The sequence below is a fragment of the Gavia stellata genome, chromosome 11 (genome assembly GCF_030936135.1).
Source record: "Gavia stellata isolate bGavSte3 chromosome 11, bGavSte3.hap2, whole genome shotgun sequence".
NCBI lineage: Eukaryota > Metazoa > Chordata > Aves > Gaviiformes > Gaviidae > Gavia > Gavia stellata.
Genome location: NC_082604.1, coordinates 30,193,769 through 30,409,303, shown reverse-complemented (window position 1 = coordinate 30,409,303; position 215,535 = coordinate 30,193,769). Strand labels below are relative to the sequence as shown.

At 44.2% G+C, this 215,535-nt stretch overlaps 8 protein-coding genes across 9 annotated transcripts; 1 reads left to right on the top strand and 7 right to left on the bottom strand.

Moving 5' to 3' along the window:
• Positions 1–6,197: 6,197 nt before the first annotated feature.
• CLRN1 (clarin 1) lies at positions 6,198–15,569 on the bottom strand. The gene is made up of 3 exons (XM_059822913.1): positions 15,317–15,569; positions 7,482–7,661; positions 6,198–6,463 (listed from the first exon to the last, which is right to left on the bottom strand). The coding sequence occupies exons 1-3, from the start codon at positions 15,567–15,569 to the stop codon at positions 6,198–6,200; spliced, it is 699 nt and encodes a 232-aa protein (XP_059678896.1).
• Positions 15,570–22,773: 7,204 nt separating this feature from the next.
• Positions 22,774–177,789, top strand: MED12L (mediator complex subunit 12L). Its single transcript, XM_059822799.1, has 44 exons — positions 22,774–22,872; positions 29,580–29,684; positions 31,548–31,739; positions 33,640–33,799; positions 36,590–36,759; positions 37,432–37,542; positions 37,969–38,238; positions 41,911–42,060; positions 42,597–42,696; positions 42,875–43,011; positions 54,223–54,354; positions 55,774–55,900; positions 57,948–58,162; positions 59,281–59,385; positions 60,406–60,582; positions 129,102–129,249; positions 129,833–129,951; positions 131,105–131,248; positions 131,796–131,959; positions 132,432–132,563; positions 135,441–135,668; positions 138,270–138,411; positions 139,253–139,373; positions 140,081–140,182; positions 141,906–142,019; positions 145,300–145,499; positions 146,036–146,224; positions 147,209–147,283; positions 147,406–147,596; positions 147,923–148,084; positions 150,737–150,848; positions 152,061–152,150; positions 154,466–154,575; positions 155,066–155,201; positions 155,732–155,893; positions 157,311–157,673; positions 158,711–158,867; positions 160,016–160,233; positions 167,226–167,315; positions 167,977–168,197; positions 170,220–170,376; positions 171,765–171,842; positions 177,035–177,116; positions 177,563–177,789. Exons 1-44 carry the CDS (start codon positions 22,774–22,776, stop codon positions 177,613–177,615), a joined length of 6,510 nt encoding a protein of 2,169 aa, XP_059678782.1. The 3' UTR covers positions 177,616–177,789.
• Positions 62,362–63,339, bottom strand: GPR171 (G protein-coupled receptor 171). The gene has a single exon (XM_009807501.1). It carries the CDS (start codon positions 63,337–63,339, stop codon positions 62,362–62,364), a length of 978 nt encoding a protein of 325 aa, XP_009805803.1.
• Positions 72,034–81,092, bottom strand: P2RY14 (purinergic receptor P2Y14). Of its 2 annotated transcripts, none has more exons than XM_009817888.2 (3): positions 81,004–81,092; positions 74,966–75,056; positions 72,034–73,736 (listed from the first exon to the last, which is right to left on the bottom strand). In XM_009817888.2, exon 3 carries the CDS (start codon positions 73,716–73,718, stop codon positions 72,705–72,707), a length of 1,014 nt encoding a protein of 337 aa, XP_009816190.1. In that variant the 5' UTR covers positions 73,719–73,736; positions 74,966–75,056; positions 81,004–81,092; the 3' UTR covers positions 72,034–72,704. The 2 variants fall into 2 exon arrangements, with proteins under 2 accessions (XP_009816190.1, XP_059678785.1); XM_059822802.1 differs by lacking the exon at positions 81,004–81,092 and adding an exon at positions 77,072–77,189.
• On the bottom strand, positions 96,945–99,422 carry GPR87 (G protein-coupled receptor 87). The gene is made up of 2 exons (XM_059822800.1): positions 99,389–99,422; positions 96,945–97,981 (listed from the first exon to the last, which is right to left on the bottom strand). Exons 1-2 carry the CDS (start codon positions 99,420–99,422, stop codon positions 96,945–96,947), a joined length of 1,071 nt encoding a protein of 356 aa, XP_059678783.1.
• Positions 120,612–121,655, bottom strand: P2RY13 (purinergic receptor P2Y13). Its single transcript, XM_009810289.2, has one exon. The coding sequence runs from the start codon at positions 121,641–121,643 to the stop codon at positions 120,612–120,614; it is 1,032 nt and encodes a 343-aa protein (XP_009808591.1). The 5' UTR covers positions 121,644–121,655.
• Positions 125,061–126,080, bottom strand: P2RY12 (purinergic receptor P2Y12). Its single transcript, XM_009810288.1, has one exon. The coding sequence runs from the start codon at positions 126,078–126,080 to the stop codon at positions 125,061–125,063; it is 1,020 nt and encodes a 339-aa protein (XP_009808590.1).
• A 3,125-nt stretch (positions 177,790–180,914) lies between the features above and the next one.
• Positions 180,915–195,072, bottom strand: IGSF10 (immunoglobulin superfamily member 10). The gene is made up of 8 exons (XM_059822883.1): positions 194,879–195,072; positions 192,791–192,920; positions 190,476–190,866; positions 186,990–189,752; positions 186,300–186,482; positions 185,322–186,242; positions 183,787–184,687; positions 180,915–182,823 (listed from the first exon to the last, which is right to left on the bottom strand). Exons 1-8 carry the CDS (start codon positions 195,070–195,072, stop codon positions 180,915–180,917), a joined length of 7,392 nt encoding a protein of 2,463 aa, XP_059678866.1.
• Positions 195,073–215,535: the final 20,463 nt, after the last annotated feature.

Below are 215,535 nucleotides of genomic sequence, written 5' to 3'. Positions count from 1 at the left end.
TGCTGTCGGGGTCACGGAAATCTCACAGTTTGTTTTCTTCTCTTTCGGTCTGTGAGAACGCACCGACCGGGGGTATCTGTCTGGGTTTCGGTGGAAAAAACATGAGGTTGAGCTGATGTTAATGAGCTGAGCCTGGCTTCCCGTGGCGCACCGGGGAGCTGCCCTGGGTTTCCCCAGGCATGTCTGAGCTGGGTCTGTCCAGGGCAACTCTACGGTCCGGCTCTGACAGCTCTGCCTTCTCTGCAGGGTCGTTTGGAACAGCTTGGCTCAAGTCTTGGTTTATGAAAGCTGAAGCTATCCGGGCCAGCCTGCACGTGAGACATCAGATGCCCAGTCTTCTCTTCCAGCTGAAGGAGACGTGGCGTTTCTGGGTAGAAAATGCCTCTCTCTTTTTTGGTGCTACACAGGCTCCAGTCTTTCGGCTTCCTAAAAACTGATAAATTCCCCTGTCCCCTTTGTCTGTACTGGAGTAGCTCTTCCTTATAGAACGGGCAGATATCCACCGGGTTCCCAACAAACTGAATCTCAACCATGCATTTCTGCTTGGGAGGAAGGCTGGGGAAGAGCTGGGTGGGAGCGTCGTGCTGAGCGTGCCGGGGTGAGCAGCACCTCGTGCTCGCGGAGCGAGAGCTCTCGCACAGAAACTCCTCTGTGCGCAGCGGAGGCTTTGCGTCAGCAGCTCCACACCACCGTGCTACCAACGGTCGTGGCTGCCAGAGTGCTTGTAAAGGGGGATGATCAAACCCAGTTAGAGCTAACCTTTTCTTCTCCCTTGAGTTTTCCCGGGTGTGGGGAGCAGAGGACAATTCCCATTGCAGTCACTGGGAGTTGTGCTATTGAGCCCTAAGTAAGTACTGAATTTGGCTAGGAAGAAAGATGCCCCTTAGGAGCTGGGCTGTAAGGGCAAAACATACTCTACTGAGTGCACCCCTGCCTAATTTATTTGCCTCCGAAGTATGCATGCTGGCACAAAAGGAGTTTGACCTGGAAAACCTCAGTCCTTCCCTCTCTGATAAGCACTGGCTTATTTCATGAGTTGACTCGTTATTAGCTCTTGTCATTTCTTCAGGTTCTTGACATAAGGAGAATAGATTTGCCTGTGGATTTGTAAATAGAATAAAATAGATCAAATCTGCTCCACATTTGTAAGCAAACTGGGATGGAGCAGGCTGATGCAAACCTGCCTCTTTCCAGGGGTTAGAAATCAGGGTGCGGGACAAGCTGCATTTCCAGATTTGGAGACTTCACAAGATTCGGGTATTTTATGGCAGAGGAGAGTGGAACCGGCTCTGCAGAGCTGGCCATCGCTAGGACCAGCCTCCAGCAAGGCTTGTGTGGCACCAGGGACGCAGAAGAGCTTTGGGTGAGGATGTGCCGTGGGGAATCCGCTCTGTGTTGAAGCACTGGGTACTTCGGCACTTTGAAGGTGTCGCATCTGCGTTAACTCCTCTGGTGCCATGGAGTGACCTGGCCCAGTGCCCCCCCTCGTGCCGGTCTCCTGCTCGTACACAGGGCACCCAGGGTCAGGGGCCGTGGGCTCTGCCCGCACCTCCTTGAGGGGGCTTCATTTTGGTAGAGACCAGGCTCAGCACCTGGATAATGCAAAGATGGGTAAAATCGACTCTTAACTCCCTTCTTCACCTGAGCAGCGCCGAGGAGCCAGGGCCGAGATGCGAGATGCTCCTCACTGCCAGCCGTCAATGAAGATGCATCAAAATGGGATGACGGTACCACACGTTTCTGCCAAGGTGTGGTATGATTTCTGTTTGGTCGTCAGTACGGGAACAGCACATGTCTTGCTGTAATGTTTCTCCACCGGCCCCTTTATTTCCCTTTGTCCTTGGTGGTTTTAACACAGTCTCCACCAAGGAATTAAACCCATCTAACTGCTGGCATTACAAGAGCCAGCAGCCCTTGGATCCCTCCTGCTCTCATCCCACGGTGCCCACCTCTCTGTGACCCACCACAAGTGATCTGAAATGGTAAGGGTGGGGTGGGCAAGTGTTTGGAGGGGCCACTGTCTTCACTCTCCGTTATGAGGTGGAGAGCATGGAAAGGGGTTTTCAGTGAGTCTTTGAGCGCAACCAAGCAAGGAGCAGCGTTAGCTGTGGCTGAGATACCGTTTGGAGGAGGTGGGGTCCTGAGGAATGAGTGGAAGTGTCATTACCCACCTCCCCCCCACCATGCCGACTGCTTCCCAGTGCCCTTTTGGGGACATCAGGTGAAATGTCAGAGAGGTTGCGACAGGGAGCAGTGTCCTGTACCCCGCTCTCGCGTTTTCCATCACCCTCTCAATAACGTCCTTGGCATTGTGTCTTCCCGCAGAACGCCAACTGAAATGTGGTTTTTCCCACCAAGCCCACACATTCTCTCGCAGCTGGTGGTGAAGACAAATCCGGGCAGCGGGACAGCAAACCGCCCAGGGCCTGACTGTGGGGTGGGAAACCGGAGGGAGGACGTGGTGGTGTAGGACACCCCATCCCTCAGCCGTGTGGAGCGTCCACACCCCCGTCCCGTCCCCCCGAGGGGCTGGTTCCCCTCGCCCCTTTTCCCACCTCCATCCAGGTCGGGCCGTTCGTGTGCCTGCCTGGTGCCCCCCGGAGAGACGTGAAGTCTGACCTTGGGGTGATGGCAGCCGAGTGACGACCCCATCCGTGTGCCGCCACCGTGCCAGAGGGGACACGGACCCCCCTGTCCCGGCCTCCAACGGCAACGATGGCTGCCGGCAAAAATAACGCAGTTAAGAAATTAATGAAACTTTGTGTTTCCACGGCAGCTTCCAATTCCAGACGTCAAAGCCCTTTGAGACAAGCGAATATTGGCCCAAGGGGGGAAACCCCCACTTGCATCAACAGGACTTCGGCACAGAACTCTCCCTACTTGGCCGTGACGTGGGTAAACACTTTGCGGTGTTGGCGAGGAAGCTGTGAAGCTTAATTAACTTCTTCCCTAGCACAACCCCAGCTCTGCGGTAACTCAGAGAGCAAAGGCTCCTCGCCAGGGCAGCAGCGCTGGCATTTCCGCAGCCGGCGCTGGGCACCCCTCCTGTGTCAGGCAGCGGGGGAGGCGTCCCTCGGCCCCCTGCTCCCCGGCCCCGGCCGTAGGGTGTCTGGCTGCGGGGTTCATCGTCCGCATGGCTTCTGCCGCACTAATGCCTGAACTGCCCCGTACCGCCGCGTCTTGCTGAGGTGTGCCATGTCTTGGCTGCTCTTTATGGAGCTATGGCCGCAGATTTCAGCGTGGGCGTTTCGCTCCTGCCGTCGCAGCAAAGTCGACTAAGTCTGTTGTTCACGCTGTTTCCAAACGATGAATGATCTCTGCCTGGGGTAGTAACTTTGACAAGAAAACCCGTTAAGGGGGATATGCTTTAGAAGGGTCCGCTATGGGAGCCAGCAGTGCGACCTCCAGGATCCCTGCTCCGGGCAGCCGCAGCAGTGGGGTGCAATACGGGTCCAGAGAGCACGACGAGCTCCACATCTGTACATGCTGCTCCTCTGTTCACCCCTACATCAGCCTTGTAGACCAGTGGTCTAAGCCTGGCACACACCCTTGTATAGATATACATACTTGTTCTATGTATTTGTGTTTGTGTGTACGCACACACACATACAGACACACATGCATACTAACCTTTTATTGGGATAGGAAAAAATCTGATTTTTCAAGAACCTTCAAAATATATATTTCTCCTCACTATACTATTTTTGTTGCTTTTTAAATCATGAAATACGCTAGTCGTAGAAATGAAGCAGGGCAGAACTCCTTTCGCTGAGGCTCTTGGATTACAAGGGAGCCACAGAGTAGATGCTGTGCTCGGCCAGGAGCGCGGGCTGCCGCAGGTCATGCTTGGTCCGACTGTTACTTCCAGCTGGTCAAACACGGATATTGTCTCAATTTTATTTTGCTAATAAGAAGTTGTTATGTTTGCCTTGGGAACTGGATACCAATGAAAATTACAGCTGGGCTCACGCTGGTGAGCGGGGTGGGATGCGGGGGGAGCGCTGGAGCCGGACTCTTTGGGCGGTGATACCCCGTGAAAACACCTGGACCCCCAGGCAGGGGCTGCTCTCTCCCGCACAGCAAGAGGGACGGGAACGGGTTTATCTTCTGCGCTGAGACACGTCTGGGCAGCTCTGTAGTTTACAGACACTGGCCAGCTCCTTCTTCAGGACTGGCGAGGGCCACTCTGAGAAAGACGCACGCGGGTGAGTACTCCGTACGTCCCACCCTGGGCGCTGCCGACTGCCACAGCTGCCGCAGAGCTGCAAAGCGGAGCAGCTTCACGAACGTCAGGAACAAGAAGGATGCAACATGACTTCTCATCATTTGCTGTAGAGTAAACAATCCCATGAGGTGCAATACAAATCACGCGTTAAGAAGATACAGTAACATTAAGAAGAATACGCATATTAATTAAGAATAAAGCGATGGAAAAAAATTGGGGGTTGTGGCAACTCGCAGCAGCCCTTACACGTTGCTGCAGTCTAGGAATACACGGTACGGCGGCGGGAGGCCGAGCTGCTTTGTAAAGGCTTTGTGGAGTAGGGGTATAGCTGACGAGCCTTTTACAAAAAACCCGGCAATGTTCTGCTCTTCGTAGTCCACGTATGAAAACTGGCATAAATGCCAGTGAGGTCACCTGGCCAGTTGCTAGGGGTTGAAGCGTATCGTTTTGAGAGGTGAGTCCTAACAGGTACCTGGGCCCGATTTTCACCACAGGTGGCTCGCTGGATGCCGGGGTGGGACTGCTCCTCACCCGCAGCTGTGGGGGAGCAGGCTCAGCCCTGCAGATAAAGGGGCAGCCGGGGCAGCGGCTGCCCCCCAGCACCTCCTCTTCTCTTTGCTCTGAATGTTGTTTCTGTGTCCTGCAAGGAGCAGCGTGTCTCCAAGGAACCCCGTAATCCCACGGAGGCAGTGTTTGGTGGCACAATGCTCTTTTCATCTATCTGCAAATCACCGGGACGAGAGCTCTGGTTGCTTTAACTGACTTGCAGAAGTTTCAGGACGCAAGAGCTGATGTGTTTGTCCATTCTGCTTCCTGCATGCCTCAAGGTAGAGAACCTCAAGTATTTCCTCATCAGTCTGCTGAGCTGCAGCGTGCCGTGTAAGCCTGTCCGTTGCGTTACTCCATTGCTGCCCTTTGCCAAAGGTTTTGATTTTGTTTGTTTGTATTGTTTGATGAGAGAGAGCTTGCAGGGCTGTTTTCTGGGCAGGGTTCTTCGTGCTTCTGACCGTGAGGCTTTGGGAGGATGCAGCAGAACGTGGAAGGTGTCTGGTTTGCATTCCTGTCGCTTTGCTGTGGGAAATGCTCTTTGCCTTGGTGTGTTGCGGGGGGGTTGTTCAGCAGCACCAAGCCAGGCTGCCTCTCTCGGGCAAGCAGGAGGGAGCATTTGCTATCTCCTCTGCACCCTGCATTGCTGTGTGTATCTCTAACCAAGATCACGAAGCCCCCAGCTATAGTGAACACTCGGGGAAATGAGGGCTTTTGGGACTTCAGGGTCAAAGAATTACCATTTGGTTTGTCAAAAGTAAAAACCCCAAAAGAGAGCTTTATGGACAGAAACAATGATGTTGCCATGCGTGTGATGCTAGATTAAAGGGTTAGTGGTGGGTTCAGGTGTTTGGGTTTTGTCCTGCCAGCACTCGCTGTAGCGTTGTGCTCCTTCTCAGCATTGTGCTTCTGAGATGGGGCCTGATGCCTGTTACCAGCGAAGCCCATACGTTTTCTTTTCTCTTGTTTGGTGCCTGTAGATCTGTTGGGCGTCCTTGTTCTCCACTGCCCTGCCGCAGTAACAACTGCATCCCCGCCTTCACAAGGGCTAAAGGGTAAAACTGCTGCTGGTGATAGCGTGTGCCTCTATTGCAACCCATTTATTTTACTTTCCAGACCCAGTCCAATGCTATTGATATTCCTAGTTTTCTTCATACCAGCTACTTTTCAAATAACTTACTGGGAAAAAGGAAATGTCTTCATAAGGTCTTTCTTACCCCAAGAAAGAGAGGGTATTTTGATCTAGGCGTTACCAAATAGCATGTCGTCTTTTGTTTACTGCATATGCCATATTGGCATTTATTTGAAACCTTCACTTTTTTCAAACTTCTTTAGAGCTAATCGTTTAAACGTTGGTACATCTGGTGGTTGTTGAATGTAGCAGCGATGAACCTCTTTGCTTGAAATGTTCTTAAAGTATGTCGTTCTAATACATCAGGTCAACTGCTCCAGTGGTTGTCCCTGAATCTTTTGATTTTGAAAAGGGAAAATCGAATCCAGCGAATCGTATCAACAAGGCATTCAGGAAGTGCACCAGGGAGCAAACCAGGACGATCCAGAATGAATTTGCAAACTGTTCACTGTGAGTCTTGAACGTAAAACTTCCCTCTTTGAAATTAGCTATTTTCTCCGAAAGGTGATGGATCTTCACTTCTGAAGAGAAGAGAATCATGATGAGGCAACCACAGGAACCTGAAACAGAGGGGGAGAAGTTCATCATCTCAGCAGCCCCCGCAGCAAGGGCGTGTGATGTACATCACAACCAAATGCCATATTGATAGTGTTGTTATGGCCACCGTAACTTAGCTTTAACAGGGATTAGTTTTAGAATCCAAGCCAGCAGCTATGGAAATCGGTAAGCTTTTAAAATTGAATTTGGCTTAGGACCCATACTGTTTAGCATGGCTGCTTTAGTGCCCTGATCCAGCAAAGGATCTGTGCTCTTTTCCAGCTTAGCTACTCATTGTCCCATTGAACATAACTGAACTGTCTGCACGTCTAAAGATATGTATGTACTTAAATATGTACTTAAGTCATTTATCGAATTAACATTGTAATATGTCATACCTTGTCAGCAACACAGAGAATGGGCTTTACCTTCTCTGTAGGTGCCAGAGACAGGGATGATGGTCCCTTTCCCCGCTGACAGCGTTTTGTCAGAGACCACCTTCACAGCGAGTTGCTGTCTCTCCCTCTTTGCCTCTCAATTCCTTCCTTCCTTGAGAAAGTCTTGCTGGTGGAAGCTGTGGTCTCGCTTACACGCCTGGAAATCTCCGAGCGGTTGCTTCACTGACTTTTGATTTGGTTTTTTTCCCCTTTCCACCCCTCCGGTGTGATTCCCAGTTCTGACAGTGTGCTGTGTGTCCGTGATGTGCCCCCAGCTCCGGGTCCCCACGGCTCATGGGCACCATCCCCTTTTTCTGCCAGCTTACGCAGAAGGGCCGGGGCGCTGGGGCTGCCTGCACCCGTACCCATCCCACCGCTCACCCTCACGGAAGATTTCGGCATTTTATCTCTTAAGTCCAATTTGGAAAAACCACGTTTTGCTGTATCAAAACCATCCACCTTTCTGCCCAGTTTTATTTTGCCAGTTTAGAGTCCCTGCAGCCACGGTCCCTAATGTGGTCTCCTACACTGGTAAATTGGTCACGGCAAGTAGCAAACATGGACAGGCATTAGCCCGATAGGCCAAGGGTGGAGTGGTACTTACAGGCGATGAAGCTCCAGAGGTACAGCCCGACGGGGCCGTGCAGAGTTTCGTAAGGGCTGCCAAAAGCATTGAACATGAAGAAACCTGCTCCCACCAGAGCAAAGACGATCAGTACTGTACAGAAGAGAATGACACTAACATGGATACTTGCAGGGATAATTTTGAGCAAATCTGGAAAAACTAAAAACAAAACAAACAAAATGTTATTATATATAGTAGGAAAAGTTGTTGTAGAAGTCAGGCCAGGGATTTCTTGCTGGTTTGTGATAATTATTTTAAATTGTGCTCTTCCAAATGCAACCAAAGATGAAAATGAAGTTATTAACTAGAAACAGGTTTTCACAGATGTTTGGAGGCAGAAGCATTTTGTGATACTCGGAAGTGTAGACTGGCCAGGAGAGAAAGACCAGCTCCAGGGAAAGCCTCTCCTGCCCTTCCCAAGCGTGTTTCCCTATGTGCGTTATTCCCCCTGCCCCGTCGCACCCCGTGTGGGATGCGGAATGGTCCCTCCATGGTCCCAGCACCGTGCCCACGGCCGGCCGTGCCGGGCTCTCCCGGGTGCGACCCCCAGCACCTCCAGCTCTTTAAACGCTGGGGACCTGTTCCAGATCAGCATCCCCGGCGGCTGCTCCCTCAGCGCGGTGTGTTGGCAGGCAGAACAGCCTCCGCTGCACCTGTGGGTGCTGCTAAGGGTGGGGAGAGGTTTTGGGGGTTATTCGCTCCTCGGAAACCAGACCGTGCAGATGCAAGGTGGAGGGTAACGTGCCTACCATCTACCTAGGGGGTATTTGGTCCTCAACGTGAACAGCATATTCTTAGAAAACCAATTGGAAGCTCTACTTGAGGAAGCAGGTCTGCCTTGCATCGGTCTGCACGGTGGTGTGAAGGGCTGCTCACAGCGCCCGCGTTATGGGTCTGATCTCTCGTCCCTCAGCTGGAGGCTTGGCCACCTACTCTTCTCTTTTGGAGGGTGGGACAGTAAATCCAGCAACAGACTCTCTGCATGTATGCTCATGAGGTCTCACTGAGGGACATGAGATTGGAAATGGAATTATACCTGCTTGGCTCGTTCACTGAACGGAGGGCAACTGATATTTATTTGCCTGCCTGGATCTTTATCAGCTTGTGGGCTTGGTTGCAGTCAACGTGTGTGTCACTCCTACACCTGACCCTGCCTGGGGTGGTCAGCAACTCATACGAAACACGTTTCTCAGACCGGATTGTTCTGGTCGATAGAGTCTTGTATTTATTTTATTTTCCAAAACACAGGTGCAGGGAGGATAAGGTGAGGATGAGAAGTTCCTGACTCTGTGTCAGTGTCCGTACCGTGTGTGTTGTGTGTCTTGTGGTACCCGGGACAGGGTGAGGTAGTTCCCCTTCCCAAGGGATGCTTCCTCGGGCTCCCCCTCCCCGGGGTGGGTGCGTGGGCAGGGAGGAGGCAGGGCAGCCCCTGTGCGCACAGGGGTCCCTCGGGGTCCCTCTCCCTCCCACCGGCCTCTTGGTCCGGACCACGTCACGGGCAATGCGTGAGGGACCAGTCCTTGGGAACATTCAAGTCCTGGCTGCGTGGACGAGCAAGGAGGTCACCGGGCAGGTGACACCGAAGGCTCCCTCCGCCTCGGGTGGGCGCTGCTTTGATTTGCAGCGGCGCATGCTCTTTACATATGTCCGATGTGTGGAAGCCCACGGATGTTGGGGTCTGACCGCTTCGCCTGCTCGGGAAGCGAAGCGCTGCTCCTGGCTGGGGTGCTGATTTCCACCCTATTTCAGAGCAGTGATTCCACCACTTTCACTTTCACAAATATACAGTTTTGTCAAGTTTATACCTGGAGAATTTCAGCTAAAAAGATGTGGGTTTTTTCTGAAAACCTTAAGCAATAAGTGTGTGAATTAAAAGGTCCACACTTTCTTATGAAGAAGCAGGAAATCATTAGTGAAGCCGTGGTGCTGACATGCTGGGAGGTTAAATGTGTTGTGCACTGCCTGTTGCTGGGAGACATTGAAGGCTCCAGGAACGTATGAGATCTGGGGACAGTAACGTGTGAAGCTGTTTACAGCACAGAGACTCCCTGTCAAAATCCACCAACAGTTATTGCCAAAGAGACGTGCAGGCACCTAAAAGGATCGGAGGTTTCCTACCTCCTACGTTTTGGCACTTTTCTATTTTTAGAAAATAGAAAAAAATTGGTATTTGGATAAAAATCCTGAAAAATAGAAAAAGGATATATTTCTGTACATACCTTAATCTCTTAGATTATTAAAAAAATGAAATATGATACTAAAGAGGGAGAAATTCATAAAGGTTACATCAAAGAGTTATTTGCAACAAACTCTCTGAATGAAATTTTGAAAGAATAAGCAAATTTTATACGATCAAAATTTTCTCCCCTGTATTTCCCCAAGTAAAACACTTGTGGAATGTTTTGTGTCTGGAAGCACGAAGCCAAAAAGGGAAGATGCTAAATCAACGCGAGGAAACGGAGAAAGCCCACAATAAAAAAGTGGGCTACCAAGATAAAATCAGACGGCACAAACAAAATGCGTGTGGAGCTGTGAAGGCTGGTGCTGCCCCGTGCCAGCTCTCCTCCTGCCGGGGGGGAAATGCCGATTGTTCGCAGCAGAGCTTTGCTCCATGGAGTTGAGAGCAAGAAGGCTGCTGCTTGGTAGGTGCGAGTACTGCGCGTGTTATGCAGTCAACACGACGCTTTCACCACGTGCTACGTAATTTTAAGTTTCCAAAAGCTGGAAACTTTCACATCAGCTGCATTTGCCATTACAGCACTTGTGCCAGTCGCTGCCCCGCGAGAGCCCCAGAGCCGGTCGGGAGTGCGACAGTGGCAGCCAAATGGCATGTGCAGTTTTGCGCTTACAATTGATTATTGCTGCCTGACGGACTGTATGCTGTGCGGAGCTCCAGCCGCGTAATGGCCAGCGTGACCACCTATGCAAAAATTTAGGAATACTTTAAGTATTTTTATGCAGCTTTTTAGCTACTATTGCAAATTGTGATCCTGCTTAGCTAGGGCACGAGGGATAGTCAATCAGACTCAGTACGAGAGAATAATTTTTAATCATTCATGTTTGTTTGGCAACAACGGGTATTTTAGAAGGAATCATCAAACACACTTAACTGCTCCTGATCCACAGGGGCACGATTAAAGCGGGGGTAGTAACGCCTCGGCGCTGCCTCGCTGCGGCTGTAACGTGCAGAGAGTAAAAAAGCCTCACATAAATTACTCTGCCTTGTAAAATGTTTACCAGCAAACAGTGCTGCAGCTCGCCACACAGTAAACACAGAGAAGCAGGTAATGTGGCGGGCGTTAAGTCAATTTATCGCCCTAACTAAAGGAAAGGGAAATTAAGGAAGCAAATGTTTGCAAACTATTCTTGAAGCTGTCTTAAATATCACCTTTTGCGTTGTTGATGGCTGGCTGGGAGCAGAGAGGGGGACCTGGTGCCCACGGGGGACCATGGCCCGGGGACCCTCACCGGGCACAGGGGCACAAGAGGGCACGCGGAGCCCTGCGCCCACCGTCCGCGATGCTGCATGAGCGCTCACAGCTTCCACGGGTAACGGAGGAGCCGCCTGCGCCTGGGGACGGCAGCGGCCCAGGGCTCCGCTCCGCCGGACCCCCTTCCCTGAGGCATCCCCGCCGGCCGGCTCCCGAGCGCAGGGAGCTGGTGGCTGCCAGGTCTAGGTCAGGAAGAGAACTGCTTGCTGCTTGTGCAAGTGCAAGTGCCGCACACAGCAAACTACCTGTTTGCTAAATGTACCTATTTATCTAAAGGAAGAATTTGCCTGCATAAAAGGTTACTTCTGCTGATGGCGACTTATTGTCCAGTTTGGCCGCCGGTGCTTAAATTCCTTATATCATCCTAGTAAAATACAAAGCATGTTTTAGAAACTAGACCTTGTGTATGGGACTTCGTATGACATATTTCATGTAGTTACAGGCATAAGAAGCAGTCGTACTCTTAGTGTGGTACAAGGTACAACTTTACGGTTGTACCACTCAGGCTAGCCAACGAAAAGGCTGAAGAGCCCCTTCCTGTGCAGAATTTCTACAAGGAATAACATTAGTTCTTGCAAGGCTACCTGATGTTTTGGGAGAAGATGCAAAACTGTGTACTTAATAACACAATTTTGTATTGTTTATTTTGAGAAAATGCATTACTGCATTGTATTGAATCTCTCCCTTGGCACCTGCATTTATAGTGGTTTATGTCATTAAAATTGTATATGTCGCATACCAGGAAAAATTAATTCCAGCAGCTATGTTGTCTTGAAAGAAAAACATTCCTTCATTGTAATGAATGAAATTGTGTGTTTAAGTATGCACGCCAGTGACCTTTAGAAAATGAACTGCTGACCCAGAAGCTGATGAGAATCAGCAAGAACAAATGAAGCAGAAGGCTTTCCCGCGCCGAACCGGGTTTGCTGGCAGAGCAAATTCATTTTACAATTAAGAGATCTAGTGGTCAGAGGGGAGCATTTAACGGGAACAAACACAGAACTAAATCACTGAGCCTATTTTCCATGCCTTTTCTTCTCAGACATGCTAAAATGCACTTCAGTGCACTAAACTGAGGATGTGTGCATTGTATAGGGTTATCCTGCTTTCCGGGACGCTCCCAGTGAGCTTCCGAGAGCTCCGACTTGGATGGGGCGGGTCTGCTGCAGCCCCAGAGAACGGGAAGCAGCCTCCTTTTAAGTGGTCTCTGAAGTGAACGCTTCTAGTAGAGGCATGTTTTGCTAAGGCACCCAACCACTGTTTCTAAATATAAATCCTACTAAAGTAAGTGCATTTGCTTTTTAATCTAAATAAAAGATGGTCTGAGAACAATTTCTGAGGAGGACATCAATGCTTCCACCCTCAGCTGTCAGTGAAAGCTCACGGAGGCAAAGCCTGCCCTGCGGACTGCCGCGGTGCGTCCAACGGGGCTTGTGAAATCGTTCAGGCTGTAACGGGGCTACCTTTCAGGGGTACACAGTGCCGACGATCGCCTCGTAGCATTACCTTTTCGGAGTGCCGTGTGAAGGGTGCCAGTGCAGGCAAGTAAGACTGACAAGACGGGCTTGCGATATCGTGAGTGAGACCTATTGAAACCTTCCCCTATTAATGCTTGGCTTGCACGGAAGGAGAATAAAGGTAAAAGAATGCTCTCTTAGGCAAGCTTGGGTGGAGTCTGTGGCGGGTGGAGGCTCTGGGGTTGGGTTTCTGACCCCGGTGCCTCACCTGCAGCAGCAGAGCTAGCAGGGCTGATGGTCTGCGGGGACTGATGGTCTGCGGGGACCGATGCCCCATGGGCTGGGACGCTGGAAACAAGGCTGCTCTCCTCGGGGAGGGATGCTGCGCCCTCCTGGGCATGGCAGCAGCTTCACTTCTGACTTGAGGAGTCCAGGCATAAGAGGAAATCCAGCCTTGATTTCAGATCCTGGGAACAGGCATTAAAGCACATGCTTCAAACCTCATTTTCCCTTTCTGAAAACGAGAACGGTGGTATTTACTGATGTTGAGTCAATTACTTTTTCAATGTTTTCTTCTTACGCAATTCCTGAAAGCCGTGGAGTTCTTTGAATATGTACATGAGGCACTCATATTAAAGAAATTAATTTTGAATATTGTCCTGTGCTGTAGGATTCTGCAGCTCTGTGCGACCACTCAGGTGTGGTTTTTTTGACCGTTCCAAAGTGGGTTGCTTAGCTGGGACTAATTAAAAACTTCATGTTGTATAATTTCTGTTCTTTGGTTACGTCTGTGTTTATGTGCTCCGTTGAAAGAACAGTTATGCAGGTTTGGTAAACATTTGGATAGGAAAGCTTGGTTACATGAGATTCCTGAGAGCATGGATAGAAAGCGTATGGCCATAGCGAGAGCAAACTCACAGAATCACAGAATCACTAAGGTTGGAAAAGACCTGTGAGATCACCAAGACTCCTTTAACTCCGGAATATTCCTGGTTGAAAATGCTCTGCAGTACTTGCACAGATCCAGAGCTTCTCTGTCTGTAGCACTGTGAGATATTCAAAAATATGTGATGATTGATATTGTTGAATCATCGCAAACAAGCTGCGCATTTGTATTCTCTCTTGTACCTGTAATATTAATTCACACCGCCCACAAAATTAAAATTCTTTTGAAACTATTGCTATAGTCACACTGGCTGTGTATTAAAATATTTCAGCCATAACAAGATGAAATGTACAGATGGGAGCCCGAATGCATGGCACATCAATGAAATGGTTTAGAAGTATCTAAGTAACAAATGTGTGAAAAGAACATTATTAGCAAGAGAAGCCAAGGGGCTGTCTCGACTGCGGCTCCTCTGGCGTGGGGGCTGTCTGGCGTGGCTGGGTTTCGTCCTGCCTCGTGCACGGAGCCGATGTGGATCAGCGAGGGATGCCCCGCGTCTTGCCGCACGCCGAGGCCGCTGTGGGCGACCCTCCCATACCTTGACTTGCACCCAGTCGGCCACTGCTTCATTCTGCTGCCGCTCTCCCTGCCCGGGGAGCTCCCGCGGGGGGCCAGGCGGGCCCCAGGGCTGCTCAGCCGGGCTCCGTCCCGCGGCCGGGGGGTGCGGGAATTGGGGTGCGCACCCGGCCAGGGCCCGCGCGAGGCTGCCCGCAGGGGACGGCCCCGGCCCGGGGCTGCAGCTGCACCTTGTCCTCGCTTTACAGCGGTTCAGCTGTGCCTCAGAGCTCTCTCGCTGCAACGAACCTGGACAAATGTCAGTCTCGGAGCTGCTGATGGCTAGCGGCTTTGCCGGCTGTGGTTCATAACAATTTCACCCACAGCAGAAAAGTAATTCCTTGGGATTTAGCAGACCCCCCTGAAAATTCACCCCAGCCTATAACCGGCAGGGTGGAATATCGGCACGCTGTGACGGCAAACAAAGCAATGGAGAGGAGAACTTCAGCTGTATAAATAGACTAGTGATGGAATTTAGTATTATATTAAGATTCACCATCTCTAATTAAATTAATTCGGTCTACTAATTTGGAAAAATATTATATAGTAAACAATTTCTGATACCTGACCTGGTAACCTTACCTTGTCTTAAATGACTCACGTAAGCGATTCACCAGTGCCGTTTTAGCAAAATGCTTCTAAACTGTTTTGTAATAACTTCAGGTGGCATATTGTGCATATTACAAATGGCTGTTTGTTATTATCTGCTTAATGTGCTGCTATATGCAAACTGTGTGTTCACTTGATCATTTTATTGATCTTCTTATTCTTGAAGATAAATAGGTTATGAATATTACATGTAAAGCAAAACCGTTGCTAATAGTCTTTGATAAAATTCTGTATGCCAGATACCACGTTCGGTTTGTAGATCAGCCGACGGAGCGTCAGCTGCATCAACCAGCCATTTTTCCAATTATTGCAGCAGCTCGCTAACTTTTTGGCTGCTTTGTTTCTCAACAGCAGCCAAGCGTATCTATGCCCCAGCTCTTTCATGAGGTTTCTGCTAGTTTAGTTCATTCCTTCATGACAGCATAGAGGATGTAACGTTGACACACACACACAGAGGAAGATGATTAATTGAAAAACAAAAACATTCTTTTTTTAAATACTACAAATCTTCTGAGCTATAGATATCTGTGTAACTGAAATATAGATTGTTGAAAATGCTAGTGTGGCTTTACTAGTATCAGAAAAGAAGTAGTTTGAACCTGAAGATCAGAACGCTGTAATGGCAGCATTTGCTTCAGAATATGTCATGCTTGCTGGGCTCTGTGTATGAGCAAGGGGACACTGGGCAGCTCTCTCCCTGCTCCCCTGGCCGTCAGCAGCGCGGTGTTAAATAATTCGAACACCATTGCTACTCACATGAAAACTGGAAAGGTCTCCCCCCGAGCCCGCACTGCCTCACACGCTCGCCGTAGAAAAGCCCATACTGGATTTCACCAATAAACTTCTCCAGCTCCTGGCCGGTGGCATTGACGAGCAGGGCTCCCGTCTTGCAGAGTATCGTCCCCTTAACCCACAGCTGCGTGCCGACGGCTGCCGCGGTCCCCAGCGCACAAGCAAAGCTCAGCACCCCGGCTATGCAAAAGATAATTTTCTTCTGCTGGGCTGGCATGGTGGCGTGCAAAGTCTCCGGAGGGACGCAGCTTTCAGCAAGGCAGCGACAAGGTCTTCATCAGCACAGCAAACAGCCGAGCTCCCCGGACAGAGCCCCGGGCGCCCAGCCAGCCCTGCTCGCGGTGGGAGCCCTCTCCTTAGGGAGCTCCAGCGACCCTCCACGAGGCACACGTTTCCTGAAAGATGCTGTGAAGGTTTTTCTTCCCCGTCCCCTTCTGCACAGCTCCAGCTCGCACACTAATGTGTTTAAATAAGCTGGAAAACAGAGCAGTTCATAGAGTGTTTCAGTGCATCCTCTGTCACTCGATAACAAGGGTTTAAGATGACAGAAGGAGCCTCTCTGTAATTCGATGAGTGCTCGGCTCCTGCCAGCCCCGTCTGATTGGGCGAGCGGGGGGGATTTCAGAGACAGGCTTGGCTGCCGCGTCTCATTATCTGCTCTCCAAAAGAATTTTTCAGAGGGTTTTATTTTTCCAAGTTTTCCTCTAAAGCTAGCAATGCTGAGCTCTTCCGTTCTTTTTCTTTTGGGGTTTTTCTTTCTTTTTTTGGTTGTTGTTCCTAAGGCAACGGCACAGGTAACGCACAGCGCACCCGCTAAGCCAGGACGCCCTCTCCGCGGTACTTGGTTGCATTTGGGCCCTTGCTTTTCCCTGGCAAGGGCAGCGTGTCTGTTATGTATTGTACCGGTTTGGCTGCAGTGTGTAGGATGCTCAAACTTTTCAGTTCAGGTTTCAAATATGCACAAATACATTTTCTCTTACTTCTTTACAGAAGACCCAGTCTACGCCAAGGCTCGGCGGCATGCCGGCTCCCCGTGGCTCGTGCAGGAGAGGCACTGCCGGGCTCCCGCTGCTGCCGGGGACCTGCCTTGCTCTTCATGCGAGCCGAAGTCACGGGCACGAAATAACCCATCCCCTGGAGCGTGGCTAACTCAGGGCCTCGGCTAGGACCAGGAGCATGGCCGTCTGCATCGATCTACTGACTGCCAGTGATTTCAGCAAACACAGGGTTTGGCTTTTTTTTTTTTTTCCCCTAACCAGACCAACTTAGAAAGCGGTTTGTTAACTGGATGCACGTCCATTGCAGGAATACTCTCCAGGCGGTTTAAGAGTACCATATCAGTTAGGCTTAAAGACTGAGTCTGGTTTAACTAGATGGGTTTTAAGATGACCTTGGAATTAAAATGAAGCAAGGCTGTGGACAGACAAATGATTTTTTTTTTTTAAGCTAATGCTTAAATAAATCTGTGGTTCGTGCTGCGATCGTCACGTGTAACCAAAAGATGGCACACTGCTGTATCACGGGGGTCCGTTACCACTGAGCTTGCACTGCGCAGGGGGCTGCATACAGAGAGGTTTGGGAAAAGGCACTTTTTTTAAGAAGGTTTTCAATACTTTACTTGAGCAGAATGCATTTATGGTTCCCTGAAGAGGGACTGTAATATTTTAGTATGATTCTCACCAGCACAATAGCAGTGAAAGGAACAGACTTGAACATACACATATAAAAGTGACTATGTCCTTGGACGAATTTGATGGGGGAGAAAAAGTTTTAATTGCATTTATCTGTTTTGGTGACTACTTTTTTCAAGAGTCAGCTTTCTGATAATATTTTCATATGGAGCAATACTTTGCCATGGAAAATTAAATATTTTTCCAAACGAGCTAAGATGTTTCAGAACCCCTCAGAAAAGCGGAGGTGGCGATACAGGAGCAGCCAGCACCGAGGGGGCTTTGCCTCCATTCAGCTGTATCTTGCAGTAGGCTAGGCAGTGGCTGGTGACGTGAAGATAGCAGAGGTGAGACTGGGCTGGAGGTAACGCTGTGTATAGACAAGCTGGAAATTAGAGTGAAGAATTGTGCTGGAGTTTGCCCGGGAGGCACTTTTTCTTGGAGCATCCATTATCAGCTATGGATCCTGACTGCATTTGTTGGAAAACAATTCAGTTAATATGTGCCTTGGCAGACAGTACAAGTCCCTTTCTGACTCCAGCTGTGAATTCTGCAGCGAACCCTAAGGAGGCATCTGACCGGGTCTGTTTGTTTGTGTTTGCACAGTAACACAATGTTGCTTTCTGGGCGGTTAAAAGAATATTTCCTGGTATCTGGGGTACTGTGTTTATCAAACAAGTATAGGAAAGAAACCTCATGCTCTAGGATGTTAATGACTGGCAGTTTTAGGAAAGAAGGTCTCCTTCAATGAACTTTTGACAGGTTTTTGTACCATCTTCCCTCTTCTAAAGCATGTGAAGCAAACAATGGATTATTTACTGAATGGATAATTACTGGGTTATTTACTAATGGATAATTAACTGAAAAAGTGAAGCTGAGGTATCTGATGATCACAGGAAATATTTTCTTGCAAATGCTGTGTGCTCCACCACAACAAATACTGCTTTGAACGTATGACAAGAGCAGAGAAGATGCACCAAGTCACAAGATAAAAAGGGGAAACAGAAACATTTGTTTCTTCCCTCAGAAGCATTAGATTCCCCACTTTCTGATAATGTCACACTAGAAGCAAGACTTAGATGAGTCGCTGTTCAAGGAAAAGCTTAAAAAACAAATAGAAGTAGCCAAGGAATATTGTGAAATTGCTGCTGTTACTGGGATGACACAATTCCTGGCCCGAGTGCTGGGATGCTCCTTTCGCGAGCACTGCATCAAGCAGCATCATGAGCTGTGTCACAGTCTCAGGTCTTGCCTGATAGTCCCATCCCGTTCACTGCAGAAGAGCCTTCCTCTTCACCTTACTTATCTTGCTCAAGTCCTTTCTCCCATCCCATATGCCCAAGATGCTACTAAATCTGTTACTGTTTTTCCCCGTAATATTGGAAATGACCGTCCTTCTCGGCACTGGCTCAGGCTCTGGAGGTCCCAGTCGTCCCCGTCGCTGCCGTAGCCCCTCTCCTGCATGCCGACTGCTTGGGGCTTTGCCCTTGGCGAGGAGGCACGCTGCTCCAACCTGCCTTCTGCCCTGCCTCAGGTTTCAGCTCCTTCGTCCCGTGTCCCTGCAGAGCAACGCTGCACCCTGGGACCTCTCCCCGAATCCTGGCTGGTTGCTGCTCCCTCTTTGTCCTGCTCTTTGCTCCCAGCTTTTCTGCGAGTGGATTGCTGATGGAATGTTTTCCTTCCTGTCCCCCTAAATACCCATTTCTCCCTTCAGGCCTGCATACAGTGAAAAAAATATAGGAAAAAGACTGTTGTCGTTTAGCTTATTAAAAAAAAAAAAAATCAGGGCAGGCTATGTTATCAGACAATCTTGACTGCCTGGATACTGAGCTATAGAGGGGTCTTGTCTCTTATGCCGTACTTGTACAGTGGCATAATGACAGTCTCGGGAAGCTGTTCCACCCGTGCCATTTCCTTGTAGAGAGCTCGGTACTCTTCCTCCCTGTTTAACATGGTGTTATCTGCTCCTGCGTAGCTGTTCCTGAAAAGGGCTGATTTTAAATTGTCATTGATGCACTTTCTCCTCAAATTTTCTCTCAACCACTAAGCTTTTTAAAACCCCTTAAATTTAAAGAAATAGACTATAATACTTCTCAACCCAAGTCACTGGAGTGTTGTATAATGATTAACTAATTAATTTCACTTTTTGTTGTAAAAGTATAACATGATGTTGTGTGAGTGCTAGTGGTGATGTATAAAATGCTGCCATCCATGCGACTTCGGTGGCAGCTGCGGATGCTCGGCTCCTCCTTCAGTCGGTGCCCAGAGGGAGCAGCACTATGTACCATCCCAGTTCACTGACTCTGCATTTAGCAACCAATGCAGGTCAACAGTGCATGAGGTGAACCACCACTGTGAAAAATGCACTGAACTAGATATTTTTGATGAGAGCAAATGCCCATTAAGTGAGGAGTGGAAAAGAACCACCTCCTTTTTTCTCCCATGGATGCCTAAACCCCAGTTTACAATATTGAAGGGTAAATATGCAATGTGAGGCGTGGATAGATGAAGAACAGTGATTTGTATACATGAACCTGGAAAGCAGTAAGAGCATACCACTTCTTACAGAGGTTGAAATGTCCTGCACTAACTTGATCTTTGGCAATAATTGCAGTCAAACAGACACTTTATTTTTAATATTATCAATTAAATTTATCCTATGGTAAGGGCAGAGTAGAAAAAGATTTTAGGACCTCCAAAACTTGTCACCAAGTTTTGTAAGATATTTGGATTTTATAACTCTTACAGGTGAAAACTTCTGTGTATCCACAGTCACGTAATGACTTGTGATACATGTAGCACTGATGCTGATTATGTTCTGCTCTTTCCCACCGTGTCACAACTGCTGTAGAGTTGACATCAATTTATCAGAAAGGCCATCCTTAGTTGTAGAAGTGTTCAGGATGAAAACAGTAGGTGTGATGAGGACCCACAGTGATGTGCATTCAGCAGAAACACCTGGGGGAAGTTTGCATGTGGGCTGGCATCAGCTGCAGTCCAGACAAGCGGTGCCCTTTGTCCCTCGCTACCATGAGAACTGAATAGACCTGCGAATGTTAAAAATGAGGCATGTCCTTGAAGAAAGCATATAACCAATAATTAATGCAATATTTTCAGAAGTTACTCTCTATTTTTAACTGGCACCAGCAAAGTCACAGCAGATGACAAGAATTCAGTTATGATGATAAAAAAATGTACTATGGACTGGTATTTGCTCTTCTTCCTTATTCAGAGCTTATTCCTCAAATTTCTGTATTGAAGTGGTGGCTTAAGGCACTACTCACTTGACTAAAGGTGACGTGCAATACTTGTTACCCTCTGAACAGAGACAGCTCAACCCAACCTGGCTGCCCTGGCAGTGTTTCTGGAGAAAACCAAACCAGAACTCCAGATCAGAATGCTTGCAGGCTTGAGGGTTTAAACAAACTGGATTTGAAGCCGGACTTCCTGAACATCAGTGACTGAACTGAGGACTGGAGCAGTGGACAGTGCAAATCTATAGTCAGATCCGTAACCCCGACCTATGGACATCACGGGGCCAGTCTCTGCTGGGACACCTGCACTACAGAGCTGCTGTAAAATGCAGGCCAATCAACCCAGAACAGCGAGTGCCATTATGAGATTGTCAGACCATTCTGCATGACAAAAAACAGCAAAAGACTGGGATCTGTGTGTTTAAATACATCAAGATGTGTTTGACAAAGTCTTGGGAATAAAATGTAATGATACTATCTTAAAATATGCATGATATTAATCTTCCCAAAGCCGGGGATCACAACACTGATCTAGCGTGCCACTGTAACCTACGAAAAGCTCTGAAGCATTTTTATCCGCTGGTGAAGGAAAAGAGCTGACAAACACTGCTGGTCTTTGGAGCGTGCCCTTGGATCACATACGAAGTCTGATAAACCTGTGAAGGAAGGCATCGCAAAGCTAGAGCTTAAAGCGTGAAGATCTCAGACTTGTTGATCCTTGCCTTTGGTGAACAACAGAGACGGATGTATGAAAAGTGACTCAGTAACGAAAAGTGACAAGGATTTAAATAGAAGATGTATTAACAAATACGAGACTGTGTAGGGCTTTATCACTTATCCTACAGCCTCTGCTTTTAAGTGATCTGTGGTTTGATTAGAGAATTGCTTGGAGACAAAAGAAATGTGGGTTGCCTGTACTTCCTGTTCTTGTCCCTACTAAATTCAAACGTAAGCTCATTTGTAGAGTGCTGTTGTTAATTGTATTTAGACTTATTTGCAACTGACCGCCTAATTTTTTATTTCCAAAGTACCTTGTGTTTGTACTGGCCCGGAGATGTAGCACAAGGAGAGGATCTGGCACAAATAATGGGTAGAAAGGGGAAAAAAAGAAGTTTTCATGCTTGCTTACTGTAATGCTAATACAGGAATGCACCTACCACTCCAATACCTAAGGAGATGGCACCTATCCCGAGAGAGGGGACTGTCTTCTGCATAGCAGGACAGTGATTGCAGGCTGCGGTGGGGACTGCAGCCCCACGTCAGGAAGGCAGGCAAGTACTTGACACCCACCGGCACGCTGGAAAAGGAGGAGCCCTAAAGCTTTAATGTTGCATTGCTGTTGTTTTGACGATTCATTAATCAGCAACCGTGCCTCTGCTGCCTCACGTTTCCTGTCCTGCTTGGCTGATCCACTTGGGATCAGTGGACCCGCTTGGCGGTACGGACCGGCCCCTGGGAGCATCCTTCGGGAATCGCGGCGCGGAGTGCCCGCGCGGCCCTGTGCCGGCAGCGGCAGCCGAAGGGAGAGGGACCGAGGGACGCGCCCGAGGGCCGCTGGAGGCTGCAGCCCCAGCGGGGACACGGCCGTTGCTGATGGAGCAGCACAGTGCCTCCCCATAGTCACTTGGTACCTCCGGGAGCGCGCTCAGGATCTCCCACGGACCCCAGGCAGCAGAGCGAGGGGGAACGGGTGCCCCTCGCTCCTCTGCGGGGCCCCGCACCGCTGGAGCCGCCCGACGGCTGGAGCAGCGAGGGGCTGCGCCCGGAGAGGGGTGGGGGGGCTTTGCTGCACCCCCCTGCTCAGCGGCTAGCTACGCCGGACAGCCCGTACCCGGGGACGGAAAACTCCTCCTGGGAGGACGGGAGACCGCCTGTGCCCCCGGCGCAGCCCCGGGGCCGGGCCGGGCCGGGGAGCGGCAGGGGCCCGGGCGGGCCTGCCTCGCCCGCGGCGGGCGGTTAATTCCCCGCGTGAGGCATTTATCCGCTAAAATGAATGATGTTAGGACCGGGGACAGGCGACAGGGCGAACACGCGGCAGCGGCGGAGCGGGGGCCGTGCTGCCGCGCCCCCAGCGCCTCTCCGCGCCAGGCCGCCGGCAGCGCTGCCCGCCCCGCGCCCCAGCCCCTCCTCGCCGACGCCCCGGGGCAGCTCGGGGGGGGGCCGGCCGCTGCCGCCGGCCCCCAGCGCTGCGGTCTGCCCGGCGCGGCGTTCGGCCCCGCCACCGCCCCGCTGCCGTGCGGTTTGGTGGGCAGCGCGGGGGCCGCGGGCCGTGCGCGGGGCGGCCCCGGCCGGCACCTGCCGCGGGAAGGAGCGGAGCGGGGTGGGGTGGGCTGGGCCGGGCCGCACCGCACCGCCCCCGCGCCCGTCCGCCGCCGCGGCGCGCAGCCCGCCCCCGGCGCGGCGGGGGTGAGGCGGGGGGCGAGCCGCCGAGTGCTGCTCCCTGGCGCTCGGAGCCCGCTCCAGCGCCCGCCCGCCGCGCCGGCGAACATGAGCGATCATGGCCGCCTTCGGGCTCCTCAGCTATGAGCACAGACCGCTCAAGCGGCCGCGCCTGGGGCCGCCCGACGTCTACCCGCAGGACCCGCGCCAGAAGGAGGTGAGACCGCCGGCGGCGCCGGGCCCCGGCCGCCAGCCCCGCGCCCGCCCCCCGCCCGCGGCGGGCCGCCGCCCTCGCCTCCCGGCCCGGCGCCTCCCCCGAAACTTTTGAGCGGCGCCGGGCGGCCGCGGAGCCGCCCGCTGACTTGCATTTTCTGCGGCGAGGCGGGGGCGGCGGGTCCCGCTCACCGCCGCCTCGGCCGCGGCGCCCTCCCCGCGGCCGGGCTCTCCCCGCGGCCGGGCTCTCCCTGCGGGGCGGCGGCGGGGGCAGAGGGGCCGGGCTGCCCGCCGGGCTACCTGCCGTGAGGGGCACGGGCCCGTGAGGGGCACAGGCCCGTGAGGGGTACCCCGGCCCGTGAGGGGCACAGGCCTGTGAGGGGTACCCCGGCCCGTGAGGGGCACGGCCACCGGCCGTGAGGGGCACCCCCAGCCCGTGAGGGGCACAGGCCTGGGAGGGACACCCCGGCCCGTGAGGGGCACGGCCACCTGCCGTGAGGGACACCCCTGGCCCATGAGGGGCACAGGCCTCTGAGGGGTACCCCGGCCTGTGAGCGGCACAGCCACCTGCCGTGAGGAGTACCCCTGGCCTGTGAGGGGCATGGGCCTGCGAGGGGTACAGCCACCTGCCGTGAGGGGCACCCCCAGCCCCTGAGGGGAACCCCCAGCTTGTGAGGGGCAGGGGCTGCCCAGAGGGTGAGAGGTGTCTCCAACTGGGGCGAGCGTGGGCCTGCGGAGCTGCCCACCCGTGGTTCTGACCTGACAACAGGGACCTGTGGTTGGAGGAATGAAAGGGCTGGACGGTTTTGGAGGTCGGGAAACGTATCCAAAAACACACGGTGGAGGTGAGCGGGGCTGTAGCTCGTACTCTCACATCAGGCTGTGGCTGTTCTAGTGGGTACCAGAACCAAACCCACAGAGACCCACCGTCAGTCAGTGCTGGGGGCAAGCATGTAGTGCAGGCAGGTGCTGTGACATGGCTGGCATGTCCAGCAAAGCCACAGGGTCGATTGTAGGCTCTCCCCGGCCCAGCTTCCTGGTCTTGCTTCTGGGCCGCCAGCCGTCCAGAGTTGGGTGGAAGAAGCCTCTGGTTGGGTTTTGTGACTGGGATGTCTCCCAGCAAAGTCAACGGGTCTCTGAGGTTTGCCTCGTGTGCGGGGTTGTGACTCGTACATGAAGCCATGTGTGCCAGATATCCCTGCCTCTCCCGTGGTTGGTCTGGGATGTCCTGGTCTTCTAGTGTTCGTGGCTGTCTTCTGTCCCAGTGAATTCGGCACTTGTAGAAGACGTCAGTCTGATGTATCTAGAGGATGAACTCCAGTTAAATTGACCAAGTACGGCAGGGCAGCCATGCAACGTTTTTCAGGCTTTGCTCTCTTCCTGGTCTGTTGTCTTCTTGTGAGGCCTCCAGAAAGGAGACTAATTAAAGGTAATTTCTTAGCTGTGTATGAGCATTATCATCTGGTTCACGTAGGCTGGCAAGCGCTTGTCCGAGAGTGACTATTGGTCAGTGCTGGTTGAGAGGGGCTTAGACAACACGCGATAAAAGATACGTATTCAAGTCCATTACTTATCCTTTCCGACATATCCCAATTTTTTGACCTCTAGCATCTTTCTGTCTTTTCACCCTTATGTCGCTACTCATCATACTTACAAACTTGATGATTACGGTAACTAGAAATATTTCTCTAATGTGTATTTTTTTATGTGTGATCATGACCAGGCTTGCAGAACTGCATCTGAACTCAGCTATGACAATGTATGGAGATGAATTTTTAGATCTGGACTGTTGCATATTTTTAGTCAGGTGGTGGATTGATTCTTGCAGACACATCTATAAATATGCAGTCAGTTACAGTAAGAATGGAAGTGGCAAGTACCCAGATGGTTAATATTTAAAATATGTTACATGGGTGCATTAGAAGGTAGAAATTAACTGCAACAGGCTCGTTGTTATTTGCCATAACATAATTGGTTGAAATGTGGCTCGGGGAAAGTCTTCATTCCACGTGTGTATGGGTGGTGTTAGTGTGTGTTGCACGGGCATTTACAGGATGCAGTCCTGCGTCGTTCCAGCCTTGGGGTTGGTGAAGTCTGTCTATCATTTGAAAAAGGAGACAAATGCAGAGTTACAGGTCCTAGTAGAGGTGGGAATGGGCTGTCTGGTGACGTTGGTGTTGCTGTCTGTGGCCCTGTGCTTTTCTAAATTCCCTCTCTGCTAGGAGCTAGCACCTCCAGGGACCCTGGGCTCTCATGCTCCAGAGCCCGTTCACATGAGTGCCAGGTGGAATTCTGCATCCTTTGCAAGGTCCCCTCATGAAAAGCTTGGGGTAAGGCTTAGCCCCTGAGCGCTGGCGTGTGCCCTGTGTGCAAAGTGCTCTCTGCAGAAATACGGGGGTGGCAGAAGGGAAGTCTTCAAATTGCATAGCACATAGCTTCTGCTTGAATGCAGTTACCTGCTGGGGCTGCTTTTAACACCTGATACTGGTCTAAAGAGAAAGATTAGGAGGATTAGCTTTCTTTGTCTTTCTGTAATGTGTTTTCTTTGAACCTGGGACAGTGCTTGGCACATGGTTTCTCTGTATAATCAGCAATCCCTGCTACGGATTGTGGAGCAAAAGGTAGGTTTGGAAATCCTGCCCTGGCAGGAGCATCTGAAGGCTGGTGTTAGAATCGACTTTTTTTCTAACGCTTCCTGTACTCTAAATTGTTAACGTCTCCCTAAGATGGATAAAATAGAATGCAAATTGTGTTTATTACAAGCCAAAGATACAAACACTGAATGTACCATATCATTAGGGCCAGATCCTGATGATTTTACTCATGAGTAATGCCTTTAACTCCAATTGAATTTAGTTTCAAAGCACAAAAAAGCACAATCGGCATCATTTTATGCTGAGAAATAGCCTTCAGGCAGAAAGAATTTCATTGCCTTCTCCACACATCTTGCACAGGGTTTGACCCCTCCAAGGCTCAATTCTCCAACGTCTACAATCACCAGTAGCCCAGACCACCTTCTCACCAGTGTGATGGGTAAAGCAGTTGAAATCCTCTCCAGTATCGTCCCCCTTATGCCAGTTAGTCTTTCAGGGCCCCTCAGTATTATAAGAGACCAATCTTCCTTCTTGCTCTCAGTATCTGTTTATAACGTGGCCAGTATGTCGTCTTCTTAGATTCGGGCAAAAGTTGCTTCTGCCTGTGGTTGACTGTTTGGTATGGCTAATCCTTGTTTGTGACTTCTGAGCCGTTGTTTCGGAGTGGATAATGCTCCTCTGAATATTGTTATTCCTCTCTTCATCATGAAATACAGCTTGTTTAGTAATCTGTAACTGGCATAGTATTTTATACTGTCTCTTTTAGGGAGTTATTTTTTGATCTCATTGTTCAAACCAAGCACAACGTAGTGGAAGCTGAGCGTGTGTGGAAGGTTTATGCTGCAGCAGCTACATCACAGGTTGAAATCCTAGACCTTCCTGCAGAGGGTTTGGGTCTCCAAGCTAACGCTATGGTTGCTCCAAGCCCTCTTGTAATAGAGAGACTCGAAGCAAAAGATGGAGCATGTGAGAGGATCTAAAGGTAATGACTGGTTAAAAAGATCTGTTTTGTTGCTTTCATGAGTTTAATATGAGCTTCTTTTAAATTTCTCTTCCGAAGGAAATTTTTGAGGCTAGGGAGAAAAAGAATGCCTTTCAAAAATTCCTTGGTTTTGACTGTCAAATAGTGCTGGTATAGCTCTATACATTCTATATATTCCTCATTTTCAAAACCTCTATACATCATTAGCTTTCTATTTTCTTTTACTGGCTTGGTGCTGTAGTAATAAGGAGGCAGGAGAATGCTTAAGTTGAAAGAGCTCGTTCCTATTCATGAAAAGCAAATTAATATGGGATTATATAGTCTAGAACACCCCATAATAACGCCTCAATGCTTGATCCTAACAGTCGTCTCATTTGTTCTCGGTCTGGATTTGACTGCCCTGACTGCAGCCGGCTGGGTAAGTGCTACAGGTGGCCTCCTCTGAACACGCTTTGCAGGAATCACAGCTGCGATGGAGTGAAGTAATGCCTGCAGGCTGAATTTGGGGTCTGACTTCTTGAAGAGCTGACAATGCTCAGCCCCTGTGAACTTGTCGGGCTTTCTTTCTGTAAAGATATACATCTGTACATGCAGCTTTCTTTCTGTAAAGATATACATCTGTACGTGCTGTGTTCACAAACGGAGTGCTGCAGATATATCGGTGGGTCTGAAATATCCCACACAAAACAGTTAAAATCCTTTCTGAAGCAAATTAGCACAATTTGGGCCTGAACGTTCATTTGGCTATTTAAAATTGTGAAAGGGTTTTAAGCCTTGATTGGGCTTGCTTGAGGCCCTGCTTGACATTTTGAAAGGGAGCTTGACATCCCTGCAGGAGCCCAGAGGATCCAGCGTGTTGTTGCGGCACAGAGCGCGTCACTTAGTGACAGCAGCATGCGGTGTTCCTGTGCCTGTCATTAGGAGAGGGCTTGCAAACCAAGCCAAGCTTAACCCTGCTGCATTCAGTATTGTACAGCTTAGCTGCGCTGGTGTTCCTGCCTGTTTGTCCAGGAAGCTTTCCCTTCTGCTAGGGAATGGCTGTGCTCTTAGAAAATGACCCTGAGCTGTTAATGGAGCTGGCATGAGTGAGATGTAATGAGAGCTCCTGTGAACATCCATTTTATTGTTAATTTGTTTGTAAAGGTGTCTCTGTGCATTGTGTTCACAGATGACATGTCTTTTCATTTCCAGTTGGTGTTTGGTTATGCAACTGTGCTATGTTCTGTGTTTAAAATTTCTGAACTACTGCTGAAGGCAGGGAGAAATCCGAGCTAATAATCTGAGCCAGACAAAACCAAAACACTGATGTGTTTGTGTTGTCAGTCCATCCACAGCTTGTTCCTACAGTAGCGGTAGATGTAGCAGTACGACATACGGTTCTTGGTTATTTTCAGGATAATGATATCTAGACAGCTCTTTTCAAAAGAGGAGGAGTTTAAAGATAACAGAACTGGGGTCATCTGTGGAAATGGCACTAATAGTAACATATATCTCCATCTGCTTGCCATTTACCTTTTATTTATTTGCTTATAATCTCTTTGATCACTTTCATCTCTGCCTTTATCTGTGTTTTCAAGGCTGTCTTGGGGATAGTGTGGGTGGAGGAGTGTTCCAGCACTTCTTGTTGATTTCATTTAAAATTCAGATGAGGCTTGCTAACTTCATAAACCCTAGAGAGCTTAGATTTCTTCTAAATACATTACTGTCTTCTGTGTTGCTCCCAAACTTTGTGAAAATAGTCAAAAGCAGAATGCGTTGCAAAGCATAAGAGAATAAACCAAGTGGAAGCTTCTGAGTTGCTGTTTTTGGGGAGACATTGCCCAAAACTAGTAACAAAATCTTATAGTAAAATTCTGACATTCTTAACTTTATTTTCTCCTATTTTATTTGCTTGGTTGCATGGCAGTCGCTCTTGGTTTTCTTAGGTTATTTCACAGTCATTTCAGGGATTGTTCCAGTATCTCACCCACTACTAGTGGTCCGTGGACCACTTGAGCTTGTGTAGAGTACCTTTGGTGGCAAGTTACTGATCTGTTGGGGAAGATCTGTGCCTTCTCTTTGGAGGGAGATTAAAGGAAGACAAACAAGCCAAGTTCCCATTCATCTGGTGTACGTAAACCTCAGTCTGACAGGCATGCGATCCTGAATAAGTGAATAAACTGCACACAGCCTCCATGGAAGAACATTAACTTCGGTGAATATACCGAGTGAAGACAGGGGAGGTTGGGGCTCACTCAGGAAGTTACATTCTGCATTTGTGAAGACTCGGGCGTGTGTTTGTACCTAATGCTACTGATCACAGCTCTGTCTGTTCTGTGTTCTTGCTGTGCATATGATCCAGCTAAGCCTGCTTAAATACTAATAAGCAGCAAAATGAAGTTGTGTTGATAGTATAGTAGGAGACTAGTAATACTTCCACTGCAAAAGTAACTCCAGAAGAAGTGGGTTTAGATGCAACAGGGACAGACACTCAGTTGAAATTGTTTCTGCTAGAGGTGGTCCGTTTCTCGTTTCAGTAGGTATTCTTAAATGGTGGTTGTGGGGCCACAAACAGAACGTTTTAAACGTCAACAAAACAATGATGCAAAAATGTTTTTGTGCTGGGGGAAGGGACGCGTAGGGTTCTGGTGGTAACGAGGGGTGTGCAGTAGCGTTCTGTTGTGGAGCAATGCAGCTGGTTCCAGCGATCCCAGTGTATCTCGAGGAGAGGAGGATGCACTGCTCTCCCTCCACTGGTCAGGATGGCCAGGGACTGGCACCACTTCGTGAGGAAGATTTAGGGCTGGGTGCTGGGGAGCACTCCAGGTTTTACAAAGGCTGCCAAGGCCTTGTTTCCTGCTACCCTTCACATGGGCAGCAATCCTCTTTCAGCAGAACAGGTGGCATCCTTGTCAAGTTACGGCCTTGAAGCCTGTAGTAAGGTGAACACTTAATGGGGACTGGAGGGTAGGAGTGGCATCGTGTTCCCCTTCACTGAAATCCCGTGAACGTGCAAAGTGCTTGGAGGGTTCAGGTGAATGCAGAGTGTGACATACTAGCAAATACGTAAATTTTCTTTATAAAAACATGCTTCTCAGAATGATGTGACTTCTTAAATTGTAATTTCATTTTTTGCCGTTAAAACACTCTTTGCAGGATGAACTTACTGCAGTGAACGTAAAGCAAGGCTTCAGTAATCAACCTGCGTTCTCTGGAGATGAGCATGGATCTGCTAGAAATATTGTCATTAATGCCTCAAAGGTAAGACAGGGCTTTTCAGTCTGAGTATACTCACTGAAATTGGAACCAAGCTGGCAGTGGTTGTACTTGGTTCTTGACTGCTTTGCTTTCTAGTTGGAAGTCTTCCTATTAAAGTTAATTACAGAACTAATACAAGAACGCTGAGCTGTGTTTCCGCTACCTACTGTTATCAGTCTTCAGAGGAAAACATGGATGCCAAGAACAAAATGTAACTAGCGCATTTCATCGTAGAAGAGACGTTAATTTTTCTCCTATTCTTTTATTTGCTTCACTTACAAAGACAGTAGTGACTCCTTCCCTGGAAGTCCCTAGTATTTACACATCTTTAGCTTGCTTTGGTCTCGTATCTGTTTCATCAGGCTGTTTTCTACCAGGAGAAACTGGTCACTGTGGTCCAGGTCTCTTGGAAATATATTCTTGGATTGTTTAGTGAAATATAGCTTAGCTCACCTGTGGGGTTTTTTTGAGAGTTAAAGAAGTGAGATGCAAAAGAGCAATAAAAATCACTAAAATATTAATTACTATCCTCCAAATTGAAAATAATAGCTGTTTAGAAAAAAAACATCCCTTATTTCTTTGAGGGGTCTGTCCAGATTCATATGCTCTCTCTTTTTTTTTTTTTTTTTTTCCCTGTTGGGAAAACAGGAAGAAACAGTTTTGAAGGAGAATGTTTTCACGAAGCATATAAAAATGTTTTCAGGCAAAGTAATTTTTCTGCTGTTTGACTTTTAAAATATATAACTTTTTACAGCTTATTGGAAAATGTGAATTTCCTTATACAGGAATGCTCTTTTATTTTAGCAGAAGAGCTAGAGGTAAATGACAGGGTTGCTATTGTTGAAATGTTAAAGGTTTTCCTGTTACATTCTTCTGATTTTTTTTTTTTTTCTAGAGTGGTTACCAGCAGGCACTTTCTGCCTTATATTTTAATTATTGGTGTTTTGACTATTGAACATAACTGTTTTAAAAGTAAAACAGAAATTCACAAGGCAAGGATATGCTTATAGTTATTTAGAAGATTTAAGTGTAGAATTACCAAAATAAGTTCAGTATCTCCTAAAAGCTTTTCATATATTTTAAAATTACCCAGCTATGAATATATTTATTAGAAAGTCAAACATTTTATTCTTACTGACAGGCCTAAAAATTAATTTCTATTACAGTAATTTTGAAAAGTATGTAACCTTACATTGAAAGTAAAACCTCTATTGGGTTTTTTCCTGCTGTTTTGGGATTGAAAGTACTAGGGAAGCAAATCTTGCAAAGTTTTTCATTCTGGAGGTATTGAGTGGTAGCAGAGGTGTTTTGAATAGAAGTCGGAACACTTCCTAGCTTACCCGAATCTTTGAAGTTTTGCCTGCTGTAACTGATGACGGAAAGACAATGAATGAGGTTTTTGTGACGGTGTAGTTTGTTCTAAATAGAAATGAAAAGTGTGTATTTACACACTTTATGCTATGGCGAAGCGTAGAAGGGGAGCAGTGTTCTGAGACACTCTTAGAATACACTGAATCGGGGCCTAAATCTGAGACCCTCATCTGTTGGAGGGATGTGGCTCTGGACATTCACAGTGACCTGTCGTAAGTGGCAGCTGCATCTTTGGAGTCTCTGAGGCCTGGTCGTCTTTGGCTTGGTTTTACTGACCTGCAGCTTCTACAATGATAATGCAGAAGCGTTGCACGGGTGCTTAATATCATACCCATCTCCTAGCTGCGGGGAATTAAAGTGTAATCTTATTAGATTGATAGCCTGGACTAGAGTGATGACTATATCCATTCAGATGGAAATCCTTTGTGCATTAATGTACGATAAATGCTTACTTACTGGGTTGTCATATATGTTTTCCTTTTTTTTTCCCACCAGATTGGCGCTTACTTTAGCAGCATACTAGCGGAAAAGCTAAAACTTAACACTTTCCAGGACACAGGAAAGAAGAAACCACAAGTAAATGCCAAAGACAACTACTGGCTGGTTACTGCTCGATCTCAGAGTGCAATTCACAACTGGTTCACAGATTTAGCAGGAAGTAAACCACTGACTCTTTTAGCAAAAAAGGTATCAAAATACTCCTTCCTCTATTTCTTGGATATTGGAATGCACTGAGTTGGGCTGTAAGAATAGGGCAGTATTTCTGAACGTGCTGGATGTGGAGCGGTGCTGGAGGCAGCTGCTGCTGTGCAGTGTGTTGCCTCTCTGCAAGGAGGAACCTGAGCAAAGGGGAACTGATCTAGCTGCTAAAAGTTCATTTGAATGACTGTATTTCAGCTCAGGCATGTTTATCTTATTGATAGCCAGATTCTTTGCCTGTGTGCTTCACTTCAAGTGTCTCTTTCTCAAGCAGAGGAACAGTTTACAGAAATTCTCGTGTCTGGCAAAGAGATAATCAGCTAGGAAGCTGGTGCGTTCTTAAAAGAACCTGCCTGCTAACTCCAACCCCTTTGCATGCTCTTCACATTTAAATTTGTATTTGTATTAACAATCTTTGTTAAACAGTCTTATTAGTTGCATTCCTGTTTAAGTTTCCAGTTAAGGAGAAGAATTCTTGCTGCTTTGTAGCAGTCTTTGTATAACTGGAAAAGGCAATTCTGAGCTATCTTTTTGGATATTGCATGCTGTTAAAAGCAGCAGTACAAGATAAATTTGAAGTGTTCATTAAAACTCATGCAAGGTGGCGTCTAGAACGCAGTAACAAAGGTGCTGTTATTCATGCCTGCCTTTCCTGAAGCTCTGTGTACAAGCAGCTAATCTTACAGTATCTGGGAGTTATTCTGAGTGTAAATTAAACAGAAATGGGGAACTCTTATTCCAAGACTATTGAGCATAAATGGATCAAAATAACAGAAGGTACAAGTTTCACCAGTTTTTGGTCTGTTGCTATACAGTTGGTGAAGAATGTGTGCGCTTTGCCACCAATAGAGCCACCAGGAAAAACAAGAGCTTTGCTGTGGCAAGCATGCCATCACCTTAAGTTTCCCCATAACTTTCTGAGAGGTTAACTTTGTGACTAGAAGTGCTAGAGAGATTTCTTTCATTATTTTTTTTTTTTAAATAACCAGATTTATAAATCTGCTGATAACAGTAAATAAACATGTTAAGAACAGTGAAACTGATTCTGTAGAGTACCCAGACTGACCGCTGAAGAGCTTTACAGGAAAGGGTCGGTGCTTTGTTTGCTGCTCTCTTCAGCGTTGATGCATCTCTGTTCTCCAGGCACTCTGTTAGAAAGGTTAAGTATGCCTGAAGGAGTAATGAGGATTTTTTGGTAGGGAATAGTAAGTGTAGCATTTGTGCCTCTGCTCTCTTCTGTCTGCACTGGGTATGAAATGTCTTGTTCTCATATATGTTGCTTTAAAAGTGCATTTTAAAATTATTCTACCTTTCTGCAGAAGGATGTAAGGATTGCTGTGACTGAACAGGGTGACTCTTTACCTGGAAGTCTTGTGGGACCAGCCCCGTTGTGTGCATGGCCAGTGCAGGCAGTATTAGCTGGCCAGGCTGTGTTGCCCTGGTGGGTTCTGGTTATTATGGACTCCTCTGAACCAGAGGCACCCATGAAACTGTCAGTGTCTGTGTAACTGAACACTTACCCAAAACCTTGATGTATTTCCATTGTCCAGGTGTTCTGAGGATCAGCTTGCAGGACTGTCTTTGTACTTTGGATGTCTTTGGCTGGTCGAAAGGTTTGCTAGTGGCCCTGCAGGCATCTCTGAGCGGGGGAAGGATGCTCCTGATGAAACCTGGGGGAAGTGTGGGGCAGTATCTCTTTTTTGTCAAGTCTCTTAGTTTCTATCCGTCTAGACAATAGGTGTTGTCAGTGTAGTGGGTTCCTAGATTGATGAAGAGGTCTGCTGCTCTCCAGGTAGTGTGGGATTGAGAAGAGGAGGCCAGGACTAACCTGCAGGTGCCAGCTGCTGTTTAGACTGTGTGCTGTAACTTGCTTCTTGTTTCATTTCAGGTTCCTATTCTCAGTAAAAAAGAAGATGTTTTTGCTTACTTAGCAAAATATTCTGTTCCACTGCTGCGAGCGGCATGGCTGATCAAAATGACATGTGCCTACTACGCTGCTATTTCTGAAGCTAAAATCAAAAAACGCCAAGCCACTGACCCCAATATTGGTAAATAAACATCTCTAATGTCTAAATGCATAATAGCCGAAGGGGCCTGCTCCTCTTGTTCATGGCTTTGGTGTTACTAGGTGTCCAGAGAGGAATCTTTGTAGTGGGAAGAGGAATAACAATTCTTTTAAGTCAGTTTTGCCTAGAAACGTGTGTCAAAGAGTACAAAGAGCCATGCAGCATAAATACTGCCCTGTTGGCTACTTCTTGCCCCAACTGATTCCTCCCTAAATCTCCAGGCGCAGCATCTGAGGAGTTGACTGCGCTGTGTCTTCACCACCGACACTGGTCTGTGTGGGGTTGGCAACACTGGCAAAGGCTGTGCTAAGATAAATGTTACCAGGGAATGAACAGAACTGCTAACTAGAAAGCCTGGAATGAAATGTGAATTTCAAAGCTTATTTATTAGAACATAGGTGACAATGTATTTGTTTTAAGTGCTAACCTTAAATGACACTGTCTGGCACCAAGCCAGTGGGCCAAGCAGTGATCACCTTTAAGGTGTTCCAAGGTACTTTAACTATTATCAAAGTTGTAGTTTTACTCTCACAATTTACATACGCTACCTACAGCTCTTCTACTGTCTGGAATGGACGTTTCCTTTCTTTGTCCTCAAAACAGCTGTGCTCAGAACAGGCAATTTCACTGCTGTTTAGCAGCATCTCTGGACTGCTGTGAGAAATGTCTATTTCTTCCTGCCAATTCATTCTGTTGTTTCTTTCAAACTTTGCTTTGTGGGGTGGATTTTTTTTTTATTGTTTGTAGGCTCATAACATTGGTTTTCACTCTGAGTTCCTAGTTAAAGCCCCAAAAGTATATTTTCTGTTTTATTTTTCCTGATTGCTTTCCTAATCTGTCATGAGTAGCTCTGCTAGTGATAAGAGAGCATCTGTTGCTCTCCTAGGGGGACTAAAATGGTGATGCTGTGCACCAAGACTGGGACTGTTCCTTTGCTTGGGAAGCATACTCGTTAGGGTGTACTTAAAACAAACACCCTCTGTTTTGGTTGTCTGGGAATGGAGGAGAAAGGGCAGTAAGGAGGAGGTGAGGAAAGCTAAGGTTGTCCACTCTGTTGCGATAAATTGATCTAGACCTAGTTTGCTCTGGCTGGGAGTAGCAGCTCTTTAAAATAAAAGGAGTTTATGCTCACTGGGAAGGTGCAAGGCGGTGGTGTGCGTTGGGGGTAGGCAGGCACTCCTGCTCTGGCTCTGCTTCAGGCTGGCGCCGTGGTAGCACCCGCTTCACAGCAAGGATGAACAAAGACAGTAAGAGCATCCGTGGGCTGATGTGTCCATGATTTTTATCAGTGAGTATGAGGTAGGTCACTGAAGATTACGTCCTCTGTCCAAATTCCCTGATTTGCAAAGGTTCTTGAGAGCTTTTTGGGAAGCAGTTTGCTGCATGCTACTGAGCAGCCTTTGACAGTTCCCAAAATGTTTTATATCTGTGCCTCAGGTAACAGAAAGGCAGTTGCATTGTTTCTAACTCAGTGGCACAGAGATATTGGTAATTGCTTTGGGAAAATTATTCTTTCATACTGTCACATGAAATAAGTTTGAAGTAGTGGATTTGGAAATGTTTTTCCAAAAGTGAGTGAATGTTTGAAGTAAATTTAGTTAAAGTGGTCTGTGAAAACACTAAATGGTCTGTGAAAACACTAAAACCCACTAGCTTCATACAGAAATTTCGGTGGATTTGGATAGAAAAGCATTCAACATATAGTCTGTATATGTTGACAGAACTGCCAACTGCAAATGCAAAGGGAAAAAAGAATGAACGCGCTAGCTGAAGTCTGAGGTGGGTAGCAAACAGTGAAAATAGTTGTGTTTGAGAGTGGTAGTTCCTGTAACTCTGACAGTAAACAGGCTTAGGTTGTCAAAGCAACTGCATTATGTATTCGTAAAAGAGTGTGCTCTTCTAAAATATGCTGCATGCTGATTAAATACAGCTCTGTCAGATGTTTGTCCGGAGATGTTAACAAATATCCGTGGTTATTCCAGTTACTGTAAAGAGAATGCCGCCTTTACAATTCCCCTTTTCCCAAAGCTTTATGTTTATGGCCAAGCAAGTTTACTTTTGTTCACTAATTTCTCCAGGTTATACTAAATACAGAATCACTGCTGAAGCAGAGAGAAAAACTGATGATTTTTAGTAGGTTTGTATATTTGCTGAACAGCACCTACTGACTTGTCTAGGACAAAGAAAGATAATCAGTCTTGCTGGCAGACCTCTGTACTGTGCTGGTCACTCTGACCGAAGCAACTGCTCCTGAGCTTTTGCATTCTTGTTAGAGTAAAAATCTGGAGGAGTTGTCTGTTTCAGAGTGGTTATAGAAGGAACAGTTTTATATCCCATTGTTTGCGCAAAGTCCCGTTGAGTTTTATGTTGGCTATATTTGGAGGGGGATGGAAGAGGAGAGTAAATGTCCAGATGTAAGTAATGAAGTATATTTATTTTATCTATTTCAAGGGTGTTCTGTGGCTGAATGCCGAAATCTGATGGAACAGACAGGCGATTCCCTCAAGGCATACCTTGCGTCAGTGCTTTTTACGTCATGCTAAGCTAGCAGGCTACTTGCACGCTTGACAGTATCTGTGCTTTGAGACCAATGCACAGGAGAGGCACATAAGAAGCCAATTAATTCACAGCAGGCGCTGCATTATGCAACTGTGGGTTAATGTTTTGGAGGAATATTTTTGATGACAAAGGCAATATAACTTTGTTTCAATTCTCGCTGTGAAAGAAACCTTTTATCACCTGAAGTGTTCTAATTGTAAACTTACTTTGTAGAATGGACTCAAATTATAACCAGATACCTTCGAGAGCAGCTGGCAAAGGTTGCGGAGTTTTATCATGTGACTTCCAGCCAAGGCAACAGCTCTGTAGTGATGCCTCAAGAGATGGAACAAGCCCTGAAGCAGTGGGAATATAATGAAAAATTGTCATTTTATATGTTTCAGGTAATACTTTAAGTGCATGGATTTTTTTTTTTTTTTTTTTTTTTGAGGTTACCATTCTTGGAAAGTTCAATTTTAGAACTTACTGGTAGCTTTTGTCATAAGACTTGAATAAATTGTAAATGCTAATTCATGTTAAAGATTTGCTAGCTGAAAAAGCTTTGATTTGCTTAGTGTGCTTGATTGCAATTGCAGCAATGTACTCAATTATTTCATCTCTTCTATATTACCCCATCTATTAAGAATGTTTTTAATGATTGTGGATCAGGCTGAGGCTGCTGTGGCACATGAAGCCTTGGGTGTTGGAGTGGTGGCCTGGCTGTTCAGTTCCACATGGTTCAAGCACAGAATAACTCCGGTTATTTCTACCCGAGGACAGAAATAGCAGAAGGGTTGCTGGGAGGGAGTCTGTCTGTCAGCAGTAAATCAGGCAGCCTGCTGAATCCCAACTGCAGAGATCATGGATGCTGTACACAATTCCTTCCCTATCCATAGGGCTGCCGTGACGGCGACTGGTTCCTGCATGTGTAGTAGTGCTTGAGGGTCTCGGTAGCTCTGTGCTGACATGGGTCTAAACCATGGAGCTAAACCAGAAATGAATAAAACTTGTGATTACATGCCTGCTTGTTTAGCACTCCCAGTTAATATGTGATGTGTTATTTTAAATCATTTAAGGAAGGAATGCTTGAGAGACACGAGTATTTGACATGGATACTGGATGTTTTGGAAAAAATCAGACCCACTGATGATGACCTTCTTAAGCTGTTGTTGCCGCTAATGTTGCAGGTACATGCATGTTTTAAAGCCAAAAGCAATATAAGCGTGATTCCTACATGTTAAAAGATTTTAATATTTGTGGTGGTAAAATCTGTATAAACATTTTTACTTAGGACATTTAGGGAAATACATTGCATGGTGCATGTTTGAAATTTGTAAACACTTTTAAAATGTTCATACTTTATAATCTGTAACTTGAATTGATAGAAGGATTCTTTTACTGTAACTGGTCCTGGAGGGCAGATGAAATTTTTAAGAGAGAGAAGTAACTGTAGATTTGCATTTGAGCTGCTCTCTTCTTTTTTTAACTTCTGGACTCTCAAATATTTGAGGTGAACCCTTCTAGTTTATGCCTGTTCAGTGTTAGATTGTTAAAGAAAATGAATACATGGAGTAGACTGTGTAGTAAACTATGCTTTTTTTTTTACATTTCAGTATTCAGAAGAGTTTGTTCAGTCAGCTTACCTATCCCGTCGCCTTGCTTATTTTTGTGCCAGACGCCTATCTTTATTGCTGAGCGATGGTCCTAACCTTGTAGCTGCACACTCTCCTCATATGATTATTGGACCAAGTAACCCTCCTCTGGCAGCCCCAAGTCCGACTGCCCCTGGTCCCGTGGTGAGCCCGGTACAGCTGGCATGCTCAGATTTCTTCTCCTGCCCTCAACACCGTCCACTGGTGTATGGACTTAGTTGTATGCTGCAGGTAGGCCAGTGTTCTGTTGCTCTTTGTTTTCAAGGCTATAACCATTCAGTTTATTGGAAAACGGAGTGGTTTTTGGGTGTGACAAGGTGTGTTAGTTGTGGTTTGAAATGTGCCTGCGTCCATTAAAGGGTGAGGACTGAGTGAGTTTGGGGGGAGTGGGAGAATGGATTCTCCACACCGGCTGAGGCGTGATGGTGGAACCACTTGGAGAAGCTCATGTGCTGCCCGTGTGTCTGTCCGCACCTCTGCCACGGAAGGAGTGACTCCGCTGCCAGGGATGGCCAAGCCTTCCCTCTATGATGGAGTGTTTCTGGTTGCAGTAATGCTCTGCGCATCTCATCATGTTCTCATCATCAGTGGACCTGCGTGGTTCCGCCAGACCCTGACTGTCTGCTGAGTGCGGCTGGACAGAAGACAACACCATACTGACTCCTGCAAGCTCTAACCTTTGAGGATTTCCTTGCTTCTTCCAGCTTGTCACCGATGACACTGCAGGCCGCTTCATTTTGGTTTTGTCAGAATTATGACCAGTTTATATTGCCTTATCAACTTCCATAGTTTTTAGAACTGTAGAACAGAAGAGACTGTTCACTTGCGCTTGTTGCTCGGCAATAGCAGAATTGTCAAGAGAGTAATTATTTTCTAAAAAAGGACTTGTATGATGAGCTGCAATTGTTTGCCTTCCTGAGTGCTGACCTGCTGAGACTTCCTCAAACCCTCCTGCTGTTGTCTGTGCAGTTACCTGTCTCTGGGGGTTGCACAGAGATGTCCTGGTGTGGTACCAGTAGTATGCTGATGCTCGCGGGATCACAAAATCACAGAACGGGTGAGGTTGGCAGGCACCTCTTCAGGTGATGTCATCCACTGCTCCCCCCTTCCCGACTCAGGCAAGGTCAGCTAGAGCAGGTTCCCTAGGACCATGTCCAGCTGGATTTTTAACATCATCACCACCTCTCTGGGCAACCCGTTCCAGTGCTAGACCACCCCCACAGTAAAAGAGCACTTTCTTGTGGTACGCAGCTCCCTCTCCGAGGGCTGCTGCTTTCCCACAGTTGTCGCAGTGCGGGAAGTCCAGAGCCTGGAGGCAGGCCGGGCTGTATGCAGGGAAGGCTCAGCATGCTGTGACTTTTTTCCTCTTGAACATGGATCTGTCCTGGGAACATCAGTGTTTGTCTCCATCCTGGGCTGCTGGGGTGTGCTTGTGTACTCTGGCAGCTTTACAGCTTTTCTCTACTAGCAACACAGCTGGTAATCTTTCTGCTCTTCCTGTACTATTTGGGTTTGTGTATGTGTGTATGTTTTCTCTGCTCTTTTTTCTAGCCCTTTTTCTTGTGCTACCAAGCAGGTCCAGAGGACAGCCTGGATTCAGGCAAGCTCTCTGTTCAGAGGAGTGTCTCTAGGCAATGTTTTTGCTAAAGTGCTGCTTTGTAATCCAGATCTGGACTGGGGGAGCTTCCCAAGAAGTAACCCAGCAGTCTCAGAAATAAACTATAAGATGAATCAACTTCCATCATTTTAGAATCACAGAATCACAGAATCACAGAATCAGTACGGTTGGAAAAGACCTGGGGGGAAAAAAAAAAAAAAAACACACCACAAAACCCACGCCACACAACAACAATAACAAGCCACAACCCACCCAACACCACACAGCACCATGTCCATCAAGCTACATCCCACAATGCCACATCCACACGCTCCTTGAATACCTCCAGGGAGGGTGACTCTACCACCTCCCTGGGCAGCCTATTCCAGTGTTTCACCACTCTCTCAGTGAAGAACTTTTTCCTAATGTCTAGCCTGAACCTCCCCTGTCGCAACTTGAGGCCATTTCCTCTAGTCCTGTCACTAGTCACTTGGGAGAAGAGACCAACACCCACCTCTCTGCAACCCCCTTTCAGGTAGTTGTAGAGAGCGATAAGGTCTCCCCTCAGCCTCCTCTTCTCCAGGCTAAACAACCCCAGCTCCCTCAGCCGCTCCTCATAAGACTTGTGTTCCAGACCCCTCACCAGCTTCGTCGCCCTTCTCTGGACACGCTCCAGCACCTCAATGTCCTTCTTGTAGTGAGGGGCCCAAAACTGAACACAGTATTCGAGGTGCGGCCTCACCAGAGCCGAGTACAGAGGCATGATCACCTCCCTGCTCCTGCTGGCCACACCATTTCTGATACAAGCCAGGATGCCGTTGGCCTTCTTGGCCACCTGGGCACACTGCTGGCTCATATTCAGCCGGCTGTCGATCAACACCCCCAGGTCCTTTTCTGCGGGGGAACTTTCCAGCCACTCATCCCCAAGCCTGTAGCGTTGCCTGGGGTTGTTGTGGCCGAAGTGTAGAACCCGGCACTTGGCCTTATTGAACTTCATCCGGTTGGCCTCAGCCCATCGATCCAGCCTGTCCAGATCCCTCTGCAGAGCCTTCCTACCCTCAAGCAGATCAACACTCCCTCCCAACTTGGTGTCGTCTGCAAACTTGCTGAGGGAGCACTCTATCCCCTCATCCAGATCATCAATGAAGACATTAAACAAGACCGGTCCCAAAACCGAGCCCTGGGGGACTCCGCTTGTGACCGGCCGCCAGCTGGATTTCACCCCATTCACCACAACCCTCTGGGCTCGGCCATCCAGCCAGTTTTTTACCCAGCGAAGAGTGTACCTGTCTAAACCACGGGCCGCCAGCTTCTCTAGGAGAATACTGTGGGGAACAGTGTCAAAGGCTTTGCTGAAGTCCAGGTAGACAACATCAACAGCCTTCCCCTCATCCACTAGGCGGGTCACCTGGTCATAGAAGGAGATCAGGTTGGTCAAGCAGGACCTGCCTTTCATGAACCCGTGCTGGCTGGGCCTGATCCCTTGGTTATCCTGCACGTGTCCCGTGAGCGCCCTCAAGATGAGCCTCTCCATAACCTTCCCCGGCACCGAGGTCAGGCTGACAGGCCTGTAGTTCCCCGGATCCTCCTTCCGACCCTTCTTGTAGATGGGCGTCACGTTGGCAAGCCTCCAGTCATCCGGGACCTCCCCCGTTGACCAGGAGGTTATATTTAAGGTTATATTTAAGGTCTGACCCCAGAACACCAAAGCATTCTGCTTTTGCTCTGTACGATACCAAATGCTACAGGGTAATAGGTACCTGCTGCCAAGTCGTCGTAAAATGACTGTTTTGAAGCCTGTCAATGCAAAAATCTTTCTTTTGGAGGAAATCTTAAGTTCATGGTGCATTTCAATGACTCTTTTGTGCTTTACAATCTTGGCAGAAGAGTTGATTTTAATTAATTTCTTAAATTTTAATTTTTCACATGTAGCTTCTTTCTGTAAGCTGAACACCAAAATGACTTCTTTTTTCTAAAGCCTGTTTACGTTTCACAGAAAGGATCTAACTGAAATTAACCTTTGGTGGTGTTCTTTGGTATTATGAAAGCAATACAAATGGGAATTGAACATGTATATATTTAAATATTTTTTTTTTTTAATAATGAAGAAGGAAAATTATATGGTAGTTGTATTTCCTCAAATGGATGTTTTAAAGTAATTGTGCATAGGCCTGTCGTTTTGTTTCTTTCACTGTAGTAGTTAGACCAGAAGTGATTCTAGTCTCATGGACTCTCTTATTGTTGGCATTGTTTATCACGCATGTTTAGAAAAAGAAATTACTTCTGTTTTGTACTATTGCTTGCAGACTGTAACTCTTTGTTGCCCAAGTGCCTTGGTGTGGAATTATTCCACAAATGAAAATAAGAACGTTAATCCAGGCTCACCTCTGGATTTACTTCAAGTTGCTCCATCTAGTTTACCTATGCCAGGTGGAAATTCAGCATTTAATCAGCAGGTAAGTGTTTTTCATTGTCAGATTATTAAGATCTGTTTTATTCCCAAATAATGATTTGTGATCATTAGGACTACAGCCAAGTCTAGATATTTCTGTAGGTCTAGTTTCAAGACTGATGTTGTGCTAGTTTTTGATGATCTTACTTTGTACTTCATTCAGGTACTGATTTTGTGAAAAGATCGGGAATCTTATTTATGTTCAGATGTTTTCTGTTATTAAACTGAAAATATTTTAAGATGTAAAATGGCAAATAAGTGGAAGCTTGGTGTACCGTATTGTGAGATGTGACTTTTCAGACATGGTGAAAGTTAACTTTTGCTGGGTTGTTTGTAAGAAAAAGGTGTTTTATTGTACAAGATGATTCGTAACGGACAAAACCATTTGAACAGAATGTACTTCAGTTTGTTGTTCCCAAATGTAGGGAGTGTTGTGGAACACCATAGGGTACCTTGCTCCTGTTGAGGAAGATGTCACAAGCTTGAAATGAAAATTGAGACTTCCCACCACTAGTTAATTAGCAGCTCTCTTTTTTACAGGTTCGGGCAAAGATTTATGAAGTAGAACAGCAGATAAAACAAAGAGGTCGTGCTGTGGAGGTGCGGTGGTCTTTTGACAAGTGCCAAGAATCAACTGCAGGTAAAACAACTCGAAACAAACTTTGGGAGCTTTAGGGTTTACATCTGTTCTTCTTCTTTGAGTATAATCCTGTTGCACCATGATTAATTCTAGTAATAGATTTGACAGATGGATGTAATGCAATGTCTTGCTGTGTAAACCATTTTTTTTTTTCCTCCTCTCTAACTCCCATCTCTAGGGGTGACCATCAGTCGAGTTTTGCACACCTTAGAAGTGTTGGATCGGCATTGTTTTGACAGATCAGATTCCAGCAATTCAATGGAGACACTTTATCATAAGATTTTCTGGGCAAATCAGAATAAAGATAACCAAGAGGTAATGGCTACATTCTCCTCTCACTTCATAATCTGTAGACAATGGATTTTATTTTTACTTAAGAGAATTGTGTGTATATTTGTGTATCTGTGTATATACAAAAGCTTTGTGTTTTCTTGGTGTATCTTTTCTTTACTACTTGACATTTGGCTTATTAGGAGAAAACAGCTCTTTGCTGTTGTAATTGAATTCCTCATTTCTACGTACTGTAAACCTCATGTAGAAGAAATGATCTATCAAAATTTTGTGGTTTGTTTTTTGGGTGCTGCCAAGTAAAATTCTGGATTATTGTTTGATAACAACTTTTACATCTGTTGTAGAAAGTAGTAAATTAATAGGTTATTAAGTATAGTAAAATATTCTAAAACTACATGCTCTTATGTTTTTTGATATTTTTACCTGTGCTCCTAAAACCATTTTCAGAGATCACGGAAAACTGTATCAGAAATCTTTAACAGTTAACCTTTGTTTTGTTTTGCTTTTGTTTTGTTTTGGTTTTTTTTTTTTTTTTTTTTTTTTTTTTGTGCAGTGCAGATGATAATGTCACTGGGCCGATGTATAATGTCAGACTCTTGAGTTTCCTTGGAAGGTGCTTGGGGAAAAGAAGAAATAGCCAGCTTTAATAATACACTGTTGAAGTAAAATTTTAAACTGGAAAATATTAGTGAATCTGTCATAGCTGCTTATGTTAATGTTTTAAAAACTTCTGTGCAAAATGGCTTGTTTTTTGAATACACCTGTTTTTTGTTCATGAGTATATGTTCTCAGCGATTGATGGTCATAATTCAAGACCCTCTATTGCACAGAAATACTGCATAATAATTGTCAATCAGCATTTCAATGACTTTGCAGTAAACAAGCAGAATATAGTGTTGGGGGGATAACATCTCTGGAAGTATTTCCAGAGGGATATACCTGCCAGCAAATTCTGTATGTGAAGCTCAGAACCAGTAGGTGGGAGTGAAATGCTTGCCAGAGCTGTCTTTGTATTTCAGATACACTATTATGGTACTGAGAGAGAAATAGAGGAAGGAGAGCTGTTAGAGCAGGCAGATGAAGTTGTTGAAAGTTCTTAACCTTGATACTTGGATGAAATCGGGAGTTCAATACACAAGTTTTTTTGTATTTTTAAAATGAGTAGGGTGTGATATGCTTTATCGTTTGAGTGCTGGCTTTTTGTTTTCATATGCTTTTGGGGTCAGATGCTGTGCTTCTGTGCTGTTAACCTTCTGCAGTTGTATTTGTATCTTTTTTTCCTTCTCCCTGGCTGTATTCCAAGACGTTTTTCTGACTTCCAGCTACAACTGTACTAACAAACTGTTTCTTTGTGTTTCAAAAGGCAGTGTTGGTAGGGAGACTTCTGCAAGTAAGGTAGTTTATTCTGTCCTTATTGTAGGTTGTCTGCTATTATTGCCTTTGTTTTACAGTACTTTCTGACTTGAGGTTGGGTTGCCTTGAAAACATGCTTGTTTTGGCCCCTAAACAGCTCTCTTAAAGATGTGCTCCCCAGTTCTGGGTACCAAACATTTTTACGAAGGTCTGTCTAGTTAATTTGCAGGGCTACCTATCTTCTAGTGGCATAACATTTTACTCTGAGATGAAGAATGCTGAGTAGGAATAAAGCAGTGTCATACAGAAGTGATGATGTGCCTGTGTTTGCACAGTAGGCACAGGAGACTGTAGGGAGAGCAGAAGCAAAGAAGATGCTGACTTCTTTCTGAGAGAAAACTTAACTTTGAAAGTTTCAGTCTTACCTTACTGGGTCTGGAGCTGATATGAAATTAAACTTTTAAATTATCTGCAGCTTCTTAACCTCCTCTGGAGTTTTTCAAGACTGTTAGTTGTTGCTTGGCTCGAGGTTAACTTTTAGCAGCTAGAGAAGAGGTTGCCTTGGGATGCTGAATGCCTGATTGATGGTGCTTGTGCATTTTGACATTTGAACTTCCAAAGTTACATTCGAGTTACCAGTGTAGTGTTTAGCTGCTTACTTCCCGGGCAGGCTGGTGGTGAGCGCCCGTGGTGGGCGAAGCCTTGCCCCGTGTCCCAGAGAAGGGCTGCGGAGCTCCTGGGTGGCCGCTGGATGTTGGCGCCTCCCTGCGCCGGCTGCGCATCGGCTGCGGCGCTGCAAAGTTAAGCACACAAGGATGTCGCCACATGCAATGTTGTTTGTCTTTTTTTGCCTGTTTCCTTCCTCCTTAATAAACGTAGGCTGCTTTTTCTTGGCAGAAAAGGCCATAAGTTATGAGGTCAAGTACGCTCTGTTTTCGGTTGGCAACTCATGTAAGCTCATAAGGACTTTTGTTTTGTAAATAAGATGTCCATCACTAGGATGTCTGCCTGCTGACATAGTTATTTAAAGCAAAATGTACTTTGAAGGACAGCTATCTACTACCCCTGTTTTGATGTGAGCCCAACTGGAACATGTTTGGAACTTACTTCCTGTCCATTTTTCCTGCTGGATTGCAAAACGTTGTTCTGAAGACTGCAAATGATGCCAGTGCACGTATGTATGAGAGAGTGGTGACACACTGGAATAAACTGCCCAGGGAAGTGGTGGAGTCACCCTCCCTGGAGGTATTCAAGGAACGTACGTGTGGACGTGGCATTGTGGGACATGGCTTAATGGGCATGGTGGTGGTTTTTTGGGTGGTTTTTTTTTTTTGGTTGATGGTTGGACTTGATGATCTTACAGGTCTTTTCCAACCTTAGTGATTCTGTGATTCTGTGACTACTTACAGGCACGGGGCTTTCATCAGGCTCTGTGTGACACCCAAAAAGTAGCACTTACTACATCTGTCAGATGCTCAGCTTTTTATTCATGAAGTTCCAAATGATAATAACAGTTGTTGAATTCTTTCGGTGTGAAGGTCTGACAGCCAATAAAAATGTAATATCACAATTAATATGGTAAGAACGATGCTACCTTGTGAGTATGACCATATGCACAGTGAGTAATACAAAGGATCTTTCATTTCTAACTCTGCTTCACTGACTTGTATAGAGTTTCTCAGTAGATCTGGCTGAGTAGGAGGACTTGAAATCTAGAAATCTATGACGTGGCATAAAGCTGTAAATTCACTTTCATTTGAGATGGTATTGCAGAGAAAACTACTGGCCTTATTTATAGCCACAGGTATTTTCCACCTGACGTTTCCTTTACTCAAAACATCTCTTGCGCACAGCTCCAGAATGATTTCCACTGTGGTGGTTATTGTGGAGGTATCTTTAAATAAATAGATCTAGTAAACAGTTTGTATTGCTACCATACAGTTTTAAATTAGAATAAAATTGTGTTGTACTCATCCAGATTTGGAACACCTTTGATTCCTCTCCACCCCCTTTTAAAGATCACTCCCTCTGAAGGCTGATTTGCAAAAATAGAGTCCTCAGAAGAGTGACCTAGAAAATACAATAACAACTTTTTCATAATATATATGAAAACTTCTCTTTGAGGTCACCTGCCATCTTCCTGTGGCTTAAACCCACTCAACTCTCGCCTAACTTTTATTCCACCTGTATTTTATTATCTGTCATTAGTCTTTCACAGGTACAACCAGGGAAGGGAATTGAGAAAGGATTCCCCCCCCCCCCCCCCGCCCCCTTGATTTGTTTTGTTTTAGAATGGCTGGTGAGACTTTTTAACTTGTCAGTCTCCTGTGTAGAAAAATACAATTTAGAATCGTAGAATCATTTAGGTTGGAAAAGACCTTTAAGATCATCAAGTCCAACCGTTACCCTAACCCTGCCAAGTCCACCACTAAACCATGTCCCTAAGCACCTCATCCACACGTCTTTTAAATACCTCCAGGGACGGTGACTCCACCACCTCCCTGGGCAGCCTGTTCCAGTGTCTGACAACCCATTCAGTGAAGAAGTTTTTCCTAATATCCAGCCTAAACCTCCCCTGGCACAACTTGAGGCCATTTGGTTAAGTATAGCTTGAAATACACCTAAGCAGTGGGAAGGATACCTAGTAAATCAAAGTTCTTACCAGTAATTCTAGCTAGTATGCAATAGTCAATGAATGAAAAGAGAGCACGCTTGATTTTTAAGGACTGATACTGAATTTCTTGAAGTCATTATGTAGAATCCTGATACTTCATGGATATTTGTGCACTGAGATTGCTCTTAAAGTTTAAGTCTCTGAACTTGTATTTAGGTCTTGCTTCTCATGTTGTCTTTGAAGTCCAACTGAATTCTTATGATGCCAAGAGATGTCTTTCATTTTAGAGTGAAAAAGTCCTGTTTTTGAACTTGGTTCTCATGAATAGGGCTTGTTACAAATGCAGAGAGTTAATATTTGTCTTTCTGAGATCACTCTGCTGGAAATGAAACAAACAAACAAAAAAACCAACCCCGCTGTGTCTGTGGGAAAGGAGGTCTAAGGAAGCCTTCTTAGTTAGTAAGCTACAATTTAATACGTTGTTAACTATGTAAGTGACCAGAGTCAGAGTATGTTGGGATGCATGACGAGTAGAAGAGACAAGATGAGCAAAATAAAATGGATTGAAATATCTGCAGAATCAGAGTCTATTTCCACAAGCACTGAGAAAATAGAGCACGTTCTGAGCATTCCTGTGGTATTTTTAATAATGCAGTTAGCATTAGTTAAGTTGCTCAAATTGCTTAGTTACCTGAGGCTTCTTTGTGTGGGTATTTTCACCCTTTATTATTTCAGTAAATCCAACATCAGATTCCTGCTCACCTAGGTGTCTAAGGGAGTTAAAGTGCAAAATCTCTCTGGAAGGGAAAAAATTATTTTGTCGCTTAAATAACTGATGGGATCCTTAAAAAGAACACAACACTTCTTTTTTCTTTTTATATTAGACAACTTCGAAGCAGTGGTTAATATTTTGTTGAAAGTGGTCTCATAGTTCAAAGCAAATATACAACTTATACCCCAATAAAAAGGTTTGTCTTTGAGCTGTTGTCAGTGCCGCAGTGTGTACGCAGAGCTTGCCTGTAATGACTTTGTCCCTCTTGGGCTGCGGTCAGAGGCATTTCTTCATATTCCATATTTTAGTCGGCACTGCTAGTGTCAGTGCATTTTGTTGATTTAAAAAGCCCAAACTTTTGAGGACAATTTTTCCATAGAGAGTAGTACACCTGAGAGCTCCTTTGTTACAGATATGCATATGTGTTTTCAAATGGAATGAGCTGTCCTGACTGTTTCTGTGAGTGGAGCTAAGTTGCGTGGATTTGGGATTTGGAGCTAGGCATTTGTGGATGGCACAGGCCCTTCCCCCCCCCCCCCCCCCCCCCAAAAATCTGATATTGCTCTTGTTCCTGGCTCTTGTCTTCTTTCCTCACCTGTTCCCTTCAGAAAGGTGGGTTGTACTAATAAACATTGCTGTATTGTACCCCTTCTTTGTCTCTTTTAATAAAAATATGGCTTCTGGAAACTTAGAAAGCAGATTTGGAGTTTAATGTTAAAATGTTAATTTTATTTCATTGAGGAGTTCATTTGAAAATGCTAACTGGAATTGTGATTACAAATTTATTTAGATAGTCTACCTTTAAAAAAAAAAGCTTAGTTAATATTTAAAGGGAATGTTCTTAAATGATAAAGTTCTACAACATTAGAAATAAAGGAGCTCTGTGTTTTGCGACTGAACTTTATCATACTAGGAAGCAATTGGATTTTTCGTTGTTGGTGGATTTTTGTTAGCCTTCTTCACAATGTGAGGACAGACTGGCTTCCTGCAACACAGACTTGACTTGCAATAAGCACTTGCTCAGATATGTTCAATGATTTGATTGAATACATTTTCAATATCTTCCTGTTTTGAAAGAAACAGGAACAGCTGTATAAATATGTATATACGAAGTATCTCATTTATATCCTCCGCAGGCATCTATAACTGATATAAGAGCACACCTGCTACAAGCCTTTTTTTCCCTCCTTTTAACCCAAGAAGCAGCAGTGTGTCTCAGGGTAGGAGGAAAGGTTTTTCGGGTGCTGTTCACCTTTCTCCCTTGAAACGTGTTGAGGCCTGCGGGCACGGTGTGGCACGGTGGCGTGAGAGGCGGCCAATTCCTGTAAGCGGCTCCAAGCGCAGGGAGGATGCTGGGCTGGGTGGCAGCTCCCTGGTGTGCCTGGCAGCCCAGGCAGCAGCGGTGACAAACGGCACAGGCATTCCCCGGCGGCACGGAGTCACACACCTGGCTGCTTTCTGGAGAGGTTTCAGTGAGGTCAGAGGAGGTTGGGGTTTCCTTTTGCTTAGTGATTTGAGCTCCTGGGTGTTATGCCTGCCTCCGTCACAAAAAGATAACTTCTGCAGTCCAGGTGCCTCAACGGTGGCCTTAGCTAGCACAAAGTCAAACTAGCTCCTTAGTAGCAAATTTTAATTAAATAATAAAAGCAAAGACTAGTGGGAAAAGGGCTCAGAGTTATGGAAAGCAGAGGTTTAATGGTACTTTTGGCTTCCTATCTCCAAACCGATCAGGCACAGTAACATTTAATAGTTTCCTTTTACTACTTGCCTGTGTAACTAATTACGGTGCTTTTTTAAAAATAAAAACAAACCAACTCTTTTCTTCTTTTCTTCACCCACCTTCTGCTCCAGTTATAGATTAGTGTAAATGAGGCCTTTGGTTTTCCCTGAAAGGGTCTGACTGGTGGCTTTCAGAAGTTTACAGCTATTATGGGTCATGGCTAAATGACAAATGTTCTGAGTGAGTTGTCTAGACTTGAAATCTGTGCTACTTGGTGTAGATAATCTCTCCCATTTGATGCCACCTTGAAATGTTTTTCTTTCAGTAGGACTTGGGGAAGGTTTGGGAATCTTGAGGAAGGGTCTCATCTGTGGGAGAGCTTCCTCTGGCCTAGGGGAGTTGCAGTTCCTGCCTGCCCACGCCTGTTCTTTGCTCCAGCACCTTATGTCTTGTCTTCCCTACAAAAAATAGTCATTAAATAACGTGTGAACCGATCTTTTTGTTTTCCTGCCCTGAAATTTTAAGGGTACAAATGTGATCTTAATGCTACTCTTCAAGGCAGTAGTTAGAGCCCCTCTGAAATGTGGTCTGCACTTTTCTAGGCCAGACCATCTGCAGATACAAGATCCCAAATTAGACAAATCCAGAGCTGATTATTCTGAGAGATATTACTTAATTGCATTCTTAGCAAGTTGGAAGGGAGGAAACCATGAAGTACAGCTATCGTGAGACAGCATCGGGAGGAAGGAAGTCATGCAGCGTGCAGCAGGCTGCTGTGGCTGCGCAGTGGGGCCAGGAGCTAGAGCTCTCCCTTGTGCGTTACCAGTGTCACGGGCTGCTGCCACCCTGCAAAGCAGCGAGCACTCAGCGCTGGAGTTTCCAGCATTGGACTGACTAACTCATTTTCCAGTTTGATGTGGCTCTCCAGATGAGCTGTGGGTTGGTTAGCATAGTCTTCCACTGCCCATGTACTGCTGTAGAGGCGTACTTACTGTAGGGGGTTTGGGTAATTATTTATATTGCAGGGACTTGATACAGCTTTCAAATGTATTTGTTATTTTCAGTCAAAAGCAAAATAAAGTATCTGACGGTTATACACTTCAACTTCACTTTTCTCAGCTGCTGCAGGGCCCTGTGTTCCAAGAGCTCAAGGTATGGGAATGGGTCTGGTCATGCCAACTTGCCCAACAAAAGTCTGCATCAGAGGGTTTAAATAATTACCTGCACTCAGATAACTTTTTTTTAATTGCTGCACATGTCAGTTCCTGAGAACGAAGCCCACTGTTTTTAGGCAGTTAAAAGTAACATGTTTGAATTTCTTAGATGGATAAACACCTTGATGTTTCACGTATTTATGGTGGGCTTTTTTCCCATCAAAAGAGGGTATGTTCTGCATATATGTGAAACTGCAGAATCAACACCGTGATTTTTAAGGTGCATAATTACTTCTGTGTGTTTGATTTGTGGTGATGTTGGATTCCACATCTCTGAAAATGTAGTTCTGCTTTTGATAAGCATAGAATTGGGGAGTTATTTTTATATTTTTGCACTAATAAATACCACAGTGTTAACAGATGACTTGTTCAGAAACGGGATTAATGGTCTGCAATTTCTTAACTGTAGAGCTATGTCTTTCTAGTTGTTTAAGTTTAACACCACCCCCACCCTGAAAAAACCCCAGATTTTCCCTTGAAAATAAGCTGCTTGAACCAGTTCTGTCATTCTCTGACATCTCCTGAAGTTCAGGTAGAACAGACAAGGAATTAATCTGTAGTTAATTTTTGTAGACCTCAATGCGGTCCTGACCAGGATAATTTCCTGTTACTTTCTCGTGAGGCATACAAACATCTGTCCTTTATTTATCCCTTTTGTTAAGAGAACTTTAATACAGAGCTACACATGGAAGTGCTCTTCAAAAGTAGTAATTCGCAGCATTTCTTGAAATAACTGAAATAACATCCAGCTTTAACAGGAAAGGGTCAGCTTGCCTGGGGTTTTCTCTTTTCTTTGGGCTATCAGATGAGCCATTTAGGCAATCTTTAGTTTAAGGAAAAAAAAGACAGTGGCTGTTGATGGCTTAATACCTAAAACTCTTAAATGTGCAATTTGCTGTTGATCACAATGTTATTTAGCTTCCACTGCACTCATTGTCAATGAGCTTTGTGAAAGATTGTAAAACAAACAACCAAACATGAGAGATGTGCTTGGGTAAATAAGCCTTAGCCGTTGATCATAGACAGTTGGGTGTGCAATTCAAACGAGGTATCCTGTTAATTACAGCCTGTAAGTACAGGCAGTGTGTCGGATAACAAATACTTGTGGCCTTCTGGCACCTGGCTTTGTAACCGGGGGGTGCACAGGCTCTGGGGGACGTGGGAGCCCACCCTGAGGTAGGTCTGTTTCATATGACCTACCTCCCCGATGCGCCTGTTCCGTGGACTTGCTTGCTGGGGCACAGTGCTCCCATCTCACTGAACAGGGATGACCATCGTGGACTGGAGGGCTCAGCAGCGGAGACAAGCCAAGCTCTGCTGAGTCTTGTGTTCGTAGTGGTCAGAGGTAAGCGGCACAGGCATGAAGTTGCAAATAATACTCACTAGGACTCCAAAAACACGGGTATATGAAGTTTGGTTTGAATTGTGTTTGTGTGTGTTCTTGTATATGGTGACTGGAGTTTTACTTTGGTCTGTTTTCACATTTGCCATAAGGCTTAAACATCTGTTCCCTCGAGCAGCAGGAGCAGCAGCAGTGGAAGTGCAGGCTTTTGTGGTTTTGCTTTTCAGTGCTAAGTATAGTTGAGCACAGCTCTGAGGACAGTTGAGTAACAGGCGATATTCTTGGCTTAGTATCTCAGGCAGAGTCTGAAGAAAATATTTGTACATGTGCACATGCATATGTATACCTCAGTGTCTGTGTGCTGGAAACATTTGTACAGTGTGTGTACAGGAGGAAAAGCACCCTCATTTCTCTCAAGTCGAAAATAATTGAAAGCCAAAAAATTGTCGTCTTCTATGATTTTACACTTCCCAAGACAACCTAAACCCTTTTCTTTAGGCCAGAACAAAAGCATACAGGAACACTTTTATAACCATTTTTTCCTTCAGAAATACCCCATGTAAGTCTTCCTTTAAATGTCTCTTGCCAGGATTTCCCTCTCTGTGTTTGCCCCAGCACACTGAGCTCTGGCATTTGGCATCAGTGGCCCATTGCCTCACCTCTTCAAGGCTTTCCTTCTTTACTTTTCTTGAAGAGATTCAGTTGTAGGAGCGTCACCTGCTCCTTGCTTGAGAAGATAGGCTGCTCAGCCATTCTGCAAGAGGTGCCATTCCCTGTAAGAAAGAGGGCGAGGGAGGTCCCGTATTGCCGTCCCTGGGATGCTGCAGGATACCATGCAGTAGTGCGGGTGCAGCTTCAGGGAACAGGTGACCTGATGCGCTTTGCCTGAGCTCTGAGTTGGTGTCTCCTACTTGAGATACAGAAGCACTTGTTTTTCTGTTGGCATGATTTCTCTTGTTAGCAGAAAGGGAAATAGTCAGTGTGAAGATTGGACTCTTTCAGGTCTTCTGCATAGCCTTCAAAAATATATAGTATCCATACTTCTGTTGTTAGCTGACTGCATCTAACCACAACAGTGGTGACGTTGCTATGTCACTTCATTTGGGTAGGAGAAATGCATTTTCCCCTCTTCCCTCCACTCCCCCCACCCCCAGTCATTTAGTGTCTCTTGCTGGCCCGACGAAGCGTATTTACAGGAAGCTTCTCTGTGCGATGTGTGTGCACGTACACACCAGCCTTGTTTAGCGTACTGTTGGTGTTTGCTATTTTTTGGGTAGGACGATTAGGATAACTTTGAAGCAGTAACTTTCATGCTTGTGGGTCCTTAATTCCTAATCACTCTGAAAAAAGTGTTCATTTTCTGAGGGTGCCACGCTTGACTCTAGCCCTTCTAATGTTTACTTGTAGGTGTAGTTTCCACTAATCTTGGGGAAAGAAGAAAAATCACATCTGCTTAATTTGCAGGTCGGTCTTATGTTTAAGTATTCAGAGATGGTAGCCAGCTTGGGTGGGGGTAAGGAAGTTCAGCAGATCCATTTCAGTAGGAAAAAATACTTCCAAAATGTGGGTGGTTAGTGGAAACAGAAATTCGATGAACATTCAATAGATACAAGCCTACTATTTCCCATTGCTATTCTGCAAATACAGCTTTTCTAAAGACATGTACTGTTTCTTAAAAATGTCTGTGTTAGGTCAGAAATAAATTGAGCTTTTTGGGAGTTTTTTGACCTTGGTTATCTGATAGATAAACCTTTAGAGGTTAGGGTTTTTTTGTTTTGTTTTTTTAATGCGTCAGTGGGATGCAAGTAATGGTCTGGAAACAGACAAGGGAGGTTTGGAAGAATTAATGTAAGGAAAGCTTAAATTCTGTGTGGTTAATTGGGTTGAGGTGCTCTGTGTGATGTGCTTTTCCTGTTTCTCTTGCTCATAAAGCAGATCACCCTTTTCTTTTTTTGTGAAGCAACGTTATGATAAAGGAAAATTTTTATTTGAGTATCAGCAGTGTGAAAACTGAAATTTCCCTTTTCGGCTTCCAGATTATATTTCATTTGAAAACACTACGAATAAAGCAAACGCGTGCATCTGTCAGTACTAAAGAGCAAAAACCAGCTTTTGTCTTCATCCCCCACAACGTTGGTTGCCGCAAGCTGTTTGCTCAGAAATAAGCCTGTTGGCTGTGTGGGTGAAATGGTTTTCTGTCTTTGTTCTTGCACTGCACAGGTAGCCCCAAACGATGAAGCTGTGGTAATGCTGCTTTGTGAATGGGCTGTGAGCTGTAAAAGGTCCGGTAAGCACAGGGCCATGGCTGTAGCCAAACTCCTGGAGAAGAGGCAAGCAGAAATTGAAGCAGAAGTAAGTTATTTCTACTTCTAGAATCGTGTGAACAGTATGCTTAAAAAATAAGATATTTCTAAGGAAACATCACTTTAATCTCAACTCGGTACAAAACAAGTAAGTTTGATGGCATTTGGAGCACTGGGGATTTTTGTAATCAATTTACAGTTTTTAAATTCTAGACAAATTTAAAATGAAAAAGCCTTCTATTTCAAATAAGAAGAAATTGCAACCTGACTCAGAATAGTCTATGTTAGCTAATTTATGTCTGTTTGTTTGAAGTGGTTTAATTCTGTGAACTACTTGTCCAAATAAAGGGGTGCCACAGTAACTGGAGTCCCTTAAAAAGAGGGGTGTGGGTCTGGCCGGTGGGGCAGGGCTGTTCAGCTGGTAGGGGACTCTGGGAAGGTTCCAAAACTAAGATCCATTTTGAGGCAAAATTCGAGTATAACTTTAAATCTTGCATTCTGTAGAACTCCTTTGTTTTCAGGGGAAATGAAACGTTTCACTGGAGAAGCAGGACGCTGTAGTGACATCTTTGATGTAAACTGTTGTCTGTCTGTTGTGGCAAATGATCCTACTCTAGCTTGCATAAGCTGACACTTCTCCTTGAAACTTCAGTAACACTAAATCTGCTCTGTAGTGAGGATTAAACACAGGCAGTGTGTTCACTGCAGCCTTGCTGCAGCTTTCTGGACCAGTGGTACTTCCTGTAGCCCACAGCACCACTGCCTTGGCCTCACCCGCATCCGTGCAGCGCTGGCAGGCAGTTTTTACTGGATGGGTGTTCTGTTTAGGTTTGGTTCCCCCCGCCTCCCCCTAGAAAAAAGGGTCCCCAGGAAAGTGATGTGTGATGTCTGTTCAGCCTAGGTGTGGGGACAGACAGATGAGAGCACTCTCAGAAGTGCATCTGTGCAGACAGACATACAGACAGTGTGAGGTACAAAAAGACTTTCGCTTTCCAAAGCCTCTCTGCTTTGTCTGCTCCTCACCACAAACCATTCATTAGGGGGAAGGGAGCTTGCTGTATTGTTTCTGCCTCACTCCCACCGAACTCTGCTCAAAGCAGAGATGTTTGCCCTGGTTATTATTATATTTAGTGTAATTTACACAAACAGGAGGAGTTACCTTTAGTATTCACATTGGTCCTGGAAATTCTGTATCTTAAATTTCTGCTTTTATATGAAACGGTGTCATTGCAGACGATGGTACATGTCTCAGGCATTCCTTTTCAATAAGTAATCCAAAGTGATTAAATAAAACACCCTAGAAATAACCAAACTAGGTAATGGGAAAAACCTGTCTTTCTAGAGCAAGTCTGGATTTTATGAAGAGATAGGAAACAGTCACACATATAGTTGCCTCAGATGCAAACTGTGGGAATATTATATGCATTTGTGTGTAGATACATGCTTTTTTATTTATTTAACTGTGCAGAGATGTGGTGAATCTGAAGTCCTAGATGAAAAGGAATCTCTGTCTTCAGCCTCCTTGACAGGTTCCAGTCTTCCTGTTTTTCAGAATGTCCTGCTAAGGTTTTTAGATACACAAGCTCCCTCATTATGTGAGTATTAACTAATTTATATTCCGAAGTAGGCCAGAAGCAACTGGTCTGCTGTCTGGCTGCTGAAGTTACTGTTTTGCTGTAGTGGGTGTTTCACAGTTTCCATGATTACCCACTCTATTTTCATATGCACATTTTTTTGAAATCTCCTGCCTTGTTGTAGGATCTTTCTGTGATTTTTATTTCTTTCTTTTCACAAAAGGAAAATTGGCAGAAACTATGCTTATTTCTGTTTAAGCTGTAAGAGATTTGGGGAAATAACTTGCACTCTATGCATATTTAACATCAAACACTTGCCTCTTTTTGACACATCCACATTTGAAGTGACTGACTTGGAAATTAGACACAAGTGTTAAAGTCGAAAGCTGTTAGCTGACTAATAGGTGGATTGAAAGAAGGATCTTTGTTCATCGTAGGTTGCTCTATGAAATGTCTTGGTTTAATAAAACTGCCTGATATTGTAGCTCATGTTTCTGGTATCTTAAGTACTGCTAGTTAGTGCACTTTTTTTCTGGTGCCCTTAAAGTAAAGGGGATTTTAAGTGGTTTGAAACACGATACTGAAAACTCCCAACATCCGAAAAAGGAGAAACTTAAAAAATTAGTTACAGACTGTGAGGTATTGGCAGTGCTCTATTTTTGTGCCAGTGGTGACCCTGGTTTTAATAAACCATCCAAACTATTTCTGTTATTTAGACTTGTGTTTCTGATGTGCTTGTTTCAAATGCGGTATCGTCTTTCTTCATCCGGGTAGCTCTGCGAGGCAGGGTAGGGAGAGCAGCTGGAGAATGTTTTCCTTGCTTGAAATATTCTTTGGTATTTTCGAGCGTTGGACAAATTTTGTGGTATTGTATTGTTTTTATGGTGGTTGAGCTTCTGTGTCTCCAAAAATGAAAAGCAGTGTAACCACTATATTTTGAAGGAGGGCAGATCGCCTGGTCTGCAGGTGTGTGTTTTATGATGCTCTTCCACACAGCATCCAGTCTGCATGCCTTGCTTTTGAGGGGTGGGTCATGGCGGGCAGCTCCGGATGAGCGGGACCTGGGGGCTGGAGAGAAGAGTTGTGACCCTGAACTGGTGTGCTCTTGGCCTTCCTGTTACAGCTTCTGTGCTGCAGTGTAATGAGAATTTCTGCATAGAAATAGTGTTATGTATTGAACTAATTTGACCTTGCAAAGCATAATTTGCTTTTAAATAAATGTTGATGATTTGGATTTTGTAGTTCTGTAGCTGGAGGTTTTGTTGCCCAATAGAGTTGGCGTGGTATAAAGCTGTTTTCTGTTAACGGCAGTGTTGCAAACTGTTCCGTGGTGCAGAACAAGTCAAATTAAATATAGCTGTTACAAATGAAAACTTAATAGCACAATTTTATATGTTGTATTTCTCTAGGCTTTGCTTTGGCACTGGCAAAATCACATGCATTTATTCTAATAAACTTTTTCCTGATGTGCATGAGCACGTTTAGTAGATAAAATACACTACACTATCAAGCTTTAATAAAATATTTCTTTTACATCTTGGAGGCCTGGCATGCAGAGATCTTGAGTTCTTTGAAATTATTTTAAAAGGTTTTCTGTTACGAATACAAAAGTACTATAGATAAGACAGCAACATTTACTATAGTAACATAATTTGGGAGGAAAAGACAACCCTTGGGAGCTCTGTTGTAATCCAAAGCTTCAGCTTTAATTTTTCTTCACACAAGGAATGTCCTCGCCCTCTTCCCTACTCTATTTTTTAGAAATATTTGAACATTGTAATTAACTGGTGCCCCCCCCCCCCCCCCCAAACTGGGCAGATGTGTATGGGGTAGGATGCTTTGGAGTCCACTGCTCTTTGAAGTCTGTCCCATGTCTGGAGCTGACAGCAAAGCAAAAACATGCAGATTAGATGGGAAATGGTTTGTTCTGTGGAGACAAAGAGAAACCTGTGCAGGATGCCTGAGACATTTTTAGTAGGTCTTTAAAGTTAATTTGCTGGGGTTTTGATTTGGATAGTTGAAACCTAAATATTTATAAGTTGAAACTTTTTTTCTTTTTTTTGGGTAGCTGACCCAAATAGTGACCATGAGAAGACAGAGTTTGTGAATTTGGTGCTGCTTTTTTCCGAATTCACTCGGCATGATGTTTTCTCCCATGATGCATACATGTGCACTTTAATATCACGCGGAGACTTGTCAATCACTGGAACTACTAGACCACGTTCACCTAATGGGGAAACTGTGGATGAACACTATTCTAAGGATCATGATGTGAAACTGGAGGTAACACTTCATGCTATTTCTCCCATGTTTGGTACACTGTTTGATTAAACGTAGATTTCAATGAAGCATTAGTATTTCAGAGATGAGATATTAAGTTTTTTAATCTGTGTCTCCTTGTCTCTTTCTCTCTCTTTGAGAAGACTGAAAGTGATCCATTAGCTTCATTCTTGTATATATCCGTAAATATTGCCGTTTGGTGCAAATACACTGAACTGACAGTTCTCTGGTGATCTAAATAAGTCGGGACAAATAAAAAGGCACAATGTAGACTTCTAAATGTACCAGTGAAAAAACTTATTTGCAGATGTGCTTCAGTGAAGAGAAGGGAAGAGCTTTAAGTAGGAGGAGTCAGTGGGGAGCCTGGAGTAAGCCCCACATCCTCTGTGTAGTGTGGGGCATGCTGCGCAGGCATGAGCGACGCGCAGCCTGGTAATCTGCTCGCAGACCATCGTGAGCTGTGTGCTGCACAGCCACCGACTGAAGACTGTGAAGCCAAGCCTCATGACTTGTATGTGCACAGTCCAGGTGCAATCCTGAGTCTTCCATCAGATAAGCAGTTCGTAACCTTTTCTAAAACTAGTGCAATTTTAAACTCAAGACTGCGGACCACGTTTGTACTCATGTGATGAGATCTAGCCTGTTGTTCTGCTGCACAGTCCATGTGGAGCCTGTTGGCAGCTAAAGCACCCTCTTAGATTTCTTTTTCATTTCTTTTATGTATCTCTTGCGTCGGTCTCATGGCAAATTTGCCCGGAAATACAGGGGGTTTCTACAAGTTGCCTTTCATGATGCAATGAAGTAGGAAATAAATCTCAGGAAGGTACAAGAGTCAGCTTCCTGTTCTGTAGGTGTCCTTGGAGCAGAATGGGGATATACTGTAAAGTTTTGTTTCCCCCTTTGGCTCCTGCCCTTTTCTATGCTTTTGTGGATTTAGGCTTGAGAAATACTTCTGTGAATTAAGGCTTATCATAAAGATTTAAAAGTCAGTATCTGAAAACTTCTTACCATCAATACTTTTTTCTTGATTCTTAAATAGTGCTTGGGTTTACCTGTGATCAGTTAAATGGGTCTTCAATAAAATGTGACTGATGCTTGTTTTTCTCTCTGGCAATTATTAGGATCATAGTATTATGGAACATATGGGCATTGACTCAGGAACCGCTAGTATTTTTGATGATGTAGACAAGAGTGACTTTAAGGCAGATTTTGGTTCGGAATTTCCAGTAGGTTTAACTTCTGATTTTCTGCATGCCTGTGATGCCTGTGTCTGCTGCTTGCTGTTGCCACTGAATGTCTCTCCATGCCCCTAGCACCATCTTGCTTCCTCCATCGACAGCCCATGTCCTTTGGCATCCAGTCCCTGCTGTCCTCTGTGTCAGTGCATCGCCTCCTTTCTCTGCATCGCTGCTGTATGACTGCTTACTGCTCTGCTGTGCTTCCCCTGGTTGTCCACCTGCACACACACACACACGCACACTCCTCTTTCCCTCCTTCCATTTCTCCCTCTCACCCCCAGCATATTCAGAGTGCTGTGTATTACAGTTAAGCATGAATATGCAGATCTACCGGCTTCTTCGACATCAAGGAACCCCACTGATACCATTTGCTTTTTCAAGTGACTGTTCCATGTTTTGATTCTATCTTCCAAACCTGTTTCTCCCTCTCATTTTCCTTACTGTTAGCCTGATTCTGCATTACTCTTGAATCTCCTAGTTTCTTGGTTTGGACTCGTCCTCATTCTGCATCCGCACGGACTCCTGTGCCCAGACCTATCAGTGCAGATCCACTGGCAGGATATTGGGACCCCTGTTTCTGCCTGACATCTGTCATATTGGTGGTTTCAAGCATATTCATGCCTGCCTACAATGTCTCTTGTCACCTCCCACTTCACCCTTTTCATTATTTTCCCTCAATCACTGGAATATCTCATCGTGGTTTCTGTGTCACAGCAGCCTAAGAAGTGTGGAGATTGCTCTGAATTGTAATGCTTTTTTTCCTGACTGAATACTGCTAGTTTAAAAATTGTCTAATAACAATGGACATATGCATAGAGATAGAATGTGTGTATGTATCTTAAATTTCAGATTTGATTATGATTGCCCTTGCTTTGTCTATCTTTGCAAAACCTCAGTTGTTTAAAAAGTAACTGTAAGCAAGAACAAAATCGTATCTCTGAATGCAGTTCATGAATTTCAAAAGCTAGAGGTTACACTTACCTTAAATGTTTGTTTTACATGACTTAGATTTTTTCTCCGATGCCTGGGGAGTCTTGTGAGAATGTGAACTCTTCTTTAGACAGAAGAATTTCAGTTACCAGCGAGAAGTCAGTCAAGAGGGAAAGACTGAGAGAACTGATTTTTCCATCCAATTATGACCTCCTTCGCCATTTGCAATACGCAACACATTTCCCTATACCTCTGGTGAGTGACCTCTGTACTTGTGTGCGTAATGGTACTGCCTGATGTGACAGCAAGGCATTTAAAGGAAGAAAAGCTCACTGTCTGAAGAGAGCTGGGCTGCGTGACCTCTGCTTGAGGGCTCCTGGCCGGTTCGTGTGACAAGGTTTCTGCCAGCATGCTCACGCCGTGTGCTGCGGCGCGGCTTTAACGCAGCGCACAGGCATCTTTGCTTTATCACAAGGGGGTTAGCTGGGAGAAAGCGCAAGAGGTATAATAATGTATGATGACTTACTTGGGTTAGGGAGACAGGCACCACAGTAAACCCACCACGTTCCAGGGTCTCACAAAGTTTGCTAAATAGACAATTTGATATTGTAGTTGAGCAGATGGATGAATACCAAAATATCTGAAAGATACGGTTCTGAAATGTAAGGGACAGAATGGTGGTGTTTCCTCCCACCCACTCCTTGCTGTTTCTAGTGTGGATTTTTTGGCTGCTGCTGTTGTGTTTGTCTGTAGGCTCATGGGAACTGAAGAAAGCCCCATGAGTAACATTCCAGATCCCAAACCCTCATTCAGATTACTTCTCATGTTTTCTACTGTGCTGAAAAAAGGGCCCAAATACTGAACAAGCCTCGAACTGGAATATATCTTCTTGAGAATTATTATTATTATTTTTTTAAAACAGCGATGATAATTTTTTAACGATATTAAATCCTGTCAACATAGGAAGTGTCATGTGAGAGTATGATGTGATAACCACAGTTTTCTTTGCTTTAAATTTCTTACTCCACAAAGTTTGGGTTCTGATTTATTGCAGGTGAATTGTTATGAGAATACTGAATGAGCTATTTCTGTTCAGGATAGCTTTGAATGCTTGCTTAAAGTTTGATTCATATTTCGCCCATTTTAAGGATTAGGAAAAAAGATAACTTGATTTATTTTTGTTTCTGAAGTATTTTTGATTTACAGATGGAGCTAATCCAGGTACCTGGATTTTGCCTATGCAAATTGATTTTAAAAATTTTGATTATTGATTAGTCTACATCTGCATTATTTTTGGAAGTAATTCTAAATTAGAATATTAATAAACTTAGTTGCTGTTTTAGAAATTTTTATTAAAAAAACAAGCAAAGAGAACACACTGGACATTTATACTTACTCTTTATCTTAATTCTAAAATTTCATTGAATTTTTTGTAATAACATGTTAGCTTTTTTCATATTCATTGAAGCAGCAGCAATGGAACTTGGCAAGAACAAGAAATTTATTTCTTAAAAACTGCAGGTGTGATGTAAGCAGATACAATAATTTTTAATTGGTGCATCTTAAAATCACTTTCTGGGGTACATAATGCCCTCTAAAATGCTTTTGGGTTAATTATGTATGTGAAAACTTTGCAGCTGAAGAACTGCTATTAAATAATCTCTTCAGTTGATTGCACCAAGTCATTTAATATAGTAAGTATGCAATATTTAACTTAGAAAAGGTGAGTTCAGGTGTTTACCATAAATAATTATAAGGTACGTTTGAGTCTGAACATGTATTTTTAAGTGTTCCTGATCCCTGGTAGGTCATCACTGGTACATCGACGTATTTCTGAACAGCGTTATCAAACATCCTGCTACTTCAGACCTACTAGATGAATGTATAACAAAGCGATTGGTATTGTTCAAGTTTTTTCCTTCTGCTTGGGCTTATGATTCAGCAGGAATGTTGTTGAACATGGTAGCGATGCTTGCAATTGCACAACGTCTGTTTGTACTGTGGATTTGCACACTCGTCTAATGTATTTTAGAATCAGTGCTTTTGCATCTGCTGTTCACTTCTGTGTTGTACCTCTTCGTCTGTGAAAACCTTTGCCTCTTTGGGTGCTGCAAAAGTCTCAGTAAATTTCAATTTGAATGATTTGGAAAGATGGTAATACAGAATAGGGTCAAAGCAGAGGTTTGATACTGCAAACAGCAAGGTAGATTCTTTAGCTTTGAAGAGAGCTTGTTTCAGAGAGCAGCTAGTTATGGTATCACTTTGGCTCAAAGTGTAGGGGATACGAACAATGTGGTATGGAACAAAACACAGCAGGTAGCCTGCAGTTACGAGCAGTATGTTGATGAGGGTTTTCTTCACGTTTGCGTAACTCTCGCTGTATTTGTTTCGGTAGAGTTGTCTAACAACAAGGAAATTGGAAATCAGTATCACAGCTGAAAAATTCAGGAATATTGCTGTGCATATGAAATTAGTAAACACGTGCCAGTCTCTTCCAAATTTTGTTTTGAAATCGATGCATCCTGCACCAGGCCTTTCTTCAATGGTTTTTATTGGAATAGTCATGTTAGGCACTGTTATAAGGAGAACCATCATCCATACGACTGCAGACAACATCTTGGCAAATCCAGGCTCTTGAATGCGGTAGATCTTACAACTGTGCATTAGTTGAAGGCAACGATCCATGCTTACAAATCCCAAAAAAATAATTGATAAATACATGTTCAGGTAGATGAAACAGGCTGTAACTTGACAGTGGAATATTCTCAGTTTCCAGGACGCAGCTCCTAGGTCAACAATAATCTTTACTGGCAATGCCAAAGTCAACAAAAAATCCGCTGTTAAGAGGTTAATTAAGTAGATGCTCATACACTTCTGTTTCTGATCTTTTTGTGTGAATGCCCATAGTGCAAAACAACTTCCAATAAATCCCATAAGAAAAATCAAGTAGTAAACGTAGGTAAAAGGTTCCATTTCTTTACTGACATGGCATTGTGAAACATTGCTTGACATTGTAAACTCCTTGTGCAAGTTGGTTTTGCTGCTAGGAGATACCAAGAACCTACAAAAAGAACCAAGAAGACATCAATGACATCAACTTTTCCTGAGCAACAGTAGTTAATTCTCTGAGAATTTCGTTTGATTAATTTTATGGAAAAAATGCAATTGGGAAGAAATATTTTTCTGTCTCTTCATGCTGCTTCACAGATACTCAAGAGGGCTTTGTTCTCATGTCAGAAAAGTTTGGAAACATATTAGGATTTGTTCTTGAAAGCATATAGACTTCTGAGAAACTTTTCCACTAGAGCAGTCTTTCTGAGTGAGTGGTTCAGCCCCCCCATCCAACCAAAATACCAAAGGAAAAAAGGTTCAAATCTGTTTAAGCATCTGGTTAATAATGGTCATACTAAAACTTTGTAGCTTTTGAACAATTGAAACTATGCCTAAAAAAAGGGTAATATTTGTAGCAGTCTTGTTCTATAAAAATGTCTTAGGAGTTTTGAAGTTAATGCACTGTCAAACCAATATGCAGATATGTCAGATGAGCAAATAGTTCTCGTCAGTCCTAAGTTTTTGCAAACTGCTCTCTCTTCCTACTTGAACAGAAGATAAAGTAATTGCGTATTTTTATGAAGCCTTTAGAAAAAGCACATTTTTAAAGCAGCAACTATTAAAGAATTTTGCTTTGTAGGCCTAGAAATTATACGGAAGGAAAGTAGAAAATTCTGGTCTTATTTTAACTAAATATACTACTCCATGACGGGAGGGGTTTTTTTTGGTTTTTTTTGTTTGCAGCACTGTCAGACTGCTGCATAGAATGTCTGTGGGAAAGGAGGCATGTTCATTAGAATTTCTTGGAATGAAAACCAATACATTTATGTCTTGAATAGTATCAGACTGCAACAATTTTTTATTTCATTATATCGTTCCTAATTTTAATATACAATAGAAGAGCACTACTGCATTTGCACATTTATTTTCTGCTGTAAAATCTGTATCCAGATGTGCATAATTTGTAAACCAAGATGATTTCAGATATTCCAGTGATTTAACATGGGGGAAAAAGCAGTTTGTTTCTTGCAAATGGATTTCTGCAGGTGGTCTGTATTGTCCTGAAAACTGTGTAACTGAGTAGGTGAGGAGCAAGCAGCGCTGCCGGAGCGCTGGGCTCGCTGCCGCGCTCCTGCGGCGGTGGGAGTTTCCCGCGCTCATCCTCCGCAGGGCAAAGAGGCAGCCCGGCAACTGAGCCCTGAAATACTGCTGGAACTGGAGCCGCCAAGGATACAGCATGACTGCAGCCAAGTAGCACTGACTACAGGCAGAGCAAGGGCTGTTTTGCTAAATACTTGAGCCTGACTTTCTGTGTGTTTGGCACGGTTAATATTTCAGGCTGTGTATTTACGTAGAGCTAGATAGGCTGGAACAGGCAAAGACTAAAAGCACGTACCTGTCTTAGTGGTCTCTGGGGTCTTCTGAGAATTAGTCTGCAAAGGTCTGAAGTCCCTTGGCGACTGCTCTCGCAGTCCAATAGCGTGTTAATCTTTTCCTCTGGCTGCGTTTGCTGGTTTTTGAAAACGTGTCTGTGGTTTTTAAATGTGCTGATTGACGCAGTTACAACCAGCACTCAAATAACTGAATCACGTGGAAGTTACCTAAAAGAGAGGTGACAGAAAAATGTCAGTGTTCACGGAACAGCCCAGAGAGACCTCTTTTTCCTCTTTCTCATGCAGGAGATGGTGGCTGGGCGGGAGGCACGGCGAAGGCAGTACCCTTCTGCACACTCTGCCCTGTGTAGCGTGGTGGTGAGCTGCTCCTCAGGCGCTCGGTGCTGTGCAGGACGAAATAGAGAACGATGGGGAGAAAAATGGCTGCGAAAGAGCTGAGTTAGACATGTTGATGTGGCCAGTAGCATGGATTATTACAATTATTGCAATTCAAAATACATTTTTGTGGAGAAAGATAGTCAGAGTTGCTTGACCCGTCCGCATCGGAGAGCCAACAGGGATGGTGGATAGTGCTGTAAACTGGCTGATACCTAGTGGACCTGAAGGCAGTGCAATTTTCACTCTCTCCTCCTAACTTCAAGCCTGAAGATATAAGTTTAAATGTTTATCATGTGTTCTTGTACGTAAGGGTGATGAGATGCGTGGTTTGGTCAGCCCCAGCATGTGGACTTTTTCACGTAGTTCCTAAAACTTGACCTGGGGCTGTAGATGTGTGACGTCAATGGCTGTTTCTTTGCTTTTGTTTTTAAAAATCTGAAACTCTTTTCCAACCCGCATATGTCTTACATTTAAAATCTGTCTGGAATCAGGGATTTGCAATGTAGTTGGCCCTCATTCATTATAATATTCCTGCATGAAATTCCAGGTTTTTTCTAGACCTAATTTGCAGATTTAAAGGCACGTAGGGATTCTACTGATAGCAATTCAAATTCTAAACCTTGGGACATTTGCCAAGCTCTATTAAAAATAAAAACGACACATTAGGGATATAGGGGAAATGTTTATAATTAAGCATTTTATTTTTTTTAAACCAGGAGAAAATGTCTAACACCAGGCTAGGGGGCTGAGATACTGACAACAATACTGAAACCCCCAAATGTTAGCACTTTGTTGTAGTTGAGAATCCACAGGAATTTACAAATCACGTACCAGAATTTTGTGAAGAAACAAATTAAGACTGTCTGGTTTTAAGTTTAGTCATAAGCTTAAAGTTCAGACCATATTTGTCTAAATGTTTGCAAAGCTTCATAAACTGGAATGATCCTATGTTTGGTTTTGAGCAAACATGGACTAGTTTTATGGTGTTATGCTCATCATGCAAAACTGATCTTTCCATATGTGTATTTTTCTTTTTTTAAAATTTTTTTTTAAAACTTGAAATGTAGCACTCAGTCAGTTTTTTCTCCCTGTGTGTTTGTGTGTGTCCCTTTTTCTGTAAAGTCAGTTTACAGCTCAGAAAACTTTTCCAGCTCTAAAAAGACAAGGTGATGGTTAGGTAAACCTTTACTGAAAATAGTCTATGCTTCCTACAGAAGTGTTTTGGGAGGAGAAGAAAGATGAGAATGTGGGTCTACTGAGTCGTAATTCTGTTTTTATTGCGGTTCAGTGTCATACTCTTCCCCTGTCTATATGCCTAATTTAAAAGGCCATTTTAGTTCATAAATTACAGATGCAGATGGTAGATTTTGCTGTAATTGAAGTTGCTGAGTACTTCTCAGGATAAACCCCTATTTTTGGTGGTTTAAACTTTGCTGAATTTTGACTTTTGATTTGAAATTTTCCCTGCTGCATGCCTGCTTAGGCTGACTCCTAGGATTGGGGAGTGGTGCAAGGAAGGGAAGGGGTGCTGGTGTGGGTGGGAATTCAGCCAAAATGATTAAATCATTTCTGAGAACAAAGCTAGGAAAAACAACATCTAAACCTTAAAAAAGATAATCTAAATCTGATGACCTTTAAAAAAGCTCCTGAAGGCTGTGGGCTAGGTTAACCATGGGAGATGCAGAGGAGCTGAGAGAAGGGGAAAGGTATGAGAGTAGCCAGTGTGGATGGGGAGTGAGTTTGGATGTCACCTTGGAGTCCTTGAGGGTTCTCCTTGCCTGGGGTTTGACTCTTTGAAGCTGTGAAATGTTATGTTGCAGCATCGTGTGTGGGGAGTGTTGGGGCTGTGCGGGGCAGTGCTGCCCAGGGTGTGGGAGAGCGGACGTCTGCTCCCTAGGGATGAATGCTTTGTGTAACAATTGCGTGACATCCCCAGCACACGCTCGGGATGTGCAAGTGCTCAGGTTGGCTGATGATTCTCCCAGGAGATGCCACCTTGTGTTTTCTCCTCCCCCTTCAGCAGGTCACCTCAGGGGTTATTTACGTAAGGCTCCTCAGATAAGAGTCCCATGTGACTTACTCGGGATTGAAGTTAATTAAAGATGCACTATAAGGGGTGCAGTTAAATTTAAAAGGACAACTTACTTTCTTTTTGTGTTGGAGGAGCACAGGCAGGATTGCATGCAAGTGTGCATTTATGGTATGTTTGTCCTTATTTCTGCAGCTGCCAGGCGGGTGCAGCTTATCACAGAATCACTAAGGTTGGAAAAGACCTGTAAGATCATCAAGTCCAACCATTAACTAACACTGCCATGCCCATTAAACCATGCCCCAAAATGCCTCATCCACACGTTCCTTGAACACCTACACGTTCCTTGAACACCTATGGTGAGGGGATGTGTCCAAGCCCCTTCTTTTTGTTGTGTGTTCCTTGCCTTCAGTCCTGGAGAACATTAAATGTTAGCAAGCACTGGCCAGGCACGGATGTTTAAAGCTCTGTGTGATCTCCTCTCTTTAAACGAGGAAAATATATAACAGCCTGTTAATCCATCTGTTAGGAAGCTAATGTTTGAATATATATCCTTCATATCCCACTATCTTTTAAATCAGGAAGGACATCAAGTATAGAGTTACATGATTCCTTTATATAAGGTTTTTGAGCCTACTTTCTGTGCGGTTACACAAGTAAGGCTTATGTGCACATTGTGCCCACATGGACTCTCTCTGTTAGATTTCCTAGCGTTGGGTGCAGTGGGAGAAAACTGGGAGAAATTTCACCCGCGCTTCGGTTGGAGGAGGTGGCGTGGGGCACTGCTGGGGGAGCAGGAGACCTTCCCCTTCCCAGGAGAAGCATCCTTGCCGCTGTGTCCTTTCTCCTCTGCCTGGCGTGAAGCAGCCCGAGAGCAGGATCAGGCCACCTGCGGGAGGGGGTCGAGGCCCGCAGTGCCCGGTGGGAGGGAGGCACAGGCAGAGCCCCAGCAGCGGTTCCTCCTCCCGGTCCAGGCAGTGCTGCTGTCTCCTGTGGGCAGTCTCCAGCGGGGTGTTAAGGAGTTGGCTGCATTGGAGAATGTTTTGGGGTGGGTTACTTGCAGGAGGGACGTGGCTCTCCTGGGCCTCCCTCTGTATAAATGTGCTCTAAAAGGCACCGAAAGTTTGAGATTTAATGTTGGGTTTGAGTTCTGATTTCTTCAGTGTGTGCTTATGTGTCTGTACAAGCCAGACGGATGTGCGTAGGTAGAAATTCTGCAGTCGATGTATGATAAAGAACTGATGGGAAACACTGGTTTTATCGTGATTCTATATCATCTATGTGATGGTAGACAGGAAAAAAACAAAAAAACCACTTGCAAACAGTTGATTTTCTTTCAGCTTATGTTCAATTGTGAGAGAACTGTTCAAAATCAATGTCAGAGGCACAGTAAAGAGCAGATGGTACAAATTAGTCCTGAGAGAGTTTTCCTCTCTTTCTGTGCGTGGCTGTCACAGTCACTGTTCCGGTATTTAGGTACGTCTTTGAGGATCAATCTTTGAGTGGTGTCTTTGCCATCCTTTAATCATGTAGCCAAGAAGTTTTTTCATGTACAAACTAGCAACTTCAGTATTTTCTCTTGCTGCTTTTCATGAATTTCATTGACAGATTAAAATTTCTTACCCATTGTAATGTCTGCATTGTAAATGAAAAATATGAGTGATCTTGGCACAGGGTAGTTATGAATTCTGAGCAGAAACAGCTATTTCTGATGAAGAAGAAACTGATTCTTACATTTATTTCAGAGCATAAGGAGGTAAGATGTGTTCAGTGTAGCCTGTTTCACTGAGCCTGTCGGAGAGGAGGATCCGCTCTGCTTGGCACACAAGGATGTGTGAACTCCAGATACTACGGGTAGATAACCATGTCCTGGGGATCAAAGTCATCGGCAGCCAGCAGAGCACACCTGCCTACTGTCACATAGCGAGGAGTTCCTTAGCCTGCCCTGTCACCTTCTGTCAATTATCAAAATTTAGTTTTAATTGTTTGAACAGTGTTTTACAGGTATGCAGTGCCCTGAAGTGATGATTATTAGACATCCTAATGAACATACTCTCATAAAAATAACAAAAGACTTATTTATTGGGGTGAGGTGGGAGAACATGTGTGAGGGTGTTGGCAGAGGGAAACTAGCCCTTCCCTCCTGTGTTAAAGTTAGCAAATACAAGGAGTGCTCCCTCACTACATCTGCTGGTTGTGACTGTGTGGCCTTGTTAGGTAGATTAAAGTGGCATCTGCCCTCTCTTTGGTGAGTTGGTTTTGTTGTTTTTTTACAACAGAGATCATTTTTTGAGATGACATCCTGCAAAATTAAACTCTGGGAGAGTCTTATTACTGATTTCTGCACAACCAGGATTTTTTTTATATGTTGAGGCAGTTGTGGAGTGAGCTTTCTCTCCTGAAATAGTGTTTGGAGGGAGGATTTCCATTTGCTAGGCTTAGCTCTTTTCCTGAAAAATTGCTGTGCTCTATCGGTGGTAGAGAAAATGGCCCATTTTGAAGCCTTACACCGCAGTATTAGCATAAATAACCCATTGCACAGCAACTGCAGTCATTTGTCCAGTGTAATGTTGAGGTGGCTTCTGGGTAGATAGCCGTGTGGTATCGCTAAAGGCTAGGGCAGGTTTACAAGGTGATGCATAGTTTAAAATGTGAGACTTATGTGCTCAGCATTTCTGGGCTTTTGAAGCAGATTTAAGCCACCCTCCCTGGGTCCTACCTCAAGGTTTTGAACAGCAGAACAGCATCTCCTTACAAAGGGATGACCAGGAACTCCCCCAGGTTTGGAGGAGAGAGGCTGAAATGTATGAGCATGGCAACTTTTCTGTGCCACTGTGTGTGTTTGAGGTCTCTTGGCAGCCTGCGATGCACGCTTGCTCTTCCCAGGGGCACCAGGCCTTTGCAAGAGATTCCAAGTCCAGCTGAATAACTTAGCTCTCCAAAGAATAAAGAGACCAAACCCAGCTTCTTGTTCCTGCAGTGCAATGGAGGGAGTCACAAGTAAGTCAGGAGGATGAGCTGCAGCTGGGGCCTGGGTTGCTGTTGAACGGGAACCTTATTTAGCTCTGGGTTACCCATAATTTTCACTGCAAGAATTTTAGGGCAGTTCCTCAAAGTGGTAGGTTGACAAGGCACGAGCTGGTACTTAGAGTGACCACAAGGCTTCTGGGTGTGTGAGGAGCTGGCTAGGTTTTCTGAGGTGTGATGTGCTGGGAAAGGTGTGAAAGAATTAACTTACCGAGTGCAGAAAAAAAAAATTAGCCCCATACCTTTCCATCCCAGTTCAAAGCGAACCAAAAACTAGAAGTTTAGTGTCACTTTTTCGAAAGTGTGTTGGTCAGCATACTTTCCCCTGGGTGCCTTATGTAGATTTTTGTTGTTCTAGTTTCAATAATTTGGTGGAGTGAGGAAACAATTTTACAATATAAATAATTTTTTCAAAGCTTGCAAAGTAATTAAAAAGTTATAAAAATATATATTGTGGAAGTGTTTTCATCTCTGTATGCCACTGTGCTTTCACAGCTGCAGTTATTTAGATTTACGTAGGCAAATAGCATGCCATGCCATGTAAGGAACTAAATGTTTTTGCCATAAATGACAAAAAGTCTCCCACAAAGCAACAGATTCCCTTCCCCTGCAGACTGTTTCCCTTGCTTGGAGGGAAAAGCCTGCAAAGTCTCAGTTTGACAAGAGTCAGGGAGCTCTGAAAGCACCATATAAATAATCTTTTATGTATTTTCTTTAAAAAACACAACCAAAATGCAATTTGCTCCTGTAGTCCCTAAAGGCTGGTTCGGGTGAGGGTCCCCCCAGCCTCTGCTGTCAGATGAACATCCAGGCTAGCCCGGGTGTCTGGTGCTGGTGGGTTTGGGGTGGGTTTGGGGTGGGAAAGCTCTTCAGGCAAGTGGGAAATAAATGGAGGTAAATATGCTCCACAAAGGTGTGTTTCAACTCAGCAGGCAGTTTGAAGAGCTGTCCGGTGCTTTAGTTTAAATATAACCCTGTGTGATGGTAGAGTATGGTTACTGCAGATCGGTGGTTTCGGACCAAGAGAAGTTACCCACAGCCTTGGAGAAGGTTCAAAGACCATATATTTAAAAATCTTTCACCTTGAGAGATTATCTGTTAGGACTGAAATGAAATACGATGGGAGAAAGGTGAAGCACATGTTATTGCTGTTCCTTCTTTGTTAAGGAAAATGAAAGCATTCAGCTTCCAGAGCCGTTGCCTGAAAGCTTTTGTGGGTACTTTATGCACTAGTGTGTTTTTCCTGTACAATGATAAAATCAATCAAAAAAAAAAAAAAAAAAGCTGCACTGAAAAATACAGTTAAAAAAGAGATTATATTTCTATATAGAAGGTTGATGGCTTTCAGCCATTACCTTTGTACAGAGAGAAGTGCTTTGTCATAGCATAGGAAAACCAACAAATCATTCTTTCTGGCTTTAAATACACCCCGGAGTTTCTAGACAGCTGTACGTGTATGTTTTCAAACAGCTCCTTGAGTGTTCTTACCCCCTTCTGCAACAACAGAAAGGGAGTTACTATAACTTCAGTCAGTTTGGTTGAACATTTTTGGTGTACACCATGCTCTTTCAGAAAAGTTTTGAGGAATATGGTACAGTGTAACTGTGCTATTTAGTTTATAGGAGGGTCCTCTTTAAATACTTGCTTATCGTGAGCATCACATTTTATAGAAGTAGTCTGACACTTGGTGCCTAATGGTGATAAATAATCATGTTTAATTCTTAATTTTGTAGACTGTTTCCCTTAAGAAATCCTATACATATATAAAATATATATATATATAAAAAAAATAAAATTAAAAAAAAAAAAAATTTACCAAGGGTTTTTCAGGCTCTGTGCAGATCTTTGAGGATTTGATCTCTATTTTTTTTTTCTTGAAAAATCTCTTTTTTTCCTCAGTTGTTGGACTAGAGTTCTTCCTTAAGCTGCGTATTGCCTTCATCGCTTTGCTTTGTGAGCTGGTAAATACATGAGAGTGCTTCCCCTCAGGGGCTCGGTCCTCTTTATGGGCTGGCAGAGGCCAAGCCAGAGAGGCCTGTGCTGGACTTCCTCGTGTTGCTTCCGAGGGGCCTGCTCCAGCCAAGGTGGAGCCATCAGTCGTTCCAGGGCCCTTCAGGCTGGTTGTTGACTGTCATGTGTCGTGCCTGGCCTTGTGAGAAACAACAGCAAATCAGTTTGATTATGGGGTCTGCTGGATAATCTGTTCAGAGAACCATGGCCTGGAGCTCCAGAATGTGTTGTTCCAGTTATTCCTCTCTCTTTTTTTGAGATCCAGATAGGTCGTATCGCACTGTAAAGCCATCATAGCATCAGCTGAAATAGCACGTAGTAAATACATTGGCAACATGCAATAGTGTTTTTATACAGAGCAACACCACTTGGTATTTTGTGCTGAAACCTTTTTTCTGTTTTATTGCTGATTCTCATCTGTTCAGTTTCTTTGAGACTTGGATTCTTGAATAACTTTCTGAAACGTGCATTATGTTACAGACCTGAACCTATACTATGTTTATACTTTCCCGAAGTGTATTTGATCTTCTGGATTTAGAAATTTCAACCTCATATGAAGTTTTCAGCTTGAGATGCAGTTTTTGATACAGCTTTTCTTTAAAGGGTAGGCAGAGGAAAAAATAAATAATGGGATCAAGGCACACATTTGCAGCAGACAGTACAAGAGTAAACTCCTTTGCGTAGAACAGGGTTTTTTTTGACTGGCAGTTGAATTGTGAGCTAGTTTGACTTAGAGTGTATGGTATTCTGCAGAGGTGATAAGGTACAAAGCAAACGACAAATACAAACATGATACTGAATATGTTACGGCTGGTTTTTCTCTTGGTCGCATCTGAGTTCCTTCTGAATTTTTTATAAGAGCTATATATTTTTTTTGATATAGAAGTGTAAAAAATGATCAGCAGAAGAAAAACAACCCAGAAAATCCCTGTGCAAATATAACTTGATGCCTTGTGCCACTGTTTGCCAAGCTCATTTTTAAGACCAATACATTTTCTGGAATAACCTTCTGTAGTGATTTCATTAGTTAAAATCATATTTGGAAATGATAAAAGCATTAACAATAACCATATGATTACAGAGACCACCTTACTGTAGTTCACCCTGTGAACAAAGGAGGTGAATAAAGGCTTTACAATTTTGTAGTATCTGTCAAAACCTATGAGGCCAAAAAATGTTATCCCGATATACATGTTTGTATAAAAAACAACAGCAGAGTATCTGCACACAAACGTGTTGAGCTGTGGAGGTGCAATTTCTGAATCGGCAAGAATTTTGAAAGGAAATGTCAAGCTCATTAGCAGATCAGCAACAACGATGTTTTTGAGATAGACAATAAAACTCTTTTTGCTAGAAACATACAGAAAGATCCATGCTGCCACACCGTTCAGCAAGAGTCCTACTATGAAAATTAAACAGTAGACCAGGGGAATGACTGTCTTGGTTATTACTGTGCTGTGACTGCAGTTGTTTCCCGAGAAGTTTGTGCTGGAGTTGAACATCTTACAATATCTTTGTTCCTAGAAGCAGAGAAAAATTATCTCAGTAAGATAAAATGGTGCTATGCTTTCCATTAATTAGTCTAATATTTGTACTCTTACTTCAAAATAAACTTGGCATACTTCTCAGAAATGACCACGTTTCCACACCATATAATTTCCAGCAGGGATGCATAGTTAGTATTTTCCAAGTGGTGCCATCGCACTTTTTGATGACGTTCAACGGCGTACTGCTGTTTCAAACAGAGAATCCATTTGCTTCTCCGTTTGACTTTAATCCGTTGTCTTCAAGCCCTGTGCTGCCCCTTTTCTGCGGGTATAAGCCTACACGCTTCGAACTAGGAGGGGGACTGAGCCACAGTGATTTTGTGGCTCTAAGTACATCTCATTAACCCTTAAGGACCGGTATGTATTTTTAGCACTGGTTTACCAGGAAGCATGTGAGGGATATGAATATTCCTTGTACATGTGTTCTGTTTTGTATACAGGCATAGAAAACACTCTTCTGTAATTCAGGCGTGGAAATATCTAGTGTATGCCAATACTTTCTGATATTCACTTGAAAGAAATCCGTATGTGCAGCTAGCACAGTTTGCTTTAAACTTTTAGTAGCACGACACACACAGGAGTGTGGCTATCTGTTGGCATAACGTAGAAGCTAGAGCTGTCCTCTCAAGTCATTCAGATTTAAATTTTAGAGGATCTCCAAGAAGAAATCACATCTGCTGTCTGCTTTTTGAAAGAATGTTTATGAGGGTGGATTACCCTCTGTAAGGAGGGCAGAACAGATGTAGATACAATACTGCTGTATTTGGCAAAGGAAAACCTAGGCAACTGGAAAATAAGTGCCATGGAGCTGGGAAAAAACCCCCACCTTGTCTTTTAGAAAATGAAGAATTTCCTTACTGCCACAATTCAGAGTCAGTAGCTGATGCCTCCATGTAGCAGACTGGAACCTGAATGAAACCTTGCAATAACTAGAAATGGAAATTTTCTTTCAAATAGGTAAAATTGTTTCCTTTGGTATATTGTTTTCTGTATCTCTTTTGCAGACATTGTAAAGGCTGACCAGCTTAAGTGCTGTTCTGGAACTTGCGTGGCTAGGTGGAGCAATGGAGCAGGTGTTACCCGTGTTCACGCCCAAAGCCTGCAGTTAATCTCTTCCTGGTAGTTCTCCCATACGAGGACCTGCCATCCTATCTTTATGTTTAAGCTCTGTAAATCTTCCAATATCAATGGCATGCCCTTACCTTTCTTGATTTGACTGCTGTGGTGCTCTTTCTTAAGGGTCTAGAGCGTCTTTCATTCTCAGGCACAGGGCCTCTTATCTTGCTGGGAGACCTATGTGAGAGACAGGAAAATACCGTTGTTAAAGTTGTGTATCATAACATAGGCCAGTGTAATTCTGCGGTGCTGAGGGGTTCCCACAGTGCAATGCCTTTTTAGACTATCTAATGATCAGTACTGCAGACAAGTCTTCAGATCTTGCAGGAGGACTTCAAAATTGGTTAGGGACAGAGTCATAGAGCGGTCATGTTCAACCTAAAGCCCATCACTGCATGGGTAAGGCTAGAGGCTTTTGTGTCCCCCATGCCATGCATCATGTCATTTGTGCTCATGACCAGTTTCATCTGCTCTTTTTGTCACCTGGTCACACACTCAGCTCTTTCTGAAAGGCCTTGTTCCTACTGCTCTGAATAATTCAGCATTGAGAGTGAACACTGTCCCCTCCCTCGCCTGTTCCCTCCATCATTTGCGGATCCTTTAGAAGCTATGGCAATGTGGTACCACAAGGGCTAACTCCGGTGCTCTGGTAAAGAATCAGTCTAGCAGAGTGGCCTTCATACAGCTGCTTGGTGCTTCTGGATCCTCAAAACCACGGCTGCCGCAATGGCTGCACTCCTCTGCTGATTTGCGGATTACAGAGATGGGTTGCATGTCGTTGGCAGAAGGCATGCTTCCACTTTATAGAGGAGCTGCCCTTTCATGCTTGTTCTGGTTGCATTCTTGTTCAAGCTGCCCTTAAACCTTCATAATGAGAACATCCTCTTCTCTCTTGAGAACGTAAGAACTTGCAGTGGCTCCACCAAGTGAAATGAGCATAGATATTCACCCCTCATTCCACGTTGGGGTTCATCTGGAAACTGCGAATACTCCTCATTTGATGTTAATTGGTGGGTCAATTTAGGACCTTTTTGTCCAAATGCTACTTGAGGTGATGACTAAGCTTAAGGATTCTTTTTTTTTCCTTTTCCCCAGTTCTTAAAACATTGCTGCTTTTTGCTGCTGCATAACTGCTGCTATTTGCTGACGTGTGTTGCAAGGTATGTATTAGCACCCAGCAATTTGGGATTTATGTGTGAGAATAGCCTTTCATACTTGAGCAGTGTTTCATGTTCAAATGCTTGGTCCAGCATAAAGCATATTTATTCTGTGTAAGTAATACCAGCTAGTTGTGCAAAACGAGCAAACTTGATTCACCAAATTAACGAGATTGATTTGGTAAAATATATAAAAGTTTTGAACTTTCTCAGTTTGCAAATCATGTTGTCTTGCCAAAATACACAAAAGGAAAGTTGCATAAACCATTAAAAATGCTTAGTTCTTTCTGTATTCAAACTCTTATGCTGTCATTTGTAATGCTTCCAATATCATTAAGGCACTTTTTCTTGACTTCTGTAACTTGGCTGTCAAATTTCAAAGTTCATGCTTTACTGAACATAAGAATAATATTTACAAGTTTTTGTTTGGGTGGTTTTTTTTACCCTGAATATAATGAAGGTTCTGTAGTACTGAGTGCACATTTTAGCTACTTATGGAAATTAATGCAGCTGCTTGATAGATAAATATGCAATGCAGTTACTGGGTCAGGAATTGTTGACAGTGGTCACTGTCCCCAGAAATCTTTTTTGAACTGCAGAATGGAGTTTATCAGGGAAGAAGATGAGGCCAAATGTTATCTCTGATGTTATGAGAAATCTAGAGAAAGAGGAAGTGCGTTACACAAAACACCGCAATTGCCAGTTGTGCTGAGTTGTGCTAGAAGAATCTTTTTTAAATATTTTTTTTTCTAATGTGGTAGAAATACTGCTGGTGGTCTGAACTTGCAGTCCCAGCCACGCTGCTATAATCCAGTTGGAAAGCAGCCCTCAGTTTGGACGTGCGTCCCTGGCCACTGCGGTGCGAGCTGCCTGCCCTGCTCTCCAGAGCTCCCGCTCTGAGCAGAGTGCGCGGCTGGCTGCTGGCTGGAAACCATCAGGGCAGGCTGCTGTGGGTCTCCTTGCAGGGCTTAAAAGCGTGGACATGCTCACTTGTGTGTTAGGAGCCGGACAAGCGGAGGGAAATAAAAGCAGGACCTGCTCGCTGGGATTTGCAGGCGGTGGGATCCTGTCTCTCCGTTCTTCGGGTTGGTCTCTGAAGGCACTCGGCTGGGCGTTCTGGGGGAGTCAGAGCTGGTGGGGTCAGGCAGGGGCTGTCCAGGGGAAAGCCCTCTCCTCCGGTCGCCTGGGCATTTCTCAGCTGGTGTGTGCTCAGGGCTGGTCTGCTCCCTTTCCGCATCTCCACGAAGGTGCCCGACCTGGCAGCCAGTGGGGTAGGGTGGAGATGTTCAGGGTCCATGGTTGTAACTGCTGGTCTCCTTTGGAAGGCATTTTTTGCAGTGACTGTGGAGATATGTTGGTACGTTTGACTTCTTGCAAGTTTGCCAAGAGACTAAGATTTCGTTATTTCTCTGTTCTTATTATAACATTTGACATAAGGCAGTGTCTGGATTTTAATACTTAAGAGAATAAAAGTATGCAAAATCCACTATGTACTATTTCAGCCTTTTAAAATGGCGTATTGGGTGGTAGTTGTTCTTGTTTGTCATAGATGTATAGAAGTAGTGGAGGAAAATGGAATGAATAGTCGAATTAGGATGACAGAAAAAGTAAAATAACATTTCTATCGCAGGAGGTAGTAAGTGGGTAACTGTGAGATAGGACCGTACGTGGTGGTGCTCAGCGCATGCTTCCTCTGGTGTGGCTCAGAGAAAAGCGGGATTGATAAGTGTGGCAGTAATGTCTAGAGGGTCTCGGTTTCTTGCTGCTGTGCCTTCCAGCTCTTGCTTTCAAGATGATTCACGTCTGGTGTGAGAGGACAGAGGACTGAGTGAGCCATGTTTCTTTTCAGGCCGCTCCTCGGGGTGCCAGTGAGAGTAGTGTCCCTGGTGAAAGTGGCTGAGAAAGGCCGTGTGTCCCGTGAAGGTCACTGCTGCTGCATCCCCATGAGAGGCAGTGGCTCCTGCCGACCCAGGCGAGCCTAGGTGACACTGTGGGTATGTCCTGTCTGCAGCTGTGGTTAGCAAGGGAAAGAACAGAAGTGTAAACAACTCTTTATATCTTAATAGCACTTCTCACTTTTGATCCAAAAAGGCAAAATTCAGGATATTCTAGTGAGGAGGTAGCAATCGGTGATGGAGGGAGGTATTTTTTCATGCTATGGTATTTTCTTTACAAACTCCTGACTTCCCGAACGTGGGATGAATCAAACAAAAAGCTGGACTTAGACCTCTTCCGACTCAGAACGCTGTTCTTTGGGGCTTTCTTAAGATCGCATGCCAGTCCTGATGGTGCTGTTAGGCCTTGTGAACTGTCTGCCTTGTGAACCGTCTTTTTCCTCCTGTGTGCACCTCATCCCCAAGCCCTACACAGCTGCCCCTTCTGCCAGTGTCCCCACTTAGCATCACTAATGCCTGTGCAGGGACCACAGCCCCTCGAATGACCTGGTAGACAGGGACTCCACGTCACCTAGCAGGGTGACAGCACCCTGAACACCATTGCATCTGTCTGCAGCCCTTTGCTTTGCCCTGGGCAGCCGCAGGTCCTAGCCTGGATTGTCTTTTCTTCCTCGTGCCTTAGCTGAAGGGAGCAGTTGACTTGCTCAGTTTGGAAGAAGTTGGCTATATATCATCTAACTTTTAAAATGTTATTTTAACAAAAAACCATGGAATAAAGCTGTGACATCTTTTGTGACATCTCTTTGTTGGGACTATATTTGCCTACATTTGCTGCCTGTATTCTTTTGGTTGATTGTATAATTCTCTGTGTGTGAAGATTTGAACTTCTTTGCATAACACAGCCAATATTCAAAAATCCTTATGAATTAATGATTGTGTTTCACATTCCTTGTATTTGCAAAAACAATTCCCAAGCTTGTAAGTTCAGTGCATTACAAACATTTCCTGCCAGTGATTGGGCTGAGAGGAGTCCCATCAACACCTTTCAGAAGTACGCAGTATTGCAGTAGAAAGTCTTGACTTTTTTTATAATTGTGAATGAATATTCATTTCCAATTGGATACAAAAGATCTGTTTCTAAAACTGATGCAGATCTGAGTACTGAGCTTTTGTTCTGCTTGCTCCCCTCCTTCCTTCCTCTCCTCCCCATCTGCTCCCCCTTTAATAAAAGAAAAAAAAAAAGTTGCAAGCTGACATTTTCAGGCAATCCAACGCAGAGGAAAATAAGCATTTTTATCCCCAGGTTAGATCAAAGCAATGTAGTGTACCGCACAGCCCTGGCAGGAGGCAGGGGTGTGGGTCAATGAGGTGAGTGGAGGCGATGTGGGGGGGTGCAGAGCCCTGTCAGCCCCACGCCTTCCAGCTGGACTTGCCGGAGGGTGGTCCGGCTGCACCAACAGCCACGTGCTTAGCGTGTCGCCCTCCCGCGCGTCGCTTCTGCCGAGTTCACAAACAAAGCTTAAGTAAAAGACTGACTGCTTGCTGTTAACTTGGCAGGAGAAAGCGTGCCACGTAAAATGGCACCAGTTAGTGCAGACAGCATTTAGCATTGACAGCATTTTATAACAGATTTTCCTGACCAAAGTTATTACATCAGTTAAATCACACGTGATGTTTTCTTGGCATGTACAATTAATTTCTGGTGTTCTGAAGGACGAAATGAATGAGGAGAGCCAACAGGTATAAAGAGCAGCCGTAGATAAGATAGTTTATTTCTTGTTAAAATAGCAGGCTCTTTGATGGGCGGTGCAAGCTCGTTTGGTTGCAGCGTGAGGACACCTCAAGGGTAGAATTTTATTTCTGTCTTGCAAAAGCCACCAGTAATTGTTTAATTTCTTCTTATTGTCCAGGAGTCCCTATGCTGATTTTGAAATCTGAAATTTAACAGCCTAATTTTCCTGATAAGTTAAATTTTTCATTCTATTTTTCTGATTTTTAGACAAGAGTCTAAATTCTAAACCCACAACCTTTTAGCATTAAGATATTAGAGCCTATGAAGTATCTGTGCAAACCCTGATACTCACACTGAAACTTGGGCAATGTTTTGAGCTGTTTGCATGTAGGATCATTTTCAGATCTAACCCAGATATTCAGTTTTTTTTTAATTAAGCCTCAAAAAGCCCCACTGAGATCCTTCCTATCTCCTATCAGTTATAGTATCTGAATTAGGGAGTGGTGGATGTAAGAGGCAAAGTTGGGACCAGGGTATTAAGAATGGTCAGTTTATGATTTGATATTAGAGGATTAAACAAACCAGGTTTTAGAAGCAACTGTCCTATCAAATTTGGAATTATTCTAGTATGAGTATGTCAATAAAACATTTTAATGATTAGTAGTTTTATCTTCCTAAAACTGGGCATTTAAAAGAAGTAGAATGTGGCTCAAATAAAGAAATTGTTCCCTTTAATATTCTATTTTAATACTAACATTTGTAATTTAAATATTTGATTTTTAATTCTATTTTCTGATGTTTTAAACTATGAGTTTTATATAGTTATGTTTCCTCAGTCATAAACTGAAACAAAAGTAGTTGCTTAAGGAAAATATCTTTTGCTAAGATACACAATACAGAGCAATCCTTACCTGTAGATCAGCAGTCTTTGGTGGTGTAGCTTGAGGCTGCTCCATGTCTCAGACTAATAGGTGTGGGAGTTTGTCTGCCTTGGTTTTCTGTATTTATTTACAGTTATGACTGCTCATTTATATTCTAATTAATTTGTTTGTGGGTTGCATAACACGTGGATGATTTCCTGTTCACCTTATTTGTCAATTAAAAAACCCAAACTATAGTAGTATTTATTTAAAAATTAAAAGAGAATGTTTGAGAGCATTGGTAAAGTACAGAAACATGTAATGAAAAGGCAGAGTCTTTCACCTAGAAAGAAGTATAAAACTGCATGTGCGGTCCCTCTTCAGCTATGAAACAGATTTACAGAATAACCCCTTTACAACTGCCTTGTAATATAAAACACCATAAAAACTGTGTAAGCTGCAGCAGATTCTGTTACTTACTGTCTGGAGTGCAGTCTTCTGTCTGCTCTGCTTTACCCATTGGCTGCTCCTTCGCAGCTGGATGGGCTTTAGCTCTTTAAGCAAATGCTTTGCAGCATTATCTTCATTATCTGCTTCGGTAGTGATAGTGGTTCAGAGTGTGCTGTATCTCCGCAAGCAGAAAGTTGAAGAGCTGGTGAGTCGTGCCTTGCCACTTGGCCAAATGTGGTGGAGAGCTCAAGTGCTGCAGATGGTCAGTGCTATTTTCGTGTACTTACACGTACTTCCACGAAGATCAGTGTTGAACTGGTTTCAAGAAAGACACATTTATGCAGTTGGCAAAGCAGTAAGCGATCCTAAGGGCTGGTGTTTTCTTTTCTTAAACTGTTCCCAGGCCTAGCTGCGACCTTTTCTGTAAAGCTTACTACTCTGCTAGCTTCTGCTTTTGTTAATGGGAGCGTTCTGAACTGGAGCGCACGGAGTTACGTTGTGGTTGCTCAGGGCGTGCTCAAAGGCTGAGATGTATTCTTGGGATAATTGATGAATCTTTGGTGTAAAGCTTTTTTCTTTTTCTTACTTTTTAAATTTTTTTAATTTTTTTTTTTTTTAACCTAAATCACCTGTCTGTCTTCCTCCCTTCCTTTTCTTCCCATACATTTATTGGGAGGCTTTGAACTCAAGCACAAAATTAGTGGAAATGTATGGTAATGGAAAAGCTAATATCTTTTCTATGAATCTGGGAAAGTAGTATATTCTGAGAGATATCTGAGGTTTGGGAAGAGAAAGTGAGGCTTATGTGTTTATTTTAAAGAAGTGAAATATGTAAGTTGCATACATTAGTGTTAATAAATATTTAGTATATGACTTGAGCTCTGCTTTACAGTGGGTAACCCAAACCCAAACCCTCCGTTAAATACACAATTTCCTCATGGACTTTCCTTCTGTGAGTGTTTATCACCTTACACAAGAAGGGGCCCAAAGGCATGGACAAATGAATGTACCTTCTGCTGATGCATTGCTGCCGTGCATGCATCCTTCACTCAGAGCCAGTGCGTGTTAACCTGAACCTGTAGCCCCTTCCTTCCCCCAAATTTAGTTGAATCTTTCTCAGTGAAATAAGGGGGTATCTTCAGAGACAAAATTGTCTTTACATTATTGTGAGTACTCTTGCCCCTCGCTTATTTCTGAGACTCCCATATCAAAGGCATAATTGTCAGTTATTCATTGCTTTTGGGTGATGAGTTTGGATGTTCGTTTCATTGACAATTTTTAACTTGCCTTATATTCTGTTTCTGCGGCAGTGTAAGCATTCAGCCTTTCTGAGAATCAGAATCCGAGCTCTTTGGGTGTGGTAGGCAGGTGCTGTGATGTCAAAGTTTGGTTTCAGTTACTTTCTTGGGTGTCAGAGGCAGGGGCATGCTCTGGTCCCCTCTCAGCTGCCTGGCACTGGGCTCCTTCCTCTTCGGGCAGTCTCCTCCAGCTGCGACAGCTCCTGTGGGGATCATGCCAATAACAGCCTGCTTCGCTGGCACTGCTTCTGTGGGCCCCGTGGGCTGGTGGGCTATATAGCTTTAGGATTCGTGTCCCATGGATTTTTTGCGTCACACCTCATACCATCAGGCTTCAGTTTCAAGCAAATTGAAGGAAATCTGTCTGCTCTAGAGAGTCATAGCTTTTCACATGCCTCGGAAGAAGAGAGGGTTAAACTTGTAGCTTAGGAAGACATGGTGAGTGCCAGAGGTTGCAAGTCTTAACCCTCCCTGATCACCCGGTGTGAAGGCTTGGAGGAGCACTTGCACGTCCCTTTACTCTTTTCGCCCTGCCCTGCACCGCACCTGTCTCAAGAGTGTAACCCCTCTTTTCGCCCTGCCCTGCACCTGTCTCAAGAGTGTAACCCCTCCAGCACACCAGACCAGTGTGACCTGCCCCACTTCGTTCCCAGTGCCAGCTGCTCCCCTGCGTGTGTGTGCACATGCACATGCACGTCCAGCGTCCTCTTGTGCCTATACCCCACTTGGGCCCTTTTCTCTCTCTCCTGGGGGAGGCTCGTTGGAGACCATCCTTCTGCTCTACTCCGGTGCCCAGCACCACGGGCTGGGAGGAGCTGTGTTGCTTTGAGCACTTTGCCAGACTTGCTGGGGATGGCGGGGGCTGTTGAACTGTTGTTGCTGGGACATGTTCCCTTACTGAGGTTCAGTGCATTGGTGAGGGTTTCAGGCAGGGCAGGGGGCCCCAGAGAAGCCTGTTCCTTCTCCTGTTCATCATAGGGTATTATTTTAACTGAAGCATGTTTCAGAAAAATACAGATTCTGTTTCCATTCTTGTTCTGAATGTGGAGAGGAATCATGCCTGTGAGCTGGGAGCCCAGTTTCACACTGTGAGACATGAGTTGGTGGTGGCAGCACAAGCTTCTTTACAGCTGGTCTTTGGTCCCGTGGCGGTGGACCTGGGCTTTGTGCAGGCTTGGAGGTAGCCCAGGCTGTTGGCTGTACAATGGGAATGTGGCTCCGTGGGGGGAAGCACTGTTGTTCTCAGCCTGCGCTCAGGTGGGTGTCCTGCTCTGCTCCCGCTGGGGCACGGGTACCACTGCCTCTTCAAGAGACTGTGCTGCTGGAAGCCGGTGTTGAGGGCTGCCCATGTCCGTGCACCTCCTGGCTGCTCCGAGCCACGAGGCCTGTTGCCTGGGAAGCCCAGCTGGAGCCGGCTGCTCTGGGCTGGGCTGCGGAGCGAGGAGGCTTATCTAAGGGCAAGCTTGCCCTGTTTGCCCCTCCTCTGGCTGCAGCTGGGGGAGGATCAGGCAGGACAATGCACAAGGCTTTTCAGGTGCTCCCCAGAAGGCACCCAGTCAGCCAAACTTTTCGTCTCTTTCTGTTCACCCTATTGTCATTTTTTGAAACAAGGACGAGAGGAATGGGTCAGATAAGGCTTTGGCTGATCACAAGTGCTTTAAAAACTTCTGGCCCTCTGGGACAGAGTTTGTAATTAAGTCTAAAAAAACACCTTTCTTTGGTGTTTTGTTTGTTTGTTTTTCCTTTCCCCAGAAACAGCAGCAGAAGCCTCAACATCCCTTTTGGGACCAAGGTCGGCTTTCAGAGTGTGACCCACAACAAACTTTTTCCAATAGCTTCCTCATCTAAACCTAAAATTAAAATAAGCAATGTTCTGTTTGCGTCCAGGTGAAATCCTTGCAGAAGAGGAAGAAAAGTGTAGTCTGCCAAGACAAATGAGTTTGAAAGAAAAAAGTAAGATAAAGGATAAGAGGAACTTCTTGGCAATATTGTCCACCAACCTTAATTAAATCTGTCCCTCCCAAGGGCAGTTCTCACTTTATTTGCGGCACCCTGAACTTTCTGTTGAAGGAGGCCATCATTCAAAGACCTAGCAAAAGGGAAAATTTGAGCAGTGAGAAAATAGCTTAAGCATTCAAAAGTTATTCCCATTGTTCCAAGCGATTGAGTATTTAGCAAAGAGCTGAATAACCTTTTTTGCTGATGCGTCAGAAAATCAGGACTTGAGCCTGCAACCAACAATTTGGATCGAACTACCAAACTTTGTGTGACAGAAATAGTCTTTCCTATGGGCTAATGCGGCAAACTTGTCACTGAAGGACTGGGCTCTGATGGAGTAAAATGCCACACAACAAAACTGAGATTCTTGTTTGAAGACTGGGCGCCTCAAAGCAAATTGGCACTGAAGTCCAGCGCCCAGCCCAGGCTGGTAGCCAGCTGCTCCAGGTTTCTTCCAGCTTTAATTACCAGTGCAGAATGAGTAGCTTTTTTCTACTTTCTTCTCCACACCATCCTGCCCGGCTGTTTTCCAAAGGCACCAGCACACAGGCTGCTTTCCCCAGTCTCCTGTGAACTGCAGTAACAGAAGCAGGGCTTTTAGACTCTGTTTCTGCTTGAAAAGAAGCTGAGGAGGTGGTCACAAAGCAGATCTGAGAAGACATCAGGATTTCCAACGGAGACTGCGAGTCTGTTACTGCAACAGACTTGTTGCAAAGGGGTCAAGGCATTACGCTGCAGCAGACACTGCTGCTGCAGTTACGCTGCAGGGGCCTTTTGTTTTGTAGGCAAAGCGGGGAGGAAGCACTATTGTTTAGTATGTTATTTCTACCCCCAAATTTTTTATTTTACAGTTCCCCCAAAGTGGCCCAAAACTGCCTGTGTGCTTTCCATCGACAGCAGAGGTGACTGTGCACCTGAAGGTAGTGACGTGGTGTGGAAGTGGGACTCCTGCCAGAAGAATTGCTTGGTTTTCTGGAGATGGCTCTGACACTTCAGCACGTCCAGGGCTCATTAATGTTGCTTGTATATGTGTGAGAACAGAATTCTCTTCTGCCACATCTGCATTACCAGTGTTAGAGCATCTCAGGGTTACTGCAGGTGTGCTCAGTTCATGCCAGGAGGTGTAGATATGTAGAGCCGTGCCCTGCTCCTGGGTACAGAAAGCTTGAGGTAGATCTAGCTCCTCTCTACAGTGCAGAGTGATTTCCCTTTTATGTTTTTCTGAAGCATAATGTTCTTCTTGGGCTGGTTAGCTGATTTACAGTCCAATCATAGGCCTCCATCCGTGAATGACTCAGTAATTTGTTAGTTTTAGATGTATAAAGTAGACCTCTCTGTGGTGGTTTAACCCCAGCCAGCAACTAAGCACGACACAGCAGCTCACTCACTCCCCCACAGTGGGATGGGGGATAGAATTGGGAAAAAGGTAAAACTTGTGGGTTGAGATAAAACCAATTTAACAGGACAGAAAAGGAAGAAAATAATAATGATAAAAGAATATACAGAACAAGTGAAGCGCAATGCAGTTGCTCACCGCCTGCTGACCGATACCCAGCCAGTGTGTGAGCAGCAGCCTCATCCGCCCCCGGCCAAGTCCCCCCCAGGTTTTTTTGTTTAGCATGATGTCATATGGTATGGAATATCCCTTTGGACAGTTTGGGTCAGCTGTCCTGGCTGTGTCCCCTCCCAGCTTCCTGTGCACCTGGAGGGCAGTATGAGAAGCAGAAAAGTCCTCAACGTAGTGTAAGCGCTGCTCAGCAACAACTAAAACATCAGTGTGTTGTCAACCTTGTTCTCATCCTAAATCCAAAACACGGTACTATACCAGGTAGTAGGAAGAAAATTAACTCTATCCCAGCTGAAACCAGGACACTTTCCTAGCTACCTAAGGTGGATGTGAGCACAGGCAAGTGATCTGGAATGCGTATGCTGATCTTGCAGTACTCCTGACTCGGGGAAGGCAGGGCTCAGAGCCGACCATCCCCTCCTGACGCAGGTGAGCTCCCTGGTTCTGCAGAGCAGGAACTGCCCTTTTCCTCTGCATGGTCGCATCCTGGGATGGGTTTTCTGCGCAGTCTCACTGCTCTGGTTAGAGGGAAAAATGCATCACGCTTATTTCTTCATCTGAGTATGAAAGAGGGAAGATCTTCATTTTCTCTGGGATGCCATTGGTGACTAAGCACTCCTCAAGGTAATAACCAAGTGACCATTAGGAAGCAGGCACATTTGAGTTCTGTACATAGTTGCGTATTGTCTTTCCTTTTCGATGGAGGCAGCTACGGAAACTTTCAGTCATGGGATTCTGTTGTCCTTTTATTATAAATAAGAACAGTAAACTTTTCTCCATGCTTTGCTTGCACATTTCCTTTTTTAGAGTCATAAAATCCACAGACCCAGACTCTGTGCTCTGCAGCATCTTTGTTGGAAAGGCCATGAAATTACCTGCTGGCACTCAGAGTTGTGCATTAAATGTCTTGAGCCATCAGGGGATTTGCCTGTTAGGTTTATGCTTTAATTTTCTTTACTAACCAGAGGTTTCCTGGAAATGTCACATCTGGCAATCATCTGAGCAGTGCAGTGTCATCTTCCTGCCATCTGCCCTAACACGCTGATTAACGGATCCTGTAAGCCTCTGAGTCTGCACAGAATTGAAATGACCAGTGCTGTGGGGGTGTGTCTTACTCTTCCAAGAAAGGTGTTTCTTCATGGAGAAGCCTTCTGATTTTTATGTGTGGGAGACTGTTAGTCTCTGACTTTGCGGCAGATAGGAGCGTAGGTACACGTGAAATCCCTGCAGTCATATTAAGACCAGGCTCTGGGACTGCGAGGCTGTAAATAGGAACTGCTTAAAAGATTTGCCAATTCTGCCTGTGCTAAAACAGTACGTCTTACGGAGTTGTCATCTCCAGTTATGAATGTTGTCATCAGTTACGGGGTGTTCATGTGTCAATGGGACGGAACTTGTGTTTTAGATACTTTTGGCTCTTAATGAAAGCACGTGGACAGAGTGTGACCATAGTATACATCTATGCCAGGGCAGGCAGAGCTGAAGCAGAAAGCTGGAGTTGATCTCCAGTATGAGGCAAATTGTAGATCAGTTTGATTGTATGCTTGTTGCATGTTTGGGTTTTGATTGTGTGTTTATTATTCCCTATTTGAAAGGCTCGAATTGAATTGAGAGTCTGACTTGAAAAATTCCAGCTTGCTTAAAAGGGGTTCTCAGTGCTTTCTAACACTCAGTTCCTCTCCTGGGGTCTCATATCAGATCATGAGTTGCTCTCATGCAGCCTAGAAATGGGGTTTTGATGTTGTAATGTTGTAAAGTAGATATGTGACTCAGTTTGGATCATAGTTGTTTCCCATTCCTCCCTGGGCTGCTGTGCGCACCCCATGCCCGAAAAACCAGAGAATGCTTTGAAACAGAAAGTGAAGCATCTTGTTCTTGTCAACCCTGATAACATTAAAAGAAAGCTGTCTTGTGTAATGGGCATATGGCAGGGCTGGCTGTTACTTCTCAGCTGAGTGTAAAGATACATCCAAGAACCTGTGCATTGCAAATCACTGCTGCCTGTCCTTACTTTTCAACTTTGCGTAATGGAGTTCTGGAAGTAAGCGCTTCTGGGGTCGATGTTGGGTGAGTGAATGCTTAACAAACTAGTTTTGTACTGACTTCGTTTCTCTGAAGAAAACAATACTAGCACCGTATTTATGACTACTGTAGAATGTTAGGTAAATCATTTATACTGAGTAGCTCAGAATAACAATGCAAGCACATTGATGCTGCAGTTGATTTCCACCGGTTGCATTGATGGGGGTCCAGGTTTGCTTTAAGAAGGCTGATTAGCTTTTTAGTGACATAGTGAAGACCAGAGCCCAATACTCCAAGGAACATCCTGTTCTCTGCACGGGCAGGCTTTGTGTTAATCCCTAGTCGCTGTTCCTAGTCCCATGGCTTTTCAGAGCAATACCCACTGAAACTTCATGAGATGTTTCTAGAACAATTTTTGTTTGGCTCTACTTATGTAATGTAATTGCATCCCCAGAATGTGAGTACGGAAAAGCTGTTAAACACAGCCTGCCTTTGAATGGAATCTTAAATTCATTCTTTCTAGAGGGGAAATTTCTTTAGGTTGTAGTCAAAAGTTGCCATTTAGTTCTTGCAAAGTCAAGGGTTGTTTTCTGTGCTTTGCAAAATATTTCTGGGGACTTGAACCCAAATTATTTTGAAATAAATTGAGTGGGATCTTTGGATGGGCAGTGTGACCCTGCTGCTCAGGCTTGCAGTTTAATGCTGTAACTCACTAACTTCATTGCCCAGAGGAAATAAAGATAACAGTGTTTGCCTTTAATAGTGGGTGAAGATCACAATTTTGTATGTGTGTTTAATGTATTATGGTAAAGGAGGAAACGCTTAAAAACAACCCTCAAAATGCACCTTTTCATGTCAAATGTTCAAAGCTGTTCCAGTGGCTTTAAATAGCCATCCTGTGTTCAGTCTGGTTAGTAACATCTCTTTTCTCCCTCTAACTTCGTTTTTGTCTGTTGTATTAGTTTTCCATTTTGTTTCTTGTTTGGGGCTTCTGATGACTATCATCGTACTTGAAACACAAAACAAACTGGACAAAACACTTCAGATGTTATCAAGTTTGTTACTTAATTTGAACAGTGTTTCCACTTTATAGTTCTAGCAGACTCTTGGCAATGGAGTCTATCAAAAGGCTATGTGTGTGAGTAGTTTTATATAGAGGCAGCGGTAAACCAGGCATACATGTTTAGTATGCTCACATGCTCTTTTTGTCCAAAATCTCGTTTCTTGATTATTTAAAACTTCATAATATTCTGATAAAAACATAAAATTGCTGAACTAACTCCAAGCAAAATACTAATTAACTCAGAAATTGTTTTTTATGTGGTCGGGAGTCATTGCTTAGGAAGAAAATAATAGAAAGGAAGGCAGATAGAGTGGTGCCCACTCTGGTGGTGCTCTCACTGGTTTATAGAGCAGTGGTGCACTGGTTTATAGATATCCAGAGCTCCAGGCTGTGCATGGAACCAGGGTGTTTTACTGCCCTGATATATCCAGGAACTTGTTTACATACATATTTTTTGCAAAGCTTGTTACCTTCTTCAACAGGAAAGGGGAAGACACAAAATGAAACATGTAAGCCCCTGTGAACAAGCCAGTGCTTATATGTATACCTTAAAAATGGCTTATAATGGAAATAATTACCAAGACTTCAGCTAAATTTTAATTTAAAGCAATACACAGTGCAGATAGAAGCCCATGTTAAGAGAATGCTCTTTCCCGTTTAGCTGGTTCTAGGGCAGGACATACCTGGTGTGCTCAGAGCAGCTGCTTCTCTCCCACGGATCGAGCTGGAGGGCTGTGCCAGCAGTGGGCCTCGGTGCTGCTCCTGTGCAGGGAAGCTGCAGCGAGCTCTGGCCGCCGTTTTTGAGCAATAGAAGCAGAACACCACTTGCCAGGAGACTGGAAGTGAGTTGTCACTGGTCTTCCTCTCTGAAGATCACGAGTAGCCAGTGTATATTGGAAAAGGAAGTAAATTCTAAGCAGGCAAAGTCATCTGGAACATCAGCTGAAGTGCTAGAATGTATGGATGCTATGTGGTTTCTCTCTGAAAAGTTGTGCGGGTCTCATGATGCAGCGAACAGCTCAAGCTTCATAGCCATTGGTATGAAATTGTTTTAAAAATGGTAATATGCTGAGAGATAACAGGATCCAAGGGTGAGCAACTTTGGGAATGCCTTTTTCATACTTCCCTACAATCACATAATTTCAAAATGTATTGCCTAATGGCATGGCTGTACTTTTTGGTTTGAAATGTCATTCTTGGTTAAAACTTGTTAAATTGTTAAACTAGAACTAAGCATGTCAGTCACAGTGTTGCCTCCAGTAAAAGATTGAAGTGTGCAGCTCTCCATGAGTATGTGAAGTCCCAAAAGAAGGAGAAATGCAATGTTTTCAAGTGTAAGCTGCTGTTCCATGATGGATTAAATGTTTCAGCACAGATGATTTTTTGCGTGCTTCAGAGAGAAGTAAACAGTTGTCCGGAGCAAAGGATTAAGAGCTTAAAGGGTGGGTAGGACGTCTCAGCTCTGTGTACAGTTTCACCCCATTGGAATGACTCTAGGCAGCAGGGCAAACTGAAGGGTTGCTTTGCTATGCAAACATGGATATTTTTCCAAAATGCCAGCCAAATTTAGTATTTAACGATCTAAAGATACAGCTGCTATTTCCAAAGGGTTAGAAAGCAAGCAGTGAGCAGTGATTGCCAGAAGACCCCTGCTGTATGTCATATATTTTTGGTGGCTTAAGAACAAACTGATAATGTGTTTTACCTTTAGCCGTACAATTCTTTTTCTTCCCCCAAAATCCAAAATTCACTTCTGCTGGTCTAGCCATCGTTTTATTAAGAAAATAATTGGAACTTTTTCTCTGAGCTCAGTGCCTATGAAAGGAAACCTTTTTTATGGTCCTGCTGATGGACTTCTGTAGCAGAACCAGAGAATACAGATTCATAGACAGAGATGGGAGAAAACTGGCAGCGTATCAGAGCATACCCGGTGACTGAAAGGGCTGGTGGTGGTGATTTGGCTCTTCATGTGTCTGATGACAGAAGTGCAAGTTGGGGTGGCAGCTCTGAAGCCTTTGATAACACAAATGTGGCTGATGGGTTCAGACTTTTTTTTTCTAAATGAAGGATCTTATGCCACCAAACCATTGCCATATATAAGCAATACCTCTGACTACTAACCTTCTTATAGGTCTGTGCCCCGTTATCAAAACCTTCTAATGAAGCTGTCAGTGCTTCCAGCCCTACTAAATGTGAAAACACATAGATTGTATAATATCTGTGGCCAAGCTCTGTGAATTGATAAAAGTGGGATGAACAAGATAAGTATTTTTATGGAATAATCCCACTAGAAGGCATGCTAATTACAAAAGTATTGCAGGACTTCTGGATTTTTGGTTTTTACCCTATCAAAGCTGCCGGCAAATACTTTCTGCCTAGTTTTGTTATGCTGACGGGTAGATGTCTATGCATCATTGTTGAGTAGCCTTCAGAGGCCTTACAAGGATCTGTCTGAAACTTAGTCATCAGGTCTTTGGCTGTATTCAGATGGCATCACTGTCACTCACAATGCAAATATTTTGCCTTACAAGGTGGCACAGGGTCCAGGGGGGAGAGCTGAGGAATGGGGCTGACGCACATTTGAATAAGCCCAATCACTGTTGCGCTAGTTATGCTATTACGATTGCTTAATTAATGAGATTCTGGTGTGCGTCAATACAAAGATACATTTTTAGAACTTGTGGGGTTTTAGTTTCCTTTTTTAAGACACATAGGAAGCTGCACTGGAGGAAAGCCACAGTAAAGGTCATTGCTAGAGAAACCTCGAAAGTAAAGGGCATAATATACATAGTGACAAAAATCTTGCACAGGTAGCGGTCTGGAGCTGTCTCTAAGCACACGTACAAATAACATTTCTTCCACAATAAGCCCATGGCATGGAAAGTTCTGGCTGAGCTACTCAATTACAATGTAATGCAAAGCTTCCTAAATGTAAAAAATCACTAATGTTCACGAATTGTGAGCTCCTTGCATTCTTGGGTCTGATCTGCTGTCCTGCCTCCACCTGGAAAACCATTTTTCACATATAGTGTCCTATTAAAAAATGTGAGTCTTAGACTGCACAACCAAAATGTACCTACGTTTCTGACCTGATCTGGTTCTCTGAAATGACAGCGATAGATCAGGGCCTGAGACTTTTCCTATGTACTTTCTTGTGCCTTTTTCTTTCAAGAAGAGCTTTTAAGGACCAAATTTCCATGACAAATCCAGACAGATTAAATATAGTTATCTGGTATTTGGGAACTAGGATATTGTTTTATAATTCATTTGTAGCCCTGGGAAAATATTTCACAAACAGCATCTTCAAAGAACTGTTGTATACGTAAGTGCGTGTATAAACCAGTGATAGAGGATTATCACAGATGCATCCTGTCAAGATAAAGTAAACTTATTTTGGGGGTGATTTTACAGTGAAACGTTGTATGCATTCAAGTCGTCAGGCTTCAGAGCAGAGACTCGTCCTGGCTGGTCTGTGTGCTGGGAGTGCGCGGCTGCGTCTTCCCTTCCCGGTACGGGATTTCACATGGATGCCCCACTGATCCCTTGTGGCACCACGCTTTTGAGAAACTGCTGGTTGCTTTATCTCTTTGGTCCCCTGGAAAGGGTATCTTTAGGCCATTCTTTGAAGGGCATCGCCCCGGGTGCATTTGCTTTGGGTAATAGATTTTTTTTCTATAAAATTCTTACTAGGGAACAGCAGTACTGTTTCTCCTAGGAGGAAATCCTGTGTAAATGCAGCCTTTAGTTAAAAAATAAGCGGGTAGTGAGAAAGCGTAGTATGTGCACATGCGTGTCCTGTACGGAGAGTATGCAACATGCTAGAAGATATGTAGGTGGCCATCTGGTCATGTTTTCAGCCATCGCTGAGCTTTACCACTTGGTGTGCAGACTCCACCGTTGTGCGAGGGGAGAATCCTGAATCCTGTACACCTGCTCTGCAGCCTCCTCGCCTGTCCTTTGTGTCCCTGGTTAGGGACAAACAGGGATGTTTCCACTGAAGTAGCTCTTTGGGCTTTGCTGGAGTTAGGTAGGAAGTCCACCACCCACCTGGAAAAAGGTTACGATTCTGAGGGGGGTTCAAGCTTTCTAGCTCTGCATATATATGATGAATCCTATAGTGTGTGTGTATGTGTACATACGTTACGTATAGAAATACTCTGCTATACTATATATTTAAAATACTGTCTAGTAGTCAGGATATTTTAATTTAATTTTAGGAGGTGTGTGTTTGTTCTGTGATCTGCTTCTGATAGGAGGTAGCTCAGCAAAGTGTGTGGGACACAGAGTCGTCTGTCTGTTGTTGATGGTAAGGAGGAGCTGGAGCACTGCTGAGAATGGAAGAATCTGGATGCAACCAGGCATCAGGGAGCCTGGTGGAAACGCGTAGCCTGGTTGTGGTTGAGCAGCCTTTAGCCTAGCAGGCTCATGAGCATCAGTTCCAACGGTGCAAGTGGTGACGGTTTCTGAGCAGCGGTGGGCAATAAAGACGGAAAAGCCATCCTTATCTGTAGCACAGTTATTCTGCAAATAGCCTATCCACTAGCAATGGGCTTGACTGTAGTTCCATCTGTAGTCGTTCACAATTTGACTGCAGACTCTAGCATCTCTCTCCAGGCAGAGGTACAACCTATTGTAATGGGTCTGCATGCCTTCTTGCAAGACAAAAGATGTTTTTGGGTAGATCAAGATAGGCTTTATAGTACACAGAAAAATTCAGCTCAAAAGATTAATACTGGAGAAGGCTATAAGAAGGTAAAAATATGATGATACCCATCTATCTTGCATGCTGAGCCCATGGAGCACACCCAGGAATGTGCACGAGCCACCTGCCTTAGCCTTGCAACGGGGTAATGTGCACATGGAGGGGAGGGCACAAAGTGGGGTGGGAAAAAGTTGCAGCCACATAAATAAATGATCTTGTTATTGTAAGATTTTGTGTAGCAATCTCCCTTAGTGGAAAAGACAAGCTGTGTGTACCTGCCTGTTCCTGTAGCGTGTGGGTGTTGCAAAGGTGTTAAAAGGGGAATAGCTGCAAAGCAGAGACCGGGGTGGTGGTGGTGGGGGGTATGTGTATGAATTCAACACGGTAATTATCGAGCACAATTTAACAAGCCATAAACCCTTCTGTGATTTGCTATTACTTGAGTCATAAAGAGGAGACCAGAAGCACTCAGTCTTGGCTTTCTTTAACCATATAAGACCTAATAAGAGAGTCTTTGGTTATTTTTAATGTCTGTCTGTACATGACTGATCTTGCAGTCCTAAATATTACCATTTCACAAAACCAACCCAGTATGCTGTTCCATTTAATCTGGTGCTTACGAGAATTTAAACTATGCAACCCAGTCCCAAAAATGTTCTCTTAATATGGTTTTGTATGTGTATAGACCCCAAGAGTACAAAATGGCAAATTTGATCCCAGAACTAGTATTTGAAATTGTGTGTGAACACAGTTTTCTACAGAGCTGATTGGAAAACAGGGTTTATTCTGTGGTATTTTAGCCATTTGAAATATTTTTATATAAAGTAGGATGAATATCCAAAATATCCTGTCTTCCTTTCCAGAAATAGTCCCCACTGAATAATGTAAGTAGTTTTATAATACTTGCATTAATCCAAATAGATAATCCAAATATTATAATACTTGCACTTAAACTTTTTCATTATGCATAAAACAGAATCTAAAACTAAACTAACAGGGTTAAAAAAAATTAAAAAGAAAAAACAACCCTGGTTTCAGTAGAAAACTTCATCAAAGGTGTTCTTATGCAGTATTTTATCTTGATATTTGAATGCTGCATTTTTAGGATTTTCTTCTCAAACCTTTTTTTTCTTTTTTAAAAGGAAAGTCCTTATATGAATAAGGCACTTGATGTTGGACTGTTGCCATCTTCTGTTTGTTCAATTGCACTACATTGCGTAAGATACGTGTAAAAATTAATTGCTCAAAACACCTGTCAGCTCCTTACAATCTACGTTTTTTGAGTTGGCTGTTTATTTTTTGAATGAGCAGCTTTTACTCTGAACAAATCTGATTTAATCCCTGGTGATTCACGTAAACATTGTTCCCTTTACAGGACTGGATACAAACACATCCTTGTAGCCTTGAGTGGCCAAATATATCCTCCCTGATGTCTCCAGTCACGCCGAGGGTGTTCGGGGAGGCTGCAGAGCGAGGGGAGGAGGTATCGGGGCTGTGCAGTGCCGCGCGTGGGGCCACGGTGCGCCGCGTGCCCAGGCTGTTCTAAAGAAGAGCTGTGAATTCAGGGCGATCTCCGCTGGCTAAAGGCGACTGCATTCACGCCCCTGGGGGACAGTTCCCCGCCTCTCTGCAAATCCATCTCCCAGCCCCTGCAGAGCTTGTCCCTGGGGAGCCTGCGCTCACCCTGTTCCTGCTTTCTTGTCTGGGGCCCCTGGCCGAGATGCTCTGAGCTCCCGAGGGAGTGCGGGAGGCACCCGGGGCACGTGCCTGTGTCATTCGGTGGGAGATGGCCTCCTTTGTAGAGTGCAGCCATCAAAGGAGGAAGAACTTGTCTTTCTACCTCTGCCTTACCCTGGGAGGTCCCCACATCACGTCCCAGTGTTGAGGAGCTGCCGGAGCAGCCTTGGACCCTGTGGTGGCTCTCGCCGCCCTGTTGGCACGGGTGGCCTGGCCAGCTCGGCCACCTGCCCTGCACCGCCAGGCGAGCTGGTGCAAAACCAGCTCAGGAATGTTTGCACAAGCGGTTGTGAGAAGCGGTTCTGGTTTCTTCTGCCCTTGTTACAAACAAAACTGGAGTGCTGTCGACTGCTCGCGTGGTGCGAAGCCTGACAGTGTATCATTAAAACTGCTTGAAGTGTCCCAGTCAATATTAGCTCAATATTAGACATCTCCAGGACTTGGTTTCTTCTTTTACGTAATGTAGTGGTTAGTCAACACTTTCTCATGCAGCAGCTGCTGTGTTGGTCTTTTATTATTCCTTTCTTCTTGCCTTGATTTTGGATGCTCCCCTTTAATATTTCCTCTGCTCTGGTTGCGTGTACCACAGTGTAAAATAATACCCTGAAGGTGTTGCCTGAACTGCTCTCCAAAAATGAATTTTATCTGCTTATTGCACACAATTCTTGTTTCCAAGAGTTGAAAGCAGCCGAAGTTATAAAAAATTTTGAACATAATTTCCTAATGCTTTAAGTCTTATTCCTGTTGTGTTAAGCAGGCATAGAAGGTGCTTGGAAACTGAATTTTCAGCTTGATGTTGATTCCTCAGTCTTGTCACATGCAAGTCTTTCAAGGGACATTTTTTGTTGTGTCCTTACTTAGAATGAGATTAATGGGAATTAAAAGCTGTTTTAACAGTCTTTGGGTGTTTTGGGGTTTTTTTGAGAAGAGACTTAAACTAGGGTTGTATTTGAATTTTTTATGTTTGATATTTTGAAAGGGGTGAGAAGCACTTTGGTAGGTTTGATCTGTGGATGAGATGGTGCTGCCAGCATCACAAATGCCCGAGAGGAAAAGCCCAGATGCTGACGGCAAAGTGCCCTTTCCACAGACTGAGCCCTGTGGCTGCCCTGTCCCGGCAGCCGCCCTGCCTGTGGGCGCACCAAGGGTCTCTGCAGGAGCGTGTGCCACCTCCTCCCCTCTCCCTCACCTGCCGCAAGCCCTTCAGCGGCCATCCGCCAGGCCCTGGGGATGTTGACTTGTCGCATTGGATCCCACTCCGAGGCCAGAGCTTGTCCATATCTGCTGGAGCCTCCTGGAGCTCCATGTTGCTTTCTGAGCTGAGGCATCCTTAGCTTCTGTTGGCCTTTAAAAAACCCACTCAACCAACAAAAACAACCCTGAAAACCCCTCTAAGTGAACCTGATCTCTGTGTGGATATAAGCTTTTGACGTTTGAAATGGGTGTTGGGTATGCTGAAACAGAAAAGTTGTATGTCTCCACATTCCGTAATGAACTTCTGTGGTCAGATACTCAAAGATATGTTTTATTTACATGATATACAAACATTCTCACAAATTAGCAAAAGCCTCTGTGTGGGTGACTTCAGACATCGGTGTACTCATGGTATATGCGCACTTCTGATCTTCTAACGCTCTGAAGTGATCTAATACTCTCACTCCTGGTTCGCATATTTGATTTTCTGAACAGCCTTCGTGAGAATGATCTACACATGAAAAAGTAAATTATTGGGTCCAGACAGACATTACATGCAGATAGGAACAGTGTCATTTCCTTACAATAATATAAGATTTTATGTGCAGAGTCGTCTAAAATTTTATCTAGGTGGCTAAAAGTAAAGGGTATTCTGCACAGATGATATGGCAGAAAGCAAGTGAAAAATACAGCCACAACAACCCTTATACTTTGGTTATGCTTTCGCTTTCTGCTTGATGAGCTAATAAATTGTTTGCTCGATTTATAAATATACCTGGATATCGCAATATAACATCCTATCAGTACTATCAGCACCACTACAAACATGCAGGTGTTGATGTACATGACAGCTGTGTGCCACTTGACTCCCAAGGGAGACTTCAGCTTTATGCAGTCGTCTATGTTTTTCTTTGTCGGGTAGCCGTTTGTAAGAATCAGGTTTGGTAAAGCTAGGAACGCCATTACAACCCAAACACAGGCAGATAAGATCTTGGTGAAGGTGATGCTGTACATCCTGGAGTCTCCGAAAGGCTTCACTACTTTCAGGTAGCGGTCGATGCTGATGAGTCCAAGGAACACAATCGTGGTATACATGTTTGCGTAAAACAGAACCGTGGTGTATCGGCACAGGAAAGAGTTGAAGTGCCACGGTCCCAGCTGCGAGTCCTGGATTATCTTGAATGGGAACGTCAGTGTCATGAGAAGGTCTGCAACCACGATGTTTTTGAGGTAAAATATAAAACTCGTTTTATTTCTGATGTGGAAAAAAATCCACACTGCTAGGCCATTCAGCAAGATGCTTGCCAGGAAAATGATGAGGTAAAGCACAGGCAAGACGATGGTGGTGAACTCGTTGTGCGTGGAGTTCCCGAGTAAGCCAGCTGTGGAGTTGGGTGAGGTCCTGTTGTCTTGGCTCAGACGATCATCTGTGGGAATGAGGGAAAACAACACGTTTAAAGTATGTTTCTAGTGTTTTACAAATGGGTCCGTTTTAGAATTGTCCTCTAGAAAATGTCCAATCTGTGGGCAATTCCGGAGGCTGGTCGGATTAACCAGCTCGGAAAACCTGAGTTTAAAACAATGCTCTGAAGTATTGCACGTGTCAAAATAAATATGCCTGTGGCTCGCTAGCCTCTGAGCACAACGTCTGTGCTTCCTGCTGAAATATGAACGTGCTTCTGCAAAGAGTTTGACAGGAAAAACCGCAGGGTGTGAGTGCGTGTATATTCCCGAGGTTCCCATAGTACCGACGAGCTCCCTGCCTGCCCTTGCTGCCGCCCTGCGGGTGAGGAGGTGGGAAAGCCCGGCTTGGTGGGGAGAACGCTGCATGGCGACAGGCAGCAGCGCAGCCCTTCTGTCGCCGAAGACGCTCTGAGTTTGGGCTGTTGGAAGGACCCGTTAGGTGAGGCCCGGGTTGGGCGCTGTGCAGCGTGTGCAGGGCTGGTCCCTGCCACCCGGTCTCGTGGCCGCGACGGCGGCGGCGTCCCTCTCGGCGGCACGGGGCAGTGCCTGCTGGGATGTGCTCCACAGGCGTGGCGGTTACGGCTCTTTTCGGGGTCTCTGGTTGGCGCTGGCTGCCGGGGCAGCGGTGAGCCGGGGTGAGGCGGGCGCGGGCCGGGGGGGAGCAGCAGGGCCTGGCCAGCCTGGCGGCGGGGGGGTTGTGCAAGTAAACGTTTTTGCAGTATTTGAAGAAGATAAATAGCCTGGCAATTCTCTGTAGAGATAACCAGTGAATCCGGTTAGCGAAGTGTGAGAAGGATTTGAGTTCCCTTAATCCGCCCGCCATCCGAGCGGGCGCTCCCCACGTTGCAGGCCGAGGTCTGCGGTGCCCATCGCTGGTCTGGTGTAGGGGTGTGGGCAAATGCAGCTGCATGCCAGCATCTTGGGAACGAACTATGAATCAAAATTACAGGCTGTCAGCTCTTGGCTGTCTTGACAGAATGCTGCTCGTGAGCTGAGATGATCTGTTTATCATGAGACAGGACTCTGGAGAGACTCTTTGGGCCTAGTAAAATGCTAATTTAAAACTTAGCTTACTTAAATGTATTTAAAAATCAGAGTCTCTGGGGATTTTAAGATTTCATGCGTAAATGTTTGTGGAAAAACTTCAGACTTATAAATTCTCTCATAAAACTGTAGCAGGTTTTATTTCATATTGCTTATACTCTGAACTTGGCTGGTGTGGTAACCCAGGACTGACACCCACAGGGGTAGCACTTGGCAGTATTTAGACAGCCTTTTCTGAAATGGCTTATTTCTTTAAAATGTTGGTAGGAACTGATGGTAATACAATAGACACTTCTCAATCACTTAAATTTCCAACATTATTTTACCTGGCAGTTTTCCATAGGACAAATTGTACCCCATCATTTGTGTTGCTGTAGGTTTTCAGCTGAAATGCTTTTCAGGAGTCCCACTGGCAGCCGTAGATCCAGGATGCGGCATGGGCTGTGCCAGCTTTACATTCTGGGGAAAATAAATTAGAATTAAAACCAAAGAAAAACAGAAGACCCCAGCTTGCTTTCCCCAGCGTGGAGAGGAGCTTTGGGAAATGAGCGTCCTCCAAGAATTTCCAAGGAAAGGGCTGAGGCGTGCTGATGGCTGATCTCTGGATCCTGCACAGATGTTCTGCTATCGAGGGCTTCATTGCCACATCTTCACTTACAGCTGAGCATCCGCTGCATCGTTGCAGGCAATCCTGCCACGTTAGTTTTTGTAAGGCTATCAGTTTCACTGTTAAAACTGTTGCCCTTTCTCCACCTCACTAACAAAGCTGTGCTGGAGCTTTATTGCTATAATATTTAGCAACATTATCCTCATTTCCAGCCTGAACATCTCCATGACTATTTTCTGTCTTGCATATTCTTGTACCAGTGCCTTTCGTTTGAAGAACCCATCTCCATCTCTGATACTTGGCCCTCTGAGTGTAGAGGGATGTTTCTCACTGTACTGAGATGTCATGTACTGTGATTAAGCAAGCCTTCATGTGTTTCTGCAAGAACTGAAGACACCACCCTTCTCTGTATCTGATCCTGTTAAGGTAAACCTTCCTTGAATGCCATTGACAAATATTGTGCACTGCTCTACAAATGAGGTTTAAGAAAAGCTTGTTTCCTGGTGGCTGAGTTCCTTATCACCACTGAAGCACCTCATCTAACATTTTCTGGGATCTCAGTTCCTCATGTCTGCATCAGGTAGGTGGCAAACGGCTGCGCTGGGATCAGCTCTGACACGCTTTCTGTCCACTCGGTGCTTCACAGGGATCTGTGCTAGTGTGTAGCAGGCTTTTTTATTGTCCTTAGATGCATGATACTGCATTTTTTGTCCCAGCAAACTTCATTTCAAGTTTGCTAACTTCTGTAAAAAATGTTGGATTTTAACTTTTTAAAACCTGTTTTCCTTATTTTGATTTCTTTCAAAAGTTTGGACTAAACCTTTGCAGAAACCTGGACTGTGACTAGTGACTCTAACAGCCTGGCCAAGAATGTTCTGTTCTTAAATTGGTACTAGATTTGATACTCTCCAAGCGGGTATTTCTACACCACCGACTAAGCTTTAAAAATAGATTAGAGTACAAGTATTTGCTAACATACCATCCCAGTTACTGCAGTAGGTGAAGCTTGTCTTCTAACTACCAGAACATGCTGGTTTAATGGCTTTATGGCTTTGTTATGATCTGCCGCTACAACTCGTTTCTTACTCCTTTATAAAAGCCCTTGACCTTATTCCTGACATCTCTTGCTTGGACGTCCTGTTTGTTTATTTGCGATCTTTGACATTTCAGTGACGGATGCCTGAGAGTAGAATTTTTTTTAAAGTTTGTCATCTCTCACTTCTCGAAGTCAAAAAGTTTCATATGTAATTATGAGATATGTATGTATAACTTTATAATGTATCCAGTAAATTGGGGTGGAAATTGTAAGTTCCTGTTCCTTTCTCATGGTTTTGAATGAAGTGCTTCAGAGTATTGTGAAGCCAGGCTACAGGGAATACTGAAAAACTGCAGAATCTAATTTATGCTATGATGGCATTATAATGTTTTGACATTGTTAAAAGAAATTTTGACAACACTGATTCGTAAGACTACATTCTAGATTATTGCTTTACTCTTGCAGTATGCAAATGCATTGATTTTTCCATGCTTCACCTTCTGGTGACAAGTTTTGATAGGAAAACTAGCAAAATAGTTCTGATCTCAGCAGTTACACTGAACCTGACTGCTTCTCATATGGGACTGAATAGTTGATGAAATTACTGAAGCCCTTCTACAGATCTAAACTTGTTTTATGTGATTACCACTGTTATGAACTGTGTTGAATTGTCACTAGATGGCACTAAAGCAAATCATTACATTTTAAAGCGTCTGTAAAAATTTTAATTCTGATATTTTAAGATTTTTGTCAGTTTGGCTTCTTGTCTGGCATTGTTTGCTCTGATAATAATTGGGGTCCATAATGAGATTGTTAGGTGTATTTTAGATATTTTGTTTTCTCTTGGTCTGAGAAGCAGTAACCTATCACTTTTTTGCTGTTGTTTTTAATTTGCAGCTATCCTTTTTTGCCCAGGAGGCACCAAGATCAAAAGAATATGTGATTTTATGAAAAGATGCATATCTGTCTTCTTATGCAAATCAGATGCTTATTTCCCTGCTTTTCAGAGTTCCTTTTAAGTCTGCGTAATTCCTGGTCCTGGTGCCTGGAAAGCTCCCTGCTCTCAGGCTCTTCAGGCAAGTGCACTCCCAGATCCTCAGTCCAGAGAAGTCAGTAAAGCATCGGTTGTGTTCCCTGAGATTCAAGGCAGTGCGACTGCAGACTCCCGTGTTCCCATGCTGTAACCCTGGGAAACGCTACAGGGTTTGATGGAGCTGAGGATCAGATCTGTGCTAAATGGACTTCTTGTGTTCTGTCAGTTACTCCAGGTCCTGAAGGGATTTGCTGTAAATCCTGTCAAAAAAGGCTCCTGCCTTTTCCCATCCCTGCATCCATCCTTTTAGGTGGATGTTGTCACTAAGAGACTGCAAAAATCTAGCACCAGGTAGTATCTGTGAATGCCTCTTCATGTACAGACAGCCCCTACGCTCTCCAAAGGTTCCGTCTCTTGTTTTACATCAGAAAACTGATGGATGTTTTCTGACACTGGTGAGGGAGCTCCCTTGCTGCCGGGGTTCTCTGCTTTGCTGTGCTCTGGCCTTTCCCTTCAGCTTGCACTGTTCCCATTCCTGTCTGCATCATGTGCTTTACTGTCAGCAGAGACAGGCCATCCACAACATCCTTAAGACTCTCAAGCCCCAGTTCAGTGATCAAAATCCAGTTTTCTTTCCCCTGGTGGGTAGTGTTTTGTTTCTTGGGTACTGTTCGCTGAATCCACTGGGCTATTAGTCTGAGCCTTGGGATTTAGCCTGTCGTTTTATAGCTGAAAACTACGGCAGAGGGTGGACTGCAATCACTTGGATCAGAAATGGCTAAATCACTGTCACAGAAGGCACTGCCCAGACAGGCATGTTTCTTACCACCCCAGGGAACGTGTTACAGTCCTCGGTCTGTGATGGTCTCACCTGTGCCCCTTGGGGTTTGATAGTATCAGCACTGCTCTGGTGCTTGCCCTGTAACTCGTCTGCTTACCTCCCCAGTCTATGCAAAACCTGTGCTTGCTGAAGCAGCCTGGCTGCTTAGTGGCTGTGCTCTGTTGTCTCTTCCAGATGCAGCATGGGAATGTGCTGCATGGGTGACAGGAGCAGCAGCATCCCATCTCTTATGCTTTTCAAGTCAGCGCTGCTTACTCTCAGCGAATCCCGTATGGGCTTCCTGATTCCTGCCCAGAGTACTGACCATACAGGATCCCTGCCACATGCATCTTCCTGGCCAGTGAAGATGTGACCACACTCTAATTGCCCAGGGAAATACAGGTCACCTGGAAGCCATACTGGGAGCTTGCTCATTGTTCCTGCAGACCAGTTAGGATCAAGCCTCTAAATAGACATCTGTGTCATCTTATTTCTGATGGTTTTAATGTTAAAACATGTTGCAAAAATATCCCAATAAAATATGGGTTGGAAAAAGAAAGCAGCAAACTCTTCACAAATGTAAACTGTGACAGCTAAACTACATGAGCAGTGTTCTGTATCCTGCCTTGCTGGCACAGCTGAGCTCAGCAGAGAGGCTTTAGTGCATGCATGGGGTGGAGGTGAGAGACAACACCTACTGATGGCTGCCCTAATTATGTGCTAAAGACTTTCCCTTGAAGCTTTAAGGTCTCAAACAAACAGGTTTGTGCAGAGCAGCAGAGAAGTGCAGGCATGATGGTCCCTACTGCACAGATCTGGTCGTGTGACAAAGTTTTGGGATACACGGAGATGATCCTGCTTAGACTCACCAGTCCCAAGGTGTTTCCATAGTTTCCTACCTAAGTCTCTCAGACTAAGGGGTACTGTGGTAGAGCACTTGGAGTAGCGTGGCTTCATTATTTACATGGTAGGGTGGGTGACCAAGGCTCATTTGAGTCAAATCTGGTGTATCCCTGTACTCCAGAAGCTTCATTTTTTTGTGATAAAGACCATAAAGACCACTATATTGCAAACTGTAGGAGGAGGAAGTAAGTTACCACATATGGAGAATTCACCCTTTTCCATGTGTTCTCTTGGAATGGGAGATGAAGACTGCCTTCTCTTTAAAAAGTATTTTAAGATATTTTGCAATTGTTCACTGACTACACACTCTGATAGGGGCTTTTTTACTTGTTTGAATATGGTATTTCTGTGCTGGGCAATGCTGTTTTTCCACTCTCTGTCCAGTTCTCCAGACACTTTTCTTCTGACCAATTTCATCCTAACCAGCTGTCTCATTCTTCCATATACATATATTCTGTTTGGGTAGTTTTAAAGATGCACTAGAAGCTGCTCCTTTATTCAAGTAGCTTTTTAAAACAGAATACTTTTTACATCTTGTAGTTTATGCACTTGATCAGTGGTTGTTTTTTTTCTATCAGTCCCCTAAAGGCTGTCAGCTGCATTAAATGTAAGTAAGTTAACTACATACTGTTTCACAGATGAGGTAATCTTTTACTGCTGATGTTGATAGACTGGTTTATATGCATGACTGATACAACCTCAGATGAGAAATTAAATAATAGGCTGCATGGCAGACTTCAGTGCCATATGGGTAGGGAATGACTGTATAGTTTTTCTAATGACTAAGGCTTTAAGTTGCCTCACTGTCTAAAGAAATGCTATATCCTCAAATCTAATTGCTCTTTTTTCATCTTATTTACAACTTTTTAAAAATTAGAAAATTCTTTTTGTGAACTAGCCTAAATATTCTAGGTCATAGGGCTGCAGAGTTTTGAGTGATTTTTTTTTTTTTTTTTTTTTTATTTGAGCACATAACATTTTGATGTGTGGCCTCTTGCCAGTCCATCTGCATTCATCGCCATGAAGTTTGGTAAATGACAGAATTAATGTAAACAATAGAAATTTGCTATTGGCTGCTACAATTATGTTCTTTTCTGTAGCCCATCAGAACCAAATCACTGAGTTAATTGTAAAGATTTAGGGGAAAAAAACATCAGTGTAGGCTGCGGGGTAAGTGTATGTGTGCATAAAGCTTCTGCATGCAGACAAGTGGAGCCTGCGTCCCTGCTCTCTTCTTTATTTCAGTCTACTCCTATACTGCATCACCTGAGCAAGCCTTAATGCTCTAGTTTTCCCTGCTTGCATCTACTTATCTTCCTTACTGCTCTTCCTTGCTCACTAAAAGAGAGCCCAGTCCCAATAAGTAGGACACTACAAGCTTTTACTTCCTCAGAGGCCTCTGTTAAAAATTGTCCATCTCCCTTTTGGTAAAAGTGTATGTTAATGTACTGTTAATGCATAGTGGAATAACTCGATATTCCTGTTGGAATTTGTACCTACAGCGAGTGAGTATGGCCCTCTTACTCTCTTGTGCTTTGCACACTTTCTTATTTTTTGCATTTTACTAGCTGTCACATCCCTGTCCTTGGAACTGTGCTTCTGTACCAGTTGTGCCAAGAGATGCCATGCTGTTGGCAGCAGCGTGAACGGTGGCAAGAACTAGTGTAATGCCAGGGTTTGCGTTAGTCAGAGACTCCTGTCCACTGCAGGACCACAGCCACTTGTGCTCAGATGTAATCATATACCAAGTACAGCGTCTTTCTTCTGTGGAGGAGCTGGGAGAGCTGAGGTGGTTCTGCCTGGGGCAGAGAAGGCTCAGGGGCTCCTACAGCCTGCATGGCTACCTGGTGGGAGGGAGCCCGGCTCTTTCTTCTCAGTGGTGCCCACTGACTGGACAGGAGGCAGTGAGCACAAACTGAGACTCAGGAAATTAAGTCTGAGCAAAAGAAAACACTTTTTACTGTGTGGGTGGTCAAACATGGGTGTATGTTGCCCGTGGAGGCTGTGGATCTCCATACTGGGAGATGCTTCCTGACTGGGCATGGCCCTGCAGCCTGGTGTCGCTGGCCCTGCCTGCGGTGGGGTGGGGAGCTCCAGGGGTGCCTTTGCCTCAGCCAGGCTCTGCTTCAGTGGTAGAGACCTGGGGTGCCTGCACCTGCGTGCCAGCCAAAGGCTGACTGAGCTAAAAGGTGGTGTCCACCACCCTGTGTGTCTTACTCAGCCAGCTGGCACGTGTTGGGTGCTTCAAACTGGGAACTGCTTCAACATGGGGTGGCTGGGGAGAGGGTGAAAATAGCCCTCCGTGGGGCTTTGTGCCCTCAGTTCCCAATGCCTGCCTTCCTAGGAGTGCAGTGGCGGATGGGCATGTGGACAGTATGTGCTAGTTCCCTGTAACGCAGTAACACTGCCATGCGTAACTGACTGAATTGCGGAGCAGCTGGAAAAATAAGAACTAGGGTATAACTGTCTTCAGCTGTGGCTTACAGTGCTTGTCTGCTTAGTCATATCCAGAAACAGGAACCACTGCCTCTGCTCAGAAGGCTTCTTGTCTGCTTCAGTATCTAGTACAAAACCCCCTTCTTGGTTTTCAGGTTCCTCCTTGAACTTCCCCCTCAATTCCAGCCTAACTTTTCTCTCGCGCGTCTCTGAACAGCACAGCATCCCGGCCCTGGGCAAGCTGCGACACAACTTGCTTCCATCTGCCTTCAGCTGGTGGAGCAGCTTCTTTTGTCTCCAGGATCCTATCCTGTCCTTGCCCTATCCTATGCATTTGTCTTTGATAGAAGACACGTGATGCTGGTGGTTAGGGAGCATACCTCCCCGTGGAAGCTTCTGCCGAACATTGAGCTGACATGTGTCGGTACGCATGTGGGAGAAGCTGTCCCTCCACATCCGCATTGAGACACGCTGCGAATGGAGACTTCCTTCCCCATGGTCATTTTGCCCAAGAGCTGTCTCTGAGAAGAATTATCTGTGCACCATTCCTGTAACCTATAGAGCTTCCCGCATGCAGTCTCTTACTGAAATTTGGGGTTTAGTCCTTCTTGGTCCTTTATATATGACAGCTAAAAGTACCATTCATGTTTCCAGTACCTGGGCTAGATTTACCTTGCATCGAGTAACCAGCTGAATGTGCTCATTTATGCTCTCTGCATCAGTCTCTACCCATGCTTTACTGTAGGTATTGCTTGAAATCTCACATTCAGTTTGCACCTGTAACTCAGTTGTTTTACTCAGTTGCAGGAGAGCCTGAACTGAGTGTCGCAGAATGCGGCAGTAAGCATTAAATAATACTATTTAATACTGAAAAGTCTCAATTTTTGGGGAATATGCCCTTAGGATAACATGATTTCCTCACTTAAAAAAAATAAAATTATTTGGACATATCTAATTTTCTCAAAGTCACTTTTGGAATATCTTGTCCAAACGTAACCGTTCTTTTTTTTCTCATTTCAAGTGAATGATTATGAACCCTTATTTTCCCCTATGTGGGATAGCTCTGACATGAGACCTTTTTGGGATGCTGCCTGAATGATCAAGTTCTTTTTGTTTTCTGTCTTTTGAACTGCTCCTCATTAAAAGTTCATGGATTAATAATACTTACTTTGAATCAGATTTTCTATGCAGAGCTTACAAAAGCTAGTAAATGGTGTTAATCATTACTGTAAGACTGTTTATTTTTTAAACTTATTTGCAGAACCGAAAGATGCATGAATTCTCTTTCCTCTTGAATATGCATAATAGTTCCTAAGTGATGCTTAAGAAATGCTTTCCAGTCCTTTGTTGCATTAATGTCAAGCATGTGCCTTTTTCATGACCAAAAAGCAGAAACTACATTTATCGTGGGCCCTGGTCTTGTGTATTGTGTGTTGCTCTTTGCAGGCTGACTGCAGCAATTGGCTGTATGCAGGCTGGTCTTTTCTGTAGAGGAGGCTAGCACTTCGCCTGCCACTTCTAAAGCAGTCTGGTATGAAGTGTAGTGCTAAAGTACATCTCCTTTAGGCTGCAATTGCCTTCACGTGAAGAGTTAGGAGAGAACTGCCAACAGAAATGGTATCCTGTTGGGCAGCAAGTAAATGGCCATTGTTGGTAGAAGAGGAGCTATGTGTTGCAATTGCTTGCTTTTTTTTCTATTTTTTTTTTTTTTTAAAAGAAAGCACAATGCAATGGTTGGCAGAGGTGGGATAATTATTGTTTTGTCAGTATGGCAGCCTCTAATTAGACAGCAGGAAAGGATTTACTCTGGAATGTTTCCTTTGCTTCTTTCTAGAAGATGCTGCTGACGGTTGTTTCTGGTTGCACAAAATCTACTGATAGTGGAAGCTGTAACCCTATAGAGTTGCTTTCTTTGAACCCTCATTAAGAATATGCCATGCAAGATGCAACTTGCATGTGTAGCGCTCTCAGTGGGGTTAGGTGCAGGTGGCAGTCCCGAAGTTCTGGCTGCCCGGCACCACCACCCGCTCACTGCTGCCTGGTTAGCCTCCACCTGCAGTCTTCAGCTCCTTCCTGACGTTGTCTTTTGCAGTTGCTCATCAGCTCCAACTCCCTGCTCAGAGCAGCATCAGCTGCAGCTGGCTGACCAGGATCGTGTCTGGTCAGGCAGTATCTCCAAGGATGGAGGCTCCACAGCGTCTCTGGCAAACCTGTTCCAGGGCTTGACCACCCTCATGGTAATTAAAAAAACCAAACCAAACCAAAATGCCACCACCACCAAAAATACATGTTCAGACAGAGCCTCCTGTGTGTCGATTTGTGCCCACTGCCTCCTGTCCTGTCGCTGGGCACCAATGACAAGAGCCTGGCTCCGTCCTCTTTGCACCGTCCCTTCAGGTATTTGTACACATTGATGGGATCCCTTCAATGCCCCCTTCTCCAGACTGAACGGTCCCAGCTCTCTCAGCCCACCCCGGTACGTCAGATGCTCTGGTGTGTTAGTCAACTTTGTGGCTCTGTGCTGGGCTCCAGTATGTCCATGTCTCTCCTGTACTGGGGAGCCCAGAGCTGGACCCAGCACTGCAGGTGTGGCCTCGCAGTGCTGAGCCGGGAGGAAGAAATCACCTCCCTCGACCTGCTGGCAATGTTTTGCCTAATGCAGCCTGGGAGGCTGTTGGCCTGCTTTGCTGCAAGGGCAGGCTGCTGTCTCATGTTCAGCTTGTCCACCAGGTCTTTCCCTGCGGAGCTGCTTTCCAGCCAGCGCCCCAGCATGTCCTGGTGCAGGGGGCTGGACTTTGCACTTCTTGCTGAACCGCATGAGGTTCCTGTGGGCCCATTTCTGCAGCCTGTCAAGGTCCCTCTGGACAGTAGCACAACCCCCTGGAGTATCAGCTGCTCCTCCCAGTTTGGTGTCGTTTGCAAACTTTGTCCCCTTTCCATCCCACTGGATTACAGTTCTGCTGCTTGGAAGACACAGTTTTAATCTCTCACCAGGTCACGTTTCTAGTCTTCCCTTCCAAGGCAGATGCTGGAAGCAGATTCACATTTACGTGTATTTCTTCATAATAACTTCAACTTTTCCCTCTTTCAGTCTCTTCACAAGTTTCTCTCCCAGCCTTTCCATTCCTGTTCTGCTTGTGTTTTCGTGGGCTCTGTTCTTGGCACAACGGGCAGCATGGAAATCTGTCAAATAATCACCCTTCCATTTCATAGGCTGTTCCTTACTTATCCAGTGTCCTTTATTATCTCAAAGTCATAGTCTTTTAAATTTAAAAAGTTTTATAAACACAATAGTTCGGGCAAAAAGCAAAAACTGGTTATTAAGTTTCAGCATGTGGTGCTTGGGTGGTCTTGAGCTCCTTCCAGAGGAGCTGGCTTCCGTACAGGTGAGCAGGCAGCCGGCTGCTCCGCTCAGCGCTACGGCAGAGTGCAGTGCCACGCAGCCGTTCCCCGGGTTCCTCTGCCCCGGGAGCAGCAGAGACCTCCTGAGAGGCCTCTGCTCTGCAGCATGCCTGCAAGGTGAAGACTCTCTTGGGTGTCAGGCTAGTTTTGTTGGAGCTTTTTGCTGAAAATATTAGCCTCTGGGTTTGATTATTGGTATTATGCAATGAAAACCATTAAGTTAAAAAGCTCATAATGAAACTTTAAAAACAGTCAAGATGTTGTCTGGGTCACAAAGAAAAAAAAAGAAGAAAGTATGTGATCGCATTACACTTCCATCCACTGTAGCTCTGGCTATTGCGCATCTGTCACGTCTCTCAAATGCTAGAGGGGATACTGTAAAAAAACACCTCGTGGGGAAAAAAAAATTTATTACCAATACATGCATGTAGACAGTGCCATTTAAACTTTTAAGTAATTCCAGTCTCACTTTTAGATGTTTTACTTTGCAATTTCTGTTGAGTTTTTTATATGCAATTCAAATTCACATTGCAAAAGGACAAAAAAAATCCTCATCTGCTGTTGTCAGCTGGGTTTTTTTGTGCTTCAGTATATACTGCTGCGACACAATTAACCACGTTAGCTACTTGCAGCAACACCACTATTTCAAAGAGGAAGGAAAAGGAGAGGGGGATTTTGGGGTATGATTGGGAGAAGTTCAGCCCGATTTTTCATGGGCAGCCTGGAGAGTCCTCGCTCTGTCTGTGGTTCTCAGAAACGGACAGACTGCAAATCCTGGGCGGGGTTTCAGGGTGCTGGCTGCGGAGAGCTGCCGCTCTTCCTCTGGTCCAACTGCGTTGCCAGCTCTTGGTTGTTCCTTGTATAGTGGAGGAAGCTGCTGCTGCAGTGAAGGTGACAGAAGCCTGATTTATACTGCTCATCATCAGTTGTCACTTTGATATGTCACTGACATTTTCCCGAGGAAAAACAAGAAGTAGTGGTTATTGTAGTATCTCATGTGAGGTTTGATGTTGGTCAGACATGGAAACCTGCTTTTAATAATCGGGGGTGTGAGTTGTCTTTTTTTTTGTTTAAGAAGGTACTGTAATTTTTCATGTTGGGAAGGGTTAAGGCGGCTGAAACATTGGACTTAGTATCACTGACTTCCTCTAGTGCTTTCTTGGCAGCACTGGGGTTAGTGTCTCTTGCAGCCTGGTTTCCTACAGAGCCCTCATAGCTGACAGCAGTATGGTGGGTCTGTAGCTCTTTGCTTATGTTGGTGCATTTTCCCTTGGTTCCAAGCTTTTAATAAATACTGCACACTTCAGGTTTAATGCTACAGTCTTACTGCAGATGTCTTGACTGGCTTTTCCTCATGCTCGCTTGGTCAAAGAGGTCTTTCTGAACTTTGCTGTGGGGAGGCGAGCAAGTGACTTGTCCTAAAAAGAGCAGAAGGAGCGTCCCCCTTTATATCCCATCTTGGGCTGTGTGCAGTGAGTGGAGTAGGCTTCCCAGTTGAGAAGCAGCATCCAGCCTCCAAAGGGCTGCTTTGGTGTTGGACAAACTCCAGACTGTGACTTGCTGCCTCCCTGCCGGTGCTCGTTCCCTGTCTGGCCGCCCTGCCTGGGTGTCTTCCCGGCTCAGCTGTGCTTCTGGGACCTGAACGGCTCCTGACGCCCCAGCACCACAGGACTCTGGCGCTCCAGCACCCTGGTGCGTGCTAGTGCACGACAGGCTGCAGGGTGCAGGTGCTGGGCGAGCTGGTCTCCCCGCTCCCTCCCTGCCCCGGGGTGGCCCTGGCAGCTAGGGAGGGGAGCCGAGGGTGAGACAGCAGGGCTGAGCTGGGAAAGGCAACCTTCTGCGGGAAGGGAGGAGGAATCGGTGGCTGGTGCTGCTGAAGATTTGCTTCTTTTTTGTCACACACCCCTAATGCAAACAGATGCTTTCTGTTCCTGAGGTCCCTGCACGCCCTTCCGCCTCTCTCCCCTCCTCTGCTCCCCTGCTCTCCTCTCCCTCCTTCAAGGGCTGACCCGAGTCCTGCACGCCGGGGGGTGCTCCCCAGCTGCTGCCAGCTCCCCCTCCCCGTAGAGTGGGGAGAGGGGAGAAGGTCTGGCTGGTGCCCGAGAGCTGGCTGCCTACCCAAAGAGTAAGGTGCCCGCCAGAGCGGGCTCATAACCGGAGAAATGCTGGCAGCTTTCATGTGATCTGGGGCCTGTACTTCTGGGAGTGAAACAGTTACATCGGCTGAATGCTTGCCTGAGTTTCCCGGTTTCCCTTTTTAAAAGAAGATTGCAGAATCTTCTTTATAAAGGTAGAAAAAAGTGTGAAATGCTACCAGAGTTTACAGACCAAGCACGTGTAATGAGAAAGCAGATGTCTACAGTCCCTATAATGCACAAATGGCAAGTCGTTTTTTAACATACAGAAACTTTAATTGCACTGCTACCTTCAGTTCTTTGTAACTAAGAATAACCTTTTCAATCTAAAATACTCCTTAAATGATGTAGGTTTTTGAAAGTGCCTTGTATATTTCCCAAAGTACGAGACTAATCAGTCCTATAGTTTGTCAGTTGCTTGTTCAGAGCTATGTGGTTTTTCCAGTGAACCTGACAAGTTTTAACATGATCTGAGTGAAGTATGAAGGAAGAGAACCTTTATGCTGTATAATATAATTAAGAGAATTGAAGTATGCTTTCCTTTACTGAAAGAGGTGAAAAGAAATACAGTACAAACCTTTTATACCCAATTCAGATGTTATAGTTAATGAATCTTACTTGATATGAATTAAGCTCTGTCAGGAAGTAAGTTATTGAAACCATGGCCCCTCCTGCACTTCGATTCGTATCTTAGAAGGAATGATTAGTAGAAAACCATTTTTTCGCCATTGGGAAAAAGACAATGAGTAACATTTAATGAATGAATAAAAGGTTAGTACAGTTGCACTATTTTGAGAACTTTTCACACTTTTAATTGATCTGATATTCAGTTTATGGTTCCAAGTCTGGTTTTCAGCAATTGTATCTTAATTCCTGTTTTCTTTTCACTTGAGGGTGGTTAAAAGCAAGAAGATTCACAGAACAACTTATCAAATGCTTTTCAGATGCCCAAAGATCACTTACCTGTCACCATTGTCGCCTTCCACTTGTCTTTGAGCTGCATCTCGAAAGTGCCTTAGACTCCTCCAAAATGCATCTTGAAACTACAGGAGGCATGAGAGTATTTCTTGCGATAAGGTAGTTAAATAAACCATATCTGGAAGTAAGCTTTTTTGCTTCCGATGGCTTTTTTTGCGATACCTGATCAGAGAGTCAAAATTCCCCTGGCCAGGAGCAACTGGAGAGACTGGCTTTCTCATTCCTGGGAATGACTCACATGCCAGGGTAGGTGAGCGGCGCACTCCCGCTCACTTCCTGGCTCCGGAGCAGCTCGGGCGCCCAGGACGCAGACAGTGATTCACCTGAGAGGTGGGTTAGTGCCTCTTAAAGGCAGCAGCCTTTGTGCAGCGAGACGTTGCAGACAGTCTGAAGTCGTGTTTTACAGCAACCTGTGCAACTGTGCCTGTGCCTTTCGGTTCATACAGTTTTGTCTGCAGGGTGAATGTGAATTTAATGTGATTCTGAAAAATCTTGTGCTGGATAGATGCAAATATCTGCTAATCAAGATTATCATGTCAATTATTAATGTGACTATATTTAGACATCTTTAATGTGCTTTCAACAGATCCTCTCTTCTAAATAGTGTGTAGGATGAAAGCAAAATGTTAAGTCTGTAACTAATTATTTCAGCTAAAATGACTAGACTGTCTGTTTACTGCATACATTTTGCTGTCATGGTGTTCTTTAAGACTCTGACTGTGAGCCCGCTGATGCTTGCAGCCCTGCTGTCAGTGGTCCTGGGTGTACACACATTTAGAGTAAGATAATTTAGTGCCTTAAAAGCATTGAAATAATTATGGCGGTAGTTATACCAGGACAAAATTTTGCTTCGTGTCAGTAGAGGATGAAGTGGTTAATTTCCCACTTCTGCCGCCTTCTTAAAAAGAGAGCAAATATGTATATCCCTCATGAAATCTTCAGGAGGAAAGAAAAAAGTAATTTCAATGCTACAACAGCAATGGCTGCCAAGTCACTTTTCTCAGACTGCTCTGGCTGTTCTGCCTGCACTTCTCCATACACATTTTTTTCTTTTTTCCTCAAAGATCTGAGGGACTGAATCCCCAGTCCCCCTCTTCTGAGACCGCATAGCCTTCTGCACAGGTGCCCTTGGCAGCTGCGTGGAGCCCTGTGAGGAGCTGGAGCCGGAGCAGGATCTACCAGCTGCCCTCCCCATATGGGTGAACAGCTTCCTCTGGCCATGTGTCCAGGGGGGCCTGTGCTAATTTCCACACATCTAGTGGGCAAACTGTAAAATTCCCACTTGCCTCAGGACCTCTCTCTTGATTCAGGTACAGTCCCTGATCATAGGAGACTTCTGACACGGCTCATCTTTGAAGACCAGCTTTTGCAAGCCAAAACAGATAATGCAAATGAAGCCAGCAGGAACATGTGTTATACTGCTGTCACGTTTTTAGCTTTACTACTACAAGCTGCAAAACTGATCTCAGGAGCTGGATATTTTGACATTAAGAGGTGGTTCCTGTTGCATGCATGTGCTGGAGCGCACACATGACATCACCTGAGGATGGAGAAGGCTTGTTCTGCACTTAGGGAGAGGAGACTTGACGAAGTCTCTGCCTTTCTCAGACCTTGCACATGGCTACATAGGACAGCATGTGCCATTTCGGCCACCATTTCACTTTCTTTCAGCTGTCCCCTGTGCTCCAGTGTTGAGCAGCTGCTTGTGTTTTGTTCCCCTCTCAACTGCTTGTCCTGTTTCTAGACTAATCGCACCTTCTGTTTTTCCTTCCAATCTTTGGTTCACCTCCTCAGTGGCTTTCAGTCATTTTCCACCCTAACATTACTTGTGGTGATCCAGTTCTCTGTTCTGAGTAGAGCCTGTGTAAGACAGGAGTATGTGCCTGACTGATGGTCTCGTAGGCTGCTCCTTGGAGCTCAGCAGTTATCCTGTGGTGAGGGCAGTGAGACCCACCCTGGGATACAGTGGTAAGTGCTATCATCAGTTAGTGCAGCTCAGATACAGTACAGCTCACTGCATAGCCACGCAAACAGCTTGATTTCTCAGCATTCAATCTCTTTTGAGGTGTTTCACTCCTGTAAATCACTGTCTTTGCTCTCCATTAAGTGGAGACCTTGTTCTTCCTCTGGGGAGCGTACAAGGCTGTTGGTCTTGCTCTGGTGGCTATGTGGTAGCTGGGAGGCTCCAGAGCTATGAGAATATCTGGATGGGCCCCGTACTTGGAGCTCTTTGGTTGACTTTCAGCACTGTCTGGTTTACCTGAGGACAGGGTGCTGTGAAAATTCTGTGCTGATTTTGGGGTTGGCCTCATCTCTTTCCTTTTGAGAATTTGGGGGATTTCATTTAAATCCTTTTCCTTGTTACTTTGCCCTTTTGGGGATTTCTCAGATCTCTTCCTCAATACCAGATGTTTGATGCTGGAGTCAGGCCAGCTCAGCTTTGCATCTTACCTTAGCACCACTTTTCACCACTGTGGTCTCCTCTCCAGTTATCACTGATAAAACAAACATTGTTCAAAGGGTCTGTTCTTTGGCTTTGTTGCAACGTAGACCTGTCACTGCCTGTGTTAGAGCTCTGTGAGTTTAACTCTGACAAGGTGACTTCTTGGTCTTTTCCCGCGGGTATTACCAGCGGTGATTTTTCTGTCTGTATCTTGAGGGGCCTGACTGTGCAAAGGACTCCTGTACTAGGTGTAGCTGAGTAGTGTCATGGTCTGTGACTGCTATTCTGCGCAGAGATTATCTTCACCGCATGTCTCAGGCCAATTTCCCATTTGATGCCGTTCGGTTCATCCCTCAGATACTGCATCCTTTCAAGGAGCCACTTGGAGATCAAGCTAGCTTGGAAGTGACTTGCTGCTGGCAGGCACGTGGGCCCTGGAGATGAGTGATGTGAACAGGGCTCACAGTCCTGGTGCTGTCAAGCTGAGTCCTGTCTCTGGATGATTCTTCATGAGGGAGAGTTGAATGAAGGTGGGTTCTCATGCTGGCTTCTCAAAAATTGGCTGGGATTAGACTGTTGAGAACTCCCATCTTTCAGAAACCTGGCTCTCAAGAGCTACATCTGAACACTCATCTAGATGCCACAGTGGACACCTGCTTGTTGCAGGCTACACAGGTAGTCCTTCAGGTTTCCTGAAGGGAAGACCTCTGTTTGATGTTTCTGGGGAACATTGCAGAAGTTGAGGAGAAATCCAGCTCTCTCTTACATTGAGAGATCTTGTAATAGATGGTCCTTCTCTGGGATGTTTGGACAACCCAAAATTCCAGTGTCAGAGGTCCTTAGAGGAGCAGAGACTGCACAGCTTGGGCACTGAACAAAGCATTCACACTGTGTTAGTCTTGTTTCCAGTGTTTCTGTGCACAGACCGCCTGACATCATGCCCCTCAGCCACGGGAATGATAAGCTCCTGTCTCTGTTCCTCAGAACAGCAGATGCCTGGGACCAGCGACTTGGGAACCTGGAAGTCTGAGTGGCGTAGCTGAGGGCTGGAAGCAGATTTGTAGATAGGTCATAAACAGCAGTCTTACATGCTTGACTTGTGTTTTGCACAAGACCACGCGCTCTCAAGCCGGATCCTGTGCTGCGTCCCTGGTGCGGGGCATGGTTCCGACCCTGGGGTGGTACTGCCAGATGTCTCCGCTCCTCTGGTCTCAGTCTTGTGGACTTCAGTCAAGACACAGCATGACAGTGCATTGTGGTTAGATTTGCGCTGTTGTTCTTTAGGCACTTCTAATGCTGGTGGTGTCTTAGGCTGGGGTCTAAGAAACAGTGCTGCAGGACATGTCGTGGGGAAGAAGGGAAGAAATTAGAAGTGAAAACTGAAATGTTTAAAAAATACAATTTAATTTCTTACAGAGGCCCAAGTGTTTAATAGTTGGTACTCTGTGGAGTACACGCACCAAAGTTTGTGTGTTAACAGTGGTCAAAACATAATAAATAGATTCATAAAATCTACATGAAAATGGGTTTTTTTGTTTGTTTTTTGAATGTGGTACAGTGGCACATTAACTTTTCTTTAAAATCTCTGTATTTTGGTGTATTGGTAAACTTAATGGGTTAGAAACCACTGTCATAGCATCCTCTGGCAGGCTTTTAATTCAGATGTGTTGTTTGGCTGTTCTGAGGCTGGAGCAAGTCAGGACTAGCCGCCACACAAAAAGGAAATGCTATGGAGCTTGTTGTAAAAACAGCGTGAAAGAAATGTGAAGCTCTGATGTAAAGAAAAGCTGAAAGCTAACCTATAACTTTACTATTGTTCACGTATTTAAAGGTTGGATGTCCCTTTTTGTATTCTGGTGATTAGAGAGCAATTCTCAGATTTCATAAGAGTCTGAACATCATTACTACAACAATTATTGTGTTGCTTCATTCTAAAACTCCTTTACTATCATATTTAGCAATAGGAACTACAGGGTTATTTTTAAAGCAGATTAGCCACCTGGATAATATATGAGACTGGCTTTTTCTTTTTTTTAAACATAGAAAAGTGGTAGGATGATCAGAGCTTGCAACACTGGGATGATTCCTCCAGCGTTATACCTTCAGATGTGCAAGATGGAGGTGCTTTGGTCAGTGGAAGCGTCTTGGAAGAGTTTGATACTTCCCCTTTCCTTACGTGGTTTACTTCTATCACGGTTTTGATGCCTGTCACTGAAAGGGAAAGAGGGAGGAAAGGAGCTAATTAGGAACTGACTTTTACAGAGCTCATTTCTTTCTTTCCTCTGTCCTCAAGTTCCTAGCGTTATGTTGATAGGTAACCTGAAGTTACTCACCTTGGCTGGCTGATCCTGTCTATATGCTGAGGTCTATTCTAGTGCCTTTAGTTGTCACATGTGACCTGCTGGCCCTGTGTGTTTGTGTGTAGTCGTATGGGTAACACCTTGGTTGCTTGACCTGGCTTCCCAGCTCTTGTTCATGATGCAAATTGTTGTTCTGCATTTCTAATTAATTGAAGTACTGCTGTATGTTATATGAGAGTTTTCTCAGTACTTGGAGTTGTAGGAGCCGTGATGGAGGGATGTGTATTGCTGTGCCAGAGAGTCGGGACACGTATGAAGTGCAGAATTTGTCTTTAGGCATTCGGGAATTAACTTGCTGTCCCTCCGAGGAGAGGCAGTACGATACGAAATCTGGAAGGCCATGTGGTGCGTCTATTAGGCAAAGGTATAATATATTTCCTTTTTCTGAAACGCAAGTAAAATAAAAAATACAAAGAAATATATGTAAGCCTTTGTGTACCCAAATAAGATTGATTTCCTACAAAACTTGACTGCCTAGTGCCCTATAGTTCCCCTTTTGGGAGCCCAACAACCTGTAAAAAATGTTTAGAATAAGTCAATAGTTTTTGTGTGAATCCTGGACCTGGAATAAGGTTCATTTGTCTGAACAAGTTTAAGGCCTGGTGCCAGTTTTCCAGTTTCTAGGTTGTTTGTTGCTTTTAGTCTGGAGTGTAGACAAGCCGAGCAAATGAACATTTGGATGCAGAAAGGAAAAGCCCTGCTGCTGCCTCGTGGTGGTGATGGACTGGGGTAAGCATGCCTAAGGTGGAAGCGTTACATGCATTTGCTCTGTCTTGTACAACAGCTGAATCTAGGAAAAGCAAAGGTTTCTCTCAGCAGCTCCTGAGAGTCAGTACCAGCCTTTCCAAGTTAGGTTGGGAAAATAATCAGATTTGGGAAAAGAGTCAGATTTGGAAAAATGGTGACTGTTGTATTGAATACGCTGATAAACTTTTCTGAATTACATAAATTCCTTGACTGCACTAAAGAAATCTGGAGGGCCCAGAAGAGCAGCTTTCTGTGGCATGCTGCTGGTACTCTCTACCTGTGGTCTAGATTGATGGCTTCCTCATCTCCAAGGGAAGTCTGTTCTCAAAATATGTCTCCATTTTGGTCAGATGTAAAATACAGAATACTGCTTTGGTGATTTTTCTGAGCCTTAAAAGGCAGAGACCTAAACATTGAGGCATTTTAACTGTTACGATTCTTACTTCCATCTGGAAGCAGGTATCTAAAAACTTACAGAAAAAATTGCAAAGTCACAAATGTTAGAATTTAGGGGACTTCTTTTTTCTGTAAGTGGATCAAGCAGATGTCCTATCCTTGCAGTCACCTTGCACTTCTCAGCTACAGAGTTTGGTAACTCTGGCTCCCTTTTACCTACCTAAGAAGCAGCAACTGAAAAACAGATGATTAAGACTCCTCTGAAACCTTTGGCACACCCCTTATTTAAGGAGCAACTCAGCCCATTTTGTGGTTACACCCACCCTTACAAGCAGGCTCTTAGTATTTCACTGTGTGTACTGCCGGTATGTGTTTGTGCACAGCATTAAACAAGCCTTGTATTACAAGCAGTAGAAATGAGAAAAAAATAAAAACTTCCACAGTGGAATAATTTTTCTGTTCTTCAGCATTTTCATCGTTTATCACTGCTATATTGCTCATTTTATGTTCCTGTCTTTCTTCATAATAACCGGAAAAATGGGCCAGAGTTCCACTTTTAAATCCAGAGCTGAATGTAAGTCTGTGCTGAGAGTCCTGGGCACCTCTGTATTAGCTATGCTGGTGTGATTCATTTGGGAGAGAGAGGACTGAGCTCCAAAGTTCTGCGCTGAATTCTTCCCTAATATACCCAAAGTTCAGGAACACAGATTTCCATGGGAACCTGCCTGGTAGAAGATCACAGCTGATTTACAAACTGTCCTCTCCTGATGTTTAGCTCTGGTCACTACCTTAATTGCTGTGCTTTGTCAGCAGGCTTAGCGAAACATTTTCAGACTCCTCATACATTTCTTTAAGCAGTTGCTGAAGTGGTGACTATTTTAGCAGCTAAGAATTTAATATATTTACTTTTACTAAAGTAGCTAGGTTAACCCTGTTAAACATGGTATGTATGTGGGGAGAGAGGAATTAATTCCTCAATAGCATTTAATCCTGAGAGGAACTGTTTGAGCAAATGTTGATTTACAGGGAAGTTCGGAATGACCTGGAAGCTGATTGGGGATTAGCTCAGTTTCCAGTTGTAAAAGGGTGTTTCACTTACGGAAAGTATGTAACATGCCTAGTGGAGAAGATACAGTGAGTGGAAATTGCTAAATAAGACATACATCTACCTGTGTGGCAGAGGCTGAGGAATCACAAAGGCAGATGTAATTAATGCACAGTAATCTAAAAACAGCTCTGAAAAAATCTGGCTGTATGGAGCAACCTGCGTGATTGTATGAGGCTGCTATAAATATTTAATTTCTAAAACCAGCAATCAAGTGGTGATCAAAGCATCTGGCACGTGTGAGAAGGCATAAAGCTTGCAGGAGAGCTTGAGAAGAAGTGAAGTTTGTTAGCGAGGGACGTGACTGTTTTCTCAGCAAGGTGGGTAGGGATGGGGAGGGACTGTGTCCTTCTTCCCTCTGTCAAGTACGGTTCCTCCTCTTCCCTGCCCTGTGATGTGCCACCTGAGCTGGCACCCAGGGTAAGAATTCCTGATATACAAAATCAACAGCTCTTGGTTTTAATCCCAAATAATGCTAAATTGTCCTTGGAAGCAGCCATAGTCAGTAAGCCGCTTAAGTCTTAACAAGTAGGTTATTATTGTTTAAATCAGATAGAATTATTCTGTAGATTCTTAAGTTATATGAAGGTATTTTAATTCATAGGCTACAGTTTGTCTGTATTCTGTGAGGTGGACATGATTTAGTGACCAAATCAGAAGATCCTCTGTTCTCATTCACTTTGCAGAGCCAGCAGAGCAGCGCAAGACTACAGACTGATCATTGTTAGTTTTATGCATCACTGATGCTATTTTTCTATTGAGACTGATGCGGTTATGGCTGTGAAGTCGCACGAGTGACTCCGAGGTAGTACAGCCCTCTGTGGTGTGAGTGCAGCAGTACTGTGGCTGGGCAGGCACAACGAAGACACGGCTGGGCTTCCACAGCTTTGATTAATGGTGGTGGTGTCAATGAGAGAGCGCAGCTCAGGGGGAAGATTGGTGTTAGATCAGGGTCAGCAGTTTAAGTGACAGCTTTTTGCCTATTCAGGCTAAGCAGCAAGCATAAACAGGGAAATCCATTGTGCCATTTTTATTAAGTATTAGTATTACAGTGCAATCGCCCTTTATTTTCTACAGCAGAAATAAACCAAATTATTTTTAAACTTCTCTATGAATATGCAGAGACTGTAGAGCATGAAGCTGCAGAATCAAGATTCGGTAGCAGACATTCGTGTGTCCAGTTCAGTTTTTGCATTTGTGTGAACTGTTTTCCGAAATGTCTTTACTCTCCTGCACAACACCTTTTCTACAAATGGTTTGCACAAGAACATGTATATCAGGGGGTCCATGCAGACGTTTGTGGCAGCCAGCCACAGAGTGCTTTCTTTCGCGACAAAGAGCTGGTTCTGCAGACGGCAGTCCATTCGGGTGGTTGTTTGACTCAGAGTATAGGGAACCCTGCTAAAATGAAAGGGGGCAAAGCATAAGAAAAACACAGTAAAAATGATGAATACTTTCCCCTTGATCCTTTGTTCGCTTTTGTTGTCTTTCTTCTGTGTTTTTATATAAGACTCATATACCTTTTTGGCAATAATTATATAAAATAGAAACATGAGGATGAGAACAGCCCAGAAGACGAACTGACAGATATAATTGACAGCTTCGTGCCATTTGAGTCCGAAGTAATTCTTCAATGAGGCACACTTCGTCACAGATTGGGGCGTTGCTTTCTTGTTCGATAAGATCATATTAGGCAGAGAGAGAGCAAAGAAGAAGAGCCAGACCAGACTTGCAAGGATCTTTGCTGAGGTCGGATTTTGCACCCAGAACTTCCCAAAAGGTCTCACAATCTTGAGAAATCTGTCAAAAGCAATGAGACCAAGTAGCACTATGCTAATATACATGGTGTCATAAAATACTACGGCTGAGAAGCGACAGACGAAGGCTTTGAGTTGCCATGGTCCCAGGCCAGAGTCCGTCAGGATTTTCAGAGGAAGCATCAGGGTCATTAGAAAATCAGAAACTAAGATATTTTTCAGGTAGACAATGAAAGTTGATGTGCTTTGAATATGGAAGAAAGCCCAGAAAGCCAGGCTGTTCAGTACGAGTCCCAGAAGGAAGACGAGTGTATACAGTACTGGGAAGACCAGGTGGGTGACCGTCGTGTCTCGGTGGCATGGTGCAGAGGAGGGTGCTCCGCTGGAGTTACTGACAATACTCTCGTTTGCAAAGTCTCCCATTGTTCAAAATAGGCTTGGGTGAAAAGGAGAGAGAGAAAATAAAATGTAACATTCTGTATTTAAAATTACATGTTCCTTACAGCGACTGGCAGGTTTACACAAATAAACACAAAACCTGAAAGTGAATTAAATAGACTGACTGATTTATTTTCCAGTTCATAGAAAATCTAAATTTTTGCCTAAGTTTAAGTTGTTTACAAACTACCACCTAATGAAAAGTTAAAATGGTATATATTCATTATGGAGGCTTAAGATAATACAATCGCAAGGTGTAACAGCAGATTGCCTGGAGCACCATTTGTCTTTACATGCAAATGTATTTTATCATTGAATAGAAATTTTACAGTTGTGGCCCAAAAGCAAGGCGCTTCTGGGGAAGCGACTTCCCCAAGCACACACCATTTTTCCTTTCACAGCACAGATTTAAATAACATTTTCAAGATAAGATGCACACTGCTGGTTATCAGCCTCTTACACCTGAAAGTCAGATGACCAAGTGCCCCATCACACCACGTAAATGCTCCGATCTTGCAAGTACCTGAGCAAACTTGGCAGCAGCTGTTTCAGAGAGGGGGGTCTTTGGCTATCTCCGGTTCATCCGCGGTTCCTCTGCTGACAGAAGCCTCGAGCAAAGTATTAAGAATGGGGAAATGTGTAGAAAGATGAGACTTTTTCTGTTGGTGCGGTGTGTTGTTTCCTTCCTCATTTTCATGTGTCACCCAAGTTAGTTAATCACGTTTGCTGTTGCTTTTCTCTCTTCCTTTTGCTCTCTGTCAGAAAGTACACCTCCTTCTCCTATGCTAATAAAGAAGAAAATTACCATATCCATCAAGACAGGCATATTTGCTGGCTTTTTGTTTGTGTGGGGCATACCTGATGGCACCTACACTGTTCTGTTGTGCTTTGCCTCCTTTAGAGATGTGGGATGAACAAACACAGAGTGTTCATGACAGTTTTCCAGGATAATCCTTAAATGTAGCTCTGAGTTCTTGTTTGTGTGTGTGAATTGCCCTGTTCTGGGCAGCACTAGTTGTTGTCAAATGTGTGACCAGAAAGTCTGCTCAGAGCCACCCTTACAATGGGTTAGTCTGCTACTAAATCATGTGCACCGACATATTCAGAAACTGTACCCTCCCTCTGTAGCCTGTTAATATTGATGTATCAACCTGAGCTTGACTTTTGATCTCCAGAATGGGATTTCTGGTTTATTTTGGCGCCAGTGTAGCCAGCTGATACAGTGTGCTGGCTACAGCCACTTTCTGGCTCTGGCAGAAGCTGCTGCTGCTGCATGATATGCTTTGTATTTATTATGTGTTTATTATATATGATGTTGGAATCTACTGCATTTCTCTATAAACAGAACTTTTTGTGTAAGTTTAACTGAGTCACGTGATTTATCTTGTATTTTCCTGTCAACTGATGTGACTTAGGGTTCTGGCTCCTTGCTTGCTGCCATGTGGGAAATCGCTCATGTTCAAACCATCCTTTTGTGGGCAGACATGGTTTGCTTTTTGAGGTTCTCAGGCTGCAGCTGTATTGACAGTAAGTTTGTGCATTAGTGTCTACATTTTGGTTAATGTAGGTGTGCATGCTGATGTCGGTGTTAAATGGCTGGCAGAGAGCAAAGAGCCTTGGGGATGACCGGGATGAAGGTCACCCTTGCCCTTGTCATCAGCGTGACATGTCCCTAGCTGCCTGACCTGACTTCTGTTCATTCATCAAGGACTATATAAAGCTGAGATGGTCCACTGCAATACCCCACGACTGATGTCCAAGGCAGCGTCTTCCACGTTTTCTTCCAAACTGACCTCTTGACAGTGTTCCCAATTGTAAGAGGCGGGTACTAAGCACCTCCGCGTATCCTATCAGTGACTGCTATGTGGTAGATAGCTGTAGTACCTGTTGTCTGAACAGCTCATCTGATCAGGAGAAGCAGCTGCCAGATAATTGCCACTCTCTCTCCATGTGTAGGTACAAAAAATGTGGGGAATGTGTGTTGGGTGGAAGTGGGGCATCTCACACTTCCCTTCTGGGCATCATCTGGAGCCGACAGTCCTGGGCCCCATGGGGCTGCTTGTGGAGAGTGTGCTCTGGAGTGACCAGCAGTGCTGGTTCCAGGGAAATAATGGTGCCGTTTTCTGCGGTGTAACCCAGTTACTGATTTTAATCAGTGTTGGTGTATATACCAGCATAAGCCGTGCACGAAACGTTTTGTAAAATATTTAATTAATCCAGGCAGGTTATAAAAGATGCATAAACTTTAGGGCTGAGTGCTAAAGTAAGTGAAATGTCTCACAACTTTTTAGGAAATGGGATATCAGTCGTGAAAACGCCCAGTGCCTTGCCAGGCACAGAGGAGTACCAGAGAAGGGTAGACAGACAGTGGCTTTTGGCAGGACTGAGCACTTACGTGATAGTGAAACATATTTCTGAATTGGAGCTGTTTTGCAATGATGATAAAAGAGCCATAATTTATTACAATAGCCGAGGATCTTTTTCATGTGTTGTTGTTATGATACCTGAAAATATTATGTACCTGAAAATACTTCCCTGGGTTTTTTTCAGCTTTTTCAAATGAAAAAGGGAAGGTGGTTAAATTTTTTGTAGAGTGCAAAAAAGCTGCCCTTTAATAGTCAGTAAAGATTTTACCATGAGTCTGTCTTTCCCTAAGATCTAAGTATTCTGTAAATTGAGTCTTTGTATGTTTTCTAATATAATATATTGTTCTCTATAAAAGTACATTTTTGTTTATTCATATAGTAAGGTGAAGTATTTGAAGATTTAGCTTGCATCAAGATAAGCCTGATTATGAAATAATTTCTTCTGACATAGAACTATTAATTATTGGTCAATGGATTAAGAATTGCAAGCATATAATGAGATAAGCAAAATGTTATTCTGTTACCAAAAATCTGCCCAGATAAATAGCTTATCTACATATGTCCTATATTTCTGTTTGTCTGCCAGTTGCGTACAAGGTGACAACTCCCTGTATTTAAAAATCACATTTACTGTGGATTTTATTTGCATTTCCCAGATCTTGTGTTGTCATGGACTTTACTGTGGCCCAAGTTAAGCTATTTCTGCAAAACCTTTGCAGTTCATAATCTCAGCTGTAGCATTTCATGACTCCGTTTTAATTTTTTCCTTACAGCTCCAACTATAAGTTCAAACTTCGTCCTAGCAATTCTGATAAGCATGGAGGTTGTGATCAGGTGGTGCTCTTCTTTCATTCAAGCTTTCTAGTTGCATCATTTTTGCAACCAGTGATGTTGGTTCCAGAGTGCTTGTGCTTCATCTGTAGGACAATTTCTAAAGAAGTCAGTGAAATTCTAGATGTTCTTCTGCAGGATTTGTGCTGCTTCTGCCCACCAATAAACATATGTGGCCAAGAAGGGGTATGGGTAGTTCTTATCTCTAGAGCGGCGTCTCATCTGTGTCATCTCCTTCGTTCTGCTCCTTGATCCGTGCTCTGAGTTCTGACGATGCTGTGTGCTTGCACAGAGTGTCTAGCAAGGACTTTCTAAATGATTTGCAAAGGAAAAAGTATATGAATGGATCTAGGCAAGCATTTAGCGATGTCAGCCACAGCGTGCTCTCTTTCAAGTAAAACAAGGTGTTCTGAGCAGAGCATTCAAAAACGTCTCTTGTTTGGCTCAACGTGTAGGGGATTCTAGTAAAGTGGTATGGCACAAAACAGATAAAGAACACCGCGATAATGATGAAAACCTTCAGATTTACAGTCTTTTTGGATGCCTTCCCTGTGCATCTTGTCCTTTTATAGGATTTGTACAGTTCTTTACTTATGAGTATGTAGCACACAACTATGACTGCTAAATTAACCCAGAAGATAAGTTGACAAATATAGTTTACGATTTCGTGCCAGACTAAGCCCAACTCGGATTTCAAGAGAGCACACTTTTTTACATTCTTAGGCGTTTTCTTCTTGTTCGTTAGAATCATGTTGGGTAATGAAAGAGCAAACATAGATATCCAAATTGCTGTGGACAGGATCTTGGCACCTAAAAGGCTCCTTGGTGTTGATGTTCTGAACGGCGAAGTGGCTTTCTGATAGCGATCGATAGTTATTAGACCAAGAAACAAAATGCTAATGTACATGGTGAAGTAAAATACAACCTGGGTGACCTGGCACACAAATCCTCTCAGTACCCATGATACCAACTTTGCATCGCTAAGGATTTTAAATGGAAAAGTCAAGATCATGAGGAAGTCAGAAATGACAGTGTTCTTGAGGAAGATGATGAAATTGGATTTACTGGATATTTTAAAAAAGACCCACATTGCCAGGCTGTTCATGGTGATACCCACCAGGAACAGAATTGTATAAAGTAAAGGAAAAATGACTTGACCCATTTTGTTATCGCTGGTGCAGTTGCTGTTGTTCCTAGAGTAGCTGATGTTGGTTGTAGCTTTCATTTGCACTTTGTCTTTTCCCCCCTCCCTGTAAAAACAAAAAAGAAAAAAATGGCAATGGGAGTTATGTCTGTCATAAGCCTTCAACCTTTTTAGTCTACTTGTAGTTTTTGTTTTGGGAACATTTCTTTGGGGATTTTGACTGCTGCAAGTTGTGTTTTATTTTACCGAGGATGTCAGGTTTCTACAGTAGAAGAGCACTAGATGTAGCCATGTTTGTAAGGTGGCCTCGTTTGAGCTTCCATGACTGAAATGCTAAGGTGAGCTTCCGTCCTAACCTCCTGAGCTTCCCACGCAGCTTCGGCAAGACCTGCGCTGCAGGGGTAGGCAAGGGGCCGGCATGGTGGTGGGCTGCAGGGTCGGCGCAGGCGTTGTCGTGCTGCCTGTTCCCTGCTGGGAGTGAGCGCGTGGCTGACCGCGCAGCTCTCGCTGGGTGTGGCGTGGGGCTGGGGGCACTGACGCGGATCTCCCGGCCCCTGCGGCCCTGCAGCTGGCGTTACAGCCGGTGAGGCCCGAGCTGGGCCGTGGGCCCTGGCCTGGCTGGGCTCGGCCTGGCTGTGCCTCCTCAGGCAATGGCCTGGCGGCAGAGAGGAGCTGGTGAGGGCCGCGGTGCGTGGGTCTGTGTGGGGCGGGCGGGCTGTGGTGGCACGCTGCTGGCAGCGAGGCCGTTTCGCCACATATGGGCCAGCTGGGCTGTGATTTTGCTCGTCTGACACGTCTGCCCAAACTGCCTCTCTCCTCCCAGGGAGGAGGGAGAAACATCCCTTTCTGCATCTTCCTCAGTGTGGAAAGGGATAGCATTTAAACTCCTTTTGACTGCAGATTTAACAGTGCCAGGCTGAAGTAAAAGGAATCAAACGCCCATTTTAATTGTATTTCTGCTTGGCTATCTGTCTGTCTCTCCCAGTGGTGTTATTTCAGCCCCGCTTTTGGTTGCCCTTGGAGCTGATCTCTGCCTTCCCCTCCCTGCCTCTGCTCAGACGCCAGGACTCGTTGCTCACAGGCCGCCGCCATTTCACCTGGGTAGTCAAAGGGTGGATGTGGCACCCCACAAAGTCACTCTTCGTGCTTCCAAGGGGAAAAAAGTGAGAGCCCTACATATTAGCATTTGGACAGCTAATGGTGTCTGTTACTTCAGTGGTTACACATTTGGCAGCAGAGTCTGAAGTTATTTGTAGCTTTATTTATGTAGGTATTCATGTATACCTTTAATTCTAGTTTGACAGTTTATCGTGTCATTTTCCTAGATCAGTTGCTTTACTGGTGCTGTGTTGCAAATAAATTTAAAATTCACTGACTTGAGCCAACACACGGGAGTTGCGCAGGAGTTGCAGCCTCCCGTGCTCTGCAGTGAGCACCTGTGTGAAGTCGCTGCTGAGACCCCTGCGTAGCGCTGTGCCCCTCCGAGCCCGCTCTTACCACGAAACCAAGAGCGTGTTGGCTGGCCAGTCATCCACAAACACTGAGTGGCTGGCATCCGCGTAACTGGTAACAGGGGCTGGGCTGAAAACTGTTCCTCTTGGGCTGAAAACCTTGATCAGACCTGGTCTGATCTGAACTGGTTGCCTGGGAAGGCCAGGCAGGGATGTTGAATCGGTCAGTGTTGCATTTCAAAAGGAGCGCGTAGTGATGCAATTGTAAAAATTACTATATTTCTGTATGATCTCTGCCTTTGTAAAATAAGGCACTCAGGAGAGCTGATGCTTTGTCAGCCAATGCCCAAACATCCCTGACATTTTCTTTACAGAGCTGCAAAGTTTTATTTCGATCTGTTAGATAGAAATAAATTGGCTTATGCTTTGAAGCATGTAACAGATTCGGCTGCCAAGTCTAATCCTAATGAAATAAGTATTCCCTAAGCATGCAAAATCAGACACCTTCGCCCCACCCCAAAATCAAAGAGAAGATTACCGTAGCGTGCTGTCGAGAAGCGATGAAACGCTTGGGTATTTCCTGCGATGGGAAGTTGGTGTTGCTGGCAGAGGGTAGTTTGCAGTTCCTCTAGCTCTTCACCGTGTGAGCAGGCAGGAGCATTGATGTGTAAATCCCACGGAGCAAGGAGAGGCTGGAGGAGCAGCTGTGCATCCCAGTTCTGAGACTTAGACCTTCCTCTGGCTTTGAACTAGTTTCTTAGCCAGAGACAGCTGCACATTCCAGGTGACGCTCTCAGTGCTTCTGCTTTTGTTTCCTCTAGAAGAGAGAGAGAAACAGAATTTTTAAAAATAATTAGAGGTTTACTTCCTGCTTTTGACCTACTGAAAGAGTCACTATTTTTAAAAAGAGCATGTATTTTGTAAGACTGCAACTTTTCTGAGCGTAGAGTTGCACTCCCGTCTACTACGTTTTTGCCTTGTTATTCTTTAGTAATATTTTTGTACACAGCCTTATTTTTTAAAAACTTTTAAAGTAGTTGAAAGAAGTAGTGATTGGTTAGTTTGGAGAAAGTAAGTGTACTACTGAACAAAATATTTATACCTTATATGACTTGCAGAGCGGTGCTCCAGGTTTTTAAGTTATGTACAGTGCATCAACATTTTATGATATGTTTTATTAAAAGAATAAATATAACCAGTTACAATTTAAATAAACTATACACACTTCAATTTTTTTGGGATGTGCAAAATAGAATTTTAGGAGTTGGGCTGCATCTTTTTTCAATGGACTTGTAGATAATAAGAGAAATGTCACACAGTTTCTAGACATCTGTCTTCTTCTTACTCATCTGCTACTGAATACCAAACCAGGGGACAGTTAGGAGGGTCATCCGTATGTGTCCTCTGACTCTGTCCTTACAGACACATACAGAATTCATAATATCAGATTACATTTTTTCCCTCTGTATTTTTACCTTACTCTTTAGTGATTTCATTTGGCACTGTTTCCTCCACACTGATAACCACAGGAGATCCTTTTTCTAATGAAGAGTTAGTTATTGTTTATTGCACTCTGGGTTACTCAGGTCGGGTTTCTGCAGGTGATGACAGGAAAAAGAAAAGAGGCTTCACTCATATCTGGTCTTTTCAGGATGAATCTTCAAGTCATGAGTGTAACCAGCGCATGATTCTACTTTATGGCGTTGGTAAGGAACGTGATGAAGCAAGGCATCAGCTGAAGAAGATTACCAAAGACATCCTCAAAATTCTGAATAAGAAGAGTACTACTGAAATGGGTGGTAAATGCTTTAACGCTGCTGTATGGTAGCCTGTAGTGAAGATCATGGGAGCTGTGAGGTGCTCAGCAAGTTGTCTGGAGCCATGCATGTTGATCACGTAATTTGGCTTTCATCCCCCTCACAGTGAAGTACTGACCAGAGTCCCACAGCACAAAGCACAATCTGCTGGCCTGCCTTACGGCTGCGCTGGGACGGCAAAGGGCCACTGTGGTTAGAAATCCCTATTTTTCATTATAACGACTTGGCTGTAAACACTTGCGTTAGGCTAAAGCCTGGAATATGAGACACTGGCCAGTGAGTGATACATGTTCCTTACCCTCCTAGTAAAACCGTATGACTGTTTTTCAGTTTTTCTTGGGTGTCACCTTTTTGCATTGGAATAACCTCAGAGTAGCTTTGATATTGTTATATGCTGTGGCATATGTTTGTCCCAAGTATAATGGAAAACTGAGGCAAGTAGGGTTTTATGTAGTCATGAGTAAACCTTATTAAGATTTTTATTGTCTTTTAAATCAGTAATAATGCAAAACTACTATGGCTCCATTAAATATAAAATTACCAAAATAATTTTTTATCTGTTAAGTTGGAGATGAAGGGCAAAAAGCCAGGAAGACCAAACAAGAAGCATTTCCAACCCTAGAGACTGTGTTCACAAAACTACAGCAACTGTCCTATTTTGATCAACATCAGGTGACCTCTCAGGTACTTCCCTTGTATAAAATCGTACCCTTTTACATTCTGCTGTAGAGATATCAAATAGGAAGCAAATCTAGGTTTTTAGAAGTGTATATACCAAGAATTTTCAGTGCACTGCTTTTTCAAAGGCAGGAGGAAAAATGCTGTCTTGGTATTCAAAAATACCTGCTTCTGTAGATATCTGGGGGTTTGGTTTGGTTGGTTTGTTTGGGGGTTTTTGTTTGTTTGTTGTGCAAGAAGCTTTCTGGATTATGATAGCTGTCATGATTTTTTAATGAAAAATTTGAAATAAATTTTACATACATTTCAATTAACAGCATTATTTAGGGCTCATTGGTAAATTAGATACTTATTGACCAATCTCTTGCATATGTATTAGCTGTTACTGCATCTGTGTTTATGAAGGACAGTGAACTCTTCTGTGTAACAAACAGTATGTCTCTGTGAGAAGCTGGTGGATAATACAGTTCTTTTCTGGATATTAGAATTTATAGTCAACCTTTACTGTTAAAAAGCTATATCAGTGGCTGACTGGAGAACATAAATAATTCATTTTAAATGACAAGCCTAGCTTTCCTGGTTTATATTAGGACTTGTAAGTGTGCAAATGTATCAGCATAGGATTTCATCACTTTGTCAGGTGTTACTGTTTTTAAGTATATTTTAATAACCAGAGGCTAACATAAGAAATAAAGTAAAAGAGGTACATGTTTGATACTTAATTTATAAGACATCTTTGGATCTGGTCTTTTGAATGAATTTATTACAGGTTTTGTTTGCAGGAAAACATGTTATTAATTATCTGAAAACCATCAATAAAAAAATTACAATGCAGTAAGATGAAAAGAAAAATTATTTTGCCTCCTCTTTAAAGCAAAATACCCCACAGAATAAAAATCAGTATTGTAAACAGTTTGACTCTCAGCTATAAAGCAGCAGAACAGCATTTTCTGTGTTGTCAGTCTTGAAAATAAAATGGCATTATGACTGACTTGCAGGATAGTAGAGTAATACCTATACTCACGCAGGATTTGTTAGTGCTTTTATCTGCAAAATGCTGTCACTTGCTATTACTGCTTATAAAATAGGATTTTTGGAGCACTAGTGTATGTGGGAGGCCCTCAGTCACCATATGACTTTTCAACATTTATTTTCACAGATCTCCAGCAACGTTCTCGAACAGATAACTAGTTTTGCCTCAGGAACATCATATCATCTTCCCTTGGCTCACCATATACAGCTCATCTTTGATCTCATGGAGCCAGCACTGAATATCAATGGACTTATAGACTTTGCAATACAGGTAAACAGAGTTCATTTTTGGGGGGGTTATGTCAGGATAAACCTGTGATGCATTTTCTGTAAAACCAGAAAAAAGCCAAGAGCTGAACTGCAGATTCTCCTGGTTTGCTGCCATGTGCTTTCTTCTGTTTCAGTTTCCTGGCCTCTAAAACAGAGTGCCAGATACTTCCTCTCCTGTCTTACTTTGACAATTATGGACAATCGATGGATGAATTTTAAGTCTTTAAAAATTAATAAAATTCTGGATTATTTTAGCACAAAGTATTTTAGGATGGGCTTCACTGTTTTGGACTGAACCATCATATTACAAAGTAAAGCATCTGGGTGCCAGAAATGCCATGTATTTCTGAAGAGCAGTTCCAAGGGATATTTTTTATACGTCAGCATCTTATTTTGCTCCCTCTTTCCCTTTTTATGTAGTGAGTAAGGGATTTAATTTTTGTTTGCCATATAGTTTTTCCTTAATGTATTTTTTTTTTTTACACCTATTTTACATGTTTAACTTGGAAGTTATTTTCAGTTCATTATTTTCGTGTGTGCATTTTCAGCTGTTGAATGAGCTGAGCGTTGTGGAGGCAGAGCTGCTGCTGAAGTCGTCCAGCCTGGCAGGAAGCTACACAACAGGGCTGTGCGTCTGCATCGTCGCCGTTCTGCGGCGTTACCATGCCTGCCTCATCCTCAACTCGGAGCAAACCGCGCAAGTCTTTGAAGGGTTTGTGGAAGCTACGATTTTCCGAAAAGTATTTTTGGTGTTCTCTCTCAAGCAGAAAATGCTTTTAGGTTCAGGTAGTGAAAGCAACTGTTGCACTGCTATTGGAAGGCTGTAAGCGAGCCAAGGTGAGTGGAGCGGATGGCTCACCTCTGCAGCCTGCTCCCCACTGCTGGGGGCTGGTCGCACCCGCACACTTTGTAACCCAGGAAGAGGGGGGAGTTGTGTGTCTTGATTTCCTGCCCATTCGCCCCATTCTGCCCTGGGCTCCCCGAGTGCCTCTGTGTCCTGTCCTCCCTGGGGCCCAGGCAAATACACAGGTGATATCAAACTTCACATGAGCCCCATCAGCCTGTAGATGCAAGGTCTGTCATCACGTTGCCCAGCTAATAGTGGGGTTTATATGATATGTAACAATATAAGACACATTTCTAAGGCGCGTTGGAATGAACTCAGAATGGTTATATTTCTGCAGGTTGTGCGGGGTGGTAAAGCACGTCGTTAATCCCTCAGAGTGTTCCTCCCCAGAAAGGTGTATTTTAGCTTACCTCTATGATCTGTACGTGTCCTGTAGTCACCTGAGAAGCAAGTTTGGAGACCTCTTCAGGTGGGTGGTAATGGGATTTTGCTCACCACTGCCTAGCCTGTAGGCTGATGCAGGTTGCCATGGTTTCAGTTCGGTTTGCTTTCTGTGGAAAATACTCCGTTGCCTTTGCTGCTTTATCTTTTGTGATGCAATTCTCTTGCCCGTGCTGAGTGTGGCAGCGCAGCGTGTGGTCCTGAGCCTGCGAAGTCCTCACGCTGTGCGGGTACCTGCTGTGGAGGAGCAGAGCCTGAGACCTCCTTGCAGCGCTGTGGTTAGCTTAGCGGCTTGCTTCAGCGAGCAGGCATGGGGCGAGGGAAGTGGGGACCATCAGCGTCAGGTCGGCTGCCGAGACAGCTGTGCCATGCAGCATTGGACCCCTCCCCACACACCTTTGCTTTCGCAGAATGTGATGTGACTGATTTGGTTTCTATAATGCATTAGCAAATTGGCTGTAATGCATACAATGTTGGGTGGAAAATAACAAAATCTCAGCTGACACAGCTGTAATATTCTCTTAAATATTTTCTTTGATGTGGGGAGAGGCACAAACATGTTTGAGTTTGCGAAGTTTTTATGCCCAAATGTTCAGTTCCTTGATTTTTAAATTAAAAAAATATTTTAGGTGCCCATATGCTATATTTTTGGCTCTTACTTTTTAAAGGGGGAGTGGAAACCTTTCATATGTAAATACGCATCTTGTGAGAGTTACAAACCACTTCAGTTACTGTTTCCCCTCCTAGTTTATATACCTGGTTTTGGTTTGCGTATTTCAGATTTGTGGTTTTCATTTCATAGGGAGCAGGAAAAGAGTTCTCAGTAATAATCTTAATATTTTAATAGGTTGACAAAGACGTGGGAACAGTAGCACTTAATATGAGAAACACTAGGAAAAAGAACTATGACATATAGAACTACCCAAGTGTCTTAGCTGTATGTTCATTTTTCTACTTAAAACTCAAAGTTCAGTTACACAATAAAAAATAACATTTTTATTAATACTAACCTACAATAGCAAATCAAAACATCGTCTAGTACTATAGAGATATTTAAGGTATTAAATCATATCTTAAATATGTGATATACAGCACTTGATTTGAAGCCCCTTTTTTCAGACAAGTAGAGTTAGAAGTTCTCTGAAAACGTAATAAAATTTATGTATACGTTTTTTAAACAGCTGTGTATAAGGTCATACTACACTCATTTTCTTCTTGGTTTGCTTGCTACAATTGAAACAAAGCCAAATGCAGTTGTCTGTACACGGCAACTTTTTTAGCCCCTTTTTAGTATGCTGGAAGTCCAGCTACTTCTCTCTCTCTAAGTCAATTTGAAGCGACAATAAAGTACAGTTCATAAATGTTCAAATTTAGACTTACCTTCTGTATATAGCAGTGCTTCAAAAATGGCTTCTAACGTCATCTGCAGTATTTCTCATGACCGGGTTTTATTAAGTGAACTGCATGTTTTGGTTTAGTATGCTTGGTAGATTTAGTTGTATTCACTAAACTTCCTTTTTTTTTTTTAAATCTTTCCTTCACTTTTTAAAAAATTCTTATCTTCTGACCACTCCCCCAGCATTACTTCTTGTGCAAGTACAGTTTCAGAGGCTGCTTTGCTCACGCACTCAGTATGGTATTAGTTGGGGTTTGGACCTTTCTTTCTGTGACCCATGGGGTACGTGTAGGTAAATGCTGTGATGACAGAGTGTTGGGGACGTATGTGTGCCCAGGATGCTGGTGCATGAGTGTCCATTTAAATAGTGCCTGATGTTTGAGGTATGGGGTATTTGTTTTCCACTAGTTGGTTTTCTTTCTTTACTGTTAAACTGGCTGTTAGAGCAAAGGGTTAACGTCAGGCATTACCCTTCTTGTAGATTAATTATCCTGCTAATGGCCTCTCTTCCTCCTTCGCCAGAGCGTCCCGATGAGGAGCAGCGAGGTGTGCAGGGGCTGTGCAGCGACAGGCTGTCCCCAGGGCTGCCCTCCAAGCCCCGCATCCAGGCACTGCTGCACACATCGCCCTCCTTCCTCGGGTCCCAGATGCCTTCCAGGCAGCACAGTGCTTCCTCTGTATTTTCATCCTGGGCCCAGTGAAGTTCAAAAAAATTCCAACGGTTTTGTGTATTTTAAGTTAATTTCAATTAATAGATTTTTTTTTTTTCAGTAATGAGGAAGTCTTCCCAGTTGGGATAATTAGTGAAGTTTGTCCATATGGATGTTGCTTCCAGCTGTGGTATAAAGCCCAACGCTTGAGACAAATGCTCGTTAGAACATTTTGTGTGTGAATTTTGCATTCTTCACTAACACCTTTTTTTTTGCCCCTGAAGAAAGCCAGTTAACATGTGGGTATTCCTAGCCTGGAACATTTCTTGACCTTTTGTCATAATTGTTAAATGTCAAAATATGACCTTTAAGTATCTTTTCTCTGTTTACTGATTTCATCTTTCAAAAAGTTGTCCGTTATGTCACATTATTACCAAATGTAGAGTTTTTAATTTAGATAATATTTTTCTTTTTCCCTTAATTAATTCTTCTTACCACCATTGCAGTTCACTGTGTCGTAACACATAAAGAGGGGGAGCAGCATTATGAAGCACTGTTATAGTTCACTGTAGAAGTTATTGCTAGTGAGGAATGAATGTGCGGTCCTTATCCAGCTGCTCAGAATTTCAGTCATAGAAATGTCATAGAAGCGGTTTGGAAACTTGAGACCTCATTTGCAGGAAAACTTGAATGAAATTGATGTATCAGCCTTATTTTCTGGTAGATGCTCCTTATCAAATATGAGTTTGAAAATGTGTACAGAATGGTAATCAGACTAGGATTTTCTAATCCCACATGGTATGTTTAACAGTATTTCTGCAAAATCCGTTTTTGGCAACTCTCTCTTTTTGGTTCTCAGTAGTGCCTGTTCTAAGGTGAAGCAAACGATATACAGCAATGTTCAGCCTTCAAATTCCAATTTACTGTGGGACCCAGAGTTCATGCTAGATTTTATCGAGAATCCTTCTGCTCACAGCATTAACTACTCAATGCTGGGCAAGATCCTGAGCGATAACGCAGCCAACCGCTACAGCTTTGTCTGCAATGCGCTGATGAATGTGTGCATGGGGCACCAAGATGCAGGAAGGTAAGGCAACCCGTGCTGGAATCAGAACTGGATGGATCTTTATATGGTATATATGAAGTTTCCTTTCACCTTTTTGTTTTGTGTCTTTTTTGCAATTGTTTTCATTCATTACTCTTTCTGGTTGCTGAAAATTTATTGGGTAAGTTGCCTCTGAGTTATTTCATTAAATCAATCTGCATAATTTAACAGAAGAAGTAACAAGTAGAAAGTACTTACTGTAAGACAGTCAGTAAGCTTTTTGTATTGGCCATTGTGCCATTTCAGACAGAACAGCTCAGCACAATCTCTGCTCATTAGAAGCCTCTAAATGAGGGAAGGTTCTGCATTAGGTCATTTCCTTCTTCTGATGCAATCGGTGTTTAATTTATTAAATGTGTAATTTATTCATTATGGAATTCATTTTCATAGGTAATATGTAGATTTTCCAAAGATTTTTTTTTAAATTATTAAGAGTTTTATTGGATAGAAGCTACTAGAGTTATATCAGCTGTTAGTTACATTTTAAGAGTAGCTTGGACCTCATGGTGCCCAGTTCAAGTCGATCTCCAGTGAGTAGAGGTAAGGATGAGATCTGCACTTCAACAGGTTGTCCAGCACTGTCTTACTGTGGTTGTCTTCTGACACCAGCAGGTGCTGGCTCCTGTCACAGCCAGGTGGAGCTTTGGTCTGATCCAGCATGACACTTCTTGGGTCTTATGCCTATGTTAGATCTTTTTAGGTGATCTCAAGGTACTGACAAGAAATGTTGTGAAGAACCCTTGCCGTAAAGCAACATCAGTGTCAGGGGTTCACACTGACAGTATGTTTTCTTTCATAATTCAGATGCGCTTCTCTCAGTTACTTCCTCCTTCCAGTGTGTAAACATGTAAACTCAGCCTTCCTGTGCAAATGTAGCACTGCAGTGTTGAAACTGGTTTACCCTGGTTTTCCATTCTGCAGGGTCTGTGGTGCAGGGTGAAATGGACACTGATTTTTGGATCTAGCCTTTACCTCTGCCCCCAGCACCTTTATTCCTCTTACACAATCAAAACCACCAGGACTTGGTGTTCTGTTCTGATTCTGTTCCAATTTTTATTAAGAAATTCTTGGTCTTGATAGTTAGGCCTAGGTGCAGCAGTAGCTGACAGTCTTTTTTAAGGTTGCTGGCAGATCACAAAACTCAAGGAAATTGTGTATTTTTTTTTCCCTCTTCTTTTTCTGATTGACTCCTGCCCAAAGTGTGTGCAGTTTCTGTATCCTTTTCCCTGTCCCCACGATGAAGCCATCTCTGAAATGTCCAGAGCAGGTCCAGAGGAGGCCACAAAAATGGTCAGAGGGCTGGAACACCCCTCCTGTGAAGGAAGGCTGAGTTGGGGTTGTTCAGCCCAGAGAAGAGAAGGCTCTGGGGGGACCTTATTGTGGCCTTTCAATATATAAAGGGGGCTTACAAGAAAGATGGAGAGAGACTTTTTACCAGGGCCTGCAGTGGTAGGACAAGGAGCAACAGTTTAAAACTGAAAGCAGGTAGATTCAGATACTGTATGAGGAAGAAATTCTTTATGATGAGGGTGGTGAGGCACTGGAGCAGGCTGCCCAGAGAAGTTGTGGGTGCCCCATCCCTGGAAGTGTCCAAGGCCAGGCTGGACGGGGCTTTGAGCAACCTGATCTAGTGGAAGGTGTCCCTGCCCCTGGCAGGGGGGTTGGACTAGGTGATCTTTAAAGGTCCCTTCCAACACAAACCAGTGTGTGATTCTATGAAATGTGGGGCATTCTTGGCAGAGCAGAGCAGCTGAGAGGAAGCAGTTTTGTAAGAGCAACAAAGGGGAACATCTAAATGTGGCCAAACAAGTTTCACTGTGGAACAGAGAAAAAATAACTTGCACTGGGATGTGTCAGCTCTGCTCTGTTTTTTAAAACGTTACATAACTCTGAATCATACACCGAATCACACATTACACAGTATGCGATCTATGAAGAAAAATTCATTAATGCCAATTGATTTTGTGACTCTCTCCTCCCTCCTAAACAGTAGTGCTGGCCTGGCACAGGGCGGGAGGTTTCCTGCAGTGAGGTGTCACTGGTGACCTGGGGGCTGGGGAGATGTGCACCACACGCACTGCTTTCCCGTGACGTTTTTGCATGAAAGAAGATGGAGCTGCTGTGATGGAGGTGGTGTTTGTGCAGCAACACTGAGGAAAGGCCAGAGTGTGCCCTTGTAGAGAGGGGCAGGTCATCTGTCATGGTGGGCTGCAGGCAATGGGGGTTTGGGTGCTCCATCCCTCTTCCTGGGCAGCTCAGCACAGGTAGGGAAGCTGGTAGGAGCACAGGGTTTACAGAGTAGTGTTTACACAAAATAAAGGCCCTGTGCTACTGTAGGTTGGATGGATGCATGTTATGGGGTACAAGTTGCATGCTGGGTTTTTTTTTGCCCAGATGCTCCAGTTGTCCACAACTGAATAACACAAGGTTATACGTACAGTAGCATAATCGCATTTGGACATAAACCCCCACCTTAAGTAAGGAAACACCAGTTCTTCTGCCAAGCACTGATCTTCTTTGACTTAAATATTTATTGTTTACAAAATATCTTGCTTTTGTGTTAGTTTTTCTCTTCTTTCCTAGGATTAATGACATAGCAAACCTTTGCTCAGAGCTGACGGCATGCTGCACGGTGCTTAGCTCGGAGTGGTTAGGGGTTGTGAAAGCTCTTTGCTGCTCTTCAAATCATGTTTGGGGTTTCAATGATCTGCTCTGCAGTGTGGATGTAAGTTCTGAAGTACCTGTTAAACCTATTTACCTAGGGTGCGCTTAGTAAGGTTTCCGTTCAATACAAATGCTGAGCACAAGTTTAGTCCTGTATCCGTTTGACTCTTCTAGGCTTTTAATGAGATTCCTGATTGATTTTTTTATTCTTTCTTACATCTTCAGGGTTAATGTAGAATTTGGGCAGTGCTTAGAGTTTTCTCTTTGTAATTTTTTTTTTCTTTATTACGGAATGATATGGAATATCATAGGTACTCTTTAAAAGGAGCAGCCATGTCTGTATACGTCTTCTAAAATGGATGTGCAAATAACTACCTCTATTTTAAAGACCCTGTTTTGGTCTTGGCTCTTAGATTGTAGAAGGGGTGGAACACTCTGCTGTTCCTTACTCACCTGGTGTAAGTTACTGTAGTCCTGTAGTCAGCAGGATTATTGTGACTAATGTTATCCAATATCTGATTCAATATATTTATCTATAGTTTGATTACATATGCCTTTAGGAACAGATTGAAGCTGTGTACTTTGGGGACATATTCTTGTCCTACAGCTAAGGAACGAGTATTGATGTTATCAGTTTTTGTAGAATTACAAAATTTTCTCACGTTTTTATAAGACTAGTGTTTTTTTATTTCAGAATTTGTGGTATTTGAAATAGGTGTTTGTTAAAATGAAGTTAAGAGCTATCAGTATTTGCCATAAAATGTTTGGGAAATGCATTAAAATGTAGAGACAAATGCTTATGTGTAAACATTTTACTGTTTATTCTTGTAGTTAATTCCTTAATAATCATGGCAGTGGTGCGTACACTGTTATGTGAAGCCTTGCAATATTTTTCCTCCAAGGTGAGTGACCTGTCGTTCCACGATTCCCTGGCCACTTTCATTGCTATATTGATCGCCCGGCAGTGCTTTTCTCTGGAAGACGTAGTTCAGCATGTTGCACTACCTTCTCTTCTTGCAGCTGGTAAGAAAATACCAAGAGAAAAACTTAAAATGAAAAACTTATGACTTCTTAAGAAGTCTCCATTGATTGACTAAGTAGTGTGTTCTGAATTGCACTTTTGTATGGAATGCCACCTATTGTGCATTGCAGCATGTTTGTCCCTGCAGTTCCCAAAAGGAGCGACGCCAAGTTAGATCAGAGAACTCGCACATGACAAGTGCTGTCAGAGTTGCTGACAGTGCACTGTTATGCAGCCCCACCTTCTGCTCACGACTCTTTTCTGCTCTATGCTATATGCTCAAATGTCTGCCAGTTCTACTCAGGTTGTGCATTTCTTTCTGGCATCAGCCTGCCTGACGTTGGCATTTTCTTTCTGACCTCATCGTCTTTGCCTCCAGCCCTGGAGTACTGTAGCTATGGTCCTCTTTGTTGGCCACTTCTCACATTTCTTTTCACTTTCTTCTTGGATTTGTGTTTCTTATTTCTGCTTTAACTGTCAAAAGCCATTTTAACAATGTATTCTTTTCTGCCATTAATTATGTCTCTTGCTTACCAAAAATCATACTATTCTTTCCTGTTTTTAATGACTCAAGGCCATACATGCTGATTCCTGTTGATGAAATTATTGTATTCCAATTTAAAATGGGGCTATGAGGTAGAACATTTCCAGGCCTGGGACTTTTGAGGTCCTGGGCAGATGCCTTATGTCCACGTCCCATCTTCCATAGCCTGCGGAGATCCGGATGCTGAGCCTGGGGCGAGGATGACCTGTCGGCTACTCCTGCACCTCTTCAGGACACCCCAGGTCTGCCTCTTTCCCCAGGGAACAGGTAAGTTGCCTCCAGCATGGTCCTTCCATTTCAGAGGGTGAACCCAGATGGTGTTTCATGGCTTCAGATTTCATGTGTGAAAATATGCATAGTGCAAGTAGAAATGATAGCCTGTTTAAAATTACAGATGTTTCACTAGTGAAAAGTTGATACGTACTATTCTCGCTGGTTTGGGAAATGTTGTATATGCATGTAAAACTATAGAAGTTTGCTGAAATGTATTCATTGTCAACACTTGGCCACCCTGGTGTGGCATAATGTTGGCATAAAACTCAGCCATATTAATTTTCTTTTTTAAGATGTAATATTAAGTTTTAACACAGCATCTGTGTACACTTCAGCAAAGAGGAATGCATTTAGAAGAACTGTTCTGTCCTGATAGTTCTCATTTTGTTTTGGAATTTCATTGAAACAGTCGTGTGAGCCTGGGACATATTAATACTGTTTTTGTGCCGGTGCTGCTCTTGGCAATGGTAGTACGTATCACAGTCCCCACCTTCCTTTGTACTAAGTACTGTTGGAGCAGTGACAGCTCCTGTAGTGGGTCATCTCACAGTGGCACAGAAACTAATAGGGATACACGTAATGCAGTTTGGTAGCCTTGCATGTAAATAGAAATTAAATGTGATTTAAAATAGGATATAATAAAGTATTTAGTCCAACAGAAGAAACATGAGGAAATTAGTTCGCAGAATATATTAATGTAGTTCTCCTTCCTTTTCAAGATGAATATTCTGTGGTCTAACCTATGCGTGTTTGCCACAGACCAAAAGAGGAAGGAAAAGGGCAAGGAACAAATACCTGACAAATAAAAGGAAACAAGCTTGGAAATAACCTGTGTTTTGACTTAGGAGTATTTCAGCAAATTTGATGACAAGACTATTTCTGTGGGAAAATGAAATAGAAAGAAAAAAATTCAGGTCTTAAGTGGTGTCAAATTCTTCCATCTAAAAGTAATATTAATTTATTTTTTGACCAGAAATGAATGAGCTTTTGTTGCATATTTGAGCAAAACAAGTAAGAGCGTGAAGAATACCATCTGAGTAACAGAAATATGTTAGATGGTCCCAGGCTTCCCTAGAAATAAAAGTGGATTTGAATGGATAGGAAGAATCATGTCTGAACTCTACAAATCAAACAAAATGTGACCACATTGCAGTCTTTTCTTACATATGGCTCAGTAAACCACCTTAGAAAGGTGGTAGATTCATCCTTCCTTTCTCCCTCCCTCCCTGTCTTTCACTCTGTTTATCTTCTCCTTCAAGTTAGAAAAAGCACTCACTCACTTCTTTTGCAGTCTGCTTCTGAGCTGAGAATTAGGCTTAACTGTGCAACAGGCATTTATATTAATTAATTTTGCCTCAGTTGTTATGAAGACTAGGTGAGGGAAGTAATTTCCTAAATCTGGGAAGTCAAGACCAAAATACACTTCAGTGTCTCATTGTGGTTAAATTCACTGTTTGCATGGACACAGTGAAATGACAGGCTCCTTTCTCTATTTAAATGATCCTAGCTTATTTTGGTATTAATACATCATAACCATGTATCCCCATTGATTTTAATGACTTACCTGTTGGTCTTCAGTTCCAATTTCAGAAAACTCAGTTCTTCATTCAGTTATTGTGCTTCTATAGCTGTTCTAGATGAGAAGGATTTTATAGAAAGGAAATTTTAGTTGGTAAATAACAACCATTTTCTACAAGATTTACTCTTCTTTCCATAGGGAAGTTATTTCCTGGAATTCGTTCTTCTTGCGATCGTCACCTCTTGGCTGCTGCTCACAACAGTATAGAAGTGGGAGCTGTGTTTGCAGTCTTAAAAGCAATTTTGATGCTTGGTAAGATTATGCCGAGTCATGTGTAATGCTTTTCTTTTAGCATTCGGGTAAAAACCAGATCGTGCTAGTTCACTTCCCTGGGAATGCTCCTGGGAAAGAAAAACCCTGATGACAGGAGAAAAATGTGGATGCTGTCCATGCTCCTGTAGCATGTGAGTTGCGTTTCCCCCACAGGTCAGGAGACAGAATTTTTCTCTGGTGAGTCAGCCCCAGCTGAGGATGTTTTAAGCAGATGTGACGTTTTCACATTTTGACCCCTACCCCTGCCACCAAGTCCTAGTACATTTCAAGCTCAAGCGAGTCCCTCTCAAATACAGAGAGGAAATATGGTCTCAGATAATTTTTCCTACCTTTTTCTGTGTTTTACCACAAATCACATGTGTCTGTCATTGTGGAAGTTGTAAAAGAATCACTGCTAAGCAACTCCCCACAAGCGATGTCTGTTATTTTTCCAAACAAATAACTGCCTCAGAGCTATGGTTTGGCTTAAGTCCAGTTAAAGCTCTTGTGATCTATGGTGATGTGTATTTTTGGAGCTAAGTAAATGTCCAGTTAAACAAGCAAGATCTTCCAGATGTGGACATAGCCACAGAGGTATACCTCCAGCAAGAGTGCCATTATTATGTTCTCTGTTGGCCAGTGTCTCAGAACTGTCTCAGAACCCCCATGATCTTGAATGATGTGACTATAGTGGGAAAGGTGTTAGCTATCTGGGATGGACTGATGGATTTGAGAGTGAGTTTGAAATACGTTTATGGCCATTATCTATGTTCTCCTGCTATTCAGAGTGCTGAGATGTGCTCTTTTTCATTAATGGTGTGTAGTGTGAACACCTATTGTTTTGCCTCTGTGCAGGGATGTGGTTTGGATAGGGTCTGGTGCAGGGTGGATGAAGGAAGATCTGGACACAGAGTTTATTTGTGCCTTCATTGCAGCACATCTCCTCCTATACCCAAAATGTTGTATTTGGAGATGTCTCTTGTTGGCACGCTGCATTAGTTATTAAAAACTGTACTTCATTTGCTGAGGAAAAGCATCAGATAAATGATAGCTGTTACAGTTCTATGCTGAGGAAGCTCTGTGAGTAGAAATCTATGTTAAAAAAATTATCTCTACTCACAATGAAAGACGGTGCTGCAGAGTCAACTGCTCTAGAGTGTATTAAATGTTTTTCCAAGCTTTATCGAAGTGTTCTGGGATGGCTTTAACTTGACATGTGGCTTAGTATTGATGTCTTCCTTGCATTATTTGCCTGCCTGGTTCTTCCCTCTTGTCCTTCACGGGTACAGATTTGGACCTGATGTGGTTGCGCTCAGGAGCTCGTAAGATGCTTGAGTGCGGGGAGGGTGTGGATGGGCTGTTGGCTGCTGCCATCTGTTCACGTGTGGTGGGCCCAGACTTCTGTCAGCTTGTTTCCCACGCTCTTTGTGATGAGCTTGTCCCAGGCTTTGGGCTCTGCAGGGCTTGATGTCTCTGCGCCACCAGCCGTTGGGCCAGTGGTACAGGGGTTTATGGATTTGCCTGGATTTGTGGGAACAGAGGTATTATAACACCTTTCACTTCTCCGGGTATGTTCTACTGTTTTGCTATTGGCCTACTTAAAAATCATTTCTGTTCTGTCTCACGAGTGACAGCGCTGTTCATTCAGTCTCCCCCCTCTCTGTAAGGAGTTGATTCCGTGTGCTGCAGCGGGCCGTGCAGGAGCGTGCCTGCCATAGTGGGGAGCTGGGTGAGCCTGGTGGGCCGGCCGTGCAGAGCCGGCCGAGGGGCTGGGGATGAAACCTGCACTGTCGGGTCACAGCCACCACTGCCACCCACTGGGAGGTACTGTCTGGGTCTGGGCTGGTCTGTCACAGCCAGTCAGGGCTCTGCTTCTGATAAGCTGTTAAATACAAGTTCAGCTTTGTTAAAAAAAGAATTGTATGCTGTTTATTTAGGAGTAACTCTAAAGCAGCAAAACCCAAGGTGGGGGCACAGGCATTGGCTGTTTTCTTAGCAGTAACTCTACTAAACCCTCATATTTTTTTTCATCCAGGGTAGTGCAGTACCAGGGAACCCAGAAACAGTGACGGGGAGGACTGAGTGCACAGGAGGACTCAGTGCACCATGGTGTTTCGAGCACTCTGTGTACATGTGTAGTAGTCTGGGGATGTGACCACAGCTGCTGAAAGGCTGTCAGTCTCCTTGGTGCAGTAGTTTGAAACATTTTGCTGGTAGTTGTAGACTGTAGCGAAAAATCCTAGTGTATGTGTAACCAGAGGCCATGGTGTGAATGTGTGTGTCTTTGAATGAGCAGATATTCCATGTGGCTGAAGCAAGCCCTTTAGCCTTGTCATGTCACGTTAGTTGTTGATCTTGATAGTAAACTGAGGGGTTTTCTAAAGGGATGACTATCATATGTGGTGCATCAGTTAAGATCCACAGGAGTTTCTGCTGACTTAAAACATTAAGCTATGTTAGCCCGCTTCTCATGCAGGCTGTCGTCATGCACGCTCCTGGGTGGCCTCACAGGCTCTGGGGTATTATTATGGGCAGCAGTTTGGGCTGTTTTCCCCACTAGTACACGCTGTAGTCGTATCTTTCCTTGTCCAAGGTTTCAGGCCCGTAAACACGTAAAACGTGAACTGCTACAGGTCTGATTTTTTTGCATTGTGTCTGAAGTATTTTTCCTTGCTTCTCCAGTTGCCCCCATTGGTTTCAGGTTAGATGGTGGTTGTAGATCTGTGCTGGTGCCTTGCGGAGAGGAGGGGCTCACCAGTGTTTGCCAGGCTCCCTCAGCGTGCTCTGCCCTTTTCCATTCCCAGGAAGATCAGTCTCTCTTGTCAAGAAGTTCATAGTAAGGTGGGCTAAGGGGCCACTGCTCAAAACTTGTCTCTTGATCTATGGAGTGTTAATAAATGAAAGAGAGAATATTTGGAAAAGGGACATTTGAGAAGAGCAAGTAACCCAACTCTTCCTTACCTGCCAAAGCAATTCCATACACTCAGACTGTTTCCTGTTGAGCATGTAGTGGCTTTATTTGTGTTTGATTTGTATAAACCTTTTCCTACTTCTGAAATAGCCCTTAAAAAGATGCTATGCAAAATGAAGCAAGTGGTATTTTGAACGTGGTGATTTTCAGAGTCAGTTAGTGCTGCCCTTTTGAATGTGACTGCCTCATTCCTGCTTTACTCCTCAGCTGGCCTGTGCCTTCGAAGATGTCCCTGGGCGGGTAAGTGGTGCAGGGGCACGGGGGCTTGGGTAAAAGTTCACCCTGTGCTTCTGTGCTTCTGCTGTACAGGTGATGCTGAAATTGGCAGCAACAGTGTCAACTCCTTGAAGAGTGAAGACTTCCATATGAGAGGTTTATTAGATGAACTCAACGAGGATGAAATCTGGGGTTCCTCTCACACTTTGAAGTCATGTGGAAAAGCTGTTTCCATAGAAACTGCTAGTTTAAGCGAGTATGCTAGATATGTACTAAGAACAATTTGCCAGCAGGTAATCTGTAAAACTACTCTTCTGTCTTCATTTGGAGAAACAATATTATTTTATTTGAGAAGTGTAACATATATTTTGGTGCAAAATGACTGGTGAAGTCAACTCAATATTTGAGTTCTGTCTGGGTTTCATGGTTTGGACACTTTATGCGCTGAGTAATATGTTATTGGGGGAAAAACAGCACTTTAGTTAGTTATTAGCATTTCCCTGCACTCTCAGAATTGATGTGGTTTTCCTACCTGAATCTCGAGCACTTTGACAAGACAGTAGGACCACTCCCTCAGCTGTCTGCTCAAGGTGCTTTTGCAGTAGCATTTGGTTTATTCCAAAGTTGCTTTCGAAGTACAGAAGAAATTAATTTTGGAAAACCTGTTAACAGTCTTATACTATAGAAGACATTTCTAATCTCACATGTTGCATGAACCATAGCTCACTTCAGGTTTTGCATGTGGAAAAAATCACTTTTCAGTTTAGCTTACCAAAAGTTAATACTGCCTTGAAACTATCTTGTGAATCTGTTTTCTGGTTACTTACAGGAATGGGTTGGAGAGCACTGTTTAAAAGAACCTGAGAGGCTGTGCACAGACAAAGATCTTATTTTGGATCCGGTTCTTTCGAACAAGCAAGCACAGAAACTCCTTCAACTTATCTGTTATCCTCATGGTATTAAAGAATGCAGCGAGGGTGACAACCCTCAGAGGCAGCATATCAAGCGCATACTTCAGGTAATGCAGTGGGGAAGGGGTGGAAAAACTACCTGTGGTGCACTGACTCTTAACCTGTCATTCAGCAGCACCACCAAGTGACATTGATTTGCAGTTCCTGGTGCAATCAAGCATTAGATTCTTCTTTAAAGATTGTATGTGCTCAGGATCCCCAGTCTCTGTGGTAAACATTTTATAGTGAGACTTCTGGTGTCTTGTTACTTCTGATTTCACAGTTATGGAGGAAACAAGCATGCAGCATGCTCATCATTGCTGTTCATCATTGTCAGTCATTAGGAAGCCGCTGAAAAGGGAGCTGTTTTTAGGGCTGCTTAGGTGGAGAGGCATACTGTCTTTGTAGGGCTCTGTGACAGTACTGTCGTGAAAGACACTCCTACTTCATGAAAAAGGCTCAAATGCCTTCACAGACAGTCCTAAATTGATAATTTCTTCCAATTGAGCTGCATTAGAGACACTTAATTTCTTAAACTACAAATGGATTTTCTTTGAATAGTCCCGTGAGGAATCAAGTCGGCAATATCTGGACCAGGACAAATAGTGATCAGTGTCCTGCAAAATAATCACTTCAGCTGCTGCGTTTACTTTAATCGTGTCTAGATGGTGTTGTGCTAAATACAGACATGTCCGCTTGGATGGCAATGCCATGGATTAACGTAATTACTAATGAAAGAGCGAATTACGTTTTTCGTATTCACATGTAACGAAACTCAGATTTTGCAGAGAGCAAGATTTTTATTCAGAAAAGTTGCATGGTTAGAAGTATCGAGTAATGATATTAGCTGCAAAGATGTGGAAGTTAACGTATATTCTGTAATAGGTCTGATATTTTGGGATGTCATTAGATTATTAAAAGGAGTAGTGACTGTGATGATCTGCTTATAAGATGAGGCTTTTGCATGTAGTGTATTCAATTACGAGATTTTTTTTTTTCTTCAGACCTGTAAGGAGTTGACACATGTATTTATAATGTTAATTCTTACCTAGAACTTAGATCAGTGGACTCTCCGGCAGTCTTGGTTAGAGCTGCAACTAATGATCAAACAGTGCATGAAGGAGCCTGTGAGTATTTGTTTTCAAACTTCCTTATCTAAATATTTAATGCAAAAAAGTATGTTAAATTTTAACGTAGTCCATGAGCAAACATACCATGAATGTGCTAGTTTACTTATGTTTTACTGTAGGGTTCTGGGTCTGTGGCTGAAATGAACAGCTTGTTGGATAATATTGCAAAGGCGACAATAGAGGTGTTTCAGCAATCCGCTGATCTAAACAATAACTCTTCTAACTCTGGTATAGGCCTCTTCAATCCAAACTCTGTTGGAAATGCTGACACAAGTAATACAAGACAGAATGGTAAAAAGACATTCCTAAGGTATTTTTTGTAGCACCTTTTTAATTATTTTAGCCAACATGATGCTTAATTATGTGTAGATTGCCTAGACTTTTTTGCACTTGAAACAGGAATGTACAGAAATGAGTTACCTGAAGGTTACTTCTATTTACTTTTGTTTAACAATAAATATAGTTGCTATTCTTGAATTTTCTGGAAACCAGAAATTGTGACTGCTCAGTCCACACTAGTTACTCCAGACGCATTGTGTCGACTGCTTTCTTAAAGCAGTTCAGTCTTGTAACAGCTAATACTGGTTGCAAAACTACATGGATATTTTGGCTGAAATAAGTTTGTTCTACTTCTAGTTCCTCTGAGCGGCGGGGAGTGTGGCTGGTGGCTCCCTTGATTGCCAAACTGCCTACCTCAGTTCAAGGTAGGGTCTTGAAAGCTGCAGGAGAGGAGCTGGAGAAAGGTCAGCATTTGGGGTCATCTTCAAAGAAGGAGAGAGATAGACAGAAACAAAAAAGGTATGACTTTGGGAAATCCCTGTATGCAGAGCTGAAAGGTGTTTTTGAAGGAGGAGTATACTGAGGACTGGATTTTGGCTTCGCAAAACTTCAGTGGTTCACTTTTGTGGAGCAAAAAGTTATCAACCCCAAACAGGGCTCAGGTTTCATTTAATTTAAAGAAATATCATTGGTTTCAGAGGAAGAAATGTGAAAGCTTTGTACCACATTTTCCAGTGGCTATTCTGCAGCTTGGTGATGGGAAATGTTAAGAGATTTAAAAGAACAGTCAGAGGGCATATTGTCTCTTCCCTTCTGTGGCAGTAAGGCACTTTTCTTGCTGTTAAGACCCCGTAATTGTCACGTCACTTAATTCCTGTTGAGAATTAAGCTTAAGCTCATCTCCGTCTTTCCAACTGCATGAGAATTTTAATGACTTAGTGGTTATTGATTTTTCTTCAGTATAATTTTCTTCCGCAGTGCCCACAGTTTTCTTTGTACTTTCTTAGAGTTACGATAGAAATTACATTGAATGCTATACACAGCAAGGTCTCTTAGCTTCAAATATCAACGATCTTTCTTTCTGTGAAGCTCTTCCAAAGTACAGTTGTTAAAAAAAACCCAAATCAATTCTTAAAAGGCTTGTGGCATTTGATTGTTGTCTATGGTCCCACCATAAGTTTCTTGTTCTTACCTGTTACTAGTGTGCATTGTCTTTTTGATCACCTTCAATGTTATTCATGCAGTGTACTTTTCCTGAGCGTGGGACCAATAATTGGGCTTTGCCACTTCGTAGTACTCTTGTAAACCTATGTTGCATGTATTAATTTTGACTTATGGTTGTCATTAAATTCTGTGGAGCCTTTTAAATCTACTGCTATTTTCCAGCCTCTTCCAGCTGGCTTATTTTCCGTTTGAGATTAGAAGATTTAAATTTTTTCTCTCTATCGTAGCTGCAGTATGCCCATTACTCTGTGTTATGCTGGACCCTCCTAGTTCATCTGGGCTGTTTAATAAGCTGCTTATGTGATATATCGCCCTATAGAAGTTCTGTTTGCCATGTCCAGTGTTTGAGTTAAGTACGGCTTTATGAATACATCTCTTCCTTGTCCTTCTAACTCATTTGTAATACCTGCTTGATCTGTTGTTAGATAAAAAAGACATCTTGCTTTCTGGATCTCTTTGTTAGGTGTTTCTGAGCTTTTCAGCACTTTTCCATTATTCACTGGCTGTCTTGCTACTTGCATCAGGAGAAGGGAATATGGAACCTCTCTCTGTCTTCTGTTTCTTTTCCTATGGGAGAGCTCTAGTGTAGAAAATGTAAACCAAGCCTCTTTCAAAGCTGAAATAAAATGCCTGTAGAAGCTGTCAAGCCCTTCCTCCATGGTGGTTCCTATGCGTGGAAGTAAAAGCATTTACAAAGTTGTTTTAGTTGTAACAATAAATTACTTCCTTGTGTGCTTTTTGAAGCTTTTCAATCTCTTCTTGATCGAAAACAAACTTTATTACTCTGAGTGACAAAACCAATGATACTATGGGAGAGTGTGAAATTCTATATGACATATATGAGATCTCTTTTTCTTTTTTCGAACTCTGCTTTGTGTAGCAGGGATAGCAATTGGAATATTAACTGTCTTGTGAACTGTAAATTTTTCTTATGGAAATTAATGAGAAAATGAAGAGGCGTTCCTAACATGTTGTTCCTAAAATCTGAAGAATCACTGTTTAACATGACTCTTGAGGATGCAGACTTTGTATTTCGCTCCTTATATGGGACCTTGGGATTTTGCTATTCCTTTATACTAATTGTCACCTAAATTGTTGAAGTCAAGTTAAATGTCAAATGAAAATAACAGTTAAAATGAATACTTGTAATAAATACACATGTGTATGTGTGGATATGTATTTATATTGTGTTTATGGATGCATCTAATTTTCAAGGAGCTTGTATACCTAAAACTGTAAAAATCATTGCATGAGCTGTTACTCAGATCCCTTTGCTGACATTTTTAACTTCTCTTCTACTTCACATGTTCCACTTCCAAATTCACCTTTGTGTATCTCTTTCAGTTTTTCTTAATTTTATGTTTATAATGGATACACATTAATCTAAAAAAAATATAAATATCTGAAAGCCCTTGCATTGGTATGGCATGTCTCCTACAACCAGCTAAAGCTGCATCTCCGTTTAATTACACTAAGCCTATGTTAGAATTTTAGTGGAATTTAGGCAGCTGTCATTCTAATCAGTGTTTGTAGGGGAAACTTACTTGGGATTGGCTTCAGACCACTAACATGGATTAGAAACTTCAGCTGCCTAATCTCCACTAAAATTATATCCCTGTTTAATCAAAGTAGTCTTAAAATAACATGTTCTGAGTCGGGCCTTCAAGTGTCCATGCGATTCATGATCATTCAGTGCCCTGAGCTAGGTGGATTCTCAGTAATGACATGCATAATATGTGCATTTATACTGGCTGTTGCCTTGCCTTCTTTTGTGCATGTTCTTTTAATTCGTCTGGCAAGGCTTTAATTTACTAAAACAGAAACAGCCTTAGAGGCAGGCAATGCCACTTCCAGGAAAAAAAAAGTAGACAAAACAAGGAAGGGAGTGAGGATGGGAAGTGTCAACATAACTTTACTAATTGATTTCTGTGTTTGCCTCTCTCAAAGCATGTCTCTTTTGAGTCAGCAACCTTTCCTTTCATTGGTACTTACTTGCCTTAAGGGACAGGATGAGCAACGGGAAGGGCTTCTAACATCACTGCAGAATCAAGTTACTCAGGTAAAACAAGCACATAACCATGAGCACCCTTTGTTAGATGTTTCTGTGTCATCAGTTTTATGTGTATACGATGGTGTAAAGCCATGAAAATTACAGTGCAATGGTATGCCAAAAGGAACAGTCCAAGGAAGGAAGAATGAGGAAGGGTTTGTTCCTTTTTGAGGGTGAATACATCCTTTTTTCTAAAATTGTTGCAGAGAAATGTAATGAACTTGAGTCTGATTTCAGTTCTTTCCAGGAAAAACAATAAAAGATGTTTGTCCTGAGAGGAACAATCTTCTCAGTCTCTAGCTTGATCATAAAAAGTTTTTGTAAGTTTGAAGCTTTCTTCTTTAGGAAGACCCTTCATCTTCTCCAGTTGGTATAGATTAAGAGTTTTTCGTATTTTGGAAAACAATATTGCTAATCCCAAACTGGCCCATTGCCTACAGCTCTTCCTTTGGATCACTTGTGCTTACTCACAACCTGTGCCAATTCTGCTCTAGACTTCCTGCTCCTATCTGGTTCATGTTCTAGCCTACAATAGCTCCTTAAGACTGTCTTTAAAATGTATATATACAGTGCCCAGTGTCATAGGTGCATGTTTCCATTTTTTTCTGTCTCTAGTTTCTATGAATTACTGTGACAGTGAAAGTTGATACCTGTAGGGCCATTATTTTCTCATATTTCCCCTCAGCTCAGGTCCAGGCTATGATGTGGGTTCACATCCTAGTTAAATTCATTCCTTTGATGTTTTTTATCCCTGATGTTAGTGCCACTTGGGCTTTTCTTTTGCTGTCTGGGTTCTCCCCTGAAATGCAGCTGGTCCAGGTTCCCTAAGGCTCTGGTCATTTCTCATCCAGAGATCCCACCAGATCCTGTTGGGAAGCTGCATCCAGTGCAAGAGATCTATTTACTTACCTGTGGTGAACAGTTAGATAGGGTGTTTGAAACAGTATTTTTAATAAATACATAACAAAGATGCTTATTTTCTTTTTGCTAGAATAGGATGATCTAGTCACACAATTGATAGCAGATTATCAGCTTCTACAAATTAATTTTTTTCCCCCACTAGTTTGCTTAATCTGCTCTAAGCCTTAAACAGGCATGAGGATGAAAAGGTTAATAATCTTTTATGATTCCTTATAGATAATGGCCACAAATACTTAAACTTCAAAGGGAGAACATTCCTTTACAGGAAGAAAATAACCTTGATCAAATGCTTTTTCTTAGATCCTTAGTAACTGGAGGGAAGAACGGTACCAGGATGATGTTAAAGCTAGGCAAATGATGCATGAAGCCCTACAACTTCGTCTTAACTTGGTAAGCAGACCTTATGTGGTTATCCTGATGTTATAAAAAGATGTAGCAGCTACTCTGGAGTAAGTGATAAGGAGCAAGAAGCACTGCGTCAGGGCACCGTGAGGGCTGGGGCTCCCTGAGAGCTGGCAGCTCCCAGCCCCAAGCATCAAGCACCTCCGCTGGGATGGGGACGGGCTGAGGCCACGCCAGGACGTCACCCCACAGGGGGGCTCAGGATCAGGCCCAGCAAGGGGAGCCAGGGTCAGACACAGCCCTGGCATGGCCAGGCTGGGCCATGGGGACAGGCTGAGGCTCCTGACTTGGGGCTCCTGGGCCAGGGACAGAGATGGGGGTAGGGACAGCAAGGGCTGTTAGTGCCCCCTCTGCCCTGACAGAAGGAGGGGTCTGCTCTGTTGGTGTTTGTCTCTGCTCTTCCTCTCTCTCTTGTTTCAGCGGACGCCTCCTGGCCATAATGTTTAGACATCATTCATATAAAATGAATGGGAAGGACAGCCTGTACCTTATTCATGTCTCATTTTTGTGCTGCTTTCTTCCTTTCAGTGTCCCTGGGACTTCAGAAATGTGTCATCTTTTTGTGAACATTCCAGGCCGTTGTCCACTGATGGTTTACCCCATGTAACAAGCGAGGATTTTATCGAATTAGGCAGTCAATATAGTTGAGACATTCAGAGCTCTCGGGGAATGTAACATTTGGCTATTTAACTTGCATGTGCAATTTCAGTTGCTGCTACTTGGATACATGTATTAATCAACTTAGAAAGTTTCCATTAAGTTCTCCAATGTCCCACATCTCTTGAAACCTCTGTACGAGCCATCAGGGCAACCGCAGCTTGTTTAGCACAGTGCAGTAGGTGTGTGGAGACTACATGCAAGGCCAAATGAGGGAGCACCAAGGTAGGAGTAACACTACGGCGTTGTTCTCTTTCCATCTCTTAGGAAGCTGCTCAGATGTGGCTGTGCAACCAGAGGGGTAACCACAGCCCTGCACTGCCACTGGTTCAGACCCAGGGGACTTGGGCCAGCTGTGACTGGCTTTGGGGTTTCTGTGGCTGCACTTAAAGCAGCTATCACCTACTACTGAGTAGCATGGAGACGTGCACTTTGTCATGGGTTGGGAGAACTCTTGATATGAGTAATATTTGGTTTATTATTAAAGCAGCAAGGTTTTATCCTTTTGTAAACCATAAACCACTTATGTAGTTCAAGGAATAATCTTCTCAGCTACAAACTCAGCAAGGTTTAGAAGTTAAAAGCAGGTACTGGGAATTGAAACAGTCCCTGTATTTATTGAGCAAGACACAACCCTGAAATAAGCTTTAAGCATGGGGAGGAATTATGTGTAGTGAAACAACTACAAGCACAAACAGTGAAGGGATTTAGAGTGATTATAAACATGACAAAATAAGCAGATTTATTTTTGGAAAATTGTGAAGTGGGAAACATCAGGAAAGATGATTTGATGCAGATATTGGGTGCAGGGATAATGTGCAAAACAGCGAAGTTGACAGTAGCATCATGGTAGAGTGTGAAGACCCTGGGCTGCCGTGCACCGGTAAGGAGCAGCGTCGTTTTGACGTAAGCTCTCTTAGGCATCCTGTTGTGCGATAGGGAGGTGTTTTCTCTTTTACAGGGTTGTCACTGTCTGAAGCCTTGAGCTGTGCTTTCATTAGCTAGAAGCGTTGTTGAAATTTGGGGTTTGGACTCTATTCTGACCAGTTTGGTAATCAGGCTTGCAACCTGAGCAGGTATCTTGTGTTATTGCAGTCAGTCCTTTGAAGGATGTGTTTTAGTGAAATGGCTCCTTCTCAAAGCCAGGGCATGTTTTACAGTATCATACTGTACTGGTAGAAATAGTGAAAACTTGTTCATAGGGTAAAATATATAATTTAGCAATTTTCATTTTCAATCAATGCTCTGTTGTTCTTCAGATTTTTTTTCCTCTTTGCGCTGGACATGATTGTCTAATTTTTAGGTGTGGGAGCAAAGTGCTAACTATAAAGTTTTAATTCAACACCTTTTCAGTTCTGAGAACAAACCAGTTTGTTGCATCAAACATGAAAGTGAAGATATGAAACTGAAAAAGCACTATAATAATATTTTGCCTTTCTGTAGTTCCTTCTTAGGAGAAGCTTTTTTCTGGGAGCATGGGGTGGGGAGGAAAAGTTATTTAAAGTCAGCACTTCAAGATGGCATTCAGCAGACAAGGACACGTGGGACTGGATAGCAGTTTCATTCATAAGTAATACATATGATACGGGAAGCGTTCATCTGTGAGATATATGCAGAGCCTTGCTATCTGCTGTATTATTTTGCAGGTAGGTGGCATGTTCGATACTGTGCAGAGGAGTACCCAGTGGACCACAGACTGGGCACTTCTGCTCCTCCAGATAATCACTTCAGGAACTGTTGATATGCAGACCAACAAGTATGTCTGCGCTATTTAAACAAGCTAATTCATGTCCTTGGTGCTTTTAAGTTTAGATTGCATGTATGTTACCGTTATATTTTTCTTACTATTATCCTATTACTGCTTGAGTGCAACTTAGGTGCTCAGTGCTGGTCTTGGTTGGGGAGCATCTCTATTTTGGAAAGCACTGGAGCCACTATTTACCCTCTTCCTTAACAAGCATGTACCTGAGCGCTTTCCTAGCCTGTAATTCCTAATGACTCTCTGTTAGCAGTTCGTGCTGTCTGAGCTGGGGTTTATAATAAGATTTGTGTGAACGTCTTGACAGTCCACCTGCATGTATACACTGGGGCTTATGCATGCAAGCTGAGATGTGTGTGTATGCAGAAAGCCCTGAAAACCCCGGCTTGTCAAAAGACCTGCATCTGTGGCCTTTGCCATGAGTATCTGTCCCTGGATCTCTTGGCAATCGGCAGTTCCTCAGGGTAATTCTTGTCTTTACTCTCAGCGAATTGTTCACAACCGTGCTCGATATGCTGGGCGTCCTCATCAACGGGACGCTTGCCTCGGACTTGTCAAACGCTTCCCAAGGAGGGCCTGAGGAAAACAAGAGGGCTTACATGAATTTAGTGAAAAAATTAAAAGTAAGTGTTATGTCTTGTCATTTTCAGCATTTCTTTTGAATTGCATTCTGTGCTCGTCTTTTAATCCTGTCATTTCTAGGGTCTGGGAAGGCCTCTCGGAAAGAGAGGAGAGACTGACACAGCACTAGTGATAACAAGGAGAAAAAGAAGAAAATAACAATACAGGAATGTGGGGGTGGGAGGACAGGCTTCTAATATTTTCTTAGTATCACATTACAGTTATGGACCCTGCAAGACACTTAGTTACTTTTATTCATGTTTGAGACACTAAATTTCTATTTAATTTGTATTACATATTTTCTACATTCTGTTCAAACAAGAGATGAAAAGATAACTTAAATTCTTAAAAAAAAACCCAAACAAGGAAACAAGCAAAAAAACCTTGCAAAGCCACTTGTTTAAATTTAGTAAAAGTACAAGGAAATGATTCATCCAGAGACTGGACATTTTCTAATAGTGAAAGCAGTGCAATGTTTCTCTTCCTTCCCCCTCCCCTTTCTGTTTGGCTGATTGATGTATTTATTCTCTAGAAAGAGCTGGGAGACAAGCGGTCAGAAAGCATTGACAGGGTTCGCCAGCTGCTCCCTTTGCCAAAGCAGACGTGTGATATTATTACTTGTGAGCCAATGGGATCCTTGATCGACACCAAGGGGAACAAAATTGCAGGATTTGACTCCATTGATAAGAAACAGGCAAGAGTAAATGTTTGTTTTCATCTCAGTTTTTCCATGATTTTTGAAGTGTAGGAAATTCAAGCAAACAGGTACAGTTTGTACAGTACATGCATTTATATACAGTATCATAAAAGCATTGTACTTCTGCTATAATACAGCTTTCTGATGCATTCTCAGTCATTACTAAAGCTTCAGCCACAGCAATGCTGTCTCTTCTAAAGAGGTGGGCTTTCTATGAGCAGTGATGCCGAAGGTGAGCAATGCTGGGCTTGTGGAATAATACCTTTAAAAACAGGTGTAAATGACAGACCATTTTTATTTCTGTTCGAAATATTCTTGCACAGTTTTTGTTTGCATGAGCCATGTGAAAATTCTCAGGCAGAGTGTGAAACCTGGAGTGGGTTTAGAGACACACAGGGAGCTGTGAAACCCTAGCTGAACAGGTTCGAGCAGCCTCGTGTGACTTGGACCAACGTCACCACCCCTGCAGCAGCACTGACAGTGATTCCACCCTCCTCTCCCTGATGATTCACTGATACTTGCAGATAGTCTCAGAGCTTTAGATATATATGCATCTTCAATGGGAACAGTTTTATGCCACTCGTACAAATTCAAGAGTTTGGTTAACCTTTCACTTTCTGATTTATTTAAAATTCAGTCATCACGTTTGCTGCGTGCCCTTCCTTGTTAAATCCACAGAGTACATGGCCAATTTGTAACTGCTAATGTCATGAATGTTTACATAAGCTTGCTCAATTTTGCAATATAGGGTCTTGACTGATATCAGCCAACTCCACAAAAGTTGCCAAAAAGGAAATTACATTTGACTTGGAGTTGAACAGCAGAAGCTCTTACAAAAGTATTTGCTTTTCAAGCAGAATCCTACATTTGAGAGCTCATTTGACCTGGGAATGTTTTGACCTGTTACTTGCTGGGAGGAAGATGGAGGGTATGATCCTGCTTACAAAAGAGAGAGGAAAAAAGCAGGGGGGAGAAGTGTATTAGTTGTTTTGGATTTTTTGGGAATACAAAGGGATACATCATTTTTTAAAGTTAATTTATTTAAAAGAGAAGGATAGAGCTTAGGATAGAGCTTTTTATTCTGCAGACTGGGTAGGAATTTTTTTGTGATACAGTGCTTAGGCTTTCTCCCCTTGCTTGAATATGTAAACTTTTAGCAAGCGTATTCTCAGATTAGCAATTTTTGACTTCTCCTCCAAATACGATAGATGGATCTTGAGATTTTTAGCATAGCTATAAGCATGCTAATTTTGCTTTTATCTATAGAGGTTAAAATCCCACCAGTATGCATTTTGTGGAGGGGGAAAAATCCTTACTGCATTTTTCTGGCTCAAATAATGGTGTACAAAAGCAAGTTGCCAGCTCTAGTGTTCAACTTCCTTAAAATACCAACTTCATTTTTATTCTGAAACAGGGTCTTCAGGTTTCAACAAAACAGAAGGTGTCCCCTTGGGATTTGTTTGAAGGTCACAAAAATCCTGCTCCTCTCTCCTGGGCATGGTTTGGTACAGTTCGTGTCGACAGGAAAGTGATAAAGTATGAGGAGCAGCAGCATCTCCTCCTGTACCACACACACACCAAACCTAAGCCACGGAGTTACTACCTCGAGCCCTTGCCCCTTCCTCCAGAGGAGGAGGAGGAAGAGCCCACCACGCCTGTCTCTCAGGAACCAGACAGAAAGTCAGGAGAGCTCTCAGATCAGGGAAAACTTGCCACGGATGACGAGAAGAAGACAAAGGGCAGGAAGCGAAAGTCAAAGTCAAGCTCAAGGGCTGATGTAAGTAGTTGGTGCCCCATACAAAACTTGAAATACCTCGCCAAAGCATCTGATGTCGCATGGTGCTGTCTTAGCTACCTTCAGAAATTGTTCTGCATGTGGAGGAGTGGGTCCTAATAAAGGGAGTGAGTGGAGATGGTCAGAAGGAGGGTGGATTTCTGTCAAATAGAGCTCAGTGTAAAGGAATGTACTGTGCTTAGGACCTTACGTGCTATGTAAAATATGCTAGACTGGATCTTACTAAATATTATTTGGGTTCCGTATATGCTTCTCGTGTTTGGTGTAAAGTACAGCTGTTATTGTTTGTATCAATTTCTAAAATTCCTCCTGTTCAAAATTATGTTGAGAGAAAACACGCTGGTTCAAACCCAGGTCTTGTTCAAAAGGAAACCAATTTGAAAGAAGCTCTTTCACATAGATATAAACTGTTTTCCTGTGCAGTTTGTTCTGATCTCTGAGACACTTTCTCTTTTGGTTTTAATGGTTTTTGAGGTGTGAGTTCCTAAGCAGGAGAAGGACATAGATCGTGGGTTTGAAAAACATGCCTGGCACCACCCAAATAATAACGTACGTTCCCAGTAGCAGCATTCTGTGCGATTACATCCTCTTCACACTACAGCCAGTGTAGTTGAACATGTTGTAGACATGATAGTATTCTGTCAGCATCCAACTGGTTTGTCAATATGTTGCGCTTTAAGTAGCTGTAATTTAAAGATAATTTTCTGGCCTTTTTGATGTTTCAGTTAAGTTCCTCCTGTTATTTAGATACTGATACAGTAAGCTGCCCTTGTGCTATACCTAATTATAGCCTGCAGAAAATACTTGCTAATAAGCAAGTAAAAATGGATGGTGTGTCTATGAAGTTGTTAGTGTTAATTACCTGTGGGCAGCCTGAGACTTAATCTGTTTTTTACATCATTGCAAACGACAATGGCAACTGTCTCTGTCCTTTAATAATTTAGTAGGAAAATTGGCATTATTTATGAGTTAGTAAGGTATGAATGTCAGTAACATTCACTTTTACTGTATATTTTAAGGAATATCCACAGAACAACTTATACAGAGTGCCTCCCACTTATTCTCCACTTTCCTCTCAAATGATGCACCATCCTCCGTCTGCCTTGTGGGGTTACAACATCATGGGACAGCTGCAGCAGCCTGGGTTCTTTGTGCAGAACCAGCCCCTCCCACCAGGTATGTGTAAGCTTTGAATTCCCAGACATGGCGCTTTATTATTTGAGGTATGATAAAAATTGACTTCTTATAGCCACGTTTTGTTTCTAACTTTCTCTGAAGCAGGCTGTGGCTGACAATGCCATTTATTTTATTCTTTAGTTAGCTGGTTTTTTTGAAGGGCTTTCTATTATTGGTTGTAGGTCTGTCTCTATTAAGCTATAAAACTTTTTTGGTAGATAAGCAAAAATGACCAACTGTGGTGATAGTATAAGAAAGCTGGTAGAAGTTCAATGAGGAGTGAAATCAGAGAGGGATGATTAAAAGGAACAAATGACCTTTGGGTTATTTCTTCTTTGATTCATACCAAGAACCATGGTGGCTAATTTAACATCTGCTGGATGGAATAAATAAATCCATGGGCTCACTTTTTTCAGGATTTGTGATGTGTACTTAATTGTTGGTAGGCTTGTTCTGTTTCTTCCAGTTAATGTGTACACAGTTTAACATAGGTATTTCACTTGCTCTAGGGGGCAGCAGTTCATGATGTTTTGAGAAATACTGTTGTGTCCTTCTCAGATATTATGCAGGAGCAGTTTAGAAGTTTGGTTCCCGTTATAAATCTTAAATATTTTTTCTGAAGCTCCAAATACAGCTAGATCTGTATTTAAGTGCGTAAAAGTCTTCAGAGAATACCAGACAGTGGCTGCAAAGTTAAGGAAATGCTGATTTTAAAAAAATATGTATAAGATTACCTTCATAAGTCTAACATATAGATAGGTACATGATTTTTATCAAATAGCATAGAGTGCATCTCATGATAAAATTGTCTTGACGTCATAAGCCATTCATATCATGCTTTTGATCTGACATGCAACTTTGGTTTTTCAGTAGTAGTCAAATGTTTTATGTGATGTAGAACATGTAACAGCCCATAGTCTTTTAAATTTTTGTTCTCATTTATAAGTGGTAGTCTTCAAAGTTACGTTGCCCATTTAATTTTTCAGGCCAGTAATCTGGTTTAATCCAGTTCACTGCCTTTACAGAGATAAGTTTATCATCGTTATTGTAGAGCTAACCTAATAGGAGCTGATGAATTAGCAGTGATCTGTACCAACAACGCTTTTACGGAAGGCAGAGAACGCATTTGTGTTTTGGGTGGTTTTTAGGTGGTTCCAGGCTGGATCCGACAGGCTCTTTTGTTCCAACTAATACGAAGCAAGCCCTGTCGAACATGCTGCAGCGGCGCTCTGGCACCATGATGCAGACCCCCTCTATCCATGCAATCGCGCCTCAGCAGCAGTTGCTCCAGATGAAACTCCTGCAGCAAGAGCAGCAGCAGCAGCGGCTCCTCAGGCAGCAAGCACAGTCACGGTCTCTCCAACAGGTTTGTCCGAACCCCCAAATCTGAAGAGCAACACAGTGGTTTTGCCTTCCGCTGAGGCTGCTTGCCCTGCGTAGGCTTACGGAGTGGAGAGCCAGCTGATATTTACAATTGCAGTAATTCCCCAAATATTGCTTAACCAGGGCCATCTGCTTTTAAACTTCATTTGCCTTTGGTCTCTTAGCCCCTTCTATTTTTCCTGTGTTTCATAAAATCAGGTTTTGTTTCTGCTACTTGATGATATTCTTGGTCCCTGTTGTGTCACAGAGGCTTTCATAGTGGAACTGCATGGTGCTGTGTGCCACCAAACTACAAGTAAGCAACAGAGGCACAGCAATGCTCTTCAAAATTAAAAATCCAGGAAGTCCAGCAGGAGCCATTTTCATACACGTGCGCACACAGGCACCCATGTTCTCTAGAAATAGCTGGTACTTCTTCTCCTGACATTTTTGCAGAGTACAGCTGAGCTGCTGTGTGCCAAACTGCACATGGCTATTGTGCAACAACACCCTTCGGAGCCTGAGCTAGTTTCAGAATATGGCTACAGACAGGCTGCTTTTGCGCTGATGGCATAAGAATAGAAAATTGGGTTTTGGATCCCAGATAACCAGCAATATGCGTAGAGTAGTTGGTGGTAAAATCAATGACTTCTCACCTTTTATTTTAAAGTCCTTCCGTACCCATTCTTACCCTCATTGCAGTATCGATTACATTGCCTGTATGCTGTCTTGCCTTCAAACTCTGTGATGTGCCCTCTTTGCTCAAAACAGTCAAAATTTTCAGCAAGTATCCTCATAACTTCTCCCACACTGTCTCTATTGCATTATAGCTCCCTCATTAGCCTTCTCATACCTCTTTCAGTCTCTCTGCTATGATGCATGCAAAGCCCTCTGTAATGTTTAAATTGCTGATGGGCTACAATAATTTTATATGGGGCTGTTCATAATTGTTAAACTAGGGTTTCCCTGTATGTGTGCTGTCTTCTACCTTAAAAAAAAAAAAAAAAAAAAGCAACAAAGCAGCCCCCGAGAGCTCTGGTTGTGTGTTTTATAATATCAGTGGTACAGTGAATATTTGATCCTTCATTGGTGTCCTATACGCACTATGAGGTACTAAGGATTAGGTACCCTAAACGTTAGGGTACTGGGCTCTGCAGTTAACGCTGTAGTATTTCTTACATGGGGCGATATCTCACTATTTTAGTGTTAGTTCCAACTGGCTTTCATTTACTATGATAGAATACAGGCTTAAATAAGAGCCTTGAGTAAACAAATGATGCTCACGACTTACGGCTAGGTGGATCAAAGAGTAATAATTGAAGATCTAAAAAACCACATTATTCTCACATTTAAGAAATGCTGTTGTTTAACATGGTCACATTTAAAGGACAAAAGAGTTTGCATTTCCCTTTTGGTTTCAAACAAGGACAGTATCTGAGGTGTTAAGAGCAACAGCTAACTTCTGCTACACAGTGCTGCATAGAGAGGTTGTCAGTAAGGAGAATAAACGTACCGTGAAGGCATGAATCCATGCCTAAATAAGATGAATAAGGTGTCTGCGATGAACTTTTTCATAAAATTTGGATCAAACTTTTACAATGTAAAAGTTGCCCTCAGATTCCACAGGGTAGATTGAGATGCATATTTCAGCTAACGTATGACATGTGCTGCATGTTCATCAGCCAGCAGTTCCGTATCAGCCATGTTTTTATTTCAGCAATAAGTCAGTATAAGTTAAGCTGATGTAAACCAAGTCAAACCAGAGCCATCCAAACCCAGGCTTTGTTTCCCAGTTACTTCCCCACAGTGGCATGCACAGCCAGGTCCTTTGTGGTGTGCTGGGGAGTACCACAGATGGACACATTGTTTTCTCTCTGGTTCTAGTATTTTGCCTTACTGGACGTTTGGGAAGATTCATTCAGCCTGATACTTGAAAACTTTGGCTGTAATGAAATGAATGAACAATTCACCAGGCTGTCCTGTTTGCTCTCTTTGTTGTCTAAGCGTGTGCTGGCAATGCTGACACCAGAGAAACCCCTCCGAGGTCCCAGTGGCACTGGGGCTTTGTGTGTTCCCTGGCACTGTGGGCTGCCCCAGCGGGACACCTGCCTGCTGCATGCATGGTGCTCCAGTTCCGAAATGCGTCCCTGGGGAACGTGTGGTAGTTCTTCCTGCAGTCCTGGATTTAGAGTAGGAAATGCTATGGCAGTGTACAAGCCTGAAAATTCAGGAACGAGATGATTTGTAAGCATTGCTACTATGTGCTGTATGTTGTTAGGTAGAGCTTAAACAAGGAAGGTTTCTTCTTTGGTTTTTATGCTTCTGCAGCTGCAGAATGAAATTGCCTACTCAGCTTGAAATCACTGACACTGGTGTGGACAGTTCTGTAAAATCAGTCCAGAAGGACTCTGCTCTTTAGTGCTGTGCCATACATGCTGTGCTGTTGAAAACGAATAGCTATGGTGCAAGGTCTTTAAGAACTATGACTTGTTAAAAAGTTTTGAGCATTATGTATAGAATTAATAGGTTCCTGTGGATGGTAAGGAGTCCTTTCCACGTTGAGAGTTTCTGCTCATAAATTTCGTAAAAGTACTGAGGTTCATTAGCGTAAAAACTACCTAAAAGGACCTTGTTAGTGTTCCTGAACACCAGCATTCTTTGAGTACATACAGGTGAGCTCTGTAATGATGCTGTACTGCTCCACTACCAATCCGAGCCTAATTGTGTATATTCTTTGTACTGTTTGCTATTTTCTCGCCTGTCCTTTTCCTTTAGGATGTCTGTAGCACTGCTGTATCCCTTCAGGATGGCTTTGACAACATAATGGTAACCACTCTGAGACCGTGAACTTCTCTTTATTTTTTCTTTTGCACAAACATGCATTTCTTTCAACAGACAGGCTGCACACTTTGCTTTTGATGAGAATGGTATGCTTTGGCACTTCTCTCACCTAGGTAGCGCAGTGGCTGCATGTGGGAAGGCTGTGAATACACTTGCACACATAGAATATTTTTTTTCTTACAAATATTTCCAATAACTGCATCATTGATCAATTTTTTCCTCTTCTGTTGTGCTTCTTGCTGTGAAAGATTAGAGTAGCTGCAATATATGTCTGATGTCACGTCCATCTAAGCATGGCTGGTGTGTTCCCATTCTGCCCTCGTCTCCCTGCTGGCGGCGGGGTCTGCTCCTCTCTGCTGCTGTCCACTGTGGACATGATGTAAGGTGGGGCAGCAGTGCCTGCTGTATCAGATGAGCAGTAAGGGATGGACCACGTCTTTTTTGGCCAGCGTGTGCCACCAGCGCTTCCCAGGCAGCGCTTGGAGCTGTTCCTGGCGTGGGCCTGTTCCCCCTGCGGTGGGACGCAGTTGTGCCGCTCAGCTCAGGCAGTGAGGGTCAGCTCCCCTGGCGCCGCGTGAGCTGTAGTTTCCAAAATACTTCTTGTTCCACCTGAGCATGACAGTGTACTCCTGATGGTCTGTTCTGGAGCTATGGCAGGATGGGCGGTTATTAGAATAACTATATTTTGTTACTTCCAAAACAAGTAACAGCTAGCATTTACCTGTTAATTATTAGGTTTCATAAAATTCCGTTGTTTCTGGGGAAAAACAACGATGGCACGAAGTTTCATCCCTAATATCTGTGTTGGAAAGCTTTCCAGATATTAATTAGAAAAGCTGTTTCAGAGTTAGTTCGCAGGACTTTCATCCTGTCTTAGGGAAACTGCAATGTTGTTAAAAGCACTAATTGGAAGGACAAAGCAAAATGTATTTTGAAAAGGCTTTGCTGCTTACCCTGTTGTCCTTGTTTTATATATGTGCAATCATTCCTGTTATTACTCGTAGCATGTCAGAACAGGGTATAATCACCATATTTGCAGTTAACTAGGCACACCTAGGTAGGCAGCAGGTATACAGTGAGGTGTCTCAAATCTATCATCATCTTATCTAAATAGGCATTAGTGTTTCACTACCTACTTTCAAAGTCAGATTTGGTCAGATTTTGGTCAAAATCAGCCTACAGTGCCGTGGCTGCTACAGTCACCTTTGCCAGTCCCAGCACTACCTAGAAAAGAAAATTCCTTCTACATACACTATGGTCACATACCTTAACAGGAAAAAGCAGTAAGTTTTGCTTCTATTTAAGGTACGAGTAGAACAAAGAGAACAGTGGTTATTACTGTAACAGTACATCAGCATTGAATGAAAGTGTTTGGGTTTTTTCTCCTTTTTTTTTTTTTTGTTTTGTTTTGTTTGACCTGCATGCACAGTTCTGGCTTGCAGCAATTGGCTTGCATGTTTAGTTAACTCTTTACTAAATTATGCCTGGGGGGGGAAGTCTCTTTGAATTTAGCAACATCTGCTGCTGCTGCTCAGGAATGCAGAGCTCGCTCTCACAACAGGGGAGCTTGCTCGGTGGCCATGTGCTGCCGTGGAATAAATTGATCTGTCCCTTACCTAACAAACAGCTTTTTGCTTATGTTTCATGTTTGGTTTTGTCTGTGGTGCTTGCCTGGCCTGGGCAGCGGTGCCTTCAGTACAGGCATGCTGCTCTTGCGTCTCACACCCTGCCAGTTCCGCTGCTTTGTGTGCGCTTCAGATGGTGGGGAAACGGTCGGTGGACAAAACTCGCTTGTGGCTCTCTGCCCACCATGTCTTGCTGGGATCATGCAGCTGCTTATTCAGTATTTTCTTACAGAATTAGGGCCTAATCCAATTTCCATTGATAAAACTTCCACTGACTTTGGAGGGACACTGTTTGCACTGCATGGGCACGAGGGGACAAATTTTGTTCTTGGGCACATTGGGTTAGCTGTCACGGAGAGAAACAAAAGGATAGCACACGGAGCACCGCTCTATGGACCAGCTTCTGCAGAACCCCCCAGTTGGTTTGCATTACTGCGGGGAATAGCTTAAGGCACCAGTTTTTCTAGAAATCAGTCATGGTTTTACCAGATTTCACCTTTGGGTGAATTCAAGTTACATCTTTATCTATCTTGTGGTTGGCACCTTATGAAAAAGTTTCAGAAGCCATTTGCTTGGAGAAATTATTATTCTCTTTTTGGTTTTCTTCTTTTGTCTCAGTTTTAAAAAAGAAAAATCTTAAGTACTTGAGTACCTTTCCCCTATACCAGGTGATCCTCAGCTGATGTCTGGTTTATGTGCATCCCGTCTGCAAGATGTACGTTCTGTTCAGCGGTTCAGTTTCTCACCTATCAGGTTGTTGTTTTGAGAGCTCCTAATCTGATTTTGCAGATGTTTTTCCAGATAAATTTAATCTACCCTGAACTTCTGTCAGGACTGATAGATGTTACTCTTTTCACACTTCCTATACTCCCTAATTTGTTTTTCAGAATTTTCCATGAGATATTGGCTTGTTTTTAAAACAAATCCTTAGCGTAGCTTCTGCCTCCTTAGTGTAGCTTCTTGTATCAGAGCTCCCGGCTGTCTTGTCTGCACCTTAGGGACCCCTTCAGTGGTGGTTCCAGAGGCTGGCACAGAGCCTAGCTAGGTCAGTCTTTTTTTTTTTTTTTAAAAGAAAGGAAGGTATGAAAAATGAGTGTGTGACAAGCCTGTGGCACCCTGTGGTAGCTTTGCCCTGGTTTTGCATCTTGCCCTTGACCTCTTCTGTCTGTTCTCTACCCAAAGCACGGGGTGGTTAATCCAGCCCCGGTCACAGCGGTTCATGTCTCTTGGGGCTGGATCGGTTGAAGCTGGAACGCTTTCTCTGTACCGTACCAATTTCCTTTGCAATTCCTGTTCACAACAGGTAGCTCTGCTTGTTTCCCAGGTCTGTTGATGAGGATGCACATATTTTTAAACCCAGTCCAAAAAATGGCTGAGCTACAGGAATGCCGGCTGTGCTTACAGACGTGTTAACGTTTGGTACAGTTACCACTAAAGGGATGGGAGCAGACAAAGAGAGAGAGTTCCATATCTCATGTGAAATTTTCTTTTCCGCCTAGTAGCCCTGATTGTAACGTTGCTGCTTGCAGTGTGTTATCAAAGTCCCTTTTAGCCTTAAGTTATAATACATCTCTGTAAGGCTATCCTGATTAAAATGGCAAAGGCTTTGTTGGAGGACTTGGATTTTCTGTTTGTTTTTTTGTGATGAACTGGGCAGCTACATGAAAGGAGCATTGCTGCTTCCAGCTCATGTCTGCCACTGAGCTTTTTTGAGTAGAATGGTTTTCATTTCAAGTGCAGCATCACAATCACACAGAAAACACACAGGCTTAATCCTTGGCAAATTCTCACTTGCCAGTTTTTTATAATCTTGGTCCTGAAATTATGTCTAACATTTTATTTTTTTCCCCTTTTCTTGTGCTTCACAACATACTAATGCAGCTATACTGGAAATCTTTAAATTATTTGCCATTAATTGGGCATAAATATTGAGGCAATTTGAAATGAACAAACTAGGCTCTCGGCGGATCACAAATACAGGGCGTGTTTCCAAGCTGTGCTGGTTGGGAGCTAGAGATGCTAGCGTTACCCATTTATCATATTGGTATTTTGTATGTCATCGTAAAATTTGCTAATCAGAATTTTGCCTGCTTCATCTGGGGGAAAGCTAATAATCAGGTAGCCTGAGAAAGATAGCAACTGTGTGTTTATACTAGAGATTATCATTCACTCTAAGCTTCCTTTACAATTTAATGTACTGTTGTCAAGACAGCTAGACTACTTTTTTCTAATCCTTTGCAAAGGCCCACTTTTAAAGGCTGTCTGCAAGACCTCTGTTCAGTAAGTGGCTGCTTCTTCACTGCTGCAGTGTTAGAGTAGTGTCAGAAATCAAACAAAAGTCAATTCTTCCATCTACCTATGAGTAAATACAGTTCAGCAGTGTGGAATCGAGCAATGGTCTGTCTTGAAGGAAATGGTCAGATCTCTCCATGACTCTGTAGGACACAACTTGGTGGGGTTCATGTCCAGAACTGGACAGCCGCTTGTTTGGGGTCTGGAGGCCGTATCTGATGGGTGATGTGTCTTTCAGGGTCAGCCGGTGGATCAAACTGCTATTTTCACTCCGCAAGTTCGACCCCCGTCTCAGCTTCCACAGTACCCAGGGTTACAGCAGGCACAGGTACTGCGCTGCTCCGGTGGATCGTCTGCATAATAATGCTTTTAAACGGAGCTCAAGCTCAGTTACCTCCCAGCCTGCTTTTCTGTGCTTGGGACTTGCCTCGGGTGTGTTCCCTAGTGTAACGGTGAGGCCTCCTTCTAGGATGCTTGCGGTCTTAGCTTGTAAACGCTTTTAACATGGTCACTTCACAGTTTTTCCTAATGTTGTTGCTAGTAACGGCAAGCGTATTTCGGCATTGTGTCTGAAATCTGGCCAACTTTTGGTGAGATAGCAATACCAGTACCTCTCTAAAATGAGCCTTTGTCATGTCATGGTCATTCTGGTACTTGGGGTTTTGGGGGGGGGGGGGGAACAAAGAAAAGAGAGAGGTGGAGCAGAGCCCCGCTCTTGCTCAGTGCCTCTCAGGGAGGGGTGGCACAGGGCATGTTCCGTCCTGCTGTGTGTGACCACGTTGCAGCTGCCTGAACCCTCAAACAGAAGTGGGGTACAACCAGTGTGGGGAGCTCACAGGTCAGTGCGTGGGTACAGCACTGTGTCTCACTGACTCGCCTCTGGTTGTCCAGGCTTTGGCTCTTTGATAAAGGCCATCTCTTTCTTTTATAGTTAAGCTAATTTAAATATGGGCGCAGTGAAGTTACTCTTCTGTCCGCTTTCCCTGCAGAGCATGCCTCACGGATACACGATGTACAGCACTCAGATGCCTTTGCAGCAGCAGCAGCCTGGTGGCGTAGTGCTTTCCCCCAGCTACAACCCCCGAGCATATTCAGCAGCTCATTCCAGCCCCACGCTGATGGAGAGGCTGCGGCAGATGCAACAGCAGCCCAGCGGATATATTCAACAGCAGGCTCCTGCGTATATCCAGCCTTTGACAGGCACTCAGCGGTGAGCTTCTGCAGTTCTCATAGCTGGTAACATTGCAGGATTTTAATGGCAACATTGTTTAGAGGTCTAAAGCTTTATTTAAAATAAAGTGTATTAGTCAAAATGAGGTTACCCCTGGGTCTAATTAGCAATAAATTTGCCTTTCTCTCCAATTTCCCCCTATTTTTTTCTTCATTTAATTTTTATTTTAAGTTGGTCTTGGCACATGTTGTAGCCCAGTTGTCCTGTGTGTTCACAGAACATAAAAGTTAATGTAAAGATGGCTTTTGGATCCTATTTCACCATACATATACACCGATATGATAGCCGTATTATGCAAACATGTGTGTGGTATTAAACATTAATAAATATTCCAGGTTTACCAAAGATTCTGTAGTTAAGAAAACACAAGATCAACTTGGTAGTTTAACTAGCAGTGGACAAATGAATTTTGCTTAAGCCTGAATACACTAAATTGACTTCACTTGGCAAGTACAGCTGACTTGCAGTGCCTATGAGAAACAGGAAAAACTCACTGGTAAAGAAATGTAATGAAATAGAAAGCAGATGAAGCAGGACTGAAATCTGTAAAGGGGACTGTTACAGAGTAAGCAGAGTGGAAAACCAGAGTTGCCAATGACGGTCTTGAATCAGATTTGTTTTTTTCCTAACATTCTAGCATAGGTATGTCTAACTCTGCTCTTAACTGAATCCAGAAATTTTGCCACTTTTAATTTCCATTCTGTTTCAAATAGACATGTTCAGTAGAGTGACTCCTAAAAAATGCAGCCTTAAATTAAAGAGGGAGTGGGGGGAAAAAAAACAATCAAAATTTGCAAGGTCTGTCTCTGTGTGCACTGCCCAGCCATAGCTGGGATGCAGTATCAGCGCAGCTCAGCGCAGCGCTCTCCCCATATGTGGGTCGCAGGTTCACTGAAACAGCAGAGAGTACGTAGATGTTGGTCATCACAAGGTGGTCTGGCCCGTCAGCAGAGCTTCAGTCCTGTCTCGCTGATCCTATGTAATTTGTCCTGGAGTACCACCGATGAGCTCTGTTACCAAGTAGAGATATTCTTCTTTCTCTGCTTCAGCTCTAATTTGATCCCAAAACTAAGATCTCCTTTAGATGCTAAGTTCAGGTGTACTTAAATGCCTTGCTCATCAGTTGCTTGTTGTAAGCAGAATGTGAAAGTGTCACGTATGTAGCTATGCAATTCTCTTTCAACCCTTGTTATTTTTAATGAAATCAGTGTTTCTGGAATTGTGAATGTTACAGAATGTTATTCTGCAATAATCACTGGTTCCTTATCTTATTTAAGTTCTTGCAAGCCTGAATATCTTAAGAGAATGCTCAATTCTGGGTATGTTTGCACTTCTTGTGGTTGGACTTGATGATCTGACAGGTCTTTTCCAACCTTAGTGATTCTGTGATTCTTCAAAAAGTTTGGCCTTGACTTGGTTGACAGCCTTGTATGAAAACCTACAGGTGCCTTGCATTAGGAATAAAGCTGCTAACCTGAATTGCCTTGTCTTTACTGAGTTTTAAAGAGCTAAGCTAAATTATGAGCTAGCTAACATGTTTTCCCCGTGTGTATCTTTCAGCTTTGTCAACGTTAATTACTCCCGTAACATCCTAAGAAAGTATTTCTTGCTTTGTGTGCTTTTGCAATAGTTTTGAAAGTAAAAAGTCTTTATAATCAGTTTAAAATTCATGGTAATGTAACCATGAGATCTTTTGGTTGGGAGAATGTTTTAGCGCTTACGTGGAATTCTTGCTTGAAATGTAGAAACTCATGCTTGATCTGTTCTTGTTTAGAGGAACATGTTATTACCTACATCAGTTACTGGGCAATAGTATGGTATGGCTTCTTTTATGGAATATTTTTCAAAGCATTCATATTTGGAAATATATTCTTCCTGTAAAATGTAACATCTTTTAAATCTATGGAAGTCTAATGTTGCAACTTATAGTTGAGTACTCCTAGACTAACTTGTGCTCTGTCTATAAATGAAGTATAATCCATTATTTTTTTTCCCAATCAGATTCAGCCATCAGCCTTTGCAGCCGAATTCCCTGGTTGGAGGGGGACTGGACAGTGCATCGACCGCAGGTCCTCATCCGACCCTGAACTCGGTACAGCTGCCTCCGGAGCCAATGAGACAGAGACAGCAGCAGATGCGACAGCAGAGACTCTTCCAGGTGAGTGACACAGCTGCACTAGAGGCCAGGGATATTTCAGTGCAGGAAGGAAGTGTAAACATCACTGTATGAGGTGATGGCAACACACTTGCTTGCATGTGTATTCAGGTCTAAAGCAGCAGAGCCTGGCACTGTGAACCCGAATGGCTTTTACTTGAGTGCAATAATTCATTGTTTACATTTGGGATTTCAAAAAAAAAAGCTCTGGACATACATGTAAAATTCAGTACTTTCATTTTTCAAGATTTTAGAATGCCTTTGCAGAAGGTAAATTTGAGAATGGGCTAGCTGAATGTGCTGAGACAACAGCAGTGGTTGTGCTCTCCCCATCTGGCCTTACAATGTGTACCAGAATTAAATCGAAGGGCTTGCTCCCTGTCTGGTGTATTTCCTGTATTCTAATTCTAACTGTCCAGTTCTGGGCTCCCCGGTTCAAGAAGGACAGGGAGCTGCTGGAGAGGGTACAGCAAAGGGCTACAAAGATGATTACGAGACTAGAACATCTTTCTTATGTAGAAAGGCTGAGGGACTTGGGTCTTTTTAGTCTGGAGAAGAGAAGACTGAGGGGGGGATCTTATCAATGCTTATAAATCCTTAAGGGGTGGGTGCCAGGAGGATGGGGCCAGTCTTTTTTTCAGTGGTGCCCAGTGACAGGACGAGAGGTAACAAGTACAAACTTGGTCATAGGAAGTTCCGTCTAAACGTGAGGAGGAACTTCTTTCCTCTGAGGGTGGCAGAGCACTGGAACCAGCTGCCCGGAGGGGTTGTGAAGTCTCCTTCTCTGGAGATATTCAGAACTCACTGGGACGCATTCCTGTGCAACTGCTGTAGGTGAACCTGCTGTAGTGGGGGGTTGGACCAGATGATCTCCAGAGGTCCCTTCCAACCCCTGTCAGTCTGTGAGTCTGTGATTCTGTAATTTGATGATATATTTTTTAATTTGGAGGTGAGTATCAGTTTATCAGCTAAATATGTAGGGCTTGGCACAGAGGAAGTAAATAACATTAAAAATAACTTCCCATGGCCCTTTGTTTGAAATTATTTTCACGTTTTCATTTTAATGCAATAGCTATCTATGCCAGTTCTTGCGAATGATAATGTATTTTATCTAGATATTTTGACATCGTAGTAAACTAAATATACCAGCTTTTGAGTATTTTTTTGTCTATTAACAGCGCTCCTTGTCAGCCTCGGTGTGGCTGTCGATGACAGTGGAGAGCTGTGAGGCTTATCTCCCAAATGGGGCCCTCAGTACCCAATGCTGTAAGCGAGCCCAGATCCTATGCTGGAATTCAGTCATGAGAAGCCATACGGCTTGGCTCGTAGTTGTTCCCTTGAGGCAGTGTGCATGTCATGTCACAGTTGTTTCAATGCCCATCTTCCTTCAGTTGCAGCAGCAGCAGGGGCAGCAGCAGGGACAGCAGCCGGCGCTTGGTCTCCAGCCCATGCAACCGCAGCAGCCTGTGGTAAGCAGAGGCGACTGCCGGATATTTTGGGGAGGTGCAAGGGTAGTGACAGGGTGGGTTTTGTCACTTGTGGAGACGGGCAGCGTGGCAGTCTGGGGAGAGGGTTTGTATAAGCTTCCCCGCATCACTGTCTGCCTGCTGGTGCTGACGCCATGGTGCCTGCACTGCCATCCCTCCACCGCTCTGGATGCCGTACGAGTGTGTGTGCCCGGTGCTGGCGGCAAGAGGCTCGTTCTGCCCACGTCCTGAGCTGGCCACAAGCTGTAGCTGTGATAACAGAGTGTGTTAGCTGGCGCTCAACAGCAGGCTGCTGCATCTAGGTAGCTCCTGGCTGGCTCCAACCATGGGCAGAGGAAGATGCATCTGTCCACAGACGATCGCGTAAATGTGTCTGTCTTGTGAAAACGTGGCAAGAGGTGGGATATGCGTGCGCTGAGGTGTTGCTGGAGGTGACCTCGCCTGCTGACCTCTGATGGGGAGGCGAGCGCAGCTTTGAACGCGGGCCTTGGCAAGGAGGGCTCGTGCACTGTCCTGCTCAACCCCCGGTGCCTCTGCAGCAGCACGTTTGAGTTTGCTGTTCAAAGATGCTCCTTCCAGGACTGCAGTGCTCGCTGCCTCCTGTACCTTCATGGTTCATTCACCAATTCAGTCAAAACTCATACCAAAGTTGGCCCGGGCCAACAATGACACGTTGTTTTGGCTGAAAAAGGTTTGCGTGTGTGTAGGAAAAGTTCACATGCTTCATTTCAACATATCTTTTTGAAGTTACACTTAGCAGTATTGATTTAAAACTGGTGGTTAATATCCCAAACAATACAAATAACCACCTGTAGTAGTTCTTTTGAGAATTACTTGGGGATATAGTTACAAAATGGGTACTGGTGCTTTTCTAATTCTGTACATCTCTTTTCCATCACCAGTAAAATAAGACTGCCCAGACTAACTGCCTTAAATCTCTTTGTGTGAATTCAGAGGGGGAAAACAATGGATGCTTTAAAGTCATCCTCAGTCTTACTCCTAGTGCAGCATAAATAAATGACTATTTTGAAAATCTGGTACAGAACCAAGTGCTGTAAGCGCCACTGAAAAGTAAGGGATCTTTTTCCTGGGGGTCTAAAGATATGTTTTAGTAGTCCCAAAGCAGCAGGCTAAGTTAAATTACATCTTACTGCTGCAGGAATTAATTTTTCCTGTTTATGCATGCTGTGCTATGCGGTTTTATGAGTGTTATCCTAATTAATATATCATAGTAATAGTGAATAGCCCATGCTAATTTTAAAAACTTAAACTTGATGAGAAGTCTGTAGTTGCTGCTGATGCATATAAATTGGTGGATTTTTCTGTCTTTGTAATATTTTGAAGTGAAAGCAGGTTAATGTATACAATTGAGGCTACTTGGAGAAATAGTTTTTGCTGTAACACTAAGAAAAAGCGTTCACTTGGAAATGTAAGGTGCTGACGGTTGGCATTTCTGCATGTTGCCGTGTTTGTGCTGTGTTTGTGCGGGCGTCTGCGCTCCCTCCACTCCCTCTGGCACCGGCTGCGGATGCTGGCAGCTCCACCACTACCAAGCTCTTAGTCCCTGCCTTAAGTCATGTCACAAGTGTCTGTTAGCGACTTCAGGCCTTTGATTTTTAGGTTGTGCTGCTAACAGGCTGGGGAAAAAATGGGGTTTATTGTTTGAAGATCCTTTTGAATTAAATCGTTAGTCATAAAACAGAGCTGCATGAAGACAACTGTACGAGCAAATTGTTCTTGAGATATGCCTTTATGCTGAATTGCAGCCTTTTATAGCTTAATGTATGATTTTACCAAATGACTACCACTACCAACTAATTTTTATGGACACCTCCACTGAATTTGCAATGTCATTATGCTTGTTTTCTGTATTTGGGCAGTTTTCCCAGACATATTTAAGGTAGGTGAGGATAACTAGAAAAAATTTGCCATAGAAAAATGGAGAAAATACAGTAATGCTGAAATTGCTAACTTCTGAGTTTAAAAGCACTAATCAACATGATCTGATTGAGAAACTTGGAGGTGGCTTGTAAGTGCAAGGGTAAGAATAAATGAAAGATGTTGTCGTGGTTTAAGCCCAGCCGGACTAATCACCACACAGCTGCTCACTCACTCCCCTTCCTCAGCTGGACAGGAGAGAGAAAATACGAGGAAAGGGCTCGTAGGTCGAGATAAGGACATAGGGAGATCACTCACCAATTACCATCATGGGCAAAATAGACTTGACTTGGGGAAATTAGTTTAATTTATTACCAATCAAAACCAGAGTAGGATAATGAGAAGTAAAACCAAATCTTAAAAAAAACCCAACACCTTCCCCCCACCCCTCCCTTCTTCCTCGGGCTCAACTTCACTCCTGATTTTTCTACCTCTTCCCCCTGAGCGGTGCAGGGGGACGGGGAATGGGGGTTGCGGTCAGTTCATCACACGTTTCTGCCGCTCCTTCCTCCTCACACTCTTCCCCTGCTCCAGCGTGGGGTCCCTCCCACGGGAGACAGTTCTCCACGAACTTCTCCAATGTGGGTCCTTCCCACGGGCTGCAGTTCTTCACGAACTGCTCCAGCATGGGTCCGTTCCACGGGGTGCAGTCCTTCAGGAACAGACTGCTCCAGCGTGGGTCCCCCGCGGGATCGCAAGTCCTGCCAGCAAACCTGCTCCAGCGTGGGCTCCTCTCTCCACGGCTCCACAGGTCCTGCCAGGAGCCTGCTCCAGCATGGGCTTCCCACAGGATCACAGCCTCCTTCGGGCATCCACCTGCTCCAGCGTGGGGTCCTCCACGGGCTGCAGGTGGATATCTGCTCCACCGTGGACCTCCATGGGCTGCAGGGGACAGCCTGCCTCACCGTTGTCTTCACCACGGGCTGCAGGGGAATCTCTGCTCCGGCGCCTGGAGCCTCTCCTCCCCCTCCTTCTTCACTGACCTTGGTGCCTGCAGAGTTGTTTCTCTCACATATTCTCACTCCTCTTTTCTCCGGCTGCCTCATTCCAGTTTTTCCCCCCCCTTCTTAAATATGTTATCACAGAGGCGCTACCACTGTTGCTGATTAGCTCAGTGTTAGCCAGTGGCAGATCCGTCTTGGAGTCGGCTGGCATTGGCTCTATCAGACATAGGGGAAGCTTTTAGCAGCTTCTCACAGAAGCCACCCCTGTAGCCCCCCCGCTAACAAAGTGCTGCCACGCAAACCCAATACAGATGTTTATCTGATGGCTACTGAAAGATCATTTTAATCCATTTTTGAGTTTTTCTTAATAATGTTTATATCTTGAACAAACTGCATGGGAGAGACTGTCACAGAGACAGAGCACCTGCCTGGCTGCAGGCTCCTCTTCCAGCACTTAGCACAGTGGGAAGCTTTCTGGGTGTTGGTTTCGTGTCCCCGAGAAACCCCGGTGTGGTTAATACTTTTGACTAACCTCAGCATTTACTAAGGACTGTTAGCCAGAAGATTACACAATGTATTTTAAGTGAAGGATTTGGTTTCAGAAAGGGAAAAGATGCTGAAGTCTTGTAAAACACTGAAACTCCCTTCAGTAAGCAAAAGGTTTCACTGAAACAAAGCATGGGCGTTTTCTGTAGCACATATGATGTTATTAGGGTATTGAATAACTCCATTTTAATTCAGCGGATCAGGTTTTCAAACTGGTCAGGTGTATTGTGTATCCTTGTGCAGAGGCACAAGAAAATCCCTTAATTAGAGGCACATGCATTTTCACCAAATCTAATGAGAAGGAAAATTCCGGGACTTAGGAACCAGATCTAGAGAGCTTAGAGGCCCTGAGGGTAAAACAGACAGTAGATGGTGAAGGCTTGGTTTGGGTTGTGCTTGCTAGTGTAGCAGTACCTCATCCATCACGATTTCCCTCCCAGGAGTAGGTAAGCATGAGGGAGCTGTGCCGTCAGCTCTCTGTCCTCGGGAGTTTGAGATAGCTGCTGCACAGATGTTTTTCTTTCATACGGGTGATGCCTTTTCCAAGGGAGGAAAGGCTTCTTGTACAGGCAGACCTTGGGCACCAGAGGTGCCCATCCCACCGGTACCCACACAGGCGGTCTGTGTCAGGTCTGTCTGTCAAAATTCAGTAGCGTGGTGTGCGATATAGTTAGTACTCTGACATACAGGTAGATGATCAATAGAAGTTGTTAACAGAGAATGATTTTCTTCCGAATGACAGCCACAAGCGTGGAAAGCGAAGTGGTGCTTTTTCTCCTACCCATCCTTACTTGAAAAACAGACTTCATAGGTCAGATAGGTAGGGAATAATGCATGCTGTCAGATGGACCAATTAAAGACTAAATTCTGCTTTGATGTAAGTGTAAATAGGGTGCAAATTTGTGAAAGTCAATGCATTTACACCCAGGGTACTTTCAAAGTGATTGAAGTCATGGTTTAATTCATTAACAGAGGATTTCTTTGGAAGCTTTTTGTGTCTAATCCTGTTGTGCTTAATGCCATGGGCTGGAAGGGCCTTGTCTCGATCCCCGTGGGCTTCGGGTAAGGATCAGAACAATGATTGTTTTGCTGAGCGGAGGAGTTGGCCCAGTTGGCTGGGCACTGATCTGTCTCCATTCCACTGGAGCCGAGAACTGGGTGTGCACCTGCAGCCCTGCAGCGGGCATGCGGCGCAATGACCGTGTGCTTTGTGCTTACCCTTCTTCTTACCTGAAGTGCCGTTGCCCTGGGAAAAATATTTTTCTGAAGCTTCTTTGACTGTTGTGCTTCAACTACATGTAAGTGTTTAAAAATGCTAAAAAGGCTGTTAATTTTGAGTTGCAGTTTTGATTTGCCTTGTCTTTGAACAACGCAGACAGTAACGCTGCTTAGAGTGACTTGCAGGATGAATCCTGGCCTCTCCAGAGGTGGAAAAGGCGGAGACTGACTCTGTCCCTTGTGTCTGGCTGGACACGTGTGACGCCTGTAACACAACTGGAAGTGTATGAGATTTCAGGGAATGAAGAGAACAAATGTTCTGTAAGTTCTGAGTGTGCTCCTTGTGTCCTTACCGTGCTGTTAAAATCCGGTCAGGACCTGCTGCAGAGGCCCGCCTGCCTCCTTGCTGTCCCCTCCACCGGCTCTGTCAGCAGCTGAGGGGGTCGCGCAAGTGGAACGCTTCTGTGGTTACCTGACATGGCACTTGCGCTGCGCCTGTTTCTTTCATCCTTCATGTTTCTTTTGCAGTTTCCACGGCAAGGCTTACAACAGACACAGCAGCAACAACAGACAGCGGCGCTGGTCAGGCAGCTCCAGAAGCAGCTCTCAAGTAAGTGTGAGTGTGCACAGATGTACGTAAATACGTATGTATATTTGAATATGCAGTTATCTTTCTGGAGATGTTCTGCCTATTTAAATGCTGCCATATATACATGCAAGTAATTTACCTACTGACGGCTGGTTACCCATCCCAGTGGTGATGTAATACTAAAATTCTGGTGCTAGTGCATCCCACAGATTTTTGCTGGTCTCCAGAGAAGCCCCAGTCACCCACAGGGCTGGGGCTGGTGGCCCAGTCACAATTTGCTGCATGTTTTCTCCCCTCGCTTCTATAGTCCTACTGCAGGCAAAGTCCCCGAGGAAACGAGCACCTCTTGTGTGCGTTAGGTATATGAGGGAATGTATTGACTGCGGTTTGCTACCGCTGCGTGAAATACAGGTATTTTTCTGTATGTCTGTAGAGGCACAAACACTTCCCTTTGCTTTATCAACCAGGTAATCAGCCACAACAAGGAGTGAACCATTATGGGCATCCTTCACACTTCTAAATCAGAGATGGGAGGGAGACGTCGTGTTACGTTTGCACTGAAGAACAGAACATTCAAAATTCAATGCACTAGTTATTGCTAGAAAGCAGACTTTAGTTTTCTTCTCTTATTATTTCAATGATTATTTTTTGTGCTGCAGTTGATGTGAATATGTAACAAGGTGGGGTTTTTGGGTTTGGGGATTTTTTTTTTGCGTTTAACTAGATTTAAATGTATGGACTCGTGGGCCTATTTGAAGAATGTTATTGCAGATTTTATGAATTTGGTGCTTTTTAGGTCCTGTTACTTTCAAAGAGGACAGAGAATGCTGGATTTATTTATTTGTGGGAAACACTTTTTTGGTTTTTTTATTAGTTTTTGGGTTTTTTGTTTTGGTTTTTTTTAAGAACTGCACTGGACCAAACTACTGAACTGAAAGGCACTTCCGATTTTGGCATAAAAGTTAATTTGTTCATTAAAATGTTCACCTCTTTCTTTGTTGGTAGAACAAGCATCAGTTTAAATTGTGTTTATTTCACTGTAATTTTCATATGCACTTTATAAAGTTCTTTGTTTAAAGTACCAATTTTCTCTTGCTCTCATTGTGGTAAGAAGGTGCTGAAGTGGGTTTATTGCTTGTATTAGAACTTCTTAAAGTTTATATTAAAAGCCACAATGTAACGTTAATAAACCTACGAGAAATAGCAATGTTTCACATTTGGTCTTTTTAATATAAAGTTAACTGGTGAACTTCCAGTTCTAACGGAGTGCACAACGTACTAACAGTCAAAGCGGGTTTTGCTCCACTCGCGTAGGGAGGTCACCTCCTGGTAAAGCCTCACGTGCAGCGAATCTCCATGTCCCGCTCGATGCCTTCAGTAACAAGTCTCGTACCAGCTTTCACAAAGTGAGGGTGGAAAAGCCACCGAAGCCCTTTCGGTGGTTTCAGCGCTTCTGTAGCTGACAGCTCTTTGCGCCGACGTCGCCCTCGAGGAGTTAGTCCTGTTACCTGTGTCTGCTCCCAACATCGTCGTGTGGTAAGTGTTCCAAATTCCGGGTTTGAGTCTTGATTGCTGGGTGAGTTTCAGCAGTGTAAGGCATTATGTGTTACCAGCTGAGTGCGAAACCACTCGTAAATTACAAATCAAAATTACTGCAAACAAATCGTTATTATTCAAATCTGTACAAATATATCATAACTTTGCTCATATTGGAGTTGAAAAAACAGAATAGATTTACTACTATTTTATGTAACTTAGGAGTTAGTCTATATGATTATTGTTTTAAATACATTCATTTTGAAAGCAGAACATGCAGGGCATTTAAAATATACATAGGAATATTTTTTCCCTGTTTTGTATTAACTCCATTTGCTTAATTTACCATACGAATTGTTTCTAGATGGTATCACAGTCAGGTGCTTTTGGGGAGTGGGGAAGACTGCACTGCGCAAGCTTCAGAGGACTCAGGAGGCAGTACCACCAGCTAATGAAATAATACTCACTACACCGAAATCTGTAGAAAAGTAGATTTTGACTGGCTTTTACAATAGTCAGGTAAGTCTTACTCATGCAAAAGTTGTTTCTGTTCAGGTTTTTTTAAGGAGATTTACTGTTCTTCATAGGAGCTAAAGCTATTACAGATACTAATCCGTGAGGTTTGTGCAAGCCAAGCATTTTGTGGCTACTGTTCCATCAACACTGTGGAAGGAGGGAACAAGCGCACAGCAACCTGTTTGTAGTTGACATCAGGAAACAATCGAACCAGCACAAAAGCAATCCAAGCTGAGGTTATAGTCTTAAATAAAAAAAAAATAAAAATTCCCCAGGTTGATTGTGATGTGGTGAAATGAGTTACAATCTGCATTTAGCCCTTGGCATTTGAATATTTTCTCACTGATGAGTGTCTCGTGTGCTGATCAGCTGCTGCCACGAGATGTCAGCGCAAGCGGTTCAGATGCTGCTGTCGTGTTAGCGCTGAGCAGTTTCATTGGGGATGCTTCTTGTAAGCGGTAGATCGTACAGGCCCAAAAAAGACGCGTTACAGTTCTTGGATCTTTTATTATTTTAAATGATGTAAACAGCTGGAACTGTTCACGAGGCAGGGGATGGTTATGCTGAACCCTTCATACATCCATCCATCAGGCTTTCTGTAATGGATGAAGAGACCACTCTCCTCCAACAGCTCTGGCTTCAGCCGTGCCCTCTCTTGTCCGCTCCAACGGGATCAGGCAGTGCCGGGCGCCGCCGGCCGCGGGACGAGCTGGGACCATAGAGGCAGCGCAGTTTCTTCCATGAGACGCATAGGTCCTGAATTTGCAAATTTAAGGGGAAAGGCTGCATTGCATGTCTTTTGACCCCTCTGTCCTGACATTAATCTCTCTCCTAGGAAGAAAATAAGAAACTCTGAGCTTTAGTTACTGGCTTAATTTTTTAAAGATTGATTTGACCAGTCCCAGCTGTGATTCATGAGTGTAAAATGTGTAGGTAACCATTTCCTACCATTGTGAAGGCATTTTTCCCTCATGTACAGAAGCTGCCTTCTTAGACCTATCTACTGAATTGAGAAAGCAGAATTCTGAATTTATAGGCAAATGGATGCAATTGTTTTCTAGTGAGAAATCTTTAAAAAATGCTTTTGTGACAAAAGGAAAATGATACCAAGCTGGAGTGTTTCTACATGCGGTCTGTACACCTTTTCTAAACAGTGCTAAACAGAGCTTACTCTCTCGTTTAAAAATGAGAACAAAGTTGTTCTGTATGTATCATCCCAAAGTTCGGCAAAAAAGACTGTGTGAAACGGAGCTGTATTATTAAAAATACTTCACTACTTGTTTCACCACTGAATATTTATTTAAAAAACATACTAAATATTCAAACATATTAAGAAGGTAATCTGCATCACAATAAAATCTCCTCTTTGGTTCTCAGATACTCTTGTTTTATGTGATCCATGCTCATGATAGTCATACAAGATTAAACTAATATGAAAAAGTCTATCCTTTACTGAAGATCTCTAGGTAAGTTTCCAGAAAGTAATTCTCTTTGATATTCAGTGTTTGTTAGCAGAGTGGAAGTGCCTTAATTTTGTTTTTATTTGAGTCTCTTTCATCACTGAAAGAACCAATGCTAGGTATAATGCTAGATCTGATCTCCCCCAAGCCCTTCCTCTCTTTTTTTGCACGGTCATTGCAGACTGAATACTGTAAATGTATTTAGGCACTTACATGCCTACGGCTGCCTTTGATTAAACTTATTCCAAGAATAAACTCAGTCCAGCTGTAGACTTTGTTAACAATCACTCATGCTGTATTTCTTATTTCAGATGACATGAACATATGTTACTGCGAAATCACTGCCAAGATGGTTCTTTGCTGTGCACTTGTATGCGCCAGAATCTGAGGGTCGGGGGTTCTGGATGAGTAATGTCCCCGGGGGGCGAAGCAGTTTGCTCCCAGATGCTCGGCCTTGGTGACCTGTAGAGAGTACCGAGTGGCCAGGTAATTCCCAGGTAATTTCTGGTTTGGGTATTCCCAGAGCTGTGCAGTGGAGCTGAAGCGTTGCACCCGGCATCGTGTGTAGGGTCTGCGGTGGTCTGTTCGTAATCCTCGGGGGATAGGCTACAATAACGACAGGAACAGTTATAGAGGAATCTCCGGCATTATTGTGGGCCTTACACACATAATCTCCTCTGTCGTGAATGGTGGCTTCTCGTACAACCAAAGTACCGTTTTCCAGCAGTGCGTATTTCCTGTTGATCTGCGGTCGATCCAGCACGGAGCCACCTGGCAGAGTCCACGCCGTATTTGGTTTGGGACTCCCATCAGACAGGCAGTGAAGCGATAATGACTCCCCGCTAATGCCCTTCACTGGCCCCGCTGGGCGAGTGAGAATGTTGGGCTTCTGGCCAACCTCCAGGATGATCAGCTTTTCGATATAGCCAACGTTATTCCTGGCAGCACAGCGATACTTTCCCACCTTGTCTCTATCAGGATTATAGATGGTAAGGGTACCGTTGCTTCCTGTGAGGAACTGGGAGGTCTTGATGCTGCTGGAAAACCACGTGCCATTAGGCAACATCCAGCTTACGTCAGGTGGTGGGTTTCCATCCACAGAACAATTCAATGTGGTAGCTTGTCCAGGTTTTGCTATTATTTTTTCATTGAATGGATTTTTAAACATCGGTCGCCTTAGCATTTCTAATACCTCCAGCTGCACCACCAACATACTCTCTCCTCCATCATTACGTGCCACACAGATAAAATCTGCTGTGTCAGAAAGCCTTATGTTCCGAATCTCAAGTGTCCCATTCTTGTGTACTACAATCCTGCTCCCGTAATACGGAGCTGTTAGGAAAATATTATCAGGCATGATCCACATAATCTGAGGGGGAGGTGTCCCTTCTGCCCTACAGTCAATTTGTTTCTTTGAATGCTTCACTGCCGTCACCTTCATGATTGTTTTGTTCACGTATAAGCCATTTATGATAGGTGGTTTAGCAACAACATCCAGTTTATACAATTTTGTATCATCCCCTCCAGGATTACGAGCAACACACATATACTCCCCAGCATCTAACAGTTTGACTTGACGGACTGATAGAGAGCCATTGAGGTGCAGGAAGTGTCTGGCTGTTGACGAGGAGATCATGTCACTGGACGGTAGCAACCAGAATATTTTTGGCTTGGGTTCTCCAGCAGCTTCACAGTCCAGTAATGCCGTATCTCCAGCTTTCACTTTAACATATGTCTTGTAATTGTGCTTTATCTGAGGGGCTGACATGATGACCGTGACGCGTATCTTCATTTCATCTCTTCCCAGTGTGTTTTGCGCATAGCAGGTATAATCCCCTCCTTCTGTTACTCCAGCTTTGTTGAGATACAGAGTTCCATTGTCAAAAAGGACGTATCTGCGAGTCCTGCGTCCACTGTCATCTGCCAGCATCGCGTTATTGATCACCGTCCCATCTGGCAAACTCCAGGATATTTCTGGTGTGGGTGACCCAGAGGCCTTGCAGTCCACTTTGAAATCTTTTCCGTATGGCACCAGTTTCTTGAAATACTGTTTCTGGTCAATCTTGGCTGGTTTCATTGTGATGCTGACTTTCATCAGTATCAGATCATCTCCTATTTTGTTTCTTGCGACACACAAATAGTCACCTGCATCCTTTTCAGTAACTGCCTCAATAACCAAGGATCCATTGGGGTACACATGGATTCGACTTCCCATTCTGTTGCAGGGGGAAAAAGAGGAAAAGAATTACAGAACAAACACTGGAGGTGAATACTGAGCACTAAAAGTGACTGACAGTATTAACAGCCTGATAAGATACAGAAGCTCTCTCCAAAGGCGCTGTGTCCACACCACCCGCCGACCCGGCGGGCTATAACCTGATGTAGCTGCCGCTTTTGTTGTCACGTGGATGTGCACGTGCTTGCTGACTCTACCCAGGCGTGCAAAGCTGCACCACGCCACCTCTGCCTTCCTGAAAACTGTTCTGTGGACAAATGAGCCTGTTGAACCTTACGTCCCTCGACCCGCCGGCCTCTGCTCCTCTCCCTCGTGCTTCTCCTTGCAGATAACCCGCAGCACTTGCCCCCAGCCAGGGGCAGCTGGCAGTGCTGCTGCGTGTGGTCCAGAAGGATACTTGGCACCGAGTGGTTCCTCCCTGGCTGCCTGTCCTGCAGTAGGGCAGGGCCTGGACCTCCCTCCTCAGCCCAGCTGCAAGTTCTCATGAGCCTGCTAGGAACACCCTGACCTGCAACTGTCCCTCCCAGAGCGAAGGGGCGGTGTTACCGTGGGAGGGGGGGTGGGGGTGGGACCCTCGAAGGGACACTTGGCAGAGACTACAGAAGCCTCTTCCCCCTGAGTCTTACTTCGCAAATCTCTTGTAAATAACTTTTCCTCCTATAAAATGACCAAATTTCAGCCAATGTATGATTAACATCAGTTTCCTTAATTCAAATACAACTTGTATCCCTTTTGGTAAGACCTCACCCACTTATGACAATTGATGAGGTCTGTTATTAGATGTGTCATAAAAAGCCATCACCACAGATTTTCACCATTGTTAAACATTTAAAAGGGAATTTAGTTCACAATGTATTGTTTCAGTGATGTAACAGTCTCTTATACGAGCACCAGAGAAGACAGCGTTTGAAGTTTCAAAGAGGTGGGGGAAAAAGACTCCTACCTGTGCCACTGGTCAACAACTGCCTTGGAGGGTAACCTCCAGATGATCCTGGGCTTTGGCTCCCCAGTCGCTGTGCAGTTCAGAAGCAACTTATCCCCAAAATTCAACTGAGTCATTTCCTGAGAGGCGGCAGCTATTTTTGGAAGCGTATCTCGGTGTTCCACCACGAGGCTCACCACCCTCCTTTCCGAGCCAGTCGAGCTTGTGGCTATGCACTCGTAATTCCCGCTGTCAGAAGGGGCGATGCTGCTGAGGTGGAGGGTACCGTTGGAGAACAGGAACAGCTTTGCATTTACAAGCTGCAGAGGTTTCACCACGGTGCCGTCGAAGAGGACCCAGTGGACACTGGGCTGAGGATTCCCTCTCACGGTGCAAGGGAGTTTCAGATCTTCCCCCATCATTCCTTCAACGCGTTGTCTCTTCTCTTCCAGAATAGCGGGAGGTGCCGCAATGACCTGCAGTTTTACAACCAGCGTGTCAGTGCCCGCGGGGTTTTTAGCCATGCATGTGTAGAGGCCCCTGTCGTAAACAGTGACTTCCTTGATAATTAAAGTGCCATCTGGTTCCACATGAACTTTGTTATTTCCTGTGGAAGAGTCAGAGATGTGCGTTTTATTTGCTAGAACCCACCAGACGGTGGGAGGAGGCCTGCCCTCAGCTCTGCACTTCATTGCCAAGGGCTTTCCGGAGTGAGCGGTGAGGAGCTGCCACCTGCCACCGGTGATGCGAGGTGGGTAGGCCACTACCGACAAGGTGACCAGGAGCTGTGCCACGCCGTGTGCATTGGCCGCGGTGCACAGGTACTGCCCGCGGTCCTCCAGGCCCACCTGGGCAATGAAGAGCGTTCCGTTGGCAAACACCATCCATCTGCCGTCAGCTCGGCTCTCCAGAGCATCGGTCCCTACAGAAGCAAGGGGACCACAGCGCAGCACGTCAGAACCTCTCTCTTCTGTTTCTTTTTACTCAGTCCCTGAAAACGCTTTTCCCATCCTGGTCTACTTTGCCCAAATAACCAAGACAATAGTGGTAAGAAACAGAGAAATAATAGTATTTTGCTTATACAGTGACAAAGCTTTAAAGTAAACCCAAAACTCAGTCCTCAGTAGAGGTGAAGTTTGGATAAAGCAGATGGGGCTTTGCATATCCAAAAATATTTTGGCATAGCTTTAACTTGATTTGACGGTTTGTTACCACAGACAGATTTTTCTTTTCACTTGTCTCACTGTTCCGAAATAGCAGGTAACATACAATAACTGTTGAAATCTTCTCACAATAAGCACAGAATTATAGTCAAATACAGATTATATCTTTCTTTTTTTTTTAATCTCCCTAAAGAACTGTTTCATAATGAGTAGTAAGACACTCCAGCAAGTGTGCTGGGATATCTTTCTTTCTCACTGTTTCCAAGTTCATCTTTTCACTGATACTTCACGGTACTCTTAAATGAAGCAATACTTGAGTTTGGCACACAAAACATCTGCCAAATTACAAGACTATAATGGAAGGTCAATTCTAGAGAGGTTTATCAAGCTTACCTGATGATATCTTGGTCCACTGTATTGTTGGACGGGGGCTACCGGTAGCTTCACAAGGAATAAAAGCATCTGAATTAGCTAGCACAGTAAAAGCAGCTAATTTTCCTCCAATTATTCTGGGCTTTGCAAAATGATTTCTGCTTAAAGAGCCCAAGGCTATAGGATTGGTGGTAGTAGTTTCTTGAACTTGTCTCTTTTCAGACCAGCCTTTGACAGAACTCTCCTTGTGCCTTCCCCACAGCGGAGCATACGGAGTCGCGATCTGTGATGCCTTCGGTATGGTCAGTGCATTAACTGTCAATGTGTTGCCTCTCTCTGTGACTTTTGCAGAGGGCTTCTGCCAGAATTTGATTTCCCCCCGTGGAGGCGAGGTGGTTCTCGCAGCACGTGCAGGCGGCACAACTGCTGTTAAGGCTGGCAGTGGGGTGGGATGCTGAGCGCTGGGAGGAGTGATGTCTCTGGTTGCAGCAGGAACTCTGGTACTTGACTTGGTTCTTGCTGGGAATGTGGGCTGTGCTATGTGGTTTTCTTGGATAACTCTCTCTTCCATTTTTGGGTGTGATTTTTCACCTGCCGCTGTGGTGGCTTTGATTTGCTGAGCCGGTTCTGACCCAGACGTTGCACAGACTGTGGCAGGTCCTGTGCTTGTGGCACTGAAAGGCTCTGAAAGCAGTGGTGTGGTTTGGATTGGCGTGGTGGGGCCCTGAGCGATACGACTGTCGGGTGGTGATGTGGCTGGCTGGATGTTCCTCCGTGTGACAGGCATCGCTGACGCCTGCGCAGTTGCTGTGGGCACGTGCTGAGGTGCCTCTGGTGTGCTAAGGATCCACAGTGCTGGCATTTCTGTTGCTGAGGCTGCACTTGCGCTCTCAGAGAGAGGTTTTGCAGGCGTAAGACTTGTAGGCGTAATTAATGATTTAACTGTTGTCACGGCAGGCGTGGCCGTATTCACAGAGGGAATCGCTGCAGTGCTGTGGCCTGCAGTCACGCTTTGTGAAGTAGATGCTTTAGGGGGCCTCTTCCTCCTCTGACCTCTCTTTCTTCCTATTCTGAATATTTTACTTCTGATGACTTTAGTATCAGTTTGCGGAGTAATAATAGGTGTAACTGTTGGCTTCACACTTGTTACATCCGTTTCTTTGGTTGCAGCAGTTGCAAGATGAGAGTAAGAATGCGGTTTTGCAGTGGGAAGATGTTCTTCTGACTTACCATTGCCATAATGAATAGGTTTGTTTAAAGACCAGAAACCATTGCTGTGATTCCCACCTGTTGAAATGGGTGTAAAGTGCAAAGGAGGTATTTTGGACATAGATAATGCTGCCGTAGTTTTAGGAAGCATGGTCGACAACTCTGTTGATGGAACCGTACCTGTCTGTTGTTTTGGTAGCTTCTTCAGGACCTCTTTTTCTGCACCACTTCCAAAGAGACGTTCCCACGTAATTTTTCCTCTTTGGGAATTTTTTGGTGAGGTTCTAGGCTTAATGCTGGGTGAGACTGATTCAAGGGTAGAAGGCATCTTAGTGCTTATGGTATGTGCAATTTCTGTAGCGGTATGAGTTGTGTGGATTGCCACTGTTGGTGGTCTGATGCTATAAGGTTGGACTCTATCAGTATTTGTCTGAAATGGAGCACTGGTATCTAATTTCAATTGAGGGGTATCTTGGGTGCCCTTTGTAACGAAAGGCACAACTGTCGTAGCAGCTTTTTGCCTTGCATTAGGTTCATTTTCCACTTCCCTGAGGAATGCTGTGTTTTGAGGAGTACCTGCTGAGTGCTCCAATGGCATATTCATGGTAGAGGGGGAGGACAGAGGTGCTCCTGGGCTAAATGGGTTGATGGAGCTGCTTACATTATTTAAGGTTTGTAAACTTGATACGTATTTCATATGCAGTTGAACATCTGCAGCCGCAGCTGTACTTCCTCTGACAGATCCTGGCCTCCCAAAATTGTATCTGTGCTCTTTCCTACTTGGAATATGTCCTGGTCTAACAATTCGTCTCCTACCAGAAATTTTCCTTCGTCTTCCATATTGCTGCTGGGCCTGGGGCGTACGAGTTGTAACATCCTGACTAATCCGAATTTGCTGATGAGCAATGACAGTTGAGGCCAACGGTGGCTTAGGAGTTACTCGTTTCTGAGTACTATGAAAATAAATGTGACCAAATTCAGGACTTCGTTCACTGACTGTCACTACAGGTATCTGGTGATCTGTTTGGGTGGAAATCTTATCAATAGACTCAGTAAAAACATGTAGCTTGCCCACTGCGTTTTGGGAAGTTACAGACTTGCTGGTGTCTGCAACATCTGTCAGGGGTGTCGTAGATACAGATGTTAAATGCTGGTTTTTACTTTCCCCAGAATATACCAACCTTTGCCCAGCAGGGAAGAGTGTAGATGTTCTACTTGCTCCATATGACACAGCTGATTGTTTTATACCATTTGCCAATATTTGACTTAAGTCAGATCTTTCCCATGAGTTTGTAACTGTAGGTTTCAGGTATGTTTGTGGCCTTCTGCTGTCAGATGACAGAAACTGTGAAAAAGGAGAGGGTAGGGGAGTTACTGCCTCTGCAACCAGGAGAGCAGTTTTCCTAGCAGGAGTGTTACTCGTGGTCATCTCAGGCCCTGCAGTTATCACGCTTTCCATTGCTCTCCCCGGAGTAGATCCAGTGGCCGTCTCTGTTACTGGTATCATGAACTCTTCTTCTGGAGATATGTGATCACCAGATGTTTCCTCCTCATCCCCACGTACTTCTGAGAACTTACGGACTTGAATAGGTGGTTTCGTTGCAACTGCTCCTCGTTTTTCTATCAATGTTGAGTTCCTCTTTGTTTTTTCCAGAAGGGCTGCCCAGCGCTGTGGATCGACTCTCCTGGCTGAGGAAACAAACTGTCTTCTCTGTCCTCTAAACCGCCTGCTTATTTTGTCCCTGTAGTGCCTGTAAGTCATTTTCCCATAGGTGTTCCTTTTACGTGCACTCTGCGCGACCCGATTCCTGGATGCTGCAGCAGCAGATTCCTGATTAGCTGTCAAGGTAGCTAGAGTAGCTAAAGGATGTTTCTGTGTTGTAGCAGAGGCCAGCATTGCATTGCCAGAGCCGTCGCCCTCTTCCCATTCTCCCGCAGCTACGTGCTGCTTCTTTAGAGTGGTTTCAGCCGTTCTAACTAGCACGTGGAAAACCAAAAGATCAACACCATACTGGTTGGCTGCAACACATCTAAAGTAGCCACTGTCTCGCTCTGTGACCCCTTGGATTCTCAAGGTACCGTTGTCAAAAACATGTTTGTTTCCTACAGAATGATGAAGAATCGCATGCTCAGGTAACACCCAGCTAACGGCAGCATCTGGAACAGCAGTGGATGTACAGGGAAGGTAGAGCGTGCTGCCAACAAACGTGGAAAGTTGGGCTCCATTTACACTATTGTGCTCCACGTGAGGATCGACCACAGTTATTCTAAATGTGAGAGTATCTGCGTCGTCGTAATTTGTGCCTATGCAGTGATAAAGCCCAGCGTCGAAAGTATCAGCTGTCCGTAACGTGAATGTTCCAGTTTTAACTACTACGATTCTTCCATCCTCGCTGATATAAGGAGCTCTAACTTTGCTCCCATCAGCCAGTATCCACTCTATTGCAGGAGCTGGTTCCCCAATTGCTCGGCACTCTAGTTCTACGCTCCCCCCAACTAGAACAGTGTGCTCCATTTGTGTTTTGTTGTCCCTGGAGATGATGGTCCAGTTATTTCTCACCTGTTTTTTGTCAGCACTGGGCAAAATAATCCGCACATCTGTAAAGTACTGGATGTGCAATGTGTTAAGTGTGGTTGCCGTCCTGTCTAGCTGTAATGCCACTTTGCTTTGCATTAACCAAGATGGTTCAGCTCTCAGTTCAGTCTCAATATTGGTAAAAAGTTCGTCTTTTTCAGAGTAGATTTGTTTGTATTTGTAACTAATAAAATGCATGTTAGTTGCTAGGACATTCCTTTCCAGTTTTAAGGGAGAATTACTGTACAGTGCCAGTATGCTCCACAGCTGCTGAATATGTTCATAATCAATGCCACACACAAGGAATGCTGAGAAAGATGTTTTGAGTACTGTATTGTTGCCGTCTTTGTCAAATGAGATGGGAGACATTTCTTTAGGTTTTTGGATGTTGCAAACCAAGTTACCTCGACTTCCTGCTTGGTCAGTCATGTTCAAAACCATGGATCCTATAGGAGCTATGAAGTCCTCGGCAGATACGGAACTGAAATCTCCATCATCGGGCACTGTGAGGTTTTTAAATTTCACGGAGTCCTGTATGGCTGGCTTAGTGCAGGTTAAAGATGCAGAAGGAATATCCACTAAGCTTTTCCCTTTACGGTTTTTGGGACTAGCACAAACTGGGCATTGCTGAGCACCAGAACTTCTGTCTTTTTTGCACTTTATAACATCTGAAGGGAAGAAAAATGCAGTAAGCTTTTGTGATACAATTTTTTAGTATGAAAAAAGACATATGGCTACCAGCAGGGTGTTCTCTTGAATAGAATATTAACAAAGTTTATCTTAAAGAAACCTGTGAAAACCTGAAGTGACCTAAGAAAACCTGTGAGTTTTCACGGATAAAACTGCTTCAGGACCGTTGCTTTCACAGCTCAGTACAGCGTCCTCCTGTCCCAGTGGTTCTACAGCGTGCAGGCGGGCTCTGCCGTGGTACGTGGCCATAGCTTTGTCCTGAGAGACACGGGCCCGAGCAGTCTGGGGTAAACACTACGCTACCGTGTGCAACCTCTGCTCAGGGCAGCGACAGAGAAAGTCTTTGAGTCCCATTTCTTTTTCGAAGATTCGAGTACAATGTGGCCTCCACTCTTGCCAGTTACATAAAAATTAGCTTCCTTATTCCCTGTGGATTCTCTTGGTGCACAGAAGCTTTGCCCTGGCCAAGGAAAACGTTCCACTAAGGAAAGCTGCACTTGGGAACGGGTTAAGACCACTAGATTCATTTAATCTGGGAAACTGAATGGTATTAATCTGTTTATCCTGATTACACGCACCAACAAAACCCCTGTCTTCCAGACTTTTCTGGGAGAATAAATAAATAAAGGACAATTACCTTTGTCAGAAAGACTAAGATGCTGTAACATGATTAAAAAGCATAAACAAAGCCTTCAGCTCACCTGGTCTCTCTTTTGCCCATTCTGCAAACCACTGTAGATTGCAATCACAGGACCACGGGTTTCCGTGAAGGTAAATGCTCTCTAGCTCAGATGCGTAGGAAAACATCTCTTGTGGTAGTGAAGTCAACACATTGTCTGACAAATATATGTGCTTCATGAAGGATATTTTAAATATTTGGCTATAGCACGAGGTGACAAAAGTATCTGGATGAAGCTGCTTAATTAAATTTCCTTCCAAGTGAACCAACCTCAGTGATGTGAGTCCGTAGAAAACGTTGGGATTTACAAATTCAATTTTATTGTGGTCCATGTGCAGCCGTACCAAGCTCTTTAGACCATAAAAAACATCCTGCTGAAGTACTCTGACCTTGTTATAACTCATTTTTAAGACCTGTTGATGAAAAAGTAACACGTGTATAATATTCAGCCATGTTACATTGTTATAAGACTCCTAACAAATTTTGATTGATGGTTACTCTGTGAAGTGAAAGTACTTCACCAGACCAGTAATGTGGGTGATCGGAAAAAAAACTTCGTAGGAGGAACTATTTTTAAATGCAATGTTAAGTTGCAGGACTACGAGGATGCTTTCTTCTTCCAACAGTCCATCAGGTGACACTTCAGCAGTCACATTTACAAAATGCAGTGATTAAAAAATAAAATAAAGCAATGCTTATTTCTCGTTCAAAAAATCCCAATTAAACCACACTTGTGAAAAGGGTAAGCAGAATCTGACCACAAACTGTGGTAGTGATTTTTGTTCCAGCCAGGACTATGACTATAAAAATGCATGCAACGGTGTATTTTGTTTGATGTTTAACCAACAGAACTGCAAAGTGTGTTCCCAGTTTCAGGATTTGTGTTGTGTGAGGTGTGTACTTGCCAAACCTCAGCTCTCAGGTGCCATTTTGCTGCTGACAGGTTAGAAGTCAAATTTGTAACTATGCGATGAACAAATCTGGCATATTGCTGAAGTATTAAATATGGTACCCGAGACGGCCTTTTTGTTGTTAATTTTCCTGTTAGAATTATACTGTTACAGTCACAAATTCTGTATTTTGAAAATTAGCAAGAAAAAAAGTACAAAATCACAATTACGTGCAAGTTTATTTTATTTGCCAAATATAATTCCATTAAAACTGTCTGTAACTGTGTTGCCATCTTGCTTGTTGATAAGGGAGGACCAGCTTACAGGACCTCATAAAGCTTGTTTTATGAAGGCAGTTGCAAGGACTTAGCAAGCAAGCCTTCAGGCACAGAACTACCCTTTATGAGGGTTAATGAAACCTGAAGATCTGTACGCTCCAAAGCTTGTCTGGTTTCTGCCTTTCCCTCCCACCTCTGCCCCCTAATCCTCTAAACCCAGCAACTGAGCCAAGACCATGTTTTCTGTCAGAACAGTTCAGGTCTCTCATGTTCTTAGTAATAATGTTGTAGCTGTGATAACTTTCTATAGCAGTTAATAACCGCTCCAGATGGAAATCTAACTGCAGAGTAAGTGTTACCTGTACATCGAATGAGTTGGGAGTGGTTGTTCCTAAATAATCATGTAAGTACTTCTTTATATATGGATAACTACATGGCACATCTACACGGCACAGTGAGATACTGAGACAGCTCCAGAATCCCTCTATGACACTGGCCATTTACTACTTTTTACAATATATGTAAATATAGGTAATATTTTATAAATAGGTAATATTTCAGTTAAAGAACAAAACAGGCATCAAATAGTACATTTTAAAAGTCCACAAATACACATTAAATTATAAACCCAAGGAACTATAGTTATTTTAAAGCATTAAAACGTTTCTTTGTAGTATGTTCAGCTTCTGTTCAGTAGGAGCCATTTTTAACGCAGAAGGGGACAGGGCTATACTGTACTGAAGTGAAAGGGAAATCTGGATGGAAAACAATCCTCAAAAAAAAAAAATTGACCAACAAATTAACCAAAGACAAGTTTCCTACCACAGATGCAGTACTTGGGGCTCTGCAATCTTTCTCTCTTGTGAGAAAGAGAGTTTCAACTGCAGTTGCCCATTAAGATATTGCTGACAGATATCTATCAATATGTTTGTCACGCTCTTTAAACTGTACCTGAATGCCCACCTGGGAAGGAAAGACCATTCCCATTAGGATACTGGATCTTGAAGGCCCTCATCTTTCACGTGGATACAATAAGAAACAGGAAACCAAAATGCTACAGACCAGTGGTCTGCTTCCATTTATCAGTATTACTGTAGATTGTTTAGAAGTCATAACAAACGTTAAGACTAGGTCATCTCCTAATTAAGATTAGGTCATTTAGTTCTTACCTGTAACGAATATAAATCACTGAACACCTTATCAGGGATTGCATTTATCTCATTGCTGTGCAGCATCAGTAACTCCAGTTTCTCCAGGCCAGAAAAATCTGTTTCCGTCAGTTTAAGCAAGCTGTTGTAACTGCAACAAAGATTGCATCCCAGACCCGGGTTTAGTCAGACAGCTAATCTTCACAAGTTTTAAAACAAACAAACAAAACCAAAACAAAAGAACAACTCTTTGGAAATGCATAAAGGTAGATAGCACTTCTGGTTGCTAAGACGAACTTCTAAGTCATTCCTTCCTGTTAGCACAAAATTTGGTAACTTTTCCAGGGCAGCTTTCTGAAGACGGTATTCACAGTGGATATGGAAAATAACTGCGAAAATGTGCAGACAAGAATGCCAGTTTTGGGCTTCAGTGTAGAAGAGCAAGGAGCTCCTGTAAGGGTAGAGCTGGGGATACACTGATGCCTCTTTTGATCGAGGGCTTTCCCAACACTGCAGCATCACAGAGAGGTCCGTGAACAAGAGCGAGCCTCCTTTGCTGTCCACTGGGAACTAGGCAAAACCAAGGGTACCGGGGTGTGACCTTCCTCCTGGGACCTGGACGACGACGGCTGTGCCTAGGCTACAGTGCAGGCGGGCTCTGCAGAGTGTCTTGCAGTCCCTCCCTGGTCCTCGGCTATGGACTATGCTGTCCGCCCTTTTCAGCTGTACATCTTGCGTTTTATTTCCACTCCACAGGTGTTCAGTGGTGCACACTACTTGTTAATGCAGACGTGGCCTCAGCCTCCCCTGATTTCCATGAGCATACATACAGCATGGATAGTCTAGGCTGGATTTAAACAGGGAACCAAAAATGAAAAAGAGCGCCCTTTAAGTGAGAGCTGCACCGCTATAGGAGGCTCTACCATCGGTCACATCTAAGCCTAGCCCGCGTGCGCGTTGACAGTGGTGATGCTACACTACCCCAGAATTGGTAGGTGTTGCGCAAGCCTGGCAAGTACTGAGTACCTGCTCTGCGCTGCCTTTGACTTCGTGACTACTCTCACGCTTGCGTGACCTGATTAGCTATCGCAGGGACTCTTCCCATGCTGCAGTCACACCTCCTGTGCCCCGTGGTGACAAGTAAGTTGGACTGATTCACCAGTCAGACAGATGGCCTTTCCGTAGTAGTAATTAATGTATTTCAAACACACGTCCCACACCTCAGCTAACCCACAGTCCTCCAAAAGTACTGGTACTTAATTGTACGACTTCATGTACAGCACTTCTGGACAACATCACTGACAAAATCAATGGAAGGAAAGGGCAGGCAGAGTCAGGAGCTGGGATCTGGATGTGTTGCCTGGAAGCAGAAGGCAGATGAGGGGGAAGAGTTCAATGAAAACTTCCTTTTATACTTTCTGCATACATATATGGACGATTCAAAGGTTATGCCGTTCAAAAGTGGTACAAGGCTCAGCCAAATATTGCTGACTGGTCTCGTCATTTGATTGTATGAGAGAGGCCACTTGCTGGAAACTGCATTAACGGGCCAGCCGAGCCTGGGCATAATCTAGTCCCTGTTCCTTTTAGCCACTCACAGAACAGAACCATTTTGGAGGCTGAAATACTCAGCCAAGCGTTATTTCCCATAAACTCGATAGATAAAAGCATAGACACTAGCATTGTGCGACATTCTAAAGTCACAGCAAAGTCCCTGAAGATTTTAATACACATACAGATGTTCCAGCCCGCTGTCTGAGCTTATCTCTTCCCAAAAAGCATTCTCTCTATTTCCGACTCCTCCTGAGTTCCGTGTTACAGATGCACAATGTTCGGGTAATGTAAAAGCATCCATTTAAGTTCAAAACTTTTTGAAGTTCTTACATGCCCTGTGAGACATCCCCAAAATTTCCACTTGGTGTTGGTGGTCTTAGGCTTTGCCAGCTGTGACTGCAACCACTTCTGAACGCTGCGGCACAGCAAGCTCTTACGATTCATGTATTGCTTCGGTTAATTTTTAGCCCTGAATCTGGAAACTCTTAATTAGTGCTTTGCGAAGTGTTGAAAGGCAAGTGGTTAGAACATTTAAAATCTTAATGTCAAACATACCCCAGATTGATGCGCTCCACGTTTGGAGGGATGTGCGGCGGGACGGCGGTGAAGTACCGGAACGTGCAGTGCACCTCGGTGGGGACGTAGCAGGCGCAGAGCCTGGGACAGGCGGTGCTGCCGGGGAGGGCGGCCAGGCAGGCGCCGAGCAGGGGCCCCAGCCACCAGGGCCTGCCTCCGCCTGTCGCCTTCATCCTGCGGGAAGGGCTAGGCCAGCATCCTCCGGGGCAAAGGCGCAGACAGATTCCTGCGAGGAGAACAGCACGCGCAGGCGTTTCTAGGGACGTCCGTGCCGAGTTGCTCACTTTCAAGCTGTAAGAGCAAGAAGAATTTGGCAGCTTGAAAGAGGGACCAACCCACGAAACAGACCCAAAACTCCTGGTTTTCCCCTCGGTTTTCAGACGTTTGGCGTTCTAAAGGAAGAGCCTCAAACTTCTTCGTCTTAGTGCGGTGTGCCCCACGCGCTGCTGCTTACAGGTGAAGTTTTCCTTTCCGAAGGACGCAAACGAGACCGCTGCAGCACTGGGCTGCCGTTACATCCCGACCCCGGTTATGCGAGCGTTTATACGTCTGCTAGCAATTTATCCCGGGGAAGGAACACGTCAGCTCCTTTCTTGCCAGCAATTATTCCAAGCAAAATTAACTAATTTCAAAGCCCGCGCGCAGAGCCGCCGTGCCGCGGCCCCGCGCCCCCGCCCGCCTGCGCGGCCGCCCGCGGCGCTTCCCCGGGGCCTCGCCCGGGCACCGGCCTCCGCCTGCCCGGCCCCGCCTGCGCCCGGGCGCGGGGCCCGCGGCCGCGCCGGCACCTGGCCCAGGGGCCGCCCGCCCCTACCTGCGCGGCCTCCGCGCCGGCGGCTCCCCCGGGCCGCGCTGGCGGCCGCAGTCCCCGGCGGGGCCGCTCCCCCGGGGCAGAGCCGGGCCGGCCCGGGGGGGGGGAGCGCGCCGCCGCCGCCGGCTCCGCCTGCCGGGAGGCGCCGCCGCGCTGGGGGGGTCCGCCCGCGCCCCCCGCCGCCGGCTCGGCCCGGCGCGGCTCGGGAGAGGCGCCCGCCGCCGCCGCCGCCGCGCCCCGGGGCAGCCGCAGCCGCGCTCGGGGGTGCTGCGCGCCCCGCGCCCCCCGCCCGGGCCCGGCCGCCGCCCCGCCGGGGCCTCCGGGGCCGCCGCCGGAGCAAGTGGCAGAGCAGCCGGCCCCGCAAGCGAGGAGCGGAACGGGCAGCGTCTGCCGCGGCGGGGAGGGTCGTGCGGGGCCCGGGCAGCGGGCTGGAGGCTTCGCTTTTGGGGAGCGACTTACCTCCCTTTTTGGATCAAGGCCATCAGCTCCCGGCGTTTTGCTGAACGGTGTTTGTAGCAGCGATAAACTTGACCGATGGCACGGTTCCACTGGAAGCATGCGTTAGACAAGGTTAGCAGATACCTTAAGACACGCTTACCTAGCGCTCTAGTAGCTCCGGAGCTGCTGAACTTTACAGTTCTATTTTCATAGATGCTCTAATGAATGCCAGATTATGATATGCAGTCAGGATTGGAAGTTACACGTGAACCCTCCAAGCCGAAGGAAACTTCGGTACGTCGCTGCTTGCACAAAGTCAGAATTCAGGAACTTTGAGGAAGCGCATCTTCCAAATGGCACTGGAAGAAGCCCCACAGCTCCTCACTCCCCTCTCCACCTCGTACTCATCACTATTATCTGCCAACAGCACTGCACGTGGAGCATCCCAGAATCACCGGATTGGGTAGGGCGTACCAGCATTGCTGACTTCTGTCCAGCACCTGGGCTTTCCCCACGAAGGCCCAAGCGCACTTGGCACTCCTCGTCCCTGATTCTGTTCAGTTTGATGTTCCTCAGAGATCACTTGGTTGAACACGCAGCGTATCAGCAATTGCAGTAATACGGCTGTTTACGGTCCAGCCGCAAAATTCCTTCTGTCTGTGCAGGGCAAACAGCGGCCGAGTTTAGATACTCTGGGTGAGACACCCGGGTTGTTCAGCTGTCACTCAGGTTTATGTAGGTTCCAACCACGTTACGCATTTGTGACTCCATCTCTGTGTTCCAAATTAGCAAAGAATCAGCATTATTTTGGGAAACAAGCTCCTTAACAGCGCCACATAAACCCCACATTCTTTTGCAGACATACTCCTGTTTAGCTGAAATGCGATGCCTCAGGAATCTTTGGTGATCCTACTCAATATAGTTGCTAAACATCTTCCACCACAAATGTATCTAAAGAATAGCTATGCCAAATACAGAGCAGAGTCACGACAGCGTAACGCCCTGGATAGGTTTGGACAGACTAATAACCTGTTGCTGCTTCCTTACAGATAAATGTTCGGGGCGTTGTGCCAGTCGTAAATAAATCTGCCTCAGCAATTGCTGGTCATTTCTTGCTACCGGTTTGCATATTGTCTGCTGTCGGTTTAAAAGATAAGAACAAGACTGGCGTCAAGGTATAGAGCGAAACGAGAGGAAACCAGTGGAACCCACAGAGCGTTAACGGTGCTGGACTGTGCTCTGGGAGTGTACGAAGTCCACAAGGAAGTGGACATTGTCTGGCAACTGACTGTGCATCAACCTCCAGACAGGATTGTCATTTACACCTGGAACGGAGTAGGAATTTTCAGCCAAATGTTTTTTTGCTGAGATTTTGCACTTTCCACAGAGTTGATATTTTTCTTGGAGAAATGTTAATTTTGCCAAATGTTTCCATTTTCTGTGAGGAAAGCCAAAGCACCTGAAGTCAGCGTGAATTACATCTGCCTCTGCGCCACGGTGCCAAACAGAAGCTGTGGATTGGGTACCCAAATATTTATCTTTTCTCGTCAGCCTCATTCTAGGACAAACCAAATCTGTTAGAGTGTTTTGGGAAAAATATGTGAAGATCCCTGTTCTTGCAGAATCAAGAAAACTAATTAAGTGCTTCAAACTTGTTTCTACACATGTATCAACAATAATTCTCTGAGAATGATGTATTGAAAATAACATTTTCAGTTATTCAGATGACTCGCCTCTTACTTCCGTGGGTGGCGTGTACTGGGCTGTTTTGATGATACTGCCATGGTTTTGTACATAAATCGGTCCTGTCATGATGGCTGTAAGAGGAAACCGAAACTACAGCTAGTCACACATTCCTGAAAGAGCCACCACCAATCTGAACATCAGGTAAAACTTGCGTATTTCTGGAATTTAAATAGGTGCACTATGCCTGGTCTGGATTAAGTGTCTCACCATCGCCTGCTTATCACAGCAGGCTGACAGTCTCCATACGATGCTTTCCGAGGTTATCCGCAGAACGAGTGGCTTATTTGCTAAATCACAATGTTCCACCAGGGGCAATAAATAAGAAAATGCTTTTGGGTATCTTTGAGAGTCCCTTCTTGGCAGAGTTTATCTAAATCCAGGAAGAGGGATGGATCCTGCAAGAGCCACGGGAGTTCTGGCCCTCTTTCTCTCAGCAAGTAACTGTTTGTATCAAAGGAAATGCAATTGCCTGACAGAGCATTTACAGAGTGAACAAAGTAGGTGCTCGTTCACGTCAGCGTTGAGACATTTTAGACAATTTGACACAGTTCTGAATGATGATCGGGGGAGCTGATCCAACAGCACAGGCCCACGGATCCTCCTCCCGTCATCGCCCTTATTGCTGCCCTTACAACAAGAGAAGCCCAGCACACCCTCCCCTGCGATGGGAAAGGCACGCTCATGCTGTCTTCCCGGTTCTGCAGGCGGAGGAAGGTGAAAGACGCGCTGGTGGCCTGACTTCGCAAAGGCGGTGACAGAGTCAGGAGCAAACCCTGAACTGTTCAGCTCACAGCCACATGCCATCCAGTTGACCACAGATATTTTACTACCTCTATTAGACATATACAGTGGGATTAATTTATTGGAATGGCAAAATAACCCATATTAAGACTACACGGAAAATTGAAAACACTTAATCCACAGCATGACAGTATTTTTTGATACTGACTAAACCTCAGAATACCTGGGAAAAGGTAAGTGTAAGAGCCGGGTGTTACAGATTTGAGCGAACACTGGCTGTGTTATTATTTGAGTCTGGTTAGGGTCACTATCCATTTTTCTTTAGATGAATAATGAAAGACACAATGAGAAGCAAAACATGAACAATTTAGTGAATTCTTGTATATGAACTCAAAATTACTTTCTCTTGTTTTTTGCAGACATGGATACATTACTGCATGGCTGATTGAGAAATAATTCTCTATTATTTCTTTGATGACGAAACATCCTATTATGAGCTAATGCTGTGTTTTCTTTGCAAATAGCAAACATATAATTGAAGCAGTAATGGTAAGATAAAACTTTAAAGGATAAGATAAAACCTCAAAAATATCTTTTAAAGGGTCTAAAAATTGTTCAGACAAATTTAAAATCAAACAAACAAAGTGATCCAAATCCATGAAGTGACTGGGTATGCTTAATAGTGAAGAACGTTGTGATCTGTACTTAAAAAATGAACATGTTCTGAAATTGTGAAGTGTAACATAAACTATGGGATGTTCAGGTAGTTGGTAGCAACGTGATTTTATGTGTACGCCAGCTAGAACTTTACTTGAGGTATCTACTGGATGACGTTCATTATCATCTCAGTGGTTGTCTTTGTGGAACACGTAGGTGGTCTTTGTTCGATCAGCATGGCAGTATGTCAAGAAACACTAACCTGCTTGTGCTACCTGGCACTTTCGGGCTCAGAAAAATAACAAAGCCTCGATTGAGCACTGGCACTAAATTATGTGCTGACATTTTTAGGTGCTGCGCTGAGGACAAGGAGCTATGCTGAGAGATCCCACTGCCCCTGGTCCTACTGAATTCTGTTCCCCTGAGCAATAAAGAGAGGATTGCAGGGCTATCATTAGGCGTACTTTCTAAATCTTAATTGCAGTCTGAAGGGAAAAGGATGAATTGTTTTAATGAGTAATTTTTCTTTTCCTAGATTAGTGAGGTCAAGGCTTCTGGAGTGACACATTCCAACGTTGGTTTTTTTGGTGGGTGTAAACATGAGGTAAAAGGCATTTTTTAATGATTTCTACTGGTCTCCATCATTTGTGGTAGAAAAGGGACTGAAGTTTCTTCTGTGAACATTTTCCAAAAAAACATACTTGAAAATCTGCATTAAAATAAAGAAGTATTTTAAATGTACAATGTACCTTGTGCAAGTTTTAAGAAAAGGGTATTCATGTAGGGATACACTATGTGTATTGTAATTAAAACCCAGCTCTTACTATGCTTCTGAGAAACAGGTATTAAATTACAAAAAATACAAAGTTCTCCCTCCAGAAGGTTGCTGAAGAACATGTGGAATATTTTACATTATAATGTGGTTGTGATTTAATGGGCCTGCCTGACGGAAAATACAATGGTTATACAAACCCATGCTGATCTCTCTGTTTTCCTGGCAAATTCTGGCACATGTCTGATATTAAAAGACATTGCTTTAGATGGAATTCATTACTGGGGAGAATCAAGGGAGCTTTTTGTTAAGTGAAACTATATTTTGGCAAGGAAGTGTGGTTGAGTGTAAACTCAGTAGTGCTAAGAAGAGGAAAGCTGAATGGAGAAAGAACTGGGTCTTCACAGCAAATTATACATACCAAAAATGGGGCACAATTTCAGCTTGGGTTTTGGCAGTTCAGTTCCTAAGGTACATTTATACGATATAACCTGACTTTGTACAAGCAAGGAGGAAGGGCAGTGTTGCGCTACGACTCGGTTGTATAGTTTGTGTGCTTTTCGAAGCGTATGTAATTCACAGTAGTCAGGGCACGTTCATTAACACCGTGCTCGTTTCACTTGTGCCGGCATCGTGCTTCTAGCCAGGAGAGCAGCTGACTGGCTTACCCGAGGAAGACCTGTGTTTCAGGGGGCGGCTGGACTGGCTGGCTGGGAGCAAGGTAGCGGGAGGCACCCCTGAAACCCGAGGGTCTCGGGGGAGGGAGGGACGCGTTTGCTGGATGATCGGCAGGTGACTTGCGGAAAAGCACGTGAATACCTGCGGTAGCACAAGGAAATGAACCAGCTCTCCTGAACCGTAGTCCAGGGTGTTAGCGTGAAACTCAGAGTTCCAAACTTCAATACTGAGATCTTTATTCAGGCAAAAATACCATTCAAAGCAAGTAGAAGTCTGGGCCCTGGAACTGAACACTGCTTAGTTTATTACATATTTCAACATTACTTACAACTCTGTACCCTTGAAGAAAGCCAGGCCTACGAAGTCAAATATGCACCGACTTTTCAAGTGTGCACACTAATCCCCCCTGTATTAGAGTTCATAATTTGGTGCTCTTATTTTGCTTTTCTTTTTTTTTGTCTACTTTTTTAACGAGCATTTTCTTTTTCTTCTTCCTCAGCATGAACAAGTCAGTGCAAAATGACTCAAACTTTAGGGAATGAAGTCACAGAAAACAAATGATGTATGGAAGGAATGATTCCTCTTTTTTTTTTCTTGGAAAATGGCAATAGTCTTCCTTTTCAAGCAGCAAGTCTGCATCTCCAGCGGCCAACCCTGTTCGTAAGGCAAGTGTTCCTGGTGTGGCAGCAGCAGAAACCAGGGCAGGGGGGCTGCACGTGTTTTGTGCGCATCAGGAGTTGGTGCCTGAGGCTTCTGTATCTTCGGGCGTATTATCAGCTTCCTTCAAGCAGATTGTGATGGGGCTGAATCACAAAGCTGGGATCTCGAAGGAAATTGTGGATGATCCCTTTATTTACAGGAGTCAAAAGAAATTACTTTAAAAGAACACCATGCTGATGTGTTTTATGCATCAGTGTCAGCAAAAGATTTTTTTTTGTGTGCAATTCTAATCTGAATTATGTACCTGGTTTTTGTTTGATGATGTTGGCTTTTTAATTTGTTCTTCCATGGCAGATACTGGCCGTTCCCTCCCACATGCGCACTGTTTCCTTGTGAGGCCGGTCGGGCTGTGTTGCAGACCAGTACTCCAGGCGCCTCAGTTCCTGTCACACAACACTCCCACTCTCCCTCATTTTATTCCTCCTTATGCTATCCCTTCTCTCCAAATTATGCCAGTTCTCCTTAAAAGGCCCTTTGCAAAATGTTTTCATGTTGTTCGTTTTCTTCACAGCTTCTCGCTGGCCAAATTCTTTTAATGTCTTCTGTGCCAATTCACTGTATGGTACCAGATTGTGTGTCCGATCGTATCAGAATCAGATTGTCTTACAGTTTTCTTAAATAGGGAAGTAGTAACAAACACAATAAAATACTAAAATTTGTGATAAAGCAACATGTCAGTATCTCTTATCTGTGTAGGCATATGTTATTTTAAATTTGTGTTGGAAAAAGAAAGCTAACAAAATGTATGACATCCAAATCTATCCAAGAATTTAATTCGCTGTGAAGGACTTGCTTCACAGGGCACAAGGCTGCCGACTGTCTCATTCTTCTTTAACAGTCAGGCAGAAGGAGTGGGAATCTGTCAAAACTGACCAGATGACACGTGCCCTGTGCTGGACTGAGGAGTCACTAAGCTCCTAGAGCCCTGTACTTTTGGCAAAAGCTATTTTCCCTTGAAAAAGGTATGGCTTCTGCCATAATTTACACATGGAAAACCTGAAGATGTGACTTGGTGCAGTTGCATCTGCCAGAGTTTTTGAAGCCTGAAAGAACAAACCTGAGATAAGAGAACAACCCAGTTCACATCTTCGGCAGTAAGTACTGCAGTACTGCTGCATCTGGAAAGAAGTCCCTGTTGTTACCCGGTTCCCTGGAGCCGATGCTGTGTATATCCATGCCTCCTCCACGCTCAACAAAATGAGCATTGAGTCAGAGTCCTGGGGTAAGACTGCAAGCACAAAATTATGCAGCACTTTCAGTAAAATCTTTCTAGTTTCTCAGCTTGTCTTAACCTTATATGCTCCAAATTAAATCCTAAATATCTGGACCTTTTATGCAGAATTGAGCATTCTGACAGTGCTTAACACTCAGAACCAGACTGGTATTTTACATTTCAGTGTGGTATTTCCAAGGTACTCCTCAGAGCTATAGATCTCAGCTTCTGAGGTTGAGTGCTGAATAAATTAAGTAAGCTGTGCTTGAGTGAGCATGCAGAAAATTCTGCTGTAATATGGAATATATTCAAGTTCTTAGACATTAGGGCAAAGTATACATTGACATACAGTGTCTTAACTTACACAGTAAGTCAAAGTAGCACATCTTCAGGTAGTCTTAACTGATTTTCTAAAGCAAATCTGGCGGTTTTTAGATGTGATCACAGTACCTCCAGTGCAATAAACAACTCTGGCATCTGACTGAAGCTTGTGGTATAAATCAGTTTCTTCAAATAAGCTTTAAAGCGAGTGATCTCCTTTGCCAGACTGTGAAATACAGGTTACTAACAGGGCAACTAACATAAGCATGATAAGGTTTTGTTAAGGGCTGTCTCAGTGGGTTGTTGGACAGCCTTTAAAAGGATTACATGATTCTCTGAGTGCCTCGTTGGGAATTTTCAAAATAACACGCTTAGGTACAATTCTTCTGTGGCTCAAGGCCATAGTCAGGCACTTAAGCTCCATTGTAATGAACTGGACAAGCTCCCAGCAAAGCGTCGATTGATTCTGAAAACACAATCAGTGTTTCTGAGTTGCTAGTGCATTTATGCAAATATTAATACGGGGACTATAAGTCACATCTGCTTTATGTGATGCAGTGCTGTATACCACTTTCCAAGAAACCAAGCAGTATGTCAGAGGAATGTGCGTAAAGAGGACTGAGATTCTCTCGTATGTCTAAGCAAACACAGTTAGGCATACAGCCTGAACCTTGGTGTTTTAGTACAGAACTCTGATAAAGCTTAAATAAATTTTCCTACTTATGTAGGAAGAACAAGGCAGCTGGTCATGGGAAAAGAGATTCCACTCCCATTTCCCAGGACCGAAATCTCACGGCAGTAATCCCGCCAGAGTTCAGTTTTACTCCTGTGGAAATTGATGGTCACCTTCACTTTCAGAAGTGCGTGACTGGCCTCACAACGCACCTTGGCTTTACTGCTCCTGTGTCCACTCTTACTCCTCTGTTACTGCTTAAGAGAAGTTTAGCTGAGTTCAGTGGGACCACAGCAATGCACAAATCTTCTCAGGAGACACTGAGGCTCTTTTGTGTGCAGTTGAGTATGTACAGCAATACAGACTAGCACCTAGAGTAAGACAAGCTCTTTTCGCAGTTACCAGCAACTACACTAAAAAGGGGGTCCTTTTAAATATCTTCTGCATTGTGACAGGTATTGCCAGTCATCATCTTACCACAGAAAACAAATGAAATCGATGCAGATTTTGCCCGGGCAGACCGCTAGAACCGGTTGAGGTAAAAAGCTCTCTTTTTGATGTGGAAGTTATCACCTCCTGGCATCCATGTTGAGGCTTCTGAGCTCCTTAAGACGCTTTGGAGAATGTTAAACGGTGTCAGTTGTGGGGGCTGCCTGGCGCGGGGAGCGCCGGCTTTGTGCTGCGCGCTAGTCGCAGACGGGAGAAACGAGCTGCTCAGGTGGGAGCGAAATACGACGTTCCCCGAATGTGTCTCCCGGCTGCCGTGTACAGACGCTGGCCGGCTCCTCGCGGGGCTGCGGGGCCTGGAGGGAGAAATGCGGGCCAGACGCGTGCTGTCCTTCGGTTCCTACAGAAACACTCTTCTGGGTGTGGGAAAAGTGATTTGTGTCCTCAGAAAGGGTCTGGGGAGGGGCACGGGATTACGGCTTTAGAACAGTATTGACATTAAAATTGTGTAGATGATGCTATCAGACTCGGGTGTTTTAATTCACAGTTCTGTTCCGAAAGTCATGGCCATAAACCTAACGTAAAGCTACCATTAAATTTCTGTAACATTTTGCATTTACGTTTGCTTTCCCCACACGATCCTCAGCCGAAGGGCTGTTCCCTGCCGATGCTGCCCGGGCCCCCAGGGCACCGACAGGCCTCCCCGGGGCCTGCCCCGCTCTGCCCCACGCCGCCTCCACTTCCCCAGCCGCTGCCAGGGCTGCGCCTCGGGCGGGCCGGCCCAGCCCAGCCCCGTCCTCGTCCATCTCCTCGCCTGCTGGTCGCTGGCCCGGCCCGGCCCGGCTTGCTGCGCTGCCCGTCCACGCAGCGCGGGGATGCGGCTGCCCTCCTCCTGTCCCGTCCCATCCCCAGCGGTGGCCCCGTGGCCGTGGCTCTCTGCTCCGGCTTTCCTTTGCTCTTCTTCGACCGGTGAGCATCTCGGATGCGAGGTCAGGAGGTGACTCCCCCTCCCTGGTTGGGAGGGCCGTTACTGGTGTCTTCGCGGGGTCTGAGCCGCGGGGACTCCCACCGGCCGCCGCCTTTGAACTCGGTCCAGCTCAGATGACACGGGGCCCGATAAATCATCCACAGTATTGGCAGCCACATCAAAAGCTCCTGCTTGGTGCGTTTAAAACAGGCATGCAGGTAATAATCTGTTTAGTGGAGAAAGGTCTAACTTTTCTTGCCTTGTGGAAAGCTGTGACATCTTTCTCTTTCACCTGGGTAGTCATTAGAGGTGAGCATGAAGAGAGAGATCATCTGTCACTTGAGTTTAGAGGAAACGCTTGTTTAAAACTCCGTGTGCCCGGGGAAAATCTGCTATCGTCATTACTGGAGCGTATCCTCGAACAGGGTAATTACATGTTTGATCTACAATGAGACGTACAATCAGTAGTTCCTGTGCTTTCAGTGAGATCTTTAATCTCCTTTCAGACCACCTCGCAAGCAGAGACGTTAACCTGCAAATCTACTCAAGCAGCAGATGAACTGAAACACAGATACTTCTGTTAAAGTCTTACTGCAGGTGTAGACTGGATGTTTTCAGTGCTCATCTCAAACATCGGCTAGAGTGTTTTTTAACAGTTTGAATTTCAAAAGCAGTATTGAAATCAGATTTTGAAGGTCTCTGTGTTGCTTTCTGTATGTATATTGTGAGGATACTTAATTTGGTGTGTCATTGTTTCTTGATGGCCATGACACATCATGAATTTACATGCATAGGACAAGGCAGCAAGTTTTCTGGTTATTTGTGTTATTAAAGGCACGAGGATGATAGAATTGTTTTCATTTAATTTAAATTTGAAGAAGCAGCTGTAATATCTTGTTTACTTGCTCTGGAAAGGAATATTTTAGCAGTGTACATTGTAAATGAGCTACCAGGATGAACCAAGATTAGATATAGCATCTTAGGAAACTTTAGGGGCCTTGGTTGTAAGAGCGGGGGGAAGATAACTATGCTGATACAAAAAGGTTAGTCAAATTCAGTGAATGTAGATCATGCAAAACTGTGCCTTAGCACATAGATGACCACATGAAGACTCTTTAAGCAAATTCAAGGTCAGCCTCTGAATCATGCTGGTGTCTGACTCGGGGGATGACCCTTACCGGGGAAAGAACGTTCTTGCAGTTCTTGTCTTAGCTCCCAATGTGGTGGTCCCCAGTAGATCGTTTAGTGCCTTTGAACAGAAACCATGGCCAGGCTGCTGTCAAACACGCTCAGCTGCGTTGCCAGTGCAGGTCATCGTCAGGACAATGTAAGGGACAGCCATAATAAAATGTTCATACGAACAGTGGGCTATTCTTTTATGTTGAAAAATTAAACTAAGCTCGAATCTGTAACAATCACAGCATGCCTACATACCAATTTTTGTGCTAATCCATAGGTTAAATATCCTCCACTCTTGCTCATTGGATATTGTCCTCCTTTTGTCTACACTTATAGTCATTCTTTCCTTCTCCTGTTGTCTGATACTGATGGAGTCACAAAAATCTGTGGATTTTTTTTTTTCTTCATGCTGTGAATTGCAGAGACAATGCTTTATTGATACTGGTAAGGCTTCTGATGCTGAGTGCTTGTGGGTTGGATCCTGGAGGGTAGGAAGATTTGGTGCATATGTTATACAACAGCTTTGGTTCCTCAGGCTGGTGTCGGCACTCATCTTTTAGACTGATGGACAGTGGAGGATGGTCACTGTACTGGAGCTCTACATGGGGTGGGGGGGGAGTAATTCACTGCTGCCCTTCCTTTCCCCTGTAGTGGTTCCACAGAAAGGCTCTCATGGCAGCCAGTGAAACTACGGGCTTTCCAGCAATGCTGAGCTGTGACTGCCTTAATAAAAAATAAAACATGAGACCAACCAAAAATTCAACAGACATAGCTTTATAAAATGTCAACAAAATCAGCTACCCAAACAGAAGTAGTTAAATATTGCAGCACCAATTCTCTTGCATTTTGTAAGTCTCTAGGCCTCGTAAATATTCTGAGGTTCCCCCCCATCCCAGCTTTAAAAACTGACCTTGAAATTGGAGAATTTACATTTAGAGTACTTTCTTTTGTAGATGGTTTCTGCCAAATTGTCTGGATCTGAGTGCATCTGTTTAATCCCAGATGCCAATCTTACTACTCTTCTTATAAAATAACCAGACGGGTCAGTAATTCTTACAACCAGCTTTGATTGATTGAAGTGACTTGTGATTTCTCCCAGGATATTGTTTGCTCTGAAGCAAAGAAATATATTCGAAGACTCCTACATGTGCAGTTAGGAAAAAAAAAAAGTTATGCTAAAACTTTTCTGTTTATACATCTCCACAAAATTACAATCAGGTGCCTTTAAATAAGGGATTTAAGTCCCCTTGTTGTTTTGATATGAGCAGTTCATATGTTAAAAACCACCCAAAACCCAACTCTAATTGTATCTTCTCATACCCTACCAGTAACTTTGCCATGAACCAATAGCTTTGATTAACGTGGGAGGTGCAAAAGGGTTTGTATACTTTGCAGAAAGCATGACTGAGGTTTGAGTTTTAATTTGGAAAGCTTCACCTGTTTTCCCCTGAATATACCAACTCACCAGCAGCTTTGGTTTGGGTTTGTTTGTTTCCTGCTGAATGTGATCTATGTGGTTTAAAATACATATATTTGCAAATAGTTTGCAAACCAAGAAGTCTTGTGAGGTTAAACGATTGGTCTCCATTCCTCTGGAGCCACTACAGGTTTGTTTTGGACATAGTGACTTCTTTGTTGTGAAAGCTCTGTTCCCTCCTAGTGCACGCATCTCCCCAGTCTCTTGGCTCACAGAGGCCAATGCACTTCGGAGAATTTTGTGTGTCGTGATGGGACCTGAGCATACTGGGCATGACGTGAATTCAAACCTGTGAGTTTTCCGAGATAAGCCTTTCCCTCAAGGTCATTGCCTGATGATGTTCCTACTGTCAACCTCTGCCAGAATCAGCTGGGGTATTTCGGTTGTCTTCTGCGGACTTCGGGGTACACTTGTATACCTTGGGCTGGAACTGAAAGTCCTAAACTTAGACTACCAAGCATGATAGTTTAGAAATGACTGCCCCTAACTGTGGTCACTGTGAATCGCGAGCGCTTCACCAGCAGGAGGCATGCAGCACCCGCGGGGCAGCAGGTGAGAGCTCCCGCAGGGAGCCGGGGTAAAATCCCTTCACAAAACGGCGTGATTCTTTATTTCTTTTGTTTGTCACCATGCTCTGGGTGAAGCTGTACTTCATCACACCGTAAGATTAACTGATAAAATGATGCAATCACCGTTCCTCCGAGGCAAAAACGGCATGAATATATATATACATGTACATGTATGGCTGAATAGATTATATTTGCGTGCGGATGTGGCATTGTGGGATGTAGCTTGATGGGCATGGAGCTGTGTGGTGTTGGGTGGGTTGGTTTTTGGTGTGTTGTGGTTTGTTGTTGTTGTGTGGTGTGGTTTTTTGTGTTTTTTTTTTTTTTTCTTTTTGGTTGGACTTGATGATCTTACAGGTCTTTTCCAACCTTAGTGATTCTGTGATTCTGTGATATTTAATGATGTAATGCACCAGTGTGAATTGGAATAGCATAATTGTTTAATAGTCAATACCATCTTTAACCATTTGACAATTGCTAATTATAATTAGCCAGTGTCTTAGGTAAAAATAAGTGAGTCCAAAGGGCAGTATGTTGTTACTTACGAATCTATAAGCCAATGTAACCTATAGGTATCGTGCAGTGGTTAAAGGAAGATGTCCTGGCAGTTCATGAACAAGAGTCTTAAAACGTACCTGCCAGCCAACTGAAAACAAACAGAAAGCTGATGCATGCCATGGGTAATTTTTGCTTGTGATGAAGTAAGAATTTGCCATCCCCTGAAGATGGCCCTGGACACTGGCCTTTAATTAATCTTTTAAACAGTTGAAAAAACAAACAGAAAGCCCCCACCAAAACAAACAAACCAAGCCCCTACCCTCCGCCTAAACAAGCAAACAGATACCTCTGGGTAAAAGAAAAAGGCATGGTCGTTTATTTCCAAGTTACAGATGAGAGTATGCTTCTGATTTATATTAGGTTTTATTTCCCAGTTACAATTAAATTAAAATTTTAAAAGTGCAATGCTTTAAAGTCACGCATGCGAGCTTTTCAGGTCTCGGCTGCAGCCTTTCTTCTGCACAGCTGATAGGTTTGCTCTCAATTTGTCAGCAGTATTAATTAGCCAGAGAACTTCATTGTTTTCAGATGTTAGAAGGGTGAGTCACACTGTGCCTGATGTTTTGCACGCAGACCTACAGGGACTATTTAAAGGTAAGCATAGGTTCAGACCCTCTGTTTGGCAAGGGCTGGTGGTGTCCTCTGCTCTGGTCAATTAGATAGTTTTGAGGCTTCTGAATGAAGACCAGCAGTAGCAGGATGTAAGAAGCCTTGCAAATGTAGGAGTTCTCACGGGGTTCTTTGAAAGTCAAGGTCAGTACTAGAAAAGTAGAGGTTTTCTGCATTGAAATACAGGGGTGAGGGAAAAGAAGATGCCTGTTCTCCAGGTAAGAAAGCCTGAGCGCTATACTAGAATATACTTGTTGACAATATAGGAAGTAAGAATGCTTTTAGCTTTATTACTTTTTGTTTTATTTGTTATTTTACTTGCTGAACTTGCTATGGTGGATTGCATAAAATCAGAAGTATACTTTCCTGTGTAAGTTTAACTTACATTCGAAGGCTTTTCTGCTATAGCTATACCAGCAAATAGTTAGCAAATGTTTGGACTCCGGGACTGGGTATGCTAAAGGAAGTGATGGTGGTGGTGGTCTTGGGGAGACCCTGCATCAATAAGCTGATTGAGGAGGCAGGGGAGAATGCTCGCTTGGTGTGACTTTTCAAAACCTTCAAGTAATTGAATAATTTCTATCTTGAATAGCAACTCAAAAGTCATTTAGGAGGAGAATACAGTGTGAAAGTGTGATACAGAGTAAAAAAGTGAAAAGTGGAGAGTTTAAACTTGTCATTTTCTCCTTTTTCTCCATTTGTATGTTCAGCGGAGTGCACCTCAATCATTTTCCAGTATAAAATGCCTGACTGAAAATACTTTAAAAAATTTTAATTCTCATAATGAGGTCATGAGGTTATACCTAGGTAATGATCTCTGTGTATCTCTTCTGCTACTTTTGTCTTAATATTGTCCTGGGGCTTCTTTAATGGTACTTAGTGACTGTTGTGTAGCTGTTGTCTTTCTGAAGGTTTTGTAATAGCTGTCTCCTATGACAAAATGAAATGACTGGCCTGCTTTGAAATCCCCTTTGAATGTCTTGTATTTCAACATTTAAACAATGCTAAAGCTATGTTGCTGTTTATTAGATTTAACATGTTTATTTTGTGTTCTGGTTTAAAATGGATCACCACAGGAAAAAATCAAGGCCTCTTCCAAACACGACTTTACAAACATGTCAAGATGAGATTTCTGAAGTCTGTGTTGTTTACTTATGTTCTAGCATTGAATAATATTATCTAGTTTCTTTTTCTGTGTCCTACAAAATGGTTGTCCAGACTGTGTTTAACCTAGTACTTGTACAGACAAGTATACAAACTATTATATAAACTGAACAGAACTCTGCAGTTAAAAAAATGGATGGTTTTGGTTTCAACAGTAATGGTAGAAATGTCTAAAGTCTGATAAAGCGTATAAATAAGTTCAGTGTAACACTGGGCCACAATTCAAATATCTTATGCCTTGAGGAGAGGTGACTTGGATAATATGTGAGGTGGGATGTACGGGAGTGTACACTACTGAAGCTGCGTTAACACTGATGAGATCATCTGTATAATTACCAATAAATTCAGTAAAGGTGATGGTTAAAAGCCTGTGCTTCTTGTATCATGCTATTGACTTGCTGATTCAGAGGAAACGTGAGAATTTTGAACTGATTATATGACTAATGGTATTTCTAGAATGTTTTGAGCTTTATTTCACTGGGGTGGCTCTGAGCTTTGGATGTGTTGGCAAGTGCATAGATCTAGGTTCCTTGGGCCCAGAAGTTCATAAGAACTTGTTTTTTATTACTAGAGTGAATTCTACTCCAGTTCCATGAATCCAGAGTCCAATCTAATACATCCAAACAAGTTTCTAGATCTATATTTATAATAGCATTTATTTACCCCAGGGATACTTTTTTGGTGGCTGCCATTACTTTGTGTGAAATGGGGTTTTGCCCATCGGCGGGCTGTTAACTTTCACTTTTCCTGTGTGAACTGGCTCCATCAGCACTGACTTCTGTGGATGTTTATTGGGGTAAGGAGGGAATGCCGTTGTTACGCCAGTTTGTCCGGAACAGCTTGCTGCTCCTGAACTTAATGAATGAGACTGGGCACCCTTCACCAGTGCTAGAGGGAACAAGATTTTTGTGTTGGCATATGTGTAAGGCAAGAAGGGCCTGGTGGAGGACAGAGCATTTCCTGGTTGGTTTCCTAAGTGACTGCTATTGTGTTTCATTTGTTTTGGAAACGTGCTGTATATTTCAGACTTAACTGTATGTTTCTGTTGGTTTGTATCAGAAGCATAAGTCAGTTTGAATGACCTTTCCATTACTGAATGTAATATAGTCTCCAAGGATGAATGTTGCAAACTATTCCAAAACACAGTTTTCTTCCATAAAAACCTCTTATAGAATATTAGACTGCTGTGCTAAAAGTCAAGAAATTTGATTCTTTCATACAGATCAAAATACGATAAACCTAGATTTGTTTACCCTACACCTTACTCCCATTTCTTGTCTCCCTGTTGCTGTCGGTATAATCCTTCACGCAAATTCCCCTCCTGCCAGGGAGCCGCAGGGAAGGTGCAGTGTGCCGGGAGCGCTGGGGCAGAGGTGGGTGCGGGAGGGCAGGGGGAAGCACGGCTCTCCTGCCCGCAGCCCCTGCCCAGCTGCCGGGGAACGCTGCTGCGGGTGAGGCTTCTCGGGCCGGGTGGCATTTCGGCGGGCGGGAGGTGCCACAGGGTCTGCCGGGACGCCTGGGGCAAGCAGGGATCCTCTGGTGAGGAGTCGGGCTCTGAGCTTCAGCGTCCCTTGCATTCGGCCCAGCATAATCTGGTTTTATTTATTAGTTTTCTATTAGGGATGTGGGACAGAGAGAGCATTTGGAAGCAACTCAACAGCTGCTAAAATAAATGTTCTTTTCTGTTTATTCCTTGGCTTCCATTCCAAAACTAAATGGTGATGCAGTAAGAATCTAAGACTTCGACTGTCTTACTAAGTCTTTAATTGAATACAGTTCAAACAAAAGCATGACTTCCTTTTTTTGTTGCACTAGGAGAAAATAATGACTTTAAAGAGGCTGGCTATATTTAACACTGTATATGAATCTGAACAGTCTAAATGTATGTGATTTTACTTTTTTACTAAAAAAAAAATTAAGTTGTCTGTCATTCAGTTGGTAGCTAAACTGTATTTACTAACCTGACACAGACAAATTCCAGATGATCAATATGGCATTTTTTAAAAGGCATGTCTTCATTCACAGTGCAGCCTGTAAGCCACAAGCTTGCTGGGTAGATATTCAGTATTTTGTTTTTCCATTTGATGTTGTCTGTTATGTATTTCACAAGAGTAACCACTGCTAAGGAACCCTTCGCTCTGGGAGCCCGGATCGCTGGTGGAGCGAGGAAGGGCAGGACCCAGGTGCGAAGGCAGGGTGTCTGGTTGGGGCGGATGGGCAGTGGGGAAGGGAGCTTACAGGAGAGGGTAAGGGTGTTCCTCCATCCTGTGTGCATCTTTCAGTGGTGTATAGCTGCTTTTTTTGACACAGGGAGGAAGGGATTGAGGTTGTGTGTTAAAAAGCTGTGAAGATGATGAAGGGTGAAGGAAGAACTAGGCAGAACTGTGCCTTCAAGAGCAGGAGACAGAAGCAGACAATTAGCAAACAAAAAGTGCAGTAGCAGCAGAATACCATACTTGCTCAGTCGCTGTTTTCGCTTTGCCAGAAATGTTGAAATGGATGTTCCTGAGCTTGGCTCCCTCTTGTCTGTGCTCAGGGCTGCCCAGCCCTGAGGTCTGGCATGTTCAAAGGCCTGCCTGCCTCTCCTGCAGCGAGGCAGCGCTCGCAGCCAAACCACCGCTTCCTCCGCTGCGGCGCGGGCCACGGCGGGCTGGAGGGGATCCCTGGGCTCTGCAGCTCGCCGCACAGCGGAGCGGCCAGCCGGAACGCGGGGCCAGCGAACGGGCGAGGGCAGGAGCGTGGCATGTTCTGTGGGTTTCGGTGCTGCCACCGGCAAACTTGCTGTATTGTGCTTTTGTGATACAGGTTAACTACTGAGTATATGTCTGCATGACAAATTGCAGGTGCTTGTAAAGGCTTTTAAATGGCATTTTCAAGAATCCAAATGTAAAAAGCTATTGCCTTTTAAAAGGTTTTGTTCCTCTCTGCCATGTGTAATGTTGTGTGTTTCTCGGGGCTGAGAAATATTAGTTAACGTGTGAATGGAGGGGTAAGTCTATATGCAGAGGTCTGCTTCAAAAGCATTCACGCCACAAGAAGGTTCGCAGTGTGCGACAGTTCAGTGTGGCTCTTCAGATGCACGTGGTGTGCGGGGAGGATGAGGAAGACACCCACACGCCTGAGCTTTGCAAAGAGTGTGGCCAAAACAGCACAACTGCTGTCCCAATGTCTGCAGGCAACAGGAGGAGTTAGTAAGTGCCTGGTAACCCTTTGCTTTGCACTGCTTTAGCTATAGGCACAACAGGGACTTTAAGCACTGTGTGAGAAAAGAGAGATAAATTGCACTTTGTCCTGTTCCAGTGGCAGTCAAGATTAAACTCAGTATGAGTAGAAATGCACTTACTATTTCACTTCCAAATGAATAGCGCTTTGCTATTGTCCCTAGTAAACCGTTCATGAAGGGTAAAGGTAGTTTTTAATTACTGGTTTCTTTTGGTTTTTAGCATTCTGTGGCTAAACCCATTTCTTGAAGAGAAATTGGATGACAAAGGTTATAGACTCCATCTAGATTACGGAATCTTACAATTTTTTGAATTACTTTAGCACCTTATCTTAAATCTGATTAGTAGTTTGTATTTCTGAAACAAGCTATACTATGCTTTGCCGTATGTCCCACTCAAGGTAGTTCAGTGCTGATGCCACTGAGAGGTTTTATTTTGCTTGAGTAGGAAAGGTTACTTACTGGAGGTGTCACGAGGAGGGTGTGTGGGCTTCTTCTTTCTGTAAGAACTTCCCTGTGTGTCTTAGGCTTTCTGTCTGCTCCTGGAGATGAAGCAGTGCCTGTTTAGGGATGGCTCGGTGGTGGCTGCCAGGTCCCAGGGGCAGTGTCCCTGGCACAGCCTCTGGCAGGAGCTGCCTGCTGCGGGCAGGGGCCCCGTGCTCACCTCCAAATGCTTGGCAGCAATCCCTGCCAGCCTGCTGGTGAGCAGACCTGTGCTGCCCTTTGCTTTCGCTGAAGGCTTGACTTACCTCCCCGTGGGCTGTTCTGCTGCTGTGAGAGGCTCTTGAAAGAGCCAGCTCGGCTCAAACCTGCGTCAGCGCAGTTTTGTATGAGAGAAACTCAAGGCTTTTCAATCAGCAGGGTTGACTCTTGCGTGACAAGTTATAGTTTACTGCCAGTCTTCCTTGGATCCGGCTGGCTCCTGTCTCTTTGCTTCCGTGCTCCCACAGCGGAGGAAGGACTGTGCCAATGGCTGCTCTTGCTCTCCGGAGTCTGGGCTTCCCAATGCCGGCATGCAGCCTCAGCTCAGGACTGCAGCCTGAGCGGGCTATGGGGAGTCTAACCTCTTGGGTTTGGTTTTCCGCTGGAACAGTGAGCGGTGTGTGCTGCTGACTCAGGTGGTGTCCCAGCTCACAGTGCTCTCAGGGCCTTGGCCAGAGGCACGGAGCCGTGGCTTCTCCGGGGATGGCGGGTAGACGGCTGCGTAGGGCATCTCCAGACAGCAGCACACGACTGACGTGGAGTCAAGTACCCAGCGCAGGAGAAGCGGGTGCTGACGGTGTGGCCAGTCCTCGTGCTCGGACACAGGCAGTTGCGTCTCATGGTGGTGTTTGTTGTTTCCCAAGCAAAGGAAGGGTATCAGAAATGGCCCTTTTGGCTGGCCATGAGGAGGTGTCTGTAGGTGAAATACATCACCGCTACACAAATAACCTTTTACTTAGATCAGGACATTGGCAATAGCTCTGTTTTTGAATGACTGAAACAAGTAACTAACTATTTAGACCAGTAAAGGTTTTAATGCCTGTCTTGGGTAAAACTACAGCAGATTGTGAACACTGGCTGAAAGTTTTCTATTAAAAGCTGTAAGTCTCTATTAAAAGCTAGTAAATGTTCTCTTTCCACAACAGTAAGCTTAATACTGTGATTTTTATATAAAGGAAATCGTTGAATCAAGCTGAAAG

Excerpts from the sequence above, each read along its gene's own strand:
- GPR171 (XM_009807501.1), bottom strand. The coding sequence starts at position 63,339 with ATGTCAAGCAATGTTTCACAATGCCATGTCAGTAAAGAAATGGAACCT.
- P2RY14 (XM_009817888.2), bottom strand. The coding sequence starts at position 73,718 with ATGTTCAACTCCAGCACAAACTTCTCGGGAAACAACTGCAGTCACAGC.
- MED12L (XM_059822799.1), top strand. The coding sequence starts at position 22,774 with ATGGCCGCCTTCGGGCTCCTCAGCTATGAGCACAGACCGCTCAAGCGG. Across the intron at positions 29,685-31,547 it reads TTGTCATTAATGCCTCAAAG|ATTGGCGCTTACTTTAGCAG; the intron begins GTAAGACAGGGC and ends TTTTCCCACCAG. Across the intron at positions 167,316-167,976 it reads CAGGGTTACAGCAGGCACAG|AGCATGCCTCACGGATACAC; the intron begins GTACTGCGCTGC and ends CTTTCCCTGCAG.
- CLRN1 (XM_059822913.1), bottom strand. The coding sequence starts at position 15,569 with ATGCCAGCCCAGCAGAAGAAAATTATCTTTTGCATAGCCGGGGTGCTG. Across the intron at positions 7,662-15,316 it reads GAGACCTTTCCAGTTTTCAT|TTTTTCCAGATTTGCTCAAA; the intron begins GTGAGTAGCAAT and ends TTTTGTTTTTAG. Across the intron at positions 6,464-7,481 it reads CCTCTGGAGCTTCATCGCCT|GTTCCTGTGGTTGCCTCATC; the intron begins GTAAGTACCACT and ends CCTCTGTTTCAG.
- P2RY13 (XM_009810289.2), bottom strand. The coding sequence starts at position 121,643 with ATGGGAGACTTTGCAAACGAGAGTATTGTCAGTAACTCCAGCGGAGCA.
- IGSF10 (XM_059822883.1), bottom strand. The coding sequence starts at position 195,072 with ATGAAGGCGACAGGCGGAGGCAGGCCCTGGTGGCTGGGGCCCCTGCTC. Across the intron at positions 192,921-194,878 it reads GTGGAGCGCATCAATCTGGG|TTACAACAGCTTGCTTAAAC; the intron begins GTATGTTTGACA and ends TCTTTGTTGCAG. Across the intron at positions 182,824-183,786 it reads GTTGTTGACCAGTGGCACAG|AATGGGAAGTCGAATCCATG; the intron begins GTAGGAGTCTTT and ends CCCCTGCAACAG.
- GPR87 (XM_059822800.1), bottom strand. The coding sequence starts at position 99,422 with ATGGGGTACAATTTGTCCTATGGAAAACTGCCAG. Across the intron at positions 97,982-99,388 it reads GTCCTATGGAAAACTGCCAG|ATGATCGTCTGAGCCAAGAC; the intron begins GTAAAATAATGT and ends TCATTCCCACAG.
- P2RY12 (XM_009810288.1), bottom strand. The coding sequence starts at position 126,080 with ATGAAAGCTACAACCAACATCAGCTACTCTAGGAACAACAGCAACTGC.